The sequence below is a fragment of the Nycticebus coucang genome, chromosome 23 (genome assembly GCF_027406575.1).
Source record: "Nycticebus coucang isolate mNycCou1 chromosome 23, mNycCou1.pri, whole genome shotgun sequence".
In the NCBI taxonomy this organism is placed as follows: Eukaryota; Metazoa; Chordata; class Mammalia; order Primates; family Lorisidae; genus Nycticebus; species Nycticebus coucang.
Window position 1 is genome coordinate 24,320,239 of NC_069802.1, and position 265,489 is coordinate 24,585,727.

The following is a 265,489-nucleotide window of genomic DNA, read 5'->3' on the forward strand; positions in this document are numbered from 1 at the left end:
AAAGTTTTATCATGCTCTGATGCACCCCTTCTAATAAAGGAATTTGTTCTGCAAAATTTGGATTCAGTCAAAAGGCCGCATTTAAGAAGACCACGTTTCACCTTAAGGCCACAGGCACCTCTCCTTGTCCGGGGAGATTCTGCCAGGGATGAGATCAGATGGGAATATGTTAAGTGCAGTTGCTACAACTCCCTCCCTGCCCCCCAGGTACAGCAGGGTCCAGGTTACAGAGGGAGGGGGGAGTTGTTGGCAAATGAAGGCCTGGGCAGGATGCAATTTGTGGGGTCTGGGGAAAAATAAAAATGGGAGTCCCCTTGTTCAGCAAGCAGGGAAAAACAAGTGCCACAAAAGTTCCTAAAGGTACTAAGTTTCTAAAAAGCGCCTCCTTTCTGCCACAACGTTCCTCTTGCAATATATCATGGTATTTTTTTTTATTTGCTATGTGATGTTGTTCTAAATGTTAAGACTTTTTATTATTGGCATACATTTTACTCTTTGTGTTTATGTTGGGCAAAGCCAGTTGTAAGTGTAAATATCAGAACATTTAGCTCCTACGTAGAGTCACTGAAATTACACAATTCATATTAGGTGACTTGACCCTAGAGGGGTCTCAAACAAGTCAGAAGAAATGAACACAAGCCACACCCAGGAAACTGAAAGGAGGAGGAAACGGTCCCCCAGACACAGAGCAGCCCAAAGGACAGGGGATGGGTACTCACACAGCGAGTCCAGACTTTTGGAGGTGCTCCGGGACTCTGAAGCTCTTTATGCGCTTGGGCCCGACAGCTGCTGTGTTCTGCCTCCCAACAGCACAGAGACCCATGAACCAACCTCAGCAAGGGGCAATGAAGTCAGGTCAGGCATCTCTGCTTTCCACAGGTCAGACGGGTGCTGCATCTCTGCAACAAGATCCTAGAGTGTTGCAATCTCTGCAAAAAGATGCAGCAAAGCAGTAGTTCTCAACCTTCCCAATGCCGCAATGTATTTTCATTGTTCAAAAGAGGTCGTGACCCACACTGGCTGAGAACCCCTGCACTAAAGATTTCTACCTGGTGTACTATGAGGCTGCCCCCACCACCCTGCTTATTTTCAAACTGTGATGCTGCCAGCCTGGGGTGGAGAGAGCCACCACTGCCATGCCCTACCCGGAGATGCCACCTGAGTACATGTGCGAGGACCCCAAACCTGCTTGTACCTGGACTCAGACCCCTGTCAGGGCAGAGGGCACCAGAAATCTTGGCAGGGGGAGGGGAGGCGGAGCAAGAGGAGGGGAGGAAGGACCCAGGGTAGGAAGGGTAGAGAAACAGGTGACCAAGAATCTGTCCCTGGAAGCAGCCAGGGGAGGGATGGCACCTCAGCTGAAATGCTAACTCCCTGGCACGTGCCCCCTGTCTCGTTGCACCTCAGTCACAAAACACAAATTCAGAGACAGTATTGTCTGAATTTCAAGGCAGTGGGAGCAGAGCATCACACCACAAGCACGGAGCCCTTCGGAGTGTGGGGCCCTGCACAGCCACGCTGCTGGCAAACCTGGGAGGAGGATGAAAAGGAAGAGGACCAAGGAGGGACACTGGGGAGCCCCAAGGAGAGAGGTGGGGGGGGGTCAAAAGCAAGAAGGCACAAGGGAGAGAGAATTAGGCCCAGAGGCCCAGAGAAGTGATGAGCCATGCACAGCAGAAGCGTCACCCTGGGGTCTACAGGTGTGTTTACTTGTCCTGTGAGTGTTGAAAAACTCCAAGGCAATATTTAGACATTAAAAACATTCTCATAAAAACCAAGCTTTTCTTTAATTAAAAATGTATCATTGCTGTGTCCACACTCCTCCATGGTCAAAATCAAGCAGAGAGAGCAGCAGCTGCTCCTGGGAAGGGACACGTGCCACTGCTCGCCAGGCTTCTTGTGACTCACTTGGCGTCTGAATGCGCAGCTTGGCCGGACCCCGCTTCACCCATGCAGACCGCAGCCAGCTGCGGGCACAAGAGTTTGGAGCCTCAGGTGTGCCCTGGGTGTCCAGACCTGTGGGAAGGTTAACTAGGAGGGGGCCTAAAAATAGGTCATGGGATCTGAACAGTAGGAAAACATCAGTAACCTTCACGAGAACAGTCTGAATGGGGTTTGGGGATAGAAGCCAGATGGCAGTGGGTTGAGAAGTGAATGGGAGGTGATAAAGCTGAGACAGCAAGGGTAGAGACACATTTTTCAAGCATTTTTGTGTGTGTGTCATAAAAGAGGATGATGGAAAAGTAGATCGAACCCACCCAGCTATCTCTCATCCTCCCTCAGGCTCCCTCCCACACACCCTCTATAACTAAATAAAGAAAAAAAGCAACAAGGAAGAGGCAAGAGCCCTGTTTGAAATTTTACACTGTAGAAATTTCCCCGAAGTGGAAATTAACTGGGATTTCACTGTTCCCCATGGCGGCATCATATTCAGAGATATCAATCATGAGCATTTATTCCTGCTGGTATTGGCAGTTAGAAAAAATAAAACCAGGCTGTCTGAGATTAATTCATAGGTTTCAATGTTTGTCATGCTCTTTAAACATTTTATCCGGCAACAGGGGGTGGTGCCTGTGGCTCAAAGGAGTAGGGTGCCAGCCCCATATGCCGGAGGTGGTGGGTTCAAAGCCAGCCCTGGCCGAAAACTGCCAAGAAAATTGTATCCGGCGACAACCTAGTTTTCTATGGCGAGTTTTAGCAAAAAAACCATTTTGTTTATATTGTGGAAACAAAGCAGAGTTACACAATTTAAGAGCTACTCCAAACATCCAGAAAACTATTTGACAGTTCTGTATTTTCAAATAACAGGTGTACTACTCAAACTGTAAGATGTTGTATAGAAAAAGCAACATTCCCTCCTTTCAACTATTGAATAAACTAATCTTAAAATAAGCGATGACATCTGTTTCCACCTACTACACCGTTGTTTGGATGTTTCACAGGCTTGTTTGTTCCTACAGAATGTAATTTGGAAGGCTGATATTTTATTATGAATATATTTAGGTTTGGATTTAGCAGCTCTGTGTTTTATGAGAGGTCTAACTTGGTTGAGTATACCCTACACAAACTGTAAAACTTACCCAGCATGATGAGGGTTTAATGCCTCTTGCTTAGTGCTACTGGAAATGATCTTTGATTTGTTAACAGATTCTGAGAGGTGATTTGGGTCAAGTTTTGGAATCCTTGCAAAGTAATCAGATTTTAACTCTGGCTTCCGCTTGGGTGACGAGTACAGGAAGCCGGCTCACTCCCCCGGGGCCTACTCTCACCAGCTGCTCAGAATGTGGTCGGCAGACTTCATAAGGGTCTTGAGAAACATCCAGATTCAACAATTCATGGGGTGATTTTGTGACTCTGAGTGGATTTTAAGTACCTGAGACAAGGTACACTGACTAAAAAAATGAGAGAAAATTTTATAATTCTTTTATCTTGTTTTTCACGAAGCTTTATACGTCAGCTAGCCTTTACTACAATAAATTGCTAGGTGGCTTTAAGAAAACACTTGGAGCTAGTATCTACGACTTGAAATGCCTACCTTTGACATTAATAAATAACTTCAGCCTCCATAAGGAGCTGATACTGGTCCCAGACTGTGTCTCCACGCAAGTCAGCCAGCAGCTTCATAAACATAAGCCCAGCCACTGGCCCATCCGAGGTGTGGATGCAGGTGGTACCCGGACTTACCGGGCGAGTGCGCTAGGGTTGTAGGGAGACAAAGACTTGGTGCTTGGAGAGGAAATTGCTGGGAACAGGGCTGAGAGGATGGGGAAAAAAGCCATTCTCACTGTCTTACTTCATGTGATTTGATCACTCTTTGGCTATAAGGACTATAGATTCTGTCCCCACTGAGTCATTGAAGCTGCTATCTGCAAACACAGTTGATTTTTCTTGCAGGGTGTGGCTGCTTGGCAAGTCCTATTTCCATCAAATCTCCTTTCTCCCTTTACTTATGGGGCACCCACTCTCCTGGTCCTCCCACTCCGTCACCCCTGCTTCCGGGCAGCCCCTCTGCTGTCTTCTGCATGCCCGCCCCTGTGTCTGGGTAGCTCTGGCTTCTCCACTCGCACCCTCCTGGGTGACCTCATCCAGCATCCTGTTTTTGCTTCTTTCTTCTACGTAGATGATTACCAGATCACACTGTGCAGATCCAACCTCTTTGCCAAGTTACAGACCAACGTTGACAAATAGCACAGTGGAAAGGAGCTGGGAGGTTAAAATTTAAATGAAGTGAGATCATATGTGAAAATAAAACATGCCCTGTGGACGTTGATGGGTACTTTCTGCCTTCCTCAGCTTCCAAGACTCTTTTGTTCTTCCCGACATCTCCTAATGGTCTCACCTTCCAGTTACATGAGCCAGGTGAGGGGAATCTTGGTGCCAAGTTTGATTTTTTTCTTTCCCGTGCATCTCGCCCAACCATCTTGCCACAGGCTAAAATATCACATTTTTAGTATTTCTGACAGATTTTGGTATCCTTTCCTTCTTTGTAAGTCATCACACTCACCACTAAAGGGGACAGTCTCCTCATGCCCTTCTCCAATCATAACCCTTGACTCAGGCCTAAGTGAATTTCCATTGTTTATCAAAATAAGTATAAACTTTTCTACCCGGCATTGGAGTTCCTACAGAACATAGGCGTTTTATGCCTCGGTAGCCTTTTTTGTGGCCACCCTCCTGTGTGGACACCATCACTGTGTCCCAGCTAAACTGTAAGATTTTTACTCTCCAGAAAGCTCTCCTGTCACTCCCATCTCTAAATGTTGGCTTGGGGCGGTCTCCCCAGTGGAGAGACTCCTCCCCTTAGCCAGCTTTTGAGACAGCATCACTCTGGCTCCAGAATAGAGAATAGAACCCACCCTAGGTGTTACAAACAGAGGGAATTTGATATAGGGAATTGATTTCTAAGGTTCTGGAAGAGTTGGAAGAAAAAAAGAGAGGAGGAGAGGGACTGGAGGAGCAAGGAAAGAAGCCACATCTACCGCCCGAGTTCACACCTACTGCTGTGCTGTTGGGCAGTTCTGGCTGTACCAAAGGGGAGCCACCTGGACCAGGCTGTAACTGTGCAAAGGTGCCACCTCCGTGGGGGCCACTACTCCAACCACTGCCATTTGGACGATACTCTCTTTCAAAGCCAGAGCAGGATCCTTTCTCTGCTGCCTTTGGATTTGCCTCTTGGCATAGCTGGCAAGGAAGCTCAGAAAAGGTAGTTCTCAGACCCTGGCAGGGTGGCACCTGCAATTCTGTAACTCTGACACTTCTTCTTCCCTCTTAATAAGGACCCTGTGATGACGGGGACAATCTCATGTCATCTCCCTAGCTCAAGATCCTTAACTTAGAATATATCTGCAAAAATCCCTTTTGCTGTATAAGTTAACACAGTCACAGGTTTGAAGGGTTATAACGTGGACATTGTTGGGACCATTATTCTGCCCACCACACAAGGTAAAGGCACAAATGAGTTCAATTTGTGCTTTTACCTTACTTGAACCTGTTCAAGGTCATGAAGCACTCACAGAGCTTGATGACTATGGCACATCCAAGGTGATGCTGCGTAAAAAACATGGTATCTGGGCCCAAATCTTGGGAGCAAAATTTGCTTATCATCTCAGTGATACAGAGGGTACCTGAAAACACAGAGGTGGATGGGGTCACTCTGGCAAAATATTTAGAGTAAAAAGAGAAGGGGAATAAAACCATTGAGGAGCATCATCTTTCAATGGATGAGCAGAGAACGTCCTATAAAGGAGAATGAAAATGAGCAGCCAGAGAGGCAGGAAAGGTGAGGAAAGTTCTTTCTTCGGGGCCCTGGAGCATCCCATCTCTACTTCTTGCACAGCTTTTCTTAAACTGGGCCTTCACTACACAGGTGTACAGGTGTGTGCACTGCCCAGATGCCAGCCCAGACTGAGACTCACCTCTTATTTCCTGATTTAAACTTCCAGGAGAGAAAGCGTGGTGCCCTAGCTTCAGCCTAAGGCATCGATCTACCCCCAGGACTGGCCCTGACACAGAAGAGGAACTCCATTACTATTTGTTGACAGAACGGATGCCTAAGTCAGAGATTCACCCAGAGTCTAACCAGCTATGACCGTGGGTGGCATCGCAAAGCACAAACTTGGCTCTGGGAGACCCCGCTCTGGGTGGGAGGGATTTCACAGAGCATGGGAGGACTGAGCAGACAGTCAACAACAGGGCTGTCTAGAACCTCCCTCCAGAAGGCTGTATCAGTTCATCTCTGCACACCTGCCTATGGCTCGGGGCTGTAGGGAGTCCCTGCCTGACCAAGCTTCCTTTACCAACTGCCTACTGCTGCTATGAGATGCTTTAGGGACCTTTTATGTCTAAAAAGCCCCCTTTGCTTGAGATTTAAATCCCACCTCTATTGCAACTGACTATGATTCCATTTACCTGACATTCTGGAAAAGGCAAACCCACAGGGATGGTGGATGCCAAGGACACTGGGAAGGGCCAGAGCACTTGACCACTAAGGACCACTAAGCACTTGACCACTAAGGACTGTGAGGAAATTTTTTATGGTGATGAAAATATGATTTCATGACTTTGTGCATTTGTCAAAACTCATAGAACTACTCACTACAGAGGGCAATTTTGTTGCTTCTAAATCATACTTCAATAAACTTGACTTTAAAATAATTTGTCCTGGGTGGCGCCTGTGGCTCAGTTGGTAAGGCACCGGCCCCATATACCGAGGGTGGCAGGTTCAAACCCGGCCCTGGCTGAACTGCACCCAAAAAATAGCTGGGCATTGTGGCGGGCGCCTCTAGTCCCAGCTACTCAGGAGGCTGAGGCAAGAGAATCGCTTAAGCCCAGGAGTTGGAGGTTGCCGTGAGCTGTGTGATGCCATGGCACTCTACCGAGGGCCATAAAGTGAGACTCTGTCTCTACAAAAAAAAAAAAAAAAAAAAAATTTGTCCTGTCTGCTGGCTCTCCTGTGTGGATTGTAGTCCTGATTTTTCTGTTATATCACCTTCTACCTTGGCACTTGTGAAGTCTGATTCCTCATGTCAATTGAAATATCTCTTGTTACCTGGTGACGTTCAGTCTCGGTGTGTCTGCAACCATAATTTTAGCTCCTTAGTGACAGCGGGCAGAGCTTACTTACATTTTGATTGCTTTTCCTTTAGGTGACTCAATACTCGCTAATTTTTTTTTTTTTTTGAGACAAAGTCTCAAGCTGTAGCCCTGGGTAGAGTGCTGTGACATTACAGCTCACAGCAACCTCAAACTCTTGGACTGAAGCGATCCTCTTGCCTCAGCCTCCAAAGTAGCTGGGACTACAGGCGCCTGCCACAACGCCCAGCAATTTTTCTTTTTTTTGTTATAGTTGTCATTGTTGTTTGGCAGGCTGGGCTGGATTCAAACCTGCCAGCTCCCATGTACGTGGCTGGCGCCCTAGCTGTGTGAGCTACAGGCACCAAGCCAGTACTCACTCATTTTAAGGGTAAATTTTAATTTTAATTTTAATCACATTTTAATCCAAAATAGTGATTTCAATTTTGCCTGGTATATTTTGGCCTTTCACTTATGGTGTCCAACCCAGCTCTTTACTCTTTTCCTCTGAAGTCATGTGTTAAAGCCTCACTATCTGATACTGTGCAGATATGAAAGGTTCTGGCCAGGCAGCGTGCAACACTGAATATTAAACCAGAAGATGCAGTGTCTAATTATTTCAGATGTGTACAGGGGAAAGAGGACCAGAGTTTCTACCATGTTGCCTTGGAAAGGAAATGAACTGCAGAATTCTGCGGAATCATAATTTTTTTTCCTCCCCAGTTGGACAAGCAGCAGCCTGAAGGCTGACAAGTGCAACCTGCTTGTGTTTGCAATGTCAGAGTCTGTGATTCTGAAAGATATCAGGTTTCTAGAAAAAACAGAAGTCTACGTGTGGAGGATCAGGGAGGGATTTCCCACCCGGAGTGAGGCCTTAGGACAAAAAGATCGTTTTACCCTATCTGCCAAAAAATATCTGATTTCCTTGACTTGCATGAAAAGACAAATCATAGTTTAAAGATTTTATTTCTGTCTTGTGCCCTGGAAAAATTTGGCATGGGGACTTCTTGGCTTTAACAGTTCGGTGCTTAACATCACATAGAGCTTGCCCAGCAGGTAGAAATACTTGTTGAAATTACTTTCTTTTCAACACAACAACCAACACAATGATATTAGGAATTTTCTTTTTGCAAGGTAGCTTGATGAACCTGGAAGATATGTGAGCCTTATTAATTTCATCCAACAATATAATTAAATCTTTAAGACAGGGGGAAAAAAAAAAAAAAAAAACCAAGACAGGGACCAGCAAACTGGCTCGCCACATGTTTTTCTAAATGAAGTTTGGTTGAAAAACTGCCATGCCCAATCGTTTATGTATTGTCCATGGTTGCTATTTTTGCCATAAGAGGAGAGTTGTGTAGTTACAATAGAGATCACTGAAAATATTTACTATCTAACCATTTTCAGAAAAAGTTTGACAGTCCCTGCTCTAAGAGATTACATTTTCCAAAGTCAGTTTCAGAATTCATGTCAGTTCTGCGCTCAGGTTTTCTTACCTTTGAAGATAAGATTAGAGAGATAGCATCTGTGGTGTGATAATCTCTGTGGTGAGTACAGATACATTATTTTGAATAAAAATAGGAAAAGGAAAAACAGTGAAATTATTGGCTTTTTTTCCTAGAGAAAACTTCAGGCCAAATTTCCTGTTGGTCCTTTTTGTGATATATGAAATGTGGCTCTATGTGTCTGCGTTCTCATGTACCCTGAAAAGTAATCACTTAAAATAACTTGTCGGAAAAAAACAACAATCATTCGTCAACTTCTGGCGGGTTATAAAGCATTTTAGTCACCTGTAGAGACCTAGAGAACCACTTGTTGAGGATGAAAATGGTCACTTGCACATACACTCAAACTGTGGGTATAGTTTCTAGAGTTTGCAAAAGTCTGAGTCTGGTGTGTTCAATCCAGGTAAATTATTCCTTTATGGAAGGATGGGTACCAACAGGCAGATTTCTAGGCACCAACCAGTTTGAGGAGGGGTCCTGGGTGGTCAGGGCAGGTCTAGCGTCTATAAAATCATGCCTCATAGGCAGTCACTTTGTTTTATAAAACCTAAAGCTTGAAAGAGCTTTTAGGCTGAAGATGCCAGAGTTTGGGCCCTGGTTTCTATGTGATCTTAGACTCAAACAAAAACCTTTGAGAGCCTGTGACTTACAGAAGCTGCAATCCAGTGGTTAGGGGATCTCCAGTAACAGAAGACAAGTGCAGAGGTTAGAGGTGGAAGACATTATTCTTAGTAAAGCATCACAAAAACGGAGAAGCATGAATCCTATGTACTCAATGTTGATATGAGGACAATTAATGACAATTAAGGTTATGGGGGGGAAGCAGAAAGAGGGATGGAGGGAGGAGGGTGGGGCCTTAGTGTGTGTCACACTTTATGGGGGCAAGACATGATTGCAAGAGGGACTTTACCTAACAATTGCAATCAGTGTAACTGGCTTATTGTACCCTCAATGAATCCCCAACAATAAAAAAAAAAAAAGAAAAAAAAAATCCCAGAAATAAGCAAATACTGCACAACTCTGAAGGTTCTGTGAGGCCTCCTACACCTGATTGCAAGGACTTAGGTATCTCTTACCCCTTTCAGTTTTGTCTCCCTTTGAGTGTAGAGTGGAAGTCAGTTTTGCACAAACAGCTAGTCTGTAGAGGTAGGGTGTCACATACACTTTGAGTAACAGCAAGATAACCCAGCTGAGTTAAAGATGGAGAGCTGGGAATCCTCTGGTGAAGTCTCCACAGTGATGTGATCCAACAGTGCCCAGGGGTGTTTGTCATTTGCATAGAAGTATTATTTTTATTCCAAGAGGAACAGACAGGGTGATTTGCAAGTACCTGTCAAGTTGAGTAAAGGATTCTGTATTCTTCCCCCCACATTCAAATGTGAGATTGAGTGCTGCTCTGGGAGGCTCAATGGAAATCTCTTTTGTAGATCAGGAAACCATCAGTAGACAGAATGGCTGGGTCACGGGGAGGTCCCGTCCCTCAAATGTGGTCCCTGGATGGTTTCTGTACGGTTTGACAGGTGTGGATGGGAAACCATTGTTGAAGGCTAAGTTATATCCACCGAACAGCCCGGTCTCACTGGAACCTGCTGGACTGTCACCTCTACCAGGTTACGTTGCGTACTTAAGTAATTCTGGGAGTTCAAAACCCTCCCACTGCATAACCAGCCACACTCTTTGTCCACATGCAGCACAGAAAACTGCCAGGAGCCAACACAGAACAAGTTTTTGTCTTGATGAAGTAAAAATAAACAAAAAAATCTTATTTGCTTCTAGTAAACTTTTACCTTGAACACTTGGGGATTCGTTACTTAGCCTAGATAATTTCTCTGCTAGGTCATATTGTTTCCATAGGTATGTGATCCATTTATCTATTTTTCTGTATGAGAGAGGGGAAAAATTAGAAAATTCCACATTTGCATAATGCGGCTTCCTCTGCCCTCAACGCCACAACACTAGACATGAGTTAGTAGAAATGAGCTTTACCAGCAGCTAAAATAATGGCCTCAGACAATCCCTTAGCCCCTTTGGACTTGTTTCTTCATCTACAGAAAGAGGGCTTCGGAGGCGATGATTTCTAAATTCCCTTCTAAATCTGAAATGTGGTTTTTGTAATTGCTTTGGAATACCTTGGGACATTCAAAGACTTTTCTTTGAATGTCCATCTTTGGCTCCCACAGTGAAGATGGAGCATAGCCTGTGTATTATTTAAACAACTGAACTGCGATAAGGTTTTTCCCATTAAGGCATTTGGTGAAGGCAAGCATTTTATAATAAACTTCCCATGAGCTCATTTAAAGCTCCCTTTAAAAGCAAACATATTTCTCAAAGTGAGCTCCTTCTAATTACTTGTTATTTGAGCTTCGTGTTTCCTTCTAATCTTGAATTCTGGGCATCTGTGGGTGCCCAGCCAAAGTTCATAGCTCTTAAGAAAGATAATTGGTTTGATAAAGACTGCAGTTACGATGACTAAGGGGTATAAACTAAATGGATTTGTCCTAATCTCCCTTCCTGAGTACTTCCCACTCTCCTGCATCACAGCCACCACCGTCTAAAATAGTCCTGCAAAAGCTGACATGTACTCGGTGCCTGCTAATTGCCAAGCACTGGTCTAAAGGCTAACATTTAATACAGCAGTTATAACATCCCAGGCACTGTTCTAAGTCCTTTATATTTGTTAATTTATCAATTTAGCTCTATAGTCCTCTAAGGTACTTCTATTATTCCTATTTACCAAAGAGGAAACTGAAGCACAGAGAGGTTAAGTAACTTGTTCAAGGTCACACAGCTAATAAGTGGCAAAAGCAGGATATGAAGGTGGCAGGGGAGGCTCCAGAGTTCACACACTTAACCACTTTACCCTACTGCATTATGCTTGGACATGCACAGAGCTGGAGAACATTACCTTATAATAGAAATTTAAAAAATATCATTTCATCAAATATTTTACCATCCAATGATTTGGAAATGATAAAATAGTTTCCATTTGGTGGAAGAACGTACATGCTCATGGATGGGAAGAATCAACATTGTTAAAATGTCTATACTTCCCAAAGCAATCTACCTATTCAATGCCATTCCTATCAAAATACCAACATGGTACTTTCAAGATTTGGAGAAAATGATTCTGCGTTTTGTATGGAAGCGAAAAAAACCCCGTATAGCTAAGGCACTTCTTAGTAATAAAAATAAAGCTGGGGGCATCAGCATATCAGATTTTAGTCTGTACTACAAAGCCATAGTGCTCAAGACAGCATGGTACTGGCACAAAAACAGAGACATAGACACTTGGAATCGAATTGAAAACCAAGAAATGAAACTAACATCTTACAACCACCTAATCTTTGATAAACCAAACAAGAACATACCTTGGGGGAAAGACTCCCTATTCAATAAGTGGTGTTGGGAGAACTGGATGTCTACATGTAAAAGACTGAAACTGGACCCACACCTTTCCCCACTCACAAAAATTGATTCAAGATGGATAAAGGACTTAAATTTAAGGCATGAAACAATAAAAATCCTCAAAGAAAGCATAGGAAAAACACTGGAAGATATTGGCCTGGGGAAAGACTTCATGAAGAAGACTGCCATGGCAATTGCAACAACAACAAAAATAAACAAATGGGACTTCATTAAACTGAAAAGCTTCTGTACAGCTAAGGAGACAATAACCAAAGCAAAGAGACAACCTACACAATGGGAAAGGATATTTGCATATTTTCAATCAGACAAAAGCTTGATAACTAGGATCTATAGAGAACTCAAATTAATCCATATGAAAAAAGCCAACAATCCCATATATCAATGGGCAAGAGACATGAATAGAACCTTCTCTAAAGATGACAGACGAATGGCTAACAAACACATGAAAAAATGTTCATCATCTCTATATATTAGAGAAATGCAAATCAAAACAACCCTGAGATATCATCTAACCCCAGTGAGAATGGCCCACATCACAAAATCTCAAAACTGCAGATGCTGGCGTGGATGTGGAGAGAAGGGAACACTTTTACACTGCTGGTGGGACTGCAAACTAGTACAACCTTTCTGGAAGGAAGTATGGAGAAACCTCAAAGCACTCAAGCTAGACCTCCCATTTGATCCTGCAATCGCATTACTGGGCATCTACCCAGAAGGAAAAAAATCCTTTTATCATAAGGACACTTGTACTAGACTGTTTATTGCAGCTCAATTTACAATCGCCAAAATGTGGAAACGGCCTAAATGCCCACCAACCCAGGAATGGATTAACAAGCTGTGGTATATGTATACCATGGAATACTATTCAGCTATTAAAAAAAATGGAGACTTTACATCCTTTGTATTAACCTGGATGGAAGTGGAAGACATTCTTCTTAGTAAAGCATCACAAGAATGGAGAAGCATGAATCCTATGTACTCAATTTTGATATGAGGACAATTAATGACAATTAAGTTTATTGGGGGGAGGAAAAGCAGAAAGAGGGACGGAGGGAGGGGGCTGGGGCCTTGGTGTGTGTCACACTTTATGGGGGCAAGACATGACTGCAAGAGGGACTTTACCTAACAATTGCAATCAGTGTAACCTGGCTTATTGTACCCTCAATGAATCCCCAACAATAAAAAAAAAAAAATAGTTTTCATTTGGTAATCGTTCAGCACTAAATTATCAGCTCCAAGATTATATGAAAAAGCCACGGTTATATTTCTTTCATCTCTACTCCCATAATGGATTTCTGGAAAAGGTTCCAGAAGAGGCCACTTCAGGCCATGCTGGAGTTCATAGGTCAGGTTGCCTCTATTTAAAGCACCTAAGCCTAGTGCCTTAGGAGGCTGAAACTAATTTTCTCAGTTGAGACACACTAATCAGCGGTTCTCAACCTGTGGGTCGCGACCCCTTTGTAACAATGAAAATACATCCTGCATATCAGATATGTACTGCATATCAGATATTTACATTACGATTCATAACAGTAACAAAATTACAGTTAGATATTCACATTACGATTTATAACAATAACAAAATTACAGTTATGAAGTAGCAATGAAAATAATTTTATGGTTAGGGGTCACCACAACATGAGGGACTGTATTAAAGTGTCGCAGCAGTAGGAGGCATTAGAAAGGTTGAGAACCACTGCATTAAGTCAAGCTAGGTGTGGTAACAAAGGCAGGTATTCCCTGCCTACTCATCAGTCTCTGCCAAGCTCATCTTTCACTCACAGAAGAGGAAATCAAGTGTCCAGGGTTGGGGTGGGGAGTACGGTGGGAGCCTCAAGGCTAACAAGAGCCAGAGCCAGGGTCAGGCCTGGGAATTCTGACTGGCAGCCCTGAATGGTTTCCATCTGCCAAACAAGATCTTGGAAGAACAATCTCAAAGTTACTCCTTTTAAGAAGCTTCAGATTTGGTTGGTTGGTAGCCTCTGTTCGTCTCAAAGCCTAAAAACGTGGTTCCACCCCCAGAAACCTTTGCTTGCATTTAGGGCTGGGCAGGTGAAGGCCAGCCTGGTGTTTTTGCCCCACATGATGGATTGGGTGTCTAAGACAAGAGCTCATTGAAATAGTAATACACTGAAAGCTGGGTGTTTTCATTAAGTGAAAGTGAAAATAAGGTGCTTTCAATCTTTGTAAGCACTTGTCACTCATCCTGACTGAATTTGTGATGAAGAGTGGAAGGCAGCTTATAAACCAGGTATCTACATTGGTTTGCCAGAATTATCATAGGAAGCCCAAGCTATAATGATTAAAAGTTAAAAATTAGTTACCTTTCTCCGTGATACGATTGAATAAGCACATTAACAGTTTATAAAAGAGGTTGTGAAACCTCCTGAGGAGAAAAAAAAATATTATGTAACCAGTTTAGAGCAGAGACTTGCCTCACCCCACTTCTCAGTAGGGGGCTGGCCTGCCGGGCTGGGAGGTCCTTTCCTGTTTCATAACTGTTGTTATTTCTTTGGAAGGTTTATCTTTATTGCTAATGGCATTGCTTTCTCCTTCATCCTCTCAATCTACGTCACTACCCACACCCAGGACCATTACAAACACCTACCCAGCACCAGGGCACTAACCTTCATGAAGTAAAAACAGTTACGTGTTTTCTGGCTACTGACAGGGTTATAAACCTTGAAATAGCATTAGGCAAACTTTATGGGACTTTGCCGCTAGGGATTTTTAATATCTAGCTGAAACTAATCTAACAAAATATACATGAACACCAACTGTAATAAGGACTCTCCGAGTGAAAGATTGAAAGGGTCTATTGAAATGGGATTAGAATTATCAAGACTATAGCAGCTTTAATATCATAGTAAGAATCATCTCTTTGTGTAGCATTGAAAACACGGTTAGTAGTAATGTCCTTCATTTGTTTTTCCTCTAAATAACGTTCACCTACTATAAGCAGACAGGAAAGCATGTACAGACACGCACACATACATATTACATAGTTTAAATGGTTTTTAAATGTCTGGCTTTTCACGATTATTCCCATCACTGAGTATATATTTGGTAGCCTGGCAAAAATGCCCTAATACTATTTTTATGTAGTAAACGAGAGAGAGGCAGAATATGAAGTTACACAGACAGTGGGAATTCAATTTTCACTTGATTGCAAAAATGTGGTCTTCAAATAGAAAGAGATGCAAACATTCTGTCTTTTCTCCGCTCCCAGAGGCGATCTAAGTGGGCTGGAGTCCCGTTTCCACATATTACCAAGGAGACTTCGCTAAGTTGTTTAAAACCTCTGAGACTTAGTTTCTTCCTTAAAATAAAATGGTCATAACAAAAGGAGCTGATTCAGAGAGTTGTTGGAGATCAAACAGACGTGTATCATTCATGTCACAAGAAACATTCAAGACAGTTTAGCTATTATTATATTCCATTACTAACGATTAATGCTTATTGAGGGCTCAACTTGTAGCAGGCCTATTACAAGGGTTTACTCTTCTTACTGATACCATAACAATCCTGGAAGTAGGCACTATGATCTTCATTTACAGATGGAAATGAGGTACAGTGATTTTTGAGCAATTTTCTTATTATCACACAACTGCTAAGTGGTAGGGCTCAGATGTGAACCCAGAAAGTCAATCTCCGTGCCCCTTTGAGTATAACTACACATTAGTACCTCTCAAGTCATGGTCTAACTCATGGAAGGTCAGTAATACAGAAAATTAGCACCAAAACTTCAAAACAGTGGGTAATGCATGTGTGTTTCTGACCAAACTGTGTCTACGGGGGCCTAGAAATTTTTTGCATGTATAGAAAATGTCATTGGAAAAATAATACAAATGATTAAGTAATGAGATATATCCATATATAACCTGTGACTCCTGGAAGAAAAGTTAAAAAAAAAAAAGATCCAAATCTTTATTTATTATTTATTTTTTTTGTAGAGACAGAGTCTCACTTTATCGCCCTTAGTAGAGTGTTGTAGCATCACAGCTCACAGCAACCTCCAGCTCCTGGACTTAGGTGATTCTCTTGCCTCAGCCTCCCCAGTAGCTTGGGACTATAGGTGCCCACCACAACGCCTGGCTATTTTTTTTTGTTGTTGCAGTTTAGCCGGGGCTGGGTCTGAACCCGCCACCCTCGGCATATGGGGTCAGTGCCCTATTCACTGAGCCACAGGCGCTGCCCAAGATCCAAATCTTTAAATATGAAGAAGCAAATCAAGAAAATATCAATATAAATAGCCAACAAACATGGGAAGAAAATGTTCATCTAAGAATTGAGGTAATAGTAATAGCTAAAGTATACAGAAGAGCTATCTGCATACAAATTTAAATAACCCTCTGCGGAGCAATGAATATTAAAACCCTTCAACAGGCAGGCCTTCTACTCAGAAATTCCACTTCCAAGAGTTTATTCTATAGAAAGGAATGCACAAACATGTTCACTGACACATTGTTTACAATAAAAAATTTAAAAAACGAATGAGGAATTTATTCCACATATAATTATTGGGATTCACTCTGAGGAATGACATGGATGTGTGCAAAGGTTTACTAAGACAGATATTTATAATAGTAAGTAGTAGGCTCGGCACCTATGGCTCAAGCGGCTAAGGCACCAGCCACATACACCTGAGCTAGCGGGTTCGAATCCAGCCCGGGCCACCAAACAACAATGACGGCTACAACCAAAAAATAGCCAGGCATTGTGGCAGGCGCCTGTAGTCCCAGCTACTTGGGAGGTGGAGACAGGAGACTTGCTTGATTTGAGCGCAGGAGTTGGAGGTTGCTGTGAGCTGTGATGCCACAGCACTCTACCCAGGGCAACAGCTTGAGGCTCTGTCTCAAAAAAAAGTAAGTAAATAACAGCACAAAAAGAGAAAAAAGGGAAAGAAAATTACCTCAGCTGTTAAAAAGGAGGAATTAATTACCTAAGCTAGACTGTAGTTATATAGCGTGAAAAGTATGTTTTAAATGCCCATAAATATGTGTATGAAAAAGACTCAGAGGACATATGCTCAGAAATGAGTAGTCATAATCTCAGAGTTACAGGATTAAAAGTGAATTTTGCTTTATTTTGTGTTTTTCTGTTTTCCAGATTTTCTGCATTGAGCATTGATTAGTTTTATACTAGGGAAGATAAAAATATTATAATTTTTAGAAATAGCATGAAAATATTTCACATCTGTCAAGATTCCCAACTGCAAGTGACAGAACCCAGCTCAAGCCATCTTAACAAGAAGGAAGTCTGCTTCAGGTATGGCTGGATCCAGGCCTCACATGATGCTGTTAGGACTTGATCCTTCTTTCACCATCTTCTTACCTCTTGTCTTTCTTTCCTCTGTATTTCTTTCATTTTTGGAAATAACCCCCCATGTGAGGACAAACAGGTCCACAAAGATGTATATATCCTCTGTCAGCAAACACAGCTGATTGCTTTTTAGTAAGTGTTAAAATAAATTCCTGGATCTTATTTACACAGGGCCATCTTGGGATCACACACCCATCCCTGATCCAATCAGCCAGTAAGTGGAAAGCCCAGGTTGATTATGGGCCACATGCCCATTACCTAGAGCCAGTGAGGGTGGGGAGATGGGTGAGTCAGACAGCACAAGAGGGAGAAAAGGGGTCAGCAGGGTCCTGTGTTAGAAAGTTAGAGGGAGGAGCATGGGGGAGGTAAAACCACCACAATAAAGAGTATTGGCAACCTTGAATATTTTAGGTCCCTTGTGGTGGCAAGTGACAGAAAACCTAATTAGAACTGGTTTAAACAACATAGAGAATTCATTGGCTCCCATAGCTGCAAAGTCCAGAGGTAGGGTTGCTTTCAAGTACCTCTAAACTACCTAGGACATGGCTCTTACCATCTCTCCAGTGGTGACAGCCCCATCTCCAGCTTCCACATAAAGGCTCCTGCAACTCTGGCAACTGTCCCCATGGTAGCAAATTCCTCTGGCAGCTCTACACCCCTCATCCCCACACTCTTCTAGGTGTGTGATCCAGGGATAGAGAAATCATTTCTTTTTCATATTTTCTGCACAAGTCCTATGATAGTCACCCCTCTCTTTAGCCCAAATTAGACCACAAGCCCATCCCTGACTGATCAATATGGCCCAAGAAATAAGGTATATTGTTTGGCATGAGCCAAGTAGAGTCCATTCCTGGGGGAGACCAGTCCCACTTAGACCACCAATGTGAGTGGAGGAAGAGTGTGTTTCCAAGGAAAATCTAGGTGGGGCCAGGAGGAACTCTCGCTGGAGAGGTAACCCACAAATGCCTTTCACAGCTCTGCAGGCATCTGGCAAGTTTTATACTCTACATAGTTGCTCATTTTAGAACAGAAAATATTTATTAAAACTACTTTCTGCTTGTAGCTGAATGTATCCCTGGCGTTGCGGATTATTGCCAACGTGTGTAAATGAAGAAGCAGAAATGTATCACAAGTCTTCAACCTCCTCTCAGTGTTAGTCTTTCAAATGGGCCTGTTGTCAGAGAGAGAGACAGAGAGAATCACAGCATCATGTAAAGAGCCTCACACAGCCCGCGGGCAGCCTCTCCTCCCCTGGGCTTTAGTAACCTGAAACTAGTTTATATATATATATATGTATACATATCTATTTTTTCATGGAACTTTGCTTAGGGAAACATACGGCGTTTTGAAATGTCAGCACACTGGGAAGAAAGCAGGAAGTGTAACGCGTGTTGTGCTCCTGGCTCTTATTTACAGAGTGAGTTCAAAGTCGTGTTGGGTTAGTAAGAAAAACAAACAAAATGATCCGTGTCTGTTCTGGGTGACATCTGTCCACCGGCACAGGCATTAGCTTTTGGTGTTGAATGGTTTTCGGTAGATGGCGCAGGCTAGGAATGAGATATTTTCTTTTCACCTACAGAATGAAGTTTGCTCGAATCCTTTCAGAGCCAGCCTCTTCTGTGATAAATAAATGTGTCTGTGCCAGAGAGAGCAACCATGAAACCTCAGTGCCTGACAGCTTAAGAGGGGGAAAAAATCACCAAGGCTAATGTCATTGCAAAAAAGGGACAGCTTTGAAGGCTATGTGATTAAAAATGCTCTGTGCAGACAGCAGCCTGCTTGGCATATGATGTGACTAACTGATTTGTTTTCCCATGTGGCAACTGCTGTAGAAAATTCCCCATCTTGTCTCATATGAGTCAACAGAATTCTGCAAAAGTGTCATAAAATGTCACTGAAAACATTTCTGCCACCACGGCTCAGGAGATTGATGGTGATGGTAGAAGTGAACAAGGTGAGCCAGGGAGGAAAGTGGCCCACCTGGCCACCAGAGGTCTGCCACACATAAAGAATGGGGGCCCGCCGACCTGTGCACGAGGGTTTTCAGGGGTAGAGTCTTCCTGCACAACCACAGTGAGCCCTGTGGTGACTTTCTGATGCCCCGGCATAGTCCCAGGACATCGCAGCCATGGGACCCCCGAGCATGGTCCTCCATTAACAGGATGTAAATGGAGAATTTCTTTTTCTAATCTGTTTCTTGCCAGGCCCATTTTATCTGCCAAATGTTCCAGGTTCAAGACCCATGTCCTGTGAAATTTCAGGGGCCCTTCAAGGTGCCTAAATCTCAGCAGGAAATAATTATCCACTCTAAAATACAGAAAAAAACACTACACAACCCTTAACAAATGCTTGCGAAGCATAGAATGTTACCCACTTTATTAAGGGTTGAATTGATTATCTATAAAAATGTCATTACATTTGAATATAATTTTAAGGTTAGATTTTATTTGGCTTCAAGAGAATTCCCAAGTGTGTGTGATGAGTGCTGAGACTCAGAGCCAACTGCAAATCATATGAGTCACTTATTGCCAAAGGATTTCAAAACAACACGATGAGCGTCCTCTGAAAAAATTTCATCCGAAATTCTGTTTCACGTGGAAGGTAGGTACGTTTCGATATCTTTGCTAAGACGTGGGGTGAGACCATCAGAAGAAAGAGTGGCCAAGACAGAAAGGGATTTTGAACAGTCTGGAACCACTGACTGTTCATGAGCATGCTTCATTGCCGGAGTCCTTTCTTTCCGGTATAACCTCGGGATCCCATTCATTCCACGCTAAATGCAGGGCAGGAACCAGGGGCAGGTAGAAAGTGGAGTAGAGTGATTCCCAATCATGCAGCAGCCCGTCGGCAGATGTCCCTACGCCTACCACTCTCCAGGCACTATTCGGGGTTCTGAGTAGCTGTGCAGACTAACCCTATATTATAGTCTACAGGAGCAAAGACTATCACCAAATAAGTTAAATATGTAATATATTAGCTGGGGTAAGTGCTAAGAGGAAGAGTAAAGCAGAGAGAGGGAGATTAGTGCAGCCGTTTTGGAAAATAGTATGGAAGTTGCTCCAAAAATTAAAATCAGATTACCACATCGTCCAGCAATCCCACTTCTGTCCCTATATCAAAGGACAAATCAATATGTCAAAGAGATCTCTGCATTCCCCTGTTCATTTCAGCTTTAGTCCTAACAGCCTTCATATGGCTAATCTAAGTGTCTGTTCAAAGATAAAGAAAGACAATTTGGCAAACGTATGAAATGGCACATTATGCAGCTTTGAATAAAAGGAAATTCTGTCATTTGCGATAATGTGGATGGAACTGGAGGACGTGATGGTCTGTGAAATAAGTGACGTACAAAAGAGACAAATACTGAACGATATCGCTTACAGGTGGAATCCAAAAAGTCAATCTTGTAGAAACAGAGCAGAAAGGTGGCCGTCAGTGGCTGGTGGGGTTTTGAGAGGGATGAGAAAGAGATCTTGGTGAAAGAGCAGAAGGTTTCAGCTAGACTAGAGGAATAAGTTTTAGTGATCTATTGTACTGCCTGGTGGCCAGAGTTAATGCTATTTCAAGATCACTAAAGGAAGAGATTTTTAATGTCACCACGAAAAAAAAATGCTTCTAAGGTGATGAATATGTTCATTGGCTGGATCGAATCTTTCTACAATGTAGGCATAGATCAAAACATCACATTGTGCCTATAAATCTATACAATTGCTGGATGTCAACTAAAATAAAGACCAGAGAGAGGGAAAAGGTTGAAGTTTGCACACTTAATAGCAAAGGAAGGCCTCATTGAAAGGGGGTTATTTGAGAAAAGAAGTGACGTTGCAAGGAAGAAAGTCATGTTGATATCTGAGGGACAAGCACACCAGGCTGAGGAAATAAACAGCACTATGATCCCCAGTCATGAAATATCTGGGTAGTTAGAGGAACAGTAAGAGGCAGAGGAGTAATTAAGGCCAGTACCTTAATAACCTCCAGCAGCTCTTTTGTTTTAGGAACCAGTTTGTCGCTGGGGATTTCTTTTGTCCTTGTTTCCAGTGGCCACCCTGGGAGGTCACCAACCGCCTTTGCCTGGAGAGCGTCGGTCTCCCTGGCATCCATGTCTTCCGGGATGCCACAGCCATTGTTTCCAGAAGCGCAGATGATGTTTGCACATATGAGCTAAGCCCTGGGCTTCACCTTGCACCTGACACCAGGGTGGAGGCAGTTTTTCAGGGCAGCCTTACAGCAGCAGTCTGTGTCTCTGGGCCTATGCCTCTGGCTGCCAGGAACATTCCAGCTAACAACATTGGTGTGGGGCAGGCATTAATAAGCCTTTTTTTTTTTTGGAGACAGGGTCTCAGTCTGTTGCCTAGGTACTAACTAGAGTGCAGTGGCATCATCAGAGCTCACTGCAACCTCAAATTTCCCAGCTCATTATGCCTCAGCCTCCTAAGCAGCTGGGACTTACAAATATGCACCCCCATGCCCAGCTGAATTTTGTATTTTTTCTAGAGATGGGGTCTCGCTTCTTCTCAGTAAACTCCCCCACTTGGTTTGGTATTCATTGATAATTCTTGCCTGAGTTATCGCTTATTTGTAGGATGGGTTGCTCAGTGGTTTGACTTTCTTTTTGAAAATGTTTAAAAGTGGAGAATCTTTGCTAAAAAAAAGTGCTTGGGTTTTGGGGGAGGGGTTGGAGAAGACAGGAATGTTGTAGCTAATTGCAGTACAGTGCAGCAATTGCTCTGTTAGTAAAAGTAAAGGGGGATGGTAACTATAAGCCTCTGGGTCAAATCTAGCCCAACATCTGTTTTTATAAATAAAGTTTTGTTGGAACACAGCCACGCTGATTTACTAGCTTACCCAGTGTCTGTCGCTGCTTTCGCGTGATAGCGGCTGAGAAGATCCAACACAGAGCATGACCCGCAAAGCCTAACATATTTGCTCCCTGGTCTTACAAAACATTTCCTGACCTTGGATAAAAGGCCTGTGGAAAGAACTCCACTGAACTGAACTTCAGTTCTCTCTTTTTTTTTGAGACAGAGTCTCACTATGTTGCCCTTGGTAGAGTGTCATGGCATCACAGCTCACAGCAACCTCAAACTCTTGGGCTTAAGCGATTCTCTTGCCTTAGCCTCTCAAGTAGCTGGGACTATAGGCGCCCACCACAACACCTGGTTGCAGTTGTCATTGTTGTTTAGCTGGCCTGGGCCGGGTTGGAACTCACCAGCCTGGGTATATATGGCCGGTGCCCTACCCACTGAGCTACAGGCAATGCCTGAACTTCAGTTCTCTTTAACTCACACATAGGGAGCATTCATCCACTTGGTAGGCCCTCAGGGTACACAGGGTAAGGTACTAGAACCTGGTCATAAGCAGGGCTTCCCCATTTAGGTCAACACACAAACCACAGAGGGGCCGTGCCACCTCTTACTTAAAAGAGATTAACTCTATTTTGTTTAGCTATAACTATACTTTATTAAGGAGAAAGAAAATTACACCAAGTCATAGTAATTAAATACAATTGCCATAATTAGCCTGGCCAAAATCTTTGGATGTCAAAATATTGTCAAGAATGTTCTATTTATTTCTAGCATGTATTTGGTATAACAAAACTCCAGGGAACAAGAGCATTTGGACAACTCTCAAAGTATGTAACATGAAGACAGAGTCTGTTTTGCCTCCAGGTTTGGTAAAGGTAACTAATAAACGGTATTGGGAGGTGAAGAATATCAGTCGTTTACATGTGAAATCATTTTTATTTCCAGAATGTGTCTTGTTCTCTCAAGCTCTGGGCAGGATTAGGCTCAATTGAATGTGTGCTGCTCAGAAAGCTGTGTTTTGTGATAGGAAGAGGAAGTTCTGGAAAATTAATTAAGAACTCAAAGTAACTTAATCTTGTTGATTGTTCTCTTCTATGGGGAACACCCATGTGGTGGTGGAATGACAGGCTCCAGGAAAAGATCAGATTTTTAGGCCAAGTCCACATGATTAAAGTAGAGGACAGAGTTAAATATATTTCGGGTGAGTTTTGGCCACAGAAAGTTAATTTGAATTTTTCTAAAGGCAAAGCTACAGTTTCCTATTGGCAAAAACCATCCACAGTGGATTCCTGCTTGAGACAGTGTGGAGATGAGACGGTGCAGAGGATTTTAGTGAGTGATAGAGTTCTTATTAAAAATTATTCTTTTATGCTCTAGGGAAGCACGTGACTTTAAAGCAGATAAAGTAACCAATACACTGAACAGAACGTTGATGATCTAAAACGGGTCCTCAAACTATGGCCCGCAGGCCACAGGAGGCGGTGTGATTGTATTTGTTCCTATTTTGTTTTTTTACTTCAAAATAAGATATGTGTGGTGTGCGTAGGAATTTGTTCATAGTTGTTTTTGTTTTTTTTTAAACTATAGTCCGGCCCTCCAGCGGTTTCAGGGACAGTGAACTGGCCCCCTGTTTAAAAAGTTTGAGGACCTCTGCTCTAGAACAGAAAGATGAAGTTGCAGGTAATTAGAGAAAGGCACAGGATGGAAGAGAAAACGGAGATTGACCAGTAAAAGGCGAAAAGCATAGAAGCGTCTCCCCAAGGTGCTCACAGAAGGTGGGTGACAGAAAGGAAGCCCCAGGAGCTTATGTGTCCTGCTATGACATCTGGAAGGAGAGAGCGCGGAACTGGGGCCCTCTTTCTCTAGTCACTTGTAGCCACCGTGGTCTCAGCACAAGACATTGGTATACTTAGCTTTGAACAAAACCCCTTTCACCCAGAAGATGTGGAATGGGATGGATATTCAGAATAATCGAATATTCTACTTTCTTAAGAGTTCTTGAATTCTTTGCATTCCTTAGAGTTTCCTAGACATTTTCAGATACATCCATTTGTTTATTATCACTGCATTCTCTGAAACGGGCATTGTTAACCCCTTTCTACAGATAAGAAAACCAGGGACCAGAAAAGTAAAATGATATGCCCGCAATTAGGCAGTCCTCAAATTGGGGACTTGTGATTGATCACAAGAGCATTGTATGGGACTGTAAAATGCTCTCTGGTTTGTGACCTTATTTGTCAGATATTCATCCCGTTCCTGTGGAGAGATTCTACTGAAGGAGCTGCTTAGAAGGTGTGGGCAGGGCCCAGAGAACAAGCAGGGAGCTCAAGGCACAGGGAAGGCCTCCCACAGAGGGAGCCGTCACTCCTCCTCAAGAGGCACTCCCAGAGCTTCAGTGCCCGCAGGAGCTATGAAGGCCAGGCTCCTGGCAGGAGCTGGTGTGGGCAGGGAAGCAGCCAGCTCCAAGGTCAACTGAAGCAGGGAGGAAACACTCCAACCTCCCTCTGTCCTGGCCCTTAGGTCTGCAGCCAGCGCCTCCCATTGGCATCAAGGGAGCCAGCCAGCATGAGCCATCCACACAGGCACCCCCCGGGCAGAGAGCAGAGCAGTGGAGTAAGATCCAGGGAAGGAGGGGTCAGTAAAAAACATGCCTCACACAAAAATTAAATTCAACATAACTTATACAGGCTCAGCCCATAACCCCTTATTAGAAGCCCTTTGGGCCAGGTTTATTCTAAGAATTCACAATATTTTGGGTTTTTTTCTTTTTTTTTTTTATTAAATCATAGCTGTGTACATTGATATGATCATGGGGCATCATTCACTAGCTTCGCAGACCGTTTACCAAGTTTCACATATACCCTTGTAAGATGCACCGCTGGTGTAATCCCACTAATCCCCTTCCCTCTACCCCCCTCCCCCCTCGCTCCCCTCCCTTTCCCCCTTCCCCCTGTTCTTAGGTTGTAACTGGGTTATAGCTTTCATGAGAATTCACAATATTTTGGATTCCAGAAAGAAAGCTGTGTATATAAACTATATGTAATTGAATGCCCCCGGCAAGGTCTAGGGCAGCACTCAGTGATAAAAACACATTCACCTTTTTGCTTCAAAAAGTCTGAATATTTACTCTAAGTGAGGTAAATAACGACTATACATAACTTCTCATTCGTTTAGGTCGGTTTTTTTTTTTTTTTATTAAATCATAACTGTATACAATGATATGATTATGGGGCATCATACACTCACTTCATAAACCATTTGACACATTTTTATCACAGTGGTTAACATAGCCTTTCCGGCGTTATCTCAGTTACTGTGCCAAAACATTTACATTCTACATTTACCAAGTTTCGCAAATACCCCTGTAATATGCACCACAGGTGTGATCCCACCGATTCCCCTCCCTCTACCCACCCCCCTCTTTCCCACTTCCCCCTATTGTTAAGTTGTAGCTGGGCCATAGCTTTCATGTGAGAGTCCCAAATTAGTTTCATAGTAAGGCTGTGTACATTGGGTATTTTTTCTTCCATTCTTGGGATACTTTACTAAGAAGAATATGTTCCAGCTCCATCCATGTAAACATGAAAGAGGTAAAGTCTCCATCTTTCTTTAAGGCTGCATAGTATTCCATGGTATACATATACCACAATTTATTAATCCATTCGTGGATCGATGGGCACTTGGGCTTTTTCCATGACTTAGCTATTATGAATTGGGCTGCAATAAACATTCTGGTACAAATATCTTTGTTATGTTGTGATTTTTGGTCTAGGTCGGTGTTTTTTTAACTTACCTCCCACCCTAAATTGGATTTCAGGATTTTAGAATGGTAGATAAGAGATTGTGGGTTTGAGAAGTCCTTCTAGGATTCTGCGGCATTTCATTGTTGTATTATGAATGCCAGTTGATCTTGCATAGTCTTTCTTTTATTACCAAGTTATACATACGAGGTTGGACAATTAAGTGTGCAAACTCCCCCTAGAAAAAGTGCTGCATAGCTTATTACTGAATACCACTAAGGTCACCCCTGAAATACTCCCCTTGGGAAGCTATGCCCTGATGCCGGCGCCTAGTCCACCCTTCAAAGCAATTCTGGAATGACCATCAGAGCTGCTGTTCTATGCACACAAACACAGCAACAAGAAAAGCCACTCAGCAAGGCACCATCACATGTCAACACAAACACAGCTGTGAGATGCTGATGCGCGAGGATGGGAAACCTTACTGAGTTATTCATACAGTACACTGAGTTATTCGGTGGCAAATTTGCAAAGTTAATTGTCAGACCTCATGTGACAGCAGCTCCCATGGCCATTCCAGAAAAAGAGTTCCAGGATTGCCTTGAAGGTGGCCTAGATGCTGACTATATTCAGCCATGAGGTATGTACTACTTTTTCTAGGATGAGTTTATGAACTTAATTGTCAGACCTCATATATATTTTTTTCCTGAATTCCAGAAAAAGATGAAAACTTATTTTATGTCATTCTAAAAATTATTAATTAAAAGATGAGAGAATGGCAATTCCCTTTGCAAAATGTCTTTGTCTCCGAAATGAGTCATGGCAGGATTCCTTTAAATAGCTGGCATCCTGGTAGTTACAACTTGACTTTGTTGACATAAAACAGAGTTGTGCAGTACTTTTCCTGCAAACAAAGGATGGGCCCCTGAAAGGGAGGAGAACATCTCCACGTTGCCATCCTTTGGCAGGTTGGTGCTCTCTGGAACGCCCAGGTTAGCAGAATGAGGAACTGGTTCTTAGAATTCAGTGGCATTCTTAAGTGGCAATTTTGCTGGCAGGCATTCCTGGTCTCTAAAGCTCTGAAAACTGCAGTTCTCAGAACGAATTAACAGGAAGCCTCACCCACCAGCAGAGGAAGCTGAGGAAGGAAAAAAGATGGCAGTGCTGGGGGAGGGCCCCTGTGTTAAACAATAAGCAAAGGCGTGTGCCTTGGGACCGGGTCGAGGTGGTCAGAGGAAGCAGCCCCATTCACGTCTTCCTCACTGTCACACTGCTGGGGACCCTGTGTTCCTGCCGGCCTGGATCACTCCCCACTTCCCAGGTCAGCCTAGAAATGTCCTGCCCCAGGGCTGCCTGGCTCCAAACCACTTCTCCTCCCCCCCCTCATCACTGCAATTCCTCTGCTCCCACACTGCCATCCTTCGGGGCCTTCAAAGTCACGCTCAACTTCTTCTTTTTTTTTTTTTTCTTAAACAAGGAAGTAATTGCTGCCTGCTCTCCACTCCGGCTCCCACAAAGCGGTTTCTCCTTTCCTCCTGATACGTTCTACCTTGTATTAGAGGGATTGTCTTATTTCCTCCCCTAGCTGAAAGTTTTGTTCATTTACTTTTCTTTCATTAATTCATCAAGGATTTATTTCAAAGCCTGCTTTGTGTAGTATGGTGCCAGGCTTGGGAAATTAAAGATAAACAAAGTGGAAGCCCTGCGTTCTGGAACATATGGTCACTGGGGGATATAGGCAGTATCAGAACAGGATGGTCTGAGGGCGCAGAAGAGGGACACGTGACCCAGCTTCAGGGTGTGCTTTCAGGGGGTGGTCAGGGAACACTGTATCCACAGGACAAGTAGGAGGAAGGCTAAATGGTGGGCGAGGGATGTTCCCGGCAGAGAGAATGGCATGGCACTGGGCCAGGAGCTGCAAGATCAGATCATGTTCTGCGCACTGCAAATAACTGAGCACGGCTGATCTGAAGAAGTCAAGTGAGCGAGTGTGTGACAGAAGGGCTGGGGACATGAAGCTGGACCTTGAGCAGCAGCCTGGCCACAGGGGGTTTTATAAACTTTGCTGAGGAATATAAGCAGTTCCATGGTGCCTCAATTATGTCACAGGTCAGGATATGATTACCCGGGATCTTAGGCTGAGTGCCCACAGGAAGGCTCACAGATTCTGAGACAAAGGTTCAAGTGTAAACATTCAGTGGGCCTTGATCTCAAGAACTATGCAAGTGGGCTGAATGCAAGTGAGTGAGGAAAAAGAAGTAGGCTGATGCAGGGTGCTCTGAAGAGCAAGTTACCACCATGGCACCTTGGCTCTGACCTTTGGAAAACTGGAGGATGTGCTTGGGGACATCCACTTGAGGGTGAGGTGTCCAGGGCGCTGTCCACCAGCTCCCCTCACTCTGCCCTTGTTTGAGGCCATTCTCAGGGGCACTAACTCGCGCCAAGTAAGAAGGGATGTGGGGAGGCACAGCCACCTGCTCCATCTAGTTATTCAGACAGAACAGTGTGGAAAAACACAGGAGGTTCTGATTCTTTACTCTTGCTATGAGTCAGGACAGGAAGGAGAAGGTGCATTCACCTGATCCGCTGAAGAGGGTCAGGTACCATCTGCAGAGGTGTGGGCGGGCGACACGCTGGGAGCTCTGGAGTCTAGATCTACAGATGAGGGGACCTGGCCTTCCCTTCTGGTGGACCGACGCTGAAGCTCCCTCTGCACCGATCCAGGCCTGTCAGCTGAGCTGCCCATCTGTGCAACCTGCTCGCCAGGGCACCCTGACCCACTTCTGACTCCTCTAAACAGTCCTCCTTGGGATCGCCTCCCAACCAACCTGGAGTAGAGTGAGGGCTGGAGTCAGGGAAAGAGGTTGCCAACAGGAGCACAGGCTCCGGGAGAAAACTGCTGTCCTGCCAAACGATGGCTTGCTTGGCAGGAAGCTGAAGACAGAAACATTGTGTCTCCCTTTTGTCCAGTCCCCAGCAGAAAGCCAGAGGACAAGGAGGCCCCAGCAACTGGGCGAGTCCAGGGAGAAGCGTCTCCCAGGGCCCAGAGCAGGCAGCAGGGGGAGGAGCACAATTGGTGGGGCAAAGAGAGAGGACCCCACACACCTGCCTACACCCGAGTGTGGCCGTAAGCCTGCCCTCCTCAGACGGGCGTCTACCCAGACAAGTCATCGCTTCATGACAAAGCACCACTTTACCTAACAACACCTCACATTTATGAGCTCGTACAGTCACTTTGCATTGACCTGCGTTCCTTTTGCCTCAAAATAACTGGATTAGCTAGCCTGGATTGCTCTAGACAGAGCAGGTGCCTACATCACTCTCTGTTGAATCCAAACCTTGACTTTGGATTCAACGTCCAGTGTTCACTTCGGTACCTTGTGTCTTCCCAGAAAATAAGAAGTCATTATTTGTACATACCATAGCATCTCTGCAATAGTTGAGGTAGTGCTTGCTGTCAGTAATCAAACTCTTGATTTCTAGAGGTCCATTTTAGCCTCAGCCATCCTAATTTAGCAATGATCTGATAATGTGTACCCCCTAAGTGTGACCTAAGATGGGAATGCCATGTCTCCTTAACTGTGGAGTTTCACATACAATCTACCTTAAGCAGAGGGAAGCTGCCAGAACTAAAATCGTTGAATGCCTATGAGGCAGGCAATGGGTGTTCATCATCAATTACAGATGGAGAAATCAGGCCCCAGAGGGGAGGAGTAACTTGCTCAAGGTTACACAGCCAATTAGGGCAGAGCCAGGCAAATCATTTCTGTCCTACTGACTCCAAATTCCATATTGTGCTTCAATAAGGGTTTCTAATGGATTATCGTTAAGAGATCCATGCTACCTATTTTTAGAAACACAGCAAAACAAAGATAAGTGCACTCAGAGGAGTCATCTTTGAGTTCTCAATGACAACATGGAGAACCTCTTGTAAAAATGTGCCCTTCAGCCTCACTGCCAGCAGTGGTGAGATCCTGGGCTCTGGAGCCAGACCCCCTGGCATCACTTATCAAAGATATTGGACAGGTCATTCGATTCCTCCTGCCCCAGTTTCCCATCACCAAATTACAGTCAATAGTAGTCTTTACTCTTGGGATTGTCCTGAGCATTGTGTGAAGATAATGGTGCGCAGCATGAAAGGGACACTCAGTAAAATCAGTATCTTCTGTAAATAAAAGTATCTTCAACCCGTGGCTTGCCTAGAAGATGTAGGGGTTGTCTTTAAGAGGCCAAGAATTCAAGACCAGAGAGACGCCTACAGGGGCTGATGCTTTTCCGTCTGGGTGAATTGCTAATGTCACATGTGGATGGGAGAGAAGGAACTTACCAAGCAAGTGGCGCATTGAGAGGTGAGCAGTTCCTGTCACGAACATACTTTGGTCTGTGGTTTCTCTGAGCCATTTTTGTCTTTGCCAAATGACCCCCTTGGGAAAATGAGGCAGCTCAATATATAAAAATAGCCAGGATTTGAGAGAGGAAGTGAGAGGTTCCCTAGAGAGGGCAGAGCAGGCCTGGGGAGCGCAGTGTCCAGCCCGCACCCGGCACACGTGGGCGTCCAACCAGTGATGGGCTTCAGTGATTTTTGTTGTGAAAGACCTCCCTCCCTTCTGGAACAGAGGACATCGTCTCAATGACAGCTGGTGGCTCTGCAATCTTAGGTTATGTCAAGCTGACCTTGGCTGAGGTAGGATGGTTACTGTCCCCTTGCCTCTTAGTCGAGGGTAGCTCAGGATTCCCTGCTCCGTCGCCCTGGGGAACTCAGGCTGCCAGCACCTGTCTCCTGCTCCCTGATTAGGGAAAAGGAGAGCGGAAGCCTCTGCTCTTCGTGGAGTCAAAGCACTATAGGGACAGAGGTCTTTGCTTTATTCTCCTCACTCACTCTTTCACTGTCTCACTCACTCCTCAACAGTTATTGTGGTTTCCTAGGACTGTGGTGATAACAAGCCAGGTGGCTGAAGGTACCAGAAATTTATCCTCTCACTGTTCTAAAAGAGGCAAGTCCAAAGGCAAAGTGTTGGCAGGGCCGTGCTCTCCGTGAGGCTCCAGGGCTCCTCTTTCTTTGCCTCTTCTTGGCATCTGGCAGCTGCTGGCGATCTTTGGTGATCCCAGACTTGCAGCTGCGTAAGTTCAATCTCCACCTCTGTCACATGCCCTCTGTCCCTTTACCTTCTGTCTGTGTCTTCACATCGCCTTCTTATAAGGACATCAGTCAGTGGTTTTAGGGCTCGCCCTGATCCAGTATGACCTCACCTTTACATCTGCAAATACGCTCTTTCCAAATTAGGTCCCAGGCGAGGCTCTGTGGACATGAATTTGGTGGTGGGGCGGGGACGTTCTGTTCACGCCAGTGCAGGTGACTCCTTCATGCCAGGCGCCCTGCCAGGTAGCCTGGATATGAAGATGGGGAAGACTCCGACAATCTCACAGTCTACTGAGGATACAAGCGTGAGTAGACGCTTGGTAAGTGTAAGGTATTAGCTAAGTGTCGGCACTGTTTTAAGCAATGCACATTTGAACTCACATAATTCTCACAGCAGTAGGTACTATCCCCCTTTTACAGATGAGGAGTTTGAGATCCAGAGAGGCTGAGCCATCTGCTTCAGGTCACAGAGCTGGTTCACTTAGCTGTAGAAGTTGGGGCATGCCTCTGAGGATGTGGTCTTCCAGTGGAGACTTGGATCACGAGAAGCCAGCCGCTATAGGAAGGCCGGAGGGCAAACGGGGTGAAGACCAGTGTTCCAGGCAGAGGTGAAAGCCAGGCAGGCACACAGAGAATGGGGCTGCAGCCTGTGCAGGATGGGGGGAGTGGCGGGAGTGAGGTGAGTTTGGGAAGGGGGCTCCCAGGAGGCTGTGGTGAGGAATTTGGATCTGACACTTTAAACGCCCACATCTTGTAAACAAGGGACCCCTGTGGTTTGCTTTCTTCTTCTTCTTTTTTTAAATGAAATCATAACTATGTACAATTATGGGGCACAGTGTGCTGATTGGGTATACAATGTGGAATGCCTAGGTCAGACTGATTAACACAGCCATCATCTCACTTACTTATTTGTGGTGGTAAGACATTTATACTCTACTCTTAGTAGTTTTGAAATGTACCACAGGTCTCCCTGGCCATGAATGGAGAGTAGAGAGCAGTGGGCAATGGTGGGGGCAGGGACCAGGCTGGGCTCCGCTGTCCCTCACAGGACTTACTGATGGCTGCAAAGGGGAAATGGGGAAGGGACCCACTTATGAGGTGGCCCGACAGAGCACAAAGTTGGATGTGTCTGTCAGGCACCCATCCGTCTCTGCAGCCAGGGGACTGAACCTGAGCAAGGAAGACCTGGCTGAGAATCCTCTGCATGGCCCCACTTGCCAAACCTGATTGCTTAGCAGAAAACCCTGGAAAGCATGTTCAAAATAATACACATTCTGGGGCCTTGCCCCACACCCCTCCCACCCCAGTCTTAACGTGAGCGTGTCCGGGAATCTGTTTCCAACAGGCCGGGTATACAGTTAAGCAGTAAAACCTTACTTTTTCCAAACAGTTCCTTTTCATTGTTCGTTTTTAAAATGTTGTAAGAATTCTATAGGATGGGGACGTTTTCCCCTCTGGGTTACAGCAGTGCATACTAAGGCTTACAGCAGCTAAGTAATTCATCCAGAGTCTCAAAGCAAGTCCCCGCATCCGTGGGAAAAGGACACAGACCACATGATCTCAAGCCCTAAACTGATTCCTGAAATCTCCTGAATCTTTAGGCCCCATCTCTTTCTTTCTCGCAAGCCGGATTTTTCTCACCGTCCTCAGCTTACTTCAGAAAAGTGATCTTCAGACTCTTGTCCTCAGCCGAGGTTAGAACGTTGCAGCTGTCTGTCCATCTCCTCTTTGAGTAAATATTTAAATCAGATTCAAATTCTCCCTCTTCAGCCTTTTAAAATAAAAATAAATCTTGCCTTCTGGACTGTGCCTGCACACGCAGGGTGAGCAGCAAAGAGCTGATGTTTGCAGTCACGAAGGAGAGAGGACAGAGGTGGCCCCATGGACCTGGACTGGCCTTCTGCACCCGGGCTCAGGCCAGGCCACGCCTGGGCTGCTCTGTCCTAATCCTTGGCTGGGCTTGGTTGTCCCTGTCTGTCCAGGCCAGGCCCCCTTTTGCTTCCTGGCTCTCATGTCTTCATTTAGCTGAGGTTCTCTTCAGGTGAGAGGCTCCAGATAGACTTCCAGATACGGGGGTGAATGCCCAACCAAGGTCACTGTCAGGGGCAAGCTTTTTAATAACATAGACACGTGCAACTGCTTCTTTGTTTTTTTTTTTTTGTTTTTTTTTTAAGGAGTTAGATCCTGGGCTCTCAAGAGGCAAGTTGATTAAATAAGGAATTGAGGTTCTGAGTTCCCTTGCCTATTGAATTCCATTTAGTTTCCAGAAAAATCCCCTCTTTCCTCCTTCTTTTTCCCCTTCCCACCTTCTCTTTATTTTAATTTAGCTGCAGTTTCTCAAGACATGTCAGTGGTAAAGATTCTTGTTCAGAAGTCTTTGCAAAATCAAAAGTGAAAAGGAGTCACTTCCCTACCCTCCTTTCTCCAACCGTCCCTCCCTGTTCTGCCAGAAACCCTGCCAGCTTGCCAAGAGCCACCCAGGAACAGATTTCCTCTCTAATCTGTTGCATCTGTTCACCCACTCCCACTCCCTGCTAATCCCTCCAAGTGCACTGTAGGCCACAAACGGGCATGAGACAACTGGGATGGCGACCACAGGGCTGATTCATGCGGCTCCAGCCACTCTTATTTGTTCGGCTTCTTTCTGAAATGCAGAGAGGCGGCCACCTTCGCTCTACCCAGCAAAGTAACACTCCGCTCCGTAATAACTCTTTGGTTACAGGGCCAGTTCCAAACTCCCAGTTTGTTGAAGCCAAGCCTTTTGTCATTTACGTGTTTGTGCTTGTCGATCTTATGCTGATGACTTCGTTCTGTTTATCTGGGAATGGTTCCGATTCAAGCCATGGGAAAGTCAGGAGGCTTGGGTGGTATTTATGGTTCTGTAATTGCCTTGCTGTGGGGCCCTGGCTCAGGAAATAATCCCCTCTGAGCCTGCATTTCTCCATTTTGAAAACAGGGAGAAATCTTCCACGCAAAAGCTATTTGTCAAGTACACTAAAATATGCTCATAAAAGTATTGGTTTACTTCCTTTTTGTTTCTCCCCTTTTGTATTGAGTTGTTCTTAGTACCTCCAAAGCATCCTTGTACCCAGGGGTTTAGAGAAGTTGGCACCAAACTGTTATAGACCGAATGATTGTGTGTGTCTGGCTAAAATTCATATGGTATAGCCCTAACCCCTAATATGATGGTATTAAGAGGTGAGACCATTAGGAGAAAATTCAATCATGAGTCTAGAGGCCTCGTGAATGGGATTATGCCCTTATAAGAAGATGAAGAGACGCAAGAGCTTCCTCCTACCACATGCGGATGCAGTGAGCAGGCAGCTGTCTGCAAGCCAGGAAGCGAGAACCAGAGCCACGTTTACCAGCGCCCTGACCTTGCACTTCCAGGCTCTAGAACGGTGAGAAATCAGTGTCTGTTGTTTAAACCATCTCATCTATGGTGTTTTGTTATAGCAGCCCAAGCTAAGACATTATCCTGTTATTTTTGGTCCGTGTTCACATAATCATCTATCAACATCAATAGACATTTATACGGATACATGTGTTTTTTCTGCATATGGTTTTTTCTCTAATACCTAAAGGAATTTTCTTAATTCACCTGATTCAGCCCCAGTTTATTCTTTTTAATGGCCATCCATAACTCCATGGTGCACTAGTATCATTTGTTCAACTGTTTTAGATATAAGACATTTACTTTGTTTCCAGTTTTTTGACACTATTTAAAATACAGTACACGTCTGTGTCAGAAAGTCCTTTGGTTTCAAAGCTTTACTCTTCTGGGCTAGATGTTTGGGAGTGGGATTTCCAGATCAAAGTTGTATTATATTTTAATTATAATAGACATGGCCTGATTGCTGTCTAAGAAGACTGCATTAATTGCATGAATACATGTCTCCAACCACAAATGTAATGAAGTCCCCACATCCCATTTATCAGTAGGGATCCTCAAGGTCTTTCATTTTTCCATCTGATCGGAGTAAACTAATGTCTCTTTGTAACTTTACTTGGTCATGTCTCCCTAATTGCACATGACTTTGATTCTCTTTTTTTTTTTTTTTTTTTAGAGACAGAGTCTCACTGTACTGCCCTCGGGTAGAGTGCCGTGGCCTCACACAGCTCACAGCAACCTCCAACTCCTGGGCTTAAGCGATTCTCTTGCCTCAGCCTCCCGAGCAGCTGGGACTACAGGCGCCCACCACAACGCCCGGCTATTTTTTGGTTGCAGTTCAGCCGGGGCCGGGTTTGAACCCGCCACCCTCGGTATATGGGGCCGGCGCCTTACCGACTGAGCCGCGCTTTACACAGATGTGCTGGACAGGTGCCATTGCATTTCCATGAATTGCCATTCATATCCTTGGCTCAGTGTACTCCTGTCTTGTTTGTTCTGTAAGAGTTCTTTGTATATTATGGCTATTCACCCTCTGATCTCTGGTTGACAGTCTTCTGGGTTTCTCAATCTTGTTTTTATCTACTGACTTAGTGCCCTGCCCTGTTTGGGATCCAGTAACAAAACACTTTAGATTGAGTGATTTAAAAACAGTAATTTATTGCACCAGTTCTGGAGGCTGGGAAGTCCAAGATCAAAGCACCAGCAGATTCAGTGGCTGATGAGGGCCTGTTACATGGTTCCTTCTGTGTTCTCACGAGGCAGGAGGAGTGAAAAAGCCCCCTCAGGCCTCTTTGATAGGGGCACAAATTCCATTCATGACCTGATCCCTTCCTGAAGGCCCCCACCGCTTAACACCATCACCTTGGGGATTAGGTTTGAACATACCCTGTTTCCCCCAAAATAAGACAGTGTCTTATTTTAAGGTGTGCTCCCAAAGATGTGCTAGGTCTTATTTTCAGGGGACGTCTTATCTTTCCTGTAAGTAGGTCTTATTTTCAGAGGATGTCTTATTTTCGGGGAAACAGGGTAGGAATTTAGGGAGGACGTACACATTCAGACCATATCACTGTCTCCTAGCTTTTCCAAACCAGTTTTTTTTCATTGTAATCTAGTCAAATTTGTATGCTATCCTTTTGTAGCTTCTGAGTTTCTAGTTTTAATTTAAAAGTTCTCACCTACCTTAGAGCATCCATGTGGTCTGATATTATTTAAATTTTTACTTGTAGATGTTTAACTCACCTAAAGTTTAGTCATGATTGGGTGAAAGAGGTGTCCGTTTTTATTTTCTTCTGACTAGTCATTCTAGCATCCTTATTAATTATTAATACATAATTCTTCTCTATTGGATTAAAAATAATTTTTAAAAAATGGTTTTATTGGCTCGGTGCCTATGGCTCAAATGGCTAAGGTGCTAGCCACATACACCTGAGCTAGTGGGTTCAAATCCAGCCCGGGCCCGCCAAACAACAATAACAGCTGTAACCAAAAAATAGCCGGGCATTGTGGCAGGCTCCTATAGTCCCAGCTACTTGGGAGGCGGAGGCAGAAGAATTGCTGGAGCCCAGGAGTTGGAGGTTGCTGTGAGCTGTGATGCCACAGCACTCTACCCAGAGCGACAGCTTGAGGCTCTGTCTCAAAAATAAACAAAAAAATCGTTTTATTGGGGTAAGATTTATATGACATAAAATTCACCCTTTCATTAAGTGAGTTTTGCTAAATTGATAGTTCTGTAATCCTCCCTCTAATCCCGTTTTAGATGTTTCTTTTACTCCCCCTCGAAAGGTTTCTTGTGCTTGTTTCTCCCGTGAGGTCACCATAGATCTGCTTTCTGTATCTACCAATTTGCCTTTTCTAGACATAAAAAATCACTTTTGCCCTACTCGAATCTATACATATATGGTAAAATCTGTTCAAGATTCTCTAGTTTCATTGATTCATTGTTCTATCCTTCAACCCCATAAAAATATGAGCAAAGACTATGAGGAGTTTTTGAAAAGAAGACACAAATGGCTCTTAGAAGATGCTTTACTTCTAATACAAAGAAAAAAGTATAGCTGAAAACTGCACTATGACATCATCTTTAGAAATGTTTAAAAATTATTTGGGATTCATTGATGCTGCAAAGAATTAGGTTACACTGATTGCATTTGTTAGATAAAGTCTCTCTTATAATTGTGTCCCACCCTCAAGAGGCGTGACAGACGCCGTGACCCCCATCTCCCTCCGGCCTCCCCTCCCCCTGCTTCCTCCTTCCCCGACTCTGCGCCTTGTATTAGATCATCTACTGCCTTCACGTTAGAATTGAGCACATCGGATTCTTGCGTCTCCATTCTTGTGATGCTTTACTGAGAAGAATGAATGACGCCATCTTTTGTCTCATCCATTGGCAGCAATCCACAAGTTTAGTAACACACTGTCTTGATGAAGCTCTGGGCAAACACATTCCTACTCATTGCTGCTAAGAGCGTAACCCTTGGCATAACCCCTATAGAAGGCAATTTGGCCAAATTTCAAATGTACATTCCCAGCAGTTCTACTTTGGGGAAATTATTCTACAGATATATCTTTATTAAGGAAAAAGTAGATATTTTTCAATATTGCTTTGAATAACAAAATGTTAGAAACAACCCCAACACTTAGCAATAAGAGATTAGCCAAATTATGATCTATTCATACAATGGACACTTGAGGCAGTGTACAAAAAGGACTGGAAAACACTTTTTGTACTACAAATACTTTAGAGACTTACTAAACAGAAGCAAGATTCAGTGTGTACGGTATGCTCTACTTTGTGTAAAAAGTACGGATAAAACAAGATTCTGTATTCGTATCTGCTTGTATAGACAAACATAAAGAAATTCTGGAAGGGTACCTATGATGGGAAGTGAGATGGAACTAGGCACCCCCTCAAGTTGACCTCACTTTCACAGACTGGACGTGCCCCGCACATACACATCCATACAGTAAGCCTGGCAGCAGGCCTCATTGCCAGCTGTGTTTATTGTTTATTATTCCCCGTATAAGCAAATGATTTTAAAAACTATTTGAATGTGAACATGGAAAATATTTTTGCATAAATACATTTGGTTAAAAAAAGTCTTATCTGTCTCATCCAGACTATGCCTTTTTGAGGAAAGTGGTGCTGTCTTATTTTTCTTCAAGAAACATGGGAATGTACTAATAAATATAAGTGAGCATATGTTTCTATAATGCTATCCTCTCCCCCCCGAAACGCAAACTCTATGGCTGTACAATAGAAATGTTTTCTTTTATTATCTTGAAACAATACTAATTATCTAAGAAACAATACTCTATGACCAACTGTCTCTACAACCCTTAAACATAATTCTGTCTCTCTTTTTCAATGTCTTTTTATCCATCTATCCATCATAATAATGGAAAGCATGTTTATAAATCATTTTTATCTGTTCCAGGCACTGTTCTAGGGGCTTTGCATATGCTAATTCATTTTGTTCTTAAAGCAACCTCATGAGGCAGGTTAATTGCTGTAAAAACCCACTCTAAATTCTCAGCATCTTAACACAATTAAAGTTATTTTTACTCAAGTAATAGTTCAGTGGAGATGTTTGGCAGGCAGCCTACCACATGGTGATTCAGGCACCCAGCCTCCTTCTATCCGGTGGCACCACTGTCCCCTGGGCCTCAGAGTCCTCTGAAGCAACGCTCGGTCAGTAGATGGGATAAGACAGAGTGTCTCCGGGAAGATTTTATGGTCCAAGTCTGGAAGTGACACATCATTTCCCCTTGCATTCCACTGGAAGAAAATTTAGTCCCTGCAGGGGAGCCTGGCTGGGAAGAACCGTCTGGCTATATGGCCAGGAATGGGATATAATTGGCACTTAGTCTCTGCCAAAGACAGGGTACTAGTATTCCAGCTTACCCATGAAAAAACAAGGTAGGGAGGTTAAGAAACTTGTCCAAAGTTAAATCAATAATAAATGATGCAGCCAGGATTCAAACCCAAGCTAAGCTGTCAGTCCCCAGAGGATAGGCTGGCTTTCAGCACAGTGATGTTCAAGGACCGCTGAGGTCAGTTTGAGGTGAAAACTGGCTATCCTCTTAAAGAAAGAAAGAAAGAGGGACTGCCAGCCTCCTCCACCCCCTCCCACTGAAGGCTCTCATTTTCCTGCTCACTCTCAACCTCCCATTTCCCCCAGTGGACAGCCAAGGGGGCCAAGAGCTCAGTAAGTCCCACCCTCCTCGGAGGTGCTTGGGGATCCGGGGACCAGCCCCAGTCAGCCTCCAGTTGCACATGTGGGTTGCCAAAAGCTTGTCTTCTTACCAGGAAGTCACCTGACAGGTGGGTGGTGATGGGGGAGAGGTTGCCTGGTGGTGACATGAGGGCTCTCACAGTTGTCTGTCTTGACACATTTGATTTCTGTCCAGGGCAATGGTTCTCAACCTTCCTAATGCCACAATGTATTTTCATTGTCAAAAATGGGTTGCAACCCATAGGTTGAGAACCGCTGGTCTAGGGGCTTTGTTCAAAAAGCCACAAAAGGGGGCGGCGCCTGTGGCTCAAAGGAGTAGGGCCCCAGCCCCATATGCCCGAGGTGGTAGGTTCAAACCCAGCCCCGGCCAAAACAGCAAAAATAAAATAAAATAAAATAAAAAGTCACAAAAGGTCAGTTATTATTTTAGGCTCTCTCAGGTGGCCAAGGCAGCAGGCAGGCCCTGGAGACTTTGCTTCTACCCTCTTCTCTGCCACCCACTGGTGATGTGACTTAAATCACTGCATCGTGCTCTGTGGGTAAAGGAGTTTAGATGATATCAAAGGATTATATAAGGGCTCTTACACCCAAAGGCATCTGGTTGAAACTGCAGGTTGCTCTTTACACAAAATGCACATACTCACCTAATTTTGCAGGAGTTTATAGAGTTCCTGAAGGGTATTAGTGAACCACCCATTAAGAACAGGTGGCCTCTAGGCACTTTCTTGCTATAATGCTCTCACTTTCCAAAAGGAATCCCTTTGCCTCTGCTGCCTCCTATGGAAGGAAACCTTCCAGGCACCCTCTTGGTTCCCGGGTCAGCCTCCCTGCAGGGCTTGGACTTCTTAGTGAAGCACAGTCCCTCCCCAGAACCCAAAGCCCCTGGGGGCCTGCGGTCACCTGGAACCTCACCCCCCAGATCAGCCAGCAGCGCCTGCCCCACAGAGCCTTGGGAAAGGGTGAGTCATGGCAGATGCTCTTCTGAATCACAGGTAGCATTTATCTGACAAAGAAGGGGCCTTGCTTCTCTTTGTATCATCTAATCTTGAAAACTCATTCCCTTCGCTATCAGCTGGGAGTCTCTGCAGGCAGCAGGCTCTGGGCTGCTCCCTGGGGGGAGGAGAGCACTGGCTGCCAGACGCCTGCAGCTGTCCTGGGCGCAGGAAGTCCACAGCTTGTCAAAGGTAAGGGAACTATAAATACTGCTGGGAGCTTCCAAGTTTGAAGGAAGTCCGGATGTGGCCAAGGTCAAGCTGCAGAGGAAAGGAGTCCAGAGGGAGACTTCCTACTTCCTTCTGAACCCTGGGAAATCCCAGCAGGCCCCCAGAGTCTCGCCAGAGGTACTCAGCGCCCAGGGCCTCTGCGCTCAGGCCCCATCTGTCCTTCCAGCCACTCGCCACGATGTCAGACACTCCAGCCTTTCTAGGGACACGCCGCCTCGTGCTGCTCCCCGTCACAGGTCATCCTTTTCCTCCTTTCTTCAGGCCTGGCTTCAATCCCGTGTCTACCTAGAAACTTTTCTAGATCATTACTTACATAAACATACTTCCTTTTTGTTGAATGGCTACCATCTGCCAATTGCTTCTTAAGCCTTATCATATTTGATTTCCTTGATAAGCTTTCAGGGCCAGTATTATCACTATTTCGTAGGTGAGGAAAATAGGTTTGATTAAATTTCTTGAGGTCATGGAGTCAGAAAGTGACGGGACTGCAAGTCTTGTCTGAGTGACTGAAAGACTGAAATGCTGCTGCCTCATGCACCCACTGCCATCACTCACCATCACTCATCCAGCCACCCACCTGTCCGGCCTGCCATCCTTTCTCCTGGCTATCCACTGTCCCCTTACCCCAAATCCCTGTAGGAAGCAAAGCCACCCTCTCCCTGTTCCACAGTCCTGTAGCTGTCAGTGTTGGCAGACCCCCCCCCCATGTCCTCCAGTGGGGTTCTTCTCCCTTCCCTGTGTGGATATTGATTTTTAAACTGAACTGGAGGCTCTAAGGGCAAGGGTCAGGTGTCCCTCACAAAGCCTGGCCCGGCACTTTGAAGACACTAGATGCTTGTTGACAACTGGCTAAAGACTGAGCACTCACCCTGCTTTTATGGGCAACCTTGTCTGCAGAGAATCAGGAGCCTAGAGGCAATGTCATCAGGTGACCAGGTCAAGAGGAGGCCATTCAAGAAAGGTCAGCAGATGAAGGGCCTTTTGCCAGAGTGCTGAGACACTGTCTCCTGGAGCACAAAGGGCACCCTAATTTCAAACTCTTTCAAACCCCTTTGCCAGGGCAGACTGCTGTCAAAATCCTGTGGTGAGCACAGGATTTAGCCTTGAGATTATAATCACAAGGAAGGTAGCATTTGGTTTCCTAAGCAACCATAATTCCTTTTCTTTCCATCCTGACTGCCTCTTTATAGTATCATGGGATCTCTGATGACTAGAATATAAATCTAAAATGCTCAGCATCTCAAGCCATAGTTTTAAAAAGCTTCTAAAGCGGGTGGCGCCTGAGGCTCAGTGAGTAGGGCACTGGCACCATATACCGAGGGTGGCGGGTTCAAACCTGGCCCTGGCTGAACTGCAACAAAAAAATAGCCAGGCATTGTGGTGGGCACCTGTAGTCCCAGCTACTTGGGAGGCTGAGGCAAGAGAGTCGCTTAAGCCCAGGAGTTGGAGATTGCTGTGAGCTGTGATGCCATGGCACTCTACCTGGGGCCATAGCTTGAGGCTCTAAGAAAAAAAGAAAAAGCTTCTAAAGCCTTGTGTGCTTTGTAGCACAAAGATAAGGAGGTGATAAAAGCAGCAGCTGCCTGAACTCAGCTCTGCTCCTGCTACACAGGACTCAGGTCCACTCCTGCTCACACACAGGCAGGCGGGCAGTCGTCTCTGTGGTCTTCTGTGCACATCCCCACTGTGTGCACTCAAAGCTGCTGTGCCACCACACCCCGGCCCCATCTAGGCTGAGGCCCCCTCTCCAATGCTGGTCACACGCGAGCGTTATTCTCACTTCACTGGGTGTACTATGGTCATCTGTTTACCCAACACCTTACTCCACTTACTGAGAACTTCTGGAGAGCAATAACTATTCATGGTCATGATCATTGTCATGATAGTTAACGTTCTTCAGGGCTAACTATGTACCTCTGCTCTGTGTACGTTACTAGACTCAGCCCTGTCCAAAGGACTCTGTGCTCTTACAGTTCTCAGGTGCCATTTTATTCTCTGAAATCTCTTGCATCATTCAGCAAGGTCTATCTTACTGTAAAAGCTTTTATTTAAAAATAAAAGGTTTCTGTTGGAAAAGGCTGGGTGCAGTGACTCACTCCTATAATCCTAGCACTCTGGGAGACTGAGGCAGGTGGATCACTTGAGTTTAGGAGTTTGGGACCAGCCTGAGCAAAAGGAATATACCGTCTCTATCAAAAATAGAAAAACTATCCGTGAGTTGTGGCAGGCACCTGTAGTCCCAGCTACTCAGGAGGCTGAGGCTAAAGGATCACTTGAGCCCAAGAGTTTGGAGTTTTTGTGAGTTATAATGCCATGGCACTCTACTGAGGGCCACAAAGTGAGACTCGGTCTCAAAAATGAATAAGTAAATATTTAGAAAAGGAAAAATAGGCTATCTGGGAGAAATCAGGTAACCTTATTTTTCCTCTTTAGTGAACTTGTTATCTCTGAGAAATAAGCTTTTTGAACTGAATTGTAAGGATTATGTCAAAATAATATCTAGCGAGAGGGCTAGGGAGATAAAAGGCAGGCAGATCTGGACTAGAACCACCTCTAACAGGTGCTGTCACCTCGGGCGAGTCTCTTAGCGTGTTAAGCCTCAGCTTTAGGACACGCTATGTGGTTTCTCTTGGTGGTATTGGGAGAACCAGGGAGGAGGTTGGCACGGTGTCTGGCAAGGTGTGTGACATAAAGGAGTTGTTCACAAATTGTGGCTATTGTTACATTATTTTCATGTCCAAAGCTGACCCTTTAATGTTAGGGAGTAATATAAGTAATACAATTTCAAGCATTAGCTTCAAATTATGTTAAGGCAGTTTTTAATGCTCTGAAAATAATTAGCCAACTTTCCCAAGGTGAACTAATTGTCTTCTCATAAATTCAGAAAGTGCCAAGTGTTAGAACATGAACTTGCTGCATCCAGGAGATTCAAGGATACTCAAACATGTTGCTGTGGCCTAGAGTTAAGATCTTGTGTTTTTAAAAGATTCATGGGACCCATCTTAGACTAAGTGACCGCAAAACTCCTGATCTGGGCCAGGAGTTAACACTGTCACACAAAGCCCTGGCTTCTCAGCAGCTGGGGGCTGTAGGAGCTGGCCGTATGGAAGTAAACGGACAGCCCTAGGGAATGTTTGGTGGTGCGTCAAAAAAAACTGAAATTATTTGGGAATGCCCGTGAGGTTTCTGTTGGGTTTAAGTTGCAATTGGGTGGCTTCCCGAGCCTTCCGCGAGCCCAGCATTTGCCCGTAGCCTGGGGAAGCAAAGTGAGGACGAGGCTGGCGGAGTGAGGCTCCTGGACTCCTGCCAGCTGCCTTGGGCAGTCACAAGACAACTGTGGGCCTGGGAGATAAAAAACCGAGACAACATCTCTAATCTCATCACCTTCCCAGTAGCAAAGACCCAGTCTCCAAGATTCCTTACTAGGGGGACTGGCTTTGGGGGAGCCCAGAGGACTCCACTGGGACTCTGGGTGACCCTTGCCGTGATGCTGTCAGTCCCCACAGCTTTGCCTCAGCCTGAGCAGAGAAGGGGACAGGTCTGCCAACACTGTGACAATTTCATTTGGGTTGCTTTCTGTGATTGGTGAGGACGAAGGCGTTTTTATTGAGTTGGAAAATGGGAGAAGCGATTTGAAGCCAAAGGCAATGAGTAGCCCAAAATCTCAACAAGATCAGCACACACGGCTTCCAGGAGGAAGGAGCGAGAGCTCTGCTTTGACCGGTTCCCAGGTAAGCAGTTTCCTGGAGTGGCAGCAGAGGCAGAGACGCGCCCGTTAGGGGAAGGATTTGCAACATCCATTTCTCTAGACTCAAAACTAAAGAGCATTTCTTCTCAGTTTCTTCACCCCCACCCCCATCCTCCTTTCTCCCATCTCCCCCATCTAGCTATTATTTTGACATTGTATTGCCAATCTTTACACTTCAGTTCAAAAAGCATGCCCACTTTATTTCTCAGAGACGACAAGTTCTTTTGCATACAAGGGGGAAAAAGAGGATTGGCTAGTATTTCTACCAAATAGCTTTCTTTAAAAAGTGCTTCTTAAAAACAAAAAAATCTCCGAACAAGACATTCTAAATTGTTCTGATCTTCCTGATCTATTCAAAGCATTTTTTTCAGAAGACCTTCAGTCTGAAACCAGTTTCCCTGATGCATTTCACTAAACATTTCTCTAAGGCATGGCGAGTCATCACCACTGCTCAGCATCTAGGATCAGTCAGTCCTCGTGGCTTTAATTACATCTTCAAGTTAGAAACTAGGTAGTGAGATTCTTTATTTAAAATACCGAGAGAAAACATGAGCAGGCTTTATTTCTCATTGTAACCATGCCAGTTTTCCATAATCTGACCTTCACTTGACATCAGTGGACCAGAACCTTTCTTCAAAGCAGTGAATATATTTTTATAACTTAGATGCGCAAGATGACGACAGAGGATTATCTTCGGTCATTAAAGATGTTGGAACATTCTTTATTACAGATGGAAAAAATAGCCCTGTGGTTAGTTACGATCTGTGTTTGAAGCTGCCTTGTGTTGTCTTTTGTTGTCACAAGGTGTGGACGTCAACTGTAAGGTTAAAAGTACATACATTTTTCAGGATCAATATTTAAAAGCAGATTAAATACATGACTTGCATTTGCAGTTACTTTGCAGTACATCTGAGAGTCCTGTGTAATCACAAAACATTCAAATGTACTCCCGGACAACAGAGCTATCTGAATTCTCCTTCCTGAGCAAGCCGTGTTTCTTTCTTACTGACACGTAGCCTTCGGGGTACACAGCATGTTGTATTTTCTTCTTCTGTGATCTTTTGTTTGCTTTGTAAGAAAAAAGTCAATGTTTTTAATCCATATATCCTTTTCTTCCAGAATGTGGATGAATGATTAGCCACAAGGAACACTGGCATGGCCACAAAATGCCAATGTCGAAACAAACCCCGTTTGCCAACGTAGCTTTTGGTTTAAGCTTTTTCTCTGGAGCACAGAATGTACAATTTAAGACAAAGATGCAAAACAAATGTAATTAAGAGCCTAACTCCGGTTTTAAAGTGTGGCTGCTGACGACTTCCAAGCCCCACATCTGGACAAGCTGATGACAGAGTGCAGGTGCACCCTCCTTTGGCAACAGTGGGAATTTCAAACCAGGCGAGGGCTCATTTGCGTGCAGCAGCCTGCGTCCTAGCCCCCCATTCTGACTGCAGTAACCCCCTTCCTGGATTTATCTCCTTTCCTAGCTTTCTCAAGCCATTTTTTAACGGCCTTAAGGTCTCACTCTGCTCTCTCCAGAAAGCCTTATTATACAATGACACAACTCTACAAACATCTCCATACCCTCTTGGGAAATGTACGTGGCATCAGTTTTGTCATCTGAACCAAATTTGGGGTGGGGGAGTCCATCCTGCTTCTGCAGGGTGATCACGACAGTGCAGTATGACCCCATCAAGATATTTTTTATATACTATATACATATTAATAATTATACACATGAGCCAAGAAAGAGCTACAAAGAAATGCACTAAAACATTAACAGTGATTCTCTGAGTAGTTGGATAAGAGTGTTCTCTTTCCGCTTTGTGTTTCTTTGTATTCTTTAATTTATGCTATAAGCTCCATTCACAATTGCCAAGACATGGAAGCAACCCAAACGCCCATCATCCCATGAATGGATTAACAAATTGTGGCATATTATACCATGGAACACTATTCAGCCAAAGAGAAGATGGAGACTTTACATCTGTTGTGTTTGCCTCGATTGAATTGAAACACATTCTTCTTAGTAAAGTATCTCAAGAATGGAAAAAAATATGCAATATACTCAATACTAATATGAAATCAATATATAACTACACACCCACATGAAAGAAAATACACAAATACAGCCTAGCAAGAGTCAGGGAAGAGCAGGGTGAGGAGAAGAGAGAGGAAGTGGGGCAATGGGCAGGGTCTCGGCTAAGCTGCATAATGTGAGGGTGTTCAGACCATCCCCGGGGTGAAGGGCTCAACTACAACTTGAACTTTACCTTAGAATTAGAAACAATGTAACTTAAAAATCTATACCCTCATGAAAGAACCATATGATTGGTTCTTTCTATTAAAAAAAAAAAAGGGAAGTACATGAAGGTTCACTTTTTAGGAACGTTTTAATCTAATCTTTGAAATTATTTGGATGAAAGTCAGCTTGGGAAAACATTTCTGCAAAAAAAAAAAAAATCTCAGGACTCAAAGGCTGAACTAAGCTCATTCAAACCTAGAACTATTTAAGAATATTAATCAAAAGTGTATTAATATCAGCATCTTGTGTGTGTGTGGCCATTCCCTATCTTGCCAATTTCTACACTTGTGACTGTAAATTCTTTTCTGTAAATTTCCTTTTAGGTAGTTTGGGATAGAAAAGAGACCAACTATTACATGACAGACCCATGAAGCTCCCGGTGGAGGAAACTTAACTTCGCCACCTCAGAGCTGAGGGAGCTGACATACAAGATCACATCACTAGGAAGTTGAAGAACTAATATTCAGAACAAGCAATCTGCCTTGAAAACCCCACTTTCTGATCCAATTTCCTCTGGAGGACCCCAATTCAACCTGAATGAAAGGGATTGAACAAATAATGATTTCATTAGAGCAATAGTTCTCAAACTTGAGCTTGCACCAGAGTTATCTGGAGAGCTTGCTAAGACACAGATTGCTGTGTCCCACCATCAGAGATTCTGACTCAGTCTAGGACGGTGCCTGGGAGTTCTTTCTACCAGGTTCTTAGGTGACATGAGTGCTGCTGCTCAGGGACCACACTGAGAACCAGCCAGTGAGAGTGAGGACTGCACTCCAGGAGCTTTCTAGGGCAGAGGGTTCAAGGCCCAGATCCTAGAGGCCTTCACAGTTTATTTGATTTGCTAAAACATTAACAGTTGTCATATATGAAGGCTACTGATTTGTGGGCATTGATTTAACATTAACAGTGATTATTGGGTGCTTCAAGCCGCTTGAGGCCCTGTAACCTCACTGAACCTTCCAGTCTCAGCGATCTGCACACACTGGGCTGCTCCCCCCTGCATTAGGAGCTCCCTCCAGAGTCGTCAGGCCCCTTCCCTGCCCCTCTACTGGTTAATTCCCTACCTCTTAGGTGAGGTCTCACTAATCCAGTTACTCACTTGTGGGCCAGAAAATGTCTTGTCTGTAGTCCTCCAAAGCCTACATTTACAAACTGAAAACATTTCCACTCAGATCTGGAACTAGACAAGGATTCCCACTGTTGCCACTGCTATCCAACATAGTGCTGGAAGTCCTACCCATAGCAAACTTTCAAGAGAAGGAGATTCAAATGGGGACAGAGGTGGTCAAACTCACTCTCTGCAGATGACATGATCTTATACCTGGAAAACCCCAAGGACTCAACTACAAAGCTCTTAGAAGTGATCAAGGAATACAGCAGCGTTTCGGGATACAAAATCAATGCCCACAAATCAGTAGCCTTCATATACAACAATAAAAGTCAAGCTAAGAATAAAATAAAAAAACTCTATACCTTTTACAGTAGCTCCAAAGAATATGAAATACCTGGGAATATATCTAACAAACAACATGAAAGATCGCTATAAAGAGAACTACAAAACCCTGAAAAAAGAAATAGTAGAAGATATGAACATATGGAAGAAAATACCATGCTCGTGGCTGGGAAGAATCATCGTCATTAAAATGTCCATACTACCCAAAGCAATCTACAGATTTAATGCAATCCCCATCAAAGCACCAATGTCATACTTTGACGAACTTGAAAAAGTAGCACTTCATTTCATATGGACACAGAAAAAAACCTGGAATAGTGAATACAATTCTTAGAAATAAAACTAAATCTGGAGGCATCACACTACCAGACTTCAGGTTATACTTCAATTCTAAAGTGATCAAAACAGCACACTACTGGCACAAAAATGGAGACATAGATCTATGGAATAGAATAGAAAATCTAGAGATTAACCCAGCAACATGTAATCATTTATCTTTGATAAGCCTAATAAAAGCATGCACTGGGGAAAAGAATCCCTATTTAATAAATGGTGCTTGGAAAATTGGTTAGCCATTATGTAGAAGACTGAAACTGGACCCACACCTCTCACCCCTGACAAAAATTGATTCTCACTGGATGAAAGCTTTACATTTAAATCACAAAACAATAAAAATTCTAGAAGAGCATGTGGGGAAAACACTTGAAAATATTGGCCTGGAAAGAGATTTTATGAGGAAGACACCCCTGGCAATTGCAGCAACTCCAAAAAATAAATAAATGGAATTTGATCAAGCTAAAAATCTTCTGCACAGCTCAGGGTACCACAACCAAAGCAAACAGGCTGGCTTTGGAACGGGAAAAGATTTTTGCATGTTATTAATCTGACAAAGGCCTGATATCTAGAATCTACAAAAGAAGAGCAAACAACCCCATTTCTATGTGGCCAGAGACTTGAACAGAAACTTCTCTGAACATGACAGATGAATGGCCAACACACGAAAAAATGCTCATCATCTTTAATCATCAGAAAAATGCAAATCAAAACCACTTTGAGGTATCACCTAGCTCTAGTAAGATTAGCTCAAATCACAAAGTCCCAAAGCTGCAGATACTGGTGTGGATGTAGAGGGAAGGGAACACTTCTACACTGCTGGTGAGACTACAAACTAATACAACCTTTATGGAAAGAAGTATGGAGAATGCTCGAAGAACCAAAAGGTGACTGTCCATTTGATCCCGCAATCCCATTACTAGGTATCTAGCCAGAAGAATAAAAATCATACCACAGGGCGGTGCCTGTGGCTTAAAGGTGTAGGCCACCAGCTCCATATGCCAGAGGTGGCGGGTTCAAACCTAGCCCCGAACATAAACTGCAAAAATAATAATAATACCACAAAGACATTTGCTCTGGAATATTTATTGCGATTCAATTCACAGTTGCCAAGTCGTGTAAGCAACCCAAATGCACATCAACCTGTGAATGGATTAACAAACTGTGGATGTCAAGTGTGAAAGCAGACACATAGGTAATTCCTTAAGATGTGGACTTACATCTACATCTAAAGTCTAAAGATGGAGGCTTTACATCTTTTATGTTTACCTGGATGGAGTTGAAACACATTCGTCTTAGTAAAATATCTCAAGAATGGAAAAAAAAATCCAAAGTACTCAATACAAATATGAAACCAATATATAAACAATTACATGCCCATGAATGATAAAGCACAAATATAGCCTAGCAAGGGGGAGGGGAGAGGAGGGAGAAGAGAGAGAGGGTAGTGGGGGGAGGTGAGAAGGTGAATGGCAGGATCTCATCTAATATGCACAAAGTGAAGGTGTTCAGAATGCCCACTGGGTGAACAGCTCTTCTACAACTTGAACTTTACCTTGGAAATGAGAACAATGTAACCTAAAAATTTGTACCCTCATATTCATTTGAAATAAAAAAGCCTGCATTTACATAGAACTCCCAAGGGAGGTGTTATTAAGCTAGGGGATGTGAGGAGATACCTGTCCCCAGAGGCTGAACAGGTTGCACCATGGGTGCTCAACCCCTTGCTAGCAGAAACGGTGTTCTTGGGGAAGTTGATGAGTTGCCTCACCTGGGAAATGAAGTTTTCCTCACTGTTCTTTGGGGAACAATAAGGATTAATTATCGTCTGACAGTATGAGCGGAGAAGAGAAGCCTGAGCTGTCTCTAAGTTAGGTCCCAGAGAGTTGCTTTCCCTGATGGTTAGAAACTGATAAGAAATTAGACTATCAAGGATCTGGGAGAAAAAAAAAAGTGTTATTCCAGAGGGTGAACAGGTTATCTGGCATGTGGTAAAATGCCCTCCATAGTGTTTATAAAAATGTCAGTGAACAAACCCCAAGTAAAAAAATGTGGGATGGCTGTGCGCAGTGGATCACACCTGTAATCTTAGTGCTCTGGATGGCCGAGGCAGGTGGATTGATTGAGCTCAGGAGTTCAAGATCAGCTTGAGCAACACCCCCCCATCTCTACCACAACAGAAAACCTAGCTGAGCGTGGTGTGTACACCTGTAGTCCCAGCAACTCAGAAGGCTGAGGCAAGAGTTTGAGACCAAAAGTTTGAGGTTGCTATGAGTTATGATGCTAGGCATTCTATCCAGGGCAACAGAGTGAGACTTCATCTCAAATAAAAACAAATGTGGGATGATCCCAGCTTAGAAACTGAGACTTAAGGAATTACCTATGTGTTTACTTTCATTCTTGACATCCTGAGTTCTGTTCTTCCCTTCCCTTCCCATTCTCCATGTCAAGCCTAGAGAAAGTGAATTAGTTTGCTCTGCTGTAGAGGTTAACTTCTGGCCCAGTGGAATTTGGCCAAGTGTTCCACAACCTCAGACACGGCCAGTTAAGGCTGTCAGGGATTCCTCAGCCTGGGCACATCCACAGGGAAGCCCTTACCTAGATAGACAGTGCTACAACTGTCAAGCATCCCCACTCTGCCGCAGGCCAGCGAGTTTGAGTCAAGACTCTGGGCTGCACCAAACCCAGCACAGACTTGCATCCCATGAGGCAAGACCCACACAACCTGCTGATGATAGTTGCTTGGTCTTGCCAAGGGGGAAAATATGTGATTTATAAGTGGAGAGAGAACAGAGCGTGTTACCTCCTGCCAAGCTGCAGTCGTCAGACCAAACCTTGCATGTCATGAGTGGAGCTGGGGTGAAAAAACAAATCAAGTTCAGTCACGCTGCGCCTCCTAGGTGCACAACCCTGGGGCCCTTCTTCATCTCCTGGCTTAAGTTCTTCTGTGTTTTAGCCTGAGATTTTGGCAGTTTTGAATTAATCCAAAACACAAGTACCCAGGGGGTGGAGCAAGTGACCCAGTCTTGCTGGGAGGCCTGGATAGAGGAACCCTGGGAAAAGGCAGAAGTCCAGGGAAGGAAAAGGTAGAGATGATAAAGACACAGGCATCTGGGGAAAAAGGTGTGTTTGCAAGAGCTCTTGCCTTGGGTCTGCAAGCAGCAGCCTGATGCTGGCTGGCCCACTCCAGTGGGTCTGCCCAGCCCAACACTGGGTGTGAAGTAACCTACAGGGCCAAGTGAGAGCCTGGAGCTCCCCCGCCCCTCCTCCTACAGTGCCTTGTTTGGAGTTGCAGGCCAAGACTGTGCCTTAATTACTGGTGGTGTTGAAGGAGTCTCCCTCTAGGTAGCTGCCTTGTGCTTCAGAAACTCCTTGGAGCAGCAGACTCTCAGGCCCCACCCTGAGTCTACTGACTCAGTGTCTGAAGAGAGTGATGCTCCCTCATGATTTCGAGGAATATGAGGGACTAAGCTCTGATTCCCCAAGTTGGCTGTACTTTAGAATCAGCTAGGAAGTTTTAACACATGCTCATGCCCGGGCTCTATCTCTAGAGATTCTGGTCTGATTCAGTTGGCTGGTGTTGTAGATTTTGGCCGATATTTTGTTGTAAAAATCCTGGGTATCAGAATTTTTAAGTGATTCTAAAGGTTTCTGATATGTTGTAAAGTTTGTGAACCACGGTTCAAAGTACCTTCAGGTTTCTCTCCTAGATCAGTGTTTCAAGTTCCAGTGGGCTCACCTGAGGATCTTGCAAGAATTCAGAATCTCAATCAGTAGGCCCTGTGGCTGAGGTCCTGCAGTTCTAATGCACTTCTGGGTGATGCCAGTGCCGCTGGCTGGAGAACCAGACTAGGAAGCACAAGCCTATAAGGTATGTGAGAGTGATCGTCCAGTGAAAAACACAAGAAAATAAACACAGGACAAATTTATTTGGGTGATGCCTGGACCAGGCCAGGAGAAAGACTTGGGTTCGACGTCTCCCCCTACCAGCTGTGAACCCTTGAACAAATTACATGATCTTGCTGATTATAAATTTTCTTGATCTTAAAACAGAAGAAAGCATAAGAGAGCTATGTATTTTGTTTTCTTTTTTTTTTTTTGAGACAGAGTCTCACTATGTTGCCCTTGGTAGAGTGCCATGGCGTCGTAGCTCATAGCAACCTCAAACTCTTGGGCTCAAGCGATTCTCTTACCTCAGCCTCCCAAGTAGCTGCGACTACAGGTGCCCACCACATGCCTGGCTATTTTTTTCTTGCACTTGTCATTGGTGTATTAGCTGGCCCGGGCTGGGTTCGAACCCCCTAGCCTTGGTGTATGTGGCCGGCGCCCTACCTACCTACTGAACTATGGGTGCTGCCTAAGAGAACTAGGTAAAAGCATAAGGTGACCTGCACCATGGTTTCTTGGAGAAGAACACAGAAACAAAGAAACAGAACAAACTCTAACAACCACAATTTAAGAAAACTTCCTTGAAATTAAAAAGATTTGAAATTACATATTAAAAGCACCCATGAACCTCACAATATGAACACAAAGCAACCAACATCAAGGCATATTTTAGTGTGTTATTTGGCTTAAAGAAGAAGAAAGAAAAGTCCTTAGGAAATGTAGGCAAAGAGAGCCAGTGATTTGTAAGGGAAAGAAAAATAAATTATCATATAATTTTAAGCCAGAAGAAAATAGGGTTACATATTGAAGGTAATCAAGGGAAGAAAATGTCAGCCAAAGTTTTTTTTTTTTTTAAAGATGGGTCTCACTTTTGCCCAGGTAGGAGTGCGGTAGCTACACACAGGCACAATCACAGTGCATTACAACCGCAGATGCCTGGGCTTAAGCGATCCTTCTGCCTTAGCCTCCGGAGTAGCTGAGGTCTACAGGTGCACACCATCAGGCCTGGCTAAGAACCCAAGATAATCTTTAACTAAACTTACCTTCAAATAAAAAGGGTATATATATTATTATTAACATGAAGGCTTTAGAGATTGTTTTTCCCATGAGCCCTTCTTAAGGAATCTACTAGAAAAGAAGCTTCAGACAGCCCAAATGACCAAGCATGACATGGCCGTGAGTACTGATGGTGATTGTTCAGTACAGTTACTCGTAGAACTAAGACTAGAGGATACAATTGAAGAGGGTATCTTGTGTTCTGACTTTAGATCTGGTGCAACTACAAACAATGGTGTGAGAATGGGGAGACCATAGGACAAAGACCTTGTTTGGGGGTGATAATTTTATTGTGCTGAGAATATTATAGGTGAATTGTTGGATAAGGGAAATGAATTATTATAGATATTTTATTCCTTCACCTCTTGTATCCTTGAGAGCCATAATTATCAGTGTGAAGAAATATATTATCATATAATTTTAAGCCAGAAGAATGTCCATGTTATATGTAGGATAGCTTAAGTAAAAGTACTAAGTAAAAATATAAAGTCTGTTTTTGAGTTGGAAATTACCTGTGAACCCCTGAAAGGGCCTGGTAACAATGACCGACCTAGCGGTAAGGGGTAACTCTATCAGCCAGACTGGGGCTTTGAAATATTGTTTTCTGTGAAAAGATACCAGGGTTTCTCAGAGAACTGGGTGATTTCAGATTTGAGGTAGAAAATGTACAAGCTGAACTTGGAACATGTTGTCATACCAGACAGCAAGTAAGATTTCAATGATTGCTGAAGTTCTTCTGACATGACTCAAGTTGTCTCCTGGAAGGGGTTGTCACCAACCAAAGATGGGGCAACTTGAGCTTCAGTAAGGATAAAAACTGCATCAGATTGAGCTCACAATGATTTTAAAACTGACCACTTTTGAAGAATGATAAAGAATCAACTCATTGCCTTGATAACTAATAAATAGAGGGAAAGAATCAAGGACATCCCGGCTTTCCTGAATGTACTTGTGTGTGCATGCTGCTACCACGGCATATTTGCAACTGGGCAATTTACAAAGAACAGAAATTCTTTGGCTCACAGTTTTGGAGGCTGGGAAGTCCAATGTCAAGGTGCTGGTGTCTGGAAAGTGCCTTCTTCCAGCGTCATCCCATGGGAGAAGGGGAAAGACAGCCCACTGCTGAGATAGCCCCCTTATTAAGGCATTAAGCCCACCCAGGAGGGTGGGGCCCTCACAGCTTAATCACGTCATAGAGGCTTCACATCCCAGTACTGTTACACTGGCAATTAAATTTCAACACAAGTTTTGGAGGGGATAAGAATTCAAACCATAGCAGTATTGTATCAAATTAGTCAAGTGCAATTTATCAATATACCATATCAACATACTAAAAAAAAAAAAACCTATGTAATTATCTCAATTGATAATGAAATTTTTTTTTTTTTTTTTTTTTTACAAAATTCGACTTCAATTTATGATTAAAAAAATAAAATACTCTTAGCGTACTTGGAATAGAAGGAAACTTTCTCAACCAGACCAAAAAAAAAAAAAAAAAAAAACTATGAAAAACCTGTTTCAGATTTTCTTCTGGAGCCATTTCTCTTTATTTGAAGGACTTCCTTTACTCTTCTTTTCTTTTCTCTCTTCTCCCCTTCCCTCCCCTCCCCTCCCCTTCCCTCTTTTAGCAGAGATTCAAGTCATTTAATCCTTTACCATTTTTTTGAAGCAGTTTTCTGATAATTATTTCTTTCAGCCGTTTTATGTGTGAAAAACATTCTTTATTTCATGTTCATTTTTAAAAGGTTTTTTCACTGGGCAAAGAATTCTAGGTTGCCAACATTTTTCTTCCAGTGTTTGAAACCTATTGCTCCATTGTCTTCTAGCAATATCCCACCAGCCTCAGCCTTGTTCCTCTCTGCAGAATAGCTCCTGGGTTGCTTTGTTACTAGTTTTATTTTAATTTTTTAAATTTTAAAATAGTAAGGGGTACGAATGTTTTTGTTACTTTTATAATGTTTAAGTCAGGCTATGACTGACTATGGGCTATGAGTATGCCCACCAACTTAAATAGTGTCCGTTGTACCTGTTAGGTAGGTTTTAATTCTCTACTTCTTTATTTCTTCCTGCTTCTTAATTTCCACTGACTTTTACTTCCCTCTATGCCCATGTGTGCTCATTGTTTAGTTCCAAATTGTTGGAGAGTCTTCCATTCCTGAGACACTTCACTTGCTCCATTGTCTTCTAGCAATATGGTCTCTAGTTGGACAACGGTCTCCAGTTTCATCCAAATTGCTGTAAGAAAACACACATGCACACAAAACACAAAAGAAACAAAAATCAAATTGTTGTTAATTCACTCCTTTTTATGGCTGAGTAGTACCCCATGGTATATGTATATACAGTGTATATACCACATTTTGCTAATTCGCTCATGAATTGATGGACACTTAGGTTGATTCCAGCTCTTTGCAAAGATCTTTAACCAAATTTATTATTGTATGTCTTTTGTAATTTTGTATTTCTTGTTCTTGAAGTTTTTAAGCTTTTTGGGCTTGAGAGCTTTACTTTTCATCAAATTTGGAAAAATTTTGGCCTTATTTTTCCATTTTTTTTTTTTTTTTTATTGTTGGGGATTCATTGAGGGTACAATAAGCCAGGTTACACTGATTGCAATTGTTAGGTAAAGTCCCTCTTGCAATCATGTCTTGCCCCCATAAAGTATGACACACACCAAGGCCCCACCCACCTCCCTCCTTCCCTCTTTCTGTTTCCCCCCCCATAACCATAATTGTCATTAATTGTCCTCATATCAAAATTGAGTACATAGGATTCATGCTTCTCCATTCTTGTGATGCTTTACTAAGAATAATATCTTCCACGTCCATCCAGGTTAATACGAAGGATGTAAAGTCTCCATTTTTTTTAATGGCTGAATAGTATTCCATGGTATACATATACCACAGCTTGTTAATCCATTCCTGGGTTGGTGGGCATTTAGGCTGTTTCCACATTTTGGCGACTGTAAATTGAGCTGCAATAAACAGTCTAGTACAAGTGTCCTTATGATAAAAGGATTTTTTTCCTTCTGGGTAGATGCCCAGTAATGGGATTGCAGGATCAAATGGGAGGTCTAGCTTGAGTGCTTTGATTCTCCATACTTCCTTCCAGAAAGGTTGTACTAGTTTGCAGTCCCACCAGCAGTGTAAAAGTGTTCCCTTCTCTCCACATCCACGCCAGCATCTGCAGTTTTGAGATTTTGTGATGTGGGCCATTCTCACTGGGGTTAGATGATATCTCAGGGTTGTTTTGATTTGCATTTCTCTAATATATAGAGATGATGAACATTTTTTCATGTGTTTGTTAGCCATTCGTCTGTCGTCTTTAGAGAAAGTTCTATTCATGTCTCTTGCCCATTTTTGGCCAGGGCTGGGTTTGAACCTACCACCTCCGGCATATGGGACCGGCACCCTACTCCTGGAGCCACAGGCGCCACCTGGCCTTATTTTTCCAAATGTCCTCTCCTCCTTCCTTTGGAGATTTCAATTACAATTATATTAGGTTATTTAATGTTGACATATGTCTCATTGATTACCTTTTCTCTTTTTCCAGTCTTTTTTCCCCGTGTTTCATTTTGGGTAGTTTTTATTGCAATATCTTCATGATTGGTTTTTTTCTTCTGTAATATCCACTCTGTTGTTAAAACATCCAGTTAATTTTCATGTTAGACACTATTTTTTTCTTTAGAAATTGTTTTGGAACTTTTAAAATATTTTATGTATTTCTACTTAACATGGCCAATTTTTCTTTAGCTTCTTCAGCATTCAGGACCTATTAAAAACCCATTTTAAACCTTTGTTTGCACATTGTCTCATCTGTGTCATTTTCAATCCATTTTGATTTAGTGATTTTGTTCCCATTATGAGTCTAATTTTCCTGCTTCTTTGCATGCCTAGTAATTTTTTTTTCTTAAATTCCAAATATTGTGCATTTTGCCTTGTTAGGTGCTGGATATATTTTGTATTTTTTATAAATATAGCTTTGAGCTCTGTTCTGGAATGGGGTTAAGTTCTTTGAAGTTGTTTAATTCTTTTGAGTCTTGCTTTTAAGCCTAGCTAGGTAAAAACAGAACAGCACCTATTCTGGGATTAATAGTCCCCACTAATGAAGCAAAATCTTGTGAGTATTCTAGCCATGAATGCAGGTGGGAAGTCACTATCCCTGGCCCTATGTCAGCTCAAGGGATTATTCCCTCTAAGCTTTTCACATAGTTCCTTTTCAGTTTGGGGTAGTTACCTCACGTGGCTGCTCTGAGCAAAGGGCCCGGCTAAATAGTCACTAGTTTATGTACATGTACTACTGGGAAATTCTGGGTTAAGCAGAGGTAATCAAGGTTGTTTCACTGCAGAGATTCTCAGAGTTTGTAAAGGACTAAAGTGCAGTGTAAATCTCCACTAGGAAAATACAGTATAAAACATTTCCCAAATTTATTGATTGCAAAACCCTAAAAATGGCAAAGCACTTTTGACAAGTCTTCTGTTTTGAGTTTGCTATTTTCTTGGATGTTTGTGGCCTATTAATTTCTATACAGAGTCTTACTAAAGTGGTGATTAATGTTTTGTATGCATTATCTCATTTAATTTTCAGAGTAACCAGATCTATTTGCCACTGTCTTGCATTTTATAGGTGAAGAAATTAAGGCTTGTAAAGGTTAGGTAATCTTACCAAGACCACACAGCTTGCAAATGTTAGAATTGTGATTCAAGTCCATGGTTGGTAAAGCATAAACAAACAATATGAGGATATTGTAATATTTGTTTGCAACTGTACTTACTATTCCCTCTATCTCAGGTTCGTGGGTAATTAACATGCATAATTCTCTACAAGGCACAGGTGTAAGAAGTTTCCCCTTCTTTTTCTACTACCTCCCTCACATGAAACAGGTGTTTGGTGGTTCCTTAGGAGTGAAGAGACCACATGGTAGTTCTAGGTGTCCTCACATGGTGGTTTAGTTTTTATGTTGGAAGGTCAAGAAGAGTGTTGTTCCTATTCTCTGGCTGAGGCCACTGACCTTGTCCTAGGGCTGAAGTGCTGGGCTGGCCTTCTGTTGAGTGGAGTTCCCTTTCTCATACAATGCCCCCTTACAATGTTCCTGTACTTGGCCACCAGCCCAGCATTATCCTGATATCTGACAGATTTGGGGAGCATTCTCAGGATGGAGTTCTGTTATCTAGCCTCAGATACAAATCTTCTTTCTTTCCATATGTGTATTCATTTCTTTCATTTTCTTTAGGTTCTCACATGCAAAATGCTCATTCATCTACTTTTTCCCTAAACTTGGGGAGGAAACTCATTAAAAAAAAAAAGAACTGGTACCCCTCTGTCTCCTCCCCCACCATGGGTGAGTCTATGCCCAAACCTTTAGCGGAACACTATGTATGTGCTGTGGGTGCAGATTAAGCTGTATATTAGAAATAATTTGTTGTTTTCTATTTTAAGAAAACTTCCCAGTGATTTCATTTACAAAAGAGAGATCATTTTGTCTGAGTAATTAAAATAATCCCTCCCTATGCCATGAGTATGTAGAAACAGTGAATGGGCAGAAGCCGAAGGAAAGAGAGAGAACCAAATTCACTGGCTGGGAAGAAGTCGTCTTCTACTTGAGTTGAGTCACCCAACTAGTCCAGCGTTGGAGCAGAGGCAACCATAACTCTTGCTGTTTAAAGCAGCAGCTGATTATACCTACACTGTACCAGGCTTCCTGAGGGAGAAATGATTAGGACCACAGCAGCGGAGCTTTAATTTGCTCGGTCACCCCTGAGAGGATCGGTCCATCCACACATCCCTGTTGATTGCACTCTCCATCCGAATTCTAGGCTCCCTGAACCTCCTTCCCTTAATCTGACCTAATTCCCTCTCCACACTCCTCCTCCAAGTCCCTCTCTTTAATAAACCATTTCCCTCTGAGAAAGCAGGCTGTCTCCTGAGGACACGGCTTCTCTGCAGCCCTTTCAGATGGATGTTGTTTGTTCCTCTTCATACCCAAAGTGCTGAAGCACCAGCCTTACTCCTCAATGCCAATTTTAGAGTGTTATTCCCCCTTCCCTCTCGCAAACCCCTTCTGCTCCGTTGAGGCTCATGCCATCTGTTTACACCACTCCTCCCCCTCCGTGCTGCTGTCACCTTCTAGAAGTCCCGGGTCTCTCCTTCCTGCTCTCAGGAGAGCTGGCTTGCGACTCAGTTTTCTTCTGTATCATCCCCACTCCTGCTGTCCTCGGTGATTTCATCCAACACCTCGGACTCGTAGTTTTATTGACTTGCTCCTATTTTTAGTGTTTCCTTCCACTCTACTTCAGCTATCCATGCGCCTGACATCCTCACATCAATGCAAAGGGCACCAACTCCAAAATTTCAAATACGGATATCTCAATCTGACATTAAATATTAATTTTCCACATTAGTGGCCTTTAAAGGTGCTTCTACTTTTTTGTTGTGACTTTCCAGCCATCCACTTCTCTTTATCCACATCCTGCACCAACTCCCTTCTTATATTCTTTTCTGGCTTATATTTCATGACCCATCTTGAGAGTTTCTTCTTTGCAACCTTTAACTTCCTTGTCCTGTTGAATGAGATTTGGAGTCCAATGACCAGTGCCCTCCTTCCTGCCTGATTTCTGGAGTACGTGAGGCAGAAAATTAAAACCTGGGCCGATGAAGGCAGATGCAGGTGACATATCATCATTCTTACCAATAAAGTTAATTCCAGGGAATGTGGCTCAGTTTTCCTGCAAGGACTAGCTTTTTAAAACTGAACTAGTATTCACAGGCAGCACTGAACAACTGCAGCCATTCTCTTCCCTTCCCCCAAACCCATACCATGCAACAGACTTTGTACAGCTCGGGGAACAAAGGAGCAGGGCAGAACATATGTTCACTGCGGGCAGCTGGGTCCCAAGAAAACGAGAAGGAGGTTGGCTTTGCATGCTTCCTCCCTTATCCTAACCTCATCTCTAGTATCATTCACTGCTATCCAGGGGAGGAGGGAGTGAGGGCCAGCTACAGACCAGGGCCAGCTACAGACCAGTTACACCAGTAAGAAGAAGGAAGGAAACATTAGTACTTGGTGGTACACTCCCCCCCCCCAACCCAATACCTCTCTTGTCCATCACACATGCCCAACTTGCTGTGCTCTCTTCTTTATGACAGCACCATAGTAGTAGAAGGTGTCTTCAAACTACCTTTACACATTTTTATCTTGTGTGGTCATTTAAAAAACCACACAAGAGAAATCAGATAGGCAGAATCACCTATTCTACAAGAAAGGGAAAAAAATTAATGAGAACTTATGATTGTCATACATTCTAGTTAATATGGTAAATACAGTTTGACAACAGGAGGTGGATTAGTTCCTTCTTATTGTCGTAAGAAACTACCACCCACTTAGGGGCTTAAAACAATACAGATTTATTACCTGACAGTTCTGGAGGTCAGAAGTACTAAAATCAAGGTGTCAGTAAGGGCGAGTTCCTTCTGGAAGTCCTAAGGGAGAATCCATTTCCCTTCCTTTTCCAGATTCTCGAAGCTGCCTGTATCCCTGGGCTCATGGCCACTTCTTCCTTCCACCTTCAAAGCAGCAGCGTGACACCTTCAAATCCCTCTGACTCAATCACTCCAGCCTCCCTCTTTCACATCTTAGAACAGCTGTGATTACCTTAGGCCCACTTGATAATTCATAACAATCTGCCCATCTCAAAATCATTAATAACATCAGTAAGTCCCTTTTGCCTGTAAGTTAACATATTCACAGTGTTCAGGGATTGGAACATCTTTGGGGATCATTGTTTTTCTTACCATAGGAAAGATGGCCCCATTACTTTAAGAAAGAGGTGCTAAGATTTCATTTCCATAAAGAGTACTGTCTTTTACCGTATTTGTTACTCAAAAAGCCATCACACAAATATATACTGAATTTCCAGCACCTTATTTTGCTTAGAATAAGCATTTAATGTTTATTAAATATACGCATATCACACATGTAAGAAAAAAGTTTTAAGGATGAAGAATAGTTGAAGGAGCAATACAAAAACAATTTTCTAATTAATATGAAAAGGCATTGATAACACCTGAAGTCAACTGCTTATGTTAAAAGAATGATTTTAAGAAGCCATTTGGATGCTGAGTAACATAAAACTTACTCTATATTCATTAGATATCAATAAACCTTTCCACCTCCTTTTGAATCTATCTCACTTCCCCCTACTGTTTTATATGCATATCTAAATTTGCCAAACTATCATATTGATAATTTTTTTTTTTTTTTGAGACAGAGTCTCACTATGTCACCCTCGGAAGAGTGTCATGGTGTCAACAGCTCACCGGCAACCTCAAACTCTTGGGCTTAAGTGATTCCCCTCCTCAGCCCCCCAGGTAGCTGGGACTACAGGCACCTGCCCACACACCTGGCTATTTTTTTGTTGTTGCTGTTGTTGTCATTGTTGTTACCAGGCCCAGGCCGAGTTCGAACCCACCAGCCCCAGGGTAGGTGGCTGGTGCCTAACCACTGAGCTACAGGCGCCAAGCCAGATAAATATTTTTAAATACTTGTTAACCATATTCAAGAATGAAGTACATTTCACTTAATAGTAGGTGAGCTACAACACTTCTATATTCTACTGCAAGTTCTAATCAGTGAATAAGGGAGGAAAAAGAAATAAAAGACACATAGATTCATAAGAAAGAAGCAAAGTCGTGTTTATTTATAGGTGACACACTATATATGTAGAAAATCCTAGGGAAGCTACAAAAAAGTACAGTAGAAGTAGTAAGTTTAGCAAGGTCTCAGGATACAAAGTCAGCACATGGATAAAATAATTGTATTTCTATATGTTAATAACCATTAAAAATTGAAATTAAAAATACCATTGTTTAAATAGAATAGGATAAAATGTGCAACAATTAGGGATAATTTTAACAAAATATGTGCCAGAGCTGTATATTGAAAACTATAAAATGTTGTTCAGTGAAATTAAACAAGACCTAAATAAATGGAGAGATAAACGACATTCATGGATTGGAAGATTCAATACTGTTCTGAAATCAATGATTGCCAAACTGCCCTGTAGATTCAATACTATCTCAATAAAAATCTCAGCGGGCTGATTTTCTTTTCTTTTTTCTTTTGGTGTAAATTAAAAACCTGATTTTAAAAGTTATTTAGAAATGCAAAGAGCTACAATACCCAAAATAATTTTGACATATGTGAACAAAGTTAGAGAGAAGTTAAACTTTAAACTATCAGATTTTAAGATTTATTATAAAACTACAAAAATCAAGACTGTGGTAATTGAATAAAGATAGACATAAATCAATGGAACAGAGAATCTAGAAACCAGCCCACATATTTATGATAGTTTTTTTTTTTGCAGATTTTGGCCGGGGCCAGGTTTGAACCTGCCACCTCCCATATATGGGGCTGGCACCCTACTCCTTGAGCCACAGGCGCCACCCTATTATAGATGATTTTATACAAAGGTGCTGATGTAAAAGGGAAAAGAACGTCTTTCAGCAAATGGTATATAGCCACGTTTAAAAACATCAACCTAAACCCTTAATACACAAAAATTAACTTTAGAAAAAAAGGATTACGGACCTAAATGTATAAGCTAATCTTTAAAGTTTCTAGAAGAAACCATAGGGAAACATCTTTGTGACCTTGAGCCATGCAAAAATTTCTTAGAACACAAAAAAAATGACAAAACATAAAAAAATATAAATTAGGTTTCAACAAAATAAAGCTTTTTCTCTTAAAAGGATAGTTAAGAAAATTAAGAGACAACACACAGATGGAAAGAAAAATTTTGCAAGCCATATAGTCTACACAGAATAAAGAAATTTTATGACTTAAGATAATTGATTAAAAATGATTAGAAAGAACATACACTTTACAAAAGAGTATGTATAAATGACAAATAAGCATGAAAATATATTCAACGTCACTAATAACTAGAGAGATACAATTTTGAACCACCTATGAGAATGACTGACATGACTAAGTTAGTTAGGACTTAGAAAAACTGGAACTTACATACAAGGTCTGACAGTTAAGTTTGCAAACTTGTTCTAGAAAAAGCGCTGCATACCTCCTTGCTGAATATTACCACAGTCACTTTTGAAGTCCTCCCCTTGGGAAACCACGCAGCAACACTACCACCTAGTTTACCCTGCAAAATCATTTTTTCAGGATGGTCCTAAACTTCATTGCCATACCTCATCTGGTGACAGCTCTGACGGCTATCCCAGAAAAAGAGTTCTGAAATTGCTTCAAAGGGTGGACTAGGTGCTGGTCAGTTCACAGCTTCCCACGGGGAGTACTTTGAAAGTAACAGTAGTGGCCCTCAGCAATGAGGAATGTAGCACTTCCTCTAGCATGAGTTTGCAAACGTAATTGTCTGACCTTATATTGTCAGTGGGAATATAAAATGATAGAATCATTTCAGAAAAGAGTTTTGGAGGCTTCTTGGAAAGTTAAATTCATGCTTACATATAACCCAGAAATTCTGCTCCTAGGTGTTTACTCCAGAAAAATGAAGATAGATGTCCACATAAAGGCTTGGACACCAATATTTATAGCAGTTGTATCGCTAGGCCTGACAACACAGGTGCCCATTAACATGGTAGATAAATTGTGAACTATTCCTACAATGAAATTCTACTTAGCAATAAAAAGGAATGAACTGCTGATCACACAGCAAGGATGAATCTCAACATTATACTGAGCAAAAGAAGCAAGACATGAGAGAGTACATATGGATGATTCCATGTCCACGAAACTCTAGAAAAGCAAATGGAGGGTTGTCTGGAGTGAATGTGTGTAGGGGACTGAATGGAAAGGAACACAGTAGGAACTGTTTGGGATCATAGAAATGTTCTGCACCTTGATTCTGATAGTGATGACACAGGTATATATATTTTTCAAACCTTACAGAAATATGCACTTAAAATATATTTTATTTTACATAAAATATTATGTATAGTTTTGTTGTACATAAATTATACCTTAGTAAAGTTGACTTGAATGAAAAAAAATTGAATGAGTGAAAACATTTAAATTTTTTTCCTCTCAAAATATTCTTCCCTTTCTGGACTTTCCACAAGCAACTCCACAAGTCAACTTGGTGGGTAAAATAGCTTTGTGACACTGGCAAGCAATTCCTTTATCAGTAGAATCAGTGAATTAGATGACTTCATTCATTCAATATATGTTTATTAATGCCTTCTATGAGGGTTCTAGAAGCTATGCTAGGTTCTAGAGATACACAGCTGAAAAGAAACCATTGTTACCCTCTTCAAGTCATAGTATAGTGGAAGAGAAAGATAAGCTAACATAAGATTATATATAGCTTATATATATTTAGGGTTTGAGGAGGATTCATAAGAGAAGTCTTCCCTGATGACACAATACCCGAGTTGGGTGGTACAAGTAAGAGGTAAAGACGGAAGAGAAGGCATTCTAGCAGGGTGCTGCAAAGGGCCAAAGGCAGAAGATGTACCTTGTGTTAGGTACTCAGGTGGGTTGGTGGGCCTGGAACATAAGAATTCATCCTTGTGAGGTCACGCTGTGTCTTGATTGGAAGAAGTAAAAAAATACTAGTTGAGTTGAGTTGTGTGTAGACCGGGGTTCTCCATCCAATGACAATACCCCCTCTGTAATACAATATTACAGAGGATCACCTCACAGGAAAATAACTGCCATCAGGTAGGATCCCTTATGTTGCAAAGAAAATCTTTTAGGTCATGTAATGAAACAGTCCTGGGTAGACTGGTAGGTGAGCAGCAAGGACCAGAGAGCACAGCTTTTCCCTCTCTCCTGTCCTAGGCTGCAGCAGCTAGAGACCTGCATCCTTTCATTCTGACATCCAGCTTTCTTGAAAGATGAAATCAAAGCTTCATGACCAAGTTTCATTAGCTCTCATGGGTCTTAGATTTTGTGCAGACCCTAAAGCCATCGGTGGCCAGAAGAACAGTACACAGAGACCGGCCAGCACCTGGAAGTCCGGGGGTAGAAGTCAGCCTCACCTGAAGCACATGGGGAGGGGAAAGCCCCATATGAAAAGGAAGACTAGATACGAAGGAGGAATTACATTTTAAGAAAAACAGACCCCAGCAATTTCTGAACAAGTCAGGAGATACAAACACATACAGACAAATTTCTTCCTGTGTCTTCCCCATCCAGATGAATCAATGAAAATGGCCTTGAGAATAAAGTGACCTAATGAGCACATGTATACAAAAACCCATCACTCAATACAATAAACACCATAAGAATGAACAGTTTTATGAGAACAAAGAGAAAAGCATAACTAAATTCTAATTTACAGGCTCCATGGTGTCTTCATAACTGAGAGAATTTTTGAAAGAGGGCTTGAAAACGCAGAAGATCCTTCTGGCAGAAACAAAATGCACCTGCACAGCTGGTGAGCTGAAGTGCAGGACAGGGGATCAGTACGGGAGCCTAGGACTTGACAGACTGAGCTTGAAGAATTCTTTCAGAGACACTCCTGGCCTTTATCTTCTAAGCAATGGGGAGTTGTTGAATTTTTAAGCATTGAGGTGACACAATCAAATCTGCATTTAGAGAACTACAGGAACAGACTAGATACTTCTTGATGTAAGAAAGCAGATAAGCATGGAAGGGGGGAGTTAAACTTTGAAATGCAAGGCTGAGGGAGCTCAAGCCTAACGGTCTCTACTTTCCCTGTGAAACAGGGGAGAACACGTGCTGAGTGGGAGGGTGTGTTAAGCAGTCGAGACAAGCTGGAAACTTCAATTAGCAGAACATGCATTACCAAAATGTTCTGATCGCAGAGGTTATTCAGTAAACTCCCTCATGATGTGAAGTCGTAACATACTTTAACAGTGCGTGAACTGAAATAGAGAGAAGCCAAATACAATTTCCCTATTAAGCTGTTTCACCATCAATGCCAATGGCCCCAGGTAGAACTAATGATGTGAATATCACTGGTCACCCAGATCTTTGGAATCACTGGCAGGCAGATGTGACAGCGGCATCAGGGGCTGGTGGGAGATGGCACAGGAGGATGCGAGAGGAAAGCCAAGTGAGGGGTGGGAGGTGTGTGGTTTGGGACGTACTACACAGGCAGCCTAACCGAGGCTGTATTCACCGAGCAGCCAGGGGCAGCACATGGCAGAGTGGGGTCTGTGGCACAGCACAGAGGGTGGCAGATCCAACTTTGGGATTCAGATTGAGAAATAACTGTCTAGAGCCACCTATTTCAAATGAAAGGATCTGCTATGCCACGGTTCCTTCAATTCCTACAGACACAGTGTTGTCTGGTAAAGTTACATCAATGCTAATGAAGCTGAGTGTTCTTCATATATTATCTTGTACCACTCGACCTTAAAATGTCATATACAAAATTAATTACCAACAGTGTCTTATATTTGTCGGGTGCTTTGCAGTTTAAAAAGTCACTTTCAAATATAGTATATTCTCATTTGGTCCTACATAACCCTGTAAGGTAAACAAAGCAGATACAACAATTTATTACCTTCTGTTGCTCCTCCCCACCAAATTACAGATAACAGAAGTTAAATTACCTAGCGATTACACAGCTAGGACCAGAATTCCCCAGACTAATATACTAGATCATGACATTGCCCCTTTTAAAAAAGTTTGTGAATATTCTCCAAAAGAAAGAGGCTGAAGAAGGGCATATTTCTACACGTTTGACCCAAAGCATTTAAAACTCACTCTCTTCCTGATAATTCTGCCATTTTCTCAGAGTGGGGGGAGGAGGGCGACAATGGCCATGGGTGTGTGTTTGTGCCCTTAATTAACGTACATTTACACAGACACGATGGAGACGCACATGATCATAACTGTATCACCTTCAGAAGCAATAAGGTGAGGTTTATTAAGACTCAATTACAGAATAAATTATTTAGTTCTAGCTATACCAAACTCCATCACTCCTAAAGTCTTAAGCCAAACTTCACACATTTCCTAATATGCACCGTCAAAGTAAAAGACTGATGAGATACATTTCGATAAAACTTAATAAAAGTATAGGCAATCAATAAGAGTATCAATATATTGAATTAGAATTTTAATAAGCGATAAGCATCTTGAATTTGAAACTAAAATCAAAGGACAATGATTTTGGACTTTTTCTCATGGACTATTATTCCGTATTACAGAAATGACAGGTCTTTAGGAAGCAATATAAAATAAGAGCCTTAGCTAATACTAAAGAGAAATATAAGATTGATGCCTTGCCTAACATCTTCAGTTCTAGAAGAAGGTTTCCTGCCTGCTTCTGGTCTCTCCCAGAGCTCTCCTCAGATGTAACTCCTGTGAAGCCAAGCTTCAGCGAAAGTGGACGTGGCCTTGACTCTCTTCTCCACTCACTCCTTTGGATGTCCTCTCCTTGTGTATGTCTAAAGACGCAAATGTGGCCACAGGTCACAGCAGCATCAAGCCTTCTAAGCAAGAGATGGGAGGTTGAAAAGTGAGAAGGGGGGCGGCGCCTGTGGCTCAGTGAGTAGGGCGCCGGCCCCATATGCCGAGGGTGGCGGGTTCAAACCCAGCCCCGGCCAAACTGCAACAAAAAATAGCCGGGCGTTGTGGCGGGCACCTGTAGTCCCAGCTGCTCGGGAGGCTGAGACAAGAGAATCGCGTAAGCCCAAGAGTTAGAGGTTGCTGTGAGCTGTGTGACGCCACGGCACTCTACCCGAGGGCGGTACAGTGAGACTCTGTCTCTACAGAAAAAAAAAGAACAGTGAGAAGGGATCACCCCAGAATTTTCTGACTTTCACGGAGTGAATAATAAAATATTTTCAGAAGAAGACAACTGTATTTGAAGTTTCCTGGTAAAGACATTTAAAGTGAGAAATAAAATGGAGAAGAATGTAGAAAATCCCTGGGGAGTGAAAAGTTACTAAGAACACCAAAGTACATTTGAATTTCTTCTTAACAGCATTATCTTTTTCAAGCCTTCTCATATCCTACCCCACTCCTGGCTCTGAGCAAAGAGCAATTTATAAGATAATACAGTATCTAGAGAAAAACTGATAAACTAACATAAAAGAATTGTGCAGAAACTACTTTACCGTTCGAAGTTTATTACAGTATCTTTAGTTCTTATTGCATATACTGTTACATGCCTTTTACAGTCAGGATTATATTTATAGGATGCTCAGTCTAGCAGATATTGTGTTTATTGCTTCTCTCTTGAAAATCAGGAGCATGCAATGAAATATTTGATGTGAGGTTATTGTTTCAAAAAGTGAAAAACTACTTAGGTTTAACTGAGGAGGGAACATGATCTTTATGGGTTTATATGCAAAGTTTAATTTTGGTTTTATGCAGAGTTTGCATAGTTCATGATTAGTTTCTAATGAAAAACGAGATGTGTTGTCAGTGAACTTGAACAAGATCAGGTGACAGTAGCAAACAGAAAAATCTGAAGAAGAGGCATAACTTTTAAAGTAGAAAGGTCCGCAAGAACTGCCTGAAACAAAAAACAAAAAGAATTATTACTAGCAAAGTGAAGACTGTGAAATAAAGCACATCAGAAACACCACCACAGTGTAATGTTGGCATCAACACATACTCTTAAGTTCTTTGGATTTGTCCTAAATCTTTCTACTAAAGCTGTAACTTTCCTTCTTTTTTTCTGCATATATGAATGTTAGTACATGTGCAAAATGCTAAAATGTGCAGTAGAAAATAACCTGGACTTTAGACTTCAGCCTTCTTCAAATATACAAGGTAGCCTGAGTTTATAAGAGGTCTAACATTTCAACTTGCTGCTATAAATAAACGTACATTATGAATCCTAGTCCCGTTATCCTAGTGTGCGGACTAACGGACTGCAGGAAATAATTCTGAGATGGAACTAATGTTTATTCAGTTGCAAGATACATAAACATCCTCTTCCCTTTAAACAAAGAATGGATGCAGCTATTTTAAGGATAAAATTTACATTTCTGTGAGAGATAAATACAGTAATAAGGTAAGCACTATTTAATTGAACCATATTTCAGGTATAAATTTTACCATTAAAAAGAAATCAGCTTTAAATAATTAACTCAAAATTAAGAAGGGCCACTATGTTTCCTTACAACATCATCCAAAAACTTGCTCTCTCAACTAGTTTTTCTTTGTTCTGTGAGCATCATGCATGGACTTCAGTGATAATGAGGAAGTACCAATAGTTTTTATTAAAATTACTGGGTATCTGGTTTCCCATAATGGTTATAATGGTTTCCTATAATAATCTTGTTTATGCCCTTTTCATAAGAAGACTATTTTCAAGTAATTAAGGAAATTTGATTACTTAATATTACTTAGCTTGGAACTTACAGGTTTTTCCAAGTTAAAAAATCTGGCTACATGAAACGTGTGTCCTATGCATCAGACACTAAAATGACTGAGCCTGGCAATCTCTCAGGAACTATTTCCATCCCATCTGAGTGAAACTTATCCTTACTTCAGCTGCGGCCAGTGATGTCACCTCCATCAGGTTCACTGCTCGGAAAGCAAACACGGCAGCTGCCAGGACTGGAAAAGAATGAACACTATGTCAATTGCTGGCCCGCTCCTCGGCCGGCACAGTTACTGCTAGCTCTGCCCACAGCCCACGACATGAAAGCTCAGATCTGCTCAGATCTCAGGGCTGACCACACCCCTGCCTTCGGAGTGAAGGTCTAGTGAGGAACGGAAATCGTCTACTCAACAGTTCCAATGGCCAGACAAATGGAACACCACAGTTTTGGGAAAAAAATAAATAAATGATCTTTAAAAAGCCATTTTATAAATTGTTTCATTCATAACAGTTTTTAAATGGCGTGAAGATCTAATAAGTAGCTTATAAATTAAGGTTTTGATACAAGTTTATTTTGATATAGCAATGGAGAAGCTTCTGAAAAGTTATATGGAGTTGAAATTTTTTTTTTTTTTTTTTTTTTGTAGAGACAGAGTCTCACTTTACCGCCCTCAGTAGAGTGCCATGACATCACACGACTCACAGCAACCTCCAGCTTTTGGGCTTACGCGATTCTCTTGCCTCAGCCTCCCGAGCAGCTGGGACTACAGGCTACAGGCGCCCACCACAACGCCCGGCTATTTTTTGGTTGCAGTTTGGCAGAGGACGGGTTTGAACCCGCCACCCTCGGCATATGGGGCCGGCGCCCTACTCACTGAGCCACAGGCACCACCCGGAGATGAAATTTTTAAATCATGTTTCATATGTATTGAGGAAGTATCCTAATAGAAACATAGCTTTAAAAGCTTTTCTTAAAAACATCTTTATAATGATTTAAATTTTCACACACAGTACGGGCTTTTTGAGAGTGTCACAAATGGATACGTCTGTGGGGAGGGCTGCTGTGGGACTTTCACACTGAAGTTGACTACAGGAAAAAAAGTTGAAACTTTGAAAAAGAAAACCATTATAGGACACCTTTCAAGTGAATAACATACATTAAATAGAAAACAACACTTGAATTATTGTTTCTGTTAAAGATACGCATATAGAAAAAGGACTGTTAACATGCGGTCCTTATATAATCTACCACGGAACTCCATGGGAGGGAATGAGTCGTGAACGATAGCAAGACCAGTAAGCGGCAGGTGCCATCTGGAGATAACGCTCGACTTCTGCCGATTTTCTTCCATCACCAGTGATGGAAGTGTATTCCCTGCAATAAGTCGTTGAAGCTTAGGAAATTAGTGGTAAGAAATATTCAAAGTTATTTGCAAGATTGGTTATTTGCATACCTACTGAAACATTTATATATTATAAAATACATTTTTACAGTGGGAATAAAAATAGCAATCAATTCTCACACCAATTTTCTGAGCTAAAACTTAGCCCATTTTACTAATGTAGAACATGAAGCACAGTGGGTAGCGTGACATGTTCAGAGTCACACAGCCAGAAAAGGGCAGAGCCTGGCCTTGGAGTCTGCATCTAACCACTCTGTGAAAACACTGCTGAGATGAGGATAAGCAGTAATGACTCATCCCTCACATGAACATCTGGGTGCTTTGCTGGGAATCAGCTCTCTGCTGTCCCTCACGATGCCTTTCCAGAGAATGCCTGAAGGAAGATGCTATGGTGGGCCTGGGCTCTGCTATGTGGGAGGCTGTGCCTGAGGAGTAGAATTCCTGATCTGGAGCTTCTTAATTTCCCCAGATAGAAGCAGAACCAACCCGTGCCTGGGAAGCACAGGTACTTTTCTAGGGGATGGGCTGGCAAAAAAACGTTAGAACTAGCAAGAGAGAAAAGTCTGGAGAGAAAAAGACGGTAGGGGTAAAAGTTCAAAAGTCAAGTCAGCTGGAATTCTTCATATGTAAAAAGAGATACAAGCCATCTCAGACAAAGGATTTACTCTTTAATTGAAAAGAAGAAAACGTAACACATTGTTGACTGGCAATTTTCCACAGAAACCATCCATGTTACCAGGTAACTTGGTCAGCAATCTGTTAAGTACTTTAAAGTCTCTCAATTCATGATTACAAGAATGTCATAAAACAATTTCTGTGAACCATCAATTTTTTACAGCTTCCCAGTATCTGGGTTATTTTGTATAGTGGAGACATTTTAGAAGCTAAGAAATACAATCACTATTTCCTTTTTTGTGTATAACTGAACAGAGTCACAGAAGCTTGACAGGCTGGCCAAATTTTCTGCTGTAGCAGGAAAGAGTTATACACAGTGAGAAACTGTTTTTCCAAGGGCAGATAAGAGGGGGTGAAGTGCAGTTCACTAATTGCCCTCAGCATCCAAGATGATTATGTGCTCATGGCCTTTATTTATCTTGGTGTCACATCACAGAAGTTCCTTCTGCCTGCTTCATGTTTGGTTTGCCCAGCCCTTCCACAGAACAGAGTAGTTTACCAAGGAGAAAAGATCTATACTTTGGAGTATTTTCAACTTAAATTGTGGCTTCATATGAAATGTAGAAACTCTGTTTTCTTTTGGTCTTTTACTTTGATTGTAAGCAAGTCTATCATGAAGGTTGAGACATTTTAGCCATAAAATGTTCTGAAAAGGCTCAAATACACAATTAAAGCCAGTGAAATTTTTTAAAATATTCCTGAAGACTATATAATAACTTACTTGAACAAATAAGGTAGTCCCAAAAAACTCATACCAAAAAAATTTGAAATAATCACAACGAATTTGTATACACCTAGATGAAATTATCAACCCAGTGACTCACTTATCAGAATCCCATGGCAGAAAAGGTTCCATCAGTCTAGTTCTGTTTCTAGATGTTCTAGAATTTTTCCTTTTTGATTTTTAAAAAGCACTGGGGGAAAGTGAGTGGACGTAATAATATGAATTACATTCCTACCTATTCATCAGTAACTTTTTTATTAACACACTCAGCTCACAGCAAAGTGCCTGGCTTAAAGAAATCACAGCATTCTATATACATTTATTTCTCTTTTCCTTCAGTTTGCTAAAGGGTAATAAGGTGCCAAATGAGAGAATTTAAATTGGAAGAGGCCTTGAAGGTTTTTTAATTCAACATTTCTTTCCCGGTACAAAGCCTCTTAACCCTTCTTCAGGTGACATTCTACTTTTGGAAAGACCTACTTATTAGAAAGTACCGTCTTATACCGAGCCCCCTTCTTCAACATGCTTTAATGTCTTTTAGAAATGATGCCAAATGCTATAGTAAGCACTTTTCAGTATTTCTGGCATACCCAGAGGAGAATTATTTGGTGGAAAGTCTAAAATCCTGTCACTTGAGAAATGATTGCCGAAACAAGGCCATTTAGCTTAGAAAATAGAAGACTTTGGGGAGAAGTGGGGATATAAGAGGATAAAAAAACACGATAATGACCTTAGTTTAATAGGAGTACATTTTAACAAGTCATATTATCCAGAAATGAAATGGGCCACCTGGAAGGCAGGGATTACTTAACAGTGAAGTATTCAAACACAGGATAAAGACTACTTGTCAGAATGTTTAAAATAAGTTAGACCCGGAGCCCTCTCAGAGTCCTTCTATCTCTAGATTATATATATGTGTCACTTCCATTTGGCCAAAAAAAATGAGGACAGATGATTCTTTCTTAACTTATACTTATGTGGGTTGGAAAAAACAAAACAACCCAAGAGAGAAGGATACTAGGAGTTGTTACAAGTCTTAGTCCGTGATATCTCTGATTTCAGTAGGGGTGACATTTATCTTCAGGGTGCTCTTCTTCAACTAAGCATTAGTTCTACAATAGCCCAGAGAGGCGATTTTTACAACGCTTTTAATCCCTGATCTCCACCTATTGTTGTGAAAACCTAATAATTATTATCTGAATTTCCTGATAATTCCAATGATAAAAATTACTGAGTTTACTATGCAAAAGAGAAGCAAAATAATATAATTAATAAGAAGTATGTACCTCAGGTATTATGATACAGTTGCCTTGGGCATATATCTATTATAAGACTGGCTTAAATATTAAATAAGAGATGAATGTATGGCTTCCTGAAAAAAAGATGAAATATTTTTTTTGGTTTGAGAGAATACCTAAAAGAGAAAACCCAGCTACCAGGACAGAAGTCAGAGACTAGGAAAAAAAAAAAAAAGTTTTAAACTTTTAAAAGTTTTAAATTCAGTATAAACTGAGGTCCACAAGAGCTGAGATGTCAGCTACGTGAGGAGGGTTGGTCTCAGTTTGGATGGAGGTAGCTGAGAGGAGCAGAGAACAGACACGGAGGCAGTCGGGAAGGCCAGACAGAAAGCAAATGTGTCTACACTCCACTGCACAGACCTCATAGGTGCTGGGGGATAGTGAGCCCTGCCTGGACTAAACAAGGGAGAAAGGGAAGGAGGGCAGGAAAGAGAAAACGTGAGCTTTCCTGGGGGACTAGAAGGAAGACTAGGAAGAGGCCGGCGTTAGGCAGTGAGACAGAGGTGTCAAGACTGCAGAATCTCACTGGTCTTCAAAGCCAGATAAATGTGTTAAACGTTTATGAATTAGAAATGGCAAAAAACTGTAGACTCAAACTCCAATTACAGATGGTGAATGTTAGAAAGGAAAGGGGACCTTTGCTAATGGAAAAGCATATATTTTAAAACAAAGCATTTACTCTTACCAGCAAGAATTTCCAGAGAGTTGTATCCCAGGATTCTATCCCAAAGAAGCAAGAGTTGATCTGTAGCTAAGTATCCAGAGAAAGCGCGAACCATCCACTTAAATGATATGCGAAGTCTGTAAGCAAAGAAGAATGAAAATGAATTTACCAATGAAATCTTTTCTTATGAAAATGCAATATTAGAAGAGCCTAACCAATTCTATCGTTAAGGCAGCTCCTTTGACACTCTTAGAAAACATGTAGGTACAAAAAACTCAAGTACTTTCTTAAAAGCTGCAAAAGAACAGTGGTAAGAAACCATGAGCGCTCTAATTAGTGGTCTTAACGTATTAAGAAGAATATATATGCTGAGCCCTTCTTTATTTAGAGCTCAACATTTATAAAACCCACTTCTACATTCTGTTTTTCAGAGTGTATAAGAATTAGCTATCAATGAGCTTATCTTCTAATAGTCTTAACAATCCCAAGCAAACCATAATAATTTGAATTTTTATTCAAAATGCTTCAAAGAATGTTCAATGGCTTCATATTTTTTCAATTTAATAAATCATTTTTCTACATTTCAGTCAAATGACCACATAGGCTGAATAAAATAAAATAACCAGCTGGAGTTTTGAAGGATAAAGAAAAACAATTTTAAAACTACAAGACCTTATAGATAGATTTCTGATTTTAAACTCTTCATTTTAGTAAGGAGGTCATCAAACTCTGAAAGGTCAACCAGAAAATTCAACAGAATTCTGTTTTACTAAAACAACAACAGCAACAACAACAACAAAAACCAGTCTAAGATGTGTGAGATCAGACCATTTGTGAGTAGCTTATAACAAAAATTTAACTCTAAAATCAGGATATGAACTCTTTGGCTCTGGCTCTTTAAGAGATAAAACTAAGTCCCTCCATTTTTGTATTATATTAACATCTAAAAATCACTTGACTATCTGTGAGGGGAGTAAGCCAAACTCTTTGCTGGAATTGTTATTATTCCAATAAACAGCTGTGCTATTCTCTTAAAGAGAATAACGGACCCAGAGCTTCCTTGGTTAGTGTCATTGTGTTAATTCTCTAAAGGCTGAAAACGATCCCCAAGTTTTAGAAATTCCTAAATATTGGATCACTGTTGTTCTAATATAACAAAGTACATGTAAACAATAGTATTGATAAATTAAGTGTTTTTTGGTTGGCTTTAGAATATCTCTTTACAGATGCAAAAGAAACTTTTGGCACTGAATATCTTAATACTCAAAATAACTTCAACTGGTTTCGTTTTACTCAAATTCTCACAGGGTCACATTAGAGGAACAGTACCCCACATCCCTATCTCCAGACACATGAATAGTATAGCATCTGTTTTTAGAAATAAGTTTATTAAGGTATAATTTACATACGGTAATGCTCCCTTTATCTGTAGTTTGTTTTCTGGAGTTTCAGTTATCCACGGTCAACTGTGGTTAAAAAATATTCAATGGAAAATTCCAGAAATAAATAATTCATAAGTTTTATTTATTTACTTATTTATTTTGAGACAGAGTCTCAAGCTGTCATACTGGGTAGAGTGCCGTGGCATCACAGCTCACAGCGACCTCAAACTCTTGGGGTTGCTGTGATTCTCTTGCCTCACCCTCCCAAGTAGCTGGGACTACAGGCACCCGCCACAACACCTGGCTATTTTTGTTGTTATTGTTGTTGTCATCAGACCTGGGCCAGGTTCGAACCTGCCAGCCCCGGTGTATATGGCTGCCACCCTAACCACCGAACTATGGGCGCCGAACCAATTCATAAGTTTTAAATTGTGTACTGTTCTGAGGAGCATAAGGAAATCTTGCATGATCCCCACCCCAGAAATGAATCACCTTTCTGTCCAGTGTAACCACACTCACTATATATGCCACCTGCCTGTTAGTGACTTAGAGGCCTTATAGGTTATCAGAGTGACAGTTTTAGTATTGCAGTGCTGTGTTCAACTAATCTTTATTTTACTTGATAATGGCCCCAAATTTAAGAGTAGTGAGAATGGCATATTGTTATAACTGTTCTATTTTATTATTAGTTATTGTTGTAAATCTCTTACTGTGTCTAATTCATAAATCTAACTTTATCTTAGATATGTATGTATAGGAAAAAACATAGTATATGTAGGGTTTTGTACTATCCATGGTTTCGGGCATCCAGTAGTGATCTTGGAACATATTCCCTGCAGATAAGGGGGACTACAGTATAGTAGAATTTATCCTTATTAATTTATAACTCTGTGAGTTTCTATGAAGAAGAATCAAATGGAAATTGTAGAACTGAAAAATACAAGAACCACAAACCCCACAAAAAGCTTTGTACTATTGCTTACATGCACTTTGTTATATTAGATGAATCCAATAGCAAAATGGAAACAACTGAGGAAAGATTCAGTGAAGTTGAGTTTATATATCAATAGAAATGTCCACTCTGAACCAGAGAGAAAAAAGGACTATAAAAAAAAATGAATAACAGGGTGGTGCCTGTGGCTCAAAGGAGTAGGGCGCCAGGCCCATATGCCAGAGATGGCAGGTTCAAACCCAGCCCCGGCCAAAAACTGCAAAAAAAAAAAAAAAAGAATAACACTTCAGGACATATTAGATAATACTAAAAGTTTTTTCTTATTTTTCTTTTACCCCAAAAGTTTTAGAGGAATAGTACCCACTATTCCTCTAAAAGGAGAAATAATCCCAGAAGAAAAGGAGAATCAGTATGGTGCAGAAAAAATATCTGAAGGAACAGTAGATGAAAACTTCCCAAATTTATGAAAACTTCCCAAATTTAGCAACAGATATAAACTTACAGATTCAAAATGCTTAGCAAACTCTAAATAGGATAAACCCAAGGAAATCCATGCCTAGATAGGTTATAATCAAACTGGGGAGAACTAAAAACAAAGATCCTGACAGCAGTCGGAGAATAATGAGGATGGATAATATTTCTTCTTGAAATGCTCAGTAGAATTTGCCAGTGAAGGACCTCAAGTTTGTTTGTAGGTAAAATGTGATTAATTAAAGACATATTTTGTAAACCCTATGACACCTATCAAAAAACATGTTTAAAAAATATATAAATAATAATCCAACAGTAGAGATAAAACAGAATAAAAATGTTTAACTCAAAAGTAAGCAAAGAAAGAGAAAAAAGGAATAAACAGCAGATGTGACAAATAAAAAATTCTATCAAGAAAGATTTCAATCAATATTAATAAACATTAGTTATAAAGTGTATAAACACACCAATTGCAAACAAGACCCAACAATACCTTTGACAAGAAATCCACTTGAAAAATAAAGATATCGGCAATCAATATATTAAAATTAAAAAAAATAAAGAAGAATACATCATGAAAATTATAACCAAAAGGTGGCCACATGGCCAGGATTAAAAAAGGACATTACAAAGTACAAAGGGATCAATTCTTCTAAAAACAAAGCTTCAAAATAGATGAAGTAAAAACATATATAGCAATGAAGGAAGAAATAGACAAAATCCACAATTAGATAATAGATACTCTAACACTTAATTCTCAAAAATCAATAGAAAAAGTAGACAAAAAAAAAATAAATGTATAGAAGGCTTGAACAATGTTATCAACAAACGACCTCATTTGCCTCTATAGGACATTCTGCCCAACATTTGCAAAATACAAATTCTTTTCAAGTGTACATGACATATTCACCAAGATTGATCATATTCTGGGTCAAAAATACCTCAACAAATTTAAAAGAACTGAAATCATATAAAGCATGTTGTCTAACTGCAACAGAATTAAAATAGAAATCAGTAACAGAAAGATATCTTTCCAAACATTTAGAAATTAAACTTTTATATAACCCATTTTCAAAAAGGGAATCATAAGAGAAATTATAAAATATTTTGAAATGAGTAAGAACAAAAAGATAACCTATTAAAATTCGTTGGATGGAAGTAAAGGTGTACTTGGAGGGAAATTTATAGGTAAGGTCACTGCTTATGTTAAAAAAAGAAGAAAGCTCCTAAATCAATGATCTAACTTCCACCCTAAAAGAGTAGAAACACAAAAACAGAATAGGCAAGCAAAAGGAAGGAAATAATAAACACAAGAGCAGAAATGAAATGAAAACCCCAAAACAACAGAGAAAAGTCAATGGAACCAAACTGGTTCTTTCAGAGATGAGTAAAATTGACAAACCTCTAGCAAAATAATTAAGAAAAAGAGAAAGACAATACAAATACTAATCTCAGGACTAAGAAATGTGATGTTACCACTAATCCTATAAATGTTTAAAAGCTAATGAAGAATAAACTCCGTGAGACTGAGGCAGGAAGATCATTTGACATGAAGAATTTAAGACCAGACTAAGCAAAATGATACTCTGTCTCTACTAAAAATAGACAAATGAGCTAGGCGTGGTGGCATCCCAGCTACTCAGGAGGCAGAGGCAGGAGGATTGCTTGAACCCAGGAGTTTGAGGTTGCTGTGAGCTAGGCTGTGCCACAGCACTCTAGCCTGGATGGCAAAGTCAGACTCTGTGTCAAAAAAAAAAAAAAAAAAAAAGATAAACTACAAATAAAAAAATAGGAAATTATGAATAATTTTATGTCTAAAATATAGTAACTTAGATGAAATGCATGAACTAGTGAAGCCCATTCAAGAAGAAATAACCTGGTTAATCCTACATCTATTAAAGAAATTAAACTCAAAATTAAAAAGCCTCCAACATCAGTTTCATTTATGAAAACCTTTTAAAAATTGATTTATATAATGACAATCAGAACTTTTATACATTCTCCTGCATATGAATTTTCATGTTTATCATAAATCACTGAAATAAATTAGTTCCTTTTAATGAATAAAGTATACTACATATAAATAGGCTAGAAAAAAAATAAACTTTAGTTTCTAGCAATGTAGTAAATATCTTTATCTTAGTAAAGAAAAGCCTAGTTATACTCCAGTGTTCATTTCACGATAGCCAAAAGAAATCAATTCACAAGTTAAAAAAAAAAAGAGTCTTGTGTTCAACACAAACTATTTCTGCCATACTCTTGTATAATCTTAATCATGAACAGAATTTTGTTTTTTAATGGCCACAAAGAAAAGAGCATCAGTTCACTATTATCAGTGGATGACACGAGGTATTGCTTTACATAGTGCATTTCTAAAACATCTCAAATTCAGTGGTACTTTATAAAGATAGCTCTACTTTTATAATCATTTGATCTTGAAACATCTCTATGAGGTAGGAATTTTATTGATTTTTAAGATAAAGAAACTGAATTACCTTGATATAAAAATAAAGAAATTGGGGCTTAGAAAAATTAAATAATTTTCCTAGGATTATGGCACTTAAAAAATGGAAATTGAATCTAGGTTAAATTTCCACCCATTCAGCCATCCATCTGCAATGGATTCAGTGTGAAGACAAATAATTATACAACACTGTTCTATTTCCCATTAACTCCTTTTGTGGCCCCCCAAAGTCCCTACTCTTTTCTAATATGCTCTTCTTAATAGGAAAAAAATAGTTACAGAGAAGACAGGAACAAAACATTGGTAAATCATTTAGAAATTTCTGTCGCTATAGACATTGTTAGTGAAAAAGAGAAAGAGAACCAATAATGTTGAAGTCTGGACCTATTCTACTTATCCATATATGACTCATACCGAGATCAATCAGTAAATTCAAACTTTAGAAAGGAGGAGTCACAGTGTACAACCACAGGTAGGTTGCTGAACATGTTTCCTTTAGCAAAAGACAGCAAACCGGATAGTTTTCGTAGCTTGTTCTCTGATTTGGTCTATGCTGACTTCGTATTATCACATTTCTCAGATAGTATTTATTTTCCCAAATATTTGCCTCAGTTTTGGCTAACATCTTTCATTCTGAATAGAAATTAGTTCATTCTGGAGATTCTTGTACCAGATACAAAAATCCTGGTAAAGAAGACTACACTAAGATTTTGGTAATTCTTTAAAGAATTTTTGGCACAACGTTGTTACAATTCACAACTTAATAATTATTGTTTTATTGGGGAAATTGTTAGCTTCACTTTTCTGAAGAATTACTCCATTTATGCAAGTGTTTTACAATGATAAATAAAGAGCTTTCTGTTATGAAACCTTTCTCCAACTAGGAATGAAAAATACTTACGGTTGAGCCCCAATCTCTCGTAGATGATAGAAGAGTTGGGGGAGATAGGTTTGAAGAAGAGTTTCAAACAGCAAACATAGTGACACAATACCCTGAACACAACAACAAATCATGAGAGTCAAATATTTTAGTATTTAAAATTAACTATGCCAACAAATTATCCACCTGGAGAATAAGGAAGACTATCAACATAAATATTCTTCATATTAATTAAGAGTGAAAAATAGGAACTGCACTAATGGATCTCTAACCTTGTGTTTAAAGATATATTTTATCCCTCTTTATATACATACTGACACAGATTGCTAAGGGTTCTTCTTTTTAACACAATAGGCTTCCCACACAACCCAGTATCTAATACTTGTAAGCCACAGATGATCATTAGGCCCAGGAAAATTAGTTTTTCCAGTTTCCAGGTATTTCCCTAGTGCTACAGCCACATCCTTTACTCTCACTCCATAGATGTTCCTTCCCCTACAGACTCATTCATTAGGAAAAATATTTCCTGCTTTTCCTCACCCTTTGTTTGAAATCTACCCCCAGGAAAAGAGCAGCTGCTGAACGCTTGAAATTTACAGAAGGAAGTTATCAAACAAGAATGTTTGATTACTTAGTATACACATTTTTTATATTTTACTGAACTCTACTTTCTAAAAAGTATATTATTTGTAAAGTACAAGAAGTAACTGATTTAAACAGATGGTATTTCAAGTACTTTTTTTATTTGACAACTCTGAATAAAGTCTTTCTTGCAGCTCAGCATTCCTCAGCGTTGATCTTTGTAAGAAAGTTTTAATCCTCTTTTTAAATTTCTAAAGAAAAAAGGCTGTCAGACTTCCAAACAGTTCGGTATGGCTACAAGCCAAAGAAGGAGATCACTGCCTGTAAGTCTTTGTTCCCCTGAATAAAGAAAGGGCTGAGGCAGGGCTGGCTCAATCAATCTCTGAAAAAGGACACCTCAGGGCCAGCCAGGAAGAGAGAAGGAACGCCCAGAGCTGCCCAGTGTCAGGCTTCAGCGCCCAGCACAGGAAGAACATCACTGGTGTGTACTGCGCAGCCCATGTTTTAAATACTGAAGCATAAAATAGTATAGAATATAAGAGTAAGAAATCTGGCTCTAAGAATGAGCTATTAGAAAAGAAAATTATTAATACTAATTGTTATTAATATTTCTGATTCTTCTAGATTAAACATTAAGATAAGAACTAAATCAAGTTTTCTTAGAAATAAGAAACCTGAGATAATTGGTGGCGTTTTGCTTGTTTATCTGTGACATCCTGGAATTCTGTGATTAGCAAAACCTTCACTACCAATGTAAGAACAAAACTGGAGATGAAGGAAGGTGGAATGGGAATACACAGGCTTAGACTGGAGGGATGAAGAACAGCTATCTATTGAGTGCCAGTAACACAGTCTCTTCTTTAGGGAAATTTGGTAGCCCTGACAGACACTCCAATCCAGTGTTTCTTCTGGAGAAGCAGGAAAGTTACCTACGAGTAGCCCAAAGCAGGTCCAAAGTGGGGGAAAAGCACGGAAATAAAATAAACTCTGCTTTTACTCAGCTTATGGGAAGGAAAAAAAGAGATATGATAACAGAACAGCCAAAATGAAACAGATGAAAATGCTCAACTCCCAATAGGCTTTTCCTGGACTCTCATTCTGAGGGCAAAGGAGCTTTATATTGAATAAATACATAGAAAATATCTTGTATGATAAATGATAATTGACCAAATATGAAATTGACAAACAAGTGACAAATGTTTGACTTTCATTAATAAAGAGTTGATGATGATGATGACAGTAACTATAACAAAAAACATTTATTTACCAAGCACCTGCTATGAGCCAACTACTAACTACCCTAAGGGCTTTGCAGACATCTCTACAGCACTACAGATGATAGACATTATCAACTTCATTTCACAGATAAGAAACCAGGAAAGAAGGTAGAGGCATCTTTGTCAAGGATAATAATACATTCCATGTTTTTTCTTTTAATATATAATAGATAAGTTAATTATAGCTGATAAGAGTTTTTCCTTTCTAATTATTACCAAAAATATTTAAATAATAATTTCATCTTCTCTTTAATTTATGCTATAAAAACTGTTGCTTGACATCACAAAGAAAAATTTGTTGCTTTGTAACTTAATTGAGTAGAAGACGTTTTCTTAAAGAAAAACAGAATAGATTAAAATCTGATTTAATGCGATTTTTTACGAACTTACAGAAGGATGAGAAGAGATGGAATGAAGTCTGAAGAAAAAACGCACATACATCTCACGGAATATCTGATACAATTTGGAAGGTTCATGGTATAGAAAACAAAGTGGTGCAACTGAAAGAAAAAATTAATTGATAATACTTCAGACCTAGTAACAGTTTTTAAATAAATTCATGAAATATGAAGGAATAAGTCAATATTTTATAGTAATATATTCATTCATAGACACGTTTAAGATCATACATTTTCATTTTGAAAAGAGGATATATGTACATGTAAAAATTAGAAAGCCATTAAATATTATAAAGAGAGGAGTTAATACAACTATTATAATCCCAACTAAACAGCTAACTAAGAATGACATAATGGAATTACATAGAAATATTAAAACTTCAGCATAACCTATAAAAACTGCATGAAGTCAAGTTCTTCTTTTTTAACTAAAGTGGAAAGAAAATAAAATCAGGCAACTCATTTTAATTTTGTCCCACAAAGGATTCAGGCCATTTTTCAAAATTTTTAATTTTGTAAGTCTGGTAAGTAAAATATAAAGTGATTTATAACTTAACTTTTGGAATCACAGTCTTCAATTATTAATAATTCGAACTAATTCAATTTGAAAATAAAACTTTCGCATAATAACTTCATGCTATTGGTCTATATTGGCATATCTCCATATATATCAGATAGTTTCATCGACTTAAAACAATCTCAGGCGCAGGGTTTATTTCTCTAATTATGCAGAATTAAGTCTCCTTTTGCCCCAGTTCCTAGCAATTAAGCACAGGAGGGTCAACTCAAGCAGATACTCCACAGCTGGATGTCAGAAAGTCCAAATTTTGGAGCCCAAACTGACCATGTGATTTTTTCACACTCATGTGGTCATGCTTTCCATTTTTTCAAGCCTCATGAGTTTTATGCAGATACATAAAACTGCATTAGCTAGCTATTAATTTTAATAAAATGCCTTACTTATAGGGTGAGTTCAAACGATATAAACTGGGCAAGTAAGTTCTGAGGTTCTATAACATGTCGGTGATGCTCTGAGGGCAGTAGGCATGAGGTGAGGGGGACACCAGTGAGCCAATTTAGCTGCCTTTGAAAAACAGGGAAATATTTTAAATGCTTGCAACCACAAAAGTCAATTCTCTAGGATAAAGGGCACGTCCAGTATTACTGATAGATAAGTAAATAACTGAAAACTAGAGTTACAAGTAAGAAATTTTACTTTTTCTGAGTAGCAAAGAGAAACAAATACATGTAAAAATAACTACTTGTGTGTATATTATACACATAAAACTTATATATATATGTCCTACCATTTCAAAACTAATTTTTAAAACTCATTTTATTATAAAAATAAATTGCTATGTATTAAAATAGCCCAAATTAGGGTATTCTATATATGTATAAAAATAATATCAAAAATAACTCATAGCCTGATTTGCAATAACAACCTACAAAAAGGCAATGTGACACAAATAGATTGTATTATTATAAATTCAAAGTGAAGGTTGAAGTTTATTTACTTTTTAAAAATAATGCATGTTTCCTCTACTTTTAAAAGTTATTCACCTGTAAAAACCTATAATCTAAAGATAAAATCTGAATGGGATAAAATCTAAAAATGGGATTCATAAAATCCCACTTCCAGTGAAGAAATGAAGAGATGAAGCACTTTTCTACAAACATATAAAATATAAAGAACTTTCTAATTAGTTATTATTCAAGATACCATGTTTGTTTATGTTAAATTCTCTTCTGTAGCTATGAAATCGAAAAGCTTTAGTCCATTATACACACATATATAATATGTAAAAAAAATTCTACATGACTTAATTGTTAATTTGAAGCATGTTTCCCTATTTGGTTCTTCCATAAAAATGAATTTAGCTCATTTTTTAAAATCAATTAAATACTACATTGTAGGAATTTGCTTGTGAATTCATAACGTGCTTTACACCTACAATAAAACTTCATTAACCTGCATAAACGGGAGAGGAAAAGGCATTTTAAATTAGAGAAAAATTCTGAATCAGTTTTTAAAAGAGAAAGTATTATAATTTTAAGGAAATATAGTAACCAAAGCTGAAGTGGCAAAGTGCTAACTAAAATTCCTTAGAGATTATTTGTGATTATTTTAGTATACGGATTCTAAATAAGTGGTTGCTGGTAAAGCATTTGTGAATGTTTAAAATAGTTCTCTAAAATAGTATAAAAAAATTCTATATCAAATATTTCAAATCATTGCTAACAAATGTTTTCCCTTTGGATGTATAAACTCCAGCCATAAATGTGAACAGGCAGAGGCTGAGTCAAAGATGTATTTTGAACACTGAGAACTCCTAGATTAAACTTTCATGACATCAAGTAGCCTGCAACCCATTCAAGTACAACTTCTAAAAACTATTTATTTACTTGAAGAATTCTTGCAGTTGGAATTATTAAAATAGAAGGATAGAACGGCAAACATTTTTATTATTAGAAGTAAAAATACATTCTTAATCTTTTACAGTTTTCTATTTTAAATTCCTATGTTTACAAGAGAAATATGCTCTAAGGTCACTATAACATTATGTATTATGTTATGAAATTCTGATAGCTCAAGAGAATAAAGTAAAGTACCCTATTATTCAAGCCTGTCTAGCACCATCAAGATAACATAAAGTCCCTAAGTGCTTCAAATTCTTTCCACTGTATGCCAGTTTTAAAAGTTTTATATTATGTCACTTGCCATGACCGTCTGATGATGAACACTGAGGTACTTTTTACAAAGCAAAGTGTTAACTTATTGCTGATTCATATTACAAGGGTAAAAAACATCAATGAATTTTTTTTCTAGATGCAGAGGGTAGATATAAAGGGGACAACAATCCTTAACATTAAAATTAAAAAATTAGGTGGCATTAAGGAATAGCGTGTCCTTCCTCTTGCTAATCTTCGCTAAGCTTCTTGCCTTCCTCATTCAGTGACACGTGGGGCCAGAGGCACTCTGAGCTCACAAATCGCACATGCGTCCTCTGCGTGTGGGGGCCTCAGGATGACCTAATGTTCTAATGTCATTGTTGCTGCGCATACCAGTAGCCTGGAGAAACCATGAGCTCAAACTCAGTGCTGTCCCTCCTTAGGATTCTGACGATCGCTTCTCGGCCTTTTGGCTAAGATCAAGTGTAGAATTCTTTCTGATCTATTATTTTTAAAAAAGACTCAAAAGAAATAGGTAACAGAAATTTAAGCAATATGATTTGATACCTTTCAGAGCTAAATATTAATGTGTATTTCTAGTTTCCACTGGATTGAAAGATGGTAAACCACAGGACTGCTTTCATAGTATGTTCTAATTTATTAAGAAATCATCACCTAACCAATTATGATGATCTTTTAGTTTTAAGTGCACATGTAAAACAATACAAAATTCAATGTTCAAAAACATTCATAATAACTTGTGGGTGATTTGACATAAGGTGTGATTTTTATGTTTAATTTTCTAAGTGTAATAAAAACCTATGGAGAACTAGTATGTGTTTTAATTTATTTTTCTTTTATTACCATACTATATCAAGGTAATAAAAACTATAGGAAAACAATTATTGCTGTCAGTTATTTTTTCAAAAATTTACAGATGGCACTGTATGTTTTTATTGTGTACAACATAATGATTTTAACTCCCAACTTACCATACATTGAAAATCCATGAAAAGGGATAACACCTAAAAAATAAAAAAAGCATTTCTTTTCAATAAGTAGTAGTATGGATTATTAGTAATATTACTGATTGTTAGGAAGCTTTTAAAGGATTAAAACTAAAAATAGAAAGGGTTTCTATTTTTGCTTTAACTTAGTTCATGAATATCTGACTTAGTGATGGTAACCAATAAAAATAAATGTTTGTAATACCTTTAGAAAAGCAAGCAAGAGGTTTTCAAATGTATATCCAGTTAACTTTCTATTGATGATGATTTAAAATAAAAACTTTGAATATATGTATATAAAAACAGGACAAAAATATAACAGGGTAGATCACAGATTTAAGAACTAATTATAACAGTCTCAGAAAGTTAAATAGATTATGTCCCTCCTAAAACAACTTCACTCTGCATATTAGAATCTAATCTGTTAAAAGATAAGTGAGCTTTTCAAGGAACTTCTTGAAAACAACACTTTCCAGAAAATACCATGTGTGCTTACTACAATTACTAAAAATTAATCGTAGAATATGGCTTAGAAGAAATATTAGCAGGGATATAGTATAAATTCAATATAATCTCTGACAAGAATTATACACAAATAAGCATCTTTTTCAGAGAAATACTGAAACTCTAACTTGGTGTGCTAAACATCCTGTCCCAGTCTAAGTAAAAAATTAGAATTAGTATAGATTAGGTTCAAAACAGAAGTTCTGTAATATATACCATCATATAGTCAACAGTGTACTAAATGGGGGTGCAAATGCAGTACAGAGCAAAGCCGAGAGGTTTACTTTTTTGAAAAATAGTACAGAAATGGTTCATTCATTGGATATGTTCAGAGGCAAAATCTTAATTACTCAGTGTTGGCAGGGACTTTAGAGGTCATCTAGAGCAATTTCTAACAAATGATTAGTTCAATCTTAGTTTAAAACACACCCAACAACAGGGGATGCATTTATTCCCAATGCAACCCATTATAATTTTGAACCGGTTTAATTTAGAAGAGTTATTTTTCATACTGACTCAAATGGTGGCCCTATAATCCTTATTTATTAGTTTTGCTTCCAAACAAAAAGGTCACATAGCACAAGTCTAATTTATCTTCCATACACAAACTTTCAGAAATACCACCCTCAGGATTTTTTTTTTTTTGCCTCAAGACTTTATAAGTTCCTTTAATTGTTCGTTGGATGAAGTAGTCTTGAATAGCTTCCCTTTCAACCACAGTCCTTGAAATGAAGTGGCAAAACCTGTGAACATTTTTCTTCTCTTCACACCCCACAGCTAAGAGAGTGCACTTGGGTAGTTGTTTCTGGACCTAAGTAAAGGATTATATTTTTATCTCCATTACATGTCTTCTTTGGTGAACCATTCCAGTTGGAGATAACCCTGGACTCTCCTTCTGTTACTTAGCGCTGAATGCATCACCCATTCTTCCACATTATTAAAAACTGTGGTGAGTATTCTATGACCTCATCTAAAGTGATATAAAAAGGTTAAATAAGAGAGGGCAGAAACTGTCACTAGAGACCTCCTTCCACACTGATATTAATTTATTAATCAGCGCCTTACTGAGGTAAGTTAACAGCATGGACTGGGTGTCAGATTTGATTGGATTCATCTGGCTCTGTCACTTTTAAGAGCTTTGTGAGCCTTTGGGTAAGTTTCTTAACTTCTCTAAGCTTTAGTTTCCTCATCTGTAAATCAGAGATAATGCTAGAACTTACATAGTGTCTTTAATGAGATAACAATTACAGCTTAGGCTACTTATTAACACATAAATATTAATTATTGTTGTCACTCACAAATTAGTTCATATTTCTTTGTTGTTTCTAGAAGTGATTTTGTCAAAAACAGTATGAGGAAAATTAATTATTATTCTGAACTGGCACATCAGGCCAACCATCTTTAGAATTTTGTGCAAATCATCTTAAGCTTCACAAGCTGTAATTCTCGGGATAACCCTTCTCCTTTTTCCCTAGTCTTCTAGCAGATTCGTGTTGGCAAGTTTGGCTGAATGGTGTGTGCTATCCATCTTCTTATCCCCCTCTATTTGAGTAGCCACAGCTGTTCTTTCAAAACATTCCCACCCTTCAAGTATTTAACACTTAATTGTGGACCTCGATTTGCTCTCACTAGGAGGCTGGTGCACTGACAAGAACTTTTTCTCATTTGCCTGTTCTTTATATTTCATCTAGAAGGAAGACATGTCCCTTTTGGTTTTGTCCAACATCTTCACCTATGCTCCAAATCCTATTTCCTTTGACTTTCATTGTGGTTGGCAAGCGATAGTCAGGTCCAAGGCTTATGTGCTGCCTGTGAGCTAAGAAATGGCTTAATTAAAGATTATTTACAAAGACAACAAAGAATAATATGGGGCAAGGATTGTTTGTTTTCAGCAAAACTTAAAACATTTACCCTCTGGCTGGTAACAGGAAAAGTTTATCATCCTGTTTGGGCTCATGCCGCGTGAATGATCCCCCTCCACCCTGCAGCCTTCAGCAAATGTATCGGCCTCTGCTCTCTGCCAGACACTCATCTAAGAACTGGAGCTGCCTCTTTATTAGGGCCAAAAAAAATTAGAGTAAGAGCAAGTGAATATATTTCAGATAGTGGTAAGGGCTACAAAGAAAAAATAAAGGTGGGAAGGAGGAAGGGGAGGACAAGGTGTGGGGAGGGCAGAGAAGGCCTCACTGATCAGAGCCAACACAGCCAGGGAGAGAACTGCCGAGAAGGGTGACCTCAAAGCCCTGAGCTGCACAGCAACTGTCAACCCCTTTCCAGGGCTGGGTTACTGGGCACAGCTGGACTTAAAGTGGATAATGGTGGGACACAGGTAAAGGGTTGGTAGGTCTTATCATAGTCTCTCCTATTCACTGCATCCTTTCAGTCGAGGATATTACAAACATCCTCACAGATGAGTAATAGTAAGTCCGTATTTGGTGGTGTGGTGACTCATGACTGTAATCTTAGCGCTCTGGGAGGCCAAGGAGAGAAGACTGCTTGAGCTCCGGTACCTGTCTCTACTAAAAATGGAAAAATTAGTCAGGCGTGGTGGTGGGTGCCTATAGTTCCAGCTACTCAGGAGGCTGAGGAGAGTGATCACTTGAAACCAGGAGTTTGAATTCGTGGTGAGCTCCTCTCATTGCTCTGATTGACTGAGGTACTAGTCTTTCTCCACGTGCCTAGACAATGTGGGCAATTCTGGCTCTACCACTTTCTACCTTTCTACATTTAGGTAAGTTACTTTACTTGTTTCCTCTTAGACTTACACAGGGAGGCTTGAGCTGAGGGCCGCGTCTGGCTGTGCTCTTTATCCACAGCCCATGTCTCTCCTTTGCGACCACAAATCAGATATTCAGCACCCTAAAATCCTCAGCCCAAAGGCCCCTAAGTCAGCTTTTAGGGCCTGCATATTCTCTTTGGGGTAAAGCCCCTTCCTGACAGATGTGTACCTTAAGACAGAGAGGTGACCAAAGGGTGGCTCTTTGTGGAAAGCATGAACAGAGTCTAGACCCACAGGCTTAGCAAGTTCATGTGTACGTCCATGTAGTTTGCCCAGGGTGTAGGGTGGAGCCATGGATGAGAAGGGGGTGGGGATACCACAGGCCAGGGATGGCTGAGAAGTCTGAATTCTCCATTTAAACCTGGCCTTCCAGATTATTATGAAGGCATATGTGTTAAGGCAAGACAACAGAGTAGACTTTCTTGGTTTATTAGTCTAATTTATAGCTTTTAAATATTTAGACTTATGGTAGGTAGGCCTCCATTTTGCACTCCTACCCTGGGCCCTGCAAAGGTTAGATGTAGGCAGGTATATGTTCGCATGTAGATGAAGGCAGGTCTACCCTTAACCTTTGCTGGCCCCACGGTAGGAGTACAAACGGAGGCCTGCCTGCCACATTGGGGCAATACCATTGAGGTGGTGAGGATTGAATATGATGATGTATGTACGGCGACTAGCACAATAACTAATACAAAGTCAGTACTTAACAAATATTGTATTCCTTCCCTACTATCTTGTAATTATTTTTTATTTTTTCTCTCCTAGTAGAATAGATACTTTGATTATAGGAGCTATGTCTTATGTATAGGTATGTATCTCCAGAAACAAGTATAATACCCAGAATATGAGAGATACTCATTAAATGCTTGCAGAACAAGGATATAAAGCTCTTGAGAATCCACCTCTACCATTTTTTTTTAAATTATTAAATCATAGCTGTGTACATTAATGTGATCACGGGGCACCATACACCATACACCACAGACCGTTTGACACATTTTCATCACACTGTTAACACAGTCTTCCTGGCATTTTCTTAGTTATTGTTAAGACATTTATATTCTACATTTACTAAGTTTCACATATACCCTTGTAAGATGCACCGCAGGTGTAATCCCACCAATCACCCTCCTTCCGCCCACATCCCCCCTCCCTCCCCTCCCTTTCCCGCTTCCCCATATTCTTAGGTTATAACTGGGTTATAGCTTTCATGTGAAAGCCATAAATTAGTTTCATAGTAGGGCTGAGTACATTGGATAATTTTTCTTCCATTCTTGAGATACTTTACTAAGAAGAATATGTTCCAGCTCCATCCATATAAACATGAAAGAGGTAAAGTCTCCATCTTTCTTTAAGGCTGCATAATATTCCATGGTGTACATATACCACAATTTATTAATCCATATGTGGATCGATGGGCACTTGGGCTTTTTCCATGACTTAGCAATTATGAATTGGGCTGCAATAAACATTCTGGTACAATATCTTTGTTATGATGTGATTTTTGGTCTTCTGGGTATATACCTAGTAGAGGAATTATAGGATTGAATGGCAGATCTATTTTGATATCTCTAAATGTTCTCCAAACATCTTTCTAAAAGGAATGTATTAATTTGCATTCCACCAGCAGTGTAGAAGTGTTCCCTTTTCTCCACATCCACGCCAACATCTCTGGTCTTGGAATTTTGTGATATAGGCTAATCTTACTGGAGTTAGATGATATCTCAAAGTAGTTTTGATTTGCATTTCTCTGATGATTAAAGATGATGGGCATTTTTTTCATATGTTTGTAGGCTGCGCGCCTGTCTACTTCAGAGAAGTTTCTGCCCAGCCTGCGATGGGATCACTTGTTCTTTTCTTGCTTATACGTTTGAGTTCTCTGTGGATACTGGTTATTAAACCTTTGTCGGAGACATAACCTGCAAATATCTTCTCCCATTCTGGGGATGTTTGCTTGCTTTACTTACTGTGTTCTTGGCTGTGCAGAAGCTTTTTAGTTTGATCAGGTCCCAGTAGTGTATTTTTGAAGCTGCTTCAATTGCCCGGGGGGTCCTCCTCATAAAATACTTGCCCAGACCGATTTCTTCAAGGGTTTTCCCTGCACTCTCTTCTAGTATTTTTACAGTTTCATGTCTTAAGTTTAAATCTTTAATCCAGTGAAAGTCTATCTTAGTTAATGGAAAGTCTATCTTAGAAAGGTGTGGGTCCAGTTTCAGTCTTCTACAGGTTGCCAGCCAGTTCACCCAGCACCATTTGTTAAATAGGGAACACCTCTACTATTTTTTAAACCTTTTCTTTCCTTCCCTATTGCTATAGAAGTGCCTGAATTTAGGCTTTGATGAACTCTTACCTAAAGTTCTGCAAGAACCTGCTAATCTGTATCCCTTCCTCCAAACTCTCAGCTCTCAAATGAGCTTTCTAAATGGCTCACATTATCTTCCAAAAATATTGATGAGATCATGAAAAAGGGTTCTACATCCACTGAGGTTCTCTCAGTGGCTATTTATCCATCCACCAAAGAACTGCTTATCCAATTAACCAATATTTAAAAACCCATTCTGTAGCCTCTGATATTAAAATGCATATGACATTGTCCCTGTATTTAGGGGATTCACACTCTGGCCCTGTCTTCAAAGTGGAATTTGAGACATTTGATCTGGCCTTCAACACTCATGATTATGTCCTGCAACCTGAGATATATCTGCCTCCGCTCTGTCATACCATCCCGACTGTATCACCGCACTAGATTATTTATCATCACCAGAACTCATCATTCTTTGGTAGCTCTGAACTTGATAATTCTGTATCCTACTCAGCCATTAAAACCTTACCAAGTTCAGTTACAACCTCAAAGAAACATTTCCTGATCTTCTAATCATAATTAATGCTCATTTTTCTGCATTCTCATGGCACTTTGTTCATATTTCCAATACTATAATTTTACTATATTTTGTAATATAATCAGCTATTTAACTGATTGTTCCACAGGACAGGAAATATGTTTTACCCATATTTTTAATACAACTTACAGTGCCATGCACATAGCTGATGATGAATGCATGCTTGCTCAATGAATGGATGGATAGATGAATAAATGATGCATTGACAAGCTACAAGAGAAATATTGGTCTCTAGTTAAGAGATGAGAATTCCATTGTGGGCTCAAGACAAACCAGCTGGGTAACCTTAGGAAAAGCATCAAATCTCCTGAGATTAAGTAACCTTTGTGACATGTAAAGGGACTAAGATTGTCTCTGAAGTATCACCTGACTCTAAAATTTGATGTTAACAATTATGTGTAAATACAGAACAATTTATGAGACTTGAATAAAACTGTATATATGAAGATTTTCCAATAGCATGACTGCTGACCAACTTAAAGGTCCTTTGCTTTCTAGAAACTGAAAAAACTAAAAACCAGATTAGAAGGTCAACATTCCTAATGATACTGTAGTCACTAGCTTCAGCTCTAGGAGCATTCAGGAGAGCTAAAAGAACATCTTTCTTCAACTCTCCCTCTCTCTATTCTTTGGCTGAGTCTCTTTTTCTTCTTGTGAACACCCATCTTTTTTCTACCTTCACCCTCTGCTGTTTCATGTCATTTACTTTACTAATTACAGACTTCTAACAAATGACAAAAAAGTTTGCCTTTTCCAACTTTTCTACCATAAATACGTAGACATGTGAAAGGAAAACTGAGAGAAAATAAGTTAATAAACAAAAGGCATATTTTCATTCCTTACAGAAGTACATATTATCTCTTTGTACATACTAAGTCTCAAAGCAAATTGCTATTTTATCAAACCCCCATATTCTTCCTTCAAAAACGCTTCGCCTTCCTCTGTTTAGCCACTACAGCAACATTTCAAGAAGTGGGTCAAGGCAGTCAGAAATGAAGCCCTTATTGTTATTATTTTCATCTTCTACTAATTTTTGTTAAGGATCTACTAAGGGCAAGAACACTAAACTCAGGACAAGGCACTGTTAACAAGGGAGCTTACAATGGAGGATCAGTGAACTGCCAAGCAGTAGAAAGGGATTCAAGTACTAAGATGTCTCATGTTAATCACACTTTTCCTGCAGTGTGTTAATCACACTTTTCTCCCAAGTTCTGAGATCCACAGCTGCTCTCCATGTAGCCAGGTTACAAGCTGTCTGCAGCAAGGACCATATTTCACACTGCGCCTATCTTCAGCACCCAGCATAGCACCTTCTACAAGTGAGATGCTCGATGTATGTCACTAATAATTGGAACTTGAGCATTCATAAATAAAGCCTTGTAAAGGAAATATTAAGGAACAGAATTTATTAATAAGGAAGCAAGATGTAAGACAGGAGCCTCTCAATAACTCAATGTGGAAAGAATAAATGACCAATGAAGTCACACAGATATGAATTCGAATCCTGTGTGACTCTCGGCATGTTACCAACCCTCACTGAATCTCTATTTTCATTTCTGAAAACAGAGATAAACAGGGTCAACTTCATTGTGTTGCCCCAAAGCACAAATGTATTTAAAGTGCACCAGCATGGAGTTCAGTCCCCAGCAGATGCTCAATAACCCGAACCAATTTTATGCTTTCAGAAGATGAGTTTTGCATTTAGCTATCAGCTTAAACCTAAGAAAATCTTTTTTTCAGTATTAGGTAAGGGTACACTTCAGCTTAGCCAAGATTAGCCAGGGCTTACGGCTCCAAAAAAGGCTACACAGTCTACTTTGTCGAAGAAGGGCACAGTCAAGTTCTGGCCAACGAAAGCAGGAGGCATAAGAAGCAGTGAAGGATCCATTAACACTGCAGGGTGCACACCACCGAGAGTATTTCTTTGATCTTAGGTTGTCATATTGTTGGCTAGTTTCTCAAAATCCCTTCCTTTGCCTCTCATCACTTCAGCCTTTTGACGGTCAAGTTTCATTCACTTGGCTACCTCCCAAGAGTGTGCTTCAGCAGGCCTCGGGCTGCTTGGGACACATGTCATATCTGACCTTAGAGTTCTACAAGTCTGTTGCTGGTATTTTTTTAGGATTTCAGACTTCCCTTATGCACCTGAAGAAAGTCTAAGTGCCCATTATATTCAATATGAATAACTTTATAAAGTGATGATTTAACAGGCCTTTAAAAAAGTTCAGAATGGTAAACACTGTCAACAAGAATAAATCGAACTGGATGAGCTATAAATAGTAAATATGACTCAGAAAATACCCCAAATATTAACATGCTTTGCACTTATTAAATATTTCCCCTTCATTTCCTCACTGTCTATGAATACTTAGTATTTATAGTTGTACCATAACTCTCACATCTGAGTCACTTCAACTTCACCCCAGTTGAAAGCAAACTTTTGCACACTTTCATTTGGGATTACTTAGTCCAGTTTATTTAATTCATCTGTTGAAATAGTCATTTCCTCTGTTTATTTTCATTCCACATATAGTCTACAGGTCAGTAAGAGTAGAGATTAGGACAACGATTAAATTGTTTTCTAGCTATTCCATTATATTTCTGATATGAACTTCAGACTTATGACTTTTTTATTTTATTTCAGTAGTTAAAATTTCTCAAAACATCTGAATATAATCATATTTAGATATATATCTAAAAATAATACTTTAAAATTTTAATGAGATTTTCAATTTATGTCTAAAGTTACACTTCAGGTGAATTTTGGAATATGAGATGTTTTAAGTTTGCTTAATGTAGATGACAACATACATTGTTATTTATCAACTTGATACCTGCAGAAAGATTTAAGGTGATATATTTTCATTATTTCTTCTAAGTTGCCTTTCCTAGTCTTTGCTGTAAAGGGCTGTTCTATGCACTGTAGGATGTTTATCAGCAGCAACCAAAAATGTCTTCAGATATTGCCAAATGTTCTCTGGGGTGTATGTGTGTGTGTGCTGTGGGAACTGTTCTTGGTTGAGAATCACTATGATAGAACTTTGAAATTCCCCTACCCCATGTTCTTTGAAATGATAGAACTTTGAAATTCCCCTACCCCATGTTCATCAGCAATTAATTATTTTCTTCTGTCTTGTAGGTAACACATATTAGCAAATTACGGTGGTTGCTTACACTTATCAAGCCTCTGCCAGATCTATGAGTATTTTTTTTCTAGATCTGGTCACCTTGCTTCTGTTCTTATTTCTCTGCACTCTCTTCATTCCCTCATTCATTCAATGTTTACTGAGCACAGCCTTTTAGTCATGGATGATTCTAGGGACTAGATATACTTGTCATCAAAACTATGAAGGTCCTTGTTCTCTTGTCTCTAGTAACACTTGTATGCTACACAGTACACAGGATGGGCCTTTAAAAGCCAAGAATTACTCAGTAATTGGAAGGGAGATGTTACTGAGAAAAGTGGAACAGGGAACACCCAAACTTCATCCCTCCACTAAAGTAATAGTTATGCTGGCAAGAACTGTTAGGATCAACTATTATGAACTCTAACAAAAAACAAAAACAAAACTTACAATAACCAGGAATATTCTTAATGAAGAAGGAATTTTGGTAGAGAGCAGTATGGGAGTATTCTCATTTACCTGCCTACCATCCCTACTCCCCAGCTTGGCAGAAGCAGTGGCCCACGTTCCTGGTACAGCTTGCTAGTAGCAGAGGGATCTTGTATCAGGGAACTGTCATTGTGTGCGCTGATCTACCTAGTAGCCACCCAAGGGACTGGCTCAGCAGCCTGCCTTTGTTTCACTTGACTCATCTCAGACCTTTCTTAGGATCAAAGTGGCCTGTCAGGAGGCATTTGTCAAAAGCATTTTAAGGGAAATATAAACTAGCTGCAATCATCTGTGAAAAGGAATAAATGATGGGGCAAATAGACTGAAAACCTGGGACACAAGAGGCTGGAAAAGGAGCTACAGGGGGGCCTAAGGACTAAAAAGCATCCGTGTAGACGTAGAAACTTAAAAAGAGACCTGAGAAGAGCACAGGCTTCCACCTCTCACTGACTTTCAGGTCACAAGCAGGAAGTGAAGATAAGGTAGGGCCGTGAATGGCCTGGCTAAGCCCGGAAGGAAGAGCCTGACACCCTGCCAAGCTGCAAAGGCTGGGAGACTGCTTTTAGTTTTTTATTTTTAAATTTTGGTTCCAGATATTTAAGAAAATCTCTGTCAATCACTAGCTGACCATTAAGATAATGGAACAAAGGCTTCTGTAGGCACACAAGACAAAGAACATGATCTCTATAAAAATAGCTTAGAAAATCACTAAAGAAATATACAACTATAATCCACAACAAGCAACAATAACAAATTCTGGGGAAGGAGGAGAATCTGATTTCTAGAGATACTACATTATAATACTCTAGATATACAATTTTCCACAATAAAAAATATTACTGGGCATGCAAAAGAAATAAGAAAAGATAGCTCATTCACAGAAAAACAGAAATTAACAGAAACTTTCCTTGAAGAAGACTTTTATTATTATTATTATTATTATTATTTTACAGAAGGAGTCTTGCTCTGTTACCCAGGCTGGAGTGCAATGGCATGATCGTAACTCACTGCAGCATCAAATTCAGGGGCTCAAGTGATCCTCTTGCCTTAGCCTCCTGAGTAGCTGGGGCTATAGGAAATGGCAGCACGCTCAGCTAATTTTTTAACTTTTTTGTAGAAAAGAAAGTTTGAGACCAGGCTGGTCTCAAACTCCTAGCCTTAAGTGATCCTCTGGCCTCAGCTTCCCAAAGTGCTGGGATTATAGGTGGGAGCCACTGTGCCCAGCCTAGACAAGACTCCACATCTTCTGTTTTTCCTAAGTGACCTGGTCCCTGCCTACCATTTTTACCACACCACGTATCAGCCTATGCTTTGCTCACCATTGCCAGTCACAGCTTGGTGTCTTCAAACCATCACACTTGTTTCTGCCTTTGGCCTTCAGGAGACTGCACTTCCTCTGGAATGCTCTTCTCCCACTTCTTTGCATGGTGCACTCCACATATTCTGGTCTCTTGATATTTTAGCTCCTCACAGGCACCTTTCCTGACTACTTTTTCTAAGACAGCCACACTCATCCCAGCTCACTACAATTTTTGTTCCCTTTCATTGTTCACTTAATCACTCTCTGAAGTAATTTTCATTATTTATCTGTTTATTTGTTATATGTCTCCCTTACTAGAAAGTAAGCTCCTTGGCGGCAGGTATTTTATTTGTGTCTCATACTGTGGGTCAACCATTGGAAACAGTGAGCCACAGCCGGGCAAACAAATTAATAAGATAATTTATACATGTTGCACAAAGAAGGAAACCACAAAAAACTTATAAAATTTCTGTGAAAAATCTCCCTCAGCTCAAAAACTTTGCTAACCAGCTGTCCGAAGAGTCTACTAGAGAAAGACTGTCTACTGATGATGCCCCAAAGGAAGCGAGAGAGCAGAATGCCTGCTGCCACCATGGCCTGGCCCTTCTACCCCAGGGAAGGTGATTATACATGTGTGGGGGGGAGTTTGAGAAAACTGCTGCCCCTGTAAGAACTGACCTGGGCAGAGACCAAGTGAGCTGTGGGCAAATCTCTCCAATGATCCCCAAGACCAAGAAAGCCAGGCCAGTTTTGGTGGTAGTACTAGTCGAGGTGTCTTTGAGATTTTAAAGTAATATTATCTTTGCCAAGCTTCAAAACAGGGAAGTGATATAAAAATGTTGCTTAGTGATGCCTGGGGTGAAAATAAAGGGACTGACGGAACTTTGTCCTCCTTGCTCTGCAACTTCAGAATCATTGTCCAGAGAAAAAGAGTCCTCCCTGATTCTGGTAAGTTCTAAAGCAAACTGAGAGATGAAATGATTAAGTTTATCGACAGCTCATCTTATTAAGGATGAAATTGTTATTTTTCTGGATGAAAACCTTTCTAGAATCTGTTATATACATCTTCTACTTTTTCAATATATTAACTACTTATCTTTCTTCCAGAAGTTACATAATGAGCACGGTAACATTTTCTGAGGCAGTAGGACACCTGGGTAAGAATACTGCTTCCGAAGCCAGATGGCTTGGGTTCAAAGCTGGGCTTTGCCTCTGACTAGCTGGGCAGGTTAACATTTTGTGCCTCAGTTTCTTTATCTTTAAATATTAGCACCTACCTCGTAGAATTCCCGTAAGGACTAATCAGTTAACACAGGTAATGTACTTAACACACTGCCTGATATATAAAAGTGCTCAGAACAGTTAGTTGCTGATGCTACAACTTCTGTTTGATTATTACAAAAACAACATTTTTAGTGTCTTAAGCTCATTTTAAAGATCTTAAATTGTAATATGCTAATTATATCTTTTTAAAGGGAATATAGTTATTAGCTTTTACATAAAAGGTTCCCAGAATGATTCACTGGAATGCTCTTATATGCTGTTTTATGGCTTTTATAATTTCCTTTGTGAAGTCTCTGGTTTTTATTTTTCAGTGTTATTGGCAATTTTTCCTATCTGTATCAGCCTCTTTCCTTTCTTGTATTTTTTCAGGGGGGATAATAAAAGAATAAACTAAATTTTTAGACATATGTGTTAAGTAAGAGAAAATATGTTCTAAACTACGTTGAAAAAGCTATCCTGTGAATACAGAGAAGGCACTTGAATCCATGGACATCTCTTTTGGCTATTCAAAGGAATTTTATTTTTTTCTTACTTCCTATTTCTTAGATAAATATAAAAAGTTATCCAAAAAAATTAGTTTCTGGGGAAGACAAATGTAACACTGGTTCTAATTAGGTAAAATTAGGAAGCTTCTAATTTAGTTCAAGTAAACATTCTAAATACTCATTACGCTCCTAGTACCCGCTACACATGTATATTGGGGGAATGAAAACGATTGTATCGTTTCCTTCCCGAATCTCAAGAACGCTGAAATTTAGGGGGGAAGGTAAAAATATCAAGGTAATCTACTGAAAGATGCCAGAGTTTTTCACACCAGGTCCTACGGTTGTCTAGAGCAGTCATTTTCAACCACTATGCTGTGGCACACTGGTATGCCGTGAGATCTTCGGTGTGGTATGAATATTTTTAAAGATCATTAATTGAATTATTTTCAAAAGAAGTTCAAAGCACATAAGTATATTCTTTTTTGTGCTCTTTTTTTTTGATCAACATAATTTAAGAGTGCCATGGAAGTTTAACTATCAGTTCAAGTGTGCCATGAGATTAAAAAAAGGTTGAAAAACACTGCTGTAGAGGAAGAGCCTTAACCTAGGGGAAATTCAGGGAAAACTGCCTAAATTGAACCTTGAGGACGTTAGGTGAAGACAGATTGGATGGGTTACTGTAGGCACAGGAACAGGTGAGGTAATGAGAGGCAGGAAGCAGCAGAGTGCTCTGGTGAGAGAATGTAGGCTGTGTGTGTAAAAAATAAACAGTTTGATTCTACTGAGATAGAAAAAGATAACAGGAAACAGTGAGCAATGAAGCTTGGAAGCAGAGTATACAGGGTTAGGCTCAAGAGCTCCTCAAGTGCCCTGCTGAGAAGCTTGAATATTACTTGTTAAGAGATGGTGAGCCATTAAGAAAACCCTGAGTAAAATGGCAATTTTCAGATTTTCACTGTAGATGTATAATTCAGCAGGGTAAAAGGCAGAGCAAAGCTAGAAAAGACTGGGGGAAGAGAGACCAGATGGAGGGTAGTTAAACTAAAGACAGTAAGGCCTTATAGAGGGCCAGGCAGCAGGGACAGTGAAAAAGAGAGGGTCCCAGATGCATTTGAAAGATAATTGGAAGCCCCTGGAGACTTATTACATAAGATGGGTGTAAGACCTATACAAAGCTAGGATGACTATCAAGTTTTAGGCCTTGAATTACTGGGTAGATGATAATGCAATTAACTGACAGAGTCATAGGTGTTGTATCTTAAATTTAGTTTAGTTTTGTTTTTCTTTTCTTTTGGGGGTAGGCATAGGAAGATAAAATAGTGAGTTCAGGTTGGGATGTATTAAGTTTGAAGTAATTATGGGAAAGCTCAGATACACATTTTTTAGAGTAATTAACAAACCAATGAAACCATGAAAGTAGATGGAAGCCCCTAGCAAAAAGTGTGAAAAAACAAGAGTAGCAGAACACGGGTGAGACGCTTAAAGAGAGACAGAGGCAGACGGCCTAGGAAAGAGACTGAGTCACCATGTGGAGAGGCACAGGGAGAGAGCGGTGCCATGAAAGCCAAAGCCAAGTTGACTTTCAGATGGTGACCGACACTGTTCAACACACTCATAACATTTCCTGAGGACTCCCTATATGTCAGGCGCTGTGCTGCATCACATACCGTACCTCATTCAACTTATTATCCACGTGCTACAGATGAATCTGAAGTTCAGAGAAGTCATGTAACTTACCCAACATCATAGGGTGAGCTGGCAGAACTGGGATCTGAACCCAGGTCTGCTGGATTACAAAGCCCATGTTCTTAACTCTGCTGGAGTAAAAGAACTTCTTCAGGATGCAACTTAATATAATGATAATAAGGACTGCTATATATTGCTTTTCCAAGAAGCATATATTAAAAAAACTATCCAATAAATCTCAAAGGAATATTTAATATATAATGAAGTCATTATATATTTGATCACTTTATATCAAACTCTTTTTATTTCATAAATACCTTAATGCTCAAATTATGAAAACAGTAAAATGCAGCACAAGGTGATCCACTCAATGACTAGAGCACTGTTCCAATAAAGCCAAAAAGAAGGTTCTAGTCAGAGTAGCTAATGTCCTCAAGTGCCCTAAACTGAAGACACCCAAGCCTACCCAGCTTTCTCACAAATTTACTTATAGTCCCAAGGAGAACCAGAGGGTATGGGTAGTTTAGGATAAAACCAGCAAAAAAGTAGGGAAATTCATGAAAGTATACATTCTATGGAAGTTTATATCAATTTAAAGATAGAGAATAAGAGTCACATTCCTATTATAAAAGTTGTAATTTTCTTATTTCCCACTAGAGGAAGCAATAGGATTACTCTTACCATTTGGTGGATAAAAGACAGCATATTCTTCTAGTCCTAGTTTTCCTAGAACAGAAAAGCATAGAGTTTTTATGATTAAGTAAAATAAATTCTTTAAAAACCAATTTATTCTGTGAACTTACTAAGAATTAGTGTAACTTTCAAAACCACTATAAACCAATCTTATTTCATTTCACAATATGAAATTAATTTGAAAATTTACTATCTAATCCAGGCATCCTCAAACTGTGGCCCGTGGGCCACATGAAGCGGTGTTTGTTTTTACTTCAAAATAAGATATGTGCAGTGTGCATAGGAATTTGTTCATAGTTTTTTTTTTTTAAACTATAGTCCGGCCCTCCAATGGTCTGAGGACAGTGAATTGGCCCCTGTTTAAAAAGTTTGAGGATGCCTGATCTAATCTTTTGATATTAGCCAACCTTTTCGCCAATTAAAGTCAACAATATACACTTAAGTAGTGAGTTTATAGGAAGGAAGTTATAGTTAAGTGATACAAAATGTTCAACAGAATGAATGATTTTGAGCTCCTTAAGTACCTAAGAGAAATATCTGTTTATAATCACAGAATCATTTTGCTAATATAAATAATTCTAATATATTCACTAAAGCAAGCTCCAAGCCTTCCCATACTGTACTGGTTTACATTTTTATAGACTGTGCTGATAAGTTGAAAATTAAATGTCGTTAACTACATGGTAGTCATCTTTTATGAATCTCAAATATAATCTGAGAGTTTATATTTGAGATCTGTTTTATCCCAGAAAAGTAAGGTATATGTAGTATAATCAAATGCTTAACAGCATTTTAAAAAGTAGCTTTCCAGGAGGGAGGGGGAGTAGGGAGGGAGATTAGCATGCTCTCACCTAATGGGCACAAAGTGAGGGTAAGTGGCACACCTCCTGGGATCAGGACGCAACTGACCTTACCTAATAAGCACAAACGTTGTAACCTAATTGTTTGTACCCTCATATTAATCTGAAATTTAAAAAAAGTAGTTTTCCCTCAAAACTTTTAAGGTTCTTAGTTTTCCCCCCCCATTTTCCCCTGAATATCTTTAGATAGTTTTTATCTTGACAGTTTTTCTAATACCTGTGAGTCTCTAGATAAGTCTCATGCATCCTTAAACTGGGCTTTAAAAATAACACCTTTAATTAAATGTATATTGTGTGTGTGTGTATGTGTGGGTGTATATGTTTCTCCTTAGGGGTGGGGACAGAGAGGACATGAAGAATGAGAATGAGCAGCTCAGGTTCAGGTGGAGACAACAAGGACTGATCTTGTGAGGGGAGAATGGAATAATAGAAAATGATAGATTGATTAAAATTGACCACTGGACTAGGTGCTGAGGGATGAACAGAATAAATACAAGATCTAGTCCCTCAATCATGTGGTTTATAATTCAGACAAAATCATGAAATGTTAGAGTATGTTTACTAACTTTTCTAGCACAGGCTAGAAAAATTCAGAGGACAGGAGAAAAACTGATGGTAGCTGACAGCCTGGGGAACATGGGGAGGAACAGGTTAGTTCTTCAAGGAACTACGATTTGGGGATAGAGGAGTGGAAAGTCTTCCATATGCAGGAAATACATGGAGGCCAAAATGATTATGTAGTATGTGGAATAATCATGAAAGCAATGTTACTTAGGTTAAGACAGTAGGAACTGACTGAGGGCCTTAAAACCCTGGCTGAGTTTAGAAGTGATCTCTTTAGACACTATGTTCTACAATCAGTTTTCAGGAGATGATGTTAAAGAAACAAACAAGAGATTTCCATAAATTCAATTTAGAAGCAAAGTAACTTAAGGTTGGGAGGAGCCTGACTCCAGCACAGGTCATGTGGCCTATCCTAGGGTAGGGGTTGGAGTAAACAGGCAGAGAGGTCAGACATATAGGAAATATAGGGTCTTTCTTCGTGGAAACGGCAAAAGGAGCATACACAATGCAGTCTGAGCTTTCAGCGCTGGGTATCCACATAATAAAAAAGAGAAGGTGGGTAGTTTTCACTTAAAGTTAGTTCAGTTTTCAGATGATGGCAGCATATTGAAATAGTCACATCTTATAGGCAGCTAGTGAGAGAGAGAGAAGAAAGCACTAAAATAGAAACAGAGCTAACAGCATATAGCAAAAATTTAAGGATGGTGGAACAGTTGGAGATAAAAAATATAGAAAAGTTAAAAAAAAGGTAGAAAAGAAAATCCAAGTAATAAAGTCATAGTTTAAAGAAAAGTCAAGAACAGCAAGAGAGCAAACAAGGAAGAGAACAAAAGCTAACTTGAAATGCTGCTTCTGAGAATCACTTTCCTGTGACTTGAGATCAGTTGCTCGGGCACTGATTTAAGAGAATGCAAAAGGACGGTTACGGTCATCTGGGAGGAAATCCAGTAATTTACACAAAAAGTAGAAACATCTATATATGTTATAAACAAACATTCTTGGCATGATTACGTAAGTCTTAAAGAATACTTCCTTAACATTACTAAAATTTTACCTCTTATATATGATTTCGGTGGTGAAGCGCTGTTGTATGCAAAGTGGTCCAGCACGGATGTATCCCGGGAAAAACAAAGTAAAACCTGGGTATAACATTAGAAAAAGAAGCAATTAAGCGCTGTTAGAAAACCAGATAATTCAGTACTATTGCCTATAGAGAACGATGGCCGGGTAACTGTTTCACCTTCGGTACAGTGCCTTGCAATGGAAGAGTGCCCTCTATTGGTGTACGGGTCATTACGAAAGTTTTGAGATGCACAAAAATTAAGACATGTCTAATGAAGTCCCATTTGTTTATTTTTGTTGTTGTTGCAATTGCCATGGCAGTCTTCTTCATGAAGTCTTCCCCCAGGCCAATATCTTCCAGTGTTTTGCCTATGCTTTCTTTGAGGATTTTTATTGTTTCATGCCTTAAATTTAAGTCCTTTATCCATCTTGAATCAATTTTTGTGAGTGGGGAAAGGTGTGGGTCCAGTTTCAGTCTTTTACATGTAGACATCCAGTTCTCCCAACACCATTTATTGAATAGGGAGTCTTTCCCCCAAGGTAAGTTCTTGTTTGGTTTATCGAAGATTAGGTGGTTATAAGATGTTAGTTTCATTTCTTGGTGTTCAATTCGATTCCAAGTGTCTATGTCTCTGTTTTTGTGCCAGTACCATGCTGTCTTGACCACTATGGCTTTGTAGTACAGACTAAAATCTGGTATGCTGATGCCCCCAGCTTTATTTTTGTTACTAAGAACTTCCTTAGCTATACGGGGTTTTTTCCGGTTCCATACAAAACGCAGAATCATTTTTTCCAAATCTTGAAAGTACGATGTAGGTACTTTGATAGGAATGGCATTGAATAGGTAGATTGCTTTGGGAAGTATAGACATTTTAACAATGTTGATTCTTCCCATCCATGAGCATGGTATGTCACACTTTATGGGGACAAGACATGATTGCAAGAGGGACTTTACCTAACAATTGCAATCAGTGTAACTGGCTTATTGTACCCTCAATGAATCCCCAACAATAAAAAAAAAAAAAAAGAAATAAAAAAATTAAGACATGTCACATCCAAATGTGGATGGAAACAAATGAAGCCCTCCCAGTAACACCAATAAGCCCAGCAAGTTGAAACTTGCACAGGTGAATCAGAAAGTATGCTGTCAACTGTTTCTTGGAACTGAAATAATGGTCCATAACACAAACTGTCTCAAGACTTTTGTAGTGATTCACGTCTCTATGGTGTCCTAGTGGCATGCCAAGTACCAATGGCCAAAATTCTTCCACAGAGTTCTCACTCTTTGCCACCTAAACTTTAATCAACAGTAGAAAATGCAAGTTGCTAACCACCAGTTGGTTCTTTGCTTGTGTTGCCTGTATGGGAAAAGAAATACCTGGGAGAAATTCAGCAGATAAAAAATGTATAGCGCAGATCACGGTCAACTACAGTGGCACAGAGCAATGTGAAAAGTGCAGGAAATGGGGAGGTACCTGTGGCTCAAAGGCATGGGGTGCCAGCCCCACATACCGGAGGTGGTGGGTTCAAACCCAGCCCCGGCCAAAAACTGCAAAAAAAAGTACAGGAAATGACCTAGACTCATTGCTGGGTAGCAGCAGGCAGTTGGGCAGGTCAGGCAGGAGAGAAGGCAACTCCTGGTGTTCAGAAGGAGTGGCAGCAGCAGTACATCAAGTGGTCGCCCAATACTGACAAGCAGTGCAGTGTGGCAGCCCCATGGGCAGATGAAAAGAGGTAGGACAGAAAGTCAGAGTCAAGGATGTTGGCTAGGAGGGACTAGATTGCTGACACCAGCCTGAAATTTGGAGGCAGGAGGCCAAGAAGGCAGTCAGTGACAGGAAACCTGGGTCCTGGTATTACACACCGAAGACCTGGGATTCTGAAGACGTTACCACAAAAGAATTCAGGATGATTGAAGAGGGAGAACAGGGGCTGAGCCAGGGCTGGGCTAGCAGCAAGAGTGAACAAGGAGTGGAATCCTTTTGTGTCCAAGATACAAGAAAGGGCCCAGCTTTAGGAAAAGAACAGATAATACAGACTGGGAATCAGTCAGGTTCAATGTGGAATGTGACCCAGGGGCTGCACTGATGTTTCTATTACACAGAAGGTGCCAACAAGACAAAAAACACATAGACATTTTAAGAAAGGGAAAAACTGTATTAAATTTGTAATACTTAAGTAATGTTTGGCTTTTGCAATTACAAGAGGTGCTCAACATGATTTGCATTTGTCTTTTGTTACCAGTACATATTGCGTATCGTAATTTTAATATAAATTTTTACTTTCTTAAAATGTGTACACATTTTTTGGCACCCTCTGTATTTTAGGTGATTAAATAAGCAATTCATGTTTATGAAAAAATTAGAACACATATTATCAAAAAAGAAGGAGAACATCCCTAATCCAGCAGTATTATTTTGATGCATACCTTTTCAGACTGGTTTTACACAATCACATACATAAATTTCTCAAACAAAATAAGATTATACATACTATTTTATAACTTATTTTCTCTCAATATTGTAAAATAAATATTTCTTATATGGGTCGCAGAATATTCTACTGTATGAATGAACAGTAATTTATTTAACCCATTTCCTCTTGAACATTTAATTTTTTCCACTTTGCCCTGACAACAAACAATGCTAAATCTTTACAAATACCTGAATTTCTAAAACTGTACTACCTGTCTGTCTAATGCTTCAGGCATTTTAAATTTAAAACTTTTAGTACACACTGGAAGATATTGGCCTGGGGGAAGACTTCATGAAGAAGACTGCCATGGCAATTGCAACAACATCAAAAATAAACAAATGGGACTTCATTAAACTGAAAAGCTTCTGTACAGCTAAGGACACAATAACCAAAGCAAAGAGACAACCTACACAATGGGAAAGGATATTTGCATATTTTCAATCAGACAAAAGCTTGATAACCAGGATCTATAGAGAACTCAAATTAATCCACATGAAAAAAGTCAACAATCCCTTATATCAATGGGCAAGAGACATGAATAGAACTTTCTCTAAAGATGACAGACGAATGGCTAACAAACATATGAAAAAATGTTCATCATCTCTATATATTAGAGAAATGCAAATCAAAACAACCCTGAGATATCATCTAACCCCAGTGAGAATGGCCCACATCTCAAAATCTCAAAACTGCAGATGCTGGCGTGGATGTGGAGAGAAGGGAACACTTTTACACTGCTGGTGGGACTGCAAACTAGTACAACCTTTCTGGAAGGAAGTATGGAGAAACCTCAAAGCACTCAAGCTAGACCTCCCATTTGATCCTGCAATCCCATTACTGGGCATCTACCCAGAAGGAAAAAAATCCTTTTATCATAAGGACACTTGTACTAGACTGTTTATGGCAGCTCAATTTACCATTGCCAAAATGTGGAAACAGCCTAAATGCCCACCAACCCAGGAATGGATTAACAAGCTGTGGTATATGTATACCATGGAATACTATTCAGCTATTAAAAAAAATGGAGACTTTACATCCTTCGTATTAACCTGGATGGAAGTGGAAGACATTATTCTTAGTAAAGCATCACAAGAATGGAGAAGCATGAATCCTATGTACTCAATTTTGATATGAGGACAATTAATGACAATTAAGTTTATGGGGGGGGGGAAGCAGAAAGAGGGATGGAGGGAGGAGGGTGGGGCCTTAGTGTGTGTCACACTTTATGGGGGCAAGACATGATTGCAAGAGGGACTTTACCTAACAATTGCAATCAGTGTAACTGGCTTATTGTACCCTCAATGAATCCCCAACAATTAAAAAAAAAAAAAAAAAAAAAACTTTTAGTACACACTACCAAACTGCCTTGCAGAAAGGTAAGATTTTTCCTTTCTTTTCTTTTTTTAAACATACCCAGTACTAAGAAACCATTCTTATCAAAATGGTTATCATTATGTCATAGGTAGAAAACGGTTTCTTGCTTTAATTTAATTACTGATGAGGTTGAACATGTTTCCATTTGCATTTCTTTTGTTATTTTCCTGTTCATCCCCTTAGTCCAATTTAAAAATGCATGTTTTTTAAATTATTGATTGCTTTCTATATTAAGAATTCTAATCTTTGGTCTAACTATACATTATAAATGGTTTTATTCACATTAATTATTTTTGACACAGATATTTTTAACTTTTATATGCTCAAATCTACTAATACTGTCATGCTCAGAAAGTCCCTCCTCACAATTATATCCTATACATATTTACCTAAACTATGAAAATCGGTAGTGCTGTTCATCACATAGTTCTGGTTCTGCACCTTTGGAATTATTTTAGCTCGTCTTTTCTGGCCACCTTGGTGTTACATGTGGCCATGTGACTTGCTCTTTACTCAATGAAATGAATATTTGTTACTTGAGTTTCCAAATAGAAGTTTCAAGGTCCTGCCTACAGAAACCTGGGTTTTGGAAGATAAACATAATCAAGAATAAGAAATTAACCTTTTCTGTTTTAAACCACTGAGATTTTGGATTTGTATGTTCCCACAACACAATCTAGACTATCCTGACTAAAACAGAAAATTTTCACTTAGTACTTTTGATAGATTCATTTTATGGTAAATCGTTAACCCAGGGGTGGAGAACCTGTGGCCTTAAGGCTGCATGGGGCCTTCTAGGTCCTAAAGCTCGGCTTTTAGACTGAATCCAAAACAAAACAAATCCTTTTATTTATATTAATACGTTTTTGTTCATCTTTTCTATTTTTATTTTGTTTTAAAAATGAATGTATTTAAAATGCCAAAGAACAAAATATGTTTCAACAAAATAGTCTTCCCAGATTTACCAGCACATTAGAACATTCGTAAGCCATGCAGGCTACATTTATGGCTGCTACTTTCATGATTCAGTTCTAACTTCTCCTGCCTCACTGGTAGGGGAAGTTGGTGAGGGTTTATGGAAGTTGAGTATGCCAGTCTGTTACCAGCTTTTGACAATGGTGCACTGTGTTTGTGTTTGAAATGGAATTTGTCAACAGTTGCATAGGTTAATGGTATTTTTTAATTCTGTCTGCTTAACAGCCCATCATGTAAAAGAAGACCAAGAAAATACTGAAGGAAGAAAACAGATGTTTAAATGTGGATTTGAAATGGCTATATTATCTTATTTCTGCTAAAGATAAGATGATTTGCTTGCTTTATGATACTGCAATATCAACACTAGAAAGAAATTCAATGCTCCTCAGTTAACACTGATAAGGACCACAAATATTTTAAATTAGAGGAAAGGCACAAAAGATTGTAGAAATCAAAAGATGAAAAGCAAAAACAATTCTTTCAAGTAGCACTAAGACCTGGAAATCATGCCATTGAAGCAACTTATAAAGTAGCTTACATGTTCAGGGAAAAAAAGAAACCATTCAGTGACAGAACACACGTTGAAGCTGTAGGATGCTTAGACTCCGATAATGTTTCAAGTACAAACAATTGCATCTTTCTTTTTTTTTTTTTAAAGGATTTCTTTTTTTTTTTTTTTTGGCCAGGGCTGGGTTTGAACCCGCCACCTCTGGCATATGGGACTGGCGCCCTACTCCTTGAGCCACAGGCGCCGCCCCACAATTGCATCTTTCAAAGAGAACCATGATTGATCAGCAGCATGAATTAGCTGTCAACTTAACAGAACAATTTCATATACTATTTCAAAGGAAAAATATTTATTATTCAATCACTTCGAATGAATCAATTGATACTACTGACTCAGTTCAGATTTTATACTTCATTTGGGTCAGAACAGATTATCTTTGCTACAAAGAGTTACTCACTTTGGCACTCTTGCAAAGAGAACAAGTGTAATAGATATCTTTAACAACTTTCAAGATAAATGTCTTGAAGTTGAACTGAATTTGGTAAATTTAGTGAATGTACATACAGATGGTGCCTTCCATGACAGGAAAACATGAAGGATTTCTTGCATACATAAAAAAACAGTATTGGGCAGCGCCTGTGGCTCAGTCGGTAAGGGGCCGGCCCCATATACCGAGGGTGATGGGTTCAAACCCGGCCCCGGCCAAACTGCAACCAAAAAATAGCTGGGCGTTGTGGCGGGCGCCTGTAGTCCCAGCTACTTGGGAGGCTGAGGCAAGAGAATCACTTAAGCTCAGGAGTTGGAGGTTGTTGTGAGCTCTGTGAGGCCACGGCACTCTACCGAGGGCCATAAAGTGAGACTCTGTCTCTACAAAAAAAAAAAAGTATTAACAGATACAAATGTTCTCATTTCTTTTCATTATATTTTGCATCAGCAAAATCTCTGTGCAAAGCTACTATTATTAGAATTTTAAGTGATACTTTGCAACAAGTTATAAATATTGTTAACTATATTCATGAAAATGCAACATGGCATAGGTCCCTGTGAGTGCTGTAAGTAGCTAGGAGATACAGAGTATTCTAGGAAAGAAAGGTAAGTGGTGTCACAATCAGAACGCATTTCTGATAAATTGCTTAATAAAATCTCAGAAGAAAAGTATTCTTACCTGATTTTTTTCTTTATAATATATTGTCTTTCTTTAAAAAGTCCCTCCAAGTTGTATAAGCTTTACATCCCCCAAATGCTGGATTTGCCTATGTGATCAGTAAAATAAGAGGAAACCTAAAAAGAGTATGTATGGTATCTTGAAAGCCAAGTGAAGGAATAACACAACTGGGTCAAATGCTGTTGAGAGATCAATTAAGAAGAGTTTGGAGAATTGGTCATTGGGTTTAAGTTATTGCTGACCTTGACAAGAGCTGTTTCAACTCAAATGGTAGGCACAATATACGATGTTTGGTATCTGTTTTTAAAAAAAGAAACTTAATGCATTAAAAGATCTTTTCATATCCATAGACAGTAGAACCTCCATTGTTGACCACTTCCTTGTACATTGACCTAATTTTCATAGACCAGAATGAGGGTGGATTTATCATGAATAGATTTAACATCCTCCTGCGGGATGGTTTAGTTTCCATGACAGCAGACTGTTCCCTCTTGTATTTGGTCTCTTTGCACATGCCCACTTCCTCTTCCATTTCCTGCCATGAGTCAAAGTAGCATGAGACCTTCACCAGAGGGCTGCCCAGCTTGGACTTTCCAGCCATCAGAATCATGAACCAAATAAACCTCTACTTTTTCATAAATTACCCAGTGTCAGCCATTCTGTAATAGCAACACAAAACAAAGACACTAAGAGGATATGTTACCTTACACAACAAAAGAGATTTGCAGATGTGATTAAATTGAAGATCTTTAAATGAGGAGATTATCAGGATTATTTGGCTAGAACCAACATAATCACAAGGATCCTCATATATGAAAGAGTGAGGTAGAAGGGTCATTCGGAGAGAGATTTGAAAATGCTATCTGCCGGCTTTGATGATGGAGGAAGGGGCCACAATCTGGATACACTCTAGAATATGCAAAGGGCAAAAACCCAGATTCTCCTCTAGAGCATCCAGAAGCAACACAGCCCTGTAAACATCATGATTCTAGCCCAGTGAAACTCATTTCAAACTTCTGAACTTCACAACTGTAAGAGAATATATTCATTTTAGGATACTAAATTTATAATATATATAATGTATTACAGCAGCAAAAATAAACTAATACAATTAATAAAATAAAAGAATAAATACAATTAAAGTAAAATAATGCAAAAAGAAACTTACTTATGAATATCTTTTCACTATTGGTTAAAGGGAAAATAATTCCTAAAAAAATGTTCATATTAATGTTCCCTTAGTTTAGCAGAGTAGGGGAAGCATGTAATTTTAGCAGAAGCTCTGTGCTTAAATATATCCCCCTAGAGTCCCTGGTGCCCTAGAGAAGACATCTGAGACTGCTCTAAGGAGAACACTGGTGACTGTAAGGTGATAATGCCAGAGGTGGCGTGCTGGACAGGACATACCAGTGTGCAACCCGGGATACGAGCAAAGAGATGCCAACACTCCTATTTTAACCTGAGTTGTTTTAACTTCTGAGATTCTAATTTCTGTATCTGTAAGAAAATGATAGTTCACTTGCAAATTTTCTAGAAAATGTGCTTATGTGAAGATGACCATTTCAACCAAACGTAGTAGAAAATTTAACTTTGATTACTTATTAGTAAAAGTTAAACTTTATGGGAATGAGATTATACATGATAGTAATTCACTTTATTTAGAAGAGTTATAAGAAACCACATATATATAAGGATAGCAGAGTTATACCAAAAATTTCTAAATACTGCTGAAAAAGATTTACTTCATCCTAAAATTTTCTTTTATTTCTGGAAAATGCATTTATGGGTAAATGTTTCTGAGAAACAAGTTATTTATGTAACAAAATACAAGAAATGACATATTAATTGGACAATCACTTTAATATACATTATACAGTTTTTTATTTGTAATGCTCTTATATTTTTAGCCAAACCAATTTAGATAATTTCAAATGACAAATTTCCAAAATTTTCTTTTTAAGATCCTCCCCCTTGATTTAAATTTTCATAAATTAAAGGGCAATACAACTTACTGGGCTTTGAAAACAGACAACCCTGTCTTGGGGTCGTGGATAGCTATCTCATATGGCTCTGAGCCTCTACTTCTTCATCTGTTAGAGAGAATAAAGCCACCTTACAGAAGTGTTAGTTATAAAGAAAACTCTTGAAGATGACAGAGCAGAAGAACCGATAATCTGTCTCTAACTTAGATACTAACTGCAGTAGCAGAATCAGTGTGATGTAATTTTTCTAGAACTCTGGGTTTATTGAAGTCTTGTAACTTTATTGCTAAAAAAAAAAAAAGCTAACAATAGGGCAGCACTTATGGCCAAGGAGTAGGGTGCCGGCCCCATATGCTGGAGGTGGTGGGTTCAAACCCAGCCCTGGCCAAAAACTGCAAAAAAAAAAAAAAGCTAACAATTATCTGAGTCTTCAGCAGTTGTAATCTTTGCTGGAAAAGGGGCTTGCCTCAATGTTGCTGAAGGATGGGGCAGCTGTGGAGTTTCTTAAAGTAGGACAACAATGAAATTTGCCACATTGAATGACTCTTCCTTTAATGAAAGATTTCTCTGACATTTACCCACAGTAGAACTTCTTTCAAAACTATAGTCAGTCCCCTTGAGTCCTCCTACTGCTGTATCAATTAAGTTTATGTCCTATTCTATATCCTGTGTCCTTTCAACAGTGTTCACATCATCTTCGGCAAGAGCAGATTCTATCTCAAGGAACCACTTTCTTTTCTCATCCTTAAGAAGCAACCCAAACCCGCATCCACTCGAGTTTTAGCACGAGAATGCAGCAATTCAGTCATGGCTTCGGGTCCACTTCCAATTCAGTTTCTCTTGCTATTTCCACCACATCTGCAAGTACCTACTGCACTGAAGCCGTGAACCTCTCAAAGTCATCCATGAAGGCTGAAATCAACTTCTCCCAGACTATTGTTCATATTGGTATTTTTACCTCTTCCCATGAATCACAAATGTTATGATTTAGCAAAATGTGTTAATGGTATCTAGAATGGCGAATCCTTTCCAAAAGGCTTTCAATTTACTTAGCCTAGATCCATCAGAGGAATCACTCTATAATAGCAGATAAAGACTTACAAAATGTCTTTCTTAAAAAATAAGATACTCGAAAGTCAAAATGACTCCTTAATCCATGGATTAAGAATGGATATTTTATTAACAGATACAAAACAACTTTAATCTTCCTTGTACACCTTCATCAGAACTCTGGATGACCAAGTGCACTGTCTATGAGCAGTAATATTTTTTGAAAGGAACCTTTTATTCTGAACAGTCTCAACAGTAGGCTTAAAATATTCAGTAGAGTACGCTGTGAATATGTTCCGTTTATAGAGCACAGGCAGAGTAGACTTGGCATAACTCATAAGGGCTTTAGGATTTTCAAAATGGTGAATGACCACTGGGTTTAACTTAAAGTTGCCAGATGAATTAGCCCCTAACAAGATGTAAGTAAAGGCTCAGGAGATAACCTTATGTTTTTTAAAGTAATTCTGACAGAATGTGTCCAGCAGCTCCTTTTTAGGAAATGAGGAAATAATCACTAATTGCCTTCACTTAAAATATAAAATTCTGGGACAAGAAGAAAAGTACAATTCAATACCCTATTATGTGTGAAGCTTTGAAGCCAGGCATTGACTTTTCCTCTCTTAGCTAAAGTCCTAGATGGTATCTCCTGCCAATATAAGCCTATTTCATCTACATTGAAAATTTGTTGTTTAGTGTAGCTCACCTTCATGAATAATACCTTCTGGACAACTTGCTACAGCTTCTACATCAGCATCTGCTGCTTCATCTTCCACTTTTACATTATGGAGAAAGCCTTTTTCTTTAAACCTCTATGAACCAACCTCTGCAAGCTTCAAACTTTTCTTCAATAGCTTCCTCACCTTCCTCAGCCTTTACTGAATTGAAGAGAGTTAGGGCTTTGCTCTGAATTAGACTCTGGTTTAGGGGAATACCATGGCTGGTTTGATCTTCTATTCAGACTACTAAAATTTTCTCCAAATCACCAATAAGGCTATTTTACTCTCTTTTTCAAATTCATGTGTTCACCACAGTAGCACTTTTAATTTCCTTCAAGAACTTTCCCTTTGCGTTCACAATCTGGCGAACTCTATGATGTTAGAGTTAGGTACATCTAACTCTTTTGGCCTATACCAACTTTTGAAATACCTTCCTCGCTACTTTATAAAGTAGACTCTGGGGAGATTTCTAAGCTCACTTTTTAGTTTAAAGTAGGAGACATGATTCTTCCTCTACATTTAACACTCAGAGGCCATTGCAGGATTATTAATTAACCTAATTTCAATTTATGTCTCAGGGATAGGGAAGCCTGAGGAGGAGGAGAGAAATGGGGAACGGCTATCAGGGGAACAGTCAGAACATACACAGTACTTACAAGTTTGTCATCTTACATGGGTGCATTTCCTGGCACCCCAAACAATAGAGTACTACCATCAAAAATCGCTAATTACAGATGTAAAGTAACAAAAAGGTTTAAAGTATTGCAAGAATTACCAAAATGTGACACAGACATGAAGTGAGCACATGCTGTTGGAGAAACAGCACTGACAGACTTGCTTGGTACAGGATTGCCACAAACCTTCAGTTTGTACAAACTCGCTATCTCTGAAGCACAAGAAAGCCAAACACAATAAACTAGTGTACTTGCATATTTAAAAATCTACTGAATAGGTTTGGCACCCATAGCTCAGTGAGTAGGGCGCTGGCCACATCTACCGAGGCTGGCGGGGATGAGCCCGGCCTAGGCCAGCTAAACAACAATGGCAGCTGCAACAAAAAATAGCCAGGTGTTGTGGTGGGCACCTGTAGCCCCAACTACTCAGGAGGCTGAGACAAGAGAATCACTTAAGCCCAAGAGTTTGAGGTTGCTGTGAGCTATGACGACATGGTACTCTACCCAGGGTGGCATAGTGAGACTGTCTAAAAAAAAATTCTATGAATAGTAAGAATTAGGCATAGGGCTACACATTAGCTACATGAACAAATAAACCTTTAGAAGATTTTTTCATTCTCTTTTAATTAGTAGCTGATTTTATAGTAAAAAATGTAATTTAAGTAATTACTACTTTTTTTTTTTTTTTTGAGACAGAGTCTCACTATGTTGCCCTCGGTAGAGTGCCATGGCGTCACAGTCACAGCAACCTCAAATTCTTGGGCTTAAGTGATTCTCTTGCCTCAGCCTCCCTAGTAGCTGGGACTACAGGCACCCGCCCCAGCACCCGCCTATTTTTTGGTTGCAGTTGTCATTGTGTTTAGCTGGCCTGGGCCGGATTCGATCCTGCCAGCTTGGGTGTATGTGGCCGGTGCTCTACCCACTGAGCTACGGGTGCCGCCAAATCACTACTTTTTTAAATAAAAAATTTTAATTATACATTTGAAATCATGGAAGTCTCTTAAAGTTGTTTCTGAGGTTATTTAAAATTTTATTTTATAAAATCTTTATACTTCAGCTAATGCAATGTGTTTGTTTGTTTTTTTTTTTTTTGAGACAGTCTTATTCTGTCAACCGCAGTAGCATCATCATAGTTCACTGCAACTTCAAACTCCTGAGCTCAAGCAATCCTTGCTTCTCATGCTTCAGCCTCCTGAGCAGCTGGGACTATAGATGGGTGCCATCACACCCTGCTAATTTTTTCTATTTTTAGGAGAGAAGGCAGTCTTACTTAGGCTGATCTCAAACTCCTATGCTCAAGTGATCCTCTTGCCTTGGTCTCCCAGAGTGCTAGAATTACAAGTGTGAGCCACCATGCCCAGAATGGAATGTATGATTAATTAAACCCTCTTGAGAGATTCTTATTTAACTTTATCTTCTTCTCTTAAACATATACACTCCACCAGCATTACTACCTGCTCGTCCAAATAGCCAGAACTGGTTTATATTTAATCAAGTAGAAACTGCTGTGTGGAATCTAGATATTTCCTCTATGACATTTACATTGATATTCACTCAAAGTCATTTTATTAGTATGTATGTACAATCTTTTAAAAAAGTACATCACTTAGGTAATTCCATATAAATTACATATTTTCTGTTAATGATAAATAATCTTATTTTAGATTTGAAAAAGACTTAGGTAAGGATCCAAGCATCTACAGTAGCAGCACATGAAATGATCAGAGCAATCATTTAATTATTTATTCAGTACCTTTAATTAAAAAGTATCATGCAAAGTACTTTCTCCAAACATCTTAGGATTTTAAATCCAATTTAAGAATCTGTGCCAACAACAAAAATAGGAAACTTACCTCCTAATACCTCCTGGCTGGAGCATACATGACTAAAAGGAACAGTCCAAAACCTCATTGGAAACTCTTATTCTCCCACCTAATCTTGTTTTAGGTTCTCTAATGTACCTAAAACAAGAACATTATATATTTTAATTTTTAAACTTACCTGATATAAATAATCTTCAAATACAAAATAATAATCATCATTGCTTGCTGTCAACTTCACATCCTATAATTAAAAGTAGAGAGTACTGAAATGAGCCTAAATGAATCTGTCTGTAGGACTAAAGCATACAGACAATATTTAGAAATAATATAGCATAAATATATTGCTTTATAAACTTTCTAATTAGATTTTATCACTGCTATATATTTATTTGAGTAATGTATGTGACACATTAACTTCAATTTCCACAGACTTTTTAAGGTTTCACTAGTAAGTCTTTATTACTTATTTCAATTTTATATCCTTTTAATCTAATATTAAAGTATCTTGAAGCTGGAAAAGAAAAACAGATGCATCTGGAACCATAATAATCTCCTCTAAATTACTGTTCCAATTTCAATATTCAAGTCCACATTCTTTTATCATTACCTCAAAACACCAAATATCTTTCATGCCTTTGTGATTATTCACTTGCAAGTCACCACTTGGTACTGGAAGGCCACTAATACCAATATTCTGCACCATGAACTCATCTTCTAAGGGCCAGTTGATTGACTTCCCCTGGATAGGGTATGAGCTCCTTCCTTTAAATATATTTCTAGTCTCACTTTCTGACCCGAGACTACCTTAAGGATTTCTACTGAATCCTAAAGACTTTAAGTTCTTTGCATCCAATGTCATAATTTTTTTTATATACTTAGTACCAGCATGGTGCCTAACATCTATAAGTACCCAATAAGTATTTGAAGAATGCATAAAAATAAAAATGATAAAATTATTAATAGAAATTATAGTTTCCTATGACGCACCATATCACTATGTAGGTACCTTTCCCCAATAACAAATGAACAAAAGCCCAGAAAAATAAATCCAAAATATTTGTGTTTCCCCCATGATGTCTCTGAACAGTTTGCATGGTGAGTTAGAACTTGACATTCCAATAGATTTAATTAAGATTTGAAATCCAGTTCTACTACTTCTAGTTGTATGATGTTAGTAACTTTTAGCCCAGGTCTTCATATTTGCAAATGGGGATACCACCACCCTACTTCCAAAAGTATGGGTAAATGCCTATGCTAGTATCAGATATAGAATAGGCATCTGGAAAACTATTTTGAAATAGTTTAACCAAAAGCTCCTTTACTTACAGCAGTCTTCATCTATTTATAAGTAAATATAGATCCTAAATACTACTTGTATCAAAAAACTCCAAACCTAAAGGACACCATACTTTTGGACCCAATATATTATATAATCAATTCAACAAATACTGATTGGATGGGATGAAGGATACAATAATCACAAAACGTCTACAATGTCACTGGCAAGAAAACATACTTAGTAAAAACACAGGAAAAAAATTACAAAGAAATGTTACAGAAATCCATAATAATATGGCTCAAACAGTCTACAAAATTCACTGAGGCTACTGAGCAAAGTAGCAATCTGGGACGGAGGAAATGAGCCATAGACGACTATAGAGGTAGTGAAGTGTGCGTGAGTCTGACAGAACTTAAAGACACAGCTTCAGGGGAAAGGGAGAGCCAATCTTCTAAGTCAGAAGACAACACAGGCAAAGGGTGAGATCATGCATTTTCAACAGGGGTGATGTTGCCTCTCTGGGCATGAAAAGTGGTTCTTGGGGGCCAAAATTTTTTTACATATTATAATGGCATGTGGATCTCTAAAGCTCTACTATTTAATTTCTCTTATTAGAGAAAAATAAATTTTCTCTTCAGAGGTGTGATAAAGAAAGATTGACAAGCACTGGTATAAAGTGTCAGATCACAGTAAATGGTAGGAAAATGTGGAAGGTGTAGCTACGAGGCAAGTTTGTGAAAAAGAAAACAACAACCCAGTTCAGATAAAACCTTTGATTCCAAAAAAGTCTACTGGAAACACACACACACACACACACACGCACACACACAAAAAAAATCCTTTGATTCCTCCTCATGAGTATTTCCAGCTTCTTCCTCTTTTTCCACAAAGACATCTGCACTAGAATGTTTACTGCAGCTCAATTCATAATTGCCAAGTTGTGGAAGCAACCTAAGTGCCCATCAACCCATGAATGGATCAGCCAACTGTTATATAGGTATACCACAGAACATGATTCCACCATTAAAAAAGATGGAGACTTTACATCTTTTACATTTACCTGGATGGAGTTGAAATACATTCTTCTTAGTAAAGTATCACAAGAATGGAATACTAGAATTTCATACTAATATGAAATTCATATATAAACAATTACATATTCCTAAAAACAATAAAACATTGTTATAGTCCACTTCGGGGGTAGAGGGAAGTGGGAGCAGGGGGAGGGGATCTCCCCTAATGTGCACATTGTGAGGGTGAATAACACGCCCCCTGGGTGGAGCTTTACCCTGGAAGTGACAACAATGTAACCTAAATATTGTACCCTCATTATTAATGTGAATAAAGTTAAAAAAAGGAAAAAGAACAATTTGTTAATTTAGGTTGGGGAGGGGGTTGGTGATATTCTATATTTAGTATTGCCTTATTCCGTCCATCCCTTTAACTTTTAGCTAAAGCAGCAGTTCTCAACCTGTGGGTCACAACCCCTTTGTAATAATGATAACACGTCGCGGCATTAGGAAGGTTGAGAACCACTGAGCTAAAGTCATTCTACCTCGTTTTCAGTTAATTTTAAAACAACTCTTTGCTATAGGGAACTATAATGAAATTTTATTTATTATTTATTTTTTTTGCAGTTTTTGGCTGGGACCAGGTTTGAACCTGCCGCCTCTGGTATATGGGGCCAGTGCCCTACTCCTTTAAGCCACAGGCGCCACCCAAATTTTAAATTTATTTTTTAAAAATTTTCATTCTTTTACGGGTTGACTTTAATAAGGTCTGTAGTTGTTCCAACAAGCTCAGCAGAGCCTAACCCAAGCCAAAAACACGTACACAGATATCTTCCTAAAGACATTCACATACACAAGATTGATGCTATCAAAATGGAACACTCAGTTCCTCAGGTATAAGCTGTGTACTGTTTTCTGGAAACAGATTTTCTTTACTGACTCAAACTGAAATTCCTACTGGCAACAAAGAGAATTCTTATGTTAGTAGTCCCTGCCTTCTTGAACTTTTTCACTTGGGAGTTTCCTCTGGTTTGAATAGAAAAGAGGTTAAAGGTCTTAGAGGCCAAAAGATCTCTTATGCTGTTGCTAAAGTAATCCAATGACTTCAAAGTTAATAAGAGTACCTGTGATCTAAATCTAGTGTAAAACCTCTCTGAGATTCAAGATTTTTCATTAAAAGACTGTATCCTTTAAATTTTCATTTCTGTTTACTGTTCAGAGCATAGAGGTTAAGAGTGTGGTTCTGAAATCAGATTACCTAGGACCAAATATTGGCTTTACTACTTAATATGTGAATTGAAACAAATTTCTTTAATCTTTCCTTACATTAGTTCCCTCATCTATAAAATACTAAAAGAACAGTACTTTGTGTTTTGCTATAATACGTGTCTATATGTGGCTTGTAAAGAGGAATGTCGTCAGCATAACATGGAAATTGTCTGGGATCAGATGGAGTTTTTCTTAAACAAGAGAGCCACAGCAGTGAGAGTAGAATTACAGCCTTCAGCAGGAAGAGAAAAAGCTTGCAGCTCAGCTGCTGCACAAGCATGAGCCTTTATAACTACATTTTAAGAAAATTAAAAATGGACGTTGGCCCTGGAGCTCCCTCCCCCAAGAGGCAGCCTCCCAGCCTGGTGCACTTCTCAGCTGCTGCACTTACTGTGCTCACCTTAACAGCAGCACAGTGGTCAAGAGCACCACTTCGTTTGCATTATTTTAGCATTTCTATTTTATTATTTTTGTACATTTTTAATGGCTCCTGCCAGAGCAGCCTGTCTAGGCTGTCTCATTCTTCTCCTAAGCTATCAATTATTGTTTTTGTTAGTATTCTGGTTACAAGTTGCAGAAGCCTTGAGTAAGCCTATTCCAACCCTTTTTTTCTCACAAACTCTGTTATTGTATGCATGATTTTACAGTTTTTTCCCAGAAAAAAATCATTTATCATTCATAGCCTAACTGCTGGTATCTGCTACTCTTAGATGGTTGTCAGGATTAACTAGCATCTATGTAAAGGACTTGGTATACCATGGCACACAGAAAGCAGTCATCAAACATTAGCAGTAGTTATTGCTACCCTCAGTGATGTATTATATTCTTTCCCCCATTTCTGAGACCTGTAATAATTACCCTTCTCCTCTATGTTTTAAATTTTAAATTAAAAATCGAAGTCTTAGGTGGCGCCCATAGCTCAGTGGGTAGGGCGCCAGACACATCCACTCCGGCTGGTGGGTTCGAACTTGGCCTGGGCCAGCTAAACAACAATGGCAGTTGCAACAAAAAAATACGGCTATTTTTGTGATGGGCTTCTGCAGTCCCAGCTACTTGGGAGGCTGAGGCAAGAGAATCACTTAAGCCCAAGAAGTTTGAGGTTGCTCTGAACCACAGTATTCTACAGAGGGAAGACATAGTTGGACTCTGTCTCAAAAAAAAAAAAAAAAAAAATCCAAGTCTTTTAAATTGCCTAACATTAATTCAGTATAAGTAAGTTCTTATGCCATGCTTAAAACATTTCCAGTTAGACTTTCAACTTGATTATCAGATGCTTGAAGACAAAAACTCAGTGTATCCGTATCAGTAAAGCTGGGATGTACTTTGCCATGTCCATAAACTAAAAGAAATTAAGCTAAAAACAACTTCAATATATTAACAAGTAGGCTGTAAAGAATCATGAGATAAATAGTATCATAGTCCGATTTTCTTTCCAGTTGCATTTTTATTTGTTTTTTGTGGAAAAATTGAGTTGATAGTGACAAGAAGTGCTTTTTCTCTTAATCCTAACATGGGAGGACCAGGAAAGGATCACGAGGACAGCTGCAAAGGGAAAGGAAACCACACTCAATGCGGACTACAGATTTTGAAGACCAACCTTAACGTTATAGGCATAAATTTAAGGATCACTTAAAATTATTTTTCAAGGTTAATACGTGTCATTGCACATACTGCAGGCCCTGCATACTGAATTCCCTCAATTTTTAATACTAATGAAATGGAGAAGACTACGCTTACTTTTACTTACTTTATAAATTAGACTGTCCACCAAAAGGTCATGTTGTATCACATTGGTCTTAAGCTGCTCGTAATACAAGATATCCTAAGTTTAAAAGTAAAACACACAAAAAATTTAAAGGTTAATCATAAAGGTTATCATATTTATAAAATCAGTCTCAGACTTTAATAACTAATAATCATTAATAGTATCATAAACCCTAAGAGAGCAAGAATTCAGTTTTATTCACTACTATATCCTCCATCTACTATTAGGTAGATGTTCAATAAATGGACCTGTTCCCGTCACTTAGGATGACATCTGGCACCTGGTAGAGATTCAGTCAAATTAACTAAATTTGCCATTATAGTCGATTTGCTAAATTAATTATCATATAACTTTAAAAGCAAATACAGTATTTAGTAAGGACTTATAGGCACGACACACTGTTTTACCCACTTTATATGGGTTAACTCATTTTAATCCTATGCCGACAAAATGAAATAGGTCAGTGATTATTATTTACATTTACATATGAGAAACTGAGGCCCAGAGAGAAAAGTAACTTGCTACCCCCAAGGCCATAAAGCTAATAAAATTTGATCGCAGGAAACCTGTCCCTATCATCTATACCAAACCCCAGAAGGATTACACTCTACTGTCTTTCTGATATCTAAATTATTATAAAATAAAAAGTTGAATCACAACCAATGACCTCTGGTAGTAAAGGCAATCATAGAGCATATAAAAGAAGTCAGCTTTTAATATTAGAACATGGTCCTATAATACCATAAAATCTGATTAACTGCACGATGGTGAGATTAGGCTAATGTTTCATTTAACAGATAGTAAGAAATGGAAGATAGAGGAAATGGAAAGGAGAGAACAAGTGAGAAAAGGAAGAAGGGGAAGAGGGAGGGAGCAAATGAGGGAGGAGGACTTGAGCCTGTCACCAGGTTAAGAGTCAGCTTCATAGTTGGTCAGGGTATCAAGGATGAAGGGAGGGATCAACTGGGCAGTAGCTGTGCTGAAACAAGCTGACCCTTGTATTCCTCTGAATCCTTCCTTTCATCTCCCAGGCACTTTAGCCCTGGTTTCTGCTCCTATTTAAAGCCTGCTTGGCTCCACAGCACAAACCAATCTGTATGACTCTTGGTGAGGACATTCCTTCAAATGAGTAAAAGTTGTAGGACAGGTCATCTGGGACAAGGGGGAATATTTATTGTGTGAATGAAAACAAAATCTCAAGCCCCCCAGCTGAATGAATGGACCTTCTCTTGTTCAAGGGGACTCCAGAAAGACCTTAAACCCACGTTGCCAGCCATGAGAAGGAAGTTCAAACATACTTTGTTATGCCCTGTCCCTTTCAGAGTTACTCTTTGGGGCAATAAGACAGTAAATATTAACAGGCCTAATGCCAAGCAAAACAAATCTCAAACCACACCTCCAGGCCATTAATTTACTTAACAGATCACTTGAGTTTTGCTAAATGTCTTATGGTTTGTATCTGATGAAGTTAAAACATCTTGTATTAAGTTAAAACATTCCAAGCCTTTTTAGACAAAGCTTTTTTTTTTAACCAACTACAAGTCAAAGACTCTTTAACCCACCTATGGCCTGTAAGCTCCTCCCTACCATGTCCCGCCTTTTTGGACTAAACTAATGTACTCCTTCCACATAGGATCTTCTGTGTAATCTCTGGCTCCATGAATGTATGAAACCAAACTATAACTCGGCCACTGCAGGCACATTTTCTCAGAACTTCCAGGCTGCCAGTCATACTCAGAATTAACATCTTTAAATTATTTTACAGGGTTTGTGGTTTTTTGTTATCCACTGTGTATTACTTCCTTGGCAAGATGATATCTGACACTCTGTTTCCTAACACACGATTTCTTAATCATGAAAGATGTTTAATACATAGTTCTCTGGTTTGAGTCAAAGTCTTCTTTGCCTAAAGATGATCTGGGTATTTACTGGCTATTTTCAGTCATTTTAATTTTAATTAAAAAACCCCACCTTAATTAGTTCTCATGTTTTAATTTTTTAACTAAAACAAAATTATTTTACCATTTTATTCACCTTCCATTGTATCTATTGAATCTCTCTGACTAGAATGCAGAAGCTAAGGAATTTAGAGCTTTGCCTTTTCAAAAACATAAAATAAGTTTAAAATTATAAATTATATGACCTTTAAAATAAGTAAAACAATCTAAAGCAAAATAAAGAAAAAGGCAAGTATCTTTTCTCCTTCCACTCCTGAAGTAACCAAGATTGTTTGTATTTTGTATTGTATTTGTGATGTTAGTTTTAATTTAGGCAAGAAGTAATGGTATTGGGAAATGGAGTAGAAATAGAGAAATAGTTGGATTTGAAATATATTTAGGAGTTAAATGAAGAAGGAATTATTGAGTAACACATGTATAACATAGGACAGAGATAAAGTTAGAAATGACTCAGGTTTCTGGCTGAGCATCTTGTTGGACAGTGGCATTGAGAAAGGAATTTAGGAAGAATTTTAACAACTTGAATTCATGGTGCTTGTGAGATATATGTTTAAGTCCACTAGACCGTTGCATCTTTTTTTTTTTAATTTTTAGGGACAGTGTCTCACTATGTCACCCAGGCTGTATTGCAGTGGCTCAATCGTAGCTCACTGTAAGCTCAAACTCCTGGGCTCAAGCCATCCTCCTGCCACAGCCTCCCAAAGTGCTAGGATTTCAGTGTGAGCCACTGTGCCTGGCTGACAGATCTGAAACTCAGGAAAGAGACATCTAACAAGATACAGATTTGAGCTACATGGCACCTGAAGCTATGGGAGTTGATGAGATGGGCCAAGGAGAAGAGACAGACATAAGAACCCTAACTTAAAAGGCAAAGAAGATCCTGCGCAAACGAAGAACGCCAGAAAGAGCAGCGTGACACAAAAGCCAAGGGGTATTTCAGAAAGGAGCAGTCGATGAATCCAACCACTGCCAAGAAGAGTTAAGAGGTCACATTTCTTTGATTTAAATAAAAGTAGGATGAGGAAAGAGCGGGTGCCAGTGCAATTAAGTTAAAAGTTCAGTGGAAGGAATTTGAATGGTGAGCTGACCACACAAACCTAGACAGGCCAGGCTGAGGTAAGGTTGTGAGAATTTTATTAAGAGATCACTGAAGAAAATCTTAAATGTTAACACTAGTCTTGACTATTTTATTAGTGAGCAAGTACCTAGAACAAAAGTATGGGAAAATTTTGTCTTTCACTATCAAACTAAAATTTATAAAAATTTTAAAAGATGAATAATACTTACTAAATGTGAGTATTTTGACACATATCTAGAGATTTGTGGAGGAAATATGTAAAAGCAATCCTTTTAAACTTAACACATATTTTCTTAAAAAGAAATAAATCAAAGTCAAATAATATTCCTTTGAAAGTACTAAATGAATCAACTGCTAGGAACTTCAAAGTATTACATACGTATATTTAAAATCTCTGAACTGAATTAAGAATTTGAAGAATAGCTTTATGGGTGTAAAATATGAAATGTTCCTTTTGTATCTCTGACTCCTCACCTATGACCACAATTACAAGTGCACCTTATTTTATATAACTGAAAAGTAACTGAACAAAAAGTTCTAATCAAGTATTCTTTGTGAAAAGTCTTCTCCCCCTTCTCACTCTTTACTTCTCTCCCTCTCTAAAGTACACCGACAACAATGATTTTGGCACTGCCACAGTTCATTGAGATCATACTTTCACAGCTGTAATAATGTGTAATTGATGAAAGATGTTCTAATCAATAAAATCAAGACTTTTTTTGAAAATATTGAATTATGGATATAGAATAGACTTCTCACTTTGCATTTTGAAAATTCAGATGGCTACAGCTCCAAAATTCAGGTGTAAAAACCACTTTAGAACGTTGTAATAAACAATCATTATGTGAGATTACTGTGCTATTATTATTTGGGATTACTGGGATTAAGAATGACATTTCTGGAAGCTTTCTAAAGTTGTGTGTGAAATGACAATACTTCCTTTGCAAAAAGAAAGAATATGTTAACTTAATTCCCGGGCAGTGGAGTTGGCAGATCATCTGCAAAGTTAGGTCGGGACATGAGTTACACTGGGTATCTTCTATATGAGAATTGATACACTCACAAAAAAACGCTTAAAGTTATTTTGTAAATTGTTACCTTTAAAGTTTCACCACAAAAGATTAGCAATATTATTTGCCCATATTAACTGCTCTGAAATAAAACACAAGCTTTATTTTTTCAAAAAGGAAGTGATTTTTGATAGTGCTGTTTTATAGGAGATTTAAAATATACAATACACATGCACACACATGCATATATAATTTGCAAGGGTCAGAGGTGTGGTTTTTATAATAGATGTTAATAATGTTTGATTTTTAAAAACCTTTTAATATTTATAATTAATTTATAACATTATATATGATGTATAATTATGATAATTACTAACATTAATGATTCCAGGCACTGTATAAAAAAAACTCATATACATTATTTCATTTAATTCGCTTAACAGTTATGTGATATAAATATTAATATTATTACCTATATTTAAGTATGTGTTTAAGAAATTTAAGTACTTGTTCAGGGATCTATTTCTAGGAAGCTGGAGGAGACAGAAGTTGATACCAGATCTACATGATTTTCTGAAACCTTTGTTTTAAACCAGCAGGCTAGAAACTATTAGTGTGCTATTCATTAATACTTTTCAAATGTATAATTTCCATGGTTAATGAGCTTAAGGAAAAAAATCCCCATTAAGAATATTTTAAGAATAATTAATGTTTCATATAATTTTTCTTTATTGATCTATTACCTACCTGCTGGTGATTTCTCTTCATAATCATTATATTTCCTAAAATAAGATGTTCTAAGAAAAATATTTCCACACAACCTATCAATTTTTAGAACCGCAAAAAATAATACAAATTTCAAAGGTACCAAAGGGATAAAGGATTCATTTACTTAAACCCAGTTGCCCTTCTTTCACTTCTCCCTGCTCTGATAGCTCAGTTCCGCCACCCATCTCCCTGGTTTAAACTGTCAGGCTCCCCTTCTCAAAAGATTACTTATGGTTTTGTTGTATACAGAAAGTCACACTATTTCATTGATAATAATTAATATAAACTTCTATATTAAGCATATAACAATTAAATCATATGTTAAATCTTGTATTAGAGCCCCAAACTAAGGATTTTAAAAATAATAAACAGGGAAAATAATAGATGAATAAGCAAAAGTTGTTCTCTTTTCAATAATCACTCTTTACAGCTCCATTTTGGCCTATGCTTTTTTCTTTTACCTCAGGCTGACTGGAGATATTGAGGATGAGTGCCCAGAGCTCAGCGCGCAGAGCCGTGGGGCTGCCTTGTCGTATGTACTGCTGGGCAGCAGCACTATCTTGTTCTGCGAGGACTGTCACAAGGAGATCACAATCTCATTAGAAATTCATAAAGCAAAAAACATCACTGAAATCTTTAATTAGAAATCTCTGGGAAATGACATTTAGTCTTTCTATCTAACATGATTACATCATATGTTGACCTTTTTTTTACTCTCTGGATGTCATTACTGACCCTATTTACAGCCCTCCAAGTTTCAGACGTGAAACTCCTCCATCTCCTACCTAGATTGGTAAAGCTATTTAATGTAAGGAACTTGAGAGATCACTTTGCTTTAACTATGGCTTTATGGATCTGTAAAGCACAGATAAATAATTTTCAAATTCTACAATCAAACATAGTAATATCTACAGGGACTCTAAATCTCTAATGCGTACTCTACTAAGTCATGAATGTTCAGGGACCCTAAATCTCTAATGCATACTCTACCAAGTCATGAATGTTCTAATGTTTGGAAGTAGAATGGCTCCTGAAGTAACCTGGCTAAGAATCATAATACAAGAATATAAGATATTTATTTTTAGGTGAGTTCTTAGCTACTTACCAAAATCGAAAGAAAAGAAGATTTTTTAAAAAGTAAAAACAAAGACTTGATAACCTTTTAAGAAGGCCAAAAATATTCTTTAGCATCCAAGTTTATAAAACTAATATATTATCTTTTATTTTCATTTTCTTTAGTGATAACATCAGCTATTTAGTCTGGAAATAAAGCCCCCCCCAAACAAAACAAAACAAAAATTTAAAAAACAACCATACTAGACAACTGCTGCTATTTGTCAAACAATACTGTTTTTTTACATTTTCTTCTTAAAAGGAAGGGGGAAAATCTTATACTAAATGAAAATGATGTAAGCAGAAGATACAAAGTGATCATATGAAATAAAAAAGAGATGAAGCATAATTTGCGATTATTTTTCATGTAGGTGCCAAATCACACAAAGTCTTCTAAATAAATATGATATGAAAAAATTAAACTAGGGAGTTTGGTACATGATAATACAACTGCCATAGAGGGTTCATTCTGACACAAAGGCCTATATGCACTTCATATTTCAAAGACAAAACAGAATTTATAAAAACAAAGAAAAGAATCTTGAAAATATGGTGGAAAATTATTTCCCCTAATACTAAGAGCCGTGTTGGTTATTAAACCTTGCCACTGCAAACAGTCACCGGGAACTATTAGGGTTACATTTTCTCCTGATGCAGGAGCACCTTTCCATTAAGTCTAATGAGAGGTGTGTGGGTGTATCAAAGAGAGAACATGCCATTTTGATTTTAAAATTAAATTCTACTGCTGAATGGATTAAGCTAACATCCCTGAGGAATGTGTGTCCACATTTCCTTTGTCATGCACGTTTTTATCTGATATTTACTGATAAAGCCAAAATGATACATTTTCCCTCTTTGTAAAGATTCTCATTACACGATCTGCATAGTGAAATATTACTCTTCTTTAGGTTTTTAGCTTTTCAGAGATTAAATCTCATTTGGAGGTTTCCGAAGCAGACATTTAGCTAGGTCTGTCTCATTTTTCAAAAATTATAACAAATATAATTCAAAACTTACCCTTTTGTCCAATACGAACATGCTCATTTTCAAAAAGTTCTGAAAATGTTAAAAGAAAAAAATTATTCAAAAAACACAAGTATGATCAGCCACATTTAGAACAACATTAGGTACTTTTTTTTGTTATTGATTCTTTTAATTATTTTTAAAACTGGATGACTCTACAGAAACCATAAGTATTTATTCTATACATAGGAAAAAATTTTCTAAGTTGTTTAAAGTGTGTAGAAATTAAAAGGGAGCGTACGTCATTTAATCTGAAGAAAAAGTGATGAATTGATTTCTCTTTATTAAAATAAATCAAAATATCTTCTTCTAACACAAAAATGTTTCTGTCCACTTATCTTTGCTTTTTTCATAAAAGAAAAACAAAACTTGTGGACACATTCATTTACAAAATCCTACTTTCATTTTAATTTACCACTGAATATCTAATAAAAACATATCTAATAAAAGAGTACCTTACTACTCTGTAGGTAAAATCTTACTATGCAAATGCTATTTAAAAAGACCATATGGAAAGGATTATTTTTTTCAAAAAACTAATCATATTGGGAAAAGACTCATAAACTATTCTATACCAAAATTTTAAAAAATTTCTGTTCATCACAAAAACACCATTTAGAGAGTAAAAGAATAACAGAGTGAAAGAATATATTTGCAATACATATATCTGGGAAGGGACTCCTATCCAGAATATATAAAGAAGTCCTCGTAGAAAAGAACAGAGAACCGTCAGATACAAATAGGCAAAGGACTTGAACAGGTCCTTCCTAAAGGACCAATAAACATATAAAAAGTTGCTTGACCACATTGGTGATTGAAGAAATGCAATTAAAGCCATTATGAAATACACAACCACCACAATGGCTAAAATAAAGAAAACTAACAATTCTAAATGCAAAAGATATAGAGCAAAGAAAGTTCTCATACACAGTGGATGTGAGTATAAATTGGTACAACCACTTTGGAAAACTGCTCAGCAATATCAGCAAACACTGAACATATCCTATAACAATTAGCAATTCACTCTCAGGTATACTGATACACTTTATGTGTAAATATGCCTGCTAAGAGACATGTACAGGCATATTCACAGCAGCACTACTGATAATAACCAAAATAATAACCAAAATAATAACTAAATAGTGGTATAGTCATATAACAGGTTATAATACAGCAATGAGAATAATTTATAATTCTACACAACACTATGGATCTTATAAACAAAAGCAAAAGAAGACAAACACAAACATACCTATTTGATTCCATTTCTATAAAGTAAAAAATAGGAAAAACTAATCTTTGGTGTCGGAATTCAAAGTAGTTGTTACTGTAGGGGGTGGCAGAGTGTAGACATGTACCTAAGGGGGCTTCCAGGTTCCTGGTAATAGTCTTTCTTGATACAACTTCACTGATCTATATACTTACAATTTGTGTACTTTTTGGTATGGATGTTATACTTGTATAGAAGTTATGTTAAAATCAGAGCAAAACAAAAAAAGATTATAAAACCATGAGAAAGGAAACCTCTAGATCCTTTCCCCATCCTAAAGAAAATCAATTAATTGCTTAACTTCCTCTCCTCCTTCCAACCTGAGAAAGGAGTTGCTAATTGGATTTGTGAGATTCCACAACAGCAATTAGATAGCCTTTTGTTATGAAAAAGTTAACTATATTAAAGGTCATGAATTTATGTGTGACTCTCTCAGTAAGTAGAGACTGGGTCCCCTGGCAACTTGGTGCCATCTTGGCGCTTGATTTTCTTTTGACAAGAATGCTCAGGATAAGGCACTTTGGATTCTTTTCAGGTATGGCTCAGTGGCCTACTGGTATGAGACCCTTTCAGAGCTAAGATTTTGACAGTTTTCTAGAAAGTCTGTTCAGTGATGTCTGACGTTAGCCCAGCTAAATATTAGACTAAATTTTCCATTTGTAAATATTTCTTATGTATACATAGCTTTCTTAGGAAGAGGTGAAGGGAGGGAGGTTGCTTTGGTGAAGAGGGATGAATAGGCCAGAGCACAATCTGGGTAATCCAAAGATGTCTAAAGGTAGATAAAACTACACCATTACTCCCAACAATGAATAAGAGGAGCAGCCAGTTTTCTATTACCTGAAATACTTAAAAAATCTCTTTGATACATAAAATAGCCACAATGAGGAAAAGTCATTAGAATCTTCTTAATCAAGGAAAGACTAATGTTTCTTTTATAGATGTATAATATATTTACAAAACAAATATATGCAAATGCATACATTTTCAGTATTATGTAATATATTTAGATTTTTAAAAAATACATAAAGCTGTGTTTTTACTAAATATAAGGTGTGAATCAGAGTATCCTACTCTTTTATTCTATTCCTAAAGTCTCTGATGAAATTAGTTAAGCAGATTATACAATGACCAAAGAAAATGCCTGGACTCCTGCTATATGATTATCTATGATTGCCCATGTTTGGTAACCAAAGAAGACAATGTTCTAGGGAATGTTATAATAGCATGAGATAGCAGGTGTAATGCTCAGCCTATTAGACTGGGAAATCTTTCAGAGAATGACAAGGAATATATTACAGGCACTGGAGATTTCATATTGAACCCTATAATTGGTTCTGATTAGGAATCTTGATAAGCATATCACAAAATTGGTCCATACCAACTTGATATTTTTTCATACTCCTTGACTAGGACTAATTTAAAATATCTTTAAAAACTCAAATTATGATCCTTTTATGCTCATTTCAATCAATGTAGTTTTATGCAGTTGAAGAGTTTCTTCTCATAATACGCTAAAAAATGTTTCTATTGAATGAATTTTCATTGAATGAATAAAGAATAGTTGAATAATCAAGTTAAAAAAGTTACAAGTTACAAAGGCAATTTTTGTATTCTAATAAGAGAGGATGATACTACTAGATGATAATAGTCCTTTATTAGCTAAAGTAATATGCAATAAACAATAAACTTCTTTATAGAATTTTTCATTATGTGAAATACAATAATTTTTTTTCTAAATGCTATTTTCTAGCCCAAGAATAAGAAGCCCAAATAAATGAGAAACAGATTTCTAATTTATACTCTAATTCTATGTTTCACAGACTATCCTGAACACCATATTAATAAATGCATCTATATTAATAGATGAGGCAGGGAGGAGGGAAAAGTTCTCTGGTAAAATGAGTTTGGGAGATACTAAGCTAATATAATTTCATTAATATTTTGCATAATTTTAAGACAGTAGCACACACTGTATATCTTAAGACAGTAGCACACACTGTATATCTTAAGAAAGCCCTACTGAAACCTTACTTACAAAATCTTCTTTTTCACAGAGCATCTTATTGTTATGCATAGAACATACTTCAGGAAATGCTGTGCCAACTGAAGATGCTTTTATTTTCTAGAAATAACAAGCTATAGAAAATATCTATTCAGCAGAACCCCAATCTAAGATGATTCATTATAATGTATATTAAAACCATAGTATCAGACATACGACTCCCTTTATCATAAAGCCTTATGAAAGAATGCTGATCCCGCTCACCCCATTAACATCAGTCTTATACATGATGTACCCTTTCCATATGGTGTATGTGCATATTTAAAATACATGCATGATAGAATGTGTATATTTAAAATACATGCATGACAGATGAATGGCCAACAAACACATGAAAAAATGCTCATCGTCTTTAATCATTAGAGAAATGCAAATCAAACCCCTCTAAGATATTACCTAACCCCAGCAAGATTAGCTCACATCACAAAGTCCCAAAATACCAGATGTTGGCATGGATGTGGAGAGAAGGGAACACTTCTACACTGCTGATGGGATTGTAAACTAACATAGTCTTTTTGGAGAGGAATATGGAGAATCTTCAAAGATCTAAAAGTAGACATTCCATTTGACCCAGCAATCCCCTTACTAGATATCTACCCAGAAGAACAAAAATCATGTTGCCACAAAGACATCTGCATTAGAATGTTTATTGTGGCTCAATTCATAGTTGCCAAATTGTGGAAGCAACCTAAGTGCCCATCAACCCAGGAATAGATCAACAAACTGTGGTATATGTATACCATGAATTATTACTCATCTGTTAAAAAATATGGAGAATTTACATCTTTTACATTTACCTGGAGTTGAAATACATTCTTCTTAGTAAAGTATCCCAAGAATGGAAAAATAAATATCCAATGTACTCCATACTAACATGAAATCAATATATAAACAATTAAATGCTCATAAGAACAATAAAAGAACATTTCTTTTATTGTTCTTATGAGCATTTAATTGTTTAATTAATTTAACTAATATAACTAATATAATCCAGTTCAGGGGTAGAGGGAAGTGGGAGGGTGGGGAGGGCATTTGGTGGAAGGAGGGAGGACATGAGGCAGGATCTCACCTAATGAGCACATTGTGAGGGTGTATAACACTCCCCCTAGGTGAGGGGCTCTTCTACGAATAGAACTTTACCCTGGAAGTGAGAACAATGTAACCTAAAAATTGTACCTGCATATTAATTTGAAAAAATAAAAAACATACTAAAAAAAATTTTTTTACAAATATCAAAAAAAAAAAATACATGCATGCTCATGAGAGTTTATAGAAATAATGGCTATGACAAAAGCTTTTGTTTGCTATTGTTAACTAAGGTTTCAGTAGTATAATGGTAAGAACTATTCTCTTGACTTTTATTCAAAAGCTGATAAGTGGGGAATATTCTTCAAATATAATAATAATTGAATAACTGTAATGATAAAATACAGGTAATACAGGTGTTAAAGATGAGTAAGAAAACAGTTCAAGTCATACCTAAAGTTAATTCTGAATACAAAACTTCTGTATTTGCTTCTAGCCAAACACAAGTACTAGCAACATTTTTAAACATATTACTTTTCCAAATTAACTAAAGCCATAGACAAAAAAATAAAAATAGGAAATTCTATGCAAAAGTAGTTATATATGACCCATTCTTTCCCAGTAATACTGTTGCCTAGCAATTCACAAGCCAGACAGAAATCCAAGGATTATATCACTGTAAACAATTTCATTGGTGAACACTAATTTGACCCAGTTTTTAGTAGTCTTGCTTTGAAAAAAAGAGAGAAAAAAAATAACTGCATCAACTAAAAGATTGTCAACCTCTTCCAAGCAGACTTAGATGTTCTTTCATTTGTTCCAATAGTCCCTTATATACAACAGCAAATACCACACAGAATCTTATCTGTCACTTACTACTATTTGTCTAAGAGCAGAGATGATGTCTTGTGTCTATTTATTCACCAGTCCCTGGTCCTCCACAGGGTCTTAAATACATTTGTTGTATTACTAGTGAATCAAAGAAGGAAAATCTATATTCTATATTAAGAAATATAGTATACTAAGTTTTCTACTATAAGATCTAGAATAATTTTAAATAATTCCTAAAAATGATTTCAAAAGTGAAATATATAAATATAATTCAAGGTTGTGTTACTAATTACTTTTCTTTTCTTACACGTGGCTATTACTTGCCATGAGTTGAAGTATAACATATTTTATTCTGTAAGATATCTTATATCTTCTTATAAAACAAGAAAAGGCTATCAAAGGTGGCTGGAGGGTGGTAACATACTGTAGCAGACTTTGGAGGCAAAGATTCAAAGTTTTGAATCTTGGCTCTACCGCTAGCTCTGTGACCTTGAGAAAATTACTTAACATCTCCACTTCTTCAAATTTAAAATGGCAGTAATACTGGAAGGAACTTCACCTCATATAAGAAAATTAAAAGCACAATGCAATACCACTATACACTACCAGACTCCCTAAAACAAAGAAAATGAAATACATAAAACCTTGGCGAGGACATACGGCAACCATGACCATCATACACTGTTGCTAGAAGCACAAAATAATACTAGGACAACAAAAATAAACACATGGGACTTAATTAAGGTTAAAAACTTCCACACAGCCAAGGGCACAAGTGAAGCAAAAAAGACAACCTTTAGAATGGGAAAAGATATTTTCATGATATAAATCTGACAAACGGTTCATAATTAGAATCTACAGAGAGCTCAAATTAATCAACAAAAAAAGAACAATCTCATCTACCACTGGGCAAGAGATATGAACAGAACTTTTTCTGATGAAGACAAATATTTGAAAAACTGCTCATCATCTCTGATCATCAGAGAAATGCAAATCAAAACCACTCTGAGATATCACCTAATCCCAGTGAGAATAGCCCACATCACAAAGTCTCAAAGCTGCAGATGCTGGCATGAATATGGAGAGAAGGAAAACACTTTTACCCTATGGGTGGGACTGCAAACTAATACAACCTTTTGGGAAGGAAGTATGGAGAATCCTCAAAGAATTCAAATTAGACTCCCCATTTGATCCTGCAAACCATTTTATCATAGGGACGTTTGCACTAGATCATTCATCACAGCTTAATTTGTAATTGCCAAAATGTGGAAAGAACCTAAAAGCCCACCAACCCAGGAATGGATTAACAAGCTGTGGTGTATGTATGCCATGGCATGCTGTTCAGCCATAAAAAGGTAGAGACTTTACATCTTTTGTAAAGCAACCTGGACTGAGTTGAAACACATTCTTCTTAGTAAATTATCACAAGAATGGAGGGGGAAGAATCCAATGTACTCAATACCAATATGAAGCCAGTAGATGAACTAATATACGCCCACATAAGAGAAAGACTCAAATCAATTTAAGGCGGGGGGCAGTGGAATTAGAGAGTGGGGAGAGGAGAGAAGGGAGGGACGTATGTGCTGCACTTACTGGGCACAATGTTAGGGTGTATGGCACACGTCTTGGGGGAGGGACATAAATATAAGAAGGACTCTACCTAACAAATGTAAACATTGTAACCTAGTTCTTTGTACCCTCAAATTAACCTGACACAATAAAAAAATTAAAAAATAATAAATAAAATATAAACTAGTACTAGCACTTTTGACAACTTACTGGTATTTATTACTAAGACTAACATATTACAAACCCTAGGAACCAGAAAAAGCATTCCAGGGTGCCTACTTAACAGAAGAATATATATATGTTCACCAAAAATCACATATTTTAAGCCTTTTTATGTACTAGGTCCAAATTTAAAACTTCCCAGAGACCCTGGAAGAGCAGAATAGATAAATATGTGTGCAGTATATGAATACAGTACACCACTGGAACTATGAACACACACAGTTTGGCTGAACTTCACAAGCATAAAGTGAACAAATATCAAAAAGACACACTGTATGCTTCCATTTACGTGAAGTTTAAGAATTGGAAAAACTAATCTATACTCTTAGAAATCAGAAGAGTGGCTGTCTTTGAAATGGAAGATAAAGATTAAAAGAGGGTGAGAGGGACTTCTGTTTATTCTGAGTGATATTTAATAGATATATTCAATTTATAAAAATTTATTGAGCTGTCCTCTTATGATATATGTACTTTTCTATATACATTATACAGTAATACAGTTTTAAAAAATGGTAATAATACATACCTTATAAAGTTGCTGAGAGGTTAAAATGAGATAATATTCATGTAACACATAGTATGTGCTCAATAACCCATTTGTTATTATTTGTAATGATAATAGTAATTATTATATAATGTTACTCTCAGAATAATAAAAAATAGCCAACTTCCTTATTTTATAGAGGAAGAAACAAGTCCAAAGATGTTTAGTGACTTGTCCAAGTCACACAGTTAGCCAGTGGCGCAGGAAAGACTAGATAGTCCCCTAACCACAGTTCAGTTTTATTTCCACTACAAGATAGGCCTTTCATACTTTAAGTCAATTTTTACTTCCTTTTTATTATAACTAATTACCTATCTGGTTCTTCTATGAAAAGTACATTGCACTTACACGCAAAAAGAGAAAAGTTAGGGAAACTGGATAATTAAAGTTTAAAAAAATAAATGAGATCTGATCAAATTAAAAAACTCTGTATAGCTAAGGACACAATCAGAAGAGCAAATAGACGACCCATAGAATGGGAGAAAATATTTGCCTTCTTTGTAGATTTTGGACTAATAACCAGAATCTACAAAGAACTCAAGTGAATTAGCATAAAACAACCGAACAGCCCCATTAAAAAGTGGGCAAAAGATATGAACAGAAAATTTTCAAATGAAGATATACTAATGGCCAACAAACTCAGGAAAAAATGTGCAATGTCTCTAATCATTAGGAAAATGCAAATCAAAACCACAATGAGATATCACCAAACTCCAGTAACAATGGCTCATATTTAAAAAGTCCTAAAACAACAGATGCTGGCATAGATGCAGAGAGAAAGGAACTCACACACTGTGGGCAGGACTGCAAACTAGTGCAATCTCTACGGAAAACTGTATGGGAGACGCCTCAAAGAACTTAAAGTAGACCTACCATTTGATCCAGCAATCCCACATCTGGGTATATATCCAAAGGAAAAAAGGTCCTTTTATAAAAAGGAGATCTGCACTCAAATGTTTATAACTGCACAATTCACAATTGCAAAGATGTGGAAACTACCCAAGTGCCCACCAATACATGAGTGAATATGCATACTATGGAGTACTACTCAGCCATAGAAAAGGTGATCTAGTATCTTTTTAGACAACCTGGAGAGATCTGTAAACCATTCTTCTAAGTGAAACATCACAAAAATGGAGAAACAAACACATGTACTCAATACCAAATTGGAACTAACTGATCAACTCTTAAGGGCACATATGGAAGTAAATCTCAATAAAAATAAAGTTGGGGGAGAGATAAGGACGGGATACGTAAATTCACACCTACTGGGTACACTATCGGGTAAAGGGCACACTTACATGTGTAACGTTGACTCAATCTGTGCAAAAATGATGTAAACAAAACATGTGTACCCCCTAATTTTCTGAAAATTTAAAAAGTAAAAAAAGTAAAACCTGTGTCCAAAAAAACAAAAGCTAAGTCTACTTAAGGAATATGCCAACGTTTACATTTATTGTAATAATAATTATATTACTGGGTGATAAAAAAACAAAAGTAGACAGTAATGGCCAGGAAAGCAAAATAGCATGAGTGTTGCCAAGGAAGATTCTGCTAACAAAATAACTTTGTATGTCTAGTGACTTTTCAAAATTATTTTAAAGACCTTCAAATAAAAAGACAAAATTTAGTTGAATTCTGATAATTACAAAACATAGGATTTTATTCAATAATTAACAATAACCAAGGAGAGGCAAAAGCATGCCTATTTTCAGATATTATAAAAAGTTGTTAGATTAATTTAGAAATAGCAATACAAATCTTAAACTTACTCTCATTATAATTAATTATCAATTATATGTCATATGGGAGAAATACTAACCAGGAGGCACTTGTGTAGAATCATCTATACCCAGTTGTCCTGTAGTTAAGCCAAGTTCTACAAAGTATTCTTTCTGAAAAATAAGATATGCAGAGTTAACAAAGATCTTATACTTTGCCCCATATTATTAAAAGATAGCCTTCACTTACACATCAGCTGAAATAAAAATCAAAATGTAAAATAGATCTTTCCTTCATTCAAATATCTAAAAAAAGAAAGGACATATTACACATTTAAATAATAATGTATTAATACAAAATTAAAGAGCAGAATCATGGGTCTTTTTAATAAGGTATTACTATGTAATATTTATTATTTTCATGTAAAATAAACATGAGGAGGAAAGATATGAGTGTTTTGGAAAAATTAATATATACACATAATAAAAAAAGAATCCAACATCCTATTTTTCCAAATCGAAATACTTTAATAATATTTTTCTTTCTAATTTTTCCTGCCTAAGGTAAGTTATTACTTTGATGCCTTTTGACCAATATGAATGCCACTGTTGTTTAAAACAAAAACTTGTTTTGCAAAAATAGTTCTTGATTTTGCCTTTGTTGGTTCAGGCTAATCAGTAAAGTAAGGAATGATGATTGTCCTTTTGAGTAAAGAACCACTAACGTTCAAACCTTTCCTAAAACATACACACACTCTTTCTCTCTCTCACACACACACATAGTACATAGAACACTTATCAATTTTATCTTCTAAAATCACTGTGTAAAATTTCCAATATAATCCTGTATCTGTGCTTGCTAGCTTCACTCAGCTCTCGATCAACTAAACACTGAAGATATCCAAAATAATTTATTAATAAATTAATTTTTAAGTAAACTTGGGCTATCAAATGCTGTGCTAAAATAGGAATAAATTGGATTTATTCTCCAGACTTCCTTTACTTATCTAGTCATGTCTAGGGAAAATAATCATGTTTGTTTGCTATTTTTTAAATATATAAAAACCTCATTATTCACATTACTTTTATGGAAAGCAACTTGCTCTCTCTATATACATACTTACAATATAAAAGAATTGTCACATTATTAATTAACATAGTGAGTAGATTACCCTATTTCATCAGACACATGCTATACTAAAATATTTTGCTAAATATTATATTCTAAAATATGTTAATTTATTTTAAAATATCTATACTTACCAATTCAGGGATGTCTTTTACTTTCAGAGGAACTTGGATTAAACCCAAGTGAGTCCTGAAACTAAGAGAATCACCATTTTCATAATTTGGGTTGCGGAGATTAATTAATACCTTTAAAAACAAATCCAATAAAACTGATTAGTTTTTTATAGAATGTTTACATTTGTAAAATTAGCAGTGATATTCTTGGTGTATCATCACAAAATTACTCTACTTGGTATTATGCATATAGTTGAATTACATGCTAAAATAGGATAAAATTATATCTAAATGTTGAAATATAATGCCACAAACATGCTTTTAATATTCCAACTAATGTTCTTTCATATAAAACTCTGAAAAGTGAAGAATTTAGTTAGAAGGGTGATTGCCAGGTTCTCACCTAATGTGTACAATGTAAGGGTGTCCAGCACACCCACTGGGTGAACAGCTCAACTACAACTTGAACTTTACCTTAGAAATGAAAAAAATGTAACCTAAACATTTATTTCCTCATATTAATCTGAAATTCAAAAAAAAAAAAAAAAAGAATTTAGTTAGAAATGAAAACTTTGTTATGGTCAGAAAAAAAATTCTTGATTATACCATTTTACCAGGGAAAATAGAAAAAAAATTGCTTAATTGTAATATTTATTAGAAAAAATTTTATAACCAACTCTAACATATTTTAAAATAAACTGAGAAGGTTTTAGGAAGATGGCATGGGAACACTCCTAGGTATCTCCTCTAAACCACAACCACCACAAGGGAAAAATAAAACTAGCGAAGAACCAACAAAAAGAGCAAATAAAAACAACTTAAATATTTATATACCATTTAATGTAGGCATCTCACATCTATATGTATGAATATAAAATAAAATTCTCAGAAAATAATATGTTGACCAGCTTGATGTGAACATTCTAGATTGTCTATAGAGTCAGCACATTGTACACCATAAATGCAGTAATGTAGTTATGATCTAATAAAAACAAATAAATAAAACACAATTAAAAAAAAAAGAAAATAATTAAATATGTCTACCAAAATAGTGCAGGAAGAATATGAATGATTTTTACAACGAAAAAATATGAAACTTAAATATCCCATCACAGAGAAGTACTTCATTGTAGATAATTTCATATAATAAAATACAGAATAAAAGCTCTCAACTAATATGAGGCTTTGACATGAAAAATGTTCATAATACATTACTAGTTTAAAAGTATAGTAGTGACACTGGAGCCTCGGGCTGTTGCCCTGGGTAGAGTGACGTGGTGTCACAGCTCATAGCAACCTCAAACTCCTGGGCTTGGCGCCACCGGACCTCCATAAGAGCTGCGTCACAACCTTCGACCTGTGACCCACGCCCACCGGGCCTCTGCATGCCCTGACAAAAACTGTGGGAGCCACGCAACCCTGTGTCCTCCCTCCTATACTCTCCCTGCCTCCACACCAGCCCACTCGTCAGGCCAGGGACTCTGGTAGCCGCGTGCCCTCTGGAGCCCTCCCTGCCTCTGCGCAGAGCCCTTCTCCTGGCCAGAGACTGCTGGAGCCTTGGGCTCTCTGTGCCAGTCACTGGGCACCAGGCACTCCCAGAACTGTGCACATCACCTCCCGCCCTGTTGCTGGATCCAGATGTGTCACACTCCAGAGCTGCTTCCACAACCAGAACTCCATGGCTGGGGCAGCCCCAGAGGAACTATACAGGGCCACTCCCTACAAAGATCCAGCAACAACAGAGTGATCCTGCTGGGGTCTAGTCTCAGACAAACACCTCCCCAACTCTGAGGATGGCCAGAGGCAACAGTGAAAAACCATCATGAGGAGAAATCGACAGAAAAACTCTGGCAATATGAATGGTCAGAATAGATCAATTCCCCCAAGGATCAATGGGGCAGACACAGCACAAGATCCCATGCATAAACAAATAGCTGAGATGTCAGAAATCGAATTTAGAATCTGGATAGCAAGTAAGATTGAATTAGAATTCCAAGCAGTAATCCAAAAGATACTTCAAGAATTCAATGAATTCAAAGACCAAATGACCAAAGATTTTGACACATTGAGACAAGAAGTTGCAGCCCTCAAAGATCTGAGAAACACAGTAGAATCCCGCAGGAACAGAATGGAGCAAGCAGAAGAAAGGATTTCTGACATTTAAGACAAAGCTTTCAAACGCTGCCAAACTCTCAAAGAGGAAGAGAAATGGAGGGCAAAAACAGATCATTCTCTCAGAGAGATCTGGGATAATTCGAAGATAATCAATATTCATCTTATAGGGATCCCCGAAAGTGACGAAGTGGCTTCACAAGGCACAGAGTCTCTTCTCCATGAGGTTATGAAGGAGAACTTTCCAGACATGCCAAGAGATTCTGAAATTCAGATAGCAGACAGTTTCAGAACTCCCGCATGACTCAACCCAAGTAAGACATCCCCCAGACACATCATAATGAATTTCACTAAACTTAATATGAAGGAGAAAATTCTGAAAGCAGCCAGACAAAAGAAAACCATCACCTACAAGGGCAAGAATATTAGAATAACTGCAGATCTCTCTGCTGAAACCTTTTAAGTTAGAAGAGGATGGTCATCGACTTTTAATCTTCTAAAACAAAATAACTTTCAACCCAGGATCCTGTACCCAGCTAAACTGAGTTTCATTTATAATGGAGAAATTAAATACTTCAATGACATTCACATGTTGAAGAAATCTGCCATAACTAAACCAGCTCTCCAGGATATTCTCAGACCCATCCTCCATAAAGACCAGCGTACTCCTCCACCACAAAAGTAAACCCACCCAGAAAATTATGATCTAATCTCAGACAAATTCCAACTTCCACAATTGCAAAAGGATTAAAAATGTCCACTGGACTCTCGAAAGGCTTATCAATATTCTCAATTAATGTGAATGGTTTAAATTGTCCTCTAAAGAGGCACAGGTTGGCTGACTACATACAAAAACTCAAGCCAGATATCTGCTGCATATAAGAATTGCATCTTACATTAAAAGACAAATATAGACTCAAGGTGAAGGGATGGTCATCTATACTCCAGGCAAATGGAAAGCAGAAAAAAGCAGGCATTGCAATCCTATTCACAGATGCAATAGGCTTTAAACCAACCGAAATAAGGAAGGACAAGGATGGATACTTCATATTTGTTAAAGGTAACACTCAATATGATGACATTTTAATTATTAATATTTATGCACCCAACCAGAACGCACCTCAACTTATCAGAGAAACTCTAACAGACATGAGCAACATAATTTCCTCCAGTTCCATAGTAGTTGGAGATTTTAACACCACTTTAGCAGTGCTGGATAGATCCTCCAAAAAGAAGCTAAGCAAAGAAATTTTAGATTTAAACTTAACCCTCCCTTTCCCCCTTCTCCCTATTCTTAGGTTGTAACTGGGTTATAGCTTTCATGTGAAGGTCCTACATTAGTTTCACAATAAGGGTGAGTACATTGGGTACTTTTTCTTCCATTCTTGAGACACTTTACTAGGGAGGGTGGAGGTAGGTGGAGGGAGGGGGATTAATGGGATTACACCTGCGGTGCATCTTACAAGGGTATATGTGAATCCTAGTAAATGTGGAATGTAAAGTTCTTAGCAAAATAACTAAGAAAATGCCACGAAAGCTATGTTAACTAGTGTGATGAAAATGTGTCAAATGGTCTATGAACCAAGTGTATGGTGCCCCATGATCATACTAATGTACACAGCTATGATTTAATAAAAAAAATAATAATAAAAATAAATAAACTTAACCATTCAACATGTGGACTTAACAGACATCTACAGAACATTTTATTCCAACAAAACTGAATACACATTCTTCTCATCAGCCCACGGAACATACTCCAAAATCAACCACATCCTGGGCCACAAATCTAATCTCAGCAAATTTAAAAAAATAGAAATTATTCCTTGCGTCTTCCCAGACCATTATGGAATAAAAGTTGAACTCAATAACAACAGGAACCTGCATACCCATATAAAAACATGGAAGCTAAACAACCTTATGCTGAAAGATAGATGGGTTATAGATGAGATTAAGAAGAAAATCACCAAATTTTTGGAACAAAACAACAATCAAGACACGAATTACCACAACCTCTGGGATACTGCAAAGGGAGTCCTAAGAGGGAAATTTATAGCACTGCAAGCCTCAAGAAAATGGAAAGAGAGGAAGTTAATAACTTACCAGGACATCTCAAGCAACTGGAGAAGGAAGAACACTCCAACCCCAAACCCCGCAGAAGAAAATAAATAACCAAAATCAGAGCGAAATCAAATGTAATTGAAAACAAAAGAATTATACAACAGATCAATAAATCCAAAAGCTGGTTTTTTAAAAAGATCAATAAAATAAATAAACCTTTGTCCAACCTAACCAGAAAAAAAAAGAGTAAAATCTCTAATTTCATCAATCAGAAATGGTAACGATGAAATAACAACAGACCCCTCAGAAATTCAAAAAATCCTTAATGAATACTACAAGAAACTCTACTCTCAGAAATAGGAAAATCTGAAAAAAATCAACCAATACCTGGAAGTATGCCACCTACCAAGACTTAGCCAGAACGAAGTGGAAATGTTGAACAGGCCTATATCAAGTTCTGAAATAGCATCAACTATACAAAATCTCCCTAAAAGGAAAAGCCCAGGACCAGATGGCTTTACGTCAGAATTCTATCAAACCTTTAAAGAAGAACTAGTACCTATATTATTAAACCTCTTCCAAAATATAGAAAAAGAAGGAATATTACCCAACACATTCTATGAAGCAAACACCACCTTGATCCCCAAACCAAGGAAAGACCCAAAAAGAAAAGAAAATTATAGACCAATATCACTAATGAATATTGATGCTAAAATACTCAATAAGATCCTAACAAACAGAATCCAACAACACATCAAAAAAATTATACACCACAACCAAGTGGGATTTATCCCAGGGTCTCAAGGCTGGCTCAATATACATAAATCTATAAATGTAATTCAACACATAAACCAACTAAAAAATAAGGACCATATGATTCTTTCAATTGATGCAGAAAAAGCTTTTGATAATATCCAGCATCCCTTCATGATCAGAACACTTAAGAAATAACAATTGCAATCAGTGTAACCTGGCTTATTGTACCCTCGATGAATCTCCAACAATAAAAAAAAAAAAAAGAAAACTGGTATACAAGGGACATTTCTTAAACTAATAGAGGCCATCTACAGCAAACCCACAGCCAATATCATCTTGAATGGAGTTTAACTGAAATCATTTCCACTTAGATCAGGAACCAGGCAAGGTTGCCCATTGTCTCCATTGCTCTTTAACATTGTAATGGAAGTTTTAGCCATTGCATTTAGGGAAGAAAAGGCGATCAAGGGTATCCACATGGGTCAGAAGAGATCAAACTTTCACACTTCACAGACGATATACTCATATATCTGGAAAACACTGGGGATTCTACTACAAAACTTTTAGAAGTGATCAAGAAATACAGCAATGTCTCAGGCTACAAAATCAACACCCATAAATCTGTAGCCTTTATATATACCAACAATAACCAAGCCAAAAAAACAGTCAAGGACTCTATTCCTTTCACAGTAGTGCCAAAGAAGATGAAATATTTGGGAGTATACCTAACAAAGGACGTGAAAGATCTCTACGAAGAGAACTATGAAACTTTAAGAAAAGAAATAGCTGAAGATGTTAACAAATGAAAAAACATACCATGCTCATGGCTGGGAAGAATCAACATTGTTAAAATGTCTATACTACCCAAAGCAATATATAATTTTAATGTAATTCCTATTAAAGCTCCATTGTCATACTTTAAAGATCTTGAAAAAAATAATACTTTATTTTATATGGAATCAGAAAAAACCTCGAATAGCCAAAACATTACTCAGCAATAAAAACACAGCAGGAGGAATCACCCCTACCAGACCTGAGACTGTACTATAAATTGATAGTGATCAAAACAGCATGGTATTGGCACAAAAACAGAGAAGTAGATGTCTGGAACAGAATAGAGAACCAAGAGATGAATACAGCTACTTACCATTATTTGATCTTTGACAAGCCAATTACAAACATTCAGTGGGGAAAAGATTTCCTATTTAACAAATGGTGCTGGTTGAACTGGCTGGCAACTTGTAGAAGATTGAAATTGGACTCACGCCTTTCACCATTAACTAAGATAGACTCTCACTGGATAAAAGATTTAAACTTAAGACATGAAACTATAAAAATACTTGAAGAAAGTGCAGGGAAAACTCTTGAAGGAATCGGCCAGGGTCAATATTTTATGAGGAGGACTCCCCAGGCAATTGAAGCAGTATCAAAAATACACTACTGGGACCTGATCAAACTAAAAAGCTTCTGCACAGCCAAGAACATAGTAAGTAAAGCAAGCAGACAGCCCTCAGAATGGGAGAAAATATTTGCAGGTTATACCTCCGATAAAGGTCTAATAACCAGAATCCACAGAGAACTCAAACGTATGAGCAAGAAAAGAACATGTGATCCTATCTCAGGGTGGGCAAGGGACTTGAAGAGAAACTTCTCTAAAGAAGACAGACAAACAATCTACAAACACATGAAAAAAAGCTCATCATCCTTAATCATCAGAGAAATGCAAATCAAAACTACTTTGAGATATCACCTAACCCCAGTAAGAGTAGCCCACATAACAAAATCCCAAAACCAGAGATGTTGGCATGGGTGTGGAGGAAAGGGCACTCTTCTACACTGCTGGTGGGAATGCCCACTAATACGTTCCTTCTGGAAGGATGTTTAGAGAATACTTAGAGACCTAAAAATAGATCTACCATTCAATCCTATAATTCCTTTACTAGGTGTATACCCAGAAGATCAAAAATCACAATATAACAAAGACATCTGTACCAGAATGTTTATTGCAGCCCAATTCATAATTGCTAAGTCATGGAAGAAGCCCAAGTGCCCATCGACCCACGAATGGACTAGCAAATTGTGGTACATGTATACCATGGAATATTATGCAGACTTAAAGAAAGATGGAGACTTTACCTCTTTCATGTTTACATGGATGGAGCTGGAACATATTCTTCTTAGCAAAGTATCTCAGGAATGGAAGAAAAAGTATCCAATGTACTCAGCCCTACTATGAAGCTAAACTATAGCTTTCACATGAAAGCTATAACCCAACTATAGCACAAGACTATGAGGAAAGGGCCAAGGAAGGGGAAGGGAGGGGGGAGGTTATGGTGGAGAAAAGGTAATGGGTGTAGCCACACCTACAGTGCATCTTAGAATGGGTACAGGCAAAACTTACTAAAGGCAGAATACAAATGTCTACATACAGTAACTAAGAAAATGCCATGAAGGCTACGTTGAATAGTTTGATGAGAATATTTCAGATTTATATGAAACCAGCCCATTGTACCCCTTGATTGCACTAATGTACACAGCTATGATTTAACAATAAAAAAATAAATAAATAAATAAAATAAAAATAAAAAGTATAGTAGTGATTGTGGTTATTGCTATGTGATGCCATTGTGGGTAATTTTATTTTAAATTTTATTCTTATGTATATTTTCTTATCTTTCTAACAACATGCATTTCTCCAGAAAAATAAAAATAACTTTAAAAAATTATTTTTGTTTTTGTTTTTTTGAGACAGAGCCTCAAGCTGTTGCCCTGGGTAGAGTGCCGTGACATCACAGCTCACGGCAACCTCCAACTCCTGGGCTTACGCAATTCTCTTGCCTTAGCCTCCTGAGTAGCTGGTAGTACAGGCACCTGCCAAAACGCCCCGCTATTTTTTGGTTGTAGTTGTCATTGTTGTTTGGCAGGTCTGGGCTGGATCGAACCTGCCAGATCTGATGTATGTGGCTGGCACATTAGCCACTTGAGCTACAGGTGCTGAGCTACTTTAAAAATATTTTTAACTGAAAACATCAAGAATGCAGTGGACGAGATTATGACACAAACACTATCATATTTAAAGAAAGCATTAGTGAACTGGTAACCAGTGGCAAATAAAATGTAATGTGTTATAATACCAAAGAGTTTCCTAAAATTGTAGACAGTATATTCTAACTAAAAATATAAATGATATTTATTTTTAAAAATAAAATACTTAGGAAAGAATCAACATGTTAAATGAAGACTAATACAGAACAGCATAATTTTAGCCTAATTACATAAATAAGGGATCATACTACATGGGAAACTCACAAACACAGAAAATAGAAAAAGGAGAAGGAATTTTAAATACATGAGTAACAGAAAAGAGAAAATATTAGAAATATAGAAACTGTAACTAAGGTAATAATTATAGACAATGTTCTTAAATTAAAGGAAAATTCTCAAAGTGAGTGAAAGAAAGAATCAATTTAGCAACTGTCTTCTAGGAAACAGATTGTTAGGATTAACTAAGGAGAAAGCATATTGATTAAAAAATTACATGAAATTTCAGCCCTTAAGTGCTAAAAAAGGGAAATGTTTGGGAAAAACTTTTAATAAGCTAAGAGAAATAAAGTCAACATCATAAAGGTAGTTCCTTACCAATCTGTTGTCTCTTTAAAGTCAAAAAGAAACTATTTACCACTCTGAAAGCTCTGAAATAATTTCTAACAAAATCTTAATTCTGGCAAAACTGATTATCAGAGACAACAGATTCAGAAAATAGATAAAAATAAAATGTGAAACATTCATTCATTTACTCATTCATTCAATAAATATTTATTGAGCAGCTGTGTGTTAAGCACTGTTTTACTTGTTGGGGACAGAGCAATTAAGATAGGATTAACTTACTACTGATCCATGGTAGAGCTATGCTTATCTCCAGGGATACCTGGAAGTTTGGTAGTAACCCTTGGCCAAGATGTTAATGTACTAATAACTAATCTTTTTCTTTTTTTCTTTTTTTTTTTTTGAGACAGTCTCACTCTGTCGCCCTGGGGTAGAGTGCCGTGGCATAATAGCTCACAGCAACCTCAAACTCCTAGGCTCAAGAGATTCTCTTGCCTCAGCCTCCCAAGCAGCTGGGACTACAGCTGCCCACCACAATGCCCAGCTAGTTTTTCTATTTCAGTAGAGATGGCTGATTTTCACTCTTGCTCAGGCTGGTCTTGAACTCCTGAGCTCAAGCAATCCACCCGCCTCAGCTCCTTACAGTTCTTTGTTTACAGGCGTGAGCCACTGTACCCAGCCATAACTAATCTTTTATGTGCTATTTGATATCTAAAACTCCCATGGAGGCATTCCACATCATTTTGTTTACACTGTTTATTGAAAATGTACAGCGTGGTAGCTTGTATCTGATTTAATCAAAAAACTTTTGCCTTGGTTCCTTAGACCAAGATATCTTGCAGGTATCATGATGGTTCACAACCCAAAAATGAAGCAGATCCTATACAACTGAGAAAAGGCCCTCGAAGCTCCACTGGAAATGTGGCTCTCCACGTGTGTGCCTCTGCTCGCTTTCTCTTGTTGAAAGAAAGCCTTAAGTGGCTGTACCCTGTGAAGTCTTATGAGTGTTGTCAATATCTGACTCTGGGTAGTTGTTGTAGCCATAAAAGAAACAGAATAAAAAGCTCCTGCCCCCTGGTAATGAAACAGACAGGCAATAAGCAAAATGGATTGATAGTATGTTACGTATGTAACGTAAATGTTGTGAAGAACAACAAAGGTAGAAAGAGGCATAAGGAGTTCCGAGCAGGAGAAGGCCCTGCTGAGGTGACATTTAAGCAAAGACATGAAGAGTGAGGGAAGGTGCAGGCAGATACTTGGATAAAAATCCTTGCAAGCAGAGAAAACAAACAGCAAAGGTGCTCTTAGCTGGGAGGAAGACAGGGGAAAGCTGGGAAGCTAACACAGCTGAAGTAGGACAAAGAAGAAGGAAAAACAATGGGAGATGAACTCAGCGCAGTAAAGTGGTATCGAATCAAATGGGGTGGTTTAGGCCACTTTCAAGACTTGAGTAGAGTGAGATAGAAAGCCACTAGATCCCAGAAAAGTGGCTTATCCTGAGTTGCATTTAAAAGCCTGGTACAGAAGCTCATGCCTGTAATCCTAGCACTCTAGGAGGCCGACGCGGGTGGATTGCTTGAGCTCATGAGTTCAAGACCAGCCACAGCAAGAGCAAGACCCCCAAAAATAGAAAAATGAGGCAGACATTGTGATGGGAACCTGTAGTTCCAGCTACTCGGCAGGCTGAGGGAAGAGAATTTGAACCCAGGAGTTTGAGGTTGTTGTGAGCTATGAGACTCTGTCCCAAGAAATAAAATAATAAAATAAGACAAAATAAAATAAAGGCCTCCCTCTGAGAAGCTGTACTAAGAACGGATGCTGGTTAGGCAAAAGTAGAAGTGGGAAGACTAGTTAGGAAGATCTTCCAAACAAGAGGTGATGGTAGCTTGGACATAGCAGTGCTGGTGATAGAAGGTGGGTGGATTCTGGATATATTTTGAAGATAAAGCTGACAGACTAACACGTAAGATCCAAAACACATAGAGAGGAATAAGATAGGTGAATTAAAACAGGATTCCAAGTGCCTACTGAAGAGTTTTGCTTGAATGTTTGATATGCCTCCAAACTTAACTAAGCATATCACCTTCACTAACAGACCTGTTCCTCCTCCTGTATTCTCTATCTCAAGGGCATGTAACCTCTGGCCAGTCACCCAATCTCCGTACTTGAAGGCTATCATTATCTTTTGTTTTCCTCAAAGTCCCCATACCAGTTCCCAAATCCTTTTTAAAATCTCCCTCAAGTTTGTCAAATTTTTTCCATTTCTAATGCTGTTCTCTTAGTTCAGGCCCTTAACATGTCTAGCCTGGACTCCTAGGGTGGAGGGTGGGGGAATAAAAAAGAAAAAAAATTACTGAACATGCAGACGTTCAGCAGGCTACATGATTTATAGTGACTATTTTTTTGTTTGTTTGTTTTGTGTTTTTTTTTTTTTAGTGTTTTTTGGTGCCAAAAACTGGGACCAAACCATATAGTGACTATTTTTTAATCAAAATCTTCCTAATTGATCTACCTGGCCCTAAACTTTCCGTATTCCAATATATTTTCCAAGAGCAATTTCCAAATACAGGTCTAATCATGTCATTCCACTGCTTCAATGGCTCTGAGCTTTATACATGGTGATCCCTCTGTGTGGAGATATTCTTACATCATCATTTCTTTCACATTATTCCTTCAATAACATATGTATATTTATCCAATAGAACCTACCTCAAGAAAATCCTTAGGTGCATAAACAGGTCTGAAAAGGCTTAGATCTACAAGACAGATTAAAACAACATTTCAGTTAATAATAATATGGGAAGTCTTATTAATAATAAATATTAGTGATTCTTTCATATGTTGCAATGCAAACAGATTAATCCAAACATGTGATGAGTATTATTTGTCATTATTGAGTATGTTCCAGTAATGTATATTTATCCAATAGAACCTATCTCAAGAAAATCCTTAGGTGCATAAAAATGATAAGACAATCTCCCCTGACATATTCTAGAAAAAATTATGAATATTCTACTCATAAATTATAAATTATTTATAACTGAATTGACAACGTCAACGTAATATAAAAGTTCTATATGAGAATTCTCAAAGTACTTAGAATGCATTCTTAGTGAATTTTTCTAGTTGTATTAAACTATTCTTTCTTTTGAAACTCAAATAACCCACTGCTTCCTCTTCTGTGGCACTTATATGTTAACTAGTACCTCATCCATTTTTTTTAGCAGTGGTAAAAGAGAGAAAGAAAGGGGTTATGCACCTAGTATATGGCTATGTGTTTAACTAGTGGCATTCACCATAGTAAATGAAATATCATTACTCATTATATGTTTATAAAATGGACTAGGTTTTAAATATTAAAATGAATCAAAATAAAATTGTAGAGTTTTGAAACTTATTTTTCACTATTTAACCTATTTTAATAACTCAATGTAAAGAAGCTAGTAAAATACAAGATGGATATAAAGTTCATGTGCAATTTACTATGTTAAACTATTTTAAATTGCACACAAACTTTATGTCTACCCTGTATTTGCCTTAATTACAAGAGTTCAAAATCCACTGAATAAATTAAATTTACTCTTTTTAAAAATTTTCTAAAATTTTTCTTTTAAAAAGGATAAATGATTTAAGTATTTTCAAAATAATGGAAAACATAGACCAAAATTAGTAATTCTTAAACTACAAAATGGAAGGTCGAGCAAACAAGACAGATGATAGAAAATTAGTGGGAGAGAAAGTTGCTATCCTTCCAAAAGGCAAGGCCAATATTAATTATGTTCTTTTGGATTCATAGTTAATAAGGCTATTTTCTTCCACTATTAAATTTTGAAAAAAGTTCTTCACATACCTGGTTCATCAGTTCCCATTTCATTCCATTTATTAAGAAGTTCTTTCTGTTCTCCAACTGGCCTCTAAAAAACGTAATTTTTAAATTGGTTTCATTTTTGAAGTTATAGCAATTCAGCTATAAGTTCAAGAATCAGTAACTTATTTAAAAGTAAACTGCCATTAAAGGAAAAATAATTTCATTAAATATGGTGAACTTTTTTGTGAGTTACACTTAAATTATTATTATTTAACTATTACATTATATCTAGTCTCAATGGCTCAGTTAGAGTATGGTGCTAATGAGTCTAAGAAAAGAAGGTAAATGATCTGTACTGGCCAGTAAATTTCACAAAGCAAAACTGCTCCTCAGCCACATACTACATCCTTTACCCCATCCAGCAATCTCAGAAATACATCTCAAGGGGGACTGGCCAAGAGAGTGTGACTGAGATAGTAGCATCATCTTCCTATATGAAAGACAGTATATTATACAATACTACATATTTAGACAATTTTTCATATATATTTATCCTTTTTTTTTTTTTTTTACACCATCCTTCTGGTGGCTTCAGTGATTTGTCCTTGGATGTTATCGAAAGTATATCCACTCTATTCTGTCCAACAGCAAGCAATAAATACCAGGTGGTAAGAATGAAGTGAAGGGAAACTGGTTCTTAACTACTTGTGAGCAGCTATAAAGAATCCAAAGCATTCCTCAAGTGGTTTTTCTTTCCTTTCCACCTCTCCCCCCTCAATGCCCCAAGTGACAGATAAATATTGAGTATTAGATCTAAATAGAATTCCAATTCTACAGAGATGACAAATTGTTCTTTTTGTTCCCTATCTTAATACTAAAAGATGGCACCATACTGCCTATTAAAAGATCATAGAATGCCTGAACTCCATCTCTGATTCAAGGAATATGACTATTATGCTAATTAAAGCATATTCATAATATTTATAGCCAAACTTGTAAATAATCTATACTACAGATTCTATATTTCTATTTATTTTCAAAGATACGGTTTGTTGCAATAATCATTGCAGTATACATGATAGAAATCTATGTAAACAAGACCCACATAATTGACCTTTTATATATTTTTATTTTAAAACGAGGTAATACACTAGTTAAAAAATTGCACCTAACATTTATATAATTTCATGATGCTTTCTAGTATCATAATACTTAATAAACAGAAAAATGTTAAAAGTACCTTTCGTGCCAATGGGATACTCAGTTCAGTGCACATACTGTTTAAACTCTTCAAAATTCTTTTTTCCCAACTTCCCTGAAACAAAAGGAACAATCTATTATTGTTTCTGGTTAATAAAACCTAAACTAATAAAAACTATTAAATATTTATGAATTACATAGAAATGGTAAAGCTGGTTGAGATTGTTTATCCTTACTCATTAGTTCACTCAACAAATATTGAATATTGCCTCCTATGTGCCAGATACTATCCTTAGTGCTATGAACCAAGCAGTAAATAATAGCAGGTCTCAGTCCTCAAAGAACTTATATTTCAGTTGAGAATAGGAATGAGGCTAAGCAAAAAAATAAGTCAGCAAGTCATATGGTAATAAATAGTATATGGAAAAATAGCACATAATAAAAAGGTTAATTACATAAAATATAAGTATTTCGTAAATATTTAATAATACTTTGCAAATATTTGAATCCTATTAACTACACTGTAAGAAATAAAAATACACAAAAATGATATTGTAATTTTTCCAAACACGACATTTCACTCCTAAATACTTCAGCATGCATATTAGAATAAAGACCCTCTCCTATGTACCGCAATACAATATCACACCTAAGAAAATTGATATTTCATAATACCATTTAATATTTAGTCCATATTTAAAATTTTTCAGTCATCCCCAAAATATATTTTATATTTTTTAAATTCAGGATCTATTCAAAATTCATGAATTACATTATATTTGGTTGTTATGTCTCTTTTAGTTGAAGAGTCCAGGCCAGTTATCTTTTAGAATGTGTCACAATTTTGATTTGTCCTACGATTTTTCACAGAATTATTTTCCTTCTTGTCTATCCCTCTATTTCTTGTAAACTGGAAATTATAAATTAATTTTAATAGTCATAGATTTGATTATCCACATATACCATATTTTAATATACTATTCTTTACAATTCAAAGTTAAAATTCCATAATAATTGTTTTCTTTCTACTAAAAATATGGCTATAGGCCACTTCCAGCTCACTGAACCTAAAACAAAATAACACCAAATTTCTGAAATCAGACCCAGTGAAGAGAAAAGCAGAGAACTATATATTACTCATGAAGGACAGTTATAATGAATTAATGAAAGGGGAATAATAATAGCTCTTTTATATGGATGTTACATGTATAAAAATTAACGATACTAATACATGTAAACTGCTTCAAATAGTAGTATAATAGGATGATAATAATAATCATTCAGTAATTAATTGCTTTTACTACAGCTATCATTATCTTAGCTTCTTAAATATGCATACTTAAATATTATTAAATATGCTCTTTATACTCTACTCCCACCCCTAACATTCTTTTTTGGGGGGCGGGTTGATTTCAGAATATTACAGTATACACGTATTTTGTTTACATGCCTAGTTGTTTTTGTTTTTTTCACAAATTGAGTCAAGGTTGTGAGTATGCTCCCATCCAGACAGTGGGCACCATTCCGAATAGGTGTAAATTTATCCCCCTTCCCAGCTTGACTTCACTGAGATTTACTTCCATATGAGAGCTTAAGTGTTGACACCCCCAACATTCTTATTCCTACTCTAGTTAAATAAATATTACTCGCCCTTTAAGGTATTAGCTTAAATATCCCTCCCTCCAGGGAAGAAGAAACATTGTCTCTCGTGCTCCTCCAACCCAGAGGGCACCAGGTGCCTCTGCTTACAGGTTCTTATAGTACCCCATCCCTCACCTCTCAGGACACGTATCACACTTTGTCTACTAAAAACAGATGCTCAATGATTTAAAATATTTCTACTCTAAGTCATGCTGCACTTTTATAAATTTTAATGCACTGGCCTAAGCAATGAATAATTCATCTGCAGGAAAAATATAGAGCTGTGTAAAATGTAGGCTTACTTTACCAAATATGTAGAAATACATTTTCAAGAATAAGGGAATACTCTTAATAAATTACACGAACTAACCCCAAAACTAATTCCATTTACTGGCTTATTTTCAATTAGCTTCTTTTACTACAAATAGTTCTCAAGACTTGTTTGGTACCCCTTACTTAGATCCCTTATTAATGATCAAATATTAATTATAACAATACCTTTCATCCCCAAGATCCTTATGCCACTTTATTTGGATAAATCTTGCTCACCTTTCAAGTCTCAGCTGACTATCACTTCCTCTAATAAGCGTTCTAACACCTGCTCCCTCCACTCCAGCTGTGAAGGGAGCAGGTAAGACAAAGCTTATTTAACAAAAAAAACCTTTCCCTTTATTATAATAAAAATAAAATTTGCATAAATGTTAAAAATGTAATTCCTAAAATTTTATTATTTATTCTATTAATATTATATAAGGAACCAAATTGCTAGCTATCAAACTATGGTTATAAATATTCTTATTTTCAGTAACTCATAACAATGGCTCTAGAATTAATAAAAAGAGAATAACTCTCAGACATAAAGACAAAGAAAGTTACAATAGAAATCAATGTGTGGGGCGGCGCCTGTGGCTCAGTCGGTAAGGCGCTGGCTCCATATACCGAGGGTGGCGGGTTCATACCCGGCCCCGGCTGAACTGCAACCAAAAAATAGCTGGGCGTTGTGGCGGGCGCCTGTAGTCCCAGCTACTCGGGAGGCTGAGGCAAGAGAATCGCTTAAGCCCAGGAGTTGGGGTTGCTGTGAGCCGTGTGAGGCCACGGCACTCTACCGAGGGCCATAAAGTGAGACTCCGTCTCTACAAAAAAAAAAAAAAAAGAAATCAATGTGTGGCTGATTTCAGGGTTGATCCTTGAACAGAGGCATGAACTGTGTAAGGCCACTTACACACACATTTTTCTCACAAAATATACTGGAAAACTTGGGGAGATTTGCAATAATTTGAAAAACTTCATAGAAAAACCATGTAGCCAAAGAAGTATCAAAAAAAATTAGAAAAAGTTAGGTATGTCATGAATGCATAAAATATAGATAGATGATAGTAGTCTATTTTATAATTTCCTAGCATAAAGTATACACAAATCTATTATAAAAAGTTAAAATTTATCAAAATTTGCAAACACACAGACCATACACAGTGCCATGCATAGTTGAGAGAAATGTAAACAAAGACACAGCATTAAATCATAATTACGAAAATTTAACTATAGTACATATTGTACCATGGTAAAATTTCACAGCAACCACTTGTTGCTATTGTGATGAGCTCGAGTCTTTCAAGTATCAGCTTAAAACACCCTGTAAAGCTAATGATCTCCATGTGAGCAGCTCTTGCTCCAGTAAATTGAGTTATTACAGTAAAAAAAAAAAAAAAAAAATCCCTCCTAGCTCTCACGTGTTTTTCATCACTTTGCACGCAATACTGTGAACCTTGAATTGCCATGGAGCCCACACAATGTGCCAGTAGTGAGGCTGGAAGTGTTCCCAAGAAGCAGAGAAAAATCATGACATTTCAAGAAAAAGCTGAATTGCTTGACATGCACCATAGATTGAAGCCTGAAGCTGTGGTTTCCTGCTATTTTAAGATAAATGAATCCAGACTAAGGACCATTGTAAAAAAAAAGAAAGAAAGAAAAAGAAAAGAAAGAAAGAAAAGGAAATTCATGAGGCTACTGCTGCAGCTGTCTATGCCAGCAGGCATGAAAACTGTGCACTTTTTTTGAAATATCTTTTCATCTAGCACTGAAAATGCAGCTTTTATGTGAGTGCAGGATTGCTATAAGAAAGGTACCTACCTACAGACTCTAACAGGATTCAAGAAAGAGCAAAGTCATCATGGGACAACTTAAAGCAAAAAGAAGGTGAAGGATCTAAAGCTGGAGAATTGAACTCCAGCAAAAGATGGTTTGTAATTTTAGAAAGAGGTTTGACTTAAAAATGTCAACATAACAGGAGAAGCAGCTTCTGCAGACCAGGAGTCTAAAGCTAACTTCCCAAATGCCATTAAGAAAATCATTGAGGGCAAAGAATATCCTCCCAAACAGGTTTTCAAAATGCAGAAGAAAGTGCCCTATTGTGGGGTTGAAAAATGCCACAAAGGACATTTATTAGTAAGGAAGGGAAATAAATACTAGGATTTAAGGCATGAAGGGACAGGACAGTGTAACTCTGTTTTGGCCAAATGCAGTCAGGTTTATGATTGGGACTATAAAGCCGCTTACCCTTGAGCCTTGAGGCTGCCAGTCTAACAGCCTGGACAAATGAGAACACTTTTTCTGGATTGGGTTCATTGATGCTTTGTTTCTCAAGTCAGGAGGTACCCTGCCAGTAAAGGAGTGACTTTTAAAGTTCTCTGGATATTGGACAATGCCCTGGCCCCCCAGAACCCTCTGAGTCCAACACCAACGGTGCTGAAGTGGTCTAACTGCCCCCAAACACATTGTCTCTGATTCAGCCTCTAGGTTAGGGGTTCATAAGGACCTTGAAGCTTCATTGCACACAGTATTCTATGGAAAGGATTGTTAACACTGTGGAAGAGAACCATGACAGAGAGAGCATCATGAAAGTCAGGAAGAAATACACCATTGATGATGCCATTGCTCTTCTGAAAAAGGCCAGGAAAGCCATCAACTCAAAACAATGAATTCCTGTCAGAGATAAGGGTGTCCAGATGCTGTGTAAGTTCAGAGGATTTACAACAGAGTCAATCAAGGAAATCATGACAGAGATTGTGAATTACGCAAAAAAGGTAGGGGGTAAAGAGTTTCAAGATATGGATCTTGGAGAAATTCAAGAGGCAGGACCAGAACACAAATGGACATGAGACAACCTGGCAGAAGGGTTGTGATTATTCAAGGCTTCTTTTGACTTCTTTTACAACATGGTGCCTCCTGTGACACAGGCACTGAAACTGAAGCAAATGGTAGAAGGATTGATACTATACGCATATACTAATAGAACTATTTTTAGAAAAATGAAAAAGCAAAGCAGAAATTATGATGTATTTCTATAATAATATCCAGTAGCCTGCCTCTGCTGCCTCGCCTTCCACCTTCACCACCTCTTCCAGCCCTGCCATGTACCCAGCAAGACCAACCCTCCTCCTCAGCTACTTGATGTGAAGACGATGAGGATGAAGACCTTCATGATAATCCACTTCCACTTAATGAATGATAAATAATATATTTTCTCTTCTTCATTATTTTCTTAACATTTTTTTACTCTAGCTCACTGTATTGTAAGAACACAGTATATAATACATACAACATACAAAATATGTGTTAATCAACTGTTTATGTTATCAGTAAGGCTTCAGATCAACAGCAGGCTATTAGTAATCAAGTTTGGGGGAGTCAAAAGTTATATGTGACGCCTGTGACTCAAGGAGTAGGGCACTGGCCCATACGCTGAGGGTGGTGGGTTCGAACCCAGCCCCAGCCAAAAATTGCAACAACAACAACAAAAAACAAAAGTTATATGTGGATTTTTGACTGCTAGGTGGACAAAGAGCAGAGCCTCTAAACCCCATGTTGTTCAAGGGTCAACTGTACTATATGTGTTTTCAAGACTACAACATACAATTTTAATACAGCATAAAAGCTACTAAAAACTCAAACATGAAGGTTGTAGAAAAATGACTTTTGTAATGACATCTTGACAAAATATTCTGAAACATAGTTGTTAACTTATCTTTTAAAGTTATTTTGGCAAAAAGTTTATTCAGGCGTTTTCATTATTTGAAAACTCAGACATTATACCTCATTTTCCCCTGTTCTGGCCATTAAAACTCCAGTTCTTTAGATTTGAATATCATTTTTTTTATTCCTCAAACTTTAGTCCCATTCTTTCTTCTGTTCTGGGTTACTTCTAACTGTCTGCTTAATCCATAAAGTGCTTAACCATGGTTCTACTAAATTGATATCTCATTGTACCAAGAATTTCAATTTACCAACCTTAAATTTAGCATTAAATGTAAGATAGAGAGAAAACAATTAAAAGAAAAATTAATACAGAAGAAATTAGACATCAGACAAAAGTATCCTGAGTGGAAAAATTGACAAAACACAACTATGAGGTTTACATGTATTTATATAAGTTACTTTATTAATCCTACAAGATGTGTATTATTCTCATCTTAAAAATGAGAAAACTTTTTAAAAAGAACACATACAAGCAGAATGAGAAAAAATAGTAAGAACTGAAGAAGGGCTAATCAAAACTTTATTTGATTTTCTTTTTTTTTTTTTTTGCCACTACGCAACTAAAGCAGGCAGTTAGAAATAACCCAGAACAGAACAGAGAACAGGACTAAAATTTGAGGAAAAAAGAAAATGATATTCAAGTCCAAAGAACTGGAGTTTTTATGGCTAGAACAAGAGAAAATGAAGTATAATAAACGTCTGAGTTTTCAAATAATGAAAAGAAATTGATTCAACAAATATTAATTGGTCACCTATTAAGCACACATTACTAAAGATGAATAAAAGAGCATTCCTGTCACTAAGAAACATATCGCTTTTGTGGTGGAGGTAAGGGTAAGGCAAATATATAAATAATATGGGGCAGGCTGCAAAAAGCTCTAAAGAGTTATATCAAGCCATGTCATCACCATAGAAAGAACATGAAAGAATAAGCAAAGAAACAGGAAAGCTAGATACAGCAAAACTAGTTGTCAATGGAACACATTCCACCTCCTTGCAAATCCTAAAAACAATGACAGAAGAGTGACCCCAGTGGTTGGCCATGTCTTCCCCATGCCCTGTCCCATATCTGTAACACTGTGACAAAGTGGTGAGGTCTTCTCCAAGGTATCCCTTGCAAGAACCTCAGTCAGATGATGAGAGAAATCATTTCCATGGAAATCTCATATGGTCAGAGAAGTTAGTTCCAAAGACAGAAACAGGTCAGGATTTCCTGAAAATGAGTGGAAATTCAAGATGAAAAGCAAGTAGCTGGTTTGAGTCTGGGTCATCCTCTAGGGTCCCCCAAGAACTCCAATCTTAAATAAGTGATATTCCTTCACTCCTTTGTTCACTCACTGACTCACTGAATGCCTTCTACATACCAAGCCCAGAATGAGAAGCACAGAGTAAAAGGTACACGAAGCAGATGACTATTTCATACACGAAAGACACTTTCCAACAAGTAGAAAGATTTAATCAAAATAGGGCTTAACCCAAAGAAATTGTGAGCTCCCTATTTGCAGAAATCCTAGAGAACAACCGGAAATGAGGAAAAACTTGAAGGTCCATTCTAACTACATTTTTATAGAAACTTAATTTTTCTCATGTCCTATGTGAAGGGAAATAAATGGGCCCTAAGTATCAAAACAAAATGCTCAAAAAATATTATTCCTGTGCTATTATTTAAATAACAATTTCAATTTGCACTTAGCAACAAAAAATAAATGAAAAGTGATGGTCTATCCAATAACTTATGAAATAAATACAAAGCTTTAAAATGTTACTTAATAAAAAAATGAATAGCCTTTTACATTAAAAATGTTTAAATAGGAAGGCATTTACCTTTTATCCAAACCAATATCCTCTCCAAATGAAATTACTTTTGCCTTCAAATCAGTTTCTCTAATAACTGGAATCTCTGGTATTGACTCAAAGGATTTTAAGAGTTTTATGAATAAGGTAATTTCTAAGTCATGAAAAGCAAAAGATTTATAAAAGAAGCAATTGTATTAAAATTTTTCAAAGTGAGTATTGCAGCATTGCTACTTTTTCCTTTTAGGTGTTAAATAGTTTTATTATTAATATCTATTATTGTTTATATTAATGAGTATCATCTACATATATGATGTCTTCTTTTCCCCATGGCCAAAAATGGTACATCTCAACCTTCCTATGGTTATGTTTTATTTTTTTTTAATTTTTATTTATTTATTTATTTTATTGTTAAATCATACCTGTGTACATTAGTGCAATCGCCTGTACCCATTCTAAGATGCACCATAGATGTGGCCCCACCCATTACCCTCCCTCCACCAAAACCTCCCCCTCCCTTCCCCTTCCTTGGCCCTTTCCCCATAGTCTTGTGCTATAGTTGGGTTATAGTCTTCATGTGAAAGCTATAATTTAGCTTCATAGTAGGGCTGAGTACATTGGATACTTTTTCTTCCATTCCTGAGATACTTTGCTAAGAAGAATATGTTCCAGCTCCATCCATGTAAACATGAAAGAGGTAAAGTCTCCATCTTTCTTTAAGTCTGCATAATATTCCATGGTATACATGTACCACAATTTCCTAGTCCATTCGTGGGTCGATGGGCACTTGGGCTTCTTCCATGACTTAGCAATTGTGAATTGGGCTGCAATAAACATTCTGGTACAGATGTCTTTGTTATATTGTGGCTTTTGGTCTTCTGGGTATACACCTAATAAAGGAATTATAGGATCGAATGGCAGGTCTATTTTTAGGTCTCTAAGTGTTCTCCAAACGTTCTTCCAGAAGGAACGTATTAGTGGGCATTCCCACCAGCAGTGTAGAAGTGTGCCCTTTCCTCCACATCCACGCCAACATTTCTGGTTTTGGGATTTTGTTATGTGGGCTACTCTTACTGGGGTTAGGTGATATCTCAGAGTAGTTTCGATTTGCATTTCTCTGATGATTAAGGATGATGAACTTTTTTTCATGTGTTTGTAGATCTTGCATCGGTCTTCTTTAGAGAAGTTTCTCTTCAGGTTCCTTGCCCACCCTGAGATGGGGTCACATGTTCTTTTCTTGTTAATACGTTTGAATTCTCTGTGGATTCTGGTTATTAGACCTTTATCGGAGGTATAACTTGCAAATATTTTCTCCCATTCTGAGGGCTGTCTGCTTGCTTTACTCACTATGTTCTTGGCTGTGCAGAAGCTTTTTAGTTTGATCAGGTCCCAGTAGTGTATTTTTGATGCTGCTTCAATTGCCTGGGGAGTCCTCCTCATAAAATATACACCCAGGCCGATTCCTTCAAGAGTTTTCCCTGCACTTTCTTCAAGCATTTTTATAGTTTCATGTCTTAAGTTTAAATCTTTAATCCAGTGAGAGTCTATCTTAGTTAATGGTGAAAGGTGTGGGTCCAGTTTCAATCTTCTACAGGTTGCCAGCCAGTTCACCCAGCACCATTTGTTAAATAGGAAATCTTTTCCCCACTGCATGTTTTTAATTGGCTTGTCAAAGATCAGATAACGGTAAGTAGCTGGATCCATCTCTTGGTTCTCTATTCTGTTCCAGACATCTAGTTCTCTGCTTTTGTGCCAGAACCATGCTGTTTTGATCACTATGGATTTATAGTACAGTCTCAGGTCTCGTAGTGTGATTCCTCCTGCTTTGTGTTTATTGATCAGTAATGTTTTGGCTATTTGAGGTTTTTTCTGATTCCATATAAAACGAAGTATTATTTTTTCAAGATCTTTAAAGTATGACAATGGAGCTTTAATAGGAATTGCATTAAAATTATATATTGCTTTGGGCAGATGGACATTTTAACAATGTTGATTCTTCCCAGCCATGAGCATGGTATGTTTTTCCATCTGTTAACATCTTCGGCTATTTCTTTTCTTAGAGTTTCATAGTTCTCTTTGTAGAGATCTTTCACATCCTTTGTTAGGTATACTCCCAAATATTTCATCTTCTTTGGCACTACTGTGAAAGGAATAGAGTCTTTGACTATTTGTTCGGCTTGGTTATTGTTGGTATATATAAAGGCTACAGATTTATGGGTGTTGATTTTGTTCCCTGAGACATTGCTATATTCCTTGATCACTTCTAAAAGTTTTGTAGTAGAATCCCTAGTGTTTTCCAGATATACGATCATATCATCTGCAAAGAGTGAAAGTTTGATCTCTTCTGACCCTATGTGGATACCCTTGATCGCCTTTTCTTCCCTAATTGCAATGGCTAAAACTTCCATTACAATGTTAAAGAGCAATGGAGACAATGGGCAACCTTGCCTGGTTCCTGATCTAAGTGGAAATGATTTCAATTTAACTCCATTCAATACGATATTGGCTGTGGGTTTGCTGTAGATGGCCTCTATTAGTTTAAGAAATGTCCCTTCTATACCAATTTTCTTAAGTGCTCTGATCATGAAGGGATGCTGGATATTATCAAAAGCTTTTTCTGCATCAATTGAAAGAATCATATGGTCTTTATTTTTAAGTTTGTTTATGTGTTGAATTACATTTATAGATTTACGTATATTGAACCAGCCTTGAGACCCTGGGATAAATCCCACTTGGTCATGGTGTATAATTTTTTTGATGTGTTGTTGGATTCTGTTTGTTAGGATCTTATTGAGTATTGTAGCATCTATACTCATTAGTGATACTGGTCTATAATTTTCTTTTCTTGTTGGGTCTTTCCTTGGTTTGGGGATCAAGGTGATGTTTGCTTCATAGAATGTGTTGGGTAATATTCCTTCTTTTTCTATATTTTGGAAGAGGTTTAGTAGTATAGGTGCTAGTTCTTCTTTAAATATTTGGTAGAATTCTGATGTAAAGCCATCTGGTCCTGGCTTTTCTTTTTAGGGAGATTTTGTATAGTTGATGCTATTTCAGAACTTGATATAAGCCTGTTCAACATTTCCACTTCGTTCTGGCTAAGTCTTGGTAGGTGGCGTGCTTCCAGGTATTGGTCGATTTCTTTCAGATTTTCATGTTTGTGAGAGTAGAGTTTCTTGTAGTATTCATTAAGGACTTTTTGAATTTCTGAGGGGTCTGTTGTTATTTCATCATTACCATTTCTGATTGATGAAATTAGAGATTTTACTCTTTTTTTCCTGGTTAGGTTGGCCAAAGGTTTATCTATTTTATTGATCTTTTCATAAAACCAGCTTTTGGATTTATTGATCTGTTGTATAATTCTTTTGTTTTCAATTTCATTTAGCTCTGGCCTGATTTTGGTTATTTATTTTCTTCTGCTGGGTTTGGGGTTGGAGTGTTCTTCCTTCTCCAGTTGCTTGAGATGTCCCAGTAAGTTATTAACTTCCTCTCTTTCCGTTTTCTTGAGGAAGGCTTACAGTGCTATAAATTTCCCTCTTAGGACTGCCTTTGCAGTATCCCAGAGGTTCTGGTAACTCGTGTCTTGATTGTTGTTTAGTTCCAAAAATTTGGTGATTTCCTTCTTAATCTCATCTATAACCCATCTATCCTTCAGCATAAGATTGTTTAGCTTCCATGTTCTTGTATGGGTATGCAGGTTCCTGTTGTTAGTGAGTTCAATTTTTATTCCATGATGGTCTGAGAAGATGCAAGGAATAATTTCTATTTTTTTAAATTTGCTGAGATTAGATTTGTGGCCTAGGATGTGGTCGATTTTGGAGTATGTTCCGTGGGCTGATGAGAAGAATGTGTACTCAGTTTTTTTGGGATGAAATGTTCTGTAGATGCCCGTTAAGTCCAGATGTTGAATGGTTGAGTTTAAATCTAAAGTTTCTTTGCTTAGCTTCTTTTTGGAGGATCTATCCAGCACTGCTAAAGGGGTGTTAAAATCTCCAACTACTATGGAAGTGGAGGAAATTGAGTTGCTCATGTCTGTTAGAGTTTCTCTTATAAATTGAGCTGCATTGTGGTTGGGTGCATAAATATTAATCATAGAGATCTTATCATATTGAGTATTCCCTTTAGCAAATATGAAGTGTCCATCCTTATCCTTAATCATTTTGGTTGGTTTAAAGCCTATTGCGTCTGCGAACAGGATTGCAACGCCTGCTTTTTTCTGCTTTCCATTTGCCTGGAATATAGATGACCATCCCTTCACCTTGAGTCTATACTTGTCTTTTAATGTCAGATGCAATTCTTGGATGCAGCAGATATCTGGCTTGAGTTTTTTATCCAGTCAGCCAACCTGTGCCTCTTTAGAGGACAGTTTAAACCATTCACATTAATTGAGAGTATTGATAAGCCTTTGGAGAGTCCAGTGGACATTTTTAATCCTTTTGCGACTGTGGAAGTTGGAATTTGATCAAAATTTTCTGGGTGAGTTTACTTTTGAGGTGGAGGATTACGCTGGTCTTTATGGAGGATGGGTCTGAGAATATCCTGGAGAGCTGGTTTAGTTATGGCAAATTTCTTCAACATGTGAATGTCATTGAAGTATTTAATTTCTCCATAATAAATGAAGCTCAGTTTAGCTGGGTACAGGATCCTGGGTTGAAAGTTATTTTGTTTTAGGAGATTAAAAGTCGATGACCATCCTCTTCTAACTTGAAAGGTTTCAGCAGAGAGATCTGCAGTTATTCTGATATTCTTCCCCTTGTTTTGGTAATGGTTTTCTTTCGTCTGGCAGCTTTCAGAATTTTCTCCTTCATATTAACTTTAGTGAAATTGATTATGATGTGTCTGGGGGATGTCTTATTTGGGTTGAGTCGTGCTGGAGTTCTGAAACTGTCTGCTATCTGAATTAGTTCTCCTTCATAATCTCATGGAGAAGAGACTCTGTTCCTTGTGAAGCCACTTCGTCACTTTCAGGGATCCCTATAAGACAAATACTGGTTTTCTTCAAATTATCTGAGCGCTCTCTGAGAGAGTGGTCTGATTTGCTCTTCATTTCTCTTCTTCTTTGAGGGTTTGGGAGCATTTGAAAGCTTTGTCTTTGATGTCAGAAATCCTTTCTTCTGCTTGCTCCATTCTGCTACTGAGGGGTTCTACTGTGTTTCTCAGATCTTTGAGGGATGCAACTTCTTGTCTCAATGTGTCGAAATCTTTGGTCATTTGGTCTTTGAATCCGTTGAATTCTTGAGATAACTTTTGGAATTCTAATTCGATCTTATTTGCTATCCAGATCCTGAATTCAATTTCTGACATCTCAGCTATTTGTTTGTGCATGGGGTCTTGTGGTGTTTCTGCCCCATTGATCCTTGGGGGAGTTGATCTACTCTGATTATTCATATTGCCAGAGTTTTTCTGTTGATTTCACCTCATGATTGTTTTTCACCATTGCCTCTGGCCGTCCTCAGAGTTGGGGAGGTGTCTCTCCAAGATTAGACCCCAGCGGGATCACTCTATTGTTGCTGGATCTTTGTAGGGAGTGACCCTGTGTTGTTCCTCTGGGGCTGCTCTAGCTAGGGAGTTCTGGTTGTGGAAGCAGCTCCGGTTTGTGACACGTCCAGATCCAGCAACAGGGCTGGGGGTGGTGCGCATGGTTCTGGGAGTGCCAGGTGCCCAGTGACTTTGGCACAGAGAGACCAAGGCTCCAGCAGTCTCTGGCCAGGAGAAGAGCTCTGTGCAGAGGCAGGGAGGGCTCCAAAGGGCCCGCAGTTACCAGAGTCCCTGTCCAGATGAACGGGCTAGTGTGGAAGCTGGGAGGACAGGAGGGAGGACACAGGGTTGCGTGGCTCCCGCAGTTCCTGGTCAGGGAATGTGGAGGTCCAGTGGGTGCGGGTCACCGGTCAGGGGTCGCTGCACAGCTCTTATGGAGGTCTGGGCGGTGCCATGCCCAGGTGTTTGAGGTTGCTATGAGCTGTGACGTCACAGCACTCTACCCAGGGCAAAAGCCCAAGGCTCCAGTGTGCCAAAACCGTCTCACTCTGCCCCTAAGGATTAAGGTTGTAAGGCAGCTCAGTCCCCGCCTTTAGGCTGCTCAGTCAGTAGGTTACTTTGACCGGCCCAATCCTTGCTCTGAGACCCTGAGGGCAGAGCTTGCCGGGGCAGTTCTTTTTTTTTTTTTTTTTTAATTTTTTTATTTTGCAGTTTTTGGCTGGGGCTGGGTTTGAACCCACCACCTCTGGCATATGGGGCTGGTGCCCTACTCCTTTGAGCCACAGGCACCGCCTCTGAGACCCTGAGGGCGGAGCTTGCCGGGGCAGTTCTTTCACAATGGCTTCCTGCGCCCAGCTCAGTGGCTCAGTCTGGGGCCCCAGACAATGCCCAAAGTTCTCCACACTCCTGCTCAAGCTCTCCCCAAGGCAGTTCAACTGAGTGCCAAGTCCAAGAACACTGAAACAGTTCACAGGTAAGGCCTTTCCGCTTTGCAGTCTCACTGCTGCTTGTACTTACGGTTGTTGGCGTGATTAGGTCGATCAAATACACGCAACCACTTGCCAGTTTTCCACTGTTTTTGTCCTCCTCTTGGGGTCCAGAAGTCCCTTGCTGGCTCCCTATATCCTCAAAGGGATGATTATAGGCAGATCCCACCGGCCAAAGATGCCTGGTGTCTTGTCTCCCCAGACTTGCTGTTCCCAGTTGCAGGGAAGCTGTTACTCGGCCGCCATCTTTAATCTCTATCTGCATTGCTACTTTTTTATAACAATGAAAGTAAAAAGAAGTCTTCAAAATCCATAATCCGAGGTCTGACAATTAAGTTCAGAAACTCATCCTAGGAAAAGTACTACATCTCATTGCTGAATGTAACTATAGTCACTTTCAAAGTACTCCCCTTGGGAAGCTCTGCACTGATGCCAGTGCCTTGTACACCCTTCAAAGCAATTCTGGAACTCAATTTTTCTGGAATGACCATCAGAGCTGTCATCATAACACCCTGGATGTCCTGAATGTCATCAAAATGTCTTCCTTTCAATATTTCCTTTATCTTTAAGTAAAGAAAAAAGTCATCGGAGCCAGTTCAGGTGAGCATGGAGGTTGTTCCAATATAGTTATTGGTTTGCTGGCTAAAAACTCCCTTACAGACAGTGTGAGCTGGTACATTGTCATGATGCAAGAGCCATGACTTGTTGGTCAAGGTTTTCAGTTAAGATTTTCCTGTTTTTCTATCAATATTTACTAGGCCTGCTATGCTTCTCATAGTCAGCCAATAATCTTGACACACAATTTGACAAATTTGTGCAATGGTTTCGTCAGTTCTGCTTGTTACTGGCTGACCTCTTTTCATCAGTGACGCTTTCTCTCCCCTCAGAAAAATATTCAATCCATTTTTGCACTGCAGTTTTCTTCGTGGCATTTTCCTCATAAACCTGGACTAACATGTCCCTGATTTCACTTCCACTCTTGCCAACTTTAATAAGAAATTTACGAATGTTTGTTCTTACTCTAAGTCAAGCTACAACATTCTCAGGACAGCACATACATGCAAAAATAAAGAATGCCACTCAGCAAGACACCGCCACACATCAACATGTACACAACTGTGAGACCCCGAGATGCCAAGGTTATGAAACCTTACTGAGTTGTTTGTACAGTGCTGCCAGGGTAAGCACACAGCAGCAAGTTCACGAGCTTGTATAATATACAATATGTAGTACATTAAAGAAGCTTATGAGATTTTAAAATTAAAAATTATTTTCTTCACCCTGACAAAAATAAAACAAAGTAAAACAAAACAATTTTAACCCAGTTATCTAATGGAAAACATTTTAGTGATTCTTCTAGAATTATAAAATACTTATGTAACACATTCTAGATAATTTAGAAAACAGACTATGTAAAAAATGAAATAATAAGGGTGGTGCCTGTGGCTCAGTGAGTAGGACGCCGGCCCCACTTACCGAGGGTGGCAGGTTGGAACCTGGCCCCGGCCAAATTGCAACAAAAAAATAGCCGGGCGTTGTGGCAGGTGCCTGTAGTACCAGCTACTCGGGAGGCTTAGGCAAGAGAATGCCTTAAGCCCAGGAGCTAGAGGTTGCTGTGAGCTGTGACACCACGGCACTCTAAGTGCACAGAGACATATATATATACATGCGTGGGCCATTACAAAAGTTTGGAAACACAAAAATCAAGAAACAAAATCTGTATAGATAGAAACAAATGAAGCCCTCAAAGCAACACCAATAAGCCAAGCAAGTTGAAATTTGCACAGGTGAATCAGAAAGGGAAGCTGTCGACTGTATTTCTTTGAAGTGCAATCATGGACCATAAAACAATTTGTCTCCAAACTTTCATAGTGAACCATGCACAAACACACATTATGTATAATTTGATTAAAATGGAATTATTTTATATTTTGATTTTTCCTTATAAGATTATAATGTAAATGATATGCATTTTCCTATTTCATTTCTTCAAAAGTGACATTTTTAATGCCCATTTAACGTTGTTTTTCAGAAATACCATGTTACATTTAAATAAGTTCTATTGCTGCTGTTCCATTAGATTCTTTTAAATTTTTTACAGTTATTACAAACACAAATTTCTGTGTTGCTGATTCTTTCCTTTATAAAAGGTTCTAGAAGCAGAATTATTAGGTAAAGGGTCTGATTATTTTCTAGGAGGGTACATTATACATTATTTTTATTTTTTCACTTCATGGATCTTTTTAACCCTAGAATTAAGAGAAATCATTCATCATTTTAAAAAATATCTATTGGGTATCTATCATGGGCTGGAGACTGCGCCAGATGTTGGCGATAGAGTGGTGAAAAGGGAGACACTAGTTTTGCTTCACAGTGACTACAGAATCTAGATGATGACACAGACAACCAAGTATTATGAGAGGGAACAGGGTGCCTGGGAGATGCAGGAAAAGCACCTGAGTATCTGAGATCAGGGAGTCAGGTAGCCCACCTCACCTGATAACCTGAATGCTGTGCAGACACTAGCTAGAAATATTTGTTAATGGGGGAGGCTGTTCCAAGTGGAAGCAACAGCACAAGCAAAAGTTCTGTTGCAACATGTGAAGGAGGTCAAGAAATATGAGTAGAGAGAGAGGTGTTTATGTGCATGACAGGATGGGGAGGGACAGTGTGAGAAGCCAAGAGATAAGAATGGAATAGTAAAGAAGGACAGGATCACTTACAGCCTTGCAAGCTTTAATAAGGAAGTTAAGCTCTATCCCGAAAGTTGTTGAAGTTTTAGAAGGCAGAAAGCCCAATTAGGAAGAGGGTGAGAACCAAAGTATTATAAAATTAACAAAATTCTCATTTTTGCTATGGTCACCAAGTTAATGAGAACAGGGTAAATGGCATCTTGAGTTTGCCTGAGTGAGTACTCCTGGATTGTACAGAGATATAGGCTAAATATTATCAGCTAGTGTAAACTCTGGAGCCAGACTGTCCATCCAAGCTCAAATCCAAGCTCTACCACCTAATAGTTTTGCAAAATTAGACCTATCCAAGACCATAAAAGTAACTCACCTCACAGGGTTGTCACAAATATTAAAGAATTGAATACATGTAAAGCACTGGAATGGTACCTGGCACATAGTGAGAGTTCTATGTACTTACTAGTATTATTTCACAAGAAAACTTAGGCACTTATATTTATCACATTGTATGTCAGTTTTTTTCAAATACTATTTCATCTTTAAGATATAGCAAAGAAGTTTCCATAGCATGCTACATGAAAACAGACTTTCACAGTCACATAACTTTGAAAAACAGTGGATTAAATAAAATTAAACAGGTTTCTTTACTTCAGAACTTCTCTGAGCCTTTAATATGCCAAAATAAATTGTGGACAACAAAATAAAGGAGCATTGCATTAAAAATAAAGTTAAAAAGTAAATATCTTTGAGTCCATATTGACATAAATAATTCAATGAATGACCAGGGAACAGAAAATTCTTCCATAAATAATTTATATAGATACTCCCCTCTCAAGCTGGAGCATAACTCTGTACTCAAGTGTGGGCTATACTTAGTAACTTCCTTTCCACAGTATGGAAAGAAGGGAAAAAAGAGTAAACATTACAGTGAAGAAACTTCACAAATGCTGTCCTCCCTCAGCCAGGTGATCAAGGTCAACATCAACAGTATACATCCTGTTGGTAGAGGGTAGCCTGATATGATGTGACAAATGTAAATGGCACATTTTGTGGTCTTCCTCCAAAAAAACCACAATCCCAATCTAATCATGAGAAAAACATCAGATAAATGCCATCAGAGAGATAGTCTACAAAATACCTGACCAGTACTTCTCAATACTGTCAAGGTCGTCAAAAACAAGGAAAGACTGAGAAATTGTCATAGTCAAGAACAGCCTAAGGAACCATGACAAACAAATGTAATGTGGTATCCTGGATGGGATCCTGCAACAGAAAAAGGATATTAGTTAAAACTAAAAAAAAAAAAAAAAAAAATCTAAATAAAGTGTGGAATTTAGTTAATACTATTGTATCTATCAATATGGGCTCATTAATTGTAATAAATGTACCATATGCCACTGTAAGATGTAATAACAGGGGAAACTGGGTGTGGGATCTATAAAAACTCTATATAGTATTAGCTTTTCGAAGTACTTCTAAAATATCAAGTATATTAAAATTAGTAAAATAAATTGTGATTCATCAGGAAGAAAGCAGTGTGCCTAAGTTCCCAAGCTTATTTGTCCATGGAACCTTTTCTGTGGAGTATCTCTCAGAACTAGTATCAACAGAAAACGCTCTGGAAAATGCTGATGCAGAATAAGAAGCCTAACAACCTCAACAGCCCAGAAAATGAAGCATCAGCCTAGCTCTCCAAAAACTTCAGAGAACTGATTTACATCCCCGGTCTCAAGACATGATCGAGAGCTAAGTGAAGATAAAATAGCTCATTAAACTTTAATGGGGAAAAAAAAGGAGTTGAATTTTTGCACGGTATAACTCCAAAATATTTTCTGCCCACATTTTACTGAATAAAATGGGGAAAGAAAGACCAAGTAGATTTTTTAGAAGTTTGATTGCAAAGGGAAAACAACAATCTGATACGAAACCACCTATACCCTCCTCCTTGCCAGTACTACTATAAAACTTCCTAGCCTCCTCCATTACAGTCACTGTGTCCAAGTTTTACTTCAACTACTAAACCATGCAGATACCTAAAGGCAGAATCTGTATCTAATTTATTACTGAGCAGAGTATCTTCTACTCAGAAGGCATTCAGTAAACATCTTTTGCATAAATATTATAATATTGGTAGAAGAGACGGCAAACTCTTGAACTATTTTATTATTATTATTTTTTTTTTGTAGAGACAGAGTCTCACTTTACTGCCCTCGGTAGAGTGCCGTGGCGTCACACAGCTCACAGCAACCTCTAACTCTTGGGCTTACGCAATTCTCTTGCCTCAGCCTCCCGAGCAGCTGGGACTACAGGCGCCTGCCACAATGCCCAGCTATTTTTTTGTTGCAGTTCAGCCGGGGCTGGGTTTGAACCCACCACCCTCTGTATATGGGGCCGGCGCCCTACTCACTGAGCCACAGTCGCCGCCCAAACTCTTGAACTATTAATTGAACATAAACTTACTAAGCTCCAGCTATATAAAGGTCAGTGTACCAGATGAAACAGGTATGTAAAAATATTTTTAAAATACTGATTCTTTCAAGAGGCATATAACAAAATAACAAAAGGCATATAACAAAAAAAAGAAAGATGCATACAGAAATTATTACAATAAAATGCAATTTGTGATAATTATCAATATTATTATTATCATCATAATTACCATAAATTTATATAAATTATATATAACAACTGTTTTTATTATCATAACAATTATCATAAAATTATATAAATTATAATTATCATAAATTTATGATAATTTGTCATAAAATGATAGAGAGCTATACGAGCTCAAGAGGGGGCGATCCCTTTCAATAAGGGTAATCAATAACCATATCAGGAGAGAAGAGACGCCATCTGAGCGGACCCTTAGAAGTAGATGTGATTTTCATAATGCAAAGCAGTCATAAAGGGATTTCAAAGACAAGAAAACAAAATATGACAAATGTTAATGATGTAAGAGAAAAAGGCAAAATGATTCACTTGGATGGGCACATAGAACAGTTTTAAGACTTCAGAGATTGACAAAGTGGAAGGGGAAGTTGGGCATAGACAGTAAAAGCTCTTAAATGCTGAGCTTTGGAGTAGAAACTTCATTTGCTGGGCAATTGGTAGTCACTGAAGCTTTGTTAAAAAGTCATTAATAGGGGCAGCAATGTGGCTCAAAGGAATAGGGTGCAGGCCCCATATACGACAAGTGGTGGGTTCAAACCCAGCCCCGGCCAAAAGCTGCAAAAAAAAAAAAAAAAAAAAGTCAGTTAATAGTATTGAGTGCATATAAGGAGATGGGGAGAGAGAGATTGAAAGTTGGAGGTATAAGAACAAGGCAGGATGTGAATTAAAGCTCAATGTCTGCAACAAGTAAGCATTCAATAAAAGATAGTCATAGTTATCAGCATTATCATCATCATCATCATTGTCATGACTACTATGGTAATTGCCTTGATAATGAAAAGACAGACTATTTGGTATAAGACTATGGGAAAGGGTGGTACAGTGGCTCACACCTATAATCCTAGCACTCTAGGAGGTCAAGGCAGGAGGACTGCGAGGATTTCTTGAGGTTGGAAGTTCAAGACTTCCCTGATAGAAAACTTAGGCATGGTGGTACACATCTATAGTCCCAACTACTTGGGAGGCTGAGGCAAGAGGACCACTGAAGCCCAAGAATTTGAGGTTGCTGTGATCTATGATCATACCATGATACCCTACCCAGAGTGAGATTCTGTCTCAAAAATAGTGAAAAAAAAAAAAAAAGAGACTGTGGGAGGAAAATAATTTATATAATGTAATAGCTATTTGAATATAGAAACTGAGATCAAAGATATTTCAAGTATAAATTACCATAATAATGGAAGCCTCTAAACAGAAATAGGAAAATTAGAAAGAGACACTCATTTTAAGAAGAACATAATAAACTCAGTTTTTGACATGTTGAATTTGATATCACAGAAGAAATGTATGGCAGACAATTGATCATAGAGGATTAGAGCAAAAAGAGACGTGTCAGCAAAGAGGGAAGTTATGAAAGCTTGAATGAGATAATCTGAATATTGTCATGTAAGTGGCAAATGTTAAAAATGAGACAGAGATAGAATTGGGGTCACACAAAAATGAAAAGTCTGGAACAACCTAAAGGGAAAACAGATAATGAATAAAGATTAATGGAAGTAATAGCAGGGAGCAAAAAGAATCTACTAAAAATTAAATAAATTTAGACTAGACTAATGGTTAATACAGGACGTATATGATTTTCCTCTGAAATACTCAAAGGGTTTGGGTGAAGAGAGGAAAGCAGACGTAGAGAGGCCTTAGACTGGGGAGTAGAATAGCAGACAGAAGTCTGATAAGGCAAGAGATCATGAAGTGCAAGAGACAGCACGACGGTAGGGAAGTCATGTGATCCGGACGAGGTACTTTTCATGCAGAGGAGAGAAATGCCCAAGAGAATAGAGAACTGAAGAAGTGGATGTCTCAAGAACAAATACAGAAAGATAGGCAGATACTAACGGCTGGAGGAGGTAATTAGTATGGCTGTGGTTAAAAAATCAATTAGTTCAACAAACATTTGCTGAGAGTGTTCTGTGGGCCAGGCACTATGTTAGATATCTTCCCAGGATAAAAAGCACAGTCCCTGCTCTTAAGGAATGAATAATTTAGCGCAGGAATTGGCACAAACCTTCTATGAAAGGGCAGATAGTAAATATTTTGGGCTTTGCAAGTCATAAGGTCTCTATTGCAGCCACTTTGTCACTGCAGTGCAAAAGCAGCCACAGGCAATAATGAATGAGCACGATTATTTTCCAATAAAACATATTTTATTAATTCATATAATCTTCTTGTGTCCCAAGATATTATTCTCATTTTGATTTTTCAACCAGGTAGAAATGTAAACAAACAAGCAAACATTCCTAGCTTGCCAGCCCTGTAAAAATAGGTGTCAGGGTGGATTTGGCCCATGGGCTGTGGTTTGCCAATCCCTGATGTAAATGAGTAAATCCAGAAAGGAAATAGAGTGTATACACTACCCACACCCTGATCATTCACATATACTCTCAGCAACTAGCAATAGGCTTTAAGAATGGACTTGTTATTTACCTTTCTATCTGTTCTTTTCAGTCACGATAGGAAACCAAACTATGTTTTGTTTCTCACATCTAACATGCTAAAACTAGCATTTCTCTATACCCTTTGAAAATTTTTAATTTCGTCCAAAAAAATTTGGAGCAACCTTTTTTGTTTTAATATCTTGAGTTTGAATCTTTACAACAAAGACCACACAGTTCTTTCACACTAGTATCATTTAACTATTATGCTTTATGAAAAATCAATAAATTTATATTATGGAATATCTACCTAAAAGATACCACCTAGAAACAGAAATATAATAAATATTTCTTCAAATATCTCCATTTTCTTTATTTATATTGCCTTTTACATCTAATTTTGATGGCTTTATTTATTTATTTTTTATTGAGACAGAGTCTCACTTTGTGGCCCTCAGGAGAGTGCTATGGCATCATAGCTCACAGTAACCTCCAACTCTTGGGCTCAAGTGATTCTCTTGCCTCAGCCTCCCAGGAGCTGGGACTACAGGTGCCTGCCACAACACTCGGCTTTTTTTTTGTGGAGATGAGGTCTTGTCCTGCCTCAGGCTGGTCTCAACTCCTGAGCTCAGGGCAATCCACTGGCCTCAGCCTCCCAGAGGGCTAGGATTAGAGGTGTGAGCCACTACACCCAAACTTGATGGCTTTTTAAAAGCAAAAGTTGAAAAATAGAGGAATGTGATGATCTGAGCAGCAGAAAATTTTCAAGAGCATCAGAACTATAAGCATAAGTGTCAAAGCCAAGTGATGGGAGTTTTTAAGGGCATTTTTGAAATATTTCATACCAAAAAGGTTTTAAAAATCCATTTTTGAGGCTATGCTGGAGAATGAAGGTCAACTCTGACTGTGATGGCCACTGAATGGCCACAGCTTCCTAGCCTCTCACAGCATCCTAGCCAGCACTATGAGGAAGGCTTATAGACGGGGCTGTGCCAAAGGAGGTGGACTAGGTTAAAAAAGTCAGGGACCAGTGATAGAATGTACTGAGCTTCTACTTTAACAGTTTTTCATAGTTTTTCTTTTTTTAAATTATTTTTATTTTTATTATTATTTTTTTTGGTTGCAGTTTGGCTGGGGCGGGTTAGAACCTGCCACCCTCGGTATATGGGCCAGCGCCCTACTCACTGTGCCACAGGCACCGCCCCACATAGTTTTTCATTTTAAACAACTTGATTTTATCCTTTTAAAGTGATTCTTAGTTATTTGCCAACCCATTTTGATAGCAGGTTCTCCTAAGTTCTATAACAGAATAAAATTAATATGCAACAGCCTGCTGTGAGAACAAATATATTTCAAATATGGTATCAGTAACACTGGTTTCAAAGGCCAAAATTTTAAGGAAGAGCATGTAAATTAATTCACATTTCATTCCTTCAATATCACAGGGCATGAAGAATAGATTGTCACATAATGCTTTTATCGTATTTTAAATTTCAAGCCAGTATGGTACATCTTGTTTTCCCTACTATTCAATTTTTCCAGGGTTACTATAGTTAAATCAGCATGATGCTTGGTTACTGGAAATAAAAAATACTATTAACATCAATTTAGGAGTTCTTACCCAGGCTTTCATAATGAATAATACATACTCCTGACAGTAATAAGGATCTTTTCCTCCACATTACATAACTCGGCATGCAAAGATGAAATAACAATGAACAGTAGCCGACCTGTGCCTTCCTCATGTAGACCAAAGGTTCTTTAAGATGTTCAGGAGGTGCAGCAGGATGACTAGGTAAAGGAAATCTAGGAGCAAAAAGAGGCAGCTAAATATTACACATTTATTCCTTTGGTGACTAGTACTACCAAAGGTCTGCTCTTAGTCAACGTCAATTAACAGACTGCACTGGTACCTGATGCTATTTAAGAACTTGAAAACCAACTGGGAAGATGGTGATAAGCAAAGAGGTAAATACTAATTTTAAAAAAGCACATATCCACATGCCTTCATCTCAGTCTCTTTATTTTAGAAACAGTTCTGGTCAACAGGGTTATCTTACTTCCCAGTTAACAGATGACAAGGGGCAAGTTGGAAAAGGGAGTGTTAAGAACTAGAGAATGCTGGAGACAGAGATACATGATAGCAATAAAAATTATAGATAGAAAAACTCTATTAGACTATGAATTCCATGAAGGCAGGACTTGTGTTTATTGTTATACGACTACATCCCTAGTGCCTAGCATAGTGCTGGTACATGGTAGGTACTCAATAATGGATGAATAACAGAAGGTTGAATAAATTCATAAGCTCACATTCTAGATATGTATTTTTTAAATGGCAAACAGTCCTATACACTTTAGTACACATACCCTGATGTTAAATCTACAGGGGGTACAGGGGTGGGGAAAGGAAGAGCAGAGAGAGGGAAGGAGGGAGGGGGGTGGGGCCTTGGTGTGTGCCTCACCTTTTGGGGCAAGACATGATTGATTGCAAGAGGGACTTTGCCTAACAAATGCAATCAGTGTAACCTGGTTTCTTGTACCCTCAATGAATCCCCAACAATAAAACAAAAAAGAGAAAAGAAAAACTACACAGTCAAAAACACTGATGTTCTTAACGATGACATCAATTTTTTGCAAAAAAAAAGACAATTCTGATTAGAATGGTCAGTTTATGAAGACATAAAAAAGTATAATGTCCAAAAATGGCAACAATAAAAAGAATGTTAATAAGCTTCAGGTATCTGCAAATATTAACTTAAGAAAAATATCTTATTTACTAATTCACCGAATAAATGACTGATTAATATAAAATATCAGGTGGTAAATATCCACCTATTCATTAATTCTCAGGCAAGAGAACAGTAATTTTTAATTGCATTAACTTACTTGAAATGCTATATAACCACTAATAAGAAGTAATAATACAATGAATATACATAGCCATACTGATTTTATTACTAACAAAGTAAGTACAGCTAAATAAAATAGTATCTCAAATAGGTGGGAAAACTCACACACTCAGTTCACTATAAACTGCATTCTGAAGTTTCTTCTCCCAACCTGTTTTAAAAAAAGAATAAAATATATGAACATATTAGGTTTTAAATAAATAATATAATAATTAAATTTTTATCACTAAAATTTTGGCATCATATTTATTTGTGAAAAATCTTTCTTAACTACCAATCACTATGTAAAGTGTTATTAAGGGATTAATTATTTCCTATATACTTAGCATATCCCTTGGCTAACACTAAGTAGCAAATCATCAACATATTATTTTTAAATAATATCATTATTGCACCATTTTCTCCAGTTGAGAGGGACCTTTCCTCCTTTCACTACAAAGGGACTCAATGAATACCCAAACCTGGGGACATTATACTACTCATGCTATGAGGAATGTTGCAAGGGAAAGTCAAGAAATAGGGACCTGACAAAAGTCACCAGTACATAGTTAAATCACCAGTACACAGTTACAATTAACAAGTCAATAAAGCCCTACACAACAGAAGCAGATTATTTTGAGTTACCAATAGTCAGATCCATTAGTTCAGGGGATATTCTGGGTAAGCCACTGAACTTGGCAGTTCCCTTGTGCAGAGGTTGGAATAGGAAACCTCTCTCTTGCTCTATAAAAATTAGGAGTTTCCTTTTGTTTTCTTTGAAAGCATAGAAAAGTAATGGAAACAAATTATAAAAGGAAAAAAACCACAACTGAAAAGTGACAAATTACTTAACTGAGGAGACACTTAATATATTCTGGATATATTTTGACCAGGAAGGTAAACAGTATTTAAAACTGATTAATGTAATATAGTCATTCTCACTGTGTTCTTCAATTTTTGCACCATTTTGTTAAAATGTCTGATTTTCCCCAAATAGAAACCTATTCAACCAAATTTTTCACAGTTCTGAATGAGTAATTGAAAGGCTGGAAATAAAATACTATCTGTTTTGCCTTAAAGAATTAGAAAGAAATAAAACATTTCCTTTTTTACCTTAAATAATTAGAAAAAAGAACTTAACAAACCTGATATTTTAAAGAATTCCTTAATATCTTCTTTTAGTGATTCAAGTTTAATCTCAGGTCTTTGAAGACTGGCCTAATTTTTTTTTAAAAAAAAGAAGAAAAAGAAGAAAGGAAATAAGTCAAAAGTAAATCACTTGGGTTGATCTTTAACACAAATGAAATGTTTAAAAAGGAGTGTCCAAATCAGTATACTACTTGAAAAGTCCTCTTGGAGGTTAGAGCTTAGAACCACCTAAAATAGCTTATAAGAGAGAAGATTTCCTCACCTACTCTTAAAATAGAGGCTCTGTGCGAATACACTGAAGATTACTCAAAATATAAAAATCTGAAGCTTATGAGTACCAATATCTTTAGCTAACATCTAAAGCAGGAAAAGTACTGAGATTTTGTAAATTCATTCCCTTAATATTACATCCTACATATATATATAGCACCTATACTTAAGGCCCTACTTGCATATTTGTAAATGGATCTTTACACAGTGTCTTTTTTTTTGGATTGCTGCTCAATGTAAACATGCATTTGTTGCATGTGTTTATGAAAAATATATGAAATTACTAATTCATAAATGCATATTACTAGTATCTTCAAGTGCATGCTTTCTATTCTACTGGTTTTTCATACTGCAATTTTTACCAAAAATAATTTTTCCTATTTGTAATGGCATTGATCACTCGCAAAGCACTGATGTTTCATCACTTAACTCCTGCTATCAAATTATAGCAGCATATATCTTAAGCAGGCACTCTATTGGAGTGTCTCCTAAGCATTTCAAACCTAATAAATCAAAAATTGATCTTATCTTCCATTCATTACCTTGCTCCTTCTACTTTTTAAATCTCCATCAATGACATCACCATCTGCCAGACCTCCCAAGTCAAGAAGCTTTGAAGTTATTCTCAGTTCTACTCTAATTCTCTCATGGTTCAACCCCTTTCTGGAAAAATGGCATAATTTCCACATAAAACAGACCAAGCAACCAGACAACAAAACAAAAATCCCCTGGAAAAATACTTGTGACAAAACTGGACAACAGGCTATCCCCCACCAGCACAAGCAGCTGGGGACAAACCAACAGCCGCAGACCCTTTTGACATTAACATCTATACAGGAAAAAGCAGAGGAAAGCATTGGAGTATGTGATGTATGTGAAAACAAGAGAACCCCAACATAATCAATAAATATTCGCTGAACACAAAAATGAGCCAATTTTCCAACAGGAGCTAAACTGGGAAGTGTTCTGCCTAATCCAATACAGCAGGTAAGCTCTGAAGAGACTAGAGCAGGTTAGCATCTATAATTCTTATAACTACCAATCAGAGCCCCCTTGCCAAAGTCTGAAAATGTTGATAAAATAATCAAAATTTACCGTGACAGAGAACTAACTCAATGCCCTAAAAACTGGCAAATAAAGGAAAAGGCATTTATCTTGCCTTCCCTATTGGATAACCAAATAGTAAATGAGAGAAAATGTCTCATTATAAAATACTAGAGCTAATAACTAAAACAGATATGAATATCACAATTTTGCAAACCTCAATGGATTTCTAATTCTAGGCATTGAGCAAAAACAACCACCCACACTGCAAAGAGACGATCAGACACTTAGAACTAATTTGGTAGTTCTCAATGAAAAAAAGGTCTGCGGCCTATTGTCATGCTAAAGTCTGATGAAACCTCTGGATCCAGCTGTCAACTTACAAAATACACAAAGGAAGAGGAACATGTTGAGCAGTACCATGAGTCTGCAATCAGAAAAAGCCAGGCTGGGCAGGGCCTGTGGCTCAGTGAGTAGGGCGCCAGCCTAGGGTGGCAGGTTCGAACCCGGCCCCGGCCAAACTGCAACAAAAAATAGCTGGGCGTTGTGGTGGGCGCCTGTGGTCTCAGCTACTTGGGAGGCTAAGGCAAGAGAATCGCCTAGGCCCAGGGGTTGGAGGTTGCTGCGAGCTGTGATGCCACAGCACTCTACCGAGGGCGACAAAATGACACTCGGTCTCAAAAAAAAAAAAGAAAAGAAAAAGCCAGGCTATGAGAAATTCCACGGGCAAATGGCCCAGTTCTTCTGATGATAAATTGTAAAAGGGGGAAGGGGAGAAGGAGAGAAAACCTATAGATTGAAAAAGATTTAAAAGAAATACTAACATAAAAACATTAATTGGCAAAACTAAGCTGTAAGTGTCTAGGGATACACATTTGGTTCATGAAACTATCAAGAAAACTATCAGAAAAGTGATGACCATAAGCATCATGCTGTCAGGGAGGGAGGGGTTTATGGTTGCGATGGAGCAAACAGAGAGGTATGGCTCTTCTGGTACGGCTGGGAAAGTTTCACCTCTTTACAAAGTCCATTTCATCTTATAACAGTGTATTATAAATTTACATCCATAACATAAATATAAATTTATAGAATAAAAAGGTCCCAAAAAGAGAAGAGAAAATATGTACCGCAGTCTATTCTTCCTCTCCATTTTAAAGTCCCACATTTAGCCGAGGTCCTCATCACTTCTCATTTAGACTACTGCAACAGCTTCTGACCTGGACATCTTGCCACTTAAGTTGCAACTACTTTCCACCTGGTAATCTCAAACTCCTGACTCTACTTTTCTCCTTTCTTAGCATTTATTAGCTCCTAACATAATGCATAATTAATTTATCCCTATATTTACTACTATCTTGTTACACTGGAAGAGGTACGCTACACTAGAGCAGACATCTTTGTCTTTTTCACTATCCCATCCCAAGAGCCTAGAATACTTTCACATAGTAGGTGCTCAGTGAAATGTTTATTGAATGAATGAACCAATTTCTCCCTCCTCCAATCTGCCCTCCAGTACTTTCTTCCTAAAACATTTAGTCTTTCCTTGCTGTGGCTCTTCACAGCATGCACAAGAAGTCTAAAATTTTCAACAAGGCACACTTGGCCCTTCACAATGTAGAGCCATTTATCTCTACAAATTCATCTCCTGCTGTTGCCCCACCAATTTAACATCTTTTTCTTCCATACCTCCTCCTCAGACAAACCCTACTCTCTAGTCTGTGAACTATATATTTAGTGATTCTCCAAGTCAAGTCCTTCAAGGGCTCCACACTCTTGTTCATGTTTCTTCAAATGGGACGCACTCCCCTCCCTTCTCCACCTTGGCAAACACCTACTAACTTCCAAAACATCCCTCAAATATCATTGCCTTTCCCTACTCCCTCCAGCAAGGATAGAACATTGTTATAATGTAATTTTCAGCTTAGCTATTTAGACTATGAACACAGGGACCAGGACCAGGTTTTCATTTCTGCATCCCAAGCATTAATTGCTGCTTGACAAAATTATGTTGACCAAAAAAAACATTCTATCGTTTTAAACCAATTTCCTCTCCAAATAATCAGGAACTTCATAAAATTATTTTTAACTGAAGAGACTGGTTCCTAGTCTGTTATTCCTAGGAAAGATTTTGAAAGCTGCAAAACCTCGGCTCCTATTCAAAAGCACCAAGGCAAAAGGAAATAAGCTTTCTTATACTATCCTGTATTTGGAAATGATCCAGAGATAGCACAAAATAAAGAATTTCAAAAGAAAAAAACTCATTATTCTTTGTAAACATTTTCAATATCTCAAGGTTGTTAGACCTTCTGCATATATTTTTTATACCAAAGGCAAACCAAATTCTCTAACCACCTAAGCTAATTAATTTTTTAAAAATCTTCAGAAATTTGAGAATCAAAAGTAGGACAATCACAAGAGGATAACATGGAAAGGCACAGTGATTCTCTAACCCAATTTGCAGCATAACTTTTTCTGCAAATAAAATCTGAACTCTATTAGGAATTCTACTACATAAAACACATTGAAAGTGATAATATCATACAATAAGAATAAACCTTTTCTCATTTGCTATTATTATGACTAACAAATAGAAAGGTACAGCTTTATTCTGATTCAGACTTAATGTTCAATTTACTTTTGTATTTTGTTTTGGGTGCTCAGGATAGAGAAAAATCCTGATCACAGAGACAAGTGTTTCCATTTTTAATAGCCTTCCTGGCAATCTCAGCACAGTCCCAAATTAAACTGATACAGGAAATAGAAAGAGAAGTAGTTGGAAATTTTGAGTTAAACCCTAAAATTATCTATCATAAATACAAAAATCAAAGAGCTTCAGTACTCATAACTGCTAAAACATCTCGGCAGTATACCATGATAGAGGTCTGTGTTGGGCAGGTGCACTTGGGCTTTGCCTGGCCATCACCAAGCCCAACAAACCCACTGCAGCACTAATACTGCCTGTACAGTGTACATGAGTGAACAGAAACAAACCCAAATACTTCCAAGGACCAGTGTAGAACCATATGTTTCTTCATCAAAGCACATTTGTAAGCTGTCCCCAAAACATGAAGAGAAATAAGAGAGAAAACTTCTTTTCTGAATCACTCAGAAAAAGTTAATTTAGAGCACAGTAGTAGATTACAGACTAAGCACTTGATATTTAATGCATTTCAAAAAGGACTGTTTCTTAAAATAAATTTTAAATTATATATTTTAAAAGGAATAGAACTTTTCAGATTCCTTGGCTGTAACAGAGCAGTATGAAAACCACTTGGGACTAAATAAGTATGAGATTTGGTTTCAAAATGCCTGGAATTTTAGCGTTATTTACCAGCTTGTCAAATCACTAAACCTCTCTACATCGCAATTTTCATCTTTATTTAACAGGGAAAATAATACTTGAAACTAAGTTATTGAGAGACTCAAAAAACTGTAAAGTTAGTTTTAGGCTGTGAAATCCAATATAAATTAAAGTTGTTGTGGTATAAAATATAAATGGTGTTCAGATGGCTATGGAATAATTATTTGTAAAAGACTGGCAGGGAAGGGGGTGAGAGAGCTGGAAGTAGAGGTTTTTAAAATATCTATAACAACAGTTAAGCCTTCTTTTAAACAAAATTCCTCTCACTCACTACAAAAGCTGGTGATGACTTTAAAGCATTTTCACAGTTATGGTCCCACATATATCCTTCATCCACTCATCTTCACAGTTACGGTCCCACATATATCCTTCACCCATTCATCTTCACGGTTACGGTCCCACATACATCCTTCACCCATTCATCTTCACGGTTACGGTCCCACATATATCCTTCATCCACTCATCTTCACAGTTACGGTCCCACATATATCCTTCACCCATTCATCTTCACGTTACGGTCCCACATACATCCTTCATATGCTCATCTTCACGGTTACGGTCCCACATATATCCCTCACCCAGTCATCTTCACGGTTACGGTCCCACATATATCCTTCACCCATTCATCTTCACGGTTACGGTCCCACATACATCCTTCATACACTCATCTTCATGGTTACGGTCCCACATATATCCTTCACCCATTCATCTTCACGGTTACGGTCCCACATATATCCTTCATCCACTCATCTTCACGGTTACGGTCCCACATATATCCTTCATACGCTCATCTTCACGGTTACAGTCTCACATATATCCTTCACCCATTCATCTTCACGGTTATGGTCCCACATATATCCTTCATCCATTCATCTTCACGGTTACGGTCCCACATACATCCTTCATACACTCATCTTCATGGTTACGGTCCCACATATATCCTTCACCCATTCATCTTCACGGTTACGGTCCCACATATATCCTTCATCCACTCATCTTCACGGTTACGGTCCCACATATATCCTTCACCCATTCATCTTCACGGTTACGGTCCCACATACATCCTTCACCCATTCATCTTCACGGTTACGGTCCCACATATATCCTTCATCCACTCATCTTCACAGTTACGGTCCCACATATATCCTTCACCCATTCATCTTCACAGTTATGGTCCCACATACATCCTTCATACGCTCATCTTCATGGTTACGGTCCCACATATATCCTTCACCCATTCATCTTCACGGTTACGGTCCCACATACATCCTTCATACGCTCATCTTCACGGTTACGGTCCCACTCATCTTCACAGTTACGGTCCCACATATATCCTTCATCCGCTCATCTTCACAGTTATGGTCCCACATATATCCTTCACCCATTCATCTTCACGGTTACGGTCCCACGTACATCCTTCATACGCTCATCTTCACAGTTACGGTCCCACATATATCCTTCACCCACTCATCTTCACAGTTACGGTCCCACATATATCCTTCATCCACTCATCTTCACGGTTACGGTCCCACATATATCCTTCACCCATTCATCTTCATGGTTACGGTCCCACATACATCCTTCATACGCTCATCTTCACAGTTACGGTCCCACATATATCCTTCATCCACTCATCTTCACGGTTACGGTCCCACATATATCCTTCACCCATTCATCTTCACGTTACGGTCCCACATACATCCTTCATATGCTCATCTTCACGGTTACGGTCCCACATATATCCCTCACCCAGTCATCTTCACGGTTACAGTCCCACATATATCCTTCACCCATTCATCTTCACGGTTACGGTCCCACATATATCCTTCACCCATTCATCTTCACGGTTACGGTCCCACATACATCCTTCATACGCTCATCTTCACAGTTACGGTCCCACATATATCCTTCACCCACTCATCTTCACGGTTATGGTCCCACATATATCCCTCACCCAGTCATCTTCACGGTTACGGTCCCACATTTATCCCTCACCCATTCATCTTCACAGTTACGGTCCCACATATATCCTCAATTCATTTTAAAATAATAAACCCATTATAATTAACCTGAATACTTTTATTTAAAATGAATGCATTTTAAGAAATAAATCAAGTGAGACATTGTTTTACGTTTTTGCAAATCTCTTTGATGTCTGGCTTATCAGAAGATAGCTGGATTCTTAAGTCTGCCATGGTATCCAATCTGTGGCCTTATGTAGTCTTGGCCTTATGTTGGATAACAGATAAAATGGAGGCAATACAGAACATGCTGGTGACAGGAAAGTGCCCTCCTGATTAAATTTTTAAATTTTTAAAAGCATGTAACAAGTAAACAAGCAGTTGGTTAAAACTATAGTACCAAACTGATTGTAAAGTTGTCTTTTAAGAGTTGTTTGATTTCTATTAAATGCCAGTGTTAATAGATATAAACTAAGACAAAGTTGATACCATATATTTTTCAAGTCGAAGATTACATTATTTTTAAAGATCTATAATTTCATTCATTTAAAGTATGAATCTATATTGTAGGTCTCTATATAAAATACATCTTATTTTATTTACCTGATTCTGAAAACCAGCCAAACACATTGTTTAGTTTCTCATGTAATCACCTCCTTACCATTGCTATATCTTTCTTTCCATTCCTTTGCCCATCTTCCCATTACTTCAAGGATTAACCTGCTGATGTTATATGTAAAGATCCATAATCCTTTATTTGAAATCCTAAAAACTGAATAGCTTTGCAAACCAAGATTTTTCATGACTGAATTGGTACCAAAATTTGTCCTAACTTGAATTCATTTGGTGGCAAAACTTGATATGGACTGAATTGACATTAGACTATTTATAAGTCTTATTTATCACACTTAGTATGAAAATTCATTTATTTTGATGCAGAAATATTAGTGTATATGTTACCAGATGAAGAGGGTCTGGCTACCTGTCACTGTCAGCCAATATGCAGAGATGGGGATAGGTCCACCAAAATTTCTCAGAAGGCCACGATTCTGGAGAACAGTGAGAGTAGCCTCTCCAAAACTTCTGTGCTCTTCCATTTTCAAAATTACAGTGAAGACCATGTTAACTGTCTTCAAAGTGAAGACCATGTAAACTGTTAATAATTGGCCAAACCCATGATCCATAGTGAACAATAAACAGCATAACTCATGACCCAAAATAACATTCCAATTCAAAAGTTAATCTCCTGGCCTGGCGTCCGTGGCTCAATTGGCTAAGGTGCCAGCCACATACACCAGAGCTGGCGGGTTCGAATCCAGCCCGGGCCTGGCAAACAACAATGACAACTACAACCAAAAAATAGCCGGCCGTTGTGGCGGGCGCCTGTAGTCCCAGGTACTTGGGAGGCTAAGGCAAGAGAATCGCTTAAGCCCAGGAGTTGGAGGTTGCTGTGAGCTGTGATGCCACGGCACTCTACCCGAGAAATAGGGTGACAGACAGGACCTAAACCAACCAGACCAGCTGTGTCACGTCTGCCCAGCTTGACAGACTCCATCTTATTTTCACTATATGTACTTTCATATATAATTACAAAGAGCTGCTGGATCCTGATACGGGTATTAAGTAACATACAGAACATACATGAATTACTCTTTTAAAATTAAAAAAAATGTGAATTCCCAAACATATCTAGCCCCCAAATTCAATTCCAATTCAAAAGTTAATCTCCTAAATCAATTCACCCAAACTACTAAAGATAGGCATCTTTAGGGTGGGAGCTAAATGTACAAAAGAGTAAGGATGAGAGAAATAGGGTAAAGGTCAGGCAGGACCTAAACCAACCAGACCAGCTGTGTCACGTCTGCCCGGCTTGATAGGCTCTATCTTATTTTCACTATATGTACTTTCATATATAATTACAAAGAGCTGCTAGATCCTGGTAGGGGTATTAAGTAACATACAGAATATACACAAATTACCCTTTTAAAATTAAAAAAGTGAATTCCCAAACATATCCAGCCCCCAAATTCTGTATAAAGGATTGTGGACTTGTATGTATGTACTTGTCAGACTATCCTTTTTCCATGAAGGGTACAAGTTTATTTTTCTCACTGTTTTATTCTCTGGGCCTAGAATTATGATTGACACATAGTAAAGGCCCAATAAATACTTTTTGATGATCATATTTAGTTAATATAAGTGAGTTCAAAATAGAAACAAAAAATATTTCCGCACAGCAATAATCACAAAATGAATTCATATTACACACAGGTCTTGAATCTTTTACTTTCAATTTTAAAACACAAAAAGCTTTAGAAACAAAGCGTTTTGTCATGATTGCTTGTTCTCTGGAATTTTAAGATTTCCTATAAATTGAGAAACAGCTATCTATTAGATTCCAAATTTGAATAGAAAACATTTAAAGGAGAAACATTCTGAAGGAAGAGGAGAGTCCCACACCAGACTTTGAATTCCTTTAGGGCAAGGATGCTTTTAGTAATCTTATGTCACCGATTAAATGATCTAGCACATAGTAGGTACTCAATACATATTGTTAGAATGAACATCGAAAAGAAAAATGGGGATTTTAGGGATGCAAGGCTGGTTTAACATACGCAAGTCTATAAACGTTATCCACCATATTAACAGAGGCAAAAATAAGGATCAGATGATCCTCTCAATAGATGCAGAAAAAGCATTTGATAAAATCCAGCATCCTTTTCTAATTAGAACTCTGAAGAGTATAGGCATAGGTGGCACATTTCTAAAACTGATTGAAGCTATCTATGACAAACCCACAGCCAATATTTTACTGAATGGAGTAAAACTGAAAGCTTTTCCTCTTAGAACTGGAACCAGACAAGGTTGTCCTCTGTCACCTTTACTATTCAACGTAGTGCTGGAAGTTCTAGCCAATACAATTAGGCAAGACAAGGAAATAAAGGGAATCCAAATGGGAGCAGAGGAGGTCAAACTCTCCCTCTTTGCTGACGACATGATCTTATACTTAGAGAACCCCAGAGACTCAACCACAAGACTCCTAGAAGTCATCAAAAAATACAGTAATGTTTCAGGATATAAAATCACTGTCCACAAGTCAGTAGCCTTTGTATACACCAATAACAGTCAAGATGAGAAGCTAATTAAGGACACAACTCCCTTCACCATAGTTTCAAACAAAATGAAATACCTAGGAATATACCTAACGAAGGAGGTGAAGGACCTCTATAAAGAAAACTATGAAATCCTCAGAAAGGAAATAGCAGAGGATATTAACAAATGGAAGAACATACCATGCTCATGGATGGGAAGAATCAACATTGTTAAAATGTCTATACTTCCCAAAGCTATCTACCTATTCAATGCCATTCCTATCAAAGTACCTACATCGTACTTTCAAGATTTGGAAAAAATGATTCTGCGTTTTGTATGGAACCGGAAAAAACCCCGTATAGCTAAGGCAGTTCTTAGTAACAAAAATAAAGCTGGGGGCGTCAGCATACCAGATTTTAGTCTGTACTACAAAGCCATAGTGCTCAAGACAGCATGGTACTGGCACAAAAACAGAGACATAGACACGTGGAATCGAATTGAACACCAAGAATTGAAACTAACATCTTACAACCACCTAATCTTTGATAAACCAAACAAGAACTTACCTTGGGGGAAAGACTCCCTATTCAATAAATGGTGTTGGGAGAACTGGATGTCTACATGTAAAAGACTGAAACTGGACCCACACCTTTCCCCACCCACAAAAATTGATTCAAGATGGATAAAGGACTTAAATTTAAGGCATGAAACAATAAAAATCATCAAAGAAAGCATAGGAAAAACACTGGAAGATATTGGCCTGGGGGAAGACTTCATGAAGAAGACTGCCATGGCAATTGCAACAACATCAAAAATAAACAAATGGGACTTCATTAAACTGAAAAGCTTCTGTACAGCTAAGGACACAATAACCAAAGCAAAGAGACAACCTACACAATGGGAAAGGATATTTGCATATTTTCAATCAGACAAAAGCTTGATAACCAGGATCTATAGAGAACTCAAATTAATCCACATGAAAAAAGCCAACAATCCCTTTTATCAATGGGCAAGAGACATGAATAGAACTTTCTCTAAAGATGACAGACGAATGGCTAAGAAACATATGAAAAAATGTTCATCATCTCTATATATTAGAGAAATGCAAATCAAAACAACCCTCAGATATCATCTAACCCCAGTGAGAATGGCCCACATCACAAAATCTCAAAACTGCAGATGCTGGCGTGGATGTGGAGAGAAGGGAACACTTTTACACTGCTGGTGGGACTGCAAACTAGTACAACCTTTCTGGAAGGAAGTATGGAGAAACCTCAAAGCACTCAACCTAGACCTCCCATTCGATCCTGCAATCCCATTACTGGGCATCTACCCAGAAGGAAAAAAATCCTTTTATCATAAGGACACTTGTACTAGACTGTTTATGGCAGCTCAATTTACCATTGCCAAAATGTGGAAACAGCCTAAATGCCCACCAACCCAGGAATGGATTAACAAGCTGTGGTATATGTATACCATGGAATACTATTCAGCTATTAAAAAAAATGGAGACTTTACATCCTTCGTATTAACCTGGATGGAAGTGGAAGACATTATTCTTAGTAAAGCATCACAAGAATGGAGAAGCATGAATCCTATGTACTCAATCTTGATATGAGGACAATTAATGACAATTAAGTTTATGGGGGGGGAAGCAGAAAGAGGGATGGAGGGAGGAGGGTGGGGCCTTAGTGTGTGTCACACTTTATGGGGGCAAGACATGATTGCAAGAGGGACTTTACCTAACAATTGCAATCAGTGTAACTGACTTATTGTACCCTCAATGAATCCCCAACAATAAAAAAAAAAAAAAAAAAAAGAAAAATGGGGATTTACTCCATTTACTAAATACACACTGAGCACCTATTTTGTGCCATTCATGTTGCAAGGTGTGGAATGCAGCAAAACTAGAAAAATAGACTCTTCCCACCTATAGGAAATACATATATTAGTGAGGGAAGGTAGACTTTAAATAACAAAATATGCATATGATGAACATGACAAAAAAGAAAGTTCCAGGTACTATAAAACTCTCTCACACACACACACACACACACACACACACACACACAAAGCTGGGAGGTCCTAGAGACCTAATTTTAAAGGGGGGATTTAGTTGGACAAATTGGGGGCAGTGTATCAGGCAAAGGAAATAGCCGAAGCAGCTACTGCTACAGACAGAAGAGTGAGAAGGTTGTGCCAGGTGGGAGGAGCAGGCAGAAGCCTGACCAGTCAAGCTTTGTAGGGCTAATCAGGTTTTTGAGACATTCTTCTAAGGGCAACGAGAAGCACTGAGAAGTTGATATTTTTTCTGTTATGAAATTCATACAACTTTAATAACAAGACCTATGAAAGAAAATATGACAAAGGCAAAGCCCAACTTCACTTGACTTAAAATAGATAAAATCCAACAAGCATAAAATACACACGCACACAACAGTAAATAGAGGGGGGGAAAAAACCCTTAACCCGGGTGGCGCCCGTAGCTCAGTGGGTAGCCAGCCACATATACCAAAGCTGGCAGGTTTGAACTCAGTCTGGGCCAGCTAAAACAACAAGGACAACTGCAACAACAACAACAACTAGCCAGATGTTGTGGTAGGTACCTGTAGTCCCAGGTACATGGGAGGCTGAGGCAAGAGAATTGCTTAAGCCCAAGAGTTTGAGGTTGCTTTGAGCTGTGACGCCACAGAACACTACCCAGGGTGACAGCTTAAGACTCTGTCTCAAAAAAAAAAAAAAAAACCTTAACCCAATAAAATGATCAAAACCTTAACTCAATAAATAGTGTCTTCAAGAAGGAGAAATTTTATTTATTTGGATTGTTTTCAGGGGTACAAGTGGTTTTTGGATACATGGATGAGTTGTACGGTGGTGAAGTCAGGGATTTTGTGTACCCATCACCCAAACAGCATACAGTGTACCCTATAGGTAATATGTTGATCCCTAACACCTTCCTCCCACCCTCCCTCTGTATGACCATGTATACCCATGCTTAAGCTCCCACTTATAAGTGAGTACATGTGGTATTTGTTTTTCCATTCCTGAGATACTTCACTTAATATAATGGCTTCCAGTTCCATACAAGTTGATACAAAAGATATTATTTCTTTTTTTATGGCTGAGTAGCATTCCATGGTGTGTGTGTGTGTGTATACACACACACATACATGCATACCATAATTTCTTTATCCACTCATTAGTTCATTAGTTGATGGGCACTTAGATTAATTCTATATCTTTGCAATTGTGAACTGGGCTGAGACAAGCATATAAGAGCATGTATCTTTTTGATAGAATGACTTCTCTTCCTTTGCAGAGATACCCAACAATAGGAACACTGGACTGATTAGTGGGTCTACTTTCAGTTCTTTGGTAAATCTCCATACTCCTTTGCATAGAGGTTGTACTAATTTACATTAGGCTTCATTAGAGCATTCTTCCGAACATTTAAAAAATAACAAATCTCATAACACTCTTGCAGCAAACAGAAAATTTTAAAAGGAGGCAATACTTCCCTACTCACATTATGAGGTGAACGTGATCTTGATATAAAACGTTATAAAGACATTACAAGAAAGGAAAAGTACATACCAATCTTTTTCATGACATAGTATCAATTCTAAAATCCTTAGAATGATGCTAAGTCTACCACGAAAAGCCACTACAAGAGAATGTAATTCCCAACCTAATAATGTTAACTATTATAGAATATTGTGGGCTAGCATGTCTGTTTGGAATAGCTGGGAACCCAAAACATAAGGAGAATTCACACTCATCTGCATGTTCTTTTCCGTGGGTCAACACCAGGTGCCTACACAGAAGATTGGTAGCAGAGCAGGAAGCTGCTGAGAACACCTTTCTGTGGCAAAGGTGGGTGAGGCTGCCACTTCAGGACAAGCAAAAAACTGTGCTACCTTGGCCAAACGCACCTCTCATGTGAGGCAAAGGCCTTAACCACTGAAGAAAGGGTTCAGAAGTCCTCCCATTCTGAAGACAAAGCAGTAATGTGTTGCTTCTGGGGGTGGGATAGATGCAAAAGCCCTCTGCTTCATAGGAAGGTAAGAAAACTCCTGGGCCAGGATTCTACACCAATACAAAGCAGAGGTAAACTAGAACTAGGAAAAAAGAAAGCATGTTCTTTGGTGGTGCCTGTGGCTCAAAGGAGTAGGGCACAGGCCCATATGCTGGAGGTGGTGGGTTCAAACCCAACCCCGGCCAAAAACTGCAAAAAAAGAAAGAAAGCATGTTCTTTTTCACCTATTATTTACAACAGAGAGATCTGGGTTGCTAAAAGGAGAAGGGGAAGGAACATCCAAAGGCGAGAAAGATACACCCCCAAGGACAAGGCACAAAGACTCAAAGAGAACAGAGAACTCCGGGCCCTCCCAGGAGCCTAGGACAGACCCCTGCTGGGGAAGAGGCAAGAAGAGAGACCTCTCCCTCTGAGCCATAGGCTGGATGAACCAAGGACGTAGCGGAAACCCTGAGAAAACCTCTACGAGACCTATTCTAAGTGCAAAGCCCACCACTGCAGGAGTCTGAAGCCTGTGGTGCACTGAGGATGATAACAGCAAAACTCGCACTTAGCTTGGCCCCTGACCATACTGACTGAAGCCTCCACACTCAAAATTATAAATCTACTTGACCTAATTGACATTTATAGAACACAAACAGCAGAATAAGCACTTTCAAGTGCCTGTGGAACATTAAACAAGGTAGAACTTATTCTGGGTCATAAAAGAAACTTCAACAAATTTTAAAAAACTAAAGCACACACATTATCAAACACATTTTTGAGACAAGGTCTCACTCTGTTGCCTGGGCTAAAGCAAAGTGGCATCATCATAGCTCACTGCAACCTCAGAATCCTGAGCTTCAGTGATCCTCCTGCCTCAGCCTCCCCAGTAAAGCAGTATACAGAGGGAAATTTAGAGCATTTTATTAGAAGAGAATAGAGATCTCAAATCAATAATAAAAATTCCCACCTAAATGACTAGGAAAAAGTAAGTTAAATCCAAAGGAGGCAAATAACAATACTAATGGGAAAAATCAGAGGGATTGAAAACAGAAAAACAATGAAACCAAGAGCTACTTATTTGAAAATATTATTAAAGTTGACAATCCTATAGCCAGATAAATCAGGAAAAAATAAAATACACACTACAGGCTTGGCGCTCACAGCTCAGTGAGTAGGGCACAGGCCACATACACCCAAGCTAGTGAGTTCGAGCCCGGCCCGGGTCTGCCAAGCAACAATGACAACTGCAACCAAAAAACAGCTGGGCATTGTCGCGGGCACCTGTAGTCCCAGCTACTCGGGAGGCTGAGGCAAGAGGATCGTTTAAGCCCAGGAGTCTGAGGTTGCTGTAAGCTGTGACACCACAGCGACATAGTGAGACTCTGCCTCAAAAAAAACAAAACAAAAAAAAAACACACACATTACGATTTAAAAAATGAAAGAGGGGCTATCTTTATAAATAGACACTGAAAGGAAAATAAGGGAATAATAGTAAAAACTTTATGCCAATAAATTTGATACTGTAGATTAAGTACAGCAAATTTTTGAAACATAAAAACTACGAAAGCTTTAAGGAGAAGAAACAGATAATGAGTAGCCCTGCAAATATTTTTTAAATCAAAATTTTTTTATTAAAAATGTTCCCACAAAGAAAACTCTAGGCCCCAATGACTTTGCTGGGAATTTTTCCAAGTGTTTAAGGAGAAAATAATATTAATTCTTGGCAAATACTTTCAGGTAACACTTCCCAACTCATTTTATAAGATCAGCATTACCTAATATCAAAACCTAAAAAAAAAAATGTTGCAAGAAACTACAAACCAATATCTTTGATGAATAAAGTTGCAAAATCTTCAGCAAAGTATTAGCAAATTGAATCAAGAAATATAATGCATCATAACCAAGTAGAATTTATCTCTGGAACTCAAAACTGGTGCAACATTCAAACCCAGAGTTAATCACCACATCAACCTGAACAGAAAAAAAAATCATGTGAGCATATCCGCAGAGTCAAAAAAAGCATTAACAAAATTTCAACATCCATTCATGATAAAACTCTCAGAAACACTCAGGGATAGAAGAGAGCTTCTTCAACCTGATAAAAAGCTATACAACATTATACTGGAGACATTATCCAATACAATAAGTCAATAAAAGGAAATAAAAAGCCTAGAGATTGAAAAGAAAGAAGTAAAATGGCCTTTATTTGGCTGTGATACACGTACCTGGAAAATCCTATCTACAAATCGGTACTATAGAAAGTTTAGCAGGATCTCAAGATACACAGTAAAAATATCAATAGTAATCGTACTAATGACAAACAATGGGAAATTTAAATGAAAAAAATTCTTCATTTATAATAGCATCACAAAATATTAAATACTTAGAGGAAAAACTTAACAAAAAGTGTGCAATATTTGCATACTGAAGTTACAAAACATTGACAAGAGAAAATACAAAAGATACCATAAATAAATGAAAAAATAAACTGTCATGCAAAGAAACTCTATGTTAAAATATCAATTTTCCCCAAATTGTTTTATAGATGCAATATAATCCCAATGCAAATCCTAATAATTTTTGCAGGAATTCACAAATTAACCTAGAATAGCCAAAAAAATTTTGAAAATGAGGAACAGTGTTAGAGGACTAACTATCTGCTCTCAAGGCTTATTATAAAGTTACAAAAAAGAAAAACAAGGTGATACTGTATGATAGTCAAATAGATCAATGGGACAAAATAAAAAAACAGAAAAGTGTATGTATATGAAACTGATTTTCAACAAAGATGCCAAGATAAATACTGTAGAAAGAACAGGTTTTTTGACAAATCAGTACTGGAAATACAGGACATCTACCTGTAAAAAGAAAATTACACCTTGCACCATACACAAAAATTAGCTTAAAATGGATCACAGACCTAAATCTAGAAACTTCTAGAACAAACAAAACATAGGAGAAACTTTTTTTTGAGACTTTGAGTTAGACGAAGATTTTTAGGTAGGATACAAAAAGTACAAATCATAATAAAAATTTATATCACCAAAATTAAACATTTTTTTTTGTGGTTTTTGGCCGGGGCTGGGTTTGAACCCGCCACCTCTGGCATATGGGACCGGCACCCTACTCCTTGAGCCATAGGTGCTGACCACAAAATTAAACATTTTTGCCCTTTTAAAGACCCAGTTAAGAAAACGAAAACATAAGCCACATACTGGGATAAAATATTTGCAAAATGCATATCTGATAAAGACTTACATCGTTTATACAGAATCCTTACAACTCAACAACAAAAATACACATACATATTTTAAATGGGCAAAACATTTGAACAGACTACTTTACCAAAGAAATGAGAAAATGCACTTGAGAAAATGCTTAATATCATTAGTGCTCAGGGAAATGCAATTAAAGCTACAATGAGATAACATTATGCTGCTTCTATAGGTGTGTAATTAATAAAAGTAAACTAAAACTGGCAACATCAAGCGCTAGCAAGGTTGTAAAACAACTGAAGTCTCATAATTGCTGGTGAGAATGGAAAACGGTGCAGCCACTTTGGAAAAGTTTGGCAGTTTCTTACAGAATTAAAAATTACACTTTCCATACAAATCAGCTATTCCACTCCTAGGTATTTATTCAAGACAATAAGAAATATCCAAACAAAACACTATACTAGGATGTATATACAAGCTTTACTCATAATCTTGGAGACCAGAAAACAATTCAGTGCCCTTCACATAATTAAGGATAAACGAACCATAATACATTCAAACAATGAAATATTACTCAGCAATAAAAAGGAAGAGAGCTACTGAAATGCTAACAGCACGGAAGAGTCTCAAAAGCAGTATGTTAAATGACACAAAGCAGGCACAAAAGTTGACATACTTTATAATTCCATTTATATGACATTCACAAAAGCAAATTCACAAAAAAGGCAAAGATCTCCTCGTCAACCTGTGCATTCCCAGTGCCTAGCACATTACACAGCACCCAATAAAGGCCGGGTGGACGGATAGAGAAGTAATCACTGTAAGGAGGGTAAAGTGCTAGAAAGGGATGCGTAGTACGGGGACGCGAAAGCAGAAAGGCAGCTGAGCGATCAAGCCCACCCACGCTCATGATCGGAAAAGGGAGGGAAGGCGTGGTCTAAACCACCTTTAGTAAGTCCAGCTGCTTAAAAAATCAGGTTCTTGGATCAGTGACCACAAGAAGAGTAAATGAGTAAACTCAGCGTTTCTCTGGCCCGAAGAAAGGTGTGACGTGCCCACCCTTCTGTAAAATCTATCTCCCCGGCCTGCGGCGGAGCCGGCGGAGCGCCGCAGGGTGAAGCCGCGATCAGAGGCGACCTCCGCCTTGGGACCCGGGGGCGCAGAAGAGACCTCGCCGCGGCACCGCCCGTCTCCATCCGTTCCCACCGGCCTCACTTACCCAGGCCTGCCGCTCCAGCTGACCGTACAAACTGGAGCCCTTGAGCTTTTGGACTATCTGGGCAATAATGAGAGAGAGGTCCGACTCCTCCTGCAACATTTCCCCTGCCCTAGCCCGCCCAGCCGCGGGGACAGGCCACCGGCGCAGAGAGAACTGGCTACCGGGTCCCACTCCCGGTCAGTGACACTTCTCCGGGACCTTATTATGCTGGGACTCCGCCAGCGGGCGTTACCAGGCAACTGCCCAGCCGTGTGTCCGTTTCTCTCCGGTCCCCTCCGCGCTTGAAGGCCCCAACACCTGCGTTCCGCTGGTGGGAAAAAGACCGGCGCGGGGAGGTAGCTTTTTATTCCAGGGTTCCCGCCTGGTCTATGGCTAAAGAGGGAAACAGAAGCTCTTTCTTCTAGAGCCTGGGATGCACGAAGGAAACCCAGAGAGTGGTGTATTTTGCTATATAAAGGATCATTTTTCTTCCGCCTCTCAATCTCTACAGAACAAGGCTGTGCACAAGATAATATGATGTGGCAAATTACACTCAAGAATAGTCAGGCTCTAACACTAGCTGTGTGAAAGGGGGTGAAGTGCTTAAATTTCAGAACTGGTTCCGCTGCTGTAAAACAATACCAAGTTCAGGGATGTTGTGACGTTTTACTTCATCTAAGGTAAAGTGCATAACACTGTAAGTGGCAGTCCGTTTTATTTTGTTGTCTTCCATTTCTATTCCCTGGAGTCTTATGCCAGGAATAAATACACAATCTCTTCTCATCTAACAACTATAAATTAACCACGCAATATTATTGATGGGTTTTCTGCAATACATTAGCAATTCGAGGATAAGATATTGTCCCAGTCTTCAAGGCATTTGCTGACTAGATTCCTCCTCTTCCATGTGTTCATTCATTGCATCATTCATAATTCATTCAGCTTTCAACTTATTGAGCATTTGCATACAAGGAACTGTGTGGACACAAAGGGTTAAATAAAATATGGTTCTTGCCTTCAAAGAAATATAGAAAAAGTTTTTAGGAGAACTAAGGGTAACTGATTTAAATAATTGTGTGACATTCCCAAAGTCCAATGCAGTAAGTATAATAAGTAATACACACAGAATAATCTCACCAAAATTATCAGGAATTAATTTCAAATGTGTTTAGGCAAATATTTTCAGCTAAACGAAAGTAGGAATCCAAGAAAACAGGCCAAGAGTGCTGCAAAAGCTACTCTACACTGCATTAAATTTTCATGTGCTTAGGAATCACAAGAAACCTTGTAAATCAAATCCAGGTTGGGACCCAATAGGTCTCTGGTGGAACCTGGTAAACTGCATTTCTGCCAAGGCCCAAGACATTATGATGCCAGTGATCCAAGGACTATATTCTGAAATAGCCAAGGGCTAAAGCAGGTAAACAATAGGAATTCAAAGGGACTGGACCGCTGGTATCTATGCATGACATTCTAGTTATAACATCACCTTTGAGAATACTGTGATGATAAGTACAATTCCAAATAACCCATTCAGTCAAATTTGTTTATTAAACCAACTTTAGAAAGAGGCTGTCAGGAAAGAAATAAAGCACTTACAGGCAATTAATGACAGACTGCATAAAACATGTAGTTTCTCCACAAACATCCTCACAACTCAGAACTTCTCAAACCTGCAGATGAGTGGATATCTCCAACTCTCTGTAAAATAAATCTTTTTTTTAAAGGCAGATACATACACTTCCACTTATCTGAGGTGTCTAAAGTCAAATTCATAGAAACAGTAACATGGTGGTTACCAGAGGCTGGGGACAGAGGGACTGAGGAAAGAAAGTTGTTTAACAGGTACAGAGTTTCAGTTTTGCTTAATAAAAAAGTTCCGGAGATCTTTTTCACAACCGTATGAATATGCTTAACACTACTGACCTGTATACTTAAAAATAGTTCAGATGGTAAATGTTCTGTTATGTGTTTTTCAACCACAATAAAAGATAAACCAAACAACCACCAAAAAAAGTTTGGATTTGATTCTGAAATCGTATCCAAGCAAAAAGAACTTAATATTTTAAAATTGGTTGAAAATCAAAGCAGGTGTGTTGGAATATAATTCAATCCCACAATGTCCTCCACTCTCTTTTTTTCCAATTCAATTTCAGAAAACTTTTCAGAACACCTGCTCTAGGCTGGAAATAGGAAGGAATACAAAGTTGAGTAAGAAGTGGTCCCTTCTCTCAAGAAATTCTCAGTCCCAAAGGAATGATGTGGTCAGTATACAAAGAGCTGTAATGCTAGACAGACTCCTTTGGCCTCCCACCTTCGTGTCTGGAAATTTTATTGCTTTAAAGTTATTGTCCCATAAGAAATTAAAGGTGCAGATTCCCGTCTCCATCCCACAAGGGGGAACTTCACCTTGGAAATCCTTACTGTGTACTCAGCGTGGGTGGAGATTGGAACAACCCCCTATTTCTGACATTTCAGAGTGAAATATGACCCAGCCTAACAGATAAATAGGCTGGCTGAAACTATATCAACAGAGACAAAAGTAAAATAGATACAGAGAGAAGTATCCTCCAAATTTTCTCAAATTTAGAACAGAATTCCTTGTGGGTCAACATGTATAGGGCTCTGGGCCCATCCCCGCCTTTCTCAGACCTCTCTGCTTTGATCTATTTTATACATAATGCCATGTTGGATTTCAACTGGGGAGGGGCAGAGGATATGTTTGAAAACCACTGACTGGTGAGAGCATAAGGCAAGGATATTGACCAAATCAAAGATGGCCTGCCAGCCTAACACAAAATTGAGACACACTTCAGGGATACATTACAATATATCCTTACTTTATTCACATAATTGTGGCTGGCAGAATCTCTACCATCTACAATGAAAAATATTTTTAGTTGTTTTAGGAGACACTGCTTTTCGCATGCTATGTCTGCAGAATAAATTAAACTGTATGTTGTCAGGAACTTACTTCGAATAAATTATCGTGAGTGTAGTGTGTGACACAAATGTCTTCGGCCTCACAATCTTTGAGAAAAAAATGGTTGCAGCTAGGTCAACTACCTGTGACTGGACAGTTAGCCCCACACGCGCTAGCACAGGACCTCAGGCCCCTCTTTCTACTTTATTACTGTTACTCCTGTGAGTCCTAAGAAGGTGACACACGTGTGCCCAGGAAAAGCGTGCTTCTGCTCTGCTCTGCTCTGCCTCTCTCCGTGACACCTGTTGCCCTCAAGCCACTGTCCAGGGTTCTGTTTTTTGGTGCTAATAAAGCAGCAAATGACAAAGGTGTTTAAACCACAAGATTCTAGGGCGGCGCCTGTGGCTCAAAGGGGTAGGGCGCTGGCCCCATATGCCACAGGTGGAGGGTTCAAACCCAGCCCTGGCCAAAAAATGCAAAAAAAAAAAAAGAAAGAAAGAAAAGAAAAGAAACCACAAGATTCTGGCCAGGCACAGTGGCTCGCGCCTGTAATTCCAGCACTTGGGAGGGCAGGGCGGGTGGATTGCCTGAGCTCACAAGTTCAAGACCAGCCTGAGCCAGAACAAGACCCCTCTCTCTAAAACTAGCCAGGCGTTATGGCGGGCACCTCTAGTCCCAGCTATTTGGGAGACTGAGGCAAGAGAATTTGGGAGGCTTCAACGCAAGAGTTTCAGGTTGCTGTAAGCTGTAATGCCACAGCACTCTACTAAAGGTGACAAAGTGAAATTCTGTCTCCAAAAACATAAATATAAAAATAAATAAACCACAAAAAAAAAGAAAAAAAAGAAAAAAAAAGAAAATAAAATAAATAAACCACAAGGTTCACAAAACCCCTCATGAAAGAAGCCCCTTGGACTCTACCTGTCACCTTTCTTTACAATGGGGGTCATGCTGCATTTCTGAGTCTAGGCTTAGTGTCAAAACGGCTACACAGTGTTGTCCACATTCTCATCCTTCATGCCTCAGCCTCCAGGCATGAGGGCTGCAAGAGTAACTTCAGGATTTGTTGACTGTTTACAAAATAAAAAACTTACATGTAGGAGAACATCCAGTGATCAGAGGTTTCAATCAGAGGATATTTATTATTGCCAACAAGTCTGGAGGAGAGTCCCAAGCTTGATTCAGTGTCTCAACGATATCCTCAAGAATCTACGTTCTTTCCTTATTTCCCATTCCACCATCCTCAGCATTTTGCCTTTCCCCCTCTGGCTTACTGCCTTCATCTCAAGATGACTGCTGCAGTTCCAAATATCACATCCTCCAACCGCTGCCTTAAACGGCAGGAAGGAAGGGGTCAAAATTAAAAAGTTCTCAATGGGTGTGTATGTCTTTATTTTTTGAAGGAAAGGATATTTTCCTAAGAAGACTTCCCCATATATCTTCTTGCCTACAGCTGTGTCACACAATCATCTCTGGTTACGAGAGAGTCTGGACAGGGAGGATCTGGTATTTACCCTCAACCTTGGAAGAGATGAAAGGCGTGTTAGTTCTGCCATCTTGTCCAAATAACTTCTGTATGAGAGTGATGCTATGGTACTACCACTTGTGAATGAGCATCCCTGACTGGTATTTGGTCCACAAATAAATTACAGTTAGACGAAATCCAGATTACTTACATTCATACATAGTTGGTGGTATGAAGTTTAAACCCAGAATCAAAATTCTAGTACTTATCCAGGTGGTGCTTTGTTTGTATCATGGTAATATTTTAAGAAGCCAAACACAAATAATGTTAACCCATTGCAAAATAAGGCCTGCAAGGACAGGATCATGTGACAAGAGCAGAACATTTGCAAAAGCTATTGCAAAAAAGACAAAAGCGATGACTTGTGAAGAAAGCAACTTGCTCATAAATTGCTTCCAGCTAAGGCCTCCTTGTATCTAAAGGCTACTCTGCTGGAATTGGAGGTTATTCCCTGTATTTGATTATACAAAATAAATGAACCTTACAAATAGTCTATTCATGACTATAGACATAGTCATGGTTTGCAACCTGCAAACTTCTTTTGTACAAACCTCTTGGTGCAAAAGAAGTTTACAGATAAAAGGTGATATTCTGGTTTCTCTGGGCACTTCCTATACGTTTTGGGGAACAGCAGAGCAGGATCCACTTGGCTCATTTTATCCTCAGCTGTGATCACAACTCTGCTTCTCAGTTTCTCCAAACTGCATCGAACCAACACTCACTCCTATGTTTCTTTTTTTTTTTTTGGCCGGGGCTGGGTTTGAACCCACCACCTCCGGCATGTGGGACCGGCGCCCTACTCTTTGAGCCACAGGCGCCACCCCACTCCTATGTTTCTATGCCAGGATGTTCCCTTCTATGTGGTTCTTTCATGTTTTATATGGTCTTTCTTCCATTGCTTCCCGGGAAACGTCCGTGTCTTCTGCCGTCTTTTTCCTGCAGTCTTCTTGAAAGCGTAGTAGCAGGTAGGAGGTGAACATATGTATGAGTAGGATGGCTACAATATTAGTACTTGACATCAAATTGAAGATTGCAGGTGTTCCTGACTCCACCCATTATGGAAGTTAGCAAGTTGTCCACATGAATGCAGATGGGAAATCAAGATCAAGTTACAGGACTAGAAATGTCAGAGGCTCAGTAGTTTGGAAGCATAGCCCTCCAACGTGCAGGGAGACCATGGAACTCTAGAGCATAACTGGTGGGCTCCTGCAGAAGTTCTTATCAGGAAAGGGTCCTGGGGCTGAGGTTGAGTCTGTTATCAGGAATTGAGCCTGAAACAAGCTCTGTGTAGGGGAAGGAGCAAAGTCATGGGCCCTGGAACAAAGTGGATGTCTTAGCAAGGAGAAGCTTTTCAAATGGGAAACTGAATTAAAGGACAAATACAAAGAGAAGAGAGAGGGGAAAACGCAAAGACTGCCCTAAAACAATGGTTGTGGCGGGGCATGGTGGTTCATGCCGGTAATCCTAGCACTCTGGGAGGCCAAGGCGGGTGGATAGGTTGAGCTCAGGAGTTCTAGACCAACCTGAGCAAGAGGGAGACCCTGTCTCTAAAAAATAGCTGGGCACTGTGGCAGGTGCCCACGGTCCAAGCTACCAGGGAGGCTGAGGCAAGTGAATCACTTAAGCCCAAAGGCTTGAAGTTGCTGTGAGCTATGATGCTATATCACTCTACTGAGAGTGACATAGTGAGACTGTGTCTCAAAAAAAAAAATTGGTTCTTAGCTCCAAATTTCCTTGAGTTTTCATGCTTTATCTCAAAAACTGATGAGGCTGTGCATGCATTACAAAATATGCCTGTGTTTATTGTAATATAAAAATGTTTTGAATGATGTAAAATTCAGAAAATTAATGCAGTTTTTATCCTTGGTTTTCAGCATCCTCCAGGCATGCAGCTGTGTGCTTCGTGGCATATCACCTCCCACATGTCCCAGTGACAGTGAACACAGTGGCCCAAAGTTGTACCCAGCTTATTTTTTTTAAATTTTTATTTATTTATGCATTTGTGGTTTTCGGCCAGGGCTGGGTTTGAACCCGCCACCTCCGGCATACGGGACTGGCGCCCTACCCCTCTGAGCCACAGGCGCCGCCCCTGTACCTTACCGTGTTTTCTTCTCCTTCTCTGTCGCTCTTCCCCCTTCTCTTCCCCATTCCTCTCCCATGTTCTGCAGGGGACAATGCATGACTGGGCTTTTGCAGCTTTAGGCATGACTCTGCAGCCCAGCAGAGTCTTCCAAACCTGGCACTGGAGGAGAGGAATGCCAGGACAGGTGTGTCAGTCAAGGTTCTCGAGAGGAATAGAACCAATAGCAAAGGGAGAATGTGGAAGGCTGGAGAAAAGGGTAGGGAGTGAGGGAGGAGAGATGGAAAGAGAGAGAATAAAAATCAAGAAAGAAGAGGAGAGATTTTCAGGATATGGCTCATGGAATTGCAGCATCTGTAAATTCCAAAATCAGTAGAGCAGACCGGCAAGCCGGATGTTCAGGTAAGAGCTGATGTTGCAGTCTTGAATCTGAAATTCACAGGAGACACTATCAGGCTAGAAACTCTGGTGGAATTTCTGTTACAGCCTTGACATAGAATCCATTATTTTTGAGGAAACCTTGATTTTGCTGTTAAGGTACTCAATTGATTGGATGAGGTCCCCCCCATGTTATGGAGGGTAAACAGTTTTACTTAAAGGAAACTGATTATAAAAATTTATCACCTCTATAATATACCTTCATAGCAACACCTAGATTCGTTTTTGACCAAATTACTGGGTGTCACAACATAGCTAGATTGATATGTAATACAGGGTGTCCCCAAAGTCACCCCTAAAGTCACCATACTTAGGGAAAATAGGAAATTCAGGCTAAATGTATCTTGATTTACAAAATATCGTTATAAAATTTTAAAAAGAGGTAGACAACATGTAGAGAATAGTTTGTAAATATTTTGTAAAAGTTTGTAATGGTCGGGCGGTGCCTGTGGCTCAGTAAGCGGGGCGCCGGCCCCATATACCTAGGGTGGCGGGTTCAAACGCAGCCCCAGCCAAACTGCAACAAAAAAATAGCCGGGCGTTGTGGCGGGCGCCTGTAGTCCCAGCTACTAGGGAGGCTGAGGCAGGAGAATCGCCTAAGCCCAGGAGTTGGAGGTTGCTGTGAGCTGTGTGACACCATGGCACTCTACTGAGGGCAATAAAGTGAAACTCTGTCTCTACAAAAAAAAAAAAAAAAAAAGTTTGTAATGGTCATGACCACAGGTCCCAAAGGCTCTTGACGTAGCCCTTTAACTGATCCTTGTCCTGGTCACACCTTGCTCATGGGTCTCACTTTACTTCATCTCTTTGAGATCCTTCCTCCCTACAACACTTCCCATTTTGATTTTCTGTTACATGGACTCTGTGGCTCTCTACCATGTTATTTTGTTCTCCTGCCCATAGTTTCTCTGCTGAATTGGACTCTACTCTTGAGGATTCAATTCTTGAATCGGGTCCATAGCCCCTTGCAGGATGCACTTTGCAGGTATTTAAGTCCAGTGGTCTGTTGTACTGGCCTCAAGGTGTGAGGTTCTTTCCAGATTTCCAAAACAAAACAATGTGTGATTCATGGAACATAAAACATTAATATATGTCAAACAGCACTTTGTTAAGGAAAAGGAAATGGGGAAAAATCAAACCACAGCTCCTGGAAGGAAGGGGAGGAGTAGCTGTGATTCCCCACTAGTATTTTTGTCAGAGCATTTGTTATGACTGATGTTATGTGATGTCAAAACATACTGGAAACACTTTAAAGGGGCGTGATTGACATATTACATCAGATAAATATTTCCATCTCATCTGACTCATTTGGTAGAATAATCTCACTTAACAACACAAAGAACAGGAGATGTGGAGGGTTAAAAAGTACATTTTATGGTTTTCGGAATATGAGTAAAGGTATAAAATGTATAAATTCTAAGGGCTATTTTTATATTCCTGAAATAATGAATTTTATCAAAATCAGGACAAACTTGGGAAGTCAAATATTTCATTTACTTTGACAAGAGTGAAATTTGTTCTTTCCAAGAGTCAAATTAAGAGAATTGCTCCACGTCACACAAGATGGAGACAGAGTTCCAAGTTCACTCCCAAGTTTTATGACAGTTTGTCCCATGATTTTTCACTATTCTAGATTATTTTGGCACATGTGGCTTGTTGCTATTGCTTTTTTTTCTTCTCTTTTAGCTCCAGAGCTGTGGAGATTCAACATGTGAAGAAAGGTCTACTGTTATATCACTTAACCCTTCTAACATCTCACCAGGTAGGAGTTATTTTCTCTAATTTTACAGACTAGGAAACTAATACTTGAAAGCACGATAACTTGTCAATAGTAATGATAAAGTTCAGTATAACAGAGCTAGGATTTGAACCCAACTTGTTCACGTCTCTTCTCTGGGGAAAATGGGAGTAATTTTGGCCTGAAAAATGTTCCAGATGACTTTTCTTCATCAAGTCCTGTGATAAAAATGACAACTTCCAAAGTTTTCAGAAATCCTCCCTTCTCACAATGATAATACTTAACTTTCAGAACTTCTGTAGACTAAAAAGGTATAAAAGGGGAGAAAATAGTTTTGATTCATCATGCATTTCACCCACATCTTCGTAAGAACTGCCTCTGGAAATCTAATATCTTCCTCTACATTATTAATTTCTAGATATTAGAAGAATATTTTATTAAATCTTAGAGATACAATCTCAAAAATGTGAGAAATATGATTAACAAGAAAAACTATGTACCTTTGCAGCTCAGTAATATTTTGATCTGTCGTTTTTAAATATATATAATGTTTTCTCTACTAAATGAATAGGCCTCAGGGTCATTTTTGCTCTTCCTCACTTGAAAGATAATAATAAAATTCAGGCCGTTATTAGTTTTGTATTAGAGAACAATTATTTATTCAAGCTTTTTTTTGATCTAAACAGGTCTTATCAGACTTGGAAGTATGTCGTCATTTACCCAACAGACTATTGTTTCCCTGGAAAGATTGTTTTGAGTCCAATTTTTAATTTAGTCACTGAATGATTTGGTCAGAGAGACAAGAATATTGTTAAGTTTTTAAGTAATTATTTGGAGGAATCTGATTTAAATTTAAATGGGATTCATTTTTAGGCTCTACAGAGAGAGATTATCTGAGTTCTGATCACAAGCTTGGAGCTTATGGTCAGGTAGACACAAGTCAGATACTTGCTATGGTTTGAGTATTTGCAGTCTCCAAACTTCATATTGATATTTGATCTCTGATGTTGAAAGTGGGGCCTAATAGGAGGTGTCTGGGCCGTGGGGCAGAACCCTCATGAACAGATCAATATCCACCGTCAGTGGTTAGTTCTCATGAAATCTGGTTCTTAAAAAGAGCCTGCACCCTCCCTCCTCTCTTGTCCTGTGATTTCTGCATACAGAGACACACACCTTTGGCCATAGCGGTCCATGGCACAGCCTGTGGTCCTCACCAGATGCAGATGCCCAATCTTGAACTCTATAGCTATGTATGTGTTAGGTCCCAGTTGCAAAAAACCAGAAACCATACCAGCTTTCATAAACACAGATTTGGTACAGGCCATTAAACACAAAATAGTTGAAAAGTCTCAGGAGCAAGTTCTAGGCCAAGTCTTCAAAACTGACTCTCAAAATAACACTTTTAAGCTGACCCTCCAAGCAGCTGCTATTTCCACTACAACTAGGGGTCTCAGGAAGCAGAAGACCACCAGGAGCTCTTGAGTTTGAGGCTACACTGCCTCAGCTGCTGCTTAGTACTTGAGAGGAGATTTCAGCCACCACAACTGCCTCTAAGTACCCTCAGGGCTGGGAATTGGACACCGCAATACCAACTGCAGAGAGACCCAGTACCCCCAGGACGATGCTTGTTCCAGCAACATCTGCAGTGGATGTTGGAACTTCCGGCTTCCACATCTCATATGAGGTCACTGAACTGGGGGACTTAACTTACATATGGAGATTGGAAGAGAACGTTCTCTTTATTTTGTTTATAATTTACATATAATAATCACACGTTTATGGGGAATAGTGTGATGTATCAATACGTGCATACTTAAAATGACACAACCCAGGGACCTAGCATGTCCATCATCTAAACCTTTATCCTTTATGGTAATAAATTTTAAGATTTTCTTTACTAGCTATTTCAAAATACACAATGCATTACTCCTAGCTACAGTCACTCCATATGTTATTAGAACACCAGAACTCTTTCTTCCTAAATATAACTTTGTACCTGTTGACCAACCCTCTTCCCATCCTCTCCTTTTCCACTCCCTCCCCAGCCTCTAGTAACAGCCATTCTACGCTCTAAATCTATGAAATCAACTTTTTCAGATTCTACCAATGACTGAGACCATGCCATATTTGTCTGCCTGTGCTTGGCTTATTTCACTTGGTATTTTGTCCTCCAAGTTTGTCCATGTCCCTTTTTTATAGCTGAGTAATGTTCCAGTGATATGCATACCACATTTTCTTTACCCATTCTTCTATTGATGGCCACTTCTATCTCTTGGCTGTTGTGAATCATGCCTCAATAAACATGGGAATGGCTCGGCACCTGTAGCTCAGTGGCTAGGGTGTCAGCCACATACACCAGAGCTGGCGGGTTCAAATCTAGCCCGGGCCTGCCAAACAACAATGACAACTACAAACCAAAAATAGGCAGGCATTATGGCGAGCAGCTGTAGTCCCAGCTACTTGGGAGGCTGAGACAAAAGAATCTCTTAAGCCCAAGAGTTTGAGGTTGCTGTGAGCTATGATGCCACAGCACTCTACCAAGGGTGACATAGTGAGACTCTGTCTCAAAAAAATAAACATGGTAATGCAGACATCTTAAAGAGAACATTTTAAGTTCTCAGGGAGACATACTAGGAGGTGGTTGGAAGGGATTCTGAGTATCAATCTACCATACTCACTATAAATGGATGTGTTCATCTGCCAACTGCGCTGACAAATGACCACAGACCGAGTTGCTTAAGCAACAGAACTTTAGTTCTCATGGTTCTGGAAGCTGGACGTCTAAGGTATTGATGGGGTTGTTTTCTCCCCAGTCCTCTCTCCATGGCTTGCAGACAGCTGCCGTGCTGCTGTGTCCTCACATGGCCTTTCTTCTGTGGGCCCACAAACTCTAGGTGTCTCTGCCTCTTCTTAGAAGAACACTATTTCTATTGAAATAGAGTCCAGTCTATGACCTCATTTAATCTTACTTTCTTTAGAGGTCCTGTCTCCAAATACGTCACATTGAGGGTTAGGGCTTCAACATGTGAATTTTGAGAGGACCCAATTCTGTCCATAAGGAGAAAGACCTCTGCCCTGGAAGAATTTACTGTAGGAGAAAAGGTCATGAACACACGTATCCAGTTGCAGGTGCTAAGTGCCACAACAGAAGTCTATAGAGAGCATGGTAGGAATACAGCACAAGTTGGGGGGAAGTCATGTGTAAGTGATGAGTTATATGCCTCTGTATAGCGCTTCTAAGTAGAATTCCTTATCCTTACTAATTCTTTCCCATTCCAGATGTAAGGTTCTATTACATACTTCAGTGTCCAACAGTGAGGAAAAGGGATGGTACAAAATGTACCTACAGATAGTTGCTGGAGTTCTGCACAAACGTCCACTCCTTTGACTTCAGGAATAACCTAATATGGAAGGGATGCAAGACAGCTTGGCTTGTTAGCACCCTGTATATTAACTTAAAAATATGTAGAAAAAAGCTCCAGTTTTGAACACTCACTAGGAAGTAGGCACAGTGTTAAGACCTTCATATAGACACAAGTCCTTTAAGCCTCGTCTCAGAATTATCTGTACTTTCCAGATGCTGTAGTCTGATTCTCTAGGTTTCCTTAACCTAGCGCCCATGATATTAGGAGGTGAGGACTTTGGGAGATAATTAAGATCCATATAAAATAGGCCCCAGAGAAATCTTTATCTTACACCAAGTGAGAAAACAGCTGAAAGGTGCCATTTATGAACTAGAAAGTGGGCTTGCATTGGACAGATCCACTGACATCTTGATCTTGGACTTTCCAGTCTCCAGAATTGTAAGCAATAAATTTCCACTATTTATAAATTACCCAGTCTGAGTTCTTTTGTTAGAACAGTTTGAATGGACTAAGAGAACTCTGAGGAAACTAAAGCTTACAGGGGCCAAATGACTTACCTTGGGTCACAGTAGACTATGGGAGAACCTGGACTTGCCTCTGAGCAAATCTTCCAGTGATTGGGCCCTTATTTACGGCCACAAGATCAGACAGTCTGTTTGACTCACCTGGGAGTCTCATACCTAAGGATCGGCACAGGAAGCATCCCAACACTGCAGTTAAAACCATTATCTGACCTTTTTTGGATACAATTTGTTTCTACTTTTTAATCATTTTACTTTCCTTTGAATATTTACCTGTAAAACCATTTCAAATTAATTCTGTCTTTGCATCCTTTTAGTCATTGGCTCTGCTGGCTTTATTCGGTCTTGGGTTATTGCTAGCTTTTCCCAATTTCTGTTTGTCTTATCCTTCTAGGACTTGCTCTCCATGTGTCTCTTGGATGGCAACTTGGAACTTAAGTTTTCATTCCAGAGGAATGAAAGATATTCACTTATATCCATGTGCCTTAGACATTCAGATTTTTTTGTGGGGTTTTTTTTTTTTTTGGCCGGGGCTGGGTTTGAACCCACCACCTCCAGCATATGGGACCGGCGCCCTACTCCTTGAGCCACAGGCGCCGCCCGACATTCAGATTTTTATTTAACACATTTGTCTCTGTCTTTCATGTGCCATACCCTGTCCTTAGGCACCAGGGATTCTGCAGCAAACCCCTCAGTCAAGGAACCCCATCTTACCATGCTTATATCCCATGGAGGAAATGAACTGTATACACTATTGCTATGAATTTTGTTTTAAAGATGACTAGTTTAGATAGTCCTCGTTGGTCTCCAGAAAACATAACATGAGGAAAGGGTAAAAGTATCTGAATGTAGATTTGGTGGTCAGGCAGGGGGTCTGACTTTGAGATGGTGACATTTAAAAAGACTGGCCCAGGCTACTGAACATCAGATTATATTCACCATCTAAATAATTCATGCATATTGAAAAGCAGTGACCACATGGGTGGACAAATGAAAAAGGAAACTATGCCCAAGCTGCTAGTGGTTAGAGGTTTGGGAGCTGTGAGTAGATATGAAAAAAAACAGAACTTTCTCGTTTGGTACAATCTCCTGCTTTAGGTTTTTTCCCTCCCATTTTCTGGGAACCAGAAATTTCTTTGCAAATCTCCCAGAAGCCTGTGAATCCTGAAACTGTGTGAGGATATTCTCTCCTGTTGGTGAGCAGTAGCACGCAGGTCTTACTCTTCCAGAGAACCTATTATATTGAAACTTGAAAAAATGATTATCTTAATGATCATTTACATTTGAAATACACCTCATTATGCCGACAGTATGCTGGCATCTGATGACATGTTGCCACCAGGTGGCTTCAGTCCTTTCTTATACATGTTTTCCTTTCAACTAATTTTTGATTATGGGCTGTGCTATTTCATATCAAACTAAACTATGCTCATTCATTAAGCTAGTCATCATCAAAATTTGTGGCTTACATTTTCAATTATAGTCCAAGTAGAAGTGAATTGTTCCTTGATAATACAAATTTGAATTTGACTGGGTCTATGACTGTAGCTCTAGGTGATAAAAAAAATTCAAGCAGTCATATGGTATTTGTAAACAACTATATGTTTGTCGGTATGTAGCCAAAATACTCAGACAATTGACTGTTTTGTTTTAATTTTCCCCCAGATGCTTCAGGGCAGATGCAGCCAAGTAAATCTTTGAATTTTAAATGGTCAATTTTCATTGCAGATTACAAGCTTCTACAACCAACGTGAATCATCAGCTTTCCAACGTGAATCAACCAACGTGAATCATCCTCAGTTTCCTTAGAAAGTTTGATCTTTTTTTTGTCATTAAAAAGCCTTTATTGATTGGATTATGTTCATTTGTCCTCCCGCCCAAATTAAAGAAAAGATGACAAAACACAAAAAATAAGAAACCCCAATAAAAGAGCCCCTTGAGATTTCATAAACAACTATGAACTAAAGCTGCTAATAGGGAAATGTCAGAATTTTTAGATTTGTAAATAAAAAACGTGTGGAATTCAGGCAGATGCTTTCCTCACCCACTGTTAATCTTGCAACACACCGTGAAGTTATGCTACTTGAATATTTGTGCCAAAACAATTCTTTTATACAAAAACAAAAGTGAAAGACCATGACAAAACATTTGCTCCTCATGGCCTGACAGCATACAAACTTTTTAGTAATTTAAAAGGGTAACTATGAGAGCCTAACATGTTCTATATCCCACCACTTCTGCCTCTCTCTCTGTAGGATTCGTAAACAAAAAGTCAGTAACATCTTTAGTAGCAAAGATCTCATCTATCTTCTTCTTTCCAACTAATCCTACTAAATTTCTCTCATCTTCCTGAGCATCCTCCATGAACAGCATTGCAAGTTGATGTTAAAAAAAAAAAAAGAAAATAAAAATAAGGAAAGAAAGTTAAGTTTTACACGGGTTTTGTTGGTTAATTATTGGTGGACTCACTCCACCAGGAGTTTGATTTCATTGGCTAGTAGCTGGTTCATGTTGAATAGGGCCCCCGGAAGCTTGGTGAGCATCTCTCGCTCTGGGCTTTCAGGGTCACTGTTGACAGAGCTCATGTTGTCGACAGCAGTGCTGGCTGGGGGACCCAGCTCAGGCTCACTAGTCTCACTGGCCGTGGACACCACGGAGAGCAGGGACATATGCCGGGTGAGCCAGCCAGAGGGCAGAAGGGAGGCAGCATAGTCCGCAATGATGGCAGCTACATCTAGAGTACAAGCCTTATCAAAGGCGATGAAACCTACATTTGCATTGGCCTCACAGACACAGAAGGAGCCATCATCCTTCACCAACAGGTCAATGCCACACACATCCATCCCCAGGATATTAGACACCTGCATAGCTAGCTGTTTCCCTTGTTCACTCAATGAGCACATCATCCCCACACCACCTAGTGAGCAGTTGCTTTGCATCCTCTGATCTGTTGAACATAACATAACATGGTGCCAACCACACAACCTCCCACAGCAATGACACGTACATCTCATCCATGAGACTCTTTAACATACTTCTGGAATAGGTATGGAGCTTCATGTTGAATAAGATGGCTTAGATCAGCCAAATGGTGCTTATCTCGAGCTAAGAAAACAGCTTTGCCTCTATGACCCTGTGTATTCTTCGCTACCATTGGGAATTCCAGTACTTCTGCTTCATCAATCATTTTAGCAAAATTTTCATGGCCACCATAAGAGAAAGTATCTGGCAGAGGAACGCCATGGCCAGCCAACTCTTGAAATGTTCAGAACTTATTAACACAGTTCAAGTAGCCTGAGGTCCGTTCATCAACTGGCACCCCATCTTCTCCAGATGTTGCAGAACAGTGATGTCACTATCACTTTGCACCCCAGGGGTTGGCACTCTCACTACCACCACTTGGGGGTAGGCAGTGATTAGTTCTCCATTGATTTGAAGACCTAGGTTTCCTTGCTCTATTGTCAGCATGACTTCATCCATCACCACAGCCCTAAATTCCAGTTCCTCCTCACAACACTTGGCCTTCAATGCTCGTAAGATCTCTTTTTGGGGATAGTCTTCCCTGATGTGACGATCTGTCAAAAACCACAACTTGGCAGCCACAGAGCTATACATCTTGATCTGCTTGTTCTTTTGCATAGATTATTTCTTCTTAAACGTAAAGTCTATCAGTTTAGTGCAGAGGATGTCATAAAGAACAGATGGAGAGGTCTGATGAACAGGTCTGGAAGGGTCCCGAGCACAGGAGCTTCTATCCCCGCAAGGAGTTGAGTTGACATACACCACTCCCCAGGTGGGTGGATGCAGCCCACTAACCTGAAGGCTCATTCAGTCTAATTGTTCGAAAGTCTTTGATCTTGAATGTAACTTTGCTCTTTAAAATGAGGTTCTGAATTTTAAAAACAAAATGGAAATACTGAGGAAAAAACAAAGAGACCAGTAAAATTGTAATAGCTTATCCTTCAGCTAAGCATTTTCCTCCCTTGCAAAGCCAAGCAAAACAAAAAGGAAGTCAATGGAAAAAAATCAAACATTTGGAGACTGACACATCATCTTTGCTCATCACCAGTGATTGCATGAAGCTTGGGAAAAGAACTGCTAATCTCCTCTCCTCTTCTGGAATTGGTTCATTCCAAAGGAATCATGCAAGTGAACATTCCCCAGGTTTGAAGTCTATTGATAAGGGTCTTTCTGGAGCCACAAAAGGCTTCTGGGCTTATAAAACAGTGCCTTATGGTAGAGGAAGAAACATCTGGAATGTATTCAGGGGATTAGCCTATCATGGTAGCTCTGGTACACATTAGACAGACAGCTCTTTGGGTCTGCATTTCATCTGAAAATATGATGTAGCTAGATAAGATGATCTTTCAAGATCTCCCATCAAAAATCTATGATGGCGTAAAGTTAACAAGTAGTCCAGCAGCTCAACCATACTGTCTTGGAAGAAAGGTGGTATTTCACAATGTGATGAAAGAGTCTACAATTAAAAAGAATCTATTGACTTTTGTACTATTCTACTATATATTAAATGTCATAAATGTAATAAAACATTATAATATATAAGATTAATTCAAGTAATAATGATGAATCTAGGGTTATAAGGTAATAACGATACTAGATGAAAATAACCACTGGATAGGCACTGGAATAGTAACATTTCCTACTGCTCACATGGAGTTCAGTTAGATTTATGGAGCAGTAACAAAAATAACATACTGCCCATGGCCCGTAGGTCTATTTAACAATAATACACGACAAGAGAGTTTCTTGGTCAACTATAAGTTTAATCTTTATGTATTATGGTATCAATTTCCTCGATTATTAAAGCATTTTTATCTTGTAACTCTAACTTACCAGAAGGATTTAGGATTTCTTGTCCTTTTCACTCCTTTTTTTTTTCTTTGAGATAGAATCTCACTTTGTCACCTGGTACTGTGCATTATAGCTCACAGCAACTTCAAACTCTTGGGCTCAAGTAATCCTCTTGCCTCAGCCTTCCAAGTAGCTGGGATTACAGGTACCTGCCACAATGCCCAACTATTTTTAGAGAGAGGGTCTCACTCTTGCTCAGGCTGGTCTTGAAGTCTTGAGCTTAGGCAATCCACCTGCCTCAGCCTCCCAGAATGCTAGGACTACAGGCATGAGCCGTTGTGCTGGGCCTCTCGGTTTTCTTATCTATAAAATCAGGAATTTAGCCACAGTAACTGTAAGATTTTTCTCAAATTCTAAAATTCCAAGACTTATGTATTTTTGGATGATTTGAAAATCTAGACTCTAATTAATTAAACTAAACCAATCTAAGGCATGTATGCTAGGAGCTATGCAGAGCTGGAAAAAGAAACACCTTGCCAGCAAGCAAAATATTGATATTGAAGTGATACCAAAAAAGGACACTTCCAAGTGCTATGGCCTCACATCCCTCAGAAAAACCTCTCTTGTTGCATTATAGAATTGAAGATTTGTCTGTTTAACTCAAAACCTTATCTTCTGGCAAAATACAAATGCCTCTGGAAAGGTCACACATTAAACATTATCAGTCATTCTTACCTTTGTTTGAATGAATTCTTTTTTTCAATTTGACCCTGTCTTGTTCCATAAAAGATTTGAAGCTATCTACTAGAAAGAAGCAAATGTATTTCTGAGATCAGATCCGATAGAAGCCCATGGGATCCAGGAGAGAATGTAAGGAGGAGGATGTCACCAATGAGAAAAGCTCTATGTAAATTGCAAAGGGCTGTAAAAGTATTAGAGATCATTAGTAATAACAGGAAGAGGCTGGATGCTTAAATATAAACCTTGCCTATTTTCCAGTGATTTCAACAGGTCAAATTATTCTCCATTGTTCTTATGGGGCCTAATGTTCTTGCCTAATTCTTTGGACACTTTATTAAAAAGAAATCTATTCATAATTTGCTCTTTACCTTGCTCATGTTGCTTTCTTATTTCCTGAATGGCATAAAATTCTATTAGCCACAGTACTGCCTGGAAACATATTTACACAGTCTACTCGTCTTCCTTATTTCCTGGAAATGCAATGATCTTTTCTCTGTCTTTGCATAAATAGGTACCTATTATGCTCAAGAAGGAAAAAAAATGACTTTAATTTTAAATGGTCCTTTCAACATTGCCAGAGCTGATTGTAGCAAAATGGATAGTTCTGGTATAATCAGCAAAGAAAAATCATAGCCTATTTTTCAAAGAGACAAGTTTTGGGCAAATACAAAAACTTCCAGAAATTTTTAAATTGGACTATAAAAGATTATGTTTTCTTTTGGTCACAAAGATAACATAACCTTAAGAAAGAAAGAAAAAAATAAAGTTTGGAACCTGGAGAATTAGACTGAAAATATCTTCCTGGGAGATGTTGGCCCAAGAAGGAAATCTACCCTTGAGTCAGAAAGACAGCAGGCTTTTGGGGGTAGAAAGCTAGCCTCTTGGGGTAGTGTTATGACCCTTCTGGTAGAACGTAACCTGGAACATATAATTAAAATATTCTACTAAGACACTGTTTTACCACTACATAACTATTGGCCTAAATTAGCAGTCTCAAAAACAGAACTATGGGATCAATATTAGAAGTTCTATTTATATGCATTTATCTTATGAAAATGAAATTAGGCTTCAGTGTTCTTTAGAGTGAGAACTGCCCACACTCAATCATTTGTTCTCGCCATGTTGCAACATTTTGCATGGGAGGTGTACTGGGGGAAGAATCCCATGAGAAGCTGAATGTGATAGCCTCAGACATTTCACTTTCATCAGTTTAGGACACATGGACTTAAGCCAGGGGAAGTGAATTTATAGATTGTGCGCTGAAGTTTCAATTAAATCAATCCTCACAAATGTAATAGCAACAACAAAAGATATTTTCAAAAAACCCATAGAGCAACTACCTGGTATAATAATGTAAAGACATACACACAAAATGTCAAATCTGTTATTTTGTGACTCCTTGTACAAGCCCTTTGTCAACCACATGACTATTTAAAATGTTGTAAAAAAAAAAAGACATAGCTAGAAATTAGCCAATTCTTTGAAAATATTAACAAGTCTATCTGAAAAGTAGTGTTTATATCTGTTCTCATAAATGATGACACTCACCTCAAGTCTATCTTGTGATTAAGATATTAGTTATTAATAGTCTAGGAGCATCACAATTTGCAAGACCTTTAAAAATCAAGCAGGCAAGGACGATTCTGGGAAGAAGGCAGAGTAGGAAGTGCCAGTAATCTGTCTCTTTATCTGGAGACTGAATCTGATACAACTATTTTAGAATTCTGAAGTCTATTGAAGGCTTGCAACTTCCAGATGAAGGCTATACCAGTAAATTGCAGTTAGTGTCAGTCAATTTCAGTTCTTAGTTTAGCAGTAATCCTGTAGGATGAAATGAAAGAACACAAGACAATAACTAGGTAAATATGCGAGCAATTATAAAAGATAGCATTATTGTAATGTTGTAAGTTCATATTTTGTTTTCTACATAATTTAAGGGGCTGATGAAGTAAAAACAATTACTAGCTTATGTAGCAAAGTAAAAAGATATAGTCTGATAACATCAATAACTGAAAAGGGTGGGAATAAAATGGTTAAGAAGCAGAGTATTCATATGTTATTGAAGCTAAGATGATATAAATTCAAAGTAGAGTGTTATAACTTGAGAGTGTTAAGTGAAATCCCCATGGTAACCACAAAAAATAGATACAGAATATATACAAAATGAAATAAAAAGGGAATTAAAATATTTCACTATAAAAAACAAAACCAAATGCAAAAAAGAGACAGTGTTGCAGAAAATGAGGGACAAAAAATGTTATAAGGCACACAGAAAACAGAAAAATGACAGAAGTCCCTTATTGTCAGTAATTACTTTAAACATAAATAATTCTCCAATCGAAAGACAGAAGTTGATGGATTTACTTTAAAAAATAAGATTCAAATATATGCTGTCTACAAGAGACTCATTTAGATCCAAAGACACAAAAAGACTGACAATGGAAGAATGGAAAAAGATATTCCCTGTAAATAATAACTAAAATGGAGCACGTATAGCTATACTTGTATAAAGCAAAATTGACTCAGTTCAAAATAATTTAGAAGAGTCAAAGAAGAATGTAATATATTAGTAAAAGTTTCAATACAGTAAAAAGATAAAGCAATTAAGTGTATAAATATTTGTGTACCTAATAACAAATCATCAAAATATGTCATGCCAAAATTAAAGATATAGTTTTACAATAATAGTCAGAGATGTCAATACCCCACTCTCAATAATGGGTAGAAGAATCAAAAGAAAGAAAATAGAGAACTCAACAATACCAGCGGCCAACTAGACTCAATGGACCACACATACAGAGCACTACCCAACAACATTCTTCACAAGTGCACATGGAAAATTTTCCAGGATAGAACATATACAGCCACAAATTAAGTCTCAATAAACTTAAGATATACATGCTAGAAATATCTTCTATCATAAGGGATGAAGTTAGAAATAACAGAAGGCAAATTGAAAAATTCACATGTGTGGAAATTAAACAATATTCTTAAATAACTAATTAAAGAAGAAATCACAAGGGAAATTAGAAAATACTTAAAGATAATGAAAACAAAAACATGGCATATCAAAACTATGGAACACAGAGAATACAGTACTAAATGGTTAATGTATAGCTATAAACATTTACATTAAAAAAGAAGAACTCAAGACAACAGCTTACCTTTCCCCTGAGGAACCAGAAAAAGAATGAACTAAACCCAAAGCAGGAAGGAAGGAAGGAATAAAGGAAGGAAGAAAGGAAGGAGGGAGGGAGGGAGGGAGGAAGGAATGAATTAGAAAGAATGAAATAGAAAACAGTGGAGAAAAATCAATGAAACAAAAGGTTGGCTGCTTGAAAAGATCAACACAATTGATAGACTGTTAGCTAGATGGACCAAGAAAAAGAGACTCAAATTACTAAAATCAGAAATTAAAATTAAACTGGGGACATCACTACCAATTAAACAAAAATAAAAATCATTATAAAGAGTATCTTGTACAACTGTAGGCAAACATTGAATAATCTCAATGAAACAAATTCCTAGAAACACACTACAAAACCCGCCAAGACCAAATTACAAAGAATGTATGAACTAAAACTAGTAGGAAGATTTAATCAGTAATCAAAAATCTCTCAACAAAGAAAAGCCCTGGACCTGATGACTTCACTGGTGAATTCTCCCAAACATTTAAAGAAGAGCACCAATTTTTCTCAAACTTTCCCACAAAATTAAAGAGAAGACACTTCTTAATTCATTCTACAAGTACAGCAATACTTGGTAGACAAAATACCAAAGCCAGACAAAGATACCACAAGATAACTATTGTCTGATCAACACCTTATAAATATTGATGCAAAAATTCTCAGTGAAATACTAACACTGATTTCACATCATAGTAAAAGAATTATACACTATGCCCAAGTGGAATTTATTCCTGGAATAAAATAAATTTAACATATGAAAATTCATGTCTATAGTACACCTTATCAACAAAACGAAGGGGGAAATCACATGATCATCTCTCAACACCCTTTTATGATAAAACCCCTTAACAAATTAGGAAGAAGAAAACTACCTCAACATAATAAAAGCCACATTTGAAAAACCTGCAATGAACACCATACTTACGGGTAAAGTACTGAAAGATTTCCCTCTAAGATCAGAAACAAGGCAAGAATACCTACCATCACAACTTCTATTAACACAGCACTGAAAGTTCTTCTAGCCAGAGCAATTAGGCAAGAAAAAGAAATAAAAGGCATCCAAATGGAAGGGAAAAAATAATCTCTATTCACAGATGATATGATCTTTTATGTAGAAAATTCTAAAAATGGCATGAAAAATTTTTAGAGTAAATAAATTCAGCAAAATGGCTAAATATAAAGACAACACAAAAAATCAGCAGCATTTCTATACACTGACAATGAACTATCCAAAAGAAAAATTATGAAAACTATCCTATTTACAATAGTAGCAAAATAAAATAATAAATAAATAACTTAAGCAAGGAGGTAAAAGATTTATACTATGTACAACGAAAACTACAAAATATTGCTGAAAGAAATAAGACAACATAATAAATGGAAAGGTATCCCATTTTCATGGATTAAAAGACTTACCAGTGTAGAGAAATCAATACTCCCCAAAATGATCTATCTACAAGTTCGATGCAATCCGCATCAAAATTCCAGCAATTTTTTTTTTTTGCAGAAAAGAAAAATGCATTCTAAAATTCCTATGGAATGTTAAAAGACCCCAAATAGCCAAAACAATCCTGAAAAGCAAGAGCAATCATGAAGGACTAACACTGCCTGATTTCAGAACTTACTACAAACTATAGTAATGAAAACTGGGTGATAGTGGCATAAAGACAGACAGACATACAGGCCAATGGAGTAGAACAGATACCAACAATAAACTCTCACATATATATAGTCAAACCATTTTTAACAAGGACATTAAAACCATTTAACGAAGAAAGGACCATCTTTTCAACAAATGGGAGTGGGATATCTGGACATCCACTTGCAAAAAATGAAGTTCGGCCTTTAACCAACACCATATACAAAAAATTAACTCAAAATGAATCAAAGACCATAACATCTAAAACTATAAAACTCTTAGAAGAAAGTCTTGGGCTTCATAACATTGGATTTAGCAATGATTTCTTAAATAAGACACCAAAGGCACAGACAATAAAAGAAAAAATAGAAAATTGAAATTTATAAAAAATTTTAAATTTTGTGCAAAATGATACTATAGAGTAACATGGCAACTCACAGAATGGGAGGAAATATTTGCAAATTATATTCTTGATAAAGGACTAATATTCAGAATATATAAAACTAAAAAGTAAAAAAAAAAAAAAAACATGAAAAACCCTGTTCAAAAATGGGCAAAGGACTTGAATAGACACTTCTTCAAAGAAGATATACAAAGGACCAATAAGCACATGAAAAGATACTCTACATGACTGATCATTAGGGAAATGCAAATCACTTCACATCTATTAGGATGACTATTTTGAAAAAAAAAAAAAAGTCTGGCAAGGATGTAGAGAAATTGTTGGTAAGAGTGAAAATGGTGTAGCCACTATGAAAAACAGGATGGTGGTTCTGCAAAAAATCCAAAGTAGAATTACCATATGATCCAGCAATTCAACTTATGGATATATACACAAAAGAACTGAAAGCAGAGTCTCAGAGGTATCTGTAGATTCCCACTCATAGCATTATGATTCACAGTAGCTAAAACATGGAAAAAATTAAAGTGTCCATTGACAGATAAATGGATAAAATGTATATACCTATGATAGAATATTACTGTACTTTGCCCCATATAATGTGCTCCCATGTATAATATGCACCCAAGTTTTTGACCCAAACTTTCAGGAAAATAGCCCTTGAGAACGTGGCCTGCTGGCCACCAGGAGAGATATCTGGGGAGGGCTAACACTCCCCTGATAAATGTGCAGATCACACCGTCCTCTTGCAGCTGCCCACTCTGAAGGCTGCCCCTCCCCGCTCTCCCAGGAACACTTAACTCCTGGCCACATCAGGGTTGTGGTCAGCAGGGTGGGAACTTCTGAGGCTGCTCAGCATACAGCCTGTCCCCCTTTGGTCGCAGTCCTCACCCAACATGGCCACAGTCTACCTTCCCAGTCCTGCCACCAGATCCCTGACCACCCTCCTTAGCCATACTACCAATGTATAATGTACATCCTTACTTTTCCCTCAAAAATTTGGACAAAAATCTGTGCATTATTCATAGCAAAATATGGTATTCATTCTTAAAGAGGAAGGAAATTCCAATATATGCTACACATGTTTCATATTGGCGAAACTTGAGACCATTATGCTAAGCAAAATAAGCCAAGCACAAAAAGAAAACTTCTATATGATTCCACTTATAGAGAGGTACTTACAGTTGTCAAAATCATACAGACAGAAAGAGGAGGCTTACCAGAGGCTAGGGGTGGGGAAGATTGGGCGGTTACTGTTTGATGGGAACAGAGTTTCATTTTTGCAAGGTTTGAAAGAGTACTAGAGAATAGACGGTGGTGATAGTTGCCCACCTTATGAATGTACTGAATACCACAGAACTCTACACTTAAAATGGTAAATTGTATGTGTATTTTGCCACAATAAAGAAAAAAGCCAAGCAGGAGAAACATGAAATACTACTACTTTTCAGCAATATTTAAAATGATGATATTGATCCAGTACTTTACAACATTTCATGACACTGAATAACAAAGATTTAGAGCTGAAACTAAACAAGACGCCCATACCACCGAGGAAACACTTGTTCTCATGGTGGTGAAGAAGGCTGAAGCAATGCACGGAAAGCCAGGTGGTTACAAACGTGCGCATTCATCCGTCGTAAAATGTTGGAAGACGTGCCAAAAAATACTGCCATCAAATGCATCAAATTAGAATTCGCACAGGTTAGACAGTTTGGCAGGTTTTATTATTTTGGTGGCAGAAAACAACACATGGCGCCGGCTGGATGCTTCACTGGACAGTTTGCAGTGTTTTGTTTTAGTAACGAACAAACACAGGAAGGACTGTGTGTGTGTGTGTGTGTGTGTGTGTGTGTGTGTGTGTGTGTGTGTGTGAGAGAGAGAGAGAGAGAGAAAATCTAAGAAAAGGTGTCCAGTAGAAGAAAGAATTCAGTAGGGAAATCAATGTGGAGTAACTTTCATTTAAAAAAAAAAAAAAAGATGTTTTCAGTTAAAACCTGCTTTACCTGCATTTGTATAACTCATGATAGAACAAGAGCTTTGATGGGAACAAATAAATATTCAGGGAAAGTTGATAAATTCTGGTGGGGATGAGATGAGACGTGACCACAAAGTTCTTGGGAACTAGTGGTAAGCTAAATTATTGGTCTCAATTCTCCCGTGAAATTACGCTTCTATACCTTTGACAGAGACTCGTGGTGGGCAGAGTATTCTTAGCACCCTTGACTTTGGGCTTAGTGTGTGACTCATTTTGGCCAATGGGATATTAGAGGCTGTCATGTGAGCAGAGCTTGAAATGTGCTTGCCAGGTTGGCTTGGCTCCGCTCACTTCTACCACTGTCATAATAATATTATTTTCAAAGATACCCATTTTTTGTTTTCAAAAAACAAATACTACACATTTGCTTTCCTTTTCTGTGATGACAAGTAAATGTCACTGGACTGTGTCAAATGGTCTATGAAGCTAGTGTATGACGCCCCACGATCATATCAATGTACACAGCTATGATTTAATCAAAAAATAAATAAATAAAAAACAAAAAAATACAGATAGTTTTGAAACAAAACTACACTGAATTGATGCCTTCAAGGTAAACATGACTTTTAACAATCAGCAAAGTCATTTTGGGAACTATGTTTACACTAGGCAGGGATCATTTTCAAAACTGGATTGAAAATTTCCTACAATTTATTTCATAATACTGCTCCAGTTTGTCACCTGTACAAAAAAAAAGCCATCTATATACACGTGAAAAACTTGGAGATAATTTTCCACTGCTTAAAATGCCCCTGTTTAGCTTAAGATCAGTGCATTTTACTGGGTAAGTCAGAGGTGTCCAACCTGCAGTCCATAGGCCACATGTTGATTTTGTGAGGTTTTTTCCTTATCTGTGGCATTAGAGATCACGAAGAATATGCACAGACCTTTTTTTTTTCCTTTGCTAATCAGCTTTCATTAGTGTTTGTATATCTACTGTGACACCTACGCCTTTTCCTCTCCAACATCTTTAGTACTCCTTGGAGCCTTCACCCTTTTAATTCAAGCCAACCTTTCTTCATCCTGCCTTGAAATCCAATAAGAGCATCCTCACCTGACCCTGTAACCTCCTCTAGCTGAGAGTCTATTTCTTTCCTTTTGTTCTTCCAATGTGTGGCAGAGAAAAAGAAAAAAAAAGATTGCACACCCCTGAAAGTTGTCGCTTAACAAAAAAGAATTTTTTTCTAAACAAAGAATCTCAGTGGATTTAAACCCACGTGTTAAAAATAGAGAAACACTTTACAATTAGTTTGCGAGATTCAAATGACTGACATGAGGGAGATGGAAAGTTCCTAACTGAATTTCCATAACAAGTCTTGTATAACTGATGGATGTTGTTGAAAATATGAGCATCCCGATGTGGTAAGCAAAGCAAGTGGTATACTCCTCCCAGCCAGATCTACCATGTTTCCTCGAAAATAAGACCTACTTACAGGAAAGATAAGACGTCCCCTGAAAATAAGACCTAGCGCATCTTTGGGAGCACACCTTAAAATAAGACACTGTCTTATTTTCGGGGAAACAGGGTATGTGTCTTAATGAAGTATCTCTTTCAGCTGGGACAGACATAAAATCAAGTATCAAAATAAGCTGAATTTAGAAACAGACCTTTGACTTGCTGTAATACAAAACGTTAAATCAAGATTTTCAAAAATAGCGAAGCACATTGTCACTTTGCTGCCACTAAAAAATTACTACTAATATAGAACAATTGATATAGTTTGAACACAAAAGAATTGTTTATCCTAAGTAAGGTTTATCATTCTCATGACATTTACTTCTTATCACAGAAAAGGAAAGCAAATGTTAGTATTTATGTTTTAGGAAGGAAAATTTTTAAAATAGTTTATGCCATCCTTTTAAAATATCAATATTCGCACAATTTTATACTGTATATAATCATGGCGCATGTGATTTATAAATAAGCGAACATACTTGTATCCAGAGTAAACCCTCAAAAATAGTTTAGCACGATCAGAAGTTTTAAAACCACTCACCTAAAAAGATGCCTATTTTTCTTACCCTGAAGGACTCCCACCTATGTCTTTTTCTCTTGAAACATCTCTCATAACCCTTGGTGCCTCATCCCTTCACACACCCCACTTTCGCCCTGCTCTGAAATCAGACAAGAACACCCTCATTGATCCTGTAACCTCCTCTACTTTAGATCCTGTTTCTTTCCTTCCTATTGCCAAATTTCTATACCAACTGCACCACTCCCAACACGTGGGTGCATCTGCCTTCATTCAGCTCGTGGAGTCAGGAGAGCTGGCCTAAGAAGCTGATCCTCCCCCATAGGCAGAAAGCCTCAGGGGGCCTTATATAGTAGCCAGAACAACAGTGGCTCTAAATTAAACACTAATGACAATTACTTAGGAACACAAGGTACCTGGCGGCTTAATCATAGTTATTCAAAACAATCGGGAAACTCGTGGCCTTTAGGTGAGAAAGTCTAATTGAACTCATCCTCCCCACACTGCCATTCTGCATTGCTGAGGGGCATCCAGTTCCTTGCCAGATATAGCTGACAGTTACTGGAGTGAGGAATGTGTGTCACTTCTCTCAAGATGATTATGCCCGGTGGCTCTGTTGCTTAAACTCACCTTCCTGACACCCTTGCCCAGGTGTGGACACAACCCCGTTCCTTATTTCTCATGACCCTGATGGAACAAGTTTATTGCAAGGAATTATCACATAAGAAAAGAAAAATTAAGTATGACATCAGTCACAAATCTGATGCTACAAATCCTAAAGTTCACAGGCTGTGCCCTTTTGTGGGGAGCAGGGATAGAAAGGGAAATGGGACTCCAGGGCATCCAATATTGACCATCTACCTCCTTAGTCTTAGGCGAGCCACTGAGTTGCAGAGGGTCCACTATTTAATCAGATTAAAGACCCTTCCGTCATGTTCTCTCTCTCCCGAGTTCCAATGCCCCATATTTAGTACCATGCAAAGGAAGCTAAACTTCTAAAAGTCTTATACAATCTCGACCCCCAAGGAAGCCCATGCTTTTACCTTAATAAAATAGCTTAATTCAATGGTCTTCAACCCTGGCTACACATTAGAGTCACCTGGGGAGCTTTTAACAAATTCCAGTGATTGAACTGCACCGGTGGAGATTCTAATTCACATGTCTTGAACTGGTGATATTTTTAAAGTTCCCCATGTAGTTTAACAGGCGGCCAGACCCAAGAAGTCACAGCTTTTTTTGCTCATTGTTTCACCTTCTCAAGTCCAGCATAAGAGTGTGCATTCTTTTGCATAGCTAAAAACCTCATCACTCCTTTCTCTCACAAGAAGTGAATCCCAATTTATGACCTTTAAGAAAACAAATTACAAGCAGAAGCTTTGAGATTATTCATTTCCATTAAAGGTTGCAAAATCCCCAAATCAAATTGCTTTCAGGCTGTCCTCAAGACAAAGTATTTGAGATTTTTTTCTACTTGGGGACCTTTTTCTAACCAATGGGAAGGCCAGTCCCTATATGGGTCAAGTAGCAAAGAGTCTCATCTCTCTTTTCTAGAACAAACATAGGGAGATTTTTTTTTTTTTTTTTTTTTTTTTTTTGCGGAGGAAGGGCTTTATTTCAGCTGGCAGAGCCACGGTGGACTAGAGTCCAAAAATGGCCGAGCTCCCTGACTGGCTCTGTCTTTTCCCTTTTATCTCCAGCCAAGGGTTTTTTGCCCATGGGTACCCTTCTTATTAGTCAGTTTGAATCAAGCCGGAGAAGGTGGGCACAGACTTTTACAGAAGGAAGCAAGTGTTAGTTTCAAGGTCTCAGGAAGTTAAGTTTTTACAAATTCATACGAGCTGAGTCACCATGAGGAGGACTTTGCAGTAGTGCCCTTGGGCTCCTGTGAGAAGACTTTTGTTTTTTTAGACCTTATTTTTTCTGGGTATCCTCTATCATTCCCCCCTTAAAGACCCTATAAGATGTTATTTTTTTTTTATTTTATTACTTCCCAATTTGCTGCAGTGAACATTACCATCTCTCTTTTTTTTTCATTAAAACTTCTTCCTAAGTTGATTAGAACGATGTTAATAAGCAAAACATCTCTCCTCATCTCTTCTTCTTGCTCAACTTAGTTTAGGCTCTTCCCAAGGCTTAGTAATTGGTTCTCAGCTTTGCTTATTTCTACACACCACCTCAAGTAGTAGGTAAGTCGTGACAATATCTTTAATAATTTCATCCATCCTTAATTCCAGGTATCATGGTCAGTGCTGGGAATACAGTGGAGAGTTTTAATCAGCATGGCCTCACCCTCACAGGGCTTATATTCTAATGGGAGGAAACCAATTTATTCCAGAAAAAGGCATATATGTAAATGCAAATTGCCTTAAAGGAATGGAACAGATTTCTTTCAGAGTATATAACAAAGGGATGTGTCTGTTTTGGGAGATAAGGGAAGCTTTGACATTTGAGTGGGGATCTGAAGGAAGAGTAAGTAAAATCAGCAGGAGCAATGGCTTTGGACCTCCCCAGTTGGTCTGTGAACTTGGAGAGAGACATTGGGCCTCAAGCTTTTGCTGTACCTATCCTTCAGTGTCAAGCGTCAGAAGCTCAGCAAATATCTACTGATGTAAGATTTATTCCAAATAGCAAAACATCTCTGAGGCATTTGTTGTTTTTGCCCACCCAGCACATAGCCTCCAAATAGAGGAGCTGATCCTCCCCCTCCAGTCAAACGATACCCCCAACCTGGTCCTTCCACCTTTCCCCTGGCCACGGAGAATGGTTCCAGGATGGGAAAGTGAACAGGCTAGGCTGAACACAGCCTTTCCCTGGGAATTTTCCATTTGGGGTTGAAGGGACAGAGAGGTAGAAATTGTGACACAAGAGCTGTGGGTGGTCCTCTACCCAGCCATAGGAAGAAATCTCATCTTAAACAGGTGAGAATAAGCAAAGAGAGACCAGAATATATGACATACAGATGTTGTAGAATCCGGAAGCATTGGGGTCCAGTTCCAGTCCCAGACAACTGGAGCTGTCATGATTCCTGCAAGACCTGCTTGAATTTTGTGAACTTCCCCAATTATAGGGCTTTGCTTCTGCCAATCTAAGATTAGTTAAAATTCTATCTCTGTCTACAGACAAGAGTCCTGTCTAAGTAGGCTCAGCTCCTATTCATAAACAGATTTTTGAGTGGTCTAATTTGTCTTTAATTAATAGGAAAATGAGTGACTATGATTTATCATAAGTAAAATCAACAAATGATATAACACTGAAGCTATAGAGTACTAAACCTTGAGTGAGTACTACCTATGAACAACCAGTAGTGGAAACACTCAACAAATAGTTACAGTACAGTATGACAAGGATGATGGCAAAATTAAACACGATACCCTAATCTATGCCTACATTATAATTCCAATTTCACCTTGTCATTTGTAATTTGTGGAGAATTAGTATTTAAATGGTATTTGTCTCTGTCCTCTCAATACTCTTAAATGTACAGGTGGTAGATTTATGTTTAAAGGCAGTGAAGTTTTTTTTTTGTTTGTTTGTTCTGTTCTTTTTGGGTTTTTTTTGAGACAGAGTCTCACTTTGTCGCCCTTGGTAGAGTGCCATGATGTCATAACTCACAACAATCTCAAACTCTAGGGCTCAAGCGATCCTCTTGCCTTAGCCTAACAAGTAGCTGGGACTTTGGCACCTGCCACAATGCCCTGCTATTTTTAGAGATGGGGTCTCACTCTTGCTCAGGTTGGTCTTGAACTCCTGAGCTCAAGGGATCCACCTACCTCAGCCTCCCAGAGTGCTAGGATTACAGGCATGAGCCACCACACCTGGCCTGTGGTGAAGTTTATTTAAAAATAAAAACCTTACAACTAAGCTTTTCTATTGCATGCCTATTCTGATGCTAATTTTAGGTGTCAACTTGACTAAATTAAAGGGTGCCCAGATAGCTAGTAAAGCATTACTTCTGGGTATGTCTGTAAGGGTGTTGCCAAAAGAGATTGGCATCTGAATCAGCAGACTGAGTAGGGAAGATTGCCCACTCACCTTTCGGGTGGGCACCATCCAATCTTCTGATGACCAGATAGAACAAAAGGCAGAGGACAGGGGAAATCTGTCCCCTCCTCTGGAGCCAGGACACCTTCTCTCTTTTCCTTGGACATTAATATGCCATGTTCTCTGATCTTTGAACTAGGCTCTGGGACAAGCCCCCTACCTGACTTTTGAACTGAAATTTTTGAACTGAAATTTTTACCATTGGTTTCCCTGGTTTGGAGGCTTTCAGACCTGAAATGAGCCAGGCTACCAGCTGCCCTCATTTTTAAGCTTGTAGATGCCTAGGATGGGATGTCTTAGCTTCTATGATCATGTGAGCCAATTCTCCTGGTAAATCCTCTCTCATATGCATATGTGTGTGTGTGTGTGTGTGTGTGTATTTATTATAGACATGGATAAAGTCATGCACCACTTAGCAATGAAGATACATTTTGAGAAATGTCTTGTTAGGTGATTTCATCATTGCGCAAATATCACAGGGTGTATTTACAGAAACCTAGATGGTCTAGCTAACCATAATACACCTAGGATACATGGTACAACCTCTTACTCCTAGGCTACAGCCCTGTACAGCATGTTACTTTCCTGAATACTGTAGGCATTATAACACAGTGGGAAGTATTTGTGTATCTAAAGATATCACAACATAGAAAATGTATGGTAAAAATATGATAGAGAAGATTTTTAAAAGGTACCCCTGGATAAGGTGCCTCAATTATTATCTTATAGGACTATTGTCATATATGCAGTTCATTTTTGACTGAAACATATACACATAACTATATATGTGTGTGTGTGTTTACATATCCAATTGGTCTGTTCTTTAGAGAATCCCAGTATGTAATACAATCACTTATAATTTTAAATTAGGCAGCCAATCAGCATGACTTTTTCTTTGTTGCAAAGTAAGGAATTACTTTAGAACAGTAAATGCATGTATACTCCCAAAATTCATATGTTGAGACATAATGTCCAGTGTCATAGTATTAGGAAATGGGGCCTTTGGGAGGTGATTAGGTCATGAGTGCAGAACCCTCATGAATGGGATTAGTGCCCTTACAAAAGAGACCCAGAGACATTCCCCCCACTTAGAAGAGGCTTGATCTTGGAGTCTTCAGCCACCAGAACTGTGAGAAACAAAAGTTCTGTTGTTTATAAGCCACCCAGTCTGTGGTTACAGCGGCCTGAATGACAAAGACAACATTGTTCCAGCAAGAAGGCAGAAGAAGCACCTTCTTTCACCCTTCTCCTGTACCAGGAACGGATGGGCTTTTATGCTTCCTTCCTGCATTTCTTTCCCTATAAATCAGTGATTTTTAACGTGTGCCACAAAAATTTTTAAAGATCATTAATTAAATTATTTTCAAAAGAAGTTCAGAGCACAGTAAGTATATTCTTTCTTTCACTCTTTGTTTTTGACCAACATAATTTAAGTATGCCATGGAAGTTTAACTATATTTTCAAGTGTGCTGTGAGATAAAGAAGGTTGAAAACCCCTGCTTCAAATCATTTCCTTGGCTCCTTTGCAAGTGGTGTCAAATCCTTTCTAAAGTAGAAAGAATGAATTAGGCCCCAAAGCTCTAATTCAAGGTAAGAAGAGCTTCTTCCCTTTGTTTGAGGTTCCTCTAGGGACACATTCAGTGCCAGGCTGGGTGTGCCAGGCAGCTCTGAGAAAGAGGAGGGCTGTGGAGCTGCATTCAGCCTCCTGTAGCCTGTGCAGACTGGGGCAAGTCACAGGCCTCTGGGAATCTCAGTCTGCAGACCAGGTAAATGGGATGATAATATTACCTCTTTACAGCACTCCGTAGCACCTGTCTCATGATGTAGTAAGTGGCTGATGAATGCTAGCTGCAACCTTTCCGTAGTACTTAGTCCAGTGCAGGCTGCACTAGGATGCCGCACCTCCATCTACCCTGGGCACAGTAAAGTCTTTTACAACCTGAATCAGAACCACACAGGTTTGCCCGAAATTATCTCATTTGTTCCTTTCTAAGTTTATTTTGGTTTTGATGGATCATTTTTTTCTTTGGTAAAGGTGACTTTGAATTATATTTATTTTCCCCAATGTGTTAACAACAGGCTCAGCAGAGTAATCAACAAGCAATATAAACAAGCTTGAAAATGTTTTCATCTACATAATAAAAGTTAAATGATTTTGACTTCCATATCATGGGATGCCTATCAGTATGATTTTCCAGGGTGACTTTTAGCCTCCAGTCAGTCTACTTGAAACACATCTTCCTGCTTTAATGAGGAAAATAATTATCAGATTTTTATTAACTGCTAAGGAGAGGAGATAAATAGAATAAGAGACAGAGAAACAGGAAGACCTGATCTTGGTAAGAGAAAGACACTGGGAAGATATGCAGTTGAATAGAACACATGCATACAGATAGCAAAAAAGGAAAATAAAACATCATTCAAGTGAGCACCTGTCCAATGGAGTATTATTACATCACAAACAGGCAAGGAGCTTAATCAAGGAACTTCAATTCAAGGATGGTACATTTAACTGCCTTTTAGGGATAAGAGCCAACTTTGAGAATACTATTGATCTTTGAGCAACATGGGTTTCAATTTTTTATTCAATAAATACTTTTGGAAAATTTTTTGGCAATTCGCAACAATTTGAAAAAACACATAGACAATCCGCGTAACCCAGAAATATTGAGAAAATTAGGTAAAGTTAGGTATGGCACGAATGTATAATAGACATGTAGATACTAGTGTATTTTATCATGTCCTACCATAAATACACACAAATCTATTATAAGAAGTTGACATTTATCAAAACTCATTCACAGTTACAGATCATAACGTGTCGTCCACAGGGGATAGAAATGTGAACAAGTGTAAAGATGCAGTGTTAAAACACAACTACTAATGATAGACTTTCTAAGTATATTAAGAAAATTTTACAGAACTAGAACAAGAAATAAATAAACCCACCATCATGGTTAGAGACTTTAATACTTAGTAGAAAGAAAAAAGAAGGCAGCAGGGTAAGAGGGATCTTCCTCATGAAAAACAGGGGTTCACTAACATCCCATGTGGGGTTATGATTTGCACCCAATGGATACCTCACTTAATAATGCATTGACAATTATTGACTTGTTTCTTTCTTCCATTCCTGTGAGAGTTTCCCACTCCAGGCTTTCTGCCTCTTTGCCCAAATCACTACCATGGAACATTCAGTTACCCACTGCTATGTTAGAAAGTTGAAAAAAAAAAAAAGAAAGTTAGGCTTCTCTTGTGACCTTCTAGTAACCTCTCCATCCTCAACTTGATCTTACAAATGGAGGTACTTCAGCAGCCTTGAAAAGGAAGGACATTTTCCCACTTCTTTGAGCCACCTGACCACCAACTGGCTTCTTCTTATTTTCCAGGTCTCAACTTCAATGAACTGTCTTCAAAGAGGACATCCTTGACCCCTTTCTCTAAAATATCTGCCCCCATCCACAAGTATTCTCTCTCATTAACCTTCCTCTCTGCAATAAAAACAATTTGTAATTAAAAGAAAACACACAACTTCACGGATTTGATGGTAGTGCATAATGTAGTACAAGTATCATAATAATTTCGGATCTTCCTCCCGTTGCTATTGTACTGAGCTAACGTGTTATGACATCTACTTAAAACTCATCTCCACGTGAGAGGTCATCTCTCCAGTGAATTGTATATTGTAGGAAAGAGTGATCTCTCGCTGTCCTCATGCTTTTTTCATCATGTTGAGTGCAATGCCATAAACCTTGAATCACCATGAGGCCCGTACAATGTGTCACTAGTGAGGCTGGAAGTGCTCTCAAGAAGCAGAGAAAAGTCATAACATTACAAAAAAAAAAAAAAAGTGGAACTGCTTGATAAGCACCACAAATTGAGGTCTGAAGCTGTGGTTTCCCACTATTTCAAGATAAATGAATCCAGACTGTGGACCACTGTAGAAAGAAGGAAAGGAAATTCATGAAGCCACTGATGGAATTATCTCAGCAGGCATGAAAACCCTGCACCTTTTTTGAAATATCTTTTTACCTATCACTGAAAATTCAGCTTTTGTGTGAGTACAGGACTGCTATAAGAGAGGCACGTATAGACTCTCACATGATTCAAGAAAGACCAAAATCATCGTAGGACAACTTAAAGTGAAAGGAAGGTAAAGATCTAAAATTAGAGACTTGAATACCTGCAAAAGATAGTTGGATGATTTTAGAAAGAGGTTTGGCTTGAAAATGTCAAAATCACAGAGAAGCAGCTTCTGCCACCCAAGAAACAGCAGAACAGAGCTCCCAGATGCCACTAAGAAAATCACAGAGAAGGAAGAAGATCCTCCTGGAAAAAAATGCCTCAAAGGACATCCATTGTAAAGAAGAGAAATTAGCACCAGTATTTAAAGCAAGAAAAGACAGGCTGATTTAACTGTTTCATGCAAATGCAGTCAATTTATGATCAGAACTGCCCCTATCTACAAAGATGCTAACCCCTGAGATTTCAAGGAAAAGGTGAACACCAGATGCCAGTCTTTTGGTTGTACGACAAGAAGGCCTGGACAATGGGAACTTTTTTCTTGATTGGTTCCATCAGTGCTTTGTGCCTAAAGTCAGAAAGTACTCTGCTCATAAAGGACTGCCTTTTAACATTCTTTGGATAGTGAACAATGCTCCTGGCTACCCAGAATCCCGCGAGTAGAACACTAAAAGCATTGAAGTGGTCTACTCGTCCCCAAACACAATATCTCTAACTGAGCCTCCAGGGCAGGGGGTCGTAAGGACCTTTAAGCCTCATTACACATGGTGCTCTATGGAAAGGATTGTCAATACCATGTAAAAAAAAAAAACAAAAAACAGTAGAAAAAACATCCTGAAAGCTGAGAAGGATTACAAAGTCATCAAAGCTAAAACAATACATTTCTGCTGGAGAAAACTGTGTCCAGACATTGCACAGAACTTTACAGGATTACAACAAAGCTGATGGAGGAAATCATGAAAAAAGAGATCATAGATGTGGAAAAAAAAGTTTCAAGATACAAATCTTGGAGAAATTCAGGAGCTAATAGACACCACCCAGAGGAATTAACGGAACACAATTTGATGGAGGTGAGTGCTTCCAAACCAGTGCTAGGCTATGAGGAAGAAAGCGTAGAAGAAACAGTGCCAGGACCCAAAGTGACATTGGACAACCTGGCAGAAGCTTCTGATTATTCAAGACTTTCACAACATGGACCCTCCTGGGATATGGAGACTGACACCAAAGCAAATGGTGGAAGAAGGATTGGTGCCATGTAAGGACATTTTTAGAGAAATGAAAAAGCAAAAAAGTCAGACAGAAATTATGACATATTTCTGTCAGTTGGCACCAAGTCTGTGCCTGCCTCTCTTGCCGTCCCTTCAACTTCCTCCACTTCTCCCCCTACCACAGCAAGACCAGCCGCCTCCATCTACTCAAAGTGAAGATGAAGACCTTCATGATGACCCACTTCCCCTGAGTGAACAGTAAGTATATTTTCTCTTCCTTATGGTTTTTTTAGTGACATTTTCCTTGTTCTAGCTTACTTTATGGTAACAATACATAATATAATACATATGACATACAAAACACGTGTTAATCAACTATTTATGTTATCGGTAGGTTTCTAGTCAACAGTAGGCTATTTGTAGTTACGTTTTGATGGAGGCAAAATAGAACTTATGATCTAGTAGGAGGTTACAGACCCCCCCAAAAGGTAAACACATATATGTCATGAGGTGGGCATTGGTCATATGAAAAAATAAAGCCAGGGGATACAGCAGAGGAGAAGTAGGGTGGGACATGACAGATTATATCATTTTAGAAATAATAACGAAGAAGACCTTTTCATGAAGTCACATTTGAGCCAAGATCTGATTGGGGTCAGGTGTCTGGCCATGCAGATATCTGTTAAGACTGTTTCTCAGACAGCAGGGACTGCAAAGGCCCTGAGGCAGGAGTGGCTTGACATGTTTGAGAAACAGTAAGGAAGCCAGTGTGACTGAAGCATGGGGAAGGTGGAGGAGGAAAGGGAAAAGAGATGACAGAGAAGTGGGGCCTCGGGGGTGCCCAGGGCCTGGAAGGACGCAGAGTGGCTTTGGATCTTATTCTGAGTGACATGAGAAGCTAGCAGAGGGGTAAAGGCAGGAAGACCATTTGGGAGGCTTCTGCAATCAGACGGATGAGAGTCAACAGTGGCTTAGGTTGGAGTGATGCAACCACAAACCAAGGAGGCCAAGGAAGATGACATCCCCCAAGACTGGGCAAGGAAGGGTTCTCCCTAGAGTGACCCCGCTGACACCTCGGTTTTAGACTTCTGGCCTTCAAGACTGTGCCTGCCTCTCCTCCCACCCTACAACAGCAAGACCTACCTCTATTGCTTTAAGTTACCAATTCATGGTAAGTTGTTACAGCAGCCTTACCAAACCAATATAAACTCTACAATGAAGGTGGGAGGAAACATTTCTCTCACACGTGACAATGGGATGGTAAATTGGAATGTAACTTCTATGGAGGGGCATTTGGCAGTATTTATCAACATCTCAAATACACATGGCTCTTAAACTAGGAATTCTAATTTCAGGAGTTTATCATCCAGCTATATGCAACATGCATATCAAACTATACATATGCAAAATTATTCGGTGAAGCATTGTTTGAAACAGTAAGCTGGAAACTATCTAAACGTGTTAACCTTTATGGTAGATGAACTTGACTCCACAAAGTATAATAGACACATAACTCCATTTATTCTTTCACTGTGGAGCCAGCTCTTTTCTGCCTCTGGATGAAATTGCTACTCTCATATTCTTTTGCCCAGACATTAAAGATAATAAAAAGGCCTTTGGTAATTTTAATTACAAGACGGGCCCTACTGTACTTGCCTGAATATCAAGCCCAGAGTAATATTAAAATTGTCATCTTCTTATTCTAAAGAATTCCCTCTCCTCCCCCAGCTGTAGGCTAGAAGTCTGCTTTGGAAGAGGGGGCATGACTGGCTGTGGCTGCTGCTTTCTTTTCCTGTGTCCCCCCCTCCTGGTTCCACCTGTGACTTCTTCAGGGTTGGTGGGCTAGAGAGAGATAAGGGCTAAAAAGGCCTTAGCTGTTTCTCACAGATAGAATCTGGCAAGGGTAGGTGTCTGAGCGTACTAGTCAGACTTGCACTGCTGTAATAGCAACTCCAAATCAGAAGGACTTCAAGTGGATGTTCATTTCTCATTCACGTCGCAGGCAACATGCACCAGCATCTAAGCGAGTCGGGAGGCTGCAACTCTGCTCCGCTCTGTCATCCAGAACCCCTGCTTCTCCCAGCCTGTGCCTTCTCCATCTTCTAGGGCCTCTTCCATCTCTGCTCTTGGTGGGAAAATAGGAAAAACCTGGAGAATCCTGTGGAACACAATTCAGGGCCAGTGAGAAGGTGTCCGTCATGTCACTATGCCCACATTCCATGGGCTATACCTCAGTCACGTGGTTCCACCAAACTGCAAGGGCAGCTGGGAAATGTGGTCTTTGTGCCCAGGAATTGAGAGGCATAGCATTCACTCGCTGGATGGAGAACCCCAAAGCTGAGTCTTTCTCTTTGGGGTGACTCATGGATTCCACAGAGACACCTCTTGCACTGTAGCTTCCTTAATGTGGACAATGTCCCTGTTAGGCTAGCTACTGGTAATTCCCCAAAAGCCTGTGGGCACCTGGCCATCCTCTCACTTTGTTGGGGTTACATTACTCCTCCAGAGAGTCACGTGGGTGAAGTCTAAAATGATCCCAAGGTGAATTCGTTTTTGGGGGGAGGAACAGAGTCTTATTTTTTCACCCTTGGTAGAGTGCTATGGTGTCATAGCTCACAGCAACCTCAGACTCTTGGGATTAAGCGACCTTCTTGCCTCAGCTTCACAAGTAACTGGGACTTTAGGTGCTCACCACAACTCCCGGCTAGTTTTTCTTATTCTTTTCTTTTCTTTTTTTTTTTTGCAGTTTTTGGCCGGGGCCGGGTTTGAACCCGCCACCTCCAATATATGGGGCCGGCGCCCTACTCCTTTGAGCCACAGGTGCTGCCCTAGTTTTCCTGTTTTTAGTAGAGAAGGTCCTCACTCTTGCTCAGGCTGGTCTTAAACTCCTGAGCTCAAGCAATCCACCTGCCAGAGCATTCTACAGTGCTAGGATTAGAGGTGTGAGCCACTGCGCCCATCCCTCAAGCTGAATTCTTCCGATGTGTCCCCAGCAGGTCCCCTAGGAGGCATCTTTGTTTCCCATCAGTGTCCTACACTTTGCTCCCAGTGTGGAGAAAAGGCCAATAGAATTGATGCCATTTACCTCAGAAAGATAGAAAGAAACATCATAATAGCCTTCCAATAAATGGAGAGACTGTCTATAAAGATTTGAGTAGCTAGGGTCTCTCTTTGGTTGAGCTGTCAGTACAGCAAAGCTTGTTCCTGGAGTTGAGACTTCTGGAGGAGTCCACAAATTCCAAGCTAAAAATGAGTCAGATCCTACTTATTCTTTAAACTGGCTTTGGTATTTCAAGGCATTTTCTTGTTTTTAAAACTACCCCAAAATGCAGAAGACTTCAAAGAAAAAAAGTTAAAATTTCCTGTAAACCCATCACTCAGAGATGACTATTATTGGCATTTTCATGAATAGTCTTCTAGAACTTGGTTTCTGTACATTTCCTCTTGCAGAGAAATTTTGGAGACAGATCCTTAAATTGCATCTGACACCTTTGATGTGAGATTCTAATACTATTTTCTTCTCATTGAAACAGATGAGCAAGGGATGCTAGCTAATGTCACTGCTTCTTTTGCTTTAATGAAGGAAAGTTGGTGTCATCCCCAATTCTATAGTGTAGAGTTCCTTTTTAGCAAGCTTATTTTTGTCTCCATAAGTTAGGGATGAATTTATTTCTTTTCATTCATATAGGAAAAAGGAAATTTTAAGTAGAGTTTTTCATTGGTACATGATTGCTGCCCTCGCTGCTCATTGGGGGCAACTGACCCCTGCAAACAGAGAGTATCCTGCCTCTCACCCCCAATCCAAACTGAGAAGACTAGCACCATGCTCCAGGATAACTGAGAAAGATAAGTTTTCTGTCTTCATGCAGAGATCAAAGCAGAACGTGAAACATAATTACAGGCTCGGCACCCGTAGCACAGTGGTTACAGCGCCAGCCACATACGCCGAGGCTGGTGGGTTCGAATCCAGCTCAGGCCAGCTAAGCAACAATGACAACTGCAACAGAAAAATAGCCGGTGTTGTGGCAGGCGCCTATAGCCCCAGCTACTCGGGAGGCTGAGGCAAGAGAATCACTTAAGCCCAAGAGTTGGAGGTTGCTGTGAGTTGTGATGGCACAGCACTCTATGGAGGGTAATCCCACTACTTAGGAGGCTGAGGCAAGAGAATCACCTAAACCCAGGAGTTGCAGGTTGCTGTGAGCTGTGATGCCACGGCCATAAAGTGAGACTCTGTCTCTAAAAAAAAAAAAAAAGAGAGAGAGAGAGAGAGAAAGAAAAAAAGAAACATAATCACAATAGCAAATTATTTTGTAGCTTTTACTGTGTGCAAGAGAACTTTGGGCATTAACCCATTAAATCTGCCCACAAACAAAGGAGCTTGGAAACATCATTCTTATTTGACAGAAGAGGAAACAGGCACAGAAAGGCTGAGGAAGAAGGAACTGGCCCAGTCACACCAAGCTAGTAAGTGGTAGAGCAGAGCTTTAACACCAAAGTAGTCTGTGCACAGGACCATTAGGTGAGAAGCCTCTCAAACAGCATCTAAATATTATCTGGGCACTGCCCTTAGAACAAAAGGCTTGAGAAGTCCAATTATAAAAGGCATATGAAACCTTTGCTGAAATCTTTAAGATGCTTATCTGAACAGTGAAATAGGATAAGAGGTGCAGGAAACAAGGCCAATCTAAGCACTGGTATTAGTAGGACCCAGGTGTGAATTCCAGGCCTTCTACGCTGTTTGCTCACCTGCCAAATGAACCTGACCGTGGCTGCTTCACAGGGTCGCTGACGAGATGCAACACGACCCAGGTCCCTCTGTCCTGCACACTGCCTTCTCATCCTGTGGCTCCCATGAGGCCGTGGAGAGCATACCATGCCACCCATATTTTAGCCACTACTTAATCATCACGTTTTAGTTTGCCCCACAGCATGCACCTGCGTGGAAGCATTTGTAAAGGGACTGTACCGAGGATTCTGGAGGGAAGATGAGGAAGACCTTTACAAATCTCCCACTATAGCAATAACTTAGTATCTCTTTCCCCAACTCCTCTGCTAATCTGCCACAGAGCAATTTAAGTTCAAGGTCTGACTTCATTTCTCTTTCTCTGCCTTAACTTTCTTTCACCAACTCTATACATGCTCGGCCTTCAGACTCCTCCTTCTCCCTCCAAGGTCTTTAACCTCAAGCAACTTCATTAAGCCATACTCTTTCGGTTGTGGGCCAACTCAAACTCTACAGTCATGTGTGCAGACTTGACACTGCTTAGTGAACACAGGGACCTCCAGTTATTTTATCAGGACCCACTATTGTGGGTACCTATTGCTGCATAAAAAAAATCACTCCAAAACTTGTGAGCTTCGCATAACAACATGCGTTCATTCTCTCTCTCACTGTTCTTTGAGTGGACAGGGCTCAGCCTGGGGATTCCTCAGTTCCACATGATGTCAGCTGGTGTCACCGTCATTAGGACACAGGAATGTCCAAGAGGGTTTACTTGTGTGGCTGGAGCTGAAGCTGGCTCTCTGCTGGGAGCTGAACTGGAGCAACTCAGGTCTCCTCCCTGAGGCCACCCCTCTTGCTGGGGCTTCTCATAGCACAGCAACTAGGTTCCAAGAGGAAGCATTCCAAGGGCTTGAAAGCCGAAGCTTCAGCTCTCTTAAAGCACAGGCTTGAAATTTCTCCAGTAAAAACTTCTACCACCTTCTATTGGTCAAAGCTAGAGCCAGCTCATATTTAAGGGGACAGGGGCAAAGAATTTGTGCAATCTTTAATCCACTACACCCATCATCTTTAAAAAGGGTTATAAGTAGCAGAATTATTTTTCTTTTACCTGTTCAAAGTATTTGGCAACTAAAAGCCATAATGAGATTTTCCTTTTCTGTTTCTTGCTATGAAACACGAAGGTTGGAAGGTTCACAGTAGTGCAGAGGCAAAGGATGTGCTGGCTAGGAACTGACTTTGATTTTCACATCTTCAGGAGCCCCCTCTTTTGCTAAATCGTAGGCCACAAACTCCAAAACAATTAGGACCTAGTCATCAGATAGCCGTTCCTTAGCTGGTTGCCATTCACTGCACATTGCTCACCCTTCGCCCCAGGGTAGCCGGAGTGGGGGGTACCCAGCCCTTGCATCTGCGTAGCTCACAGGCTCTGCACTGCCAGCATCATACCCACCAGCTCATCCCCGTGCCAACACCCTGATGTGCTTTTCTCCTTCTCTTTGTTTTTCTTTGCAGTTTAAGTTTCTATCATCTGAATGATACATTTAAAATCTGACAGGAAACCAAAAGGCTATATATTTGTGTTGCCAGTAAAAAGCCATGGTCAGACCCTAGCTAGCCACCAGAGCCAAGTTCAAACATTCTCCAGTAGCTCTAATGAAAAGGAGTAAAGAGGATTCTTTCCAACTATCCCATTTCCGCCTCCACTTTATTTTATATTCAGCAATAACTTTGTAAACAGAGCTGAGAGAACCGGAGGAGAAATCTACTTTGTGACCCAAGTCATTCCTCTTACTAATTAAAAGAATCTCTGAAGTCTAGACTTGGATTAACTTAAATTCCTCTAAAGACAGAAAGTAATTTGGACAATGAAAAATAATTAAACTTTCCAAATATGTACGAGCAATTCTTAAACAGGGAACAATAAAAGCTTTCTCCTTAGAAATATAAATAATCTTTTGGAGTAGAACAGAACTGGGTTTTAGGCAATTCTAAGAAAACCACAATAGTTTCATTTTGGACTCAAATTGTGTGATCCCTGATGACTCCCCAAATCTATTTTATTCAGCTAGCTTCTGCCTTATGCCTGTGCAAACTTAAAGGGGGCAAACATCACCATCGGGTGATCAGTCAATTGGTCACAGTGAGCTTGATGGAAGGATTGCCTTTTGAAATAGCCGAATCTATTGATCTGTTCCTTTGTGATTTCTTCTGTTGCTTTTATGCTCACAGAGTCTTTCCTCATCCCAGGATTGGTTCAATATTCACCTGCATCTTCCTCCAGTCCTTTTAGCATTCCTCTTTGTACAGGCCATTCTTTAACTCTTCAATTCCTAGATTTTATTTTGAAGTATTGACGTGAACATTCACTACGCCTTGGGTTGCATAGCAACTCGGACGCATCCTTCCTGTGGTTGCGTGTGTGCATGGCGGGCTCCCACCCTATCTGTTTGTACTTGCCCCACAGCGGAAACCAGAAACTGGATGTCCCAGCTGCCTTTGCAGATGGGCTGTAGGGATACGACCGAGGCTCCACCAATCAGATAGTTCCGTGTGAAATTTCAACCTAGAAAGCAGTGATAAGCAGAAGAAGGGGCCTCTAAAAATCCACGTGGGCAGGGCAGTGGCACAGGCCTCCAGATTGCAGAGGCAGTGATGGCACAGGAGCTATGGCACTACCCTTCCCTACTAAGGTCTGGGGTTGACACCTGGGGTGGAAGCATTAGGGTTTCCACTGGAGCTGGTCTGTGCTATAATTTGGGCTTCGTGCCTGGCTGCGCCTGGGTTTTGTCCTCAGGTCCAACTCCTTTCCTTTAAGGAGTTTGAGGGTTCCTGTATCCTTTACTCATTTCCTTTTATGCTTACAGAAAAGAGGTTTTAGCTAGAGAAGTTTCTGTCATCAGCAACCAAGAACACCGACTAATTCAAGTATGCTGTAAGATAAGAACTTATTTTTTTCCCAAAGAGCTGATCAATGGCCCCATATGGGTTGTTGAATAACAACAATAATCTATTTCCCTCCCACCTAACCCAAAATGCCGTCTTTTTTTCTTAAATACACCGGGGTCAGTTTCAGTGCTCCTGATTGTGTTTGATTGATCAACAGTCAGTTAAATTGTCTGGAGGAGGAAGGAGAGCAGACGACCACAAACCTTGTTCTGGGCTGTGACAGTGAATCTCTGCTTTGTGATTCTACCCACAGATAATTGTGTTCTTGCCTGGACTGCTATTCATATCATTTAAAGTAATATGATTTTTATATTCTGAGTCACCACTCTAAATTTTTTCATTAAACGAGGCCAACTGGAGAGATGTCTAACTCTCTCCATAGCCAAGCAAACGTCCTCATGACAGAGAATTCTGTTATTTAGCAGTTTGGGGCTAGCAAATGCAAATTTGGGTGATGGACCAATTTCTTTTATTTCCTTATTTACTCCAGGTGGTATAAACAGCTCTCTCTCTCTTCTTTTCCTTGTAAGAAGGGTAGAAATTAAAGAACGCATATATTTAACCAGTAGCTCTATGATAAAATAGATAATGGCAGGGTTGATATGTAGGTCATTCTGAAAGTTTTGAGATACACCAAAAATAAAAAACATAAAATTTGTACAGATGGAAACAAATGAAGCCCTCCTGGGGATACTGACAAGACAAGAAAGTTGAAACTTGCACAGGTGAATCAGAAAGGAAGCCGTGTTTCTTGGAAATGAAATAAAGAACCATAACACAGTCTGTCTCAAAACTTTCATAGTGACCCATGTATTCAAGCAGAGAGTGAGGATCCCTGCTGCCTCATTCTCATCTTTAACCAGGTATTTCCACATAAACTTTTCCTACAAGTCTCAACCTTGAGAGGTAGAGGAGAGTCTTGATTTGACATCATCAGAAACAGGTTGAAATCCAAGTTCTACCATCACTGGCTGTGTGACCCCAGGCAGCAGGCTCTGTGCATGGGGCAACAGCCACATCAGGGTCTGAGGGCTGCGGTAACAAATTATTTCATACTCAGTGGCTTCAAAGAACAGAAGTGTGTTCTCTCACAGTTCCAGAGCCCAATAGTCTGAAATCAAGGTCTCGGCAGGGGTGGTTCCTCCTAAAGGTCCTGAGAAAGGATCCAGTCCAGGCCTCTCTCCCAGCTTTCCACAAAGGCTGACAATCCAGACATGTCACTCCAATTCTGTCACATCCTCCCATCCGCTTCCTCTCTCTGCGTCTCTGTGTTCTCTCCAGTTCTTAGAGAACATCAGTCATTGTACATAGGGCCCTCCCTAAATCTAGGATGATCTCATCTCAGTATCTTTAACTCAGTTACATCTCTAAGACACTATTTCTAAATAAGGGCACATTCTGAGGTTCTGGATAAAGCATGAATTTTGAGAGGACACTATTTAATCCCTTACTAGGGGCAAGAACAGATTGCAGACTAGCATCCGGCTGAGGTCGGGGCCTGACACCTACGTTCTGATCAGGACACCTGGGAGCCAAACCGTGCTGTGGCTCAGAGCCAGGGAGTTAATGAGAAGCAGCAAATCCAGTTCCCCAAAGAGGAGTGAGGTGGGAAGGAGATGTGGCGATGTGAGCAAGTCCAGCGGGAGGGGCAGAGAGACGGGCAGAGAGACTTGGGAAAGTAAGAACTTGGCCAAAGGCCTGAGGGAGGAAGGGCAGAGGAGAGAGTTTGCTGCCCAAGTTACCTACACTGTCCTTCTGCTTGTGTGAGAATTACTCCCAGATCAACTGGATCTGGTCCCAGTCTCCTTGGCTCTCTAGGAGCGAAGTCTCTCCTTCCTGGGCAGTCTCTGAGTTGATGCTGACCAGACAGTCAACTCACACCCATGGCAGCTGGGGTCTGGAATGTGTTTTGTGAGACAGGTGTATTTGGCATGTCTGGGAAGCTCTGATTCCCCAGGCCAGCTTCTGGCCTGGAAGCCCTCTCTGCGCTTGTCCCAGGTCATCCTCTGTTCCACTTCCCTGATGTTCATAACTGTTCCCCGTTAGGAACTAAACCCCTGGCCTATATGGTGCTCTATCACTGGATTTTCTGGACAAAAATAACATAAGTGTTTACATTAGTTAAGGCAAGTCACTCTTGCTACTATAACACATCTTAGCAACTTAAAAAAAATCCATTTATTTCTAGCTTTTATAAAGTCTGATACAGGTTAGATGACACTACTTGGCAGACAGCTTTCAATGGTGACTCCTTCCATCAAGTGACAGCATCATCTTTGGAGACCTTGGCTTCTAGCCAGGCAGCTGGAGAAGAAAATAACATGGAGAATGGCAGCGTATGAGGGTTCTCCGGAGAAACAGAACCAGTAGGATGCGTACATGTGTAGATAGAAAGAGATGTTAAGGAATTGGGTCATGCAATTTTGGAGGCTGGCAAGTCCCAGATCTGCAGGATGGGCCAGCATGAAAGAAACCAATAAAGAGCTGATGCTACAGTTCAAGTCCAAGAGGTGTTTGCTGGCACAATTCCTTCTTGCTTATGGGAGGCCAGTCTTCTGTTCAATTTAGGCCGTTGACAGATGAAGCCCACCCAGATTACGGAAGGTAATCTGCTTTCCTCAGATGATCTTAATCCCATCCAAGATACCCTCAGAGAAACAAACAGAATAATATTTAACCACATATCTGGGCACGGTTGCCCAGCCAAGTTGACACATAAAATTAACCACCACAGTCCTGGTGAGTGTTACTTCTAACACATTCCACTGACTATAACTCATCACAGGGCTGCAATCTATCCACCAGGGAAGCCAAAGGATTTATTCTTCCCATGAGTTTAGGAAGAGCCAACTGGATGGGTAAACTCCCGTGGTGAAGAGCAGTGGGGTTTCAGCATAGAGAACCCCGATCTCGGAAAGAACTCTCCTGGGACTTTCGAAACCAAGTGAAAAGGACGCCCAAAAAGAGCAGAGGCTGGCAGGGTGTGGGATGAACCGAGAACTCAGAGCCGAGGGTAAACCAAAATCGCACTGATCAAAACCATTAACGGTCGTCTCATTTTTAAAGTTCAACGTAATTAAAATAATTTTAAGCTTTGAGCAACAGACTACACAAAATATTCTTTTTAGATGGCATACCTGTGAAAATCACTGGCATAGAAAATGTATTATTATGTTTTAGGGTTTGTTTCTCCCCCACTCTCAGTCCCTTTTGAGACCTGACTTTGACTCGGACATCCTTCCTCAGCGTGGAAGCTGTGGAGTCAAGAGAATACAAGAAGAAAAGGCTGTCAGGCAGTAAGAATATGATGGTTAGAAAATGTAAAGAGTTGGGGGCAACGCCTGTGGCTCAAAGGAGTAGGACGCCCGCCCCTATGCCGGAGGAGGTGGCAGGTTCAAAACCAGCCCCAGCCAAAAACTGCAAAAAAAAAAAGTAAGGTGTTGAGTCACCAATGACCACTATTGCCTAGTGCTTGTTATTTAAAAGCATAATAATATCATGAAAAAACCTTCTAATGAGACAAATAGAGCTTAGGATCTCAGTTCCACCACATCACACATCAGGCAAGTTCCTTAACATTTCTAAACATCATTTATTGTTTTTTAAATGGAGATTTAAAAAAACTTACCCACAAAAAGAGTATGTGGCACGTGGTAAATGCTCAGAATTGCAGTCACCCAGGAAAGGCACCACTTACCAAAAAAGAGCCAGGCACTCTATGAAATGCTCAGCGTGTCTTGTTGAAACAACATTCTGAGACTGATATTATTACTGTTCACATTTTCCAGGTGAGGAACATGAGAGCAAGAAAGATGTAGTAACTTGCTCAAGTCACACAGCTAACACAATAAACGGCATAGCTGGGATTTGAACCCAGGCCGTCTGATTACAGAGCTTTTGTTTTTGACTATAGAGTGTCCATAACATATAACAGAAAGCATACATGTACTACAATGCTGGTTGAGACCACACGAATGTATTATTGTTGGAACAGAACTGAGAATCCAGAAATAGAATAAAGACAGGTTCAGGAAATATGAGAAAGGCAGTGTTTCAAAGTAGAAGAAAAAGAATATACTTACTATTAAATAAATTGTCTTCATAATTAGCTACTAATTAGACAATTAAAATTAAGTTCCTATCTCACATCTTATAAAGAAAGGTAAACTAAAAGGTATTAAGAATGAATTGGAGGGTGGTGCCTGTGGCTCAAAGGAGTAGGGCGCCAGCCCCATATGCCAGAGGTGGCAGGTTCAAACCCAGCCCCGGCCAGAAACTGCAAAAAAAAGAACAAATTGGAGAAAAACGAATTTTGATGGAGGAAGATGTTCCTAGCCTAGTCAGGAAATCAAGTTCACTGTATCAGGAAACACTGACAACTGTGACTGTATTAACATGGGGAGATCTTCTATTTGGTAAATTAGAGTTAAATAAGTTACCACAATAAATGTATATATTAAGGCAATTCACTGAAAAGAAATATTTACGGTCAATAAATAGTAAAATGGAACAAAGTCCCCATAATAGAAAAAGAAGCAGATTTAAAACAGCAACAAGATTTCATGTTCCACCAGTTGCCTGGTAAAAATATAGGAAATAGAGAACCTCCAATGCTGGCAAACATGTTGAAAAAGAGGCACTTTCCTACCCAGGAAATGGCTGTACCCATAGAGCCCTTTAGGAACAGTATTAGATGACAGCTATCAAAAATAAGTATGTGGGCAACCTATGACCCAGAAATTCTGCTGTTAGAACTTGAACTTTCAGAAATACTGGTGACAGTGTTTAAAGATGAGTGTGTGAAGATATTTAGTGTATTTTTTATAATCACAGAAGCAAAGCTAGACATACTTTAAGTAATCACTGTTGGAGAACGGTTCCTATGGTTAACCAGACTATGAACCCATCATGTAGCCTTTAGAAAGAAATGAGGTAGAACTATCTATGTTGATCTGGAAAATGTCCATAATATATGATTTGGTATAAATAAATGCTTTTACTTAATTTTATAAATAAATGTTTGGTAAAAAATAAATAGTACCAAAATAGTCTCAACAACCAACCTAAGAAGGAAAAATTGAGAATGAGCAGAGGGAATATTTTCTTTATGCATATATGCACTGCTTTATTTTTTTTTCAAAGAATATATTTGAAATGCATTTAAAAATTCTCTGGAAAGATTTAAATGTAATTTGTTAACAATGATTATTTCAGGAGAGTGGGGCCAGGAAGGGTGGGTTAATGGAGGGTAGGATTATGGTTCTAATTGCTTGTTCTTTATCATTTGAAATGTTTGAAGCAAGTATGTATTAATTCTGTGATAGCAAAAACATTAAAGAAAAAACAATACAATACAAAAAGCAAAAGAAACAGAAAATATCACCACTCCGGTTGGAAGCTTTTACTGTTTTTTTCTTTAATCTGTGTCTCTACAAATAGAGAGGATGACTGAGAGCATTTTAAGGCTGAACATGCTCTGAACAACTAGGTTTGGTGGCATTTATTCTAAGGTACTTGGGGAATGGGAAGATATTACTGCAAAGCCATTAGCTATTATTTTTCAGTTCTTTGGAAGGATAAAAGAAGCCCTCGAAATAGGAGAAAAGGTCATCGTTCCACTCAAAATGAAAAAAAGGATGACTTTGGGTATCACAAGCTGGACATTTTTTATGCTGTTTTTATCACTGGAAAGTTTTTAAAGAAGATTCTTGAGCACACAAAAATGCAGCTGCTGGGAGAAACATGAAATTCCCGGGAGCAGGTGAGGGGGCTTTATCATGATGCAAGGGCTCCATAGGCCTTTTAATCCCCCTGGCATGGCTGGGACTGCTGGTCCTTTGACAGTGGCTCTAAACAGAGTCAAACACGCAGGTGTTGGAGCCATGTGAGCTGGGTCACGTGCCTCTGCCCCTTCTGAGCACATGATTAGCAGCAGATGAGGACCACGTCACCTGGCAAAAACCAGAAAGGGGAGTGTCTTGGCTGTCTCAATTGAAACTCCCAGCAGGACCCAGTTATGGAGATGCTGACTTTTCATAAGCACTGCTTTCTTCTGTATCAACTTCATTCTCAATTGCCTTTGTTCTCCTTCGGCATCTTCACCAGCAATACGTCCAGTAAGAAGAATGCCCTGCTCCAGGTCAGCCTCAAGATGAACTTGATTTGACTTGGGGCAGGGAGGATCTTTGCATGATTATCACCCAGTAGTATAATAGTCTAATACTTCTGCAGCTATTGGTTGGCTCAATTTCCCAAGACCTCAAAAAAGAGTTGATGCCAGTTAAAATTGGGACGGTACCAGAAAAAGAGGGAATGGATGTTGGTGACCAAGAAATATGCAGTACAATCCCACCTTGGACAAATCACCAAAAATAACTCATTCTCAGTTTTCTCATGTGTATAATGGGTAGAAAAAGCCCATCTCATGAAATCAATGAGAAGATTAAAATAATGCCAATGAAAGCACTTATAATTCAGAAAGCGCTATTCAAATATAAGATATCATCACCATTGACCTTGAATGACAGGAAGAGAAACCCAAATGAACAAAGGAAAAATAGAAAGAGAAATGAAGCCAGAATAAGCTATGTCGTTCACAGGAGACAAGAATACGGCACAGAAAATAATTAACCTGAGCCACAAATACAGAATGAAAGGGATCAAAAGGCAAAGCTATGGACTCAGTAAAAAGATCAGTAGTCTGGGTGGCACCTGTGGCTCAAAGGAGTAGGGCGCTGGCCCCACATGCCGGTGGTTCAAACCCAATCCTGGCCAAAACTGCAAAAAAAAAAAAAAAAAAAGAAAGAAAGAAAGAAAAGAAAAAAGGTCAGTAGTTTGCCAGGGGGCACAGAGGATTTTTATGGCATAATTCTATCCTGGGGGTACATGTCATTACACATTTGTCCAAACCCATAGAATGTAGAACCCTAATGCAAACCATGGATTTGGGGTGATAAGATGTGTCAAGTAGGCTCATCAATTGTAACAGATGCACCATTCTGACGGAGGATGTTGATAATGGGAAAGGCTATGCATGTAACATGACAATTTGTTGAAGAATTATACTTGACATTGGCGTAGAAAAGGTCTGTCTCCACCTGGGATCAAGGAAAGTCTCAGCGTGTGACGGCGAAGAGGATTACTCAGTCACCACAGCCAGGGATTGGGAATCATGGTAGCAGACACCAGTGAGAAGTCACCATGAGTCCTAAAGACAGACTTGTTAGTGCTAATCTGTAGACAAGAAAAATGCCGACTTCTCTTCTCAAAATGTAAATACAGTCTTATTGGGCCTGCCTCTGTTCCCTGGCTCCCTGCGCGGCCTTGGGTCAGCTCTACACACATTTGGAAAGAGAAAGGCATTAAGGTTTGTTTTATGAAAAGCAAACATTTGTCCAACATTTACCTTGTTAAGGGCTGCGTGGGCAGGGCCATTAGATAATGCTTATTTCTCCAGAGGGAATCGGCCTCTTTCACTCCAGCAGGAGAATGGAGTCCGCATTAAGAGGGGCAGCTTGGAAGGCCAACTTCTGATTTTAATCTCACCTCTGCCAGTTCTCAGCAAATGATGCAAAACCTTCTTGGGACTTCCTTGTCCTCCTGTAGGGTATGAGGATACTATGAATATTCACTTCTAGGCATGCTATGAGAATGAAACGAATTAATGCCTGAAAACTCGAAAGTGCAAGGAAAAAATAGTAGCAAAGACCATTATTACTATAACTAATCAATATATCTATTGAGGGAGAGCCCATCTACACAGGTATGAAATTGGAATTGCAATGAAACTAAAATATTCTTTTTGGTTGTATTATCTTCTAAATTGAAAAGCCTCCTGAGATTACAAAAAAGGCAGAGAAGAAAAATTACCATTTATTAAGATCCTTAATGACCAGGGTGACAATTGTCCTAGTTATTGCTTTAATCTTACCACATGGTATAGTGACAGGGACATAGTAGACGGTCCATATACCGTACATCAAGCAATTCTACTTACATTGCTTTAATCTGTATAACACCAAAAGGCAGATGCTATCACTATTTTACACATAACCCAAATTAAACAAGCCCATCTTAAATGAAGTGCAAATTAGTATGTGAAAAACGCTCAACATCGCTAATCGTCAGGGAAATGCAAATCAGAACTACAGTGAGATATGACCTTACCCCAGTTAGAACAGCTATTATGAGAAAGACAAAGAGGCTCGGAGCCCATAGCTCAGTGGTTAGGGCGCCGGCCACATGCACCGGGGCTGGCAGGTTCGAACCCAGCCCGAGCCTGCTAAACAACAATGACAGCTACAACAAAAAAATAGCCAGGTGTTGTGGTGGGCGCCTGTAGTCTCAGCTACTTGGGAGGCTGAGGCAAGAGGATCGCTTAAGCCCAAGAGTTTGAGGTTGCTGTGAGCTGTAATGCCATGGCACTGTACCAAGGATGACATAGTGAGACTCTGTCTCAAAAATAAAAAAGACAATAGCAACAGATGCTGGTGCAGAGGCGGAGAAAGGGGACGCCTTACACACTGTTGGTGGGAATGTACATCAACGCAGCCCTTAGGAAACAGTAAGGAGTTTTCTCTCAAAACAAAAATAGAACTAGCATATGATCCAGCAATCCTACTACTGGGTATTTATCCAAATGAAAGGAAATCGATGTCAGAGAGATGCCTGCAGCCCCGTGTTTATCACAGCACCATTCACAGTAGCCGGAAGATAGAATCAACCTAAGTGTCCAGCAACAGATGGATGGATAAAGAAAAGGTGGTGTCTATAAATAACTGCATACTATTTATTCAACCACTAAAACAATGACATCCTCACATTGGCCGCCACGTGAATGAACCTGGAGGACTTTATGTTACGCAAAATAAGGCAGGTACAGAAAGATGAAGGCTGCGTGTCCTCCCTTGTATGTAGAAGCTGAAAAGGAAGGAGCTCACAGAAGTGAAGTCGAATCACGGTGACTGGAGGCTGGGAAGGGGAGGGGGAGGGGAGGATGGGCAGAGGCCGGGGAGGGGCCACGCAGCCACAGGTAGGAGAAAGGAGCAGCAGGGCTCTGCGGCACTGCGGAGTGAACACACGTGACAGTAATTTATTGCCTACGTTGGAAAAGCTAGAAGAGAGGATTTTGAATGTTCCCAACACAAAGAAATGATAGATGTTTGAGGTGACAGGTATCCTAATTACCCTGATTTGATCATTACACATTGTCTGCGTGTATTGGGATATCACTCTGTACCTCATAAATATGTACAACTATTGCATGACAACTAAAAACTTAAAAAAAAAAATAGGGAAGCACAAGTTAGTTTTAATGGCACTTAAAGCAACACAAATCTCTACTGAAGGCTGGATTCGGATGGGAGCAGCACCGGAAGGCAGCTGAGGTGACAGCTGAGAAGGAAGATGGCAGAGCCTGCCCCAGACCTGCTGCTGTGACTTAAGATTCCACTCCTGGGGAGCTGCCCGGCTCGCCTCTCTTCCCTCTCCCCAATGCCAAAGTTAGCAAGTTAGCTCTTGCTAACTGCAGAGCCTATTCTATTTCGCCCTGTGTGTGCAAGTGTGTTTCCCTCACTCCTCCCAGCTTTGAAGTCTTTTTCTTTCTTTGGTGCATAGTCCAATGTCGTTTCCTGTAGCAGCCCGAATAGCCTATGGCTAGGAGGAGTGAGAGGTATTTAAATACCTGCATAGCTCAAGACTGGAACACCTTGGTGAAAAGGGCATGGAGAGGGATTTAGCTCTCCTAACAAGCATGAGAGCTCGCGAGATGAGAGCAGTGGTGAATTGGCAGTCTCTACCCCTGTGGTGTTGAGAGGCACGAGATCAGCCTTATATTAGGCTGGAGGAGCCGGCAGTCGGGAGGGGGCGCATTCTATCACGGACTCGCTTACTCTGACTCTGTCTCCTCTCCTGCCTGCAGAACAACAGCACGGCGTCTCTGCTGAAGATCACCAAGCTCTGCTAAAGACTACGATCTATCTTTCTAAGAAGACTGCTTTACTCTCTCTAAGACACTCTCTGTCTCTCCAGCTAAAGCAGATAGCCCTCAGGCACCTAAGAGAAACTGTACCTGAGCAAGGGAACTTAGCCGTCCACATCCGGAACCTAGTTAAGCCGGCGGAGACATGGCCAGGCCTGGGCCCTGACAAATGGTGTCAGAAGTGAGGTGTGACAGTTTCCCCTTGTGCTGCTCCCAGCCAATGACTAAAAATGGGGCTAAGAGAGCCCAGCTGTTCCTGCCCAGCCAGGTGGTTCCAATAGGCAACCTTTGATCTGGTGCCCCATAGCTGAGCCACGACGCCCTCAGAGCTGCCCTGCTGACTGAGCTCTTCTCAGTCTCCTCCCCAAGTGTCAAAAGCCTCCTTCTGCACCGCCCTTTTACCCTGTGAGCATTCCCCCAGTAAATCTCTGTTCTTCTAATTCTATCTTGGTGTCTGCTTCTTGAAAAATAAAAAATGACACGTTTTCTAAAGCCTACCTCCAAACTCCCATGTCTTTGTAAGGGAAAAGATCTCCATTTGCTCCTTTCTGGCTCACCACCCATCTCTATATGTTTCTTAAATAGTATAATCTGGGCTCTCTTAGTTTCTTTTTTTCTTTTTTTGCAGTTTTTGGGGCTGGGTTTGAACCTGCCACCTCTGGCATTTGGGGCCAGTGCCCTACTCCTCTGAGCCACAGGCACAGCCCCTCTCTTGGTTTCTTTAATCCTTCTCGCCACCTCTCACCCTGCTGGGGCCCATCCAAATTCCAATAACTGACCAAGCAGGCAACGAATCCTCATTGCAGGAGTGTTATAGGTGTGTGTGTCTATAAAACAGCAAATAGTCACGATCTCATACCTTTTCTTCTTTCTCTGTCACATGAAGGTAAGAGACCCAAGGCTCCGAAAGGTCAAATAACTTAGCCAAGGTCACACCCTTAGCTTGAAATCACTTTCAATTCCAGGTCTTGCTAACTGCAGAGCCTATTCTATTTCGCCCTGTGTGTGCAAGTGTGTTTGCCGGGACTCCAGTGGGTCCTGGACTCCAGGACTCAGCTGCATCTGGAGGCGTAGTCAGGAGCACTGCATCAAGACTTATTTGAATGAGGAACTGAGGATTCTCCTAGGAAGAAATTCAATGCGGGCTACAGTCAAATGCACAGGTGTGATCCAGACTTATCAGGATTAGCTTGGAAGAAGAGATGAGCCCAGCGTGGGGTCCCCTTGTCACTTCCACAATCTGTCTTCTCACCCAGCCCCCAAGGACTCATGCCTGAGATCTGCAAAGAGGGAATTATAATATACAACCCTTTAGCATATTGAGCTTTTTTTATTGTTGAGAATTCATCAAGGGTACAGAGAACCAGGCTACACTGATTGTATTTGTTAGATAAAGTATTTGTTAGATAATTGTGTCCTGCCTCCAAAAGGTGTGTCACACACCGTGACAGCCCACCTCCCTCCTTCCTTCCCTCACTTCGATATTCAATTCCCCTACCCCCTACCATGTACTAGGTCATCAATTGTCCTCATATCAGAATTAAGTACATTGGATTCTTGCTTCTTCATCTTGTGATGCTTTACTAAGAAGAATGTGTTTCAACTCCATCCAGGTTAATACAAAAGATCTAAAGTCTCAATATCAAGTTTTAACAAAGAAGAAAACATGCTGAGTGCAGATGCCGTGTGGAAAATGTTAATCACAAACAAAGTCCCTTCTCAATCCAGCCAGAAGCAAGAGGCAGCTGAGTAGTCAGTTCCTGCAAGGGAAGGAAATTGCCAATAAGGCAGGAGCTGGAGAGGGCAAAGAGGACTAACAAGTTAGATACTCCAGCAAGCAGGCCCACCCTTCCTGTGGTGCCTACACAACTGAGGTTATGCTCAGAATATTCAAGGCCCTACAAAATGCCCTCCATGATCTATAAAGAAAGGGAGATGAAAAAAGTTTGATGACTAATTTTAGTCTCTTATATTTCAAACTTTCTCAATCCTTTAAAGTTGTTCATGTTTTATTCTCTCATTCATTAAATATTTATTGAGTGCCTACTAGGGGCCACCCCCGTTCCATGTAGAAGAACATAACAATGAGATTAAAAATTCCCTTGCCCACATAGAATTTACTGGGAAATTTAGAAAGAAAAAAAAATAATGTTAATTATCATAATGTTGTACAGTTACAGGCACAATTAAAGACTAAGCAGGTCATGAGGCTACAGATGCGAGATGATACTAGTAGTTAGGAAAGTTCTCAGAAAGTGGCATTCAGAACAAATTTTAAATAAAGCAATGGGGCAAGACAAACAAGTAGGAATAGACTGCTATAACAAAGAGACTCGGCAGCAGAGCTGGCTAAACAAGGTAGATATTTATTTCTCTCTTGCCCAAAAGACTAAATGTTAGTGAACCAGAACTGATATAATAGGGACCTGGAATTTTTCTCGGGCTCATCTGCCAAGCTCAGCACAAGGGTTGGCAAGCTATGACCCACAGGAAGCCCAGATCTACGCCGCCACTGTCAGTTTTTGTAAATAAAGTTTTATTGGAACACAGCCAGGCCCATTCACTTATTGTCTATGGCTGCCTTCACAGTTGAGTAGTTGTGATGGACACTGCATGGCCTGCAAAGCCAAAAATATTTACTGCCTGTGCATTTGCGGATCCCCGCTTGAGCTTATCAGATTGGCATACACATTTTAAGTGTAGCTTTTTCCCCTGGGAAACAGTTAGCTTCCCTGAAGAAGGAATGACCTTGGAGGGGTCACAGAGGTCATTCAGAACAGCTGGGGAGTAAGTGCATGCTATAAATTCTGCAGCCCCCATTCTCCTCTTGCCACCCTCCAACCATAAGTTTTTGCATCATAACCTCAACAGAATCATCATCCCGAGAAACACCCTCATCCCCACCCTCATCCTTCTTCCTCACAGTCTACAAGCCCCAGAGGAAAGGTGGTGAGACCCAGCTGTAGGAGCTTCCGGGGCACTCACTGCCTGCTCAAGACCATGGGACCATATTGATCATGAAAGAATCCCTGAGCGAGAAGCCCAGGAGCAATTTGTATCCTGAAATAAGAAAATCCCAGCAGGCCGGTCACCACTCCGGCCAGAGGGGAGGAGGGGACAGAGGGCTTGGTGGGGCAGGACTGCCTGAAATACCACGCCCAGCTAGCAAGTACCGCCAGGCTCAGCCCACAAGGTCCCCTGTCTTCACAGGGACGGGGCACCCGTTCGGGTTTCACTGACAGATCACAGAACCATCGGGCTGGCCAAAGGCCTGTTAGAGGCATGTGGGTGTGTGTTGTGTCAAGACTTCACAAAAAGAGAAAGATAAAAGCTGCCTCTTCTTTTTACCCGCTGTGGTCATGAAATTTTTCCAGAATGAAGCAAGTGAACTAACATCATGAGTTGCGGTGAGGTCTGACATAATCGTATTCCATTGACAGGGCTGTGTTTAAAATCACAGATAAAATGAAGAGCATGCGGCCTGAACTTTACACACAGATTATTCTCAGAGGCAGTGGGCTTCTTCCCAGCCTGTGCTTATCAAGGCGCCCTTGCCTCCCCACCACCCCCACCCGGGTGTTGATTTAGGAGGGATACATCATTAGCCCTATGGAAAGAAGCCATGATGGGGGATGCCGTTGTCTCTGAGGCTTTATAATCCCTTCACCTGAAAGTGTCCGGGCTGCTTCTCCACGCTAACCAGCGCAGTCTGAAAGGTTGGAAGAAAGGGAGCAGTTGCACCATGTTCGTCATAGTGGCATGAGAAGAGACCCAGAGAGAAGGGAGGAGTGGGGCTGGCGCTCACCCAGCACTAAGACTCAGAGTGGGAGTGAGCAAAGCGGCCCGGACAGACAGCCAGGGCTGGGGACCCACTGCCTTTCTTTCAGGGCCTCTTCCCTCCAGTCCCTCTGGATACCCAAGTGGTTGTTCCCCCTCCTGTGCCCAAGTCCACACTGGGATAGCCCTGACTGTGGTTTATCGTGAAAAGAAGATGACTAGTAAGAGGCCAGTGGTCCCCAAACCTACATCTGCCTTTTAATGGGGATGAAAGATAGAACCTAGTGCCGTGGGAGGGAGGGCAAAGGAAGATGGAAGGGAAAGGCTGGGGGCAGGGGACCTGGCAGTGCCCCTTGGCCCACACCACCATGGGTGGCCACCTCTGTGGCCCTGGTCAGGGAGGATCTGGAATTCTGAAAGGTGCAGAGGAAGTGAGACAAAGGGAACCCAGGGAAAGGGATGCTAGTCCAAGAGAGAGAAAAAATGAGAAAGGCTTTTTCTTTTTTAGTATGTGGGTTGTGTAGAACTCATGTAAGATAGCCTCTCTGGAAAGCAATATCTTAAAAAGTTAAATGTCAACTACAAAAGGGACTCTACCTAACAAATGCAAACCTAGTCATTTGTACCCTCACATTAAGCTGAAAAAGGAACAGCCCCTAAAGACATTGAGTTGAGTTTGCACAAAACCTGTACAAGGATGTTCGTAGCAGCTCTGCTCATAATTATCCCAAACTGGAAACAAGCCACGCTGCCGTCTATAGGTGATAATGCCTCCCTGGGACATCCACCCAAAAGAATACTGTTCAGTAATGAAAAAGGAACGAACTATAGGCAGCCTCTGAGTTACAAACATCCGACTTACAAACAATTCACACTTAAGAATGGAGGTTAAAACACAGCTATAGCCCAGGATGAAGGGGGAAGAAGAGGGAAAAGTTAGGGAGGGAGGAGGTTGGATGGAGGGAGGGTAATCGGTGGGACCACACCCGTGGTGCATATTGCAAGGGCACATGTCAAATCTATTAAGTGCAGAGTATAAATGTCTTAACACAATAAGTAAGTGAGTGAGGTGAAGGCTATGTTAACCAGTTTGATGTAAGCATTCCAAATTGTATATAAAATCAGCACATTGTACCACATAAATGCATTAATGTATACAGTTATGCTTTAATAACAAAATTAAAAAGAAAATAATGGAGGCTATTAATGGAAACACAAGAATCCAGTGTACTCAATTCTGATAGGAAGGCAGTGGATGGGTTAATACAAGGGGGGACGGGAATGAGCAAGTGGAGAGGGGAGGAGGGAGGGGGCTGGGGTCACAGTGTATGGCACACCTCTTGGGGAGGAACACATAAGAGGGACTTTATCTAACAAATGCAATCAGTGTAACCTAATTTTTTGTACCCTCAATGAATCCCAAACAATAAAAAAAAAGTTAAAAAAAATGAAGCCTGTTATAGTAAGTCCCTGAGTTACAAACATCCAACTGACAGATGGCTTGCAGTTAAGGACAGAGGCTATTACAGGTGATAAATGTATCTGTTCCAACTTGCATACAAATTTGACTTAAGAACAAACCTCCAGAACCTATCTCGTTTGTAACCAGGAACTACCTGTATCAATACATTCAACTTACATGGATCCCAACTGCTTTACACTGAGTGAAAGGAGCTATTTTCAAAAAGTCGTGTGCTGTTTGATCCCACGTACAAGACATTCTCGAAAGACAAAAAGATAGCAATGGAGAAGGGTATTTTGCAGGGGTCTGGGTAGCGGAAGGTTTTTGATGATGGAACAGTTCTGTAACTTGATTGTGGAGGTGGTTACATATATCTATACGGGTGTTAAAATAATTTGTAGAACTCAACACACACACACACCAAAAAGTTTATTTTATTCCATAATAATGTAAAATATCATGTAAGGTGTTTAAATACATCTATAGAAGGAGTGCTTAGTATGGCTAAAGGAGACCTGGGTACCACTTCTCACTGTGATGACTTATTCATGATGACTTTGCATAAGTTCACCACCCACCGTCTTCCATCCATAGATCCATTCATCCCTCCATGACTTCACACTAGACAGGCATTAAGGATACAAAGACAGAAGGTAGAATTTCTTCTCACAAGGAACTCATCTAGTGGAGGAGACCAAGACGTTTACACATGACTCAAACATGGTTTGTACATGGCGGGATGGAGTTGCCCACAAGGAGACCCCAGTTCACCTGGAAAGGTCAAGGCTGGCTTTGCTCTCAGAGCCTCTGCTCCCTCCTGTCCCACCTATTCTAGAGGCTTGCTGGGGAAATCAAGTTCATAAGGAAAGTCTGTGACCTAGAGAGCATGGCTGGTTATACAGAAAGGTTCCTGATCATCCAGACTCAGAAGGAGCTGCTTGGTTTCCCAGAACAATGGGATGTTTTTAAAAACAACTATTTTGTTGGCAATGCTGTGGGGGGAGGAAGAGGACGTTGTCACTGCCTCTCCCCAGGCTGAGGCTGTTATGAAAAACATTTTTATAAATTTGCTTTAAAAGTTTTTTGAATGAAAACACAATTTTACTTCTATTCAGCCCTTCCCCTGCTGTACTGATAATTTGATTTCTACAACATTGGCTGGAAGTGAAAATAAACAGACCTATTGTAGAAGTTATAGACTAAAATCAGATGTGATTTTTTTGTACTATTCATCCTAAAAGATCTTTTAGACTTTCATTTTTGTTTTCCTGTAGAAAATAAATCCATAACCAAAAGTAGAAGTCGAGGGTAGACATTATTTTGGCTTATACAGGGAAGAATTTGTTTTAATTAGCAATGACTAACGATTATTTTTGAGCATTAATTACATGCCAGGCACTGGGCCAGCATTTTATAGTCATTATCTCATTTAATCCTAAGAGTAGATACATTTACTACATCCATATTACAGATAGGAAATTTAAAGCTCAGAGTGGTATTTATGCAAGTCATCTAGAAAGTCAATGCCAGTGCCAGGATTCCAATCCAAGTGTCTAAACTACAAGAACAGAAGTGAGACTAAGAGAAAACATTTGTAACCTGGTTAATAAATGTTTGGTATCAGAATATAACAGTGAGCTCCCAAATCAATGACAGAAAATGCAAAGAAAAAATGACGAAAAGAATGAGCAGATAATACGCACAAGGAAGAAATGCAAATAAATGATACAAGGGGCGGTGCCTGTGGCTCAAAGGAGTAGGGCGCCAGCCCCATATGCTGGAGGTGGCGGGTTCAAACCCAGCCCCAGCCAAAAGCTGCAAAAAAATAAAAGAAAAGAAATAAAAGAAATAAATAAATGATAAAATATAAAAGATACTCAACACCACTAGTAATCAAAAATGCAAATTTAAACAATGAGATTCCACTTTTTATCCATCAGTTTGGAGAAAGTGGAGAAGACTGATGAAAGTAATGGTTGAATATGGATAAAGTATTTGTACTGTTGGAGAAAGTACAAATTGGCACTACCACTTTTGGGGAAATCTGGCGCATTCACATTTTTTTTTTTTAATGCACATATTCACTGACCCAGCAATTTCAGTGGTTTGTTGTTTCTTCTAAAGAAATACCTGCACATGTACTTGAGAAGGATGCACAAAAGTATTCACGGTGACTTTGTCCCCCAGAGCGAAAAGCTAGAAACCACCTAAACTCATGTAGTAAGAAAATGGCAAAAGTGTGGTGCACTCGTATTATGGGGTAAGTACATCTCACACAGTAGCGTAAAAGGATATGGTAGCTCCCCCCCAAATCTGTAAGATGATTTTTGTGTTGTGTTTTATTTTTTTTCCTTTTTTTTTTTTTTATTGTTGGGGATTCATTGAGGGTACAAGAAACCAGGTTACACTCATTGCATTTGTTAGGTAAAGTCCCTCTTACAATTGTGTCTTGCCCCCAAGAGGTGTGTCACACACTGAGATTTTGTTTTATTTTTGTAAAGACAGTGGCACGGAGTTCTGTGGTGTCAGCCTAGCTCACAGCAACCTCAAATTCTTGGGCTCAAGCAATCCTCCTGCTTCAACTTCCTGAGTAGGGACTATAGGTGCCTGCCATAACACTCGGCTTATTTTTCTAGTTTTAGTAGAGATGGGGTCTCATTCTTGCTCAAGCTGGTCTCTAACATCTAACCTCAGGGAATCCTCCCACCTTAGGCTCCCAGAGTACTAGAATTACAAGCATGAGCCCCTGTGCCCAGCCTATAAGATGATTCTTAAGTGAAAAAAAGGAAGTCATAGGAAAAAAAAATGCGATACAATATCGTTTGTGTAAACTCTCCACGACCATGCTTAGTAATCTTTGTGGCTACATAATTAGGTATTTAATGTATAGAAAAAAGATATAAAATTAACTGCTAATCATGATTACTACTAGGAAGGTACCTAGAACTAATTGGTCAAAAGTAATTTAGACATCAACTCTAATGTTTAAAGTTTCAATAGAGAAGTTGCAGTCTTGTATTACTTCATAACTAACACAATACTAAATTTAAAAAGGGGGGGAAGCAGGTGTGTCTGACTCCAGAGCCTATATATATTGTTACATTGGTTCTTAACCTATGATTTATATAATAATTAGGTTTTAGCAATTTCACAAACTTCTAAACTTGTGCACACTTTGGGTGTGTGCTGGGGAGTGCACTCTTACCTTAGGTAGAGATTCCCAAAGGGCATAGTCCTAGTCCAGCCCAGTTGTTATAATGAAATACCACAGAATAGGTGGTTTAGAAACAACATTTATTTATCACAGTTCCAGAGGCAGAGAAGTCCAAGATCAAGACACTGTTGGCTTTGGGTCTGGTGAGGGCCAACGTCTTGGTTTACAGATGACTATTGTCCTGCTGTGTCTTCATATGGCAGAAGGCTCTCTGGAGCATCTTTTATAAGGGCACTAATCCCATTCCTAAGGGCCCCACACTCATGACCTAATCCCCTCCCAAGGCCCCACCTCCAAATACCAACACCTTGGAGATTCGGATTTAACCTACAAATATTAGAGGGACACAAATATTCAGGATCCATTCCTTAAAAAGTTAAGAATGATTTTAGTGGAAAATGCTCTTGTTCTGCTGTGGCCTTAGGGAAGTTACTCAGCTGCTTTGGATAATGGGGATCATAACATTTCTTACCTCACGGCGTTGATGTGAGGATGAAATGAGTCTATGCTATAAAGCACTTGAAACAGAAGTCAATAAATGACAGCTGTTGTCATCACTTTTGTGACTGCAGCTATTATTAATAGCTGGAAAAGAGCACTTCATTCAAGAGGCTTGAATTCTCAAATTAGTTACATCACAAGTAAAAGAGAGAGATAAATCTATCCAGTCTGAAAATCCCACAATTTCAGACTCTTAAATTGTCTTCCATGTATAAAAATGATAAAAATGACATTAAATGGCATTGATTCTCCTATTTATTCCTTTGGCCAATAAACATTTAGTGAATGGTTACAATGCACTAGACATTGTAGAAATAGCTGGAGATACAATTGCAGCAAAAGTGGCTCACGGGGCACTGCCCTGGGGAGCTCAGAGTCCACTGTGGTGACAGCCCCATGAAGGCACAGTGACATCACTGCTTAGTAAGCTCTGACACTGCTCACATAGGAGCTATAATTACTCTGACCTGTTGATGCCTTTCAAAGGTAACTGAATTTCAAATCCAAGCTTTAATTACTTTCAGGCATAGAAATTATTTTTTTAATCCTTAAATATGACATTTCTCCTTTAATTTATTGGGTCATAAAGGGAGCTGAAATCAAGCGTTCCACTCTAGGCCCACTTCCCCAGTAATCAGGCCAAATAAGCATGATGGTACTTAAACCTTGCAAGGCCCTTGTGCTTCCAATTGCCTTCACTTCTAAACCAGTTAATGGATTTGGTAGGTGTCACAATCCCAAAATAGCAAGCTCACATGTGGGTGGATCAGATGCCTCCAGGCACAACTCAGAAAGGTTCCCGGAAAAGCTGTGATGCCTGCTCCCCACACCTCTGAGAAATGTGATCCTCGGGGGTTTTAGTGACCTAAGGGTGCTCGGGAGACTTCTGGCCTAATTGGGATGTGACAATAGGCATGCACATCTCTTCGCATCCTCTGATATTCCTGGAAGCTTTTTGTCTTGTAATTTCCACAGGGAAACAGGAGTTTGGGGGCAGCAAAAGAGAGCAAAGATGTGGGACGGCAGAGGGCCCCAGACTGGAGGTGAGCGCTGGAGCCCATGGGACTGTGTTCACGGGAAGTTTTCTGGGGTCTGGGCCCAGTGGGGCCATCTGGGTGCCCAGTCCCTATTTCTGATGCTGGTGCCCAAGGACAGGCCCCTGTAGGGATAGACAGAGACAGTGTCCTTTCTGTGGCTGGAGTGTTCTTTATGTGGCTGGAATTCCAGTGGCATCAAGGGTAGTATTGTCCACAGTGGAATCCCAGTCAGGCCACAAAGTCATGGATGACCTGAGGTAATAACAGCTGAGAGAGCAACTTGTCGGTACTTGGGAGGCCTGCTTTGAGGACTCCTGCACAGGACTGGGCGGTGCTTGTGGGGGGGAGGGCACAAGCTGTGTGTGAAATAGAACAGCACAGGGGAACACCTCACAGAGGGTTAGCGCTCCGGAACTGGTGGTTTTATCACCCACATCTCCCTGGAGTTCCAACAGACCTTTCGCACACCTACATCATCCTACAAGATCCCCACACATGCCTGTAGGGTTCATACTACAATCTATACTTCGTTGGATGAAGAACTGGGAATTCAGAGGGATAGAAGTCAATGAGGGAGCCCCACAGGGGTCAGGTCAGCAGCTGTGGTCCAGTGGGAATGCTCGGGTCCTCGGGGTTCACCTCAGAGCATTTGCCTCTTGGCTTCCCTCTCTGAGTGGCCATTGGGGAGCCTAAGGAAGGGAGAGAAAATTCTAGGCTAATTCTATGTCAGCTTCCTGTTGACTCTCAAGTTAATAGATCCCTCAGGCTCTGAAATTCCAGGCAGTGATTCACACTCCTGAACCTTAAAGACCGGGAAACCGTCACCATGACTGTGCTGATGACTAGATGGGGGCTGGAGTCAGTTGATGGCCTTGGTTCCCACCAGACTCTGGGGATCATATGGTGACACTTTAGGCACTGCTGTGTGATGAAATGAACATGGATGTTGACACCAGTCCCACTTGGGTCTGAATGCTGTTCCTGTGCTTATAGTCTCTTTGAGACTCATTTTCCTAATCTGCAAAACTCATTATAATAATATTGACTGCCTAGAGCAGTGTTTATCAACCTCTTTCATCTCACAGCACACTTGAACCTATAAATGTTCATGGCACACTTAAATTATGTTGAACAAAAAAGAAGAGTAAAAGAAAGAATATACTTGCTGTGCTTTGAACATCTTTCGAGAATAAGTTAATTACTGATCTTTAAAATTTTTCATGGTATACCACTTGCAAATCACTGGCTTAGAGTCTTGGGGAGGAGTGGTGATTTCTGCTTCCATCTAATAGCTACTACAGTGATGTACAAAGCACAGCTCTTGGCTTCACAGAGCTGCAGTCCAGTGCGGAGACAGAGGATGACTTAACAGTCACACAAATACAATATCACAAACCACAGGAGGGGCTTTGAAAGAAAAGACTTGAGAACAGCCAATATGGCAACTTGTTCCAGCCTGGATTTCAGAAGAGATTTCCCTGGGGAAGTGGCATCAGTGGGTGGAGATTAAGGTAAGATAGTGCAGGCAAAGAGAAAAACACGTGGGATGACTCTGGGGGAGAAAAAAGGAGTGGACTGAGGATGGCCCGGGGGAGAAGAAAGTCCATGACACACACAGAAGAGGGGTGGGAGGCAGGAAGAGCATGAGATGAGGCCGCAGAAGGTAGCAGGGGCCATCCCAGCCATGTAGGGCCTTCCTGGATTGGACCAGAGAGCTTTAAGTAAGGGATGACATTCTGGTATGTTTTTAAAACAGCATGCAAGCTATTACATGATGAAGGGATTGGAGAAGTAGAGAGACCAATGGAGAAGAGCTCCTGCAACTCCCCGTGGGAGACATGAGCGTCACGCGCACTAAGGCAACCACAGTGGAGACAAACAGAAATGGGAAAGTGGGGCTGAGACTTATGTCTCTTCAATCAATGAAAGAACAAGACCATGCGATTAAAACTGAGCAAGTGGGATATGATAAGAGCGTGGAGGTTGAGAGAAAAGACAGAGCTATGAACTGGAGAGGGCTTCTTGGAGACCAGCTGAAATTGGGCCCTAAAGCCCAGCATTCTCTAATGAGGTGGTAAGGAATCAGAGAGGCAGGCTTGGGGCTGGGGAAATACCATCCAAGACAGCAATATATAAACTTCCAAGATGTTGAGGAGTAGTATGATGAAAAAAGACCAGAAACTAAAAAATATAAACTCTAATTCATGGTGTTTTAGTTAGGATTAAGCTGAAAGGGACAGAATCCAAAAACACATTGGTTTTATAAAATAAGAATTAATTTTTCTTTCTCCTATAAATGAAGTCTAAAGATGTCCAGAGCTGGCTAGTATATCATTTCTAAGATCATGAAGGATCCAGCCTCCTTTGAATATCATGTTCTGCTTCACTCAACATAGGTACCTCATGGTACAAAATGGCTGCTCCAGCTCCAGTGATCACATCTTCGTTCTAGCCAGAGAAATCATGAAAAGGAAATAAAAAAGACATGCTCTTTCTTTGTAAAGATACTTTCAAGAAGTTGCACAGTCATTGGCCAGAATGGTGTCACCTAGCCATATCTAACTTCAAAGGAGGCTGGAAATATTATTGGTAATTATAGACAGTCAGGTACCCAATTAAAAACTGGGGATTCTATTACTGTACAAAAAGAGAAGGAAAGATGCGTCTGCCACACCAGCAGTTTGTGATAGTAATTTGTAAATTAAGCATCATTCTTAGCTCTCTAGATAGAATTCCTATCAAGTGATAAGAAAAACATCAAGATCACGAATGTTCTTTTCCCAGATTGTCATGAGACTCAGTCCCTCAATTCACGTCACCTCTTCAGAAAGGCCTTTTCTGATCACTCGTTATTCTCCATCCCTAACTTTGCTTTGTTTCCCTTGCGAGCACTTTTCATGATCCGCCATCGTACTCTATTCATTTATTTGTTTATTGTGTGTCCCTCACAGAACGAGACTTAATAAAGGAAGGGACTTTGTTTTGCTCACTGCTGTGAATAGTACCTATGTCAGTTCCTGCCACGTGGCAGATATTCAATAAATATTTGTTGACTGAATAAAGAAATGGGCAAGGGACATAAATAATTCATAAAAGGTGTTCTGGCTTATCTTAAGTTTGATTTTAAAAGAAGTAAAACTAGTAAGCAGAGGTGGGAAATATTGAGCATCTTTGGTAATAAAAGACATGCAAATTAAAGCCACAATGAGGCGCCTTTTTCAATTACTAAATTAGCAAAATGAAAATGTTAAGTAATAATATCCAGTGCTCACAGAAGTATAGTAAACCAGTACTGATAAACAGCAGCCTTATAAAATAATACCACCTTTTGGAACAGGCCCGCCAGGCTATTAGCCCCAGGGAGTCACGCACTTTGCCTGGACAGCTTTTGGGGGTCACATTTGCTTGCATTCAACGTGAACCCTGCTTTTGAGGAGCCGTGCTAATGGCAGACCTGAAGTCGCCAGTGTACACCAAATGCCACAAAAATATATGTACTTAAGCCTTCACCACTTTGCCACTAATAAAAACAAAAAGCCAAACAGAAAACCTGAATATCCAACTACGTGGAAATATTTTAGTAAATTCGAGTACATATTCTTGTTGGAATAATAGGCATTATTAAAAATAACACTGTACAGAAGTACAAAGACGTGATCATGGAATAATGCTAAGTGAAAAAAAGAATATGCGAAATAATATAGAGGCAAAAACATTTTTTAAATTCTCTGGATGATGAAGTTAAAGAGTTTTTTTTAACTTTCTTCTTATTTAAAAATTTTTAAATCCATTTGTCCATTAAGCCATATTTCTCATTTTGAGGGAAAACTTTATCTTAAAATTACATTTTCAAAAAGTGCCAAGTAAGTGGGGGGGAGGCCAGAAGGAGGGAGGGTGGGACCTCACCTAAGTGCACAATGCAATGGTTCACTTCAAAACTATTAATATAAATGTCTTACCACAACAAATAAGTAAGTGGGGTGATGGTTGCATTAATCAGCTTGCCATAAGCCTTCCACACTGTATAGCAAATCAGCACACTGTACCCCATAAATGCATTACTGTACACAGTTATGATTTAATAAAGAAAAAATAAACAAAATAAAAAAATAGAAAAGTACCAAGCAGAATGTATATGGTGTAGTGAGTATTATTCTAAATTTGTTTTCATAAAAAATGTAGAGAAAAAGGCTAGGATAACCATTAACTAAGGTTATCTTTGGGCAGTGTATTAAAGGATGATTTTAATGTTCCTATCAACATATTTTTTGCCTGTTCTTATA

The 265,489-nt window shown here is 39.3% G+C and overlaps 1 protein-coding gene and 2 pseudogenes across 1 annotated transcript; 1 reads left to right on the top strand and 2 right to left on the bottom strand.

The window, feature by feature from the left end:
• Window positions 1–68,398: 68,398 nt before the first annotated feature.
• On the bottom strand, window positions 68,399–197,308 carry TBC1D19 (TBC1 domain family member 19). The gene is made up of 21 exons (XM_053577513.1): window positions 196,939–197,308; window positions 178,751–178,823; window positions 177,732–177,777; window positions 176,445–176,520; window positions 153,092–153,166; window positions 151,894–151,957; window positions 150,753–150,799; window positions 139,530–139,640; window positions 138,368–138,440; window positions 129,013–129,051; window positions 127,344–127,456; window positions 122,051–122,125; window positions 116,924–116,986; window positions 103,996–104,080; window positions 101,506–101,550; window positions 86,258–86,290; window positions 82,585–82,694; window positions 80,357–80,448; window positions 74,208–74,323; window positions 69,588–69,658; window positions 68,399–68,606 (listed from the first exon to the last, which is right to left on the bottom strand). The coding sequence occupies exons 1-21, from the start codon at window positions 197,035–197,037 to the stop codon at window positions 68,532–68,534; spliced, it is 1,581 nt and encodes a 526-aa protein (XP_053433488.1). The 5' UTR covers window positions 197,038–197,308; the 3' UTR covers window positions 68,399–68,531.
• LOC128576170 (uncharacterized) lies at window positions 85,719–85,890 on the top strand (annotated as a pseudogene).
• Window positions 197,309–211,972: 14,664 nt separating the features above from the next.
• LOC128575831 (beta-citrylglutamate synthase B-like) lies at window positions 211,973–213,171 on the bottom strand (annotated as a pseudogene).
• Window positions 213,172–265,489: the final 52,318 nt, after the last annotated feature.

What these genes read in the sequence shown, in the direction of transcription:
- TBC1D19 (XM_053577513.1), bottom strand. Translation starts at nt 197,037, where the DNA reads ATGTTGCAGGAGGAGTCGGACCTCTCTCTCATTATTGCCCAGATAGTC. An exon ending in ATATCTCCAGTCAGCCTGAG is followed by an intron (nt 122,126 to 127,343) that starts GTAAAAGAAAAA and finishes TTTTAAACTTAG; the next exon opens with GATATCTTGTATTACGAGCA. An exon ending in TGGACAGTCTAATTTATAAA is followed by an intron (nt 116,987 to 122,050) that starts GTAAGTAAAAGT and finishes TTTTAATTATAG; the next exon opens with GATGTGAAGTTGACAGCAAG.